The sequence below is a fragment of the Chiloscyllium plagiosum genome, unplaced genomic scaffold (genome assembly GCF_037043375.1).
Source record: "Chiloscyllium plagiosum isolate Xiang-an unplaced genomic scaffold, Cpla_swu_hap1 HiC_scaffold_2, whole genome shotgun sequence".
NCBI lineage: Eukaryota > Metazoa > Chordata > Chondrichthyes > Orectolobiformes > Hemiscylliidae > Chiloscyllium > Chiloscyllium plagiosum.
The window spans coordinates 120720297-121008654 of record NW_028270140.1 but is presented as its reverse complement, the minus strand read 5'-3'; the positions used below and the strand labels follow the sequence as shown (position 1 = coordinate 121008654).

Sequence of the window (288358 nt, the reverse complement as noted above, 5' to 3'; positions counted from 1 at the left end):
ACCAACCTGGTACAATAAGTATTACTGATTAACTGTTCCAATACAGTAACATTCCATAAACACACCCCTTGGCAAAAAGGTAAATTCAAACCCAGATTCTTCCAGGCAGGAGGGAACAACATCCAGAGAGATTTCAGAGAGTCAGTTAGGAATCCTTTGCTGAAGTTTCCAACCCTCCTGGTGCTCAAAACATCTTGTGACTGCCAATAGCAAAAAAAATGAAAACCTGAACTGGGAGAACTGGCCGCTCCCCTTCCATCATTAAGTCATTTTTAAAAACTCCACCCCCCAGACTCTTCGGCACCTCAAAAGACAATCCAGGACAAAATAACCTTTTAAAGTGACAACATTGTCACAGAGGTTTCCTGGGGACTTGTAAGTGATGGTATTAGTATGTATCTACTGCTTTTATCCAAGATGTAAAAGTCTCAGCTTTGGAGGTTGCCGTTAAAGGAACTTTGGCGATATTCTGTAATGCAACTTTCTGAGACTGTCCTTTGAGGGTGGAGGAGTGAATACTGAAAATAGTGGATAGGGTATAAAACAAGCATGGTGTTCTGTCCAGAAAAGTCTCAGGTTCACAACATTTTTTGGAACTGCAGTCATCCAGACAATTGAGGAGTTTTCCATCACACTCCAAACCTGTGCCCTGCACATGATGGATAAGCTTTGGGGAGCTAGGAGGAAAGCTGTTCTGCGCAGGATTCCCAGCCTCTGATCTGCCTTTGTAGCAGTATTTAGTCTGGCTGGCTCAATATACTTTCTTAAAATGATTATATCCACTTTATTACAAGATTCAGTGGAGAATAAAAGCTAAATCAACTGGTGATAATGTGTAATATAGACAAACAAAATGCAAAAAAAAATCCCAGTCAACTTGTGTAACTAGAAGTGAGTTAGTTCCAGCTCTAATTTCAAGTTGATCTTACACTTATGATTCACCAACATTAGCCGATGCCAATGCAATTATTGAAACAACGTAATGTCAATTGTTGATTTATGTGAAAGAAATCGTTGCCTTAGCTTTCTTAGCTCTGCATTAATGAGCAGAGAACACAGAGATTGAGTAGTCATGTGACAAACTGGAGTTGCTGGACTCTGGTCCCCCAATACAAATTTCCAAACATCTGAATCAATTTCAAAACACAACTGCCCCAGTGTTCCACTGTTGACCATTTCTCAGAACAACTCTAACCAATAATCAATTGTCTGTCTGACCCGAATTGCATCCTCAATGAGCTGGAACTTAGGAACTTTTTGCCCAGAGGATCAAGAAAATTAAGAGACACGTTTTTAAACTGTACACTACATTCCCAACAGATCTTAATGCTAAGCTTGACAAAAGCAACACAACTCTGCAACTATGGATATTATGCAAACAATGCCAACATTGTTTGTGAAAGTCTGTCATTAGGCATGTCTTGCAACCAAATACACAGCAAAAAGCTACCAGAAAGAAAACCGATACAAACCATTTGCTTGCCTCTTCTTTTTTTAAAAAAAAATTAACCATCTCACTGGAATGGCAGCCTTCTGATTTGCAAGATGATAGCACTGCTCATGGTCACAATGCTGGAACTCTCTTCCTAATGGCATTGTGGATGCACCGACAACAAATGGTCTACAGCAATTCAAGAAGGCAGCTCATCACCTTCTCAACTCAGGATGGACAATAAACACTGGCCCAGCCAGTAACATCTACATCCCCTGTATGAGTAAAGAAAAACTACAGCACAAACTTAAAGATCACTTGATGTAGCTCAGCAGCAGCACTCTGGCATGGCAATCGCTGCTAGGTTTGATGGCAGTAGATTGAGGAAGGGCACAATTCTCTGCACTACTGGCCCACAACTCAAGGGCATAGGTTCAAGGTGAGAGGGGAAAGATTTAAAAGGGACTTAACAGGCAACCTTTTCACAGAGGGTGGTATGGATATGGAATGAGCTGGCTTGGGAAGTGGTGGAGGTGGGTACAATTTCAACATTTAAAAGGCATCTGGATGGACACAAGGATACAAAGGGTTAAGAGAATATGGACCAAATGCTGGCAAATGGGACTAGATTAATTTAGGATATCAGTTCAGCGTGGAAGAGCTGAACTGAAGAGTGTCTCTGTGTTGTACATCTCTGTGACTCTTATTTGGTCCCTTTGTTCAACTAATCTTGCATTTTGTAACTCCTTGCTGCCTCCAATGACTTTCCAAACAGTCAGACTCCAGAGATACAGCAGTCAGCAACTATCTCCTAGTTGTTAATATCAATATCTGTCAAATTCATCTCTCAGTTGCTGGTGTCTTACAGTCATGGAGACGTACAGCATGGAAACAGACCCTTTGGTCCAACTCATCCATGCCGACCAGATATCCCAACCCAATCTAGTTCCACCTGCCAGCATTTGGCCCATATCCCTCCAAACCATTCCTATTCATATACCCAACCAGATGTTGCAATTGTACTAGCCCCCACCACTTCCTCTGGCAGCTCATTCCATACATGTACCACCCTCTCCATGCAAAAGTTTCCCATTAGGTTTCTTTTATATCTTTCCCCTCTCACTGTGAACCTATGCTCTCTAGTTCTGGACTTCCCCATCTCAGGGAAAGACCTTGTCTATTTACCCTATCCACGCCCCTCATGATTTTATAAACCTCTATCAAGGTCACCCCTCAACCATGTCCTTGTGACTCAGTGGCCAATTCACAGTCCAGAAGGTCTTTGGGTTCACAGCCTTCATCTATCGGAGGAAGATGGTCAAACCAGCACACACCTAAATGTGATGGATCATCTCAAATGCATTGCTGCATTTCTTAGAAATAATTAATCCCTTTTCAAACTTGCCTTGCTTCACTAAAGTTTCCAGCTTCTCACAATGCCAATGCAAGACATCTGTTCATCTCAATGTTTTTAATTACAATGCTGAACATTTAACCAAGTAAGTGCACTCATTCTCAGAAAGACTGATACTAAAGGCCCACTACATCCTAATTTATAAAAGAATAATGAACAATAATTGTTTATCTTTCTCAGAAAGAGAATTCTGCTCTTAAAATAAACATTTTGGTTGTCTATCCCTAAATTCCTTTCAAACCATTGCAATCCATCTGGTATAGGCACACTCACCCTGCTGTTAAGAAGAGTGGTTCAGGATCTGGACCCAGTGAAAGTGAAGAAAAGGCATGTAATTCCAAGCAAGGGTGGTGCATGGCTTGCCAAACACTTGCAAGTGATGATGTTACTATGCACCTACAGCTTTTGTGGTAAAAGCTCTGTTGAACCATTATACTCTGGGACAGAGTTGATGACTTTCAGTTCACCAGCACATTGGAGCTGACTGGAGCTTTGACAAGTCAGCTCAGAGCGGCTATACCACCCTGCTGGTTGCTGTTTGAAGAGACAGTGATTGGTTGTGTGCTTTAAAGCTGCTGAATGCTTAAAGTCACGCTCCTCAATTATTCAGTAGGTTTATTACATATTGCTTAGTAGCTACTGATGTTATGTCAAAGATACATGACGAATCAGGCCCAACTCAAGCAAACAGCAATCAATATGTAGAAACATAGAAAATATGAGGAGGAGTAGGCCATTTAGCCCTTTGAGCCAGCTCTGTTAATCAATATGTCCACGGCTGATCATCCGATTGTATTCTGCCCATACCCCTTGATCCCTTTAGCACTAAGAACTATAAACAACTTCTTGAAAATATTCAATATTTTAGCCTCAAATCATGTTCAGTGGAAGAGATTTCCACAGGCTCACCACACTCTAGATGAAGACATTTCTCCACATCTCAGTCCGAAATGGCTTACCACACATCCTTAAACTGTGACCCCTTATTCTGGGCTCTCTGGTCATCCTGTGTTTATCTTGTCTGGACCTTTGGGCTCCGTTGTTGATCACATTTCTCTTACAGCTGCTGAAAAGATTATGTCAGTTGTAGATCTGCCAGTTCTGAAATGAGCTTGGAATTCAGGGAAGCTATATTCAGCCAGAAACTGCAATCTGAAAAGGGCAAGTGCAGAAAAATACTTTTCCCTCAAAGCTCAGAAGGGGGAAGCCCTGCAAAGAGCATCCCACCCAGACTCAGCCCCCGGGAGGGAATCAGAGCACCCTGGAGGAAACCCGCACAGACTGCGCAAACTCCACACAGTTGCTCGAGGCTGGAATCAAACCCTGGTCCCTGGTGCTGAGAGGCAGTAGTGCTAGCCACTGAGCCACCGTGCTGCCCACCAAGTTGTAGGAGACCCAAATTCCCTTGCTTTGAGAGTTCAGGCAGTAAAGCCTTAGCAGCTGGAACTTTTCACAGGAGAAATGAATCAATAGTTTGTTCACCTCCTCCACCATAGGTTCAACATCCAGTTCTACCATTGAAAAGCAGCTTTCAACAGTGTCTTGGGTTTCTGTGGTTACAGTATTAAGCTTAAATGTACAACAACATTATGTTCACTCAACTTCCCAACAGTTTACTACATTTGGTGATGCTCTCCCTGCATTCGGTTCCAATGGAGCCATCTCCTTTGCTGACAGACTTGTCACTTTTTTTGAATATGCCCCTTTCAGTTCCCAACATTGAACAGCATTGAGATTCTGGCCTCGTTGTAACCAGTAGTCATCAGTGCACCACCAAAACTGTCTTCTGGCCTTCACTTCAAGCAGCTGTTACTGCTTTGAGAATCTTCTCACTCTTTGTAATTCAGAGTACTGACTGGCACACAATCACACATATCTCCCTCATAAAAAGTAGCCTTGATTCCCATCAGAGCTGTGGCAAGAATGTTGGCAGGATGTTTGACAACAGGCTTAATCACAGTGGAACTGAGGCAGTCCTCATCATGCTGCTACAAAAGTGCAGATTACAGCAAATAGCAGCTCATTCATTCCCCTATTTGGCCCAGTTATACAAACTAACTCACTAGCAGAGATCCAGCTAATTCAAAAAGGTAGGGATAATGTACAAATTAACTCATCCTCTGTGCCAATAGGAAACAGAGGGTAGGCATAAATGGATTTTCAGGCTGGCATGTAATAAATGGAAAGCTACAGTGATTAGTGCTGGAGGCCTCAATTACTTACAATCCATTGTAATAACTTAGGCGAAAGGACCAAATGCTACATTTGCTGACGATGCAAAGATAGGTTGGAAAGTAAGTTGCAAAGATGACAGAAGGATGGTACAAAAGGATATAGTTGAGTGAAGAGAATGGGCAAAAAAATTGCCAGATGTAGTATAAAGCAGGTAAAAGTAAACTTGTGATGAGGAGAAATTTCTTCACCTCCAGGGTTGAGTGCCTGCAGAACTCTGCCACAGAAAATGATGGCGGCCAAAACACATGGAGTATTTTCAAGAAGAATTAGACATAATGTTTGGGGTTAAAGGGATCAAAGGGTATGGAGTGAAAGTAGGGACAGGGTACTGAGTCAGATGATCAGCCATGATTATACTGAATGGCAGGACAGGCTCAAAAGGCCTCCTCCTGCTCGCTCGGCTTGTACACTTTGGCAGGAAGAACAGAAAAGCAACATATTTTAATGGATCGAGATTGCAGAACTCAGAGACAGAGGGGTGTTCTGGTACATGATTAAAAAGAACTTAGCATTTAAGTACTGTAAGTGATTAGCAAGACAACTCAAATGTTGTTTATTGTGAGGGAACTTGAATACAAAGGTAGATTATTTCATTATAGTTGTATGGAGCATTGGTGAGGCCACTTTTACATACAGTACAATTTTGATTCCTTACTTAAGGACAGAAATAAATGTATTAGCGTCATAGAGATTGACAGACAGCACAGAAACAGGTCCATGCAGAACATTATCCCAGTCTAAAATAGTCCCACCTGCTTGCTCGTGGTCCATATCCCTCCAAATTTTTCCTATTCACATTCTAATTCAAATGTCTTTTAAATGTTATAATTGTACCCACATCCACCACTTCCCCAGTAAGTTCATTCCACACACAAACCATCCTCTATGTAAAAAGTTTGCCCTTCATGTCTTTTCTAAACTTCTCTCTCCTCTCACCTTAAAAATATGCCCAGAATCTTGAAATTCCCCATCCTAGGGAAAAGACAACCATTATTAACTCCATCAGTACCTCTCATTATTTTATAAACTTCTATCAGGTTGCCTCTCAACCTCCTACATTCCAGTGAAAACAGTTCCAGCCTTTCTTTATAACTCAAACCTTCCATACCCAGCAACATCCTGGTAAATCTCGTCCAAACCCTCTATGGCTTAATAATATCCTTTCTATAACTGGCAATCAGAACTGGACACAGTATTCCAGAAGAGACCTCAGCTATTAGATGCAGTTCTAATGAGGTTCACTTAACTGATGCCTGGAACGAGGTGACGGTGGAATTGTCTGATGAGGTAAAGTTTGGCAGGCTGATCTACAATCCATTGCAGTTTAGAACAATAAGCGGTGATCTTATTAAAATAAAATCCTGAAGAGACTTCACAAGGAGAAACCAAAGTATGCTTCAATTGTGGGATAGACTGGAACGAGGCAGAACATGTTCAAATTAAGATGGAGTCAAGGAGCTTTTTGTTTCTCTTGAATGGTCATGAGATTCGCGTAGTCCCTTCCCCAGAGAGCAACGGAGGAAAGGTTTGAGAATACATTTAAGGCAAAGTTAAATAGATTCTGGACTAACAAGTTTATAACAGTATACCAGAATACATTGTTGCAGCTAAAACCAGATCAGTCATGATTTTACCAAAGAGCAGCACATGTTCAATGGGCTGACAGGTCTACGCCTGCTTCTCATTCAGATGGGGTATTTTGTACCTACGGCCAAGTAATCCCCTAGCATTTATCAGGTCATGTTTCAGTATCTGTTATATATGGAATGGTTCTAAAAGGGCTAATGCTGAAGATGAGATTAAGCTTCACCCAAACTGATGTCATCACAAGGACAGAGCTGGGGAAATCAGAACAGTTATGGATCTTAAAGACAACAGACTAATCATTCCAGGTTTCTTCAATTTTTGTAACAATATCTATTGTATAAATGTAACTTGTACCTGATATTATACAATTAACTATGTCTTAAACAAGATAAGATCCTCTTTTCATTCAACCATGTCGTCTCGTGAACTTTATCACACTAGACAAAGCAGGCCCTATCAACTTATAAAACATAGCCATTCTGCCTTACTGTGCCAGTCTGAAGATATTTTAGTTGCAATCACACCAATAGTGGCAACTGGGCAGGGGTAAATGGAATTTAATTTAAAAAACAGACAAAGAGAATAAAGCAAGGGAGTTAACACTGAACAGGAGCCTAGCACTTAGAGATTATCCGATGGACCTTGGTGTGCATGTCCACAGATCCTTGAAGGCTGAAGGATAGGTAAATAAGATTTATGGCATACTGCCTTTACAGTGAAGGCTTTAAATACAGATGCAAAGAGGATACAGTTTTAAAAGGTAAAGCACAAAATGTTTAGGGTTTTGAGGGAGAAAGCTTTTCACCCAAAGGTTTATGGATATCTAGAACGCTCAGCCTAAAATGCTGGTAGAGGTGGGAAACTTCAAGACATTTAGATGAATAGCTAAAGTGCCACAGCACACAAGGCTACGGGCTAAGCGCCAAAAAATGGTATCAGAATAAATAGTTTGATAAGTGGTGCAAAGGACCAAAGGACCTCTTTCCGTGCTGTGAAAACTATGACCATTACGACAGTATCCAACTGAATTGCAGAAGATTCATAAGCAAGCTTTTGGAGTGCAGATATTTGAAATGTAAAACTCAATTTCATACACAATCATACCAAAACTGACATGAAAATGTGCAAATCAGAAATTTAAAACTTAATCTAATTATCTGAGATCTTTAATCACCAACACAAACATACTGGAGTTCAAATGGTGTAAAAACGTTTGACTGAAATAGAGTTCATATTCAATTCTGTTAATTGGATCAGTTGTTTCCTTCCACAATACTAAGTTTAGCTCACACTGAAGATTTGCAGAAGTGTCATAAAGGCCTCGGCTGTTAAGGGCATGATTTGTTCCTTCAATCATACCACAATCTGATGCACAGCACAATATGTCAATGTCACTAAACTGCACAATTACTGTAATTAGTTGTCTTTTCATTAGCCCACCAGTTCATATCTCAGTCAAACATTAAGACTGAGATTTCAACATACTAATGTCAATCATCATATTCAGAGTCCTGTGAATTCATTAATTGTAACTTGAGGCTTAGAACTTTCCTATGTGCAACACAATGGCTTCTCCACCTCAATTTCCTTCCTACACCTGCATCTTTACGTCTGGCATGCTTTCTATTGCTCACCAACATCAAAAAGCATGGCTATTTTTCAGATGAGTGCTGATAATATCCAATGCTACCTCACTACTATCTTGCTCAATTCCTCCAATGTTGCTAAACTATTGGACTACTGATCTGAATTGAATACAGTTTCCTCCCAATTAAACACTGCAAAAACTAAAGTAGTTGGTTTTGGTCCCTGCTTCAAACTCAACCTCCTTAGCTACCAATTCCATTCTTCTCCCTAGCAATAGTTCATTCACAACCTTGGTGTAGTCGGCTGAAAAATGTGTTGCTGGAAAAGTGCAGCAGGTCAGGCAGCAGCCAAGGAGCAGGAGAATCGATGTTTCTGGCATAAGCCCTTCTTCAGGAATGAGGAAAGTATGTCCAGCAGGCTAAGAAAAAAGGTAGGGAGGAGGGACTTGGGGGAGGGGCATTGGAAATGCGATAGGTGGAAGGAGGTCAAGGTGAGGGTGATAGGCCGGAGTGGGGGCGGACAGGTCAGGAAGAAGATTGCAGGTTAGGAAGGCGGTGCTGAGTTCGAGGGATTTGACTGAGACAAGGTTCGGGGAGGGGAAATGAGGAAACTGAAGAAATCTGAGTTCATCCCTTGTGGTTCCCTCCCCTCCCCTATCAATGTAATATATTTCCCTCCCCTATCAACGTAATATATTTTCCTCCCCTATCAACGTAACTCCAACCACAAGGGATGAACTCAGATTTCTCCAGTTTCCTCATTTCCCCTCCCCCCACCTTGTCTCAGTCAAATCCATCGAATTCAGCACCGCCTTCCTAACCTGCAATCTTCTTCCTGACCTCTTCGCCCCCACACCCACTCCGGCCTATCCCCCTCACCTTGACTTCCTTCCACCTATCGCATTTCCAATGCCCCTCCCCCAAGTCCCTCCTCCCTACCTTTTATCTTAGCCTGCTGGACACACTTTCCTCATTCCTGAAGGGCTTATGCCCGAATCGTCGATTCTCCTGCTGCTTGGATGCTGCCTGACCTGCTGCGCTTTTCCAGCAACACATTTTTCAGCTCTGATCTCCAGCATCTGCAGTCCTCACTTTCTCCTGTCTTAGTTGGCACCAAGATAAGCTTCCAAACCTATCTTCATGGTGGCATGAATTGGTATTAGGTTAAAGAAGTGAAAATAAACAGATTTCATCCCTGTTTCAACTTCTCTACTGTGAAAACTCATTCATTCCTTTGTTACTCCATTCTTACTAATTCAATGCAGTCCTGGCTGGTCTCCCACATTACCCTCTCCATTGACTTTGCTGCTTGCATCTTCACTCAGACTTGATCCCAGTTATGTTTCACCCCTGTGCTCAGATCTATACTGTCAACCAACATCTTGCCCTGAAAATTCTTGATCACCTCCTGAAACCTCTCCAATGCCTCATTCCTATCCCCAGGCAAATTACTGTAACCTTGTCTAGCACTTACCTAATTCGGGCTGAATATCCCTGATTTTTAAAAATTGGTTCACGGAATGTGGACATCATTGTCTAGGCCAGCAGTTATTGCCCAGGCCAGCAGTTATTGCCTATCCCTAGTTGCTCTTGAGAAAGTGGTGGCTGCCTTCTTGAAATGTTGCAGTCCACCTGCTGTGGAATGACTCACAATGCAATTCGAAAGGGAATTCCAGGAGTTTGACTCAGTAACAGTGAAGGAACAGCAACATATTGCCAAGTCAGAATGGTGAGTGCCTTAGAGATCCCTGGCGCTGTGAGGCAGCAGTGCTAACCAGTGAGTCACCGTGCCTTGCAGACAGAGGACAGACTTTGGGGAGTCAGGTGGTGAGTTACTCACCTCAGTATTCCTCGTCTCGAACCTGCTCTTGTAGCCACTGTGTTTACGTGGTGAGTCCAGTTGAGTTTTGGTCAATGACAACCATCAAGATGTTGATAGTGGGGGATTCAGCGATGTGGAGACCATTGAATTCCAAGGGACAGTGGTTATATTAGTGATGGTCATAGCCTGGCATTTGTGTCACAGAAATGTTACTTGCCACTGTCAGCACAAGCCTGGATCTTGTCCAGATGTTGCATTTGGACATAGGCAGCTGAAGATGTCAAGGACCTAAGCTCTGATCTTTCCTCCCTCTATCTCTGATCTTGATGTCACAGAAGGCACTTCTTAAAATCTACATCTTTGACCAAGCTTTTTGCTATCTGACCTAATGTATCCTTATTTGGCTTGTTTCATACTAATGAGAACAGAGTAACATGGGTGACCATTGACAATTTCCCTAAGGGCCCCAAGCTAATACTCTGAGGATATGGTTCAAATTTTGACATGGCATCAAGAGGAATTTATATTCAATTAATAAAACTGGCTTTGAAATCTAATCTCAGTAATGCTGACAACAAAACTATCAGCAATTGCTATAATAATCCATCTGGTTCAATGTCCTTTAGAGAAGGATCATGTCATCCATACCTGTTCTGGCATACGTGAGGTCTGCTACAGTGTAATTGCTGTTAATCACCTTCTGAAGTGTGCAGGCAAGCAATTCAGTTCAAGTTCAACTCAAGATGGGCAGCATATGCTGGCTTTGCCATCAACACCCACATCCCAAGAAAGAATAAATGAACTGCTCCGGTGGGCCTTGGGGCATTTAGTTATGTTGTGACAGGCCACTACTCCTTCAGTGAGTAGAAATTATAAACAATATTAAATAAATTATCTGGCAAAGTCTAATGACTATTTAAATGACATGGAATCAAAGAAATGTGACCGTAACAGTACCAACCTGTATCCATTCCAAATAATTAAATCAAAACATAGCTCTCCCCATAGTTCCCTAACTGAGGTCCACAAATCATTAACAAAATTGTTCACCTCCATGACTGGGACTGACAAGTGGAGAATAACCTCAAACTTCTAAAATGTTAGATGAATTCAATGAAAACCATATTTTTTTTAAAATTCAAGACATCAAAATTATGCTCAAGAATATCACACCACGGGCAAAATACAGGATTGACGTTTGCTGACATCAGCAGGTCAAAGTCCAGGGCTAAAGTTCAAAGTTTGTAAAGTTTATGTTTTACCTGCTTAAACAAATAACATTCAGATAAGTGGGCAACCCAAAAAGTCTATGCTCTTATTTAACCCTAAATATACAGAGAAGCAGCATATTATTTTTCTACATGCTTTTGACCATAAGAATGTGTTGGGCATTTATTAAATTACCATTCAATGAAGTTATGGCTAATCCAGTCAGCTGTTCTTAATAGCAATACACCTATTTTCATAGTTAAAAATCACACAACACCAGGTTATAGTCCAACAGGTTGTTGTGCGATTTTTAACTTAGTACACCCCAGTCCAACATCGGCATCTCCAAATCATGACTCCTATTTTCATAGATTTCTTCAGTTTTCACAAATTTATTAATTTGAATGTATGCAACAAGTGACCATCCAACATTGAGATATCCAAAGATTCACAATCATTTGAGTGAAGAAATGTCTTATCTCAATAATAAATAGCTGACCCCCTTATAAGAACACTTGGGCCAGCATCTTCCATGATTTAAAACACCCACAGATTTCAAAACAGTTTTCAGGTCCCAACTCCATTCAAAGTGCCTGCTGTTTACTGTGAAATCTTACAACAGAATCTACATTCACTGTCTAATCAAGGACAGCAGACAAACATATAACAGAAGGCCAAAGAGAACATTGTCCCAGCTTGTACCCTGTGGAGCCATTACAAATTACAATTACCTTCTCTTTCATTCTTTAAAAACCTCAAAGTCAAGCTACTCAAATCAAAGAACAATCTCCTAATCCCAGATGTTGCATCTATTTGGGGCAAAATATCGTTCCCAGGCAAAGAAACTAAATCTGTACGCAGTACTCCACGTGTGGTGTCACCAATACTTGTAGGAAAGTTTCTTGCACGTTCTGACAAAAAAAAAGTATGAGTACTCTTAAAACAAGAGGGGAGGGGGTGGCATTGCTGCTGTTCTCTTATCAGCGAACAAAATTGAAAGAATGAAGGCTTCAAAACATGCAAATTAGTTAACAGGTGGTTGAAAGTAATTTCCCTTTTTGGTTTGTGTCACCACCCCACCCTATTGAAAAAGGGAGAAGCTGAGTCAGTTTCCTTCAAGTCGGTAAGATTTGTGCACATCTTTATGGTAGTGAAAGAATACTGAAAATTAGAGGCTGCAAACATGTGAAGTGTCCAGAACACAGAAGCTGCCATGCGTTCAAAGTGCATTTTATGAAGGTATCCGTGCCCTTGCCTGTGAGAGTGTACTCAGGGAGGGAGGGAGTCCCCAAACGCACACAGGAGGAGCCTTCAGTCCTCCACATCTCGTCTCTGATTCAATTCCACTCGGCAGGGAGAGCAACTGGGGCGCACTCTCCCCTTCAATGTTCAAAGTTTACAAATGCCAGAAGAAAAAAAAAGTTTTAAAATTGCAATTGAATTTTTTTTAAAAAAAAAATCCTTAAGGGAGTGAAGGGACACGTTTCAGATTCAACGAAGCAAAGATGCGAGACACGCGAAAAAAAAAGTAATTTCGAGAGGAAACCGGAAATCTAAAGACACGTCCTCTTGTGAAGCCGCACACACAAAAAAGCTTAAAATAAAAAAAAAATCAATATTCCAGACACAGAGCGCGGTTAGCTTAACGCCACAGAATTGGAATGACCCTTCCAGGATAGAGCAGACTGCTTTAAATGTCGTTTGCATCTTTGTATCAATTTCTGTGGCAAAAGTTGTTGCAGACTGCTCGGGAGTCGCGTGTTGTGGATATAAAGTAGCGCGGGGTTGCAGGGTGCCAGCGCCTCCCCATTCTCAGAGCTTGGAACAAGATTACTCACATCCATAGCGGGGTCTGTGCAAAGTCAGGTTCTCCTCGTACATCCTCGCCTCACTGCGCTCACTCCACGCTCCGGATTGTCCTAATGTATACACACACCACGTCCCACAGTGACTCTCTGCCGCTCTCTCTCCTTCCCCCTCACCCTCCCCTGCTCTCACTGCACTAGGTTTCCTTCACCGTCCCGTTATACCGTGGGGAGCAGCGCCTCTCCCCGGCCACTGTGTCTCTCGCAGCGGCCCCTGTTGGCTTACACAGCCCGTTACACTCTTCAGCAGCTTTCAAGCCCACACACTCTGGCGCTGAACTGCACGTTTTTTTTTGGTGACTGGGGGTGTCAGGCCCACGGGAAACTGTTTGAGAATGTCCCCCGTCAAGCAACTTGAGAAACCACTCCCATAGGATTTCCACTCTCAGTATGAGATAACCTTCTTTAACACAGTCAGGTTGGAAGTGGGAATGTTTACGGATAATTGCACGGTGTTTTGTTACGTTGGTAGTTCGACTAGCAGTCACTAATTGACCAGTAAGTTAACTGGACTCATAAACACGGCAGCAACAATATTCAGCTGAAAGCTGGCCGTTCTGCAGTGAACAACTTTGATTCCTTTAAAAAACCTTCCACCAACTTCAAGCCGCAAGTTCAGGGTGTGATGGAATACTCTCTTGGCCATGCTTGCCTGAATGAGCACAGCTTCAAGAACACCAGTGATGCTTAATACTATCTCGGGAGAAAGACTGCTGAATAACACTCCTGCCACCAACAACTCATTAATGTACCACTTAAGGAAGCCATTGTCATTTCCACTATGTTGTTATATCATGGATATTTAGACATACTGCCACTATCTGAAGCTGTAGTCATTGAACTTATAAAACTGAGTAGTTGTGTTTATGTTGTTGGTGAGGGTGCATCAAGCAAAAGACAAGTGGAGTGTTAATGGTAGCAAAGGAGTAATGTTTAGCTCTCTGTGCCAGTCAGCTACCATTTTACATTTGGAATGGGCAAGTAGCTGACTAGTTCCAAACAAATTAGATCCAGGTCTCCAACAAAGAAACCTGCATGGGATCGGGATACATTCTGACTGATTTCCTGTTGAAAGTTACAATCGACTGTTTTTATTGTCACCATTTCAATGTTCCCATTTCCCAATGTCCTTCTCATCGTACAGTGTCTGACAAGATTGAGAAGATGGACCTTTGATGGACTTCTTCATTCAGACGGAAATATCTTGTCATTTTTCCTTAAGTGTTACGCATAGCTAAAACTAAACATAGATTCTTTATGTATTGAACATACCCCAAGTACAATGCATGCTCAGATGTCTGTACACTCAAAAAGTGATACTTTGTAAGTGATACCTTGTAAGTGCTAGTACTTGCTAGTATCAAAAAAACAAAATTGTTAAACAAAGTTCACGCACATGTAATTTTCACCTGAATTTTATTCTCTCATCTTGTTAAGATTTCAAAATTCACTGATTTTTATTTATGGTTTATACTACTAAAAGAAGTACGGCAAAGTTAAAAAACAGAACTTGGTACTTTGAAAATTAATCATTGATTAATAATGGGTACATAACTCAGGAGTTTAAAAGAACATTGATCTTTTGGAGATGATTCAGAGAAAATCGAAAGGAATGATTTCAGGATAAAAGACTTCCATTTATACTTGATGAGCTGAAATTGTTCTCATTGGAGAAAAGGTGTTAAGTGTATAGAATCAAGATTTTAAAAATGATGAGTGGTGTAAGCAATGGATGTATTTGCTGTTTGTGAGATCTGGGTTTTTTTTTTAAATGACTTGTCCAGTATCAACAATAATTGCAATCATTGGTACAGGACAACATTTCTGACAGATGCAACAACAAAGCACCCCAGATGCATTGTACTTGATACCTCTTATTTCTCATCTCATTAGTCATCTCATAGCTACTCTGTGCTTGCTTTCAGCTTGCAAGTCATGAATTTATATTTATGGGTGGAATCTTCCCAGCCCCAGAGAGACATGGCCCCTGATGAGAATGTTGGGAAAATCAGCTGAGATGTTCACTGGAATCATTTTGAGCCAGATCAGAAATGTCATTTTACAATCAAGTGTTAGATGGTCTTGTGAACTTGTGAACAGCTGGAAGGATATTTCTATGGATTACCACTCATTATCGCCCTCATCATTACCTAATCTTACTTCATTAATATTCAGTTTCCCATTCTCTCACTCACCAGATGGAAACATTCTGCCAAGATTCCCAATGTAAGTGTCAGAATGGTTATCTGATTACTTCAGCTCACCATTTGCTCATCCATTGCTCCATCTTGGACAGCAGTCACCGTCATAGAGTATACAGCATGGAAACAGAACCTTCGATCCAACTCGTCCATGCCGAATAGATATCCTAACCTAATCTAGTTCCATTTGCCAGCACTTGGCCCTTCCTATTCTTGTACCCATCCAGATGCCTTTTAAATGCTGTAATTGTACCGGCCTTCACCACTTCCTCTGGCAGCTCATTCCATGCGCACACCATCCTCTGTGTGAAAAAATTATCCCTTAGGTCCCTGTTATATCTTTCCTCTCTCACCCTAAACCAATGCCCTCTAGTCTGAACTTACTCAACCCAGGGAATAGACCTTGTCTATTTATCTTACCCAAGCCCCTCATGATTTTATAAATCTCTATAAGGCCACCCCTCAGCCTCTGATGCTCCAGGGAAAATAACCCCAGCCTATTCAGCCTCTCTCTATAGCTCAAATCCTCCTACCACTCTCTGGACAGTGGCTGCATGCACCCCAAATCCACAGACATTGGTATCTAATATATACCAGCTTTGTCATATCACAATAGCACATCTCCAGTCCACTTAGAGTATGCCTCTACATTTCAGTGTTGAACTTTGGACCGCACTGTTCCCTTTTATTGGAATATTACTGCAAGGATAATCTGCATACAGGAACAGGCACCAAGCACATGATTTTCACCAGGGCTCAGGGCTCTTTGCTCCCCTCTCTTAGCAGTCACTCTCTTTGTGCTGCCTTAGTACTCTCAGCATCCCTGCGTTGCCTCCTCAGCCAGAGCTTAAGGGCTCAGATCACCTCCATCTTGCCTCCTTGTTTAGTGCAGACAAAAAAAAAGAATGCTTGTCATAATTGTCAGAAATGATCAGTTGCAGAGGTAGACATGTTTCTGTACCTCACAATGTTACATAAATCTCACTGCTGCAATGACAGCGAAGAGGGTTACCTCAGATTACAACAGGATCTGGATCAGGTGGGCCAATTGGCTGGGAAGTGGCAGATGGAGTTTAATTCAGATAAATGTGAGGTGCTGCATTTTGGGAAAGCAAATCTTAGCAAGACTTATGCACTTAATGGTAACATCCTAGGGAGTGTTGCTGAACAAAAAGACAAGTGCAGAGGGGTGACGTGAGCAGCCACTGCTGGTGGAAAAAGCCTACTGCACCTGGTATTCCCAGGCAGTCTCCCATCCAAGTACTAACCAGGCCTGAGTCTGCTTAACATCCAAGTTAAGACTTATACACTTAAAGGTAAGGTTTTAGGGAGTGTTGCTGAACGAAGAGACCTTGGAGTACAGGTTCATAGCTCCTTGAAAGTGGAGTCGCAGGTAGATAGAATAGTGAAGAAGGCGTTTGGTATGCTTTCCTTTATTGGTCAGAGTATTGAGTACAGGAGTTGGGAGGTCATGTTGTGGCTGTACAGGACATTGGTTAGGCCACTGTTGGAATATTGCATGCAATTCTGATCTCCTTCCTATCGGAAAGATGTTGTGAAACTTGAAAGGGTTCAGAAAAGATTTAGAAGGATGTTGCCAGGGTTGGAGGATTTGACCTGTAGGGAGAGGCTGAACAGGCTGGGGCTGTTTTCCCTGGAGCGTCGGAGGCTGAGGGGTGACCTTATAGAGGTTTACAAAATTATGAGGAGTATGGATAGGATAAATAGGCAAAGTCTTTTCCCTGGGATCGGAGAGTCCAGAACTAGAGGGCATAGGTTTAGGGTGACAGGGGAAAGATGTAAAAGAGACCTAAGGGGCAACGTTTTCACGCAGAGGGTGGTACGTGTATGGAATGAGCTGCCAGAGGATGTGGTGGAGGCTGGTACAATTGCAACATTTAAGAGGCATTTGGATGGGTATATGAATAGGAAGGGTTTGGAGGGAAATGGGCCGGGCGCTGGTAGGTGGGACTAGATTGGGTTGGGATATCTGGTCGGCATGGACAGGTTGGACCAAAGGGTCTGTTTCCATGCTGTACATATCTATGACTCTATGTCTGTGCCAAACGGTTTGTATGTGCATCCGCTGATGGTCAGATCACAAAGTCCAACAGAGCAGTCCTCAGTCAAGTCAAGGGAGACACTCTTCAGTCAGGGCCTCCCAGTAAGTCTTTGGGTGGAGTCCAATCTCGGTCCGGGGACTTGGAGACAGTAAGTCAGTCGCTCAGGGTGGGTGAGTCATGGCCAGCCCTTGGATCCAGTGCAACCAGTCCAGGGTGTTGTAGGAATGCAATCGATCTCGGATCTGGACATGCATTATTCAAGGCTGTCCCAATAAGTTGCTTAAGGGAATGGGCAAAAGTTAGTAATTATTAACTTTTTTCCCCAAGTTATAAATTTTAGAAATTTCTCCACCACCAAAGTTAAACTGACAGGCCTGTAGTTGCTGAGCTTATCTTTTTTAAACAAGGGTGCAACATTTACAATTCTCCATTTGCTCACTACTATCTTTCCAGCTACTCATTCAGCTGCTTTATCCTGTTTCTATACTTATGTGTGTGTGCTACAAGGAGATGACTACTTTTGAGCTCATGCTTGCTAATTTCCTAAATAAGTCTCTAAATACTGACTGTAGGATCACCCCCTTCTTCTGCCTGCTTTATTGGCACCAATGTGAAGCTGGTTATTCATCCACTCCCATCAGACTGCTTCGTAACCACTCAGTGACATCCTTGATGATGGTACCAAGGAGACAACACATCATCATGGATTTATATCTGTGACCACAGAAAACCTACCTATTCTCCTAGATTGTTCTCTCACTAATGTTCTTCCAATCCTTTATGTGCTTTGTGTATCTAAGCCACAAATGACAATGTGTTCTTGATGGCCCCCAAACGAACCATCGCTCTCACCTTATATTCTAATATATGAAGCAACTCTTAAATCTATTGCAAAAAGAACATTGTTAGTGATTATGACAGACTTAGAATTGAGATTTAAAAGTGCAGAATGACTATAAAAGATGTGAGGGCACGATCTGCATAATAGAGCTAGCAAATAGTTGCCAACTGTTACTCAAGCTTTTATACCCAGCAGTTGAGCTTCTGCATAACCTGTTATCATAGACATATTTGACAATTGTGGTAAAGTGTTTTATATATACAGACTTTCAAAAGGTGTTTTACAATAAAATATCGCATTTATTACAATTCCCAAAAAGGTTGTTAATGTTTATAACTATATGAAAATCTCCAGTCACTGCCTGAAAACATCACATGAGATTTCCAAGTTTTAAGACATTAACTGTAATAAAGAAACTAAAAGCAACATTGTCAAAATACATTTCTGTAGGTAACTTATGTACTCTACATCACATAAAAGATCCCCATTTAACTCTTAAACCAACAAAATTACTCTCACCGTGGTTATACTTACTCTACCCCTTAAGTGCGCAATTCATTCTCTACAACCCAGTACACAGTTATTTTCAGCTCTTTTCTCTTTTCCAGCCAGATAATCTGATCCCCAAACTGTCAGTATTTCCCTGCAGATTCCTCCTAGTATCTAAAGATCAATGAATCTTTAATTCTGACAAACTTTGTCTCTTCAATCCAAGTGTGAACTCCTGCCTGCTCTCTGCTTAATGAATTGTAGAAACTGGCCATTTCCATCCCTCTGTCTCCCTCCCAGGTTCTTGCAGAGAGTCCTCTCTGGGAAGTTGAGGGTATCTTAAGAAAAATCTAATTATATGATGCTACAACGTCTTTCCCTCTCACAGTCTATTGCCATGGTGATATGAATCATATGGATTTTGTTTCCAGGTAGAAATATTCTAGATCCTCAATTACATTTTATCTGGGAATCAAATAGATAGCCTGAAATATAACTGTTTGCGAAATCAGACATGGGAGACTGTGAGAGTCTTTGGGTTTGAGACTTCTGGTATCCTCTAGAGGGACATCTAAAATACAGAGGTATCCAGTCCACCAGCTTTCAGCCTACCCTGGAGCTGTTCCCAATCATTAAGTAGGTGGGTGAGTGGCATATACAACAGCACCTTGCAAAAAGCAACACATGGGAACTACTTACCTTCAGACAGCTCACACCATCTTCCTAGTTAAATAACCTGGCTACTCCTTCAACAGCCAAGTCAGAAAACTTGTTGTCAGGCTGAACTCAGAACAGGTCACATGAGTATTTTCATTCCTCCCAAGCCCTACCATACTCTGGATTAAACATAAATTACAACTTGCACATGGGTAACACATTTTAAATTTATTTGCAAAATTTAAGCCCATGATATTAAAGGGGCAGTAACTGAAGTTGGCTGTGGAACATGGCGAGTAGAGGTGAGCAGTTGTTTTTCAGACCAGAAGCTGAATGCTGCCTCCTAAGGTCCCTGTAGTTGTTGTTACTGCAGTGCAGACCTCCAATGTCCTTGCGCTACGGTGACTTTGAGAACCAGAGCTTCATGCATTAGCACATATAGAATTTCTGAGCGGCTCCTGAGAGGCTCAGGAGGAATGATGCTCCCAGGGATCGGCCTTCACACCATTGCTCTTTTCGATACGTATCAAACGGCTGCACTTGGATATGCAAGGCAACATGCAAAGTTTGGAACTGACAACAAAACCTGAAAACATCATGACCAATTCAGAGGATGGAAACAGACTTCGGGAGGATAAAGACTGCTGGAATTCTGATAAAGAGTCACCAGACTCAAAACGTTAACTCTGCTTTCTTTCCACAGGCGTGGCAGCACGTGCTGAGTTTCTCAGGCAATTTCTGTGTTTGTTATAGGCTGGTGAAATGGGCAGACCCATGGGAGATTAAATTTAACATAGAGAAGAGTGAAGCATTTATTTTAGTAAAAAATTCAAAGAGAGGCAAAATAAGTGAACACCATGAGCATAAAAATTGTGTCGGAACAGAAAGCCTTGGGGATATTCATATCCAATTCTTTGAAAGTGACAGGACATGTTAAGAATGCCGTTAATGAAGTATACTATATCCTTGGCTTTAAAAACAGAGGCTTAGAGTACAATACCAAGCAATAACTAACAGGTTTGACTCTAGGTGGAATATTGCACTCAGTTATGGGCACTTTAGAAAGGATGCAGAGAAAAGTTAGTAGTGGGGCCAGTTAGATTCAGGGAGAGTAGAGAAACTGTAGTTGTTTGTATTAGAGCAGAGATTTGCAAAATTAAAAAAGGTTTGCAAAAATCATGAAATGCCTTGATAAAGTAAATAAGAAAAAGCTGATTGAAAAAAATTTAAAAAAGGAAAAACGTTTCAGTGGCAAGAAGGTCAGTAAGTAAGAAATAATTACTCAAGGTAATTAGCAGAAGAATCAAAGGCAACATGAGATAAGAAAACATTGCACAAAGAGTTTTCATGATATAAATGAATGCTTTGTCTGAAAATGTTTTGGAAGAGAATTCACTAGAAATCTACAAATGGAAATTGGAAAAATACACTAATAAATGGAAAAACAATTGCAGTGTTTAGTAGAAAAGGCAGGGGTGTTGGACTTAACTGAATTGCTCTCTCAAACAGCCAATAAAGGCACAATGGGCCAAATGTCCTTTCTGTGCAGTACATTCTATGATTTTATGATCTTTACCGAGGGATTTATTGGTTTTCAAGCTTCTTCAGCCGACATTGAAATTGAATCATATTGAACAGAAAAATGTTGATCTGTGATGAGCTCACAAACCTCAGTTTCAGAGGTGAAGGTAATTAATCGCCATGATATTGGGCTAGAGGAAAGAAAAATAAACCACACTTCTGATTACTATTCAATTCAGTCTGTGGTAAAGAAGTGAGCATGCAAGCCATCAGCAGGGGCTAGGATTAGACTGAGTGGTCATGTTCCCATAATCAAATACCAACAATTGGTGTGGTACACCGCACAATGCCTACAACTAGCAAAATCTATTTAGGAGAGAAATCAGAAAAGGGGAATAAAAAAAAACAAAATTAATGATACACAGAAATATATGTCATTTGAAATGCTGCAATTATTGGCATTAGTTTATTGTTAGCTGAAGACAAAATTATGAAACTGTTGGTGCCATCAAATACGAATCTCAAGAGTTGCCCGATATATCCTATAATCATGGAAGTGAAGCTGCCAAGATCTGAAGTAGCGTGATATAAGCTAAACCAATAAGATTGATAGTTCATTTTTAAGACAAAGGGAGGAAACAAAAATCACAATCCGGTATCAACCACTAAAGTATCAATGTTTTCGAAATATTTTTCGCCATCTTTTGTCCTGTCTTGTCGTTCCTGTAAAGAAATATGTGGGATTTGTGCCAATGTTATATAAAGGCCTTATTTACACAGCAGGGAAGCTTCAAGCAGTTCACTGGTAAGACATATGACCCTTTACAATAGGTGCACATTTAAGCCTTATAAAAGTATACTCCTTCGCTTGGCAGCACTTGTACACCTTTGGAGAATGATTAACAGTAACTTGCAGAACACTGCCCTAGAAATAAGATATTTAAAAAGTAGATACATTTTTAAAACTGAAAATTCGGCAGGTTGGGTTACAGAAAAGCCATGATGTCTTGACATATGGTAACCTAAGTAGACTCAATCACTTGTCTTTGAAGCAGTTGAGGGAAGCTTTATTAACACCTCTCAAAAACATTCTTGTGCTTCACATGGAACAAATCATGTTTAATAAACCTGGTCGTCATGGACAAGGTTAACCCTCAGATTGCCCCTCAACCTCCAATGCTCTCATGAAAATAATCTAGTATTAAACAATCTCCTTATACCTAATCCACTCCAATCCAGGCCACACCCTGGTGAACCTCTTCTGCAAAGCCTCCACTGCTACCTCACAGCACCAGGGTCCCAGGTTCAATTCTAGCCTCGGACAAGTTTGCATATTCTCCCCGTGTCTGCGTGGGTTTCCTCTGGGTGCTCCAGTTTCCTCCAAAGATGTGTAGGTCAGGTGAATTGGCCATGCTAAATTGCCCATAGTGTTAGAGAAATGGGTCTGGGTGAGCTACTCTTCGGAGGGTCGGTGTGGGCTGGTTGGGCCGAAGGGCCTGTTTCCACACTGTAGGGAATCTAATCTAATCTAAAGCAGTGTCTAGAATTGTACACAATACTCTAAGTGTGGCCTCACTAAAGTCTTATACAGTTGTGACATGATTTGCCAACTTTAGAACTCAATACCCTAACTGAGTACAGCAAGCATGCCTAATGCCTTATCTAATTGTGTTGCCACTTTCAGGGAGCTATGGACTTAGACCCCAAGATCCCTCTGCACATCAATGCTCCTATGGGTCTGGCAATTTACAGTATACTTTCCTCTTGCATTTGACTTCCCAAATGCTTCATTGCAACATTCCGGATTAAACTCCATCTGCCATTTCTCCACCCATTTTTCCAACTGATCTATATCCTGTTGCATCCTGTGTCATCTGCAGACTTACTAATCAGACCACTGACATTTTTCATCCAAATCCTTGATATATATTACAAACAATAGGTATCCCAGCACTAATCCTTGTGGAACACCACTGGTAACACACCTCTCATCAGAAAAACACCTGTCCACAGCTACCTTCTATCTTCTATGGCCCAGCAGATTTTGCATCCAACTTGTCAACTCACCATGGATTCCATGAAATTTGATCTTCTAGGCCAGCCTACCATGAGGAAACTTGTCAAATGCTTTTGTAAAGTCCATGTAAACAACATCAGCTGCCCTATCCTCATCGAACACCTTTCTCACTTACATTCAATCAAGTTTGTGAGGCAAGACCTCCTCTGCATAAAGCTATGCTGCCTAACCCTAATAACTCCATTCTTTTCCAAATATAAATAAATCCTGACCGTAAGAATTTTCTCCAATAATTTTCCTACCACTGATGGAAGGCTCGCTAGCCTATAATTATATGGATTATCTCTGTTGCTCTTCTTGAACAAAGGAACAACATTAGATATTCTCCAGCCTTCTAGTATCTTGGCTGTGGCAAAAGAGGATACAAATATCTCTGTCTTTCAGTGTTATGGAATAGATCCCATCAAGCTGTAAGGACTTACATACCTTAATGTTTTTTAAGTCACCCAGACTACCTTCTCCTTCTTAATATTCATATGCCTTATAGTATCAACAAACCCTTCTCTAAACGTAACATCATCCATAATTTTCTTCTTGATGAATACCAATGCAAAGCATTCATTAAGGACATCACCCACTTCCTTTGGCTCCATACATAAATTCCTTCCTTGTCCTTGAGTGAATCCATTCTTTCTCTAGTTATCCTCTTACTCCTTATATACATATAAAATGCCTTGGGATTCTCCTTAATCCTACTTGCCGAGGACATTCCTCACAGTTTCTTTTTAAAGTTATTTTTTGCTTTCTTTCAAGCCCTCAAGGGCCTTGATTGATTTCTGTTCCCTTAACTTTATATATGCTTCCTTTCTCTTTTTAACTAAACTTACAAAATCTCTCATTATCCAAGGTTCCTGAATCTTGTCATCCTTAGCTTTCATCCTCATAGGTCCTGAACTCTGATCAAATGTCTTTTAAAAGATTCCATGTGAGATGTGGATTTACCTTCATTCAGCTGCCGCAAATCCATTTTTCCAGTTCCTGCTTAATACCATCATAATTAACCTTCCCTTAATTTAGCACTTTCATCTGAAGACTAGTCCTATCCTTTTCCATAACTATTTGAAAACTTATGGAATAATGATCACTATTCCAAAAATGCTGCCCCACTGAAACGTAAATAACTTTGCTAGAATCATTTGCCAATGCATGATCTAAAACAGCCCATCCCCCCTAGTTGGACTATCTATATATTCTTTTAAAAAGTCCTCCTGGATACACCTAACAAATTCTTTGCCACTTACACCCCAACACTAGCGGAGCCCCAGCAAATATTGGGGTAATTAAAATCACTGACTACCACAAACCTGTTGTTTTTACATCTTTCCATCATCTGCTTACATATCTGTTCCTTTAATTCCTGCCGGCTATTGTGAGGTTTATAGTATAACCCCATCACAGTGATTACAGCTTTCTTATAACTGAGTTCTACCCATACAGGCTCACTAGGTACGCCCTCCAAGATGTCTTCCCTTCATGCAGTTGGATATTCTCCTTAGTCAGTAATTCAACTCCCCACCCTTCTCTATCATGCCTGAAATATCTAAAGCCTGGAATGTTGAACTGTCATTCCTGCTCTTCTCTCAAACAAGTTTTGGCAATGGCTTCTGCATTGTATTCCCATGTACGAATTCATGTTCTAAGCTCATTTACCTTATCTGTTATACTTCGTGCATTAAAATAAATCCACTTCAGACCGCCGATCCTGTCCGATTCATTATCTGCCCTTACACTCTCTCAGGGAACCGAGGGGTATGGGGAGTGTGCAGGAAAGTGCAGTTAAAGTCAATGACCATATTGAATGGCACACCACTCCAGTTCCTATTTCTTATTTTCATGTTTTTATGTTCTTCTAACACAAACTATTACTCATTTCCTACACTTCACACTACCATCCTCCTTTAGTTGTCTGAAAACTTCGGATTTCTTTTCCTCGGCAACATTACTTTGACATTTCTGTAGGCCTCAGTTCCATGACATATTCAAGGACGACTTGAACCATCAAATGTGTACATTTCTTTAATTTATTTCCTCATTTAAGAATGGTATTTCCAGCAAAACTGCTCTTTTAGATTATTTTCAGGAGTCTTGCAATAGACATAAATTTACAAAGTTGTGACTCCAAGAGTACAATCAACCAAGCTAACTTGAAACAAAACCAGAAGTGTTTAAAATACAGAGCCAGTCTATAAAACTTTGGAATAGAAAAATGTATGTTGAGTATACCCATTCACCAGAAATGAAAGGTACTTAAATAATTAACCAAGCTGACAGAGGCAAATAAATGGGAGGATGTTGAGAAACAGTAAATACTTTAATCGAGAGTTACAAAGTCAAATGACTTGTAAACTGTTTAATGGAAAACTGTTGCATAATGTAAAATCTCATCTCAGTCAGGATGTGGAAGGAAATAAAACAGAATAAGCAAACGCAAATAGCTAAGACTGTCAAAGAAGTATTATTTTTGGTAACACATTCCTTACACTCTGCTTCCAAAGATGCTGCAATTATTATTTGGTTTTTGTTTGGGTTTAAAGAGCTGATGGATGCTTTCAATGTAAAACTAGCACTATGACCTAAACTGAACATTGCAATTGCAGAACTACACCAAATATTTCCTGGTAATATTTTACAAAATGGAATAAGGAAATAAAATAAAGTAGCACTTTCTTGGAATTATTTTTAATTTTCACATGAAAGTGAAAGCCTCGTTTTTGTTCTATAATCAAAAACACAATGAAAAACACAAAATTTGGTAAAATTATTTTGCAAAGTTAATTAGAATTTCACAAGATGTAAATCTAAGAGAGGAAGAAGTTCTTAGGAACAGGAGTAGATCATTTGGTCTCTTGAGCCTGTTCCACCATTCAATGAGATCATAGCTGATCCGGTCACTTGACATTCCTGACTGCCCATGATAATTTTTCACCCCTTTCACCCTCTTATCAAATATTTATCAGCATCTGCCTTAAAAATATTCAAAGATTGTGCTTCTATTGCCTTTTGAAGAAGTTCCAAAGAGTCATGACCTGCTGTGAGAAAAACATCTCTGGGTTGGTTTTTAAGTGGTGACTCCCTATTTGCAGATTGCCCCAGAAATAGAAGCTTCCTTTCCACATGCATCTTACTGAGACTCCTCAGGACCTTATATGTTTCAATAAGTTAAATTCAAGTGAATACTACCCTAGCCTATCAAGCTAGTTCTCATAAGACAACCCACGCATTCAAAGGAAACTTTTTGTAGACTGCTTCCAACACATGTACACCTTTTCTTAAATAAGGAGAACAATACTGTTCAGTGGTTTTGAATTATGCAAAATAATAAGGTGAGAAATGTGCGGCCAAGTTTTTGGGAAGCAGTGCTGCTTCACCTGCGTGTTGAGGCTGTGTCTACACCTCTGATCTCTTTCAGAACCTCAGGGTCTATTATTGAAGGCAGCCTCTGTTGACACCAGGCCCCTCTTTGGACTGCACATGTAGGGTCACCTCCAGAATCAGACATGCACAGACTTCAGATACTGCTCACACTGGCAGGTCCAGTTTTCTCACTAACCTGGTGAACTGTAATTTACTCTACAGTGCACTTTGTTCTGATCCATTGTTCATGATTAGTCAGACATTGTTGAGTTAAGCAGATTTTGAAAATACATCAATGCTTGTAGTCAAAGACAGTGTATTTTTTCCTGGTGGATTTGAAACATTAATACTTTTGATCCTTCTTTAGCTTGCTGTATGCATTATGTTGCAAATCTTTCTAGGAAGGCTGTAGCCTTGTAAATGCAAGTAAATGTGATGTTTATGAGTAATCAATTCAGTTGAAAAATGTGGGTGTGTCGTGGAATTGTTTAGAATGTAAGGACATGAGAAAATAGGAGCAGGAGTAGGCCATCTACCCCCTCAAGCATGTTATGCAATTCAATAAAATCATGGCTGATCTCTTCTTGGACTCAACTCCACTTACCACCTGCTCACCAGAACCCTTAAATCCTTCACTGGTCAAAAATCTACTTTTGCCTTAAGAATAGCTGCTTCACTGGACAGGGCATTCTACAGATTCAGAACCCTTTGGGTGAAGATGTTCCTCCTCAAATCCTCCTTACTTTGAGGCAATGCTCCCTAGTTCTAGTTTCACCCACCAGTAGAAATAACCTCCCTATTTTATCTGTTCAATTCATAATTTTATATGTTTCTATAAGACTCCCCCCCCCCCCCCCCCCCCATCTTCTAAATTCCAATGAGTATAGTCCCAGTCTACTCAATCTCTCTTCAAAGGCCAACCCTCTCAGTTCCAGAGTCAACCTAATGAACCTCCTGTGCACCCCAGAGTCTCATTGATGTTTGTCTCATTGAAATGTGTCCGATACTGAAAAGTTTGGGAACTGCCACTGTACACAGTACTCTAGTTGTGGTTTCACATTGTGTTGTATATTTGAAGCATATCTCCTTACTTCTGTATTTAATTGCTCTCACAGTGAACAATGTCAGAGACAAAAACTGCAGATGCTGGAATCCAAGGTAGACAAGCAGGAGGCCGGAAAACCTGAAGAAGGGTTACACCCGAAACGTTGACTTCTCCACCTCCTGATGCTGCCTAGCTTGCTGTGTTCTTCCAGCTTCCAGTTTGTTTACCTCACAATAAACAGCAACATTCTAATTGATTTTCTGATTACTTGCTTCACGGGCCTACTCACTTTTGCAATTCATGTGCTGGGACATCACAATATTCCTGCACTCAGAGCTCTGCAGACTTTCACCATTTAGATGATTGTTTCTTTTTTATTTTCTGACAAAAGGGACAATTTCACATTTTTCCACATTATACTCCATATGCTGCATCTTTTCCCACACACTTAAATTTTCCTGCATCCCCTTGTCCTCTTCACAACTGACTTTCCTACTTAGCTTTGTGGCATCAGCAAACTTAACAACTATTCCCAAGATCCCTACACCCCAGTCATTTCTATAAATTGTAAAATGACTGACCCCTATGGCACACCACTTGGTATATCTTGCTAACCAGAAAAAGATTTATTTATAGCTACTCTATATTTCCTGTGAGCTAGCTAAATTCCTGTCCATACCAAAATGTTACCTAACCTATATAATGAGCATTATCTCCACAATGATCTTTTATGTGGCACCTTATTGAATGCTTTCTGAAACGTCAGTAGAAGGCAACCTCAATGTCTCCTGTTATGGACATGTTGTAGCTTCAAAGCACTCTAATAAATTAGTTAAACATGATTTCCCTTTTACAAAGTCGTGTTGACTCTGCCCGATTACTTTGAATTTTTCCAAGTGTCCTGTTATAACATCTTTAATAACAATCTCTTTTGCCTTCTCTATGACAAACATGGTTTCCTCTTTCTGTCTCTCTCACTCCCTTATTGAATAAAAAAGTTGCATCAGTATTTTCCAATCAAATGGAGCTTTCCTCAAGTTGAGGTAATTTTGGAAATTAAAACTGACACAATAAGTAGTTTGTGGATCACTTCTTTTTAGACCATACGATGAAGTCTGTCAGCATCTGGGGACGTGTTCGCTGCAGCTCCAACAGTTTGCTCAGTACCACCTTCCTGATGATTGTAATTTTCCTGCGTTCCTCCCTCTCCTCCACATCCTGATTTATATTTCTTTTGCGATGTTACTTCTACCCTATACAATGAAGACTAATGCACAATACCTGTTCAATTTATCTGTCATCTTTGAGATCCACCATCTTAAACAACAAACCCAAATAAGTAGACAAAACATGCCCAGAAACTCTAGCCACACTACCATACATCAAAGATATCTCGGGGATGACTAGCAGACCAATACAACTCTTTGGCATCATGGTAGCCCACAAACCTACAAACAGACTGAAACAACTACTAATGAACCTAAAGAGCCCTTTACCAACAACCTGCAAAACGAATGTCATATACAAAATACCCTACAAGGACTGTAAAAAACACTACATCGGTCAGACGGGCAGGAAACTAGCCACACAATACACAACTAGCCACAAGGATACACAAATACCAACTATCACTAGTATCCTTACACCCAGATGAAAAAGGACACCACTTCAACTGGAACAACATATCTATCTTAGGACAGGCCAAACAGAGACAGACATGGGAATTCCTAGAGGCCTGGCATTCAAACCGGAACTCCAGCAATAAATACATCAATTTGGACCCCCTTTAGCAACCTCTCAGAGAAAGAACCTGAAATGGTATCATCCACCACAACCGACCAAGACACACAAGTAGAAAGCGGGGCAGAACACCAGCGCTTCAATGGAGACTCACTGATGATGTTACCTAGCATGGTGATGAAACATCTGAGAACAAACCTACCAGCTCAGTGAGCAAACTTACAACCTGATCTGTCACCTTCTTATTTTCCATTACTAATTCTCCAGACTCATCTTCTAGTGAACAATTGCTCACTTTGTTAACTTTTCTTAAGTCAGAAGCTCATAGTTTTATATATCTAGCTAGCTTTCTCTTGTGTCTTAATTTCCTCCTCTTTATTAATGATTTAATTATTATTAGTTCTTTTCTTATCTGCTGAAATGCCACCAATCTTTATAATTGTATTCTTTTATTCAACTATGCTATATTAAGGACAAACCTAGTAATCAAATTATCATCCATTAAATGATCAAAGAGACAACCTGTGTCTGGGTGGGTTACTCTTCAGAGGGTCGGTGTGGACTGGTTGGGCCAAAGGGCCTGTTTCCACACTGTAGGGAATCTAATCTAACCTCATTAAGCATTAAATCAACTTTAGTGATTCTGACTGAAGTACTTTCTGAAATAATAAATAGTCTTATTCAGGAAGACCAAGAAATGGGCGTGATGCGTATGGACTTCAGTAAGGCATTCGACAAGGTTCCTCATGGTAGACTGGTTAGCAGCATTAGATTACATGGAATACCGGGAGAACTAACCATTTGGATGTAGAACTGGCTCCAAGGTCAGTGACAGAGGGTGGTGGTTGACGCTTTTCAGACTGGAGGCCTCTGACCAGTGGTGTGCCACAAGGATTGGTGCTGGGTAGACTGCTTTTCATCTTTTATGTAAATGATTTGGATGTGAACATAAAAGATATGGTTAGTAAGTTTGTAGATGACACTAAAATTGGAGGTGGAGTGGACAGCGAAGAAGGTTACCTCAGAATACAACAGGATCTTGATCAGATGGGCCAATGGGCCGAGGAGTGGCAGATAGAGTTTAATTTAGATAAATGTATGATGCTGCATTTTGGAAAGGCAAGTCAGGGCAGGACTTATACACTTAATGGTAAAGTCCTAAGGAGTGTTACTGAACAAAGAGACCTTGGAGTGGAAGTTCATAGTTGCTTGAAAGTAGAGTAGCAGGTAGATAGGATAGTGAAGAAGGCATTTGGTATGCTTGCCTTTATTGGTCAGTGCATTGAGTATAGGAGTTAGGACATTGTGTTGCGGCTGTACAGGATATTAATTCGACAACTTTTGGAACACTGCGTGCAATTCTCATCTCCCTGCTCTTGGAAGGATGATGTGAAACTTGAAAGGGTTCAGAAAAGATTTACAAGCATGTTGCCAGGGTTGGAGGGTTTGAGCTATAGGGAGAGGCTGAATAGGCTGGGGCTGTTTTCCCTGGAGTGTCAGAGGCTGAGTGGTGACCTTATAGAGGTTTATAAAATCATGAGGGGCATGGATAAGGTGAATAGCTAAGGTTTATTCCCAGAGTGGGTGAGTCCAAAACTAGAGGGCATAGATGTTAGGTGAGAGGGGAAAGATTTAAAAGGGACGTAAGAGACAACTTTTCATGAAATGGTTGGTGCGTGTATGGAATGAGTTGCCAGATGAATGGTGGAGGCAGTACAATTGCAACACTTAAAAGACATCTGGATGGGTATATGAATACGAAAGTATCTAGAGGGATATGGGCCAAGTGATGGCAAAGGGGATTAGATTTATTTAGGATATCTGGTCAGCATGGATGAGTTGGACCGAAGGGTCTGTTTCCATGTTGTACAGCTATATGACTCTAGGACTTTAAATGGACATGGGAGGAAGAGATTTCTCAACTAACATTGCTGAGATTATCGTGACATATCTTTGCATTGAAGGTTAGGACTTTTTTCACTCATCATGGTATGTGGTGTTGCCAGTATTTATTACCCAACCCTAGTTGCATTTGAGGAAGAGCTTCGTTCTTGAACTGCTGCAGGTAGATCCACAATGCCCTTCAGAATTCCAGGTGTTTGAGCCAATGACAGTGAAGGAACGGCGATATATTTCCAAGTCAGGATGGTGAGTAGCTTAGAGAGGAATTTGCAGGTGGTGGTGTATCTGCTGCCCTTGTCCTTCTGGATGGAAGTGGTTGCAGGTTTGAAAGGTGCTATCTCAGGATCTTTGGTGAATTTCTATAGTGCATCTTGTAGATCGTACACACTGTTGTGACTGAGATTTGTGATGGAAGGAGTGGATGCTTGTAGATGGGTTGCCAAAGTGGGATGCTTTGTCTTGGATGGTCCCAAGATTCTTGAGTGTTGTTGAAGCTGTAACCATCCAAGCCAGTGGGGAGTATTCCATCGCACTCCTTCCTTGGTGGTAGAATACTGCCTCTGTGAAGTTATTTCACCATCCTTTCCTGGTCTTGCCTAAATGTCACTCTATATCCGCAACAATGTTCTTGCCTCTTTATTGTCCCCTGAAATGACCTGTGTATCTTTCATTTCAAGTACAATCACACAGCATAACAACCTACCAACAAAAAAGGTATCGGAGCCCCATCATTTCAAATTTTTTACATCCAGCTTTAGATAATTTCCATTTATAAATTGTTCATTATCATAAATTGTTCATTATCATGACTAAAATATCAGCCTGTCATTGTCTGGTTCAAAATGCTGTAACCTTATAAATGTTGGCAGAATAGATGTTAGTCTGTTGTGCTGACATCTAGCATTGTAAGTGCCAGACTTCAGCCAGTTCAATTCATTGCATTTTAACATAAAGCAATGACTGAATACAGTGAATTTTGAAATAGCTAGGAACTCTGACAACACGCTGGCAATAGTACTGAAGGTTTGTGTTTAAGAATTAGTTGCACACCTAGCCAAGCTGTTCCAGGAAAATTTCAACACTGGAAATTGCCCAGGTATGCCCTATCCGTGTACCTCTTCATCAGTCTACTCTCAATCAACAGCAAAATAATGGAAGGTAGCATCGATATCACTACCATGTGACACCTATGTAGCAATAACATGCTCATGGATGCTGAGTTGGTTCAACCAAATGCATTTGGTTCCCAAATTCTTTACAGTCTTGGTTCAAACATAGAGAAATGAGCTGAATCCATAGGTGAGGTGAAAATTGCTGTGCTTGACTTCATTCGACTTAATGAAGGTGTCCTAGAAAAATTAAACTGGGAACTGGGGTAAACCTTCCCACCAGTTGAATTCATACCTAGAACAAAGGACAATGGTTGTGGTTATTGGAGGCCAATCATTTCCGCACCAGAACATCCCTGCAGGAGTTCCTTGGGGATTACCTCGGCCCAGCTACATTCAGCTGTTTCATGATTGACCAACCTCCATCATAAGAGCAGAAATGAGGAGGTTCACTGATAATTGCACAATATTTCATTTCTATTTGCAACTCATCAGATGATGAAGCAGTTCATGCCCATGTATCGCAAGAGCTGGACAACATTCAACCTTCAAACCACAAGAATACCAATAACCAAAATCAACAACAGAGAATTTGACCATCTCCCCTTAACATTCAATGGCATTACCATTGGTGAATCCTCCTTTCAATAGCTGAATGTAGTCAGCCATATGTGGCTACAGAGCAGGTCAGAGACTAGAAATTCTGAGGTGAACAACCCACCTCCTGACTTCCCAAAGCCCTGTCTATCATCTGCAAGACATATGTCAATATTGTGATGGAATACTATCTGCCTGACTGGATGAGAGAAGTGCCAACACTCAAGAAGCCAACACCAACTCGGACAAAGCAATCTGTTTAATTGTCACTCTATTTATTAACTTAAACATTTACTCCTTCCCACCACTGATACTCAAGGGCAGCAATGTGTGCCATCCTAAGATACACTGCAGCAACAAACCCATGACCTCTACCATCCAGAAAGACAAGTGCAAGAGATATGTGAAAATATCACCGTCTGCAAGTTGCCTCCAGTCCACACATTATCTTGACTTGGAATTATATTACCATTCTTGCACATTAATGGGATTAAAATCCTGACACTTCCTCCCTAATAGCACAGTAATTATACCTCATTCAGATGGACTTCGGTAGTTCAAGAAAGCAGCTCACCATGATCTCTGCATGGGTAGTTATGGATAGGCACATTGTCAGTGATGCCTACATCCCATAAAATGATAATTTAAAAAATGGTGTACACATGCCCTCAAGTTTTCCCTCTATCCATATGCACTCTGTCGAACTATGACATTAAATCTATATTGCCCCTTCCTATCCCGTCTCCAAAGAGCATGCTCTCAAGCTTCTCGATATTAAATTCCATCCCCCACTTGCCCTGCCTGATTCTGCCAGCCCATCCCTGTGGTATTGAAAGCAATTTATATCATCCTCACTTTATACCACTCCTCCAAGTTTGGTACCATTTGCAAATTTTGAATTTCTACTCTGTATTTCCCAAGTAATTCAAATATAGTGAAAAAGCATCTCAAATGTTATCAGGAGGAAGCGAGAATATTGGTTTATGGTTCCAATCAGATCAACCTTAATCACTTATCTTATCGAATGATGGATTAGGCTGTAGGGGCCAAATGGCCTACTTCTGATTTCCTGATTTGTATACACCAATGTTTGTAAATCAGGTCCAATTTTGACCAGATCTCAACCTTTCAGGTGCAGGGATAATTCTCAGTGCCCAGCTCGCATCAGCAGGCCAGCATTGTTCAATTTCCAATTTCTTAAGCCACTGATGCTGCTGAAAAATACATTTGCATAGAAATTGTCCAGAGCAGGCTTGGGGGTGACATTAAAACACATTCATGATCCAAATCTCAGCCGTAATGTTCACGCAAGAAGTAAGGCCTCTTATGTAAAATGTAATCCACGTCTGCACAAACATTATCTTAACATGCCTGCTGGGGAACAGGACATGAAAATGAGGGAGGTAGGCCAAAGAAAAAAAAACAAAGAAAACATGGATTGCATCAGCATAAATGAGGGAATAGAATTCTGAAACTCTGAAGGAGTAAGCAAAGTGGGAAAAGCCTGTTATTGATAGCATTTTTGCTATCATGCGGAGCACATTTTCCCTGAATATTCCAGTGTAACTTCAGAATTCTAAGCTCTCGAGTTTGGCTATATGAGACTGTGCTTGCATTGCAGTTTCAAAAGAGCATACATTGTTCTGGATGACCCTTTCATTTCCTCCCTATATTCAAAACAAGGCTACTACTGTTTGAGTGAATGTTATCCACTGGGCACTAATCCAATGCTGCCACCTTGTGCCCTTCATCATTGTCGGAATTGTCACTATTTATTTGGAAACCTCATTTATTCATAATTCCAATATTTGCAAAGTATCTACTTAATGGAATCACCTTGGCCTCAAAACCAGAATATCTCAGGATGCAATCTTTTCTGATATAAAATCCCAGAGATTCAACGGTCCCTGATGTAGTGATTGTAACGAGGTCAACCATTTGAACCTCATAGAATATGAGTTCCCTGATTGGGACTGTTAATCTGGTCCAATCGGGGAGTCCTGGCTGACAGGTTTAAAGGGGAATGTCAGAGATGCTACCACTCTGCTAGCTGTCTTGGAATGAGTCAGTACAAAAGTCAAGGATTATTTATGTGTAAATAAAGGGTGACTTAGGTGACAGGGTACTAGCCTCTGTGGAGTTATTTCACCTGGCATTTGCTGTGGAAGGATTTCAGAACGTGGAGGGAATTGAATATTGGGCAGTTGAGTAAAATATCATCAGAGAACCCAGAAGAATGGTTTTCTTTGAACATTGTGAAGTTTTCCATTTCAAAACCTGCCTAAACACTAGTTTAACAATTTGGATTTGTTACACCTTATATCTTCTCAGTGAAATGAATAGCATTAGAGATATCAAATGGTATCCAAGGTGCAAGTGCATGCTGCTGGTACAATGAGCATGTCGAATAAATAGTGAGCTCTTGTCTCTACCTCTGAACCAGGATGACACAGGTTCAGGCCCCACCCTGCTCCATCAGGATGTTGTAACACCTCTGAACAGGTTGGTTAGGAAAATATCTTCAAAATGGACATATCCTGGTGACCCCTGTATCTGCGGTTTCAGTTACCTGCAGTTTCCCACAGCCCGAACATATTATAGGGAACCTTCTGGAACCAGGGACCAGGAGGTTGCCGGGAAGATACGTTTCCCATTTAAATGAATGGGTTCGCACTGATCTGCAGTTTCGGGTTTCCACAGTAGGTCGTGGAACATATCTCCCACGGGTATAGGGGGACTACTGTATATAGCCCTTCTAGTATAATAAAACACTCCAAGGTATTTTCTAAGGCTATTATAAAATAAAAAATGATACTGAGGTTCATAAGGAAATATTAAAGCAGATGACTAAAAGCATGGTCAAAAGTTTAATGAGAAAGTGAGGTAGAGGGGTCACTGCTACTTTAAAACTCAATCGTCTGACTAAGATCCACTTTTCAACACTCACAGCTGAATGCACGCTCAGCATGGATTGTATTCCAGATTGTTAAAGGAAGTCAAGGAGGCAAAAAAAAAAGCATCTGAGGTACGAGAGGATGGAAAGTCTGTGAACGTTGTACTATTATTTGTATAAGGTGTGAGGGATAGGTCAAATAATTATAGGCCAGTCAGTCTGACTCTGGTGGTGGGAAAATTATTAGAATCAATTTTGAGAGATAGATAAATTGTCGTTAGAAATATGCAGATTGACGACGGATAGTCAATGTGGTTTTATTAAAGGAAGGGTGGGTCTCACTAACTTAATTCAAATTTTAGTGTAAATAATGAGGAAAATTGGAGAGTGGTATAGTGGATGTTGCCTACATAGGTTTTCGTGAAATTTTTAACCATGTCTGTTAAGAAAAAAATAATCAGACTGTTAAGAAAAATAAAAGCCAAAGACATACTGGAAATGTGGCAAGTTGGATCCAGAATTGGCTCAGCCACAGGAAACAAATAGTAATGGTTGACACATGTTTTTGGGAATGGAAAGCTGTTTCCAGTACTGTTCCACTGGCCTCAGTACTGGTTCCCTCGGTGTTTTAATGATTTGCACTTAAATATGGGGGCAATGATTGAGATATTTACAGATGACACAACAATCAGCCATGTAATTGATTGTGAGGAGGATGACTCTCGACCCCAGAACGGTCTAGTTGAATGGATGGAACAGTGACAAATGTATTCAATCCAGAGAAGAATGAAGTAATGCATTAGGGGTGGGTGAACAAAATAAGTGAAAATACCACCAATGGGAGGGTATTGAGAGGGCGAGAGGAAGTGAGAGGCCAGTTATAAAGTCACTGGGTCATACAGCATGGAAACAGACCCTTCAGTCCAATCAGTCTATTCCGAACAAAGTCTGTGGCTGGAAAGACAGATATGAAAGGAAAGAAAGCATATGAAATCCTTTCCTTTATTAATGAGAATACTGTACAAAAGCAGAGACAAAGCTGGATCTGTATAAAGTGATCATTAGGCCACATCTGGAATTTTGTGTATAATTCTGGTCACCACATTACAAGAAGGATATAATTGCCCTGGAGAATACAGAAGAAATTTACAAGACTGTTGCCAATCTGAAAATTGCAGCTATGTGGAAAGATTGGATAGAATTATGTTGTTTCCCTAAGAACAGGGGAGGCTGAGGGATAACTTAATTGAGATGTACCGAATAATGAGGGGCTGGGATATAGTAGACAGGAAAGACTGGGTTTCCTTCATGGAAAGGTCAATTAGTAGATGTTGTAGATTTATGGTGATTGGTTGAAGGATTAGAGGAACATAAGAAAGAACTTTTCTTCATCCAGAGGGTGGTGGCTGTCTGGAATTCACTGTTCGGTTACAGAGGTAAACCTCAACTCATTTAAAATTAACCTGAAATTCTTTAACCTGCAAAGCTGTGGACCAGATGCTGGAACGTGGGATTAAAGTGGCTGCTTGATTCATTTCACAACCAGTACAGATGCATTGGGCTGAATAGCCTCTTTCTGTGCTGTAATTAGTCTATGGTTCTATGGTTAGAAGCAGGAAAGACATTTTACCAGTTCCATTAAGTGGGATCACTAGTTATTCACAGGGGCTTCTACACAGAACAATTACTCTCAGATATGGATACAGTAACAGGCATTCCCAGTTAATATAGTAAGTAATTAATCAGGTGATTGTGAAGTGATTTAAATCTTTTAACTTAGTTCTGGGTTGCTGCATTTAAAAACCATCCCATAAAAGATGAAACTGCTCAAGAATGTTACCTTCATACAAGTAGCTTACATCATTTTAATATATTTCAGCGATACAATGAAAATCCCAGATATTTTTAGTCCAGTATTTCTTTTGTCAGAGTGTACACATCTGCAGTTGAGGAAGTGTGTAAGTATTAGAGTTTGTTTCAGTAGTAACTGAAAAACTTAAATGCAACAATTTATTTGTAATGTTTACGCTTTTGTCTGTATATTCCTTCCATCTCTCCTTTATTATTTTGATTTTAACCTTCGATAAAGGTTTATCAGTCGAGATAGTTAATTTCTTTGTTCTTACTGTCTTTTTATCATTTCCAAGGGTTTTATGTAATAAGGATATTTGTCTCTTTTCTCATTTGGATGAAGAAAGAACAAGGAACAGTACAGCAGGGGAAGAAACCAAGAGACTACAAGATTTTAAATGAAATAGATTTCAACACAAAGAGGAGAATATTTAAATCAAAGTCTTGCTAGCTCAGGGGGCCAATGCATTTGGTGACTCCATGGACAATGGATGAGTGGGACTTAGTGAAAGCTAGGGTAGAGACAACAGAGCTCTGGATGAGTACATATGTACAGAATGGGGATTTTATCCATACTTGAGATAAGATGGGGCAGAGGTGGGTAATGTTACAGAGGTGAAAGTCGTCAATCTTGATGCTGGTGATGATATGAAATCAAAAGCTCAGCCCAGTTTTATAAATGATGTCAAGATTGTGACAGTTCATGATGCAACTTCAGTTTCCAGAGAAAGTGTAAGGGTGAGAGAACAGAATATTTGAAGCTTAATCTTCAAAGCATTAAACACTGAAGTAATGCAAACAATTGTTTAAATGTACTTCCTTTAGATTACTGCAGTTGGTTAAAATACTCATTTTTAAGTTACATTCACACTCCCTCCTTTGAATTACAACTTCTTCCTCTCCCCTATAATCTATCAAATTCAAAATTCTTGAGGCTGTGTGTACTGCATTTTATGTTTCTCAGCAAGGTAGGGGAAATGGAATGGGAACTAAGGGATCAACTCACTTTTGTCCTGTCTTCTCGATACGTCCAGTTGATGTTTGAATGGCTAATTAATTACCCTAGCACAGAAATTATGTCAATTATAGGTGCAAATAAAGATTGGTTCCCTGTCCCAATCCCCCTCCTTCCTCCTTTCCAATAATGCAGTTATCTCCAGGACCAGTTTCTTACGCCTGTTTTTAGACACAACAATATAGTCGGCTTTTGGGACTTTAAGTTAATAGTAAAAAATTATGTAACGCTGATCTTTAGTTGCTGCTTCATTCATAGTGGAATATTAATCACAACTTGGTGTCAACATTCAACTTGTGGATTCTGAGAATCAGTTCTGGAGAGAAAGGACAGCACCACATGGTCACAGCTGGAATTATAAGGCCCAGTTCTTTATTATTCATTGAAAAGAGAACAAAAAATGAAAATGTAATTTCAAAACATGCAGATACTGTCACCTTCTCTACCAGGGTCATTGTGGGAGTCCTTTTCTTTACCACCTTGTTACAACCAGAATTAAAGACTCTGAGATTTTTATGCCTGACTCCCAAAAATGCAATGAAAATTTGCAGATGACTGGGTTATTAGCAAACTTTGTTTAGGAGTACAAACCTTAAATATTGCTTAAAAAAACAGACATGAAGTCAAAGGTTTTTGTCTCACCCTTATCAGGTCTGAAATGAATGATAAACAGCTTTAGGAGGTGGTGATGGCCTAGTGATATTATCACTGGACTGTTAATCCAGAAACCCATGTAATATTCTGGGGAGCTGGGTTCAATTCCTGCCATGACAGATGGTGGAATTTGAAGTCAATGGAAAATCTGGAATTAAGAGTCTAATGATGACCATAAATCCATTGCTGATTGTCAGGGAAAAAAAAATTGTTTCACTAATGGTCTTGAGGGAAGGACAGTGACATCCTTAACTAGTTTGGACTACATGTGACTCCAGACCCACAGCAATTGACTCTTAGCTGCTGTCTGGTAATTAGGCATGGGCAATAAATGCTGGCCTAACCAGTGATGCCCTCATTCTCATGAATATTATTTAAAAAAACTTCTGTGAAGAAAGAACGATTAATACAGCACAAAAAGAGGGTTGGACTATGTACAACAGAACCTCTGGTAGCAAGAGATAACAGTGAAGAAAGACACCAAGCAAGAGAGCTCTAGCAGTTGTGTTGGTACCCCCAGCAACAGTTGGTGAGGTTGAGGGAGGGCAGTTGGAGCAATCGAACGGACCCTCTTTGGGGGACAAAAAGTGTCTTTGGAGAAAGAAGGCTCCTGCAAAGAAGATGCAAACAAAGGATTCTTCAATCCATGTCGAAAAGTGTGGCGCTGGAAAAGCACAGCAGGTCAGGCAGCATCTGAGGACCAGGAGAGTTGATGTTTCGAACATAAGCCCTTCATCAGGATGCTACCTGACCTGCTGTGCTTTTCGAGCGCCACACTTTTCGACTCTGACTCTCCAGCATCTGCAGTCCTCACTTTCTCCTATTCTTCAATCCATGTAAACTACAAGCTTCAGTTCATGTAAATACCATGACCAGTGGAATAAAGAATCATTGCTTCATGATCTTTGGGCTATTCATGTATGGTTGACATGGAGACGCAGTAGCAACTGTTAACTGTCTGAGTTATCTGACTGAATTCAATCCAGCCTAGTCAACTCTGATTGGTCTGACTTCAGTCTTGGTAAGTGCAAAGTAAAAAGCTTCTACTTCCAATCTCTCTTTCTTGATATCTAATACTTTATTAATTAATTAGTTTAAAATAATAGATGGCCTGCTAATTTTAACATGCAAAATCTGTTTATGTCATGCTTATTTCCTCTTGCTACAATACTCTCATAATCTTTACTAATCCTAGAGTTAAAAGTTTAAAAATAATAATGGTTACATTAATTGTTACTTCCACTTGGTAACACACTACTGTTGCATGATACTCACAATACCAAACACCATTTTGTTGTGAAGGTAACCTTGATTTTCTTTAATTCTTCCATCATGTTCAAACCTTTATCCAACATTCAAACTCCCATTTACTGTAACACCCCACCTCTATGGCCTTTCTACAAATAATACCCTCTTTCTGCTGAAAATTAATTTACTGTCACTGCTTGCTGCCATGTATAGTAAAGGTTTTTCCCTCCATGTTAATGGCAGCATATAAGCATAAGCTATTGGTGTTAGAAACCAAGTTAAAAATACAACAGAAAGAGCCTTAGCCCTGGTAAGTTTACATGTGGTTAATGCAATGTCACCAGTGCCCCTGAACCCACCATCCTCAAATTCACAGCACCATTCTCCCCAAGTGCATAAATAAACAACGTCTGTTTAAGCATTCAAGACATATTACTAAATTCTTCAGACATCACCTGAACAAATGTTTCCTTTTAACACCTTCATGTTAGAAATTGCTTTTAACACCAATGCATCATGTGAAAACAAACTTTTTCCTGGTGTGACTAAGGCTTACTTTGTGTCACTGGCTTTGAAATAGTGTGAACTTACGTAACCAGATCCATCTCCGGTGACATCATTACTGGTGAGAAATGATGGTGAGGATGAAGCCCAACAGATCAAAAGGAAAAGAATATTCTTATACTGATTTCTTTCATGTTTTGCATATGCAATAAATATTGATTGATGTACACTCACAGTATAGAGCTCTGAAAGGTGGTTGCTTGAATGAATTCTAAAGTAAAACAAATCACTCAATTTTTTTCAAACAATTGTACCCAGTAATCAAATGGGTAATCTAATGGCAATAATGGTGATACAGAATGACTCCATCTTCTTTTCATTAACTACCCCTGAGTTTCAAGCATTTATCAAAATAGGAAGCAGGTGTGCTAACATTCACCTTATCAATCAACACATTTAAAATAAATAATTGAGGTGAGATTACGTATTACAATGTAAGAAGTTCAAATAGCAACTAATTCAGACATACAGAAACATTGGCATTCTGCAATGCTTCACCAAGCATAGGCCTAATGTTTTACTCCCAGCTTGGCTGGCAACAGTTGGAAAATTTCATGTTTCCACACCTACTTCAGGAAAAAGAAATTGCCTGAATGGTGGGATCTTTCTTTTGGATGGGCGAATGAATGTGGGATGGAGTTGATGATAATCCAAGGTGGCCACAAGAGTTGTAGAGAACAGATGTCCACTATTGAAAAGGCCTGTCTTAATTAGCAGCAATTTTCACCCAGTTTTCGTGAACACTAGAATCTCTGTCTCTCGCTCCTCAGACCTCCTCACTGTCCCATAGATGTCTCAAATCTATACATGCCTACTCATACCAACCGACCCTCAGTAATGAGAAACCCAGCACATCAACACAAAAGACAGGGTTGAAGCATTCACATTTATCATCAGCCTGAAGGGGCAAGTAGATGATCCATCTTGACTTTCTCATGAGATCCCTCGGATCACAGACCTAGTCCACAACCAATTTGATTCACTCTACTTGATATGAAGGAATAACTCCAGAATGTTAACTCAGTCAACATTCCAGCAATTGTACCAAATATTATGCTCCAGGCCTCTAACCATGCTGTTCCAGTATAGCTCCAACATTGGCATTTACCCAACAATGTGGAAAATTATCCAGTGCGTAAAAAGTGGGACACATCCAACCTCAGAAGGAGAATTGATGTTTCAGGCATAAGCCATTCACCAGGAAGGGATATGCCCGAAATGTCGATTCTCCTGCTCCTCGGATGCCGCCTGACCTGTTGTGCTTTTCCAGCATCACACTCTCGACTCTGATCTCCAGCATATGCAGTCCCCACTTTCTCCAAATCCAACCTCATCTACTTTCGAAAGTCAGAAAAATTAAGGAAGATGTTGTCAACAGTACTATAACGGAACGTTTGTTTAACAATAACCTAATCACGGCTGCTCTGTGTGGGTACTATTGGGGCCACATAGGCTATAATAAGGTCAGAAGCTATGTCCAAACTAGGCAAAAAAGGTGAATTCCAGAGACAAGTTGAGAGCGACTACTCATGACGTCAAGACAGCATTCAAACAAAAACAGAAACTACTGCAGAAATTCAACAGGTTTGGCAGCATCTATCCATAGATGGATAGACAGAGTTTTGAATCCAGAATTCTTCTTCTTCACTGTCAAATGGACGATAAATGTTATCTCAGGTTTTTTTCTCCACAGATGTTGCCAGACCTGAAGACATTCTCCTGAATTTTTTGTATTTATTTTAGGTTTCAGCATCCACAGTATTTTGCTTTTATTTCAGCATTCAAACAAATATGACATAAAGGAGTCCAAACAAACTGGCATCTATGGAAAACACTGAAAAATTCTCTCCTGGTTGGAGTCATACCCAACACAAAGGAAGATGGTTGTGTTTGTTGGAGTTTCAATTGTCTCTGACTGGGGACATTACTGCAGGAGTTCCTCAGTGACATGTCCTAGGTTCAACTTCTTCAACAAGCTTCCCTCCATCGTAAGGTCAGAAGTGGGAATGTTTGCTGATGATTGCATAATGTTCAGCACCATTCACAACACCAAGTGAGATTTTGTAGCAAGCTATGACTGTCTCCAACAAGACAGAGAATTGAACCATTGCTACTTGACATTCATTCCTATTGCTGAACTCTCCCCACTATCAACATTCCAGTGTTTGCTATTGACCATAAACTGAACTGGACCAGCCATAAAAATACAGTGTCTGCAAGTTCAGGTGAGAGGCTAGGAATTTGTGAAGCAAGTAACTTACCTCATGTTTCCCCACAGCCTGAAAAAGGGTCACAGGACTCGACACATCAACTTTGCTTTGTCTCTATAAGTGTTGCTAGACCTGCTGGATCTCTCCAGCAATTTTGGTTTTTTGTTTCGTATCTCTAAAATTCACACTTTGTTTTATTTTAGTGTCTAATTCACTACAATATCACTTTGAGGTATGACCATCTCATATGATCATAGAGTCATACAACACAGAAACAGGTCCAACTCATCCATGCTGACCAAACATACCAATCTGACCTAGTCCCATTTGCCAGGAGTTCTGCTCCTCTCTCTAATAGGATTTCCATTCAAAATCTTCCATAGAATCCCATAAAATCCCCACAGTGTGGAAACCGGTCATTCAGCCCAACAAGTCCACACCAACTCTTCAAAGAGCATCCCACCCATCCTCACCCCCACCCTCCACCCTATCCCTACAACCCTGCAGCTCCCATGGTTAATTCACTTAAACTACACATGCCCAGACACTAGAGGTAATTTAGCATGGCCTACCCACCTAACCTGCACATCTTTGGATTGTGGGAGGAAATCAGAACACTCGGAAGAAACCCACACTGAGTTGGGGAGAATGTGCAAACTCCACACAGACAGTCGCCCGATGCTGGAATTGAACCTGGATCCCTGGTGCTGTGAGGCAGCAGTGCTAACCACTGAGCCACCATATTGCCCTACCATCATTACTTCTGTTGTCACTCCCGGTTTTTTGACAAGGTATTTGCCAAAACCTGCTTCCACAGCCACATCTCATTCCTGCCTGGAACAGCACAGGCTAGCCCCACTTGGATTTCGATTGGGTTTTATCCTTTGCATTTTGAAGCCACCCAGGATCACAGTTATCTCCGTGATGTACAATGCTCCTTAAACAGCTGTTCTCACTGCATGCTGATATCATACTCAGTGCTCTGCACTATCAAGTGCACAGTTTTGACCTCTTCTTTCTGAGGAAAGGTTACTGGACTTAAAACAGACCCTGCTTTCTCTCATGATGAGATCCCCCCAACAATTTCTGTTCATGTTACACTTTTAAGGATACCAGCCATCCTCTGATGCATGTCTTTTGCTCTACACAGTATTCTACTTAGTAAACTCGATCTCAATTCCACTTTCCTAACTGTCCCTCATAACCTTTAAATCCCTTTTCTGTAAAAAAAAATTCAATCTCAGCCTTGAATAAATTCATCAGCTCAACCTGAAACTGATATAAGAAATTAAAATAATAAACTTGGGCACCAGCTTTCCATAATTATTGTACTTGGGCACATAAATCCTTTGCTCTCCAACATAAAAAAAAAGTGGTGTGGATAATGTGTTCTTGAAGAATCTAACAGACATTTATTACAGTTAACTATTAATCACAGACATCACATTAATAGGAATGTAAGTATCTGTGCTAACATCGGGATATTAGATTACAGCAGAGAACAACATGTTTCAAATAACATGTCATGCTTATGTTATGGACCAGACCAAACCCTCTTCAAATAGCCTAACCCCTTATTTTATTTCAAGGTAAGTGTAAGGTGTTGAGCTCCAGATGTAATTCAAGTGGTTACACCACTTAGCTTTAAGCAAAACACACTTTATTCTTACGCCTCAGGTAAAATACGAGCAAATTTCTATTGGAAAATGTAACCAAATCATAGATTATTTAGCTACTAACAGCAACCATTCCAATACAATAACATCCCATAACCACAACCTTGGCAAAGGCAAATTCAGTCTCATGCAACTTTTCTCCAGTCCAGAAGGAAAGAAAAACATCAAGTGTTTGGCTATAGTAGGGAGAGATTTGACAGCTTCAAAACCCAAACAATTACTGAAAGCTAAACTAAAAACAGGTTTCATGGAAGCCTGACTCCATCCATTCAGTCTGCTTCTATTGTTCCAACTTTAAAAGAAAACCAAGGCCTCACAAGCTGTTTACTTTATTGGCTTGGAATAGGCCACTTGACACCTGTGCCTCAACCTCCCTTCATTTCTTAAAAACCAGGACAAAATACACCTCATAGTATGATCACATTTCAAATGATCACTGTTAAAATGGAGTCAGAGATCTTTATATCCTCAGGTCACATCACAGCATCTCTCTAAAAATCACCCCGATCTCTTAATTTTTTTTCTCTTTGTGCTCTTCCACACAAATGAACATTTTTCTTCCCTATCATTAAATGACCAGTGGTACTTTTTCATCAATTACCCATCCACAATTATTCACATGTGTTTTTCAATTGATTAATTTACAAGCAAAGCCCAACAAAGGCACTGCAGATTATCAAAGGTGAGGGAGAGTGAGGGAGAGAGTTGGAAGGGAGATAAAGCACTCTATCCCTGCAGTGCCCATCTGCCTCTCCAAAGGCATTGTGTGTATTGATGGACATTGCGTGCTGCCTCATCAAGAACATCTAATCACGAATGTTCTTGACCTCATAAATAAATACTGGCATAACACGACACAACACAACATATTGGTGCTTCCAATTGCCCTCAGGCTGAGGCTATTGAAGGACCCCAGTCTGGTGGGCCAGTCATCATGGTTTTCCCAGTTTCCTGTTTTTATCTTTGCTTTCCGTTTTAATTTATTTTTTAAATTAATTTTTAGGATGTAGGCCTTGTTGACATGATTTATTGCCTATCCCTGATTGCATTCCTTTTTACCGTCTATTGACTCCTCCTGTCCCTATCCAATTACCAACGTGTTATGGATTCTGCAAACTCTCCATGTCATCTCCCATTGGCACAAATTTTGATATATCTCCTTGTTATGTATTGTCTCTTCTGTCATTTTCCCTCTACAGAATACAAAGTGGTGATCCAGGATATCAGTGCTTAAAACAGCAACAAGAGCAGGAGATGAACCTGTGGCTCAGTGGTTAGCACTGCTGCCTCACAGCGTTGGAGACCCGGGTTCATTTTCCGCCTCAGGCGACTGACTGTGTGGAGTTTGCACGTTCTCCCCGTGTCTGCGTGGGTTTCCTCTGGGTGCTCCGGTTTCCTCCCACAGTCCAAAGATGTGCAGGTCAGGTGAATTGGCCATGCTAAATTGCCCGTAGTGTTAGGTAAGGGGTAATGTAGGGGTATGGGTGGGTTGCGCTTCGGCGGGTCGGTGTGGACTTGTTGGGCCGAAGGGCCTGTTTCCACACTGTAATATAATCTAATGAACCTTTCAAGTGTATTAACTAAAAGAAATCTGGAGAAGTTGATCAAGTGAGTAAGGGCAGAAGTGAGCACACTAATTTCAGCAGAATCTGGCTTGTTGATTGAGCTCCCAAAGTGCCAGCATGAAATTCTGTTGGTTAGCTGGTATTTCAGCATAAACTGCATTTACAGCATATACAAAATTTTTAGGTTTCAATTTTTATCTGAATTGTGAAATGTTGAAAATTATCTTGCTATACCCTATCCACAAATCCAATCTGACAAGTGTTACTCCATTAGTTGACATTTGATCATCAGCAAAGTGAGAGAAGTCTAAGCTGTAATTATATGGCAATAGCCTGCTCACTAGTGCTTGGTTTGGGCACTGCCAGGGAAACTCAATTTCTGTCCGCCATACAGCGTGGTGAAGTGGACCAAAATATATTATCACTTTTGGAATTTGCCATATTTTAAAAAGAGAGGCCTATAAATGCAAATTACTGCTGTGAAGACTTTCTGTTTGATTTTACTTTCTAATTCTGGAATAGTGACTTAATTCCATCTCCTCCAAGATGACAAGTGACTGCAAATAAGTGCTTGTAAAATTCCCCAGAGTGTTCGTGGAATAAGGCGTTTCTACATTTGGGTTTATAACTGGCATTAGTTTTGATTTCAGAGCAGAGAGCAGTTGAGGAGAATCATTTATTGAATGTAAAATTGAGTTTGTTTCTCTTATACTGGTAGTTAGTTCAGTTCAAAGAAAAGCAGTCACTACAACAGTCAGGTTTTGTTTAGTTTGTGAAGCTTCTAAGCCACAAAAGTTTGGGGTAGAAATGTTTTAGGTTGCTAGAGTTAATAAGTTTTAGGCCATTAACATTGTGAAAGATTTTTGCCATCAGACTCAGAGAAGAATCACAAAATTATCTCTATAATTCAAGAAAACAAAACTGGAAACAGTGAAGTAGAAACTTAAAGAGTTAGATCGGAATATAATTTCTCCTGATTTCAGTATCTGCAACAAATACTGTTGATAAACAAGTTGAAACTTGGTTTTAATGTTTGTGTTAAAATCTTTCCAACCATTATAATTTGATTTGTTGCTTTTTCTATCTTTTTTTTGTAACAAACTTGCATTCTGGTGTTAAAGGACATCTGCAGCCTCATCCGTACAGGCTTCAGTAACTAACCACCTTAATAATTAATCAAACAAAACAAAAATCCATCAAGCCATTTTGGGATCCGACTTATCCAGTAGTACCATTATCTGGGAACATAATTACAGTTCAAAGATGGAAAATAGGGCTGAATTCAAGAGAGAAGATGAGAGTGACTGCTCTTGACATTAGGGCAGTGTTTGACTATTGAATTGAATTGAATTGAATTGAATTGAATTAGCTTTGTTATCCCATATACTCAAAGAGTACAGTGAAAGGTTTATACATCGCCACCAACAGCACCACCTTAGGTACAAAAGTATCCCCGTTCGGTTGCTTTATTTACGAGATCTTAGACAACACAGAAATAAAATATCCAGCTTTGCAGAAATAGAAGTTCAGAAGAACAGACAACACTAATACCGAGTTTCCAGTCTGCACTGGGCCCTGGCTCCACACCGCACCGGGCTTCACCTTGAGGATCACGAGGCTGGGAGATCACTTCAGATGGTGCCAAGCGAACACCATGCCAGGACGTGGGAACACCACATCGTTCCAAGAGGACATCATGCCAGGCCAAGAAGACACTATGCTGGGCCGAAAGAACACCACACTGTGCTGAGAGGACACCACGTTGTGTTGAGAGTACACCATGCCGGGCCAAAAGAACAACATACCATGCCGAGAGAACGCCATGCTGGCCTGAGAGAACACCAAGCCGAGTCAAGAGGTCACCATGCTGTGCCGATAGAACACCAAGTCGGGCCAAGAGGTCACCACGCTATGCCGAGAGAACAACACACCATGCTGGGAGGACACCATGCTGTGCTGAGAGGACACCATGCTGTGCTGAGAGGGAACCACACCATGGTGAATGGACACCACGCCATGGTGAGTGGATACTACTCTGCCCTGAGAGGGCACCACACCGTGCTGAGAGGACAGCACACCGTGCAGAGTGGATACCACACCGTGCTGACAGGACACCACACCATGCAGAGTGGATACCACACTGTGCAGAGTGGATACAACACCAATCTGAGAGGACACCACACCGTGCAGAGTGCATACCACACCATGCTGAGAGGACACCACGTCGTGCTGAGAGAACACTACAACATGCAGAGAGGACACCACACTGTGCCAAGGTCACCACATTGTGCTGAGAGGTCATCACACTGAGCCAAGAGAACACTACATTGTGCTGAGAGAGATCACCACGTCAGGCTAAGGACACCATGCTAAGAGGCCACCCAGGGAGGCTGGTACAATCAGTGGGGTGGCCGCTATGCCAGGGCCAGGCTGAAAGCTCACCACAGCACACCAGGAGGCAGCCAAGGGAGGCCGCTGTGCCATGCTGGGAGGCCAAATGTGGGATCAAAGAACCATGGAAAAATTGAAGTCACTGGGAATCAGAGGGAAAACCATCCAAGGTATGGAGACATACCTAAATCAATTTAGTGGTTACTGGAGTCCAATCACCTCAATCATCTCAGTCCTAGGACATCTCTGCAGGAATTCCTCAATGTCAAGTCACAGGACAATTATCTTGAACTGCTTCAGCAATGACCTCCTCCCTCCATCATGAAGTCAGAAGTGGAGATATTCTCTGATGATTGCACAATGTTCATTACCATTTGCAGGATCTCAGATACTGAAGTAGTTACTGTCCACAGGAAGCAAGACCTGACTAATATCCAGACTTGGGCTGATAAATGGCCAGAAATATTCATGTCACACATGTCCGGCAGCTACCATCTTCAGTAAGACAGATTCCATCATCTTAAAATATTTAGGGAGATAGAGATGAGATTTATTGCCCTTAATTGTTGGAAAATATAGCTTTGTTAAAAAACAAAGGGGCCCTGTGCTAATGGTGGCTTAGCAACCCTTTCAGGAAGAAAATCCCAAAAGCCTGAGTAAAGCTGTAAATCTGTCTCCCTCTCTTGACTGAAACGGCAGTGAACCCCTCTGTTAATTAAATCAAACACCCAAACAAGCTCATCTCGCCTCGTAAACTGTTAAAATATGAGTGACATAGAACTCCCAAATTCCACTATTTAAATAAAATAACGTCAATTTATTCTAAAAGTGAACATTAAACAACTATTTACAACACTAAGCCCCCTTTCTCTTAACTGTTTATTACCCGCTTCCAACTCTATAACAATACACTGTTCCAATTAAACACTTAATAAAATTACATTAACTTAATTTCAAAACCACCCAGCTGTTGTCATCTTCAGTGTCTTTCATCTTCCAGTTGAAGTTGGACCTGGGTTGCCTTCTTACTTTTTAGTGCCAATATGTTTCAAATGAAAAGGCACCGTTGATAGAATTTCTTGAGTCTCTCTTGATGGCAGTTGCTCTCTTCCTACTTTTCAGAATGTCTGCATTTTTATATCCCCAAATCAGACCACCTCATTGATTTGATATTGGCAAAACAGTAAATTCAAACTTGATTGGGTTTTAGTATCCTGGGGCATAATTTAAACTAGTTAAGTTTGAATTATTGTCAAAACAATAACCAACTTAGGTATCCATTTCACACCCAAATGTTACATATTGTCAAATTTTCTGGGACTGTCATCTAGCGTTCAGTTTAGAATAGCATTCACTCTCTTTTAAAGGTATAGTACACACCTTCAACTTCATAATTTGTAAACCTGATGAAGTTTCAGTATTTTGACTTCTTTATCAACCCTTAAAATCAGAATTCTGAAAATTTTCCAGAGACTTAGATCCATCTTTAGGGTGGCACAATGGCACAGTGGTTAGCGCTGCCAAGTCACAGTTTGATTCCACCCTTGACCGACTGTTTGTGTGGAGTTTGCACATTCTCCTTGTGTCTGTGTGACTTTCCTCCAGGTGCTCCAGTTTCCTCTCACAGTCCAAAAACTTGCAGAGTAGGTGGATAAAAATGGGAAATTCAGGATTACAGGGATAGGGTGGGATGCTGTTCAGAGGGTGGGTGTAGACCTGATAGGCCGAATGCTTCCACACTGTAGAAATTCTAAAATTCTATGCTCTAGATGTTAATAATTCTATAGCCAATTCCATACCTCCTGATCCCACAAAGACTGGCAAAAGCAAAAGTCAAAGTATGATGGAATACTTTCTACATGTGTGGATGAGTTTGGTTTTGGCAACACCAAAAAGTATGGTAAGATCCAGGAGAAAGCAGTCTGATAGATCGGAACCCAATCCTCAAACTTAAACATTCACTCCTTCTAGCATTGACACAATGTGACAGCAACATGTACCATCTAGAAGGTGCGCTACAGCATCTTATGAAAGTTTCTTTGACAGCACTGGCCAAACTCACAAACTCTACCATCTAGAAGGACAAAGACACTGGAGGGAAGGGAATGCCATTACCAGCAAGTTCCTTTTCAAATCTTGTACGATTCTGACTTGGAATCGAATTGTTTTTCCTTCAGTGTCACTGGGAATTAGTGTGGTGAACATTCATGATTTATTATAATATTTGGCTTCTAACCATGATGGAAATACATATAAATTTCCTACCTTTTTACTTCTTTTGGTAAGATCCATAGTAGGCAGGTCACCCTGGTCCATGTTGACTTTCTCAGACACGCATTTGCAGCTCAATAATGCAAGCAGCCTCGCCATGGGATTATGCAGCAGGAGAGATGGATGTGATCTCTGCTGCTGGGACTTTGCAATATTCACGCTGCAGGTACAGTTTTTAAAACCCAGTTCCACATACTTCAGGAACCACAAGCCAGGCACTGCTGTTCGTACTGTGGTCCAACACCACTTTCCTCAGGAAAATGGCCAAGAAAGGCAAGATACCTCCTCAGTTCCCCCGGGACCTGGAAGTGCTGGGGCATGGGATGATGAAGAGGATGGGAGTGCGTTTTTCTGTTGCTCAGCAAAGGAGGTGACACAACCAGACTCAGACTAGATTGGGTTAACTGCTTGGATCAGTGCAGTGTCCGGGGTGAAACACAGCTCACAGCAGTGCAGGAAATAGGCTAATGATCTTCTGCACTCCACAAGTGTAAGTGCCATCAACTTCTCCATGGCACGTCACACACAGAGGGCCATCACTCACACTAATTCTGCCACTGCACACTCATCTCACCAAGGCCGAGCAGCACCCCCTGACTAACAAGAGCTTTCTATGACTTGAACAAGGTCTACTCCCCTTAGAGGAGAAAGTGAGGATTGCAGATGCTGGAGATCAGAGCTGAAACTGTGTTGTTGGAAAAGCGCAGCAGGTCAGGCAGCATCCAAGGAGCAGGAGAATCGACGTTTTGGGCATGAGCCCTTCTTCAGGATTTCCTGAAGAAGGGCTCATGCCCGAAACGTCGATTCTCCTGCTCCTTGGATGCTGCCTGACCTGTTGCTTTTCCAGCAACACATTTTCAGCTCTGCTCCCCTTAGACTTTGAAACAAAGCCATTTGGTTGGAATGCCTGCAGGGTGTTTGCTATGTAATTTGTTGATGCATGCTGTAAGGTGTGATATTGGTGGAGCTCAGTGCCTCACAGTAACTTTTCCTTCCTCTTGACTGATCACTGCTGACAAACATGGCAAGATGCCTGGCTTTGTGTCTCTGATCAACATCGAGGCAAGATCTGTGAATCTTTATATTTTGGAAGAGGTGGCAAAGTAGCAAAAGGCGACACAAGGCAGGCAGAAACACTGAGAGCATCCAAGTAAGCGTGAAGTAAGTAAGTGCTAAGAAAGTAAGCGAGAAGCCCTGAGGTAAATGCAGTTTGTATGCAGAGTAGCCTGAAAGTAACATTATAATGAATACACTTGAAAGTGCAACAATGAAGTGGAGCCTTGTATTCTAAGAGGTCAGGGATGTACGATGATGGTGTGGTGAGGCTGGTGCATGTCTGATGCCAATCTCTGTGGGTGAGAGGTTACAGGTGATTATATCCATGGCATATGCCCTGAGATGCTGGGAACTCTTGTCCAGATTGGGGACTAGAGGAGCACCCGCAAGCTGAAACCATTAGCATGTGATCTGACTTTCATGTCAGTAATTGTCACTGTCTAGCTTCTTTTTAGTGTGCGAGGTTAGGAAACTGCATATAACTTACTTCCTTGCTTAAATAAGATGACCAATACAGAGCCAGTACTCTTGATATGGTCTCATCAGTGTCCTTTATCAATGAAGCAGAACCTTCATACTTATTTATTCAATGCCCCTCACGGTAAATGATAAAATTCTATTAGCTCCCCTAATTACTTTCTGAACATGCATTCTAACCTTTTGGGATTCATGCCTTACATCACCCAGATCCCTCTGCATCACAGAGCTCTGCAATCTTTTACCATTTAAATAATATGTCTTGTTTCATTCTCCCTATCGAAGTGGACATTTTAACATTTTGTACTTCACTTGTGCCACCTTTCCCCACTAAGTTGCATATCAAAATATTTTTGTAACCTCCTTGTCTCCTCTTCACAAATTGATCTCCTACTTATCTTTGTGTGAGCAGCAAATTTGGCAACCCTCCCTTCCATCCCTTCATCTCAGTCATTCATATAAATTGTAAACATTAGTGGTCCTGGCACTGATCTCTGCAGCACCTCACTTGTTGCATCCTGCCAACCTGTAAAATACCCATTTCCTCCTTCTCTGTTTCCTTTTTGCCAGGCAATCTTCTTTCCATGCCAATATACTACTTACTTGAATTTAGCTTTTATTTTATGTAGTGACCATTGATGTGGCACCTTTGCAAATGTCTTCTGGAATTCTAAGTATAGTATATACATTGGTTCCTCTTTATCCTCATTGTATGTTACCTCCTCAAATAATTCCATTAGATTGATTAAAAATAGCTTCCTTTCACAAAACCATGTTGACTCTGCCTGATTATCTTGAGCTGATCTAAGTGCCCTGTTATAAATTATTCAACAATAGCTTCTAACATTTCCCCTATGAGAGAGGTTAAGCTGTACTTTCCTGCTTTCAGGCTCTTCTATTTTTTGAATAGAAGTGCTATATTCACAATCTTCCAAACTACTAGGACAGTCCTAAAAACAAGAGACCTTTGGAAAATTAACATAAATATGTCAACTTTTTCTTTAGCCATTTACTTTAAGATCCTAGGTTGAAGTCCCTCACGATGCAAGAACCTCTCAGGCTTGGGTGATGCCAAGATGCCAGCCTGTCCAGAAAAGTGGCAGATTGGTGCCTGGGCAAGGATGCTAGACTCCTTAAAAGGCATCCTGCATTCATCAGATTCTCCCCTAAGGTAATTCTACCGCCCAGTTCCTTCTCTGTGCACCTTGACAATCTCATTCTTCCTCCCTTTGATTTATTTTGAGAAACCACTGGAAATTTGACCTCTTTCTCCAATGTGAAAAATAGATCCAGCGTACTCCTTTAACTGCTCTTTCACTCTAGTAGGCTTTCCTAATAATCTAATCTCTGCTCCCTATCAACCAGCACTTGTTGGATTTTACATGTGGTTTTCTCCTAACAGTTTATCTGGTGGCTGTCAGTGATCCTGCATCAGTGACTTTAGCAAGTCTGCCATTTCTTATTTATTCTCCACAATAGTTCCACCTGCAATGATCCTAAATGGATCCACAGTCACTATTACATTCTCTTCCTCCTAAAATTTGGATTGCTTGAAATATTTTTGCATATACTCTATCTTCACCTCTTATTATTTCCTATTGTCATACCTTATACTGATTTCCACTGCTGTCCTAGTCCATTGTATTTCCAGCTGTCTTGTCTTGTGGAAGCCATCCCTTCTAGTTTGGTTGTGCCCTTTACCCCATTTGTTGTCCATGGTCGCTTAACTGCACAAACATTGTTTGTTCCTGAGGCTTTCCCATTTGGAGATATGTATTGGTTTAGCTTAATACCAATAACTTCTTTGCACGCTGCTCTGTAGGTTCACCCATTCAATTTACCTGTTTTTACTGCTATCAATTCATTTCCTATCCTTTGAAATTTGTCTTACTTGAATTTAAAATCTTGGTTTATCCCTTTTCAACATCTCAAATCTGGTGTCAAATTCAATTATATTTCAATTAATATTTGAAAAATATTTTTCAAAAGAAAGACAAATATGGTGCAATTTATGTACATACCCATGAGAAATAAATATGGGGTATCCAAAGCTAGAGTACCTGGGATATTGATGAGAAAACAAGGAAAAAAAAGGAGGCATACCAGAATAAGAACAGCAATAGATATAAGGAACAGTATCTCAAATCTAGGAGAGTGGCTAAAGCTGGAATGAGAATGCTAAGAGGAAGCATGAGGAAAGGATGGTGGGCTGTGCTAAACGCAAACAGAAAAATGCTCTTCAAACACATTAATAGTGAAAGATTAGTGGAGAATAAAGTAGGGGTCCATAAGGAGCAGGCAGGGTATACTGCTCATTAAAGCAAAAGGTGTGGCAGAGGTACTAAATGAATATTTTGCTTCTGTCTTTACCAAATTATAAGATGGTGACAATGGTGCAATTGAAAATGTGGATGTTGAGCAACTGAGCAGTGGGGTGATACATACATAAATGGTGATAAAGCACTCCAGACAGAGACATCACCAGGCCTGGATGGGTCTGAGATTGCTGAGAAAAGTCAGGGAGCAAACTGCAAAGCCATTGATAGAAATATTCCAGCCTCTCTGAACACAGGATTAATCCTGTTGGACGGAAGCATTGCAAAAGTGATGTCAAGGTTTAAAAAAGGAGCAAAGGATAACCCAATAAACTAACGCCCGACCAGCTTGACATCAACAATAGGAAAACTAATGGAGTCCATAATATGTGATAAGATAAAAAGAGAGAAAAAAATAAATTAGTACTGGATCATCAACAGGGCCTTGTCATGGGTAAGTCAAATCGAAATGAGTTCTTTGACAAGGTGGCACAGACAGTAGATTAGATTAGATTACTTACAGTGTGGAAACATGCCCTTCGGCCAACAAGTCCACACTGACCCACCGAAGCGCAACCCATTCCCCTACATTTACCCCTTCACCTAACACTACTGGCAATTTAGCATGGCCAATTCACCTAACCTGCACACTTTTAGACTGTGGGAGGAAACCGGAGCAAACCCACGCAGACACTGGGAGAATGTGCAAACTCCACACAGTCAATTGCCTGAGGCAGGAATTGGACCCGGGTCTCTGGCACTGTGAAGCAGCAGTGCTAACCACTGTGCCACCGTGCCACCCTGAGGATTGTGCTGTAGACGTTACATACTTGGACTTTCAGAAAGCATTTGATACAGTGCGACATGGCAGTTGGTTAGCAGTGTAGAAATGTTTGGAATTGATGTATCATTGGAAGTATGGGTTAGAAATTGGCTAAAGGATAGGAAGCAGAGGGTAAGTGTAGATGGGCTTTTCTCAGGCTGGACATGTGTTGTTCCCAAGGATCGGTGTTGGGACCTTTGCATTTTTTGATTAACACATACTATTTGGAGATGGGTGTTGAAGATGAAATCTATAAATTTGCAGATGATATAAATTTAAGGAATCATAGAGTCATAGAGATGTACAGCTCAGAAACAGACCCTTCAGTCTAATCTATGCCGACCAGATATCCCAACCCAATCTAGTCCCACCTGGCAGCACCTGGCCCATATCCTTCCAAACCCTTCCTATTCATATACCCATCCAGATGCCTTTTAAATGTTTCAATTGTACCAGCCTCCACCACTTCCTCTGGATGCTCACTTCATACACTCACTACCCTCTGAGTGAAAACGTTGCCCCTTAGGTCTCTTTTATATATTTCCCCTCTCACCCTAAACCTATGGCTTCTAGTTCTGGACTCCCCACCCAAGAGAAAAGACCATGCCTATTTATCCTATCCATGTCCCTTATGATTTCATAAACCTCTATAAGGTCACCCATCAGCCTCCGATGCTCCAGGGAAAACAGCCCTAGCCTATTCAACCTCAACTTATAGCTCAAATCCTCCAACCCTAGCAACATTCTTGTAAATCTTTTCTAAACCCTTTCAGGTTTCACAACATCTTTCCGATACGAAGGAGACCAGAATTGCACGCAATATTCCAAAAGTGGCCTAACCAATGTCCTGTACAGCCGCAACATGACCTCCCAACTCCTGTACTCAATACTCTGACCAATAAAGGAAAGCAAACCAACGCCTTCTTCACTATCCTATCTACCTGCGACTCCACTTTCAAGGAGTTATGAACCTGGACTCCAAGGTCTCTTTGTTTAGCAACACCCCCTAGGACCTTACCATTAAGTGTATAAGTCCTGCAAAGACTTGCCTTCCCAAAATGCAGCACTTCACATTTATCTAGATTAAATTCCATCTGCCACTTCTCAGCCCATTGGCCCATCTGGTCAAGATCCCATTGCACTCTAAGGTGACATTCTTCGCTGTCAACTACACTTCCAATTTTGGTGTCATCAGCAAACTTACTAACTATACATCTTATGCTCACATCCAGAACATTTACATAAATGATGAGAAGTAGTGGATCCAGCACCGATCCTTGTGGCACTCCACTGGTCACAGGCCTTCAGTCTGAAAAACAACCCTCTACCACCACCCTCTGTCTTCTACCTTCGACACAGTTCTGTATCCAAATGGCTAGTTCTCCCTGTATTCCATGATATCTAACCTTGCTCACCAGTGTCCCATAGGGAACCTTGTCGAATGTCTTACTGAAGTCCATATAGATCACATGTACCACTCTTCCCTCATTAATGCTCTTTGTTACTTCTTCAAAAACTCAATCAAGTTTGTGAGACATGATTTCCCATGCACAAAGCCATGTCAACTATCCCTAATCAGTCCTTGCCTTTTCAAATACATGTACATCCTGTCCCTCAGGATTCCCTCCAATAACTTGCCCATCACCGATGTCAGGCTCACTGGTCTATAGTTCTCTGGCTCATCCTTACCACCCTTCTTAAACAGTGGCACCACGTTTGCCAACCTCCAGTCTTCAGCACCTCACCTGTGACTTTGGATGATACAAATATCTCAGCAAGAGGCCCAGCAATCACTTCTCTAGCTTCCCACAGAGTTCTCGGGTACACCTGATCAGGTCCTCGGGATCTATCCACTTTTATGCATTTCAAGACATCCAGCACTTCCTCCTCTGTAATATGGACATTTTTCAAGATGTCACCATCTACCTCCCTACATTCAATATCTTCCATGCCCTTTTCCATAGTGAATACTGATGCAAAATACTTGTTTAGTATCTGTCCCATCTCCTGTGGCTCCACACAAAGGCCGCTTTGCAGATCTTTGAGGGCCCTTATTTTCTCCCTAGTTACCCTTTTGTCCTTAATGTATTTGTAAAAACCCTTTGGATTCTCCTTAATTCTATTTGCCAAAGCTGTCTCATGTCCCCTTTTTGCCCTCCTGATTTCTCTCTTAAGTATACTCCTTCTGTCTTTATACTCTTCTAAGGATTCACTTGATCTATCCTGTCTGTACCTTACATATGCTTCCTTCTTTTTCTTAACCAAACCCTTAATTTCTTTAGTCATCCGGCATTCCCTATACTTATCAGCCTTTCCTTTCACCCTAACGGAATATACTTTCTCTGGACTCTCGTTATCTCATTCCTGAAGGCTTCCCATTTTCCAGCTGTCCCTTTACCTGCAAAGATCTGTCCCCAGTCAGCTTTTGAAAGTTCTTGCCTAATACCGTCAAAATTGGCCTTTCTCCAGTTTAGAACTTCAACTTTTAGATCTGTTTTGTCCTTTTCTATCACTATTTTAAATCTAATAGAATTATGGTTGCTGGCCCCAAAGTGCTCCCCCACTGACACCTCAGTCACCTGCCCTGCCTTAATTCCCAAGAGTAGGTACATCCACATTCTGAATCTCTAGTAAGTACACCCACATACTGAATCAGAAAATTTTCTTGTACACACTTAATAATTTCCTCTTCACCTAAACCCTTAACACTATGGCAGTCCCAGTCTGTGTTTGGAAAGTTAAAATCCCCCACCATAACCACTCTATTATTCTTATAGATAGCTGACATCTCCTTACAAATTTGTTTCTCAATTTCCCTCTGACTATTAGGGGGTCTATAATACAATCCCAATAAGGTGATCATCCCTTTCTTATTTCTCAGTTCCACCCAAATAACTTCCCTGGATGTATTTCTGGGAATATCCCCCTCCTCTCTTGCCTCCCTTTCTGTCCTTCCTGTAGCATTTGTATCCAGGAACATTAAGCTGCCAGTGCTGTCTATCCCTGAGCCACGTTTCTGTCATTGTTATGATATCCTAGTCCCATGCCCTGAGTTCAATAGGGAGAATTGTGATATGTGAAGAAGAAGCTGAGCAATTTCAGAGACATCAGCAAATTGACCAAATGGGCAGACACCTGGCAGATGAATCTGAATGCAGAGAAATGTGAGGTAATACATTTTGGTAGAAGAAACACAGAGAGACAATACAAACTGAATGGTACAACTTTGAGGGTATTACAGGAGCAGAGGGATCTTGGGGTTCATGTGCATAATTCTCTGAAGGTGACAAGGCAAATTGAAACAGTTAAGAAGGCGTAGGATCCTTGGATTTATAAATAGAAGCACAGAGTACTAAAGTAAGGAGGTTATGCTACATCTTTACAAATCTTTGGCCAGACCAAATTTGGAGTATTGTGTTCAGTTCCAGGCACCTTGATTAGATTAGATTAGATTAGATTACAGTGTGGAAACAGGCCCTTCGGCCCAACAAGTCCACACCGACACGCCGAAGCGCAACCCACCCAGACCCATTCCCCCACATTTACCCCTTCACCTAACACTACGGGCAATTTACCATGGCCAATTCACCTAACCTGCACATTTTTGCATTGTAGGAGGAAACCGGAGTACCCGGAGGAAACCCACGCAGACACGGGGAGAATGTGCAAACTCCACACAGAGAGTGGAGCCTGAGGCGCCTTATTTTAAAACAATGTTAAAGCCTTGGAGAGATTGCAAAGGCGATTTACTGGAAAGATGACAGGAGTGAGGGACTTTAGACACAAGGAAAGAATAGAGAAGTTGGGTATATCATATTGGAGCAGAGAAGATTAACACATGGCCTTGGTGAGATGTTAAAAATCATAAGCAATTTTGACAGGGTAACAAAGATGTTCTGTTTCCACTAGTTGATATGTCAGTTACTAAGGGTCATAAATTTAAGACCATCAGCAAGAGAGCTAGGAGTAAGGTGAGGAGAAACTTCACTCAGGGAGTCATTAGGATTTGGAATGTTCTGACTGCGAGAGTAGTGGAGATGGATTTTATTGGAGGTTTCATAAGAGACCTAGATATATATTTGAAAGTGATGCATTTAGAGGGCTACGGACATAAGGCTGGAGAATGAGACTGGCTGGGTAGACCCTTTGGGAGCCAAAACGGACATGATGGTTCGAATGGCCTCCTTCTGTACTGTAAATGTCTTTAATTCTATAATCCTGTGTTCCATTAATTTATTTCAGATTATTAATTAATTCTAGTTCACTATTCTTCAGTAAGTGTAGTATGCCTGTGTTTTTATTTAAGTTCTAAACTATAGTGTTGTAGAAAACGATATATCTTGAATACATTTTGCAAAAGTGATATCTTGTTTCAGTTACGATTTGGAAACACCAGTGTTGATCTGGGTGTACAAAGTTAAAAATCACACAACACCAGGTTATAGTTCAACAGGTTAATTTGGAAGCACTAGCTTTCGGAGCACTGCTCCTGGTGTTGTATGATTTTTAACCTTGTTTCAGTTGCTCTGGTTCTCCCATTCCATTTAAAATGTATTGGTTAAAAATTGGCTGGGACACTGTTATGTTTCAAAACTGATACTATTGGTAAAATCAAAAACATTGTGGTTAAGAGGAATTGTGAGCACAGACCGGAGAAGAAACTTGGCTGAGCTGTACATCTTGAAGTGCATTGTCACCCAGACAATGTAATTTTTCCTTATAATTTGGTGGTTGATAGAGATGGAATAGATGAATTGCCTCCACTTTGATAGAAAACTAACGAAGAGATTATAATAGATGAGTGGGAGAATCACCACGGAAACTCTTCGTCAGAGAATTTCTTTCCATGGCACTTTTCTGTCCTGAACATGATATAAGGGCAACAGAAATTTGGCAAGAATAATTATGACCAATATCTAGAGCTAGCTCTAACACGAAAATGTCATTCAAAATCAAGAATAGACAGTGAACATAACATCCCTTTGAGAGAAAAAATAATAGAAGCTCCTGAATATTTATAGCTTCAATTCTACATTTGGGCAAAGTTTTGTCTTGGTTTCATGATTGACTGCTTTTCCTAAACTCTTCACATTAATTTATCTTTTCTTTTATTTGATCCTCAGTTTTATCATTGGCAATTACATTCATTGCCCCTGCCATTCTTCACAGCCACAGTAAATGCTGCTCTATGAGTTGTTTAACAGAGCACATCATTCAAATGGGTCAAGCAGGCTATTTGCTAAGCAACAGTGCACACCCATCAGTCCACTATATGAGAGCTGACAGATTCACCCACATAAAATAGGAAGGCGCATCATTATTTTCCATCTAAGATGCTGTACCAGTGCATAATCTGACTTACATTCAGCTATTGATTTTGTCCGCTGACATTGACAAATAAGGTATCAGTTCAAATTAGGAGCCTTCTTGTTATTAATGGGTGTGGTAACAGTTAGTCTCTTGTCTGTCAGTTTCCATTTTCCATTTGTAAAGTCCATTTTCAACTCACAGTTCTTGAGCTATTGCAACACGTTCTGATATTGTAAACATATTGTTTAGTTTTTCACTTAAAATATTTTAATGTGTAGCAAGTTAACAATTACATTCTTGAAATGTTGCAAAGCCAAACTAGTTACTGAAGGCATGTTGATTGAAAAAAAACAGTTTATTGAAGTAGTCGAGTATTGGAATTTCATTTCAACCTTTAGATTTCAGACCCTTCCTTTCATGAAGTGCTTAGACACCAGTTGGTTGTTCTGCCAGTCTCCTACTACAACTTGAGCTAGTGTCATGTCAAAAATCCAAAGAAAAGCCAGGATGCAGGTACAGTGGATCCCAGACTTAGTTAGGAACTCCTGTTTTGTCTAATTTATCTGCCCATTCCTTCCTGACAGAGATTGCATGGGATCAGGACTCAATATGCTAGGAGTACTTGTTTCCCTAACTTTTAAGAGATTTTGCGTTATGGTGAAAGAGATGAAGTGTATTGGCTTCCAGATAGACAAAAACTAACACTTACTGGAGTTATGGTTGTAGAAAGGGATTTTAGGGTGGAGAGGGGGAGGGGAGTTAATGGTAGAAATCATGTGCCAAGGAAATGTTACCAACTTCTGAAGAAGGTTAAGAGTGTTTTTTTTTAATTTATGTGTTACATAATGAGCCAAGTGAAGAAATATATAGAGCCCATGTTGGGCAATCCTTGAGCATCCATTCAGATAATACCCATATGCTGAAGCTCCCTGTGGGGAAGGGGAGGTAGACACATAAGATGCCCTCATAACAGAATGAATTCCCACTGGCATCCTGCAAAATGAATTCCACTGACCTGGCAATTTGCAGATGATTGGGCACTGACAGCAGTTTGATGTTGATCCTGCCTGAGTTTAGTCTGGACAACATTCATTTTAGATTAGATTCCCTACTGTGTGGAAACAGGCCCTTCGGCCTAACCAGTCCACACCGATCCATTTCCCACTGACTAATGCACCTAACACCATGGGCAATTTAGCATGGCCAATTCACTTGACCTGCACATCTTTGGACTGTGGGAGGAAACCGGAGCACCCAGGGGAAACCTGTGCAGACACAGAGAGAATGTGCAAACCCCACACAGATGGTTGCCCGAGGCTAGAATCGAACCTGGGACCATGGTGCTGTGAGGCAGCAGTGCTAACCACTGCGCACCGTGCCACAATTTTATGTAATGAATATGATTAATTGTAATTCCAAATCACTATAAACCAGTGATATGGTTTTTTTGCAAAAGCAGAAGTTGCTGGAAAAGCTCAGCAGGTCTGGCAACATTTATGAAAAGAAATCAGAGTTAATGTTTTCAGTCCGGTGACCCTTCCTCAGAACTATATTAGGTTGCAGTTGTGAATCTAACTATATTTGATTTTGAGAAAGAACATAGTGAAGGGTCTAAAGAGTTAACACTTGGCAATGTTCTTGTCCATATAAAAATGCATAACTAGAGACATTTTATCAGAGATTTCTCACCTCATCTAAGTCTGCACTAATTAAATTTTTTGACCAGAAAGAAGGTTTTGTTAAATTTGCCTCAGTCTTTAAAAAATTGGATGATATGCATTCTGCTTTATCCTTCCCTGTGGTCAGCTTTTGGCTTTTGTTCAGCAATTCTCTCACATTTAGTTTCGATTTCAGCATTTTCTATATGAAAATCCCTGCATATGAGATTGTTTCCCTGCTCCTCCAGACAGTATCTGCGACAGTCAGGAAGAGCTGGGAAGCAGCAAAGGATGTTTAAGCGGGGCAGGGTATGTTGACTGTCAGTAAGGGAAAGCTTGTGTCAGGTAGGTAGTTTACAAGGAGGATATCACAAGGACTGTGTCCTCAGTTAAAGAGGCTATGTCTCTCCCTGTGATCCTCAGAGAAGGAAGATTTCTGCTCCTTCTGAGGAGGAAAGTTTTACACATGACTTTGAAAGTTGCGTCACAGGTAGGACAGGGTGGTTAAAAAGGTGTTTAGCAACTTGCCCTCACTCCCTAGAGGGAGTGAGGTCAAGTTGCTCAGACCTTTGAGTATAGGTGTTGGGACGTCATGTTGATATTGTACAGGACGGTGGTGAGGCCTCTTCTGAAGGACTGTGTGCAGTTCTGGTCGCCCTGTTATAGGAAGGATACTACTAAACTGGAGATGGTTGAGAAAAGATTTACCAGAATATTGCTGGGAATAGAAGGCTTAAGATATAAAAATAGACGAGAAAGGTTGGGACTTTTTTCATTGGAGCATAGGAGATTAAGGGGTAACCAAAGGGTGACCATATCTGTTTGGCAGATCTGCTTCATTCTGTTTGGAAAACCCTCAAGGTCCCTACACTCAGTTTAGGTGCAAGCAGTGTTTTGTGGGCATAACAAAACCACACCATAAGCATAAAAAAAGGCACAATGAAATGTTTGGTGCATTGGCAGCCGAGCCACAAAGCTTGTAGTCTCTATGGATGACCATAAAAGAGTCCAGCACCAACACTGCAAATGCTTTGGAGCCTTCATAACCAAAGTGAAAGTGGCCCAAATCCACATGGGCCCATGCCACAGATGATTCAATGTCTCAGCTTCTATAACAGCACAAGTGAAAGTCATGGAACCTCACAATGCTGTCATACCAGCTTGCCTTGCAGTCCTACGCAGTCAGACTGCTGCTGCCATCATGGCTACTGATACAACAGTACGACGAGTGTCATACAGTATGGAAACAAACCTGTTGGCCCAATCAGTCCATGCTGAACATAATCTCAAACTAAACTAGGCCCATCTGCCTGCTCCTGGTTCATAACCCTCCAAACCTTTCATATTGATGAACTTATTTAAATGTCTTTTAAATGTTTAACTGTGCCTGCATCCATCACTTCCTACAGCATTGCTGAAAGGGGCTGGAGGAGTGGCAGCAATGGCTACATAATGTACAAAGCTGCTGCCCTTTCTGAGGATGACCTCTATCATTCTGTGCACTTGTTAGTTCCTGTTAGACAGTCAGTTCAAACTGCCGCTGCCCATGTTGAGGTTGTACATTGATCAGCAGACAGGAGACTGAGTAGGAATAAATGGGTTGTTTACAGAATGGAAGATATTGCTGAAGTGTACTGCAAGACTGGGACCGGAGGGTTTGAACTATAGGGAAAGGCTGAGGAGGCTGGGGCTATTTTCCTAGTGCACAGGAGGCTAAGGGGTGACCTTATAATGGTTTATAAAATCATGATGGCCATAGATAAGATGAATAGCAAGGGTCTTTTCCCTCGGGTTGGGGAGTTCAAAACTAGAGGGCATTGTGTTACAGTGAAAAGAGAGATTTTAAAGGAATCTGATGGGCCACCTTTTCATACAGAGGGTGGTTTGTATGTATAATGAACTGCCAGAGGACGTGATAGATGGTGAGTACATTTACAATATTTAAAACACATTTGGACAGATGCATGAATAAGGAAGGTTTAAAGGGATATGGGCAAATGGGATTAGTTTGGTTTGGGAAACTTGGTGGCATTGGTGAATTGGACCGAAGGTTTGTTTCAGTAATGTGTGACTCTAGGTTCTGTGCTTGGGCCCAATACTTTCCTGATTCCTGAAGAAGGGCTTATGCCCGAAATGTCGATTCTCCTGTTCCTTGGATGCTGCCTGGCCTGCTGCGCTTTTCCAGCAACACATTTTCAGCTCTGATCTCCAGCATCTGCAGTCCTCACTTTCTCCCAATACTTTCAGGCTGACAGTGAGATTAGATGATGAGGATGTAAAGAGACTTGCTTCAGGATGATATCTCCAAGTTGAGTGGTTAGGCAGAAGCATGTAGATGCAGCATAACACACGGATAAGGGTGAAACTTTGGTAGGACAAACAGAAAGGCAGTGTATTCTTTAAGTGATGATAGATTAGGAAGTGTTGATGGCCTAAAGGATGTGGTTATCCTTGTACACTAGTCTCTGAAAGCAAGTATGTAGGTGCAGCAAGATAGTAAGATAAATGGAGCAAGGATGTCTTACTGCAGTTGTAAGAGGGCTTTGGTAAGTATTGTGTGCCATTACCTAAGAAAGGATATACTTGCCATAGAGGGAGTGAGGTCAATGTTCACTAATGTTCACTAACCAATGTTCACTAGATTGATTCTGGCAGCTTTCTCTGATGAGGAGAAATTAAGGTAATTGAGCCTGGATTCACTGGAGTTTAGAAGAATGAGAGGGGATATCATAGAAATATATAAAATTCTGACAGAGTTGTACAGATTGGACACATGGGTGGAGTTCCCCTGGTCAGGTGATTTACACAAGAAGTCACAGTCTTAGGATATGCATGAGAACAGTTCAGACGGAGATAAGGAGAAATTTCTTCACTCAGAGTGATGAACTTGTAGAATGCTCCACTACAGAAGGCTGTGGAGGCCAAGCCACTAAATGTTTAAGAATGAAAGAAAGATTTCTAGAGGCTAAAGGTATCCAGGGAAATGGGGACGATATGGAAGTATGGCATTGAGGTTGAGGATCAGCCATCATCATATTGGATGGAGAAGCAAACTCAATGGGCTAAATGGCCTACCCTGCTCCTACTTTCTATATTTCTGTTTCAGTCTTATGCTTTTGCGAGGATAGATAGACTTTGTTGAGTGAGGAGGTAAATTCACAACTTTTAACTGGCTCCAATTTAATATCACTAACCATAGAATTCTGCTAAAACAATTTGTGGAGCTTGTAGTTTTGAGGGTTTGCTCATTTACAGCTACCAATGAAAGAGTACCAAAAGCCGAATAAACATCTAACTATTGCATAATTTAAACTGTGCTGTGTAGCACAATGTATTAATATATCACTAGGGAAGGAAAATGCCCATTGTACACAGCATGATTTATATTCACAAGAATGAAGAAAGGGCAAAATCAATCAGGTCACTATGTTATCCAAAGAGTTATCTTGACTCCCATGCATGGCATAGATTCATACCAGGTGTAATTAGACGTACACTTCTAACCAGCCAAAGCTGTTACTGGAATTCACTTCATTAACAATGATAAAGCATGGTCTAGATTGCCTACATTGCAATGCTAATTTTTTCTCTGGACTAAATTGACTTTTGACAGCTTAGTTGCTTGTGCAAAGATAGCTGAGGGCACATCTGACTGCCCCCAATATTTCCCAGTCAGCTCATCTGAATAATTATTCAAAGAGCCTGTGCATCTTTGGCCTTGTGCTGGGAACTAGCAAAGAGGTTGGCATGGAAAATCAGTCCCATCATTCCAACTAGAAGGAATGTATGCATTAAAGATATCTGGCTGAATATTCTCACAGCATTTTCTTAAAAAAAACTCTTTGGAGGTGTTATAATACACATGTCTGTGTATGTTTACTTGTTTGTCAGGCAAAGCCAACAAACGTGCGTGTATGTGTGTGTTGTGTGAACATGTGTGTTTGTACGTATGTGCTTTTGTGTACCTGTGTTTGGATGTACGCATGTGTTTGTATTATGTGTGTGTGTCTGCATGTGTATATGTGCGTCTCTATGTGTGCGTGTGTGTGCATCTCTGTGCGTGAGTGCATGTGTGTGTGTGTGCATGTGTCAAGAGTGGACTCTTACAGATGATGATTTCAGAACAGACGTATTCATTGGTTGCAGGCCTCTTTATGACTGGCTGATTCTCTAAAAGTGGATGCAGATTAAAGTGTAATCACTGTTCGACGCAACTTGATCTACTGTATCCCACTTTTCCTTTTTCTCTTTTGTGTTTAGCTCTTTACTCACTCTGTCAATGTTTACTTCTGATGTAGCAGGTCCAGACATGACAGCCCGCGTTTCCCAGTTGTTAATGTGGCCCTTAGACAGGGGTATCTTCAGACAGTCCTTGGGATGTTTGCACGGGATCCTTCTGTTCCATTTACCATTGATCAGTTCTCAGGACAACATGACCATGGGCAAGTGAGTATTGTCAATCAGAGCAATGTGATCTGCCCAACTCAGTAGTTTTAGTAGGAGGATGGCCTCAATGTGGAGTTACCACTTCCTTATCAATTTGGAATTAAATGAGATGACACCCTTTAAATTAGTAAATAGCTCTTGATGACAATATTTGGCGACCTTTATTTTTATTTGGATGCAGAACTTTAGTTTTCTTTCAAGTGACTTTTAGTCCAGATAGTTTTGCTGCCTCAGAGAAAAAATGCATATTGTTAGACACCATAGGTCTGACAGACTCTGGGCCAGGAGAGCGCAGCAATCAACAAAAGGAAGTTCATGAATTAATGTTTCCTGTGTCATTGCAAGCCTGAAGGTGCCTGAGTTTGAAAGGACTTCCATCAGTCTTGAAGCTTATGTAGAAGAAGGTAGAGACAGGGAATTAAGTCAAAAAATGAAGGTCAAGGTAGGGCAAAATTGATTCTGGGACCTGTAATGATATTATTAAACAATCAATACATTATTTTATGGTTGGAAAAATGTTTATGTAGTTGCCAAAGAGTGGATACCCATTTAGTCCATCTGAGTCCATCTGTAAAATCATTGGTGGCATTTAACAAACATGCAAGTTTCAATAAACAAAAATCAGTACTGAAATGGTTATTCTGAATGGTTTCATTTCATTAATTTTTCTTTCTAATGACTGATATAGAATTAGACAAGCAACTATAATTTTATTGAGTATTGAGTTTATTTTATAATTTTATTGACTCACATAATTTAGTCATGAATAGAGCAGTGCATCACCATAACTCTCATTTGTTGTTGGAAATCAGACATTGACAAATTGGGTAAATCTGTCTCATGGTCTATTCTGAGTGACCAAACTGGAGAGTTTTCAATTTTCTACTTGTGCATGAAATAGCTGCCTCTACCATAGTTTGTTGATGGGTTTAGAGTTATACCCAGGCTTTGTTGAAGCTACAATGATCTTTTGTGTTGGGTCATCATGAGGTGTCTATTTGTGTTGTACTAAGTGTGCATGCAATGGAGTGAAAAAGCTAATCATTTGTCCAAAGACTTGGTGACATTACAAGCAGCTTTATATAGGAGAAAGTGAGGACTGCAGATGCTGGAGATCAGAGCTGAAAAATGTGTTGCTGGAAAAGCGCAGCAGGTCAGGCAGCATTCAAGGAGCAAGAGAATCGACATTTCGGGCATAAGCCCTTCCTGAAGTCAAGTGTCATCATTTCATGACATCACCCTCTCCTTCCTGATGAAGGGCTTATGCCCGAAACGTCGATCCTCCTGCTCCTTGGATGCTGCCTGACAAGCAGCTTTATATGGTGATTAGACTCAATGGAGCACACATGGTGTAAAAGATCTGTGAGGAGATTGAATAGGTGATAACAAACTGCAAGAAGAGATAAATAAGACAATATCTTGTGCGAACTGAATACAAGAAAATATAAGTAAAAGAATGAGGAAGTGCTGCTGCAATTATTTAGGATTTTTGTGAGACAACACCTGGGCTGAATTTTCCCAGCTCCAATTGGATGGGAATGAAAGCAGGAATGTCAAAGATTGAATGCAACTCATACTGCCATATGTCTGCCTCTGATTCTGCCCTCTCTGATTTTCCAAGGGACAGGGATGGGAGCAGGCCCTGGAGCAGGAGCTGTTGAATGTCATAGCGCGAGTGTGGACAGACAGCAGGGGCAGGAAGAGTTTTTAAAAGTAAGTAAGAATACTTGTAGAGTTTAAAGTCCAATTTTTCCCATTTGTTGTCAAAGTTCCAAGGCAGGATACAGGAGAAATCAGAATTAACAATGTCATCAGTTCAGGAAATGCCTCCTTCCTGGTTTTCGCAGGCAGCACCTAAGCACTAGAAGAGTAGCAGACGTTGTTTGGATTCTACAGTACTTTATTACAAGGAAGTGCAATGTTGGAAATGGATGTCACACCCCTGAAAACCCAGGCAACTAGAGATGAGGAGCATGCAGAAAGGGCAGACTGCTGGGCATCAAGATGGCTGATAATGTGTAAAGGACAAGAAAGAGAAGACAATTGAGCATAGGATCTATGGAGAGAGGTAAATGGAGAAATAGTGACTAAGGTGGCTAAGACAAACAGATAGAAGTGCCATCAACGGTGTGGACCTCTGCAGCATCTCACAGGCAGCTACACACTGGTACCCTCTTTACTGATGATAGGCAGCACATCAGAATCACAACTGACTGGCCAACGTGGGGTCGGAGGGCATGAGGCCTAGTGCCAGCAAGGTCAGGTGATGCCCTGTAATGGCCTCAGGCAGAGGGAGATGGTACTGAAGAGAAGGATGCCCCTGAAGGATGACAAGTTGGCCTCGTCCTGCCACCCTCTCAGACCAGTTATGAAACAAGGAAGGAGAGGGTGATGTCATTAAATGATGACACTTGACCTTTGGGACACATCCTGACAAGAAACCATCCTTCCTAATCACTCATAGTTTGAAAGACATATTCAACCCCTCTTCCTACCCCCCAAATATAACCCCTGCTCAGCCTTAGAACCTATTTTCCTGTAGAATCCATGGGGCCTTTATTCCTGGGACTTGCCTGCAATCCTAATATTATCCACTATGGAGCTCTGGTGCTGCTGTTGGAGCTGTTGAGTCAAGTGACCTGTGATTCCTGAAGGTGAGACTTCATCCCAGTGAGCAGCTGGCATAGCCCGCTACAGCGCGTTATGGCTATGAAGCCAGCTTCAAACTGTCCAGTGGACTGGCTGCCAATGTTTTTTCCAGGGGAACACCTTTTGCTCCATAATTTCCAGCCCCATGACTCCCACCATTCACAAAATATTCTGACTTGTCTTTCTCAGTTTGACGTGGATGACCTCACCATTCCTCATATTGAATGACATCTGCTGCTTTTTTTTTTACCCACTCCCTTAATTTGTCTATATTTATTTCATAGAGTAACATTTGCAATTTCCAATCTAATGGCATCATCCCTTAATGCAGAGCAGTGCACCTCAAACTTGTCCCTGCTGTGACCCCATTTTAAGGATTAAAAATTGCTGCCAATCCTCAGGGAGAGTGGGATGAGTTGGGAGGCCTGTGAAAGTGGGGGCCTGTAAATTAGATTGGGCAGCCAGCTGCTATAACTCAGTCAGATATCCATGGTGATGATTGTTACCTTGGAGACCATTTTTAGAAAGCCCCGATCTAGAGTTTTCAAAATGTGTGACCAGAACATCTATAATTTTGTCCCCAGTTTCTTTTAATACTTTGGGCTGGAAACCATCAAGTTCTGGAGATTGTCCAACTAAGTTGCATTATTTTTTCAATTATTTATTTCTAAATTTGTATTACATCCACAAAATTTATTCTTTTGAATTATTTTAGGTTCCCTTGTATCACTGGTACTTTACATACTTACACCTCTATAAAAATGGCACAAAGTCTTCATTTATCTCTAAGTTATAAGAGTGATGGAATACTCTTCACTTGACAATGAGTGCAGCTCAAATAAAACTCAAAGAGCTCAACATCATCCAGGACAGAGCAGCCTGCATGATTGGCACCCCATCCACCACCTTCAACATTCACTCCCTTCACCACCAACATACAGTAGCAGTTTGTACCATCTACAAGATGCACTGCAGTAACTCATTAGGAATCCGCTAACAAAACCTTCCAAACTGTGATCACTGCCACCTGGAAGGATAAAGACAGCAGATACATGGGAACCTGCAAGTTCCTGTCTAAGTCACACACCATGCTGATTTGGAATTATATTGCCAATCCTTTACGGTTGTTGGATCAAATTCTGGAAGCTACTTTCTTAACATGCACACCCATGGACTGCAGCATTAAAGAAGACAGCTCACTACCACCTTCTCCATGAAAAGAAGGGATGGGCAGTAAGTGCTGGCCTTGCCACATCCATGAACACATACAAAAAAGTGAAAACTGCAACTCTGCAATTTCCTTATTATCCATTAGTCTCTGCCACAACCTAGGATCTCTGTACTTCAGATCGATTCCTCAACATATACTTGTTGTTTTGGATGGTTTGTCATTATTATTAAAGATGTAATTTGGATAATGAGATAGTAAAGTAACTATGATCAACAAATGAGCTAACAGACAGCATCAAATTGTTCACACCAGTAGGTTCCTCATTATCGCTATCTAGGATCAATATTGAACAGCCTCAAAACGGGCTCAAAATCCTAACTGAAGCTAAATACTGCTGATGTGGCGATCTGAAATCAAAACAGAAAATGCTGGAGAAACCCAGCATGGTGTGAAGCAACAGTCCCAAAGAAGAGTAATCCTGGAGTTGAACTGTTAGCTGTTTCCATCTCCACAGGCACTGCCAGGCCTGCTGAGTTTCTGATTTACATTTTAAATGCTTGTCATAAATCTCAGGGTATACTGGATTTCCACTTTTCCTTAATATTTGTGTAAGCATTTTAGTTTGTTTGTGTTGCTTTATTTTTGCATTTTGTCCTACTCAGTTTGGGGCATTCTTTGGACTTCTAGATATTTTTCTAAGCAATCTCCCTCAGATGAATGTTACCACACATCCCTGAAGCACGTGGTACTTGAACCCCAGCCTCCTGGTTCAGTGGTAGGGACACTATCACAAGACCCCTGTTACTGGTCCTTAACTCTTTTATAGACTGGTTACTTACATAGACTGGTATATGTTGATAAAACAATCCTAAATGTAGAGAGCTTTGCTGGTGAAGTGTGGTGTGAAAGGATATCTTTTCCATAATTGTCCACTTCATATATCATGCAACATGCAAAATTGGATTGAAGTTATCAGGTCTCAACTGTACTGAAATCCAAACAGAATAATAATTGACTTACATTGTCTGGCCACATTCCCTGTGAACAAACTATGAATATAATCAAATTGTATCACTTCAGAATCTGCCTTTAAGGAAAATTCCAGTGAGTTCAGTGAGTGCATAACTCAGCAAAATAAAAGAACCTGCCATTCATTTGTATTCCTTTTCAATAGGTACTGTTGAAATGTGGGGCTGAATTTTACAGGGCATCACAGACCCTTATCCTCACTGGTTAAAAGGTCAGGAGGTCAGGGCAGACACTGCACAATTCTGCACCAAGGCACTTCAATGCCAGGAGCCACATTGATTGCCTCAAGGTGAGATTTCACCCCTATCTCTAGAGGGAATGCCATTTTGGAGAGTCGCTAACCAATCTGATTGGTTGGCAGCTCTGTAGTGCCCACAGGGCAAGCTTAGAGGGATAGCCATGGCTGGGTCTACAAGCGATCTCACCATTCAAAGCAGTGTGGATGAGTCCAGGTATTGGTGAGGACACCAGGTGGGGGAAAGGTTGAAGAGACTAGAGGCAGGAGGTCCTTTCAACAGGGCCACCCCTGCCCAGATACCAGTCCACATAATGCTGTCAGGCCCCCCCACATAGTGTGTACCTTCCCTTAAAGGTCTCCAAGATGGCAGCGGAGTAGCAGCACAGTGTGAGGGCTCCTGCCCACTGCTAATCATATGCTTTTACGTTCTTTCTTCCTTCGCATCACTTTTTTTCTTACTTTATTCAATGTACCTTCTGTGGAGACATTGAGCCAGCATGGGGCACAATGACAGAGAGCAGGGAACATTAAGTCCTTGTGGGGATTAGAAGCCCGGCGTGGCTAAGAAGGACTTTAGTGTTGCACTTCTAACTTTTTTCTTCTACATTGTTTTTGAGATTTTATACCTAGGTATCTTTGTATCTGAGATGGCGTTAGGAATGGTGACCTTGTACAGTTTTTACTGTACTCCTGTATCCTTGTACTTGAGTCTTAGTGACAATAAATTCTAATTCCAATTCTAAATTTATTGAATTCTTTCAATAAATAGACATGGCACACAACTTCACGAAGGGATGATCAGGCAATCCCAGTTCCAAGCGGGGAACCTAAAGTAAACCTGTCACCTGATCCTGAAATTCTTTCACTGGCACTTTGCAATATCAAAAAAAAGTTCTTTGAATATTACTCAGTTATTTGCTGTATTTATTAGAATGCCTAGTGTATTAATTTGAAGTGATTTAAATCATCTAACTCTTTTTAAACTGGGATAAAAGCTTTCAGTTACTGTCATAGATAGAGAAGAAAGTCCTTCCAATATGCACTGGAACAATTTGATTGACAGGTCATCTGACCAAATTAAAAGTAAAACTACTCCCTGGTTTATTTCAGTTTCAACAGACCCAATTAATTGTTTCACAGCATTTGTTACTGTAGTTTAGCTCATTATGAAAGCTTGTCTGTGTTTCAAAAGGTCAGGATTCATGTATTTCAGGAGGGAATAATTACTTTGATTGACGGTTTTAAGAGATTATTAAGGGATCAGCTGTCTTTGGTGTTGATGTTAACAATTGATTGTGGGGATTTCATTTTAATTTTGAAAGGATTATTTTTCAGTATACTGTGCTTGAGTGAAACTAAACTATAACTTTCTCAATGCCTGTTTTGAAGACATCCTGGGGTCTATCCATAGTTGGCACTGTGTGAAGGACTATGGAGAATACATGGGGACTATGGAAGGTCTGTGCATAAATGGGATCCAGAAGTGAAAATGGAATAAAGAGATGTGAAGTGCCATGGAAAATATGAAGGGATATGGCTGGGGATGAGAATCTGAGGGGGTATGACGTGCATGGCAGAGGATACAGGGGGATAGCAGCATAAGGTTCAATGGGAGGTCATGGGTGGGTTTGAAGAGTGAGGGTTTGAGTACCTGACATTCATCATTAAAAAAGGGAATTCTAGTCTGCTGGCCTGGTCATCTTCTTGCCCTTTTTGCCGACTAAGGCCTGGCTGCAGATATGATTAGAAAAGCATTGCTGATGAAGGGCTTATGCCCGAAATGTCGATTCTCCTGCTTCTCGGATGCTGCCTGACCTGCTGTGCTTTTCCAGCACCACACTCTTGACTCCGATCTCTGACTTTCTACTGCAGACATAATTAGCCCAACTCCATCCCAACCCATCTCGCCAAATCAAAACAAAGGCATGAGGGAATCCTAATTAAAGATAATTTCCCAGCTTTGCCTTCCTGCCAAAGTAGCCAGGAGTTTGGGAACCTAATAATTCTTAATTGCTTTTTCCACGGTAATATCCTGGTGGCACAGTGTCAACTTGACAATAATAAGCATGCTTTTCTCCTGTCGTATAAATTTTTGTGATCATTGAATTTTAGCATTCTTACATTTGTCCTGATGAGTGCAAGATGAAAAGCTTTGGTGACATGTCCCTCTCATCAACTTTTTTTTAAGTTTTGTACAATCAAGTGACATACTGTATTCTGTGCTCACAATGTGGTATCCTCAGTACTGAGGAGATCAAATAAAGATTGAGTGAGTACTTTTTGCAGCACCTCCATTTTAATGGACTGACATCTTTGTCCTTGCCCTGCTGTATTGTTTCAATAAAACCAATACAAGGTCAAGGAACAATGTCTCATCTTTCAAATAGGTACTTTGAAGTCATCCAGTCTAAACAGAATTTCAGATCATAATCTTTGCTCCCCCATTTTGTTTCTTTATCTTCGTACGTGTGGATCCTAGATATTCTTGCTTTCACTTTCATTAGGCAATTGTACATTATTCTGCCAGTCAAACCACCTCTGGACCCATCTTTTGGTACTTATCCCATTATCATTTCCTTTGGCTTTGCACCACCAACTTTTTTGTCAGTTAATATTTCCTGACTTCTGGCCAATCCTTTTTCCCTTACCCCCAGTTCACCTACACAAAAGCTTTAACATTACTAACTTCTTCCATTCTGCTGAGTGGTCAGGACCTGAAATGTTAACACTTTATCTCTCTCCACAGATGCTGCCAGGCTTGTTATGTATTTCCAGCAGTTTCAGTTTTTTTTATTTCACATTTCCAAAGTATTCTGCTTCTTAAACAGAAATTATTAGATAATGATCAGAGATGGGAGTTTTACATCATTTTTCCCCTTTCCTCAGCAAAAAATGTTTTTAATACAAAATGTAGAGCTCTTGCTGTTGCAACTTCATGGCATCTTATCATGCTAATGTTATCATTCAAGTTTATTGCTCAGCCTGCCTTTTAATGGCAAAATGGACTCTGACCTCCTACTGGTGACATGGGATCAGAAAAGCAGCTGACTGATCCTTCAGAAAGGAGTTCTCAATTAGGATGCATTTTAATATTTGAATGGCTGGATTTATTCCTCGTAAGATCTGTGTCTCAGGAGGGAACGTGACAGCATCATTAGTTACAATAGCGTTAATCTAGCTAAAGTCTTGTCCATCAAACATAATTGATTATTAGAAACATGAGATCTTCTTGTAATATAGCATTTGAATCTTATATTGGGAAAGACTGCAACTGCTGAATGTTAAAATGGAAGAATGACTTTTAGAATTGATTTAATCAAAGTTAATGAAGGCCTGAATATTAAAGTAAGCATAAATTGTACATTCTCAAACTAAGCCAATTTGAAGGAAAATATCCAAACCATAAAGGAAGGAATTAAAATATATTACCAGAATTCTCTTTCTTAGCTTTTGGACAATTTGTCTGTTCGAATGTACAAGGCAAAGATAAAGTCACCATATTCCTAGATGATCATAGACCCCTTGTTAGAGAAAAACGACTCGTGGTTGTTTAACCTGAAGGTCACCATGCCTCAGATCAGGAAGAGGTTGAGAAAGAAAGTTCTTCTTGGTAACTTCAGCTGATGCAGGAACTGAAACAATGCTGTTTGTGTTATTCTGCCTCGTAAGCCAACTGAGCTAATTGCATCCCCCACCCCTAACAACCACCTTGAATGTATTACAAATCCAGAGAAAGGTGAAAAACAAAGGCTTATTCATGAGGACCTTTTATCTTATAATACAACCTACAGTTTTCTGTCCAGTTCCTAATTGTGTTTATTCTTTAAAATATATTTTAGTGTCATACTTTCAGTTTTGTAATACAACAGTGATCTCTAAGCCTAATTAAGTGTAGGCTGATATCCTTTCTTTATCTGTAATAGCCAATCCTACACTAGGAACTCCATGTAAAAGTTAAAAAACAATTTATTACAGAGCACAGGAAATACTGCATAATCAAAATATATGAAGTTTTCAAAACTGAAATCATAGCACATTGGCTCAATTTGAGCCTAATATATTATTAGAATAAATCTAATCTGGAACATATATGAATCTGAATAGATATTTATTCCAGAGACTTGACAGAATCTTATCCCAGAGGTAAAAGTCCCATGTGGGTGGATGCTTGATTGATGCTCTATGAGAAGAAATTGGCAGGCTCAGAAAGCACAAGAAATCCTAAACCTTTTCTTAAAACTCCATTCTCTCGTTTACAACATTTTAGAATACATTCTTGCTGGATTCAAATGCCAGTATGGTTTCCAAAGCCTTCCACCGAATAGAGCTAATTAATGTTCTTCTTGGAATATTATACCTCCTATTTGTATGTACATTCCAGACATGCTGCATAATAATGTATCTACCCCAGCCTGGAATGGTTTGGAAGAAGAATACTGAAGCTCCTCTTTTGTTAAAAATGGTACTAACAAGCCAGTTATTTTCTACAGTGCACAGAGGGTATGGATGAGGTGTCATCAAAGCAATGTGGTCAACTAAGGTGATTCAAGCTGAAACCCCAGTCATGTGATTGGAACTGCAAGGCTTTGAACAGTTTCAATTATACAGGTTTGACTTCTCTCCTCAATCTGCTTCTAAGATCAGAGGAGGAAATAGCAAAGCAGCTCCACATTTAACTAGGAGAAGGTGAGGATTGCAGATGCTGGACATCAGAGTCGAATAGTGTGGTGCTGGAAAGGCACAGCCAGTCAGGCAGCGTCTGATGAGTAGGAGAGTCAATGTTTTGGGTATAAGCTCTTCATCAGTCCTTATGCCCAAAATGTCGACTCTCCTGCTCCTCGGGTGCTGCCTGACTGGCTGTGCTTTTCCAGCACCAGTCTTCAACTCTGATCTCCACATTTAATTCCAGAAAGCTCGAGAAAGAATCCTAGTTTTATCTGCAATTCCCAGTTTTGAAGTGTTTTAACACAATTGACTCAATTCAATCACATCTGAGCCCCCATAAAAGGGACTTCTCTGCCCAGCCAACTGCACATTTACGTATTAGACACTAATGCATGTGACCTTCGTGCTTAAGTAATTCGCAGTTTGTAATTTCTAGTCTTTTTCTGTGTTTCTCCTTCTTTAGTAACATTTGTACAAATATGTGTGTTGCAGACCATTCATCCAAGTTTTAAATGCATTCCAAAATCCGACTTTGTTTTTACCCCGTGGAATTTTCTATAAGTCATTTGAAAGAAAGAACTTCCAAGATAAGATTTTTAAAAGGGAAAAGAAAGTAAGAAAACAAGTATGGCCAGAAGAGAAGAGTAAGAACACTTTAATTCGCCTGTTCCCCTTTGTCTGGAACAATATTTATGGTTTTGCTCGAAATTACAGCCAATTCAATCTCAGATTTGTTTTTAAAAAATATGAGATCTTTTAGCTTTCAATCACTATTCAGTTAATGAACATTACCATTAATGAAAGCTCAGATGCAGGTTATTTCTAATGAGAACATTGCTGTTTTATTTATTTTAATACCATAGAGCAAAAATGCTCTCGCTTTCACGTGGCTCACATTACATCATCTCATTCATTACAGCAATTAGTTATTTGGCAATTTTTTTATTCACAAACCCACATTTTTAATTTAGACTGTACATTTGACATGCCCTTTCATGAATATAGACACAGCTTCAAGAGTTTTATGCCAAACACATTGTAGTTCCAGTGTACAGAAATCCCATTGGTTGCAGCATACTAGCAAAATGCATCCCAGTTTTGGACAATTTAACAGGAAAAAAAAAGTCAGGACTTCTACACAATTGACTGACATACAATAGCAAGCACACAGAGTAGGTAGTTGTGGGTGTTACTTATTTTCCAAAACTTTCATGAAGAAGCATGTAGACTTATATGTCAGGGCAATCGCCAATACTAAGGATAGGAGTCATATGTAGTACAAATTAAATGAGTCTGTATTATAGCCATAAATCCCTTCATCATCTATATGTTCTGTTTTCAAAACTGATTAAGTAAATCAAATATCATGGCCTGTTTCCATTTAGTGGTACGTGTGTAGAAAAAATGCTCAAGTATTACGCATGTAAGAACTTCACCCAACATGGATCATGCAGTAATCATTAATCCGATAGTCAAGCTTAAAAAAATCTAAATCTCGCAGGGCAGATATGGCGAGAGGCAAACCCAACTCAGTCTCTAAGTTGCCATACAAGCTACAAATTAATTGACAGAAACTTAATTTTAATGGATATTCTGGTGTTTTTGTCCTGAAAGAATTATTCTTGATCGAGTTCATATAACTCTGATGGCTTTCCCTGCATATTCTTGCGTAAATAAAGATAATAATTAGATGGAAGAAATACATAGGGTAGAATGTTTACTCAGCTGATTCAGAGGGAGCTGGCTAGTTATAAAAGGTCAGGTAAATTCACCACACTTTTATAAAATCAAAGGCCTGCTCTCTTATTAGAAAGAGAGATAACTGGTGGTGCTTTAACATGAGGGTCACCACGCCTCAGGCAAGGGAAAAGGTTGTGAAGGAGGACCTTTGTGTTTATCTCATGTGGAAATTGGACCCACACTATTGTCATCAATTTGCATTACAAATCAGTCATCCAGCTAGCTGAGCTAACATTGGAAGGAGAAGCCACAATTTAGAATTCTGTTCACACATGCAATGAAGTTTTAACTCTGAATGCACGATAGTGGTGGTAGTAATTGGTTCCTCAACTACAGGCTTAGCCTGATGGACAACCAGGCCTTCAGTTGGGTGAGGAGATGGTTATTGATAGTCACAGCAGCAGCTTAGTCTGTGCCAGGAACCAGGGTGGGAAGGTAACCAGACCAAAGGCCTAAGGCGGAAGAGTGGGTTGCAATGGAAGCGGGACAATTTTGAGAGGGAAGGGTGGATATGCTGCCAATCTCAGGGGTGGGAGATCAGGTCCTCAGAGCTGCAGGGTTGGAATTCTTGGTTGAAGACATAGTGAAGGTGTCAACAGGTCTGTTGGGGACCTTGGAGGGGATGTGGGTCAGGAAATCAGGGCTTGGTAGTGTGGTAGGGCTGGGTGGTTGGAGGCCTGGGTGAAGGCTGTTGGCATGGGCCTTGAATGTGAAGGTTCTCAGGTAGGCACCTGGATCCAGATTGTAAATGTGAACACACTTTCTGAAACTGCCAAGACCTTACCTGGAGGAACCCTGTCAGCTTTCCAGATCGTTAGGAACACCAGCTGAAAGCAGTGAAAGTTTAAACCCTTGCAGTCCTGCTAAAATATAATTCCAAACCATCTCCTTGGATTGGAATTATCAGGCAGGCTTAGTGAAAACTGGAAATGGGTTGGTTGGCGGTGGGTTTGGGCCAGAAGAAAGGCCTCCGTCATTTTAAGTCACACCCAATCCAAACCTGCATTAACTCTGCTGGAGCACATACATGGAGAGAGGGCCAGGGGAATCTGATGGGGGAGACCTGCACTGAGATCTCATTATCGAGAAAACTGGTTCCAGTCATAATTTTGGATTAGTTTTACAAAGGGGAGGGAAGACTGAAGTATGAATATAAATGTTAATCACTGTTTAAAAAAATCTACATGCAGCACTGTTCCACAATAATATGGATGCAGTGTAGGAATCCTCTCTGACCATGGCTGGATGTCAATTAGGCTCATTAATGAGCCACGTGACACTGATTATCCCATGTTCCTATTGGAACTTATGTGTGGCTCAGGGATGTAACTAGACTTGAGGGCTCTTGTGCTGCAGTGGTAGTGTCCCTACCTCTGAGCCAGGAGACCCAGGTTCAAGTCCCACCTGTTCCAGAGGTGTGTAATAACATCTCTGAACAGGTTCATTTGGAGACTATCTTTAACTGGATTTGCATGGCCCTTCAGTGCTTTCCAATGTCACCCAGCCCCATTATTTCAGGTTTGAGCATCAGTAGGGTTAGCTGAAAACCACCTAAAGACCCCTCCTTCTTTCTATTGACACTTGCCAGTGACTCCCAACCTGTCCCACTCACTTGTAGCAAGGGCTCCAGAGGTGATCCTCTGAGCAGTGTCAGTAGCTGCCCTGCTCCTGACAGTGGGAGATTTGCCAGGTTCTGATAACCAGCAGCTCTTGGATGGAAATAGAGGTTTGGAATTTTCACCTGACAGGGGTGCATGACCATGTGCAAGACCTGATATTGGTAAGCTATGGGGCTGAGGACCATTAAATTGCTGTGGACTTCCCTCACTTCAGGTATGTGGGGCTTCCACTGTTTCTGCATCTGAAGGAGGACATTCCCTATTGCTCGATCTAAATCCTGGCCAGATCAATAGAATGAACACGATCAAGTGAATATCTGAAAATGGAATTCAAAAAATGCATTCTTTTAAAATCACTGAAACAAAACCGGAGTAAAGGTTTATCAATTATTGTAAACTTGATCTTGCAATTTCAGGAAGGAAATCTTAATTAGCTTTTATCAAGAAACAATGAGACTTCAAGGCCAAGGTAGTTGGTTCCATGATAATCCAGGTCTTGTTAATACTTTTTTCAAGCCCAAAATCCAAACTGAAGGAAATCTCTTGAGGGTTCTGATTTAATGTAATTAGGTTCCAATTTTCTGTCTTGATGAGCTTGTGATTTCAATCATGATGGGAGATGAAGGTTCTGACTAGAAGTTACAAAAATGGGGCAAGCTAATCATGGACTACGTTTGCTTCAGGTTGTTATATTTTATGAAAATGTTGATCTCAATCATTTGTAATAAAGCCCAAAGATTTGGTTGTTAAAACCCTCTTAAAGAATAAGGATGTCTCAAAAGATTGTGTTTTGGCAGGTGTTAGGAGGATGATACAAGTTTTAAAAAAAAGAGTTCTGAACTTATAGTCATAATTTTGGATTAGTTTTACAAAGGGGAGGGAAGACTGAAGTATGAATATAAATGTTAATCACTGTTTAAAAAAATCTACATGCAGCACTGTTCCACAAAAATATGGAAAAATATTTTATAACCTGAATAATTAATACACGTAGGACAATTCAGACAGCAGTTGATTCTAAAACCAATTTAATAAATATCAATTCTGATGAAATGTTAACTCTGTTTCCTTCTCCGAAGAGGCTGCCTGACTTACTAAGTACTTCCAGCATTTTTTATTTTTTTTTCAGTTCTAATTTTCAGCATCTGCAGTATTTCTGCTGTTTTACTAAGTCAAGCAATTTACCAGCAATGATCAGTGAAATGTATCATGTACTATCATAAACACTATATTAAATACACAGGAATGCAATGTTGTGAATGATAAGTGGGAGCTGAAATAGAGAATTTGGAAAATATAGGCTATTTTTGAAAACATCGCAGATTACAATTTGAACTCTTATATAATTATTATGCAAATATTCAGCAGGTGCAATGGGTTTAGAGTGTCATCCAGAGCAAGGTTACATTACAAGACACAGGGCATGCACTTTAAGTCTACATATGTGTATTGTTAATATCATCAATATTTTATTGATTCGATGGGAAGTGATACCTTTTTCATTGTCAAACATAAGTTTTAATCAGGCTTCATCACACTCTGAATAAATAAGTCTGCTTAGAAATTAGAAATTTGATCTGAATCCTAAACTCTACAACAGCAAAACTAACAGGAACTCTACTATTCATCAGTTATCAACAACTTTATGATTTATGACACATGGTGATTAATGCATCTCATGATTTCCAGAGAAGATCGAAGATCCAGTCTGCTTTTTTGTCTATGCATATAGTTGTAATAAGTTAGATTCCTTTTCTACTAAATAGTTTATAGACACAAAATGTACAAAAGTTACTGTCCATTCTTATCAGCAGATGTCTACAAAGTGTTGCCCTCGTGCTCCACAAGAAATTTTGCACCAATTTTCTATGTTTTGAAGCATGTAAAGTGACTGTGCTGAAATACTTACAACAAACATACGATCAGTAACAGTGGAATTCTGATTCACAAATTAGCTCTTGCTAAGCCTACAGACATTTATTTTTCTATTTTAATTACATTTGTAGAAAATGTCCTAAGAAGACTAAAGGGACAGTTGCATGGATCTATCTACATACAAAAGTTTTGGCATAAAGCCTGCATAGGCATTACCAAGAACTCCTATAGGATTTTCCATTTATCCTATAAGATAATATTGGATTTAAATTATAAGAATCTAAAGAGCTATATATACTTTGTGAATAGTTTGTTCTACTGGGTATTTGGTAGCTATTGGCTTTTATCTTCTGTTATGTGTCACATTTTAGAATTTGTTATTTGAATGGATTGTACACAGTTTTATTAACTTGTATACAACAGTATACTACAAATTTCAGCATTATTGTATTAAGCTATAGACTTTGTAAAGAGCTTTGTCTCCCTGGCTTACTAAATTCTGGCGATGGCCCTGGCAGAGATAGATGTAAATTCACAAATGCAGAGCAACAATTGCAATTAGAATTATATACTAGATCTACAACACATATGCATACCTAAAACATCAAGACATGAGGAAGATACAGACAAAAGAAAATTCTAATTTTTACATAGAAGCAGATAATCATTATACATTGCAAACTAATGCCAATTAGGTTAATCTTTATGCATTTCCATATCCTATAGTACTTAAATCTGGCAATGAAAGAACAAAACTCCCTTTGTTTAATTGGAATATTTAGAATGAACATCTTGACAATCATTCACATGGAGATCAGAATGTGAATTTCAATGGTACATTTAAAGGAGCTGCCTGATCTGAACTGAAAGGGTCAGCAAGCATCTCCATGAATGTTCTGTGATCTCGTGGGTCACTTTTTTGCTGTACACAGGTTTAACACATTTTGGTTCATTGAAGGATTAGGCTGAACTTGATCTTTAAGTTTCCAGTATACAGTGTTTAAGAATACACAACTTGATCAGGAAAGAACAGGATTATTCCAGATTCCATTATGGTAGAGGAATGACTTCCCAGAAACAAATGTTAAGCAGAAAATATTAAGGATGTTTGAAATGAATCTGAATATTATAACAAGTGTATTGGGGGTTAACAGACGCCAACAAGTTAAATTTGATATGCTTGAATTTTCCTATTTTCTAAAGAATTCCTGATCACCTCAAGGATAACTAATGGCTGATAACTGGAGGGAATGTTACAAAGGCTGTTAACCTGACAGTGAATTCACCAAAACATTGCATGGTCATGGCTCCAAATTGATCTTGAGGTGAACTCACTTCATTTTAAAGCAATTGATGCTGTATTTATATTGCCCACTGGAGGTCAGACTTAAACAAATGTTGCATAGGAGTATAAGTAATAGGTAGACCAGCCCAAAATCCATAATAGATCCAAGCTCAATGCGCATCTGAACAGCTTAACATGTTACAGAGGAGATCAATAGAAAGAGAAGCATCATAGTAAATTAATCTACAAAATACCTATAAGACTTTAGCTAAGGAATTAGCATACTTAAAAATCTGGTTAAGCTCTGCATTTCTGGGATATTCTGTTAATCAATTGCCATAGTTGCTAATCCTCTTGGGAATTTTTATTCATCCTTCAAATGAGAATACAACCACCAAATTTCTGCTGGTAATTTACAGTACCAATTTATCAATAATCATCTTGCATTTTTGGATTTAACAAAGGAACTGGGTTAATGGCTGGGGAGTTAAGTGGGTGTTTTTAGTGGGGAGGTAAATGTGTGTTTTTAGTTTTACCACCCATAATATAACGCAGCCGATATTTTCATTCTGTTAACATCACTGAGAAACAGAATTGGTGGAAGGAGAGAAGTGGTTTATGAGGAGCAGATGATCTAGTGTTTGATATCTTGTTAAAGATTAAAATTCGGGCAAATTAGTTCTAAAATGCATTAACTTCTATTGTTCTTACTTAATAACTTAGTGCTCTGGGATGTTTTTACTTTGCTAAAAGTTGTTTGTTGTTGTATTAAAGGGCAAAATAATTAACAGTAGGAAAGTTACCTCCTCCCCAGACTGTTTAAAAAGTACAGTCTATTAAGACACTGTCAATATTATGTTACAAATTATCCTCCACTCGCTAATTTTAGTAGAAAAGCAACAATGCTTTATCTTCACATCTATTTTTGGTAAAACTGTTGGGCAGGGAAAACTATGCCATGACATGATATAATAGGAGGAAGTTCAACCCAATCACCAGCTGTATAGTTTTTAGTAATAGTGAATGGAAGGTTTTGTTTGGGAAATCTAAACTATGGTTTGGAATCTCCTATGCTTTACTGTCTGGCTCCTGTGCTTTCTGCCACAATTACTAATTACTACAGCAGAACAGGAGCAGCTCCAATGAAATTCCGAGCCCGAGTTTGACAACTCATCGCAAAACTACACAAAACAGTTAAATGCAAAGAATCAAAACAAGCCTGGAAGTAATTCCTATAAATAACTATTCAGATAATCTTGAAATCATAATAACATTAATGTTCAACTCTGACATTTACAATTGAAATGAAAACAATATTTATATATAGATCAGACTACAATAGGCACAATGCATATTTTGCAGGCAAACATGGGGTCAAAGGCCATTTAGGTTTCAAATTAACAAATGGACTCTCTATAGGGTTTTGATGTTTAACCAGTGATTTTTAAAAATTCTTGATTTTAGTAAGTAAGATATTCTCTTCACATGAAATGTTATAAAAGAATGTAAAAATAACAACTACTTAAATGGTTCTGTACATTCTTGGTTAAAATGACATTATAGTGCATTTACAGTTTAAAATTTTTAATGATATATAATATTTCCTATTATAACATTTCAAGTCTCTTTACACAAGAAATGACTTTCTTGAAGTGTTTGCTGTTTTGTAGCATGTTATTAAACACATTTGGAAATGGAAATATGACAAAGGATAGAAGTAAAAATGAGAGGGGCTAGTTTCTGTTTTTGTGGGACATTCCTTACTAATCTAATTCATCACTATCACTGTAAGGTGAGTTTGTGTGAAGCTTTAAGATGATACAAAAAAAAACAGAAAAGGGCTACAGCTGGAAATTGATTTCTGCGTTGCAATATAATCTTCTCCAATTCTACCAAAATCAAACATTGTTCATTGAAGCTAGATTTTTTAACAAATGGGACAAACTGATTTTGTCAATATTAAAGAAATGGAATAATTACACATCTGGGTCCTGCAAACATCTCAGTCGGGTTAATGGCATGTCATTGTTTGCTTTGAGCCTTGCCTCAGAACGTTACTGACTTGATGCATTTGCTGATTTATTTTGACTGAAAGTTTTACACTGGTTTGAATTTATAGAGGGGAGGATAAAACTGGATAATGGTCACACACTAGATTAAAAACCTTCTGTCAGAACTGATTAACTATTCCTTCTTTATGCTCCCTCAGCCACACGAACAATTGTGTATGTGCAGACTGCAGCCCCATTGATCACATTATTTTCAAAGTTTCAGAAAGCACAAGGATAAAGGAAGGCGTCTTCAGGAGAAGTAACAAACTTGTGTGTGACAATCATTGTTTCAGTCTTAAACTACAGACTTTAAAATTCAAACCTCCCACTTGATCACTGCCACTGGCCGACTAAAAATCCATCAGGTGGTTTTACCTAATCACATGAGAACCTGGTTTCTTGTATCAGGAAGTCGGAGTCCCATGAGGCCTCCGCAGACGAGGACAGTGGATGCCAGCAGGATAGGGATTGCTTTGGTAATGCCAACCAAAGAGCCAAAAATGAGATTTCCAAGTACTGTTGCTGCTTTACACAGGGCATTCAAGAATCCAAATCCTGTTGCTCTGTTAAAGAAAATAGAGGGTTTATTAATTTCAATAAAAGTTATTCATTTATCTGAAAAGTGAAGCAGGAATATAATCTACACTGTAAGAATCACTTCTGGTCATTTTGCTAAAATTTGATTGCATCTTATTAAATGGTGGAACAAGTTTAGGGGGCTGAACAGACTACTGCTCATCATTCATATGTTTCTATGTTCGTAGATCTCAAAATTTTTAAAGGAAGAAATAGGTTTAACAAATTAATGGTTTAACCAATATAAGGAGAACTCTGGGAGAAGTGGTGAGAAATCAAGAAGAAGTCCATTGAACCATTTTGTCCCGGGATACATTTTCTCCTTTACTGCAAAATCAGGAAAGTGGTGAACTGGGTGACTGGGGGACTAAGAGTAAGATAACTGAACTATTTTGAGGTTCGGCTTATTTTAAAATTCAAGCAAGGCATACATTTGTCAATAGCAGGATTTTCAGTTTAATTATGTATTCTATTTGAACACTTTGTCTGTGCTGTTTTCTGTGATGGATTTATTTAGTAAAGCCTCCCAGGTTCAGTGATCCAGCACTGATGGTCTCTCTACACCAAATGGGGTACAGGAGACACATTTTCCAATCTATAAATACCCAAAAGAGTGCACAGGAAAATGTTACATCAGGCTTAGAGGTAAATAGTTAGAAAGACAATTTCAGAAGCATCAGTTCCTGGAAAAGGCAAAACTCTTGGTCCTGACCCGGATTGTGAAAGTACAAATGATGTCTTACTATCCCCATGCTTATGATAAGACCTGGCCACATACTTCTCCCATCTGCCCAATGAGTATCCCAACCAATTCCCTCCCCACCTCCACATGTTTCGCTTCTAATCATAACAGGATACTCATTAACCTTCATTTGTAACATACAAACACGCATATATATACGTGTATATATATATCTGTATAGAGTTAGAATCTAATTAGCTAGAAGTTAATGTTAGGTGTAAGTGTTGCAGAGGGCTACATTCATGGCTGCACTATAGAGTCATGTACCATTTTACAGGACCAGACCAATTATTTTGTAGAAAGCAACACGACAAGAATTAAACAAATGGATCTCTCATGTTTTTAAACCTGAAGTGTGGTTATTTCAAACATACAGCAGTTTGGGAGTTAAGAGAGTAAACCCTGAGAAAATGTAAAGTTGAGTCCAAAGGCAGATTGATATCTAAATATCTTTCCAGGAATTCCTGCCATTAACCTGATACCAAGCATTGTGCTTTACATTACTTTGGATTCAATCGGTGAGATTGATAGAGAGACCCTGATGTTTGGGTAGCAGACAGTCTTGATCATTTTAATCCAGGCTTGTGCCCTCCAGTAAGCATTTCAGTTTGAGTGCAGAGCATTAACACAACATGAGAGAAAGGAGTGATAAGCCAAACTCAATTGGCAGAGAGAATGTTTGCTATGGACTGTCTTCAGCAGTGTGTCACTCAACCCCCGGCTCTAGGGTGCTGACTCACTAGACTTGTCTGCTTCAATGGGTGCTTGGAATTTAGAGTCACTACTCAACATGAAAGACAGAGTCCAGGGCACACATGACAAGTAAACGAAAATAAGGAAGTTGCAAAATCTTCAACCGGCAAACTGAAACACCAGGATCAAGGGCTTGAATTTTTTTAAAAATTCATTCATGGGATGTGAGCATTTCTGGCTAGGCCAGCATTTAAACCCATCTCTAATTGCCCAGAGGGCTGTTGAGTGTCAACCACATTGCTGTGGTCTGGAGTCACATGCAGGCCAGACCGGGTAAGGATGGCAGATTTCCTTCCCTAAAGGACATTAGATTGATAGACAACTTTTGGTATGAGGTAAAAACAATGACTGCAGATGCTGGAAACCAGATTCTGGATCAGTGGTGCTGGAAGAGCACAGCAATTCAGGCAGCGTCCGAAAAGCTTCGAAATCGACATTTCGGGCAACAGCCCTTCATCAGGAATAAAGGCAGAGAGCCTGAAGCATGGAGAGATAAGCTAGAGGAGGGTGGGGGTGGGGATAGAGTAGCATAGAGTACACCAGCACCACTCCCCACCTCTTCCTCCGCTACATTGATGACTGCATTGGCGCCACCTCGTGCTCCCGCGAGGAGGTTGAGCAATTCATCAACTTCACCAACACATTCCACCCTGACCTTAAATTTACCTGGACCATCTCTGACACCTCCCTCCCCTTCCTGGACCTCTCCATCTCCAACAGTGACGACCGACTTTACACTGACATTTTCTACAAACCCACCGACTCCCACAGCTACCTGGATTACACCTCTTCCCACCCTACCTCTTGCAAAAATGCCATCCCATATTCCCAATTCCTCCGCCTCCGCCATATCTGCTCCCAGGAGGAGCAGTTCCACCATAGAACACACCAGATGGCCTCCTTCTTTAGAGACCGCAATTTCCCTTCCCACGTGGTTAAAGATGCCCTCCAATGCATCTCGTCCACATCCCACACCTCCGCCCTCAGACCCAACCCCTCCAACCGCAACAAGGACAGAACTCCCCTGGTGCTCACCTTCCACCCTACCAACCTTCGCATAAACCAAATCATCCGCCGACATTTCCGCCACCTCCAAACAGACCCCACCACCAGGGATATATTTCCCTCCCCACCCCTTTCCGCCTTCCGCAAAGACCGTTCCCTCCGTGACTACCTGGTCAGATCCACGCCCCCCTACGACCCACCCTCCCATCCTGGCATGTTCCCCTTCCACCGCAGGAACTGTAAAACTTGTGCCCACACCTCCTCCCTCACCTCTATCCAAGGCACTAAAGAAGCCTTCCACATCCATCAATGTTTTACCTGCACATCCACTCATATCATTTATTGTATCCGTTGCTCCCGATGCGGTCTCCTCTACATTGGGGAGACTGGGCGCCTCCTAGCAGAGCGCTTTAGGGAACATCTCCGAGACACCCGCACCAATCAACCGCACCGCCCTGTGGCTCAACATTTCAACTCCCCCTCCCACTCTGCCGAGGATATGGAGGTGCTGGGCCTCCTCCACCGCCGCTCCCTCACCACCAGACGCATGGAAGAAGAACGCCTCATCTTCTGCCTCGGAACACTTCAACCCCAGGGCATCAATGTGGATTTCAACAGCTTCCTCATTTCCCCTTCCCCCACCTCATCCTAGTTTCTAACCTCCAGCAACACAATCCCCTTGACTTGTCCGGACTTGTCCGACCTGCCCAGCTCCTTTTCCACCTATCCACTCCACCCTCTCCTCCCTGACCTATCACCTTCATCTCCTCCCCCACTGACCTATTGTACTCTATGCTACTCTATCCCCACCCCCACCCTCCTCTAGCTTATCTCTCCATGCTTCAGGCTCTCTGCCTTTATTCCTGATGAAGGGCTTTTGCCCGAAATGTCGATTTCGAAGCTTTTCGGATGCTGCCTGAATTGCTGTGCTCTTCCAGCACCACTAATCCAGAACTTTTGGTATGGTCAACTACATGTGTAAGGAAGTTCTGACTGACGGAAAATCTGACAGGCTGAATATTAACATAGCTCTCCTTCAATCTACCCGTCTTAAAGAGAGATGACTGAAATAAAAATGTTACAAAATTATTTGGCAGTGAAGGAATTCAGAGGCAAAATCTGAGCAAGGTGCAGACTTTGTGACAAGGAATTCACTACTTGTGACAACAGAAACCTTTCACAAATGATTCAAAATGTGTTCTCTCCATCCAGCTCTCAACTCAAATAGCTGATTAATTACATGAGTATCATTGCTGAGTTTAACACAGTTATTGTAAGACTCCATATCTCAGAACATCTTTACCGACTGGGGGATTTCGATTGAAGAGTGGGTGCAGACCATGAGGCATGGTCCTTCTGCCTTGAATATCATGGCCTGGAAAAGGTAAATAAGAATGTGCAGAAATTATCTGAGTTTTGCTACATGCGGCTTTGCGTAACCAATGCCTCCTTTTGGTATAAGCCTTGCTTCAAGGCTGGGGAATTGTATATGAGGAAAAAAATCTTATTTAAACCTATAAAACTCTAAGTGGACTAGACAGGTAAACACAGGAGGGATGTTCCTAATGACTGGGGAGACCAGAACCAGGGGTCACAGTCAAAAGATAATTTAGGAGTAAGCAGAGCAGAAATTTCTTCACCCGAGAGTGGTGAGTCTGTGAAATTCTCTGCCACAGAAAATACTTGAGAGCACAGCGCTGAATATTTTTGAGAATGGTGAGAGATCGTTCTTAGAGGGTGGCAAGGGAGTTTGGAGAAAGTGGGAACTGAGTTGGACGATCAGTCATGATCATAGTGAATGGTGGAGCTGGTTCAAGGGGTCAAATTGCCATGGTCTTATATTTCCATCTTCTACCTGGATTTGAACATCACTCAACGTGAATCTCTGAACATTATTATCAGCACACACAGCCAGCACAGTGCAGACTGTGATACAGATCTATAGTAAAGGTAGCACATGGTTACGATACAACTTCTGAAGATTTTTTTCATTCAAAGCAGTTTTCAGATCAGTGGCAGTCATCGTGCCATCTAACAGTTCTGCAACTCAGATGCACTGTCTGACATTCTCCTTCAGAGAACAGAAGCTAAGTCTTCTCTGAACACATCAATATTAAAAGGATAGTTAAAAAGAGGAGTAAGATTAATTAGGGATGAGAAGGGGGATTTACACTTAGAGGCAAGAGGCATGACTTAGATGTTAAATGAATACTTTGCACATGTCTTTACCTATGAAGCAGATGCTGTCCAGTCCATGATTGAAGAGGAGGATACTCAGTCACTAGAAGTGTTTAAAATGGGTAAGGAGGAGGTGCTGGATAATTGCTGAAATGTGTGGTGCTGGAAAAGGACAGCCAGTCAGATAGCATCCAGAGGAGCAGGAGAGTCGATGTTTCAAGCATGAGCTCTTCATCACGCTCTTGCTCAAAACATCAGCTCTCCTGCTCCTAGGATGCTGCCTGACCGGCTGTGCTTTTCCAGCACCACACTTTTTGACTCTGATCTCCAGCTTCTGCAGTCCTCACTTTCTCCCAGTACTGGATAACTGTCAGTATTTAGTATTGATAAGTCACCAGGATCTGATGAGGTGCATCTAAAGATATTGAAGGAAGTGAGAGTAGAAATTGCAGAAGTACTAGAAACAAACCTTTCAATCTTCCCTGGACTGGGGAGTGGTGCCAGAGGTCTGCAGAATTGCCAACATTATGCCTTTCAAAAAAGGTTGCAAAAATCATCCCGGTAATTACAGACCAGTCAGTTTTAAATTTCTAGAAACAACTACTCTAGATCAAATTAATAGCCACATGGAAAAATGTGGGCTGAATCAGAAGAGTCAGCATGGACTTGCTGAGGGTGCAAGCTGAGCAACTTTTTCAACAGTTAAAGACAGGATCGATGAGGGTAATGCTATTGATGTAGAGTCAAAGAATCCCAATGGTGCAGATAGGGTTATTCAGCACATCAGGTCTGGACTGACCCTATTAAGAGTATCCCACGCAGACTCAGTCTTTTTCTCATAACCTCTCATTTACCATGACTAATGTACCTAATCTGCACATTCCTGGACACTATGGGGAAATTTACCATGACCAATCCACCTAATTTACACATCTTCGGACTGTGGGAGGAAACCAGAGTACCTGGAAGAAACACACATAGACACAGGGTGAATGTACAAACTCCACACAGTTAGTCACCCGATGTTGGAATTGAACCTGGGTTGTGGCGCTATGAGGCAGCAGTGCTAACTATTTTAAAGGATGTGCAGGAGCAGTGAGACCTGGGTGCAGATATTTGTACAATGTACAAAAGTCATTAAAGGTAGCAGGCCAAAGAGGATTTAATAAAGCAGACAATAACATAGTCTTCATAAATAGGGGCATGGAGTACAAAAAGCATGGAGGATATGGAACTTACACAAAACACTTGTTAGACTTGTGCATGAATATTGTGTACAGTTCTAGATTCCACACTATAGCAAGGAGGTGAATGCATTGGAAAAAGTGCAGAAGAGATTTCAGAGAAGGGTTCCAGGGATGGAACATTTCAGTTATGAGGCAAGATTGAAGGAGTTGAGACTATTTTCCTTGGAGAGGAGAAGGTTAAGAGGAGTTTTGGGCATTACAAAATCATGAAGGGTCTAAACACAGTGGAAAAGGAGAAAATATTACCGCTCATAAATGGATAAAGAAACAAAGGGTGCAATTTTAAAATATTTTGCAAAATAAGCAATTGGGAGATGAGAAAAACCTTTCCACACGAGGTGTAGTCAGGCTCTGACATGCACTGCCTGGAAGATGATGACAGGTTCAATTGAGCCATTCAAGATGGGATTGGATGATTATTTACATTTAAAAAATGTGCAGGGCTACAATTAAAAGGTGACACAAGAAAAGTGTCACAAAGTGAAACTGCTCAGTGTATTGGTGCAGATAGGATGGGCTGATTCTGCACTGTAACAATTCTGTGAACCTGTGAAATGGAACATAATCCGAGACACCGTCAATAATTCTGGACTCTCAATGTGGAAAGTGAGAGCAGAAACATGCTGACTGCTTCGAGGTTAGCTTCCCCTTGATGGAATCTGTCACTGAAGCTAGGTGGTCCAGTCTCATTAATTAGGAGAGATCCAAGCGAGGAGACTCTGACTGTACTGTGAACTGCTGCAAATAAAACCCTACAGATTGCTGGGTGATGCATCAGTGACTACTGGTTACAACAATGCTAAAATCTCCAAATACCTTTCTACGCAGGAATGTGAAAAGGTTGAAATGGCAACAGGGTCATCAACAAAGAAAACAGTGCTATTTAAAGAAAAAGCAGGGGAAGTCATCGTTAGCTGCAATAAACAGTTGAAGAGATGGATGCAATGAGAGCTTGAGTTGAAGTCTATGGAGAACGCAATCACTGAGGAGGCTCTCAATATCATAGAGATCCTGCCTGGTATAGCAGAGCTCAGTGTCAAACCAACAGTGGTAAGGTTAGGAAAGTTAAAGTGTCCAGCTATCCCATGGGCTCCAGGATGTGTACAATGCAATGATTGTGACCATGTCTAAGAACAAGGGTGCCTGAAATGATTGTGACAATCACTGAAGCATTGCCGGCTGAGGATCATAGGAAACGTATTTGCCAACATTGCCCTTCTCAGACTGCAGATTCTGGCTGAATGCATCCTCCCAGAACCAACAAATTTTGAAATAACATGATTTTCTTGGTCCAGCTGCTGCAAGAGAAAAGTCAGGATGTCTGCGGGATGACCATCATTGAATGTCATCCCTGATTACAACAGTGTGATATTCAACAACTTTCAGTCGAGTCTTGTGGCAGCTTTTTCAACTGAAACTGCTAGTTTAAAGCTAAATTGAGGAACAGGATTAAGTCCAAAGAAACTTGCACTGAGGATCCTTGTAAAGAAGGGTCACTGCACCATATCTATATGACCTTAACCCTGTGTAGTGTTCCCTTTAAATGTTTATGAAATTATAGCAGCATTACAGGAGGTGATGGCCTAGTGGTATTATCGCTATACTATTAATCCAGAAACCCAAGTTTGGGGACCCAAGTTTGAATTTGAACTCAATAAAAAAAACTGGAATTAAGAATCCACTGATGAAAAAGAAAGCATTGCCTGTTGTTGGAAAAACCCATCTCGTTCATTAACATCCTTCGGGGAAGGAAATCTGCCATCTTCACTTGGTTTACAGATCCACAGCAATGTGGTTGACACGAAATTGCCCTGTGAAATGGCCTAGCAGGCCGTTCCATTGTATCAATCACTGTGAAGTCTCAACAAATAAATTAAAGCTGGCAGCTGGCATCGACCTAGGCACAAGGAAAGTCAATGGCAAAAACAGCCCTGTCGATCCTGGAACGTCCTCATCTGGTGGTTACTGAACCTGGCACAATCACATTCTTGGAATCCTACCTGATGGACAATGCCCAAGACACCATAATCACACCTGAAGTGGTGCTCAAGTGGTAAATAGTTGGGAGGGAGTCTTTAATGTTGCCTCTCGACCACAAAAGTGATCATGGCTTCAGGTTAAACATGGGCAAGGAAGCCTCCTGCTGACTACCACGTAATATCCTTCTGCAGGATTCGGTGCTCCTGCATGCTGAACACTGCGGGTGACAAGGGCACAAAATGTGCTTTGGACGGGTGGTATTTCAATGATGGTACCAGGAGTGGCTCAGCAGCAGCACTGCTGATTGAGCTGGTCGGGTGCTAAAGGACATAGCTGCTAGACTGGGTCTGTGGCAGGTGGTGAGGGAACCAACAAAAGGGAAAACCATACTTGACCTCATCCTTACCAATCTGCCAGCTGCAGATATAATTGTTCATGACAGTATTAGTAAGAGTGACCACCACACAGTCCTTGTAGAGACAAACTCCTGCCTTCACATTGAGAATATCCTCCACCATATTGTGTGGCACTATCACTGTGCTAAATGGGACAGACTTTGAACAGATCTAGAAATTCAAGACTGGGCCTTGATCAGGTGTTGTGGGCCATCAGCAGCAACAGAATTGTACTCCAAAGCAACCTGTAACCTCATGGCCCAGCACATCCCTCACTCCACCATCACCATCAAGTCAGGGGTTCAACCTCTGAGAGTGCAAGAGGGAAGGCCAGGAGCAGCATCACACATACCCGAAAATAAGGTGTCAACCTGGTGAAGTTACCAAAGAGGCCTACTTGCATGCCAAACAGCATAGGCAGCAAGTGATAGACAGAGCTAAATGATTCCACAACTAATGGATCAGTATAAGTGATCCATGTTCAAATGCAACAAGATATAGACAATATTCAGGCTTCGGCTGACAAGTGGCAAGAAACATTTATGCCACACTAATGCTAGGTAATCACCATCACCAATAAGAGACAAGCTAACCACCGCCACTTGACATTCAATGGTGCTACCACTACTGGAATCAATATCCTGGAGGTTACCATTGACCAGAAAATCAACTGGACTCACCACATGAACACAGTGGTTACAAGATCACATCAGAGGCTTGGAGTACTACTGTGGTGAGTAACTTAGCTCCTGTCGCTGCATAGCTGTCTACCATCTACAAGGCACAAGTCAGGAGTGTGACAGCATACTCCCACTTGCTTGGATGAGTGAAGCTCCAACAACACTCAGAAGCATCCACTCACTCCATCACCAATGCTCAGCAGCAGCAGTGTGTACTATCTACAAGGTGTACTGCAGAAATTCACCAAAGATCCTTAGCCAGTACTTTCCAAACCACAACCACTTCTATCTGGAAGGACATGAGCAGCAGATATACCACCTGCATTTTCCCCTCCAAACCACTCACCATCTTGACTTGGAAATATATCACCATTCCTTCACTGGGTCAACATCCTGGAATTCCATCCTAACGGCATTGTATGTTAACCTATAGCATGAGGACAGCAGCGGTTCAAGAAGGTAGCTCAACATCACCTTCTCAAGGACAACGAGGAACGAGCAATGAATGCTTGCCAGCCAGCAACACCAAGTCCCATGAGTGATAAATAAAAATGTCACAAAGGCAACTCAATACATGGAAAGTGCCTGAAGTGAGGAAACTGCTCTAAGGCATCTGCAAAAGCAGCTGAAATGCTATCCAAAAATAATTCAACTATGTAGCTGGGCAATCATGTAATTATTTGATGTTTGTTTTCTTAACAGCATCATAAAAATTATTGTTGTGTATCTGTACTCATTTTAAAATCCTGCTGGAGTATAGCTGATTGGTTTTTCACACGAGTGCAACTAATAGGATGTGGACAAAAGTTAATTATGGAAGCTGCTTGCAGACGACTAAAGCACACTTCGTATCCAGCTTATTATTAATAATAATAAACACAAAGATGATTACATATTGCTACAGAGGTGCTGTCAGAAATGTAAAACTGATTATAAGCTGACTGAACTTCCACCACTACCTTCGCTTATTTGCTTCTTTGTCACCTCTCATAGAGTCATACAGCATGGAAATAGACCGTTCGGTCCAACTAGTTCACGCCGACATGTTGCCAAACTAAACTAGTCCCATTTGGCTGTTTTGGCTTATATCCCTCCAAACCTTTCATATTATTTTACTTAGCCAAATGTCTTGCAATTATATCTCCATCCACCACTTCCTCTGGCTGTTCATTCCACACGTGAACTACCCTCTGTGTGAAAAGGTTGCACCTCATGTTCTTTGCAAAACTTACTCCTCTCAACTTAAAAATATGCCCCCTAGTTTTGAACTCCTCCACCCTAGCAAAAAGACTCTTGCAATTCACCTCATGATCTTATAACCTCTATAAGGTCAGCCCTCAACCTCCTACTCTCCAGTGAAAATATCCCAGCCTATCCAGCCTGTTTTTATAACTCAAACCCTCCATTCCTGGCAACATCCTGCTAAATCTATACTGAACCCTCTCCAATTTAATAATATCCCTCTTCCAGCAGGGCAACCAGAACTGCACACAATACTCCCGAAGAGGCCTCATCAATGACCTGTTAACATGACATCCCAACTCGTATATTCAAAGGTCTGAGCAATGAAGTCAAGCTTGATAAATGCCTTCTTAACCACCCTGTCTACCTGTGATGAAATTTCAAAAAGTTATGTACCTGAACCCTTAGGTCTCTCTGTCCTACAACGCTACCCAGAGTCCTACCATTAACTGTATACAGTTTCTGCCATTGTTCTTCTGCTAACTAATTCCTGCCATTGTTGATTTTAACCAAAATGCAATACCTCACATTTATCCAAATTAAATTCCAAGCTTCACTCCCCAGCCCATTGACACAGTAGATCAAGATCTCAGGTAAGTTTCTTCAGTGCCCACTATAGCACCACTATACCACATACAAATTTAGTAACCATGCCTCTTATATTCTCATCCAAATTGTTTGTATGAATGACAACTAAAAGAGGACCCAGTACCAATTCCTGTGGAACACCGCTGGTCACAGGCCTCCATTCCAAAAAATAACCCTCTATCACCTCCCTCTGTCTCCTACCATCAAGTCAATTTTGTATCCAATTGGCAAGCTCACCCTGAATTCCACGTGGATCTAACCTTACTAATTAGTCTACCGTGTGGAATAAAGTCCATATAAACAACATGGATCTAAGACCTGCTTCACACTATATTTATAACACTATACCTTTGCAGTCTCAAACTAAAGCAATATTTGACAACTGTACAGACATGAAATATAGAATCATAAGTCCCAATGTTCATGCAAAGGCAGGGGAGCCAGCGGTTGTGCATTTGTAAATAGTCAGGAATCCTCAAAATCCTAGGAACGTGAAGATCATGGAAAGACTTCACTATGATTCTTCAAATCCATTTCTTGCCCTGCAGAAAGCTAGACAAAAGACAAGTAAGAAAACCTGTGGAGAAATAGTACTTCTTAGGACAGTTTTAAGTGGTCCCCAGCAACCAAGAAAGATCGAGGATTATTGAAGGAGGATTGGATTGGTAATTAGAAGGGAGGTTCGCTTGGGAAGGATCACTGGTTTGGGGGAGGGTAGACCAATCGAGGTCAAAGATTTGCTTAAGGGGTTGGGCAAGTAACCTTCCATGCAAACAATGCTCTCAAAAATGGATGCTTACAGGTTTTGACTGCAGCCCACTTCACCATGGCTGACAGTTTTCAAAGTCCTAGAAAGTCCAGCAGACCAGTATTATATTCAGAAGGCTGACAAAATACCAAGAATAAGCCTCTCCTACATATTATAATCATAGACCCAGCACAAGACCCCAAAGGCCACCACAGTTAAAAGGAAAACTAATGTATTTACAGCAGGTTAGGGTAAGGTTTCACATAATTGCCTATTTAACTACTTTTGCCCAATCATTTCTCATCCATCCAGGGTTACAGTTACGCTAATCACATCATCCAACATAGAGGGAGACCATTTGGCCCATCATATTGGCACCAGCCCTTAAAAAGAGCAAATCAATGAGTTCCAACCCTCTTCTCTTTCCATACTCCCCTTCAAACCTTTACTTCTCCCATTTTATCTCATTTCCTTTGGAAAGTTACGACTGAATCTGTTTCCATCACCAGTTCAGGCACAGAATTCCTGATTGGTGCAAAATAAAAGATTTCCCAGCCTTAAACAGCCCAAACAACTTGCAGAAGCCTTTCCCATATTTTTGGGATACACGGGCAGGTCAATAATTCTTGCCCATCCTGCTTTCTCAGAGAACCATTATTGTTGCCATGATTTGGAGATGCCGATGTTGGACTGGAGTGTACAAAGTTAAAAATCACACAACACCAGGTTTATTTGGAAGCACACTAGCTTTCAGAGCGCTGCTTCTTCATCAGGCTCCTTCATCAACGCCCACATCATTGAGGGAATTTTACATTCCATTCCGCTCGCTCAGAGTTTGCTAGCAAGTGGATTCCATACAGTCAGGTATCATATGACCCACCCTTTGGAGATTCATGCTGAGGCTTGTCAGACTCTGTCTATTGGAAAAGCCCATTTCAATCTCTCATTCAGGTCCACTGGAGTTGAGGAGAGGCTGTAGTCCCAGCAATGACCACTTGTCCTGATGGCGCTGTTGGGTGCGGGCTGTTTGACTGGTTATCCGAGAGACAGGATTTTCTCCCGGGTGGGAATTCTTACCCTTACCTAAATAAGACTAGGTGACGTTGTCTTTTATATATTTGTTATATGTGTGTTATACCAGTTCCTATTTGACAAATGAAACAGGTATTTTTTCTTCCCTTAAACTACAAGTGTAGCTCAAATGGGTGATGTAGAAATGAAATGCCAGAAAGACTTGCATTTCTAATACCTTTCCAAACCTTTGCATGTCCTAAAAGTCTTTCCAAACAACAAGGTATTTTATGAATTATTGTCACTGTTGTAAATGTATGAAATGAAAAAGTAGCCAATTTACATGCTCTCACAACCAACAATTAGATAGCCACTAGATGACATACTTATCAGTTGTTAATGGAGGGTTAAAACTGGCCAAGACACACTGGAGAACTACCCCTCCTTACTCTGGAATAGTGCCATTGGATATTTCTCATCTGCATGAGTGCGCAACTGAGGGATTCACCTCAGGTTAAGTTCCTGGTGTGAACCAACAACTGAGTGACTCATAAAAATGTCAGTAATTGGTGGAAAATCTGGCTCGCTAGCTTTGATAATGTGTCATTTGCTGAAAATGTGTTGCTGGAAAAGCGCAGCAGGTCAGGCAGCATCCAGGGAACAGGAGAATCGACGTTTCGGGCATAAGCCCTTCTTCAGGAATGAGGAAAGTTTGTCCAGCAGGCTAAGATAAAAGGTAGGGAGGAGGGACTTGGGGGAGGGGCGTCAGAAATGTGATAGGTGGAAAGAGGTCAAGGTGAGGGTGATAGGTCAGACTGGGGTGGGGGCGGAGAGGTCGGGAAGAAGATTGCAGGTTAGGAAGGCGGTGCTGAATTCGATGGATTTGACTGAGACAAGGTGGGGGGAGGGGAAATGAGGAAACTGGTGAAATCCGAGTTCATCCCTTGTGGTTGGAGGGTTCCTAGGCGGAAGATGAGGCGCTCTTCCTCCAACCGTCGTTTTGTTGTGGTCTGGCGATGGAGGAGTCCAAAGACCTGCATATCCTTGGTGGAGTGGGAGGGGGAATTGAAATGTTGAGCCACATTTGCCAATCTGGAAGTGATATATTTTCTTACAAAACTTGGTACTGGTGGAATTTAGTACATTTCTTTTCGAGCATCCAGCTTTATCCAATCCCTACAACAAAGATACATTGACCGGAATGTTATACGTTCCCACCCAGAAACTGGCTTGGCTGTTTGCAGGGGTATAAAATCAGCTAGCATGGCAGAGGTGCCAGGTCTGTTGCTTACCCCTTTCCACTGGGACTTCACTGATGGGGTAGGTGTCAGCTCATCTGTTCACCTTTGGGCAAACTGAGGCCACTTAAGACTTCCTCTCCCTGTCATTGTTATTTTATTAGTGGTAGGGAATGAACACAACGCAATGTAAGCAACAGTCTCAATGGAGACTCTCTCTTTAATGGGCACCCAAACTGTGTCCCTCTTCAAAGGTGATAGCTGCCTGTTTGTTTATTCTCTCCCCCTCTAGAGGCTTCCCGGGGGCAGATTGCTAATAGCTGCATGAATTCATACACAGGGACCTGTCCTCTGCACACAGAACAAACAAGTCCAACCATTGCACCTCTTCTTAACTAAACAGAACAAGGAAAACAATGGTGCATTCCCTGGTGCATTCTCCATGTTAAGTCTTGACCCATCAGAGTTGCCAATATAAATTATTATTCCCTTTGAAATTTGGCATTCTTGTGTCTGTCCTTATACATGTAAAAATGAAAAGCTTTGACAGTATTTCTTTTATTTAGATATCTAAAGCTCAGGTGCTTGTCAGCAGGCTCTGATCGTTTACAAATCCACATGATTGCCTCAACACTGGGAATGATACATGGATTTAAAGGATATAAGTGGCACACTGTATACTTAACCTCCTGTCAGTTGGCAAAAGCTCTACAGTGATCACGTCAAGGGAGTTCCAGGCCGAAATGGTCAGACCGTTGTATAGGCAGAGCATTCCAATCATCATGGCTTCACTGGTCCCAAACCACAGGAAAAAACAGCTGATCCCAGACAGAACCATGGATCCACCTACAGGGGGTCAAAGACCAACAGGTAGTCAATGTCAAATAACCATAGAAACTGCTGGAAATTCACAATGTCATCAGTATCTGTAAGGATGACAACTTAATGTTTTGGGTAAAAGTGGTCTTACAGGAATAAAAATAATCACAGGGCATTCTGCCCAAGTCACTAAAACAAAGGTCATGCATTTACGTAGTTTCACATAATCTCAAGACTTCTGAAAGCACTTTACAGTTAAGAATGTACTGACTGAATTGTGTTCATTTCTATGATGTTGGAAATGCAACTGCCAATTGGTGCATTGCAAACTTCCACAAATCGTCATCTTAGGAAATCAGAAACAAGACTTGCTTCTGCTCCGTTTTGGCTGGTTCTGAAATGGCTGATCAGTCTAAAATGTGATCTGTTGACCATGTGAATTAGGTGGGAACGGTATGTGGTGGTTGAAAAGACGAGTGTGCGTTGCCTTTAACAACTCAACTTCATTCTGCACATTTCTAATGAAGCCCCTCAATGTGTTTGGTGTCAGTTCGAAGGAATCTTCTCCATTTGATCAGTCACAATCCAGGGATTTCCCTTGAGTGCGTGGGTCTGTTTAATTCCAATAGGCAAGAGAAAACCCTCAGCATCATAAAGCTTAACAAATGAGCAAGGTCACTGCATAATTTTATTTCTCCTGTAACTCACCAGCCTTCTGAATCATGTATTTACTTCTCCTGGCAAACCAGGTGGTAAGATAGCAATGTGATTCTTTCTTGTTGTTCAGTCAAAATATGCATGAACAATGCAGATCACTTTGTCCTGATGTTCTTATTCCCAGGGAAAGATCCCTCCATCTATGTCTAACCTTCAAAAATCCAATTAATAGGAGGAATCCACCGGACAGTTTGCACTGAACACTCACCCAGCATCTCCCAGTTAAGGCAACTGCAAGAAACGTCACCTACTGCAATCTGGTTGCAATCATCCAATGTGAGCTGGTCAGTGGGCACAGTTCTAAAATGGACAGCTAATTTTAAGCTGTCTACCTTGTCTTCAACTGTTCCATAGAGAGAACATACGTGTGAAGGTGGATGAATGGGGTTTGAGAATGGGGGGATCTGAACAGTGGGCTGGATATGGGTTCTCAGCGAATATTTCTCCCATCTGATTGGGGAGAGGTGGTATTAGTCCTGGAATACTAGTGGGATGGCTCTAATCTCGAGTGATGGAGTGAAAGGATACAAAAGAGGCCTCCTTGCCTTTCAATGCAGCCCCCAAAACACAGCCTTTGCCTCGGTTGTTGCCGAGGTTTACAGACCATTAGCTTCCTTCACCTTGGAGCCTTTTCTGCTTCATGAACATCCTCCACCACCTCTAGAGGACTCTATTAGGATTTTCTGGACTCTCAGCAGGGTGCTCTGACTAGGCAGCATGGAATCCTGACAGGAGAATGTCCTGCACCTTTCATTGCCCCTGGCCCAACAAGTGGCTGTGTGGTTAGCACAGAGTCCGAAGAGCAAGATGAACACATTGTCACCGCTTCAACACAGAAAAATCCAACTCTACATCCCCAAAGCAGAGAGCCATGTTACCTTCCAGAAGAACCACTACCCATTCCAGAGACTAATGAAATATTTATTGTTGTCTGACACTCTACTGACTTTCACCCTCCAGCACAAGATAAGATGTTTATCAGTTTTATTTAGAGGCATAAACAATAGGAAGGCAGTTGGAAGTGGGCATGGCCTAAGTGAATTAGTTCAAGAATTAGCAGTGAAGTGATTAGAATGAGAAGAGCAGAAAATGCAGGTGTGGGATGTTATGGGAAGATAAAATATTGAAAAGACAGTGCAGATGTTGAAGAAGGATATAATCATGAGCTAAGTGATGGCATTGATAATCAAAGGCCAGTTTGAAAATGGCTCAGATGTGTCCTGACAGTAAGTTAGTTCATTCATATTCATTATATCTGGAAATCTTATTTTAGCATAAATAGAATCTATTAACTGGGATCTTTTGGATCTCCGAACAAGACAAAATATAAGAATCCAGTTTGACTAAAGTTAAGATACAGATCCACCATGATAATTAAATGGCACAGAAGACTCAAGGGGTCTTAATGGCTGACTCCTATCACAGAAGTATAAACAGTAAATCTCAGATAAAAAGTGGATTACTATTCCAACTATATAAATGCTGTTGTTCCATGAAGAATTAAAAGTTGAGACAGTAGTTTCCAGCTGGAACATCAAATCATCTATGTTCAAAATAACCTAATTCTAAGGTTAATCAAGGAATTGTTGGATATTATGAAAGATTTCTCCTACTTTGAAATGTGAGTTTATATCATGCACTACGGAGCCAGCGATCACCCAGGAATATCAGAATTGCGAAATGGGATTCTTTATATTATTCAATTTATAATCTCATTTTGTATGTACGTATTTGACAAATTCATATTTCTTCATGTTTCAATGTCTTAAGCTACTCCGATAGCTGGAATCACAACTTTCTTTGAGTAAGATGAAAACTCTTGAAAGTTGATGATTGTCTCATAAAGCTATTAATGATACAAAATGGCAATGGAGAACAAAAAGTTACTGTGTGGAAGCTTAACAGGATCTAAATGATGTGGGCTATGGCACTAAATGTAGCAGAATCACGCGAGATATCCAGCGAGACTGATAATTTGTAATGGCCTCACCAACATCCTGGGTGTATCCAAACATTAAACCTGGCATCTACCTAATTTATACAGCTCAAGGTCAGCTTAGCGATGGTAGTCTACGCTCATGCACCAAATATTTAGCAAAACAACCTTACAAAGACAAGTTTAAAATCAAATTGTGATCACCTTCAATCTTATTCCCATGCTAGTGGTACAAAATATAGGATGAACTGTTCAGAAGGGTATTTAAATATATTAAAAATAAAAGATAAATTGTACCTAACATCGTCAAGCGGCCAATCCTGTCCATGAGGAGTGCAGATACAATGTTGCCTGGCAATACTGCTAGTGTACCAAGGAAGTTGACAAAATAGATCCAGTATGCACTGTAGTCCTCATCAAAGTTAATCTGGCAGCCTTCTTTATTGTGAAGAAATGTGGTATTGATGAACTGACAATCAATGAATTTAGATTTATCGAGATCTAAAGGAAAATGAAGAAACATATTTATTTATCGCTGGCACTGATTTAAAAACTAAAATGGTTAATTAAATAGCTGAATGGTTGGCATTTCCTCCTTCTTATTTTCCATTAAAATTCTCTCTTTAAACCACAACCAAGATAAATTGAAGAGTGTAAATAAGGCAAGCATGATTGGAAAACTACACAGTTCATTATTTTAAAAAGGTTTCCACGCCAACCTTAGCAGACAATTTGCAAATTTATGTTTTATTAGACTTTTTTCTGTTCATTGTAAGGGGATAGTTCGAGGCTTCAGAATTTAAGCTGGCCCTGTAAAACTGTAATGAATGTAAATATATGGCAGACCTCTGTCAGCTATTTAAAGACAGGTGTCTAAGACAAGTAGTTAATTTCTGTTTTAAAAATAGCTCACAAAAAGATTTCCTTATTAACACTGCACTAAGAAACAAATGTCAAACTTGGAAGAGAGAATCCCACCTTCACCTCATACCACCATACACATTCACTTTTGTTTCCACTCCAAAATACTTTTATCCAACATTATCAAAATAAACATGGATTTGTGACCACTCTTAATTCAGATGTGACAGAGTTTACTGATGAATTAGAAAACTGAACCTAATCAGGCTCAATCTCAGTTCAGTAGCATGAAATACAACCGTTTGGAAATTCTTCAGGAATTCCACAATCTCTTACTGTAACTGCAGTTGTGAGAGTTCGTACCATTGCTGTGAATTTCCATAAGGGCAAAAGGTATCCATGGGCTGGTGCAAAGATGGGTGTTGATGTGGTGAGCTGAATGGAGGCATACTGGTCTTTGAAAGGGCTCTGTGAACATCACCACTACAGGTGGCCCACCAAAGACTGAGATTTCACATACCTGTTTGTATGATTATGGCTAAGGCTGGGCACAGGTAATCTCACTGAAACTGTGCTTACGTCTACTTGCAATTTGTAAATGAGATACATTCTTCATTGTATTGTCTGGAGGACATGATCTTCTGCAGCTAACAAGTTTGTAAGCAAGGAAATTTGGAGCCAATGACAACAAAAGAGTTTCATAAACAAATTTGGGCATGGAATGAATACCCAAGAAATTAGACATAGAAAAATAACAAGTTCGTCATCAAGGTCACAATTTGCCCACCTACCTGTATTATAGAATAAAGTTTCATTAAATGTGCAGTTCCTAAAATATGTACTTAATGATGTCACATCTTCAAAGTAGCAGTTCTTAAAGAGGGAATCTTCAAATGTTACTGCTTTAAACTTCATAATAGTAAACCTATTAAAAAAGAAAATGCTGTTTGGCATTCATCACGTTTGTTGAATACTCTCTTTTCTGAAAAAAAAGGTTATCTATCTCTTTTTTGCCAAAGTCAGAAATCATGCAACACCAAGTGATAGACCAACAGGTTTATTTGAAATCAGAAGACACTTCACCTGACGAAGGAGCAGCGCTCTGAAAGCCTATGATTTCAAATAAACCTGTTGGACTATAACCTGGTGGCGTGTGACTTGTGATTTTATCCATTCCAGTCCAACACCGGCATCTCTACATCATGACCTTTTTTGTAAAGGAGTCCTTTCTTCCTTGTATATAGCCAAACAAGCTGAATCGGCCTTAAGATGTCTTTCTAAGGAACAATATTTTCATTAGCTTAATTCAGCAGTCACGTTCCAGATATAATTAATAAAGGGCCTTAAATCTGTATTAAGTAAAAATGCTACAGCCCCTCAGTTTGGAAATGTCTGGATTAGATGGTAGAAGCTATCTAGTGGCTCCCAGTCCCGAAGTCTGAATATTGACACTGAGACCTTGGATTCCCAATGATTTCTCCATAATGCATTTTTATACTGTGAATGCATGAAGGTGAAGGATTTAGTCATTCCTGACCTGTCCCTGATGTACTCTCCGTTCGTGTGGATCTGGTTTTCCAGAGTAAAGTTGAACACAAAATCCACAACTCTTTCGCCATAAAACCTTTTCACTCGGGATGCATACTCGTCAGCCTGAAGGTGTTTGATGACATCAGGGAACCAGACAGAGAGACCATAGTAGCTTAAAAATAACAGAATAGGCTAAAAGTTGTGCGTCTGCCAGAAGATATATAAATAAGAGCAGAAGGATAGTGCTTTCACATTAACTGAAGCACAGGAAACAATTTACTACAATGCTTTGCTGTTTATACAATTAAATCTGTTTAGTAATGCTTGAGAGCAAATAATAGAAAGCATAATGGGATGATACAATAATGGATGGTTTCATAATTGATTAATTAACTGACTACTGCAAACCATGGGTAGGAACAAGATGGGCTTAAAATGTACCAGAACAACTGTTGGAAATTTAAAGAAAAATCTAAATTCTATTTTTGTCTAAAACATATATGCTAAGTGCTCTCTCTACTTTGTCACAATGTGACCAAACAGTTGTTGGCAATTCTCATCCAATTTTCTTAAAGAGGCTACGTTGGCTGAAATATAGTGTGCGCGATAAAGGCTCTCTGCGTGAGGCACCAGATTGTCTGTCCCCATGTGGGATCCACACAGGCCAGAACGCTCCAGTACATGTTCCAGCCAGTGCTCAGCTGCAGAAATCCCAAGTAATTTCCTCTTGTCTGGACCAAGAAGACAATTGGGAATTCTAACCAATGTTCCCTCTAATTTCACTTTGCTGTACAGGGTTGTTTTGTTGCACTGTGTGGTTCCTTTAAGATTGTGGTGTGGCTCAGGGTGCATGTGTATTTTAAAGGGATCATTAGTTATATGTCACCAGTTTGACCCACTGATTGCTGCGTGACCACGCATCTCTGGTGGGAACACTGATTGTAATAACTCGATTGGGAGTGAACTAGGAATATTTCAGCATGGATCAACAGTACACAATGGGATGCATTTACTCACTCAGCCAACAGAGAAGATACCAAATAACATTTTTTTGGATTATAATTATAAATATTCACTTGACTTTTCTGGTCTAGAAAAATACCCTTTGAAAGTATTTTTTTTCCCTTCCTACTTTGGGAACTCATGTGAATGGAGCAAGTTCATAACCTATTTTGAACTACTGTCGTTAAACTCTCCATTGTGCTTCACATATGGATTAAGAAGGCAATGGTCTGGTGGTATTATCACTGGATTGTTAATCCAGACACTCAGGCAGGGTTCTGGGGACCTGGGTTTGAATACCACCATGGCAGATGGGGAAATTTGAATTCAATAAAAATCTAGAATTAATACTCTAATGATGACCATAAATCTATTGTCAATTGTCAGGAAAAAAACCCCCATCTGATTCACTAATGTCCTTTAGACAAGGAAACTTCACCCTTACAAGGTCTGGCCTATATGTGACTCCAGACCCATAGCAATGTGGCTGACTCTTAACTGCCCGCTGGGCTATTAGGGATGGGCAATAAATGCTGGCCTAGTAAGCAATGCCTTCATCCCATGAATGAATAATAAAAAAATTATGGTAATCACACAGTGGACCAGAACACATCTACTTTTTGATTTAAGTAATTTAAAATCACACAATGATCAAAACATTTATTACACAGCTAAGTTGTAGTTAATGATTTTCAACAATAGGAAGTCTTACCCAAATGACAAAGTTGTCCAAACTATAATCAGCATAATGGTATTTTTCTTCACAGGATAGTCAAAACATCGCATGAAAGTCATCCAAATCTGAGAACATAGACAATGCATATCATTTGACTCAAGATCCATGTAATTATGTTCTTTTCTCTTATCGTAATGGACATAAATGTGCTAGTAAGGGGTAAGCATTCACCAGCTTACCACAGAGTGCAGTAGACTTAGGTTTCATGTTTCTGGACTTGAGTGACCAATCAGTAAAAACAGGTGGAACCTTGTGGAGACAGCGGTGATCTCACCAGACCAGCTGGTGAGCTGGTGAGAGGCCTGCACTGTCCCCAAGGGCAGGCCCACTCAGTCACACCTCAACCTGGCATTGGCAAGTCTACCAGCAATTCAAGGCTGGCTCCTTGAATTAAGACCCCAGGTGGCAAGGGGTTTACCTGCAGCTGTACCACTGAGATGAGTAGAGATCTGTAAAAGCAGTTCTTTCTTGGCCATTCTCAGGCCCCAACTGGCAGTGGAGCAGGCAGGCTGACATTGGATTTTCCTGCCCAGAATTTAATTCTGGTGGAAGCAAAAAGGCAGTGGGGCCTGGGGATTCCACCAAACCATTTAATGAAATGTTCAAGTTCACCACCTCCAGCAGCAGAAGATTCTACCCAACCTCATTGATTGCGATGAACAGCAAAACAAAATAGATGGTTAAACAGCTTTCCCCCTTCATATAATGCAGCCACAACCTTCGTCTGAATTGGGATGCCTGAGGTCTGTCTAAAATTGAAACCCTGGGGCTCATTCATTTGAATTGAGAGAGAAGAGAGCTGTCATGCCACCAGCTCACTCATTTAAAGATTATTAAGCCTTTTTTTTATTGTTGGAAGGCCTGAAAGCAAATCCCCCTGAATACTAAATATCGGGCTTCGCTGAAAGAATATTATGGAGTCAGATAAACACTTCCCATCCTCCCTGTGGCAACATAACAAGTATTTTAATTGTTATAAACACTTGTCAGTTGGTGGGAGTTGTAAGAATCCTGAGTACAGCACATCCGAGTTCACTCCACGATGTCAAATTCAGCAGAGGGTGGATAAAGAGACATTAGAGAAATCACGTGTGCAAGAAGTCAACTACCAGGAATCCGTCAAAATCACGTGAAATCTTGCATTTGAGATGGGACATCTTAAATCAACAAAGCAAGTGAAATGACCATCCTTCCTTGTATTTTCAAATTAGCCACAGCCACATTCACAGTCAAAATCTTGTTTTGTGGCAAATGATAAAAATATCAATGTTAAAATTCAGCACTGATTTCTGCAATTAGAGTCATAGAGTCATAAAGATGTACAGCATGGAAACAGACCCTTTGGTCCAAACTGTCCACGCTGACCAGATATCCCAATTCAATCGAGCCCCACCTGCCAGCAACTGGCCCATATCCCTCCAAACCCTTCCTATCCATATACCCATCCAAATGTCTTTTAAATGTTGCAATCGTACCAGCCTCCACAACTTCCCCTGGATGCTCATTCCATACACGTACCACCCTCTGCATGAAAATGTTGCCCCTTAGGTCTCTTTTGTATCCTCGAGGAGAAAGTGAGGTCTGCAGATGCTGGAGATCAAAGTTGAAACTTTATTGCTGGAACAGCACAGCAGGTCAGGCAGCATCCAGGGAACAGGAGATTCGACGTTTCGGGCACAGGCCCTTCTTCAGGAAAGGCCTGAAGAAGGGCCTGTGCCCGAAACGTCGAATCTCCTGTTCCCTGGATGCTGCCTGACCTGCTGTGCTGTTCCAGCAATAAAGTTTCAACTCTTTTGTATCCTTCCCTTCTCACCCTAAATCTATGCCCTCTAGTTCTGGACTTACCCCACCCCAGAGAAAAGACTTTGTATATTTATCCTATACAAGCCCCTCATGATTTCATATACATCTATAAGGTCATCCCTCAGCCTTAGACGCCCCAGGGAAAACAGCCCCAGCCTAGTCAATCTCTCCCTTTAGCTCTAATGCTCCAACTCTGGCAACATCCTTATAAATCTTTTCTGAACCCCTTCAAGTTTCATAACATCCTTCTGATAGGAAGGAGACCAGAATTGCACACAATATTCCAACAGTGGCTTAACCAACGTCCTGTACAGCCGCAACATGACCTCCCAACCTCTGTACTCAATACTCTGACCAATAAAGGAAAGCATACCAAATGCCTTCTTCACTATCCTATCTACCCGCGATTCCACTTTCAAGGAGCTATGAACCTGCACTCCAAGATCTCTTTGTTCAGCAACACTCACTAGGACCTTACCATTAAGTGTATAAGTCCCGCTAAGATTTGCTTTCCCAAAATGCAACACCTCACATTTTCACATTTATCTATATTAAACTCCATCTGCCACTTCTCAGCCCATTGGCCCATCTGATCAAGATCCCATTGTAATCTGAGGTAACCTTCTTCGCTGTCCACTACACCTCCAATTTTGGTGTCACCTGCAAACTTACTAACTTATACCTCTTATGCTCACAACCAAATCATTTATAGAAATGATGAAAAGTAGAGGACCCAGCACCCATCCTTGTGGCACTCCACTGGTCACAGGCCTCCAGTATGGAAAACAACCCTCCACCACTATCCTCTGTCTTCTATCTTTGAACCAGTTCTGACTCCAAACAGCTTGTTCTCCTTGTATTCCGTGAGATCTAAGCTTGCTAATCAGTCTCCCATGGGGAACCTTGTCGAATGCCTTACTGAAGTCCATATAGATCACATCCACCATTCTGCCCTCATCAATCCTCTTTTTTACTTCTTCAAAAAACTCAATCAAGTTTGTGAGACATGATTTCCCACGCACAAAGCCATGTTGACTATCCCTAATCAGTCCTTGCCTTTCCAAATACATGTACATTCTGTCCCTCAGGATTCCCTCCAACAACTTGCCCATCACTGACGTCAGGCTCACTGGTCTATAGTTCCCCAGTCTGTCCTTATCCTTCTTAAACAGTGGCACTACGTCAGCCCACCTCCAGTCTTCCGGCACCTCACCTGTGACTATCGATGAGACAAATATCTCAGCAAGGGGCCCAGCAATCACTTCCCTAGCTTCCCACAGATTTTTGGGGTACACCTGATCAGGTCCTGGAGATTTATCCACTTTTATGTGTTTCAAGGCATCCAGCAATTCCTCCTCTGTAATATGGACATTTTTCAAGATGTCACCATCTATTTCACTACATTCTATATCTTCCATGTCCCTTTTTTATAGCAAGACGACCAGAATTGAACACGATATTTCAAAAGTGGCTTAACTATTGTCTTGTTCAGTCCTTTCATCCGTAGTCTCAGTTACTTCATCTAAAAGTATGTGATTCGACTCACATCTTTATTTCTATGATACATATTTCTTGATGATATTAGTATTCAAAAATCCATTAATCTGTTTTGAACGTAGTCAAAGACAGCTTTCTCAGTCCTTGGGAGTAACCTTAACTATGTATGGAGTAAAGAAATTTCTTATCTCAGTCCTAAATAACTTGCCTCTTATTTGGAAACCACACAGCCTGTAGAAATACCATTTATGTATCTATACTGTAAGACCTAAATTTCAACTGGGTCACCTCTCAGTTTTTGAAACTCTGAAGAATACAGGTTCAGTCTCCTCAAAGTGTAGTTCCTCCATCCAGGAAATAGTCTGGTGAGCTTGTGCTGTACTTCCTTGATAGCAAATATATCCATCCTGAGTAAGGGGACCAAAGCTGTGTAGAATGCTCCCAACAAGTTCCACCAAGGTTCTAAAAATAGCAGCAGGACCTCTTTAGTCCTGTATACTCATCCACCTGCAATAATGGTCAGCATATCACGTGCCTTCCTAAATGCATGGTGAACACACATATCAACCTTCAATCACTTATGAACAGGGACATCCAGATCCCTTTGGACGTCAACACTTCCCAATCTCTCACCATTCTGCAGCTTGTGGGAAATAGTTAAAAATCATCCTTAAAGCAGTCCCAAGCACTGATTTTTGGCAGGACAGAGAGCATCTCTTCCATTACGGAATTTACCAGGGATTGGAAGTCCTGCCCACAATGCCAGCCGCTCTCATTTTCACCACTTGTAGTTCCTGGAGGCAGCTGGCCATTTATATGTATAGAATGTCATCTGCAAGATAGAAATTTAAATAATAGTTCTTTTTTTTTCTCTTATGTGTATGGGTACTTGTAGATTTTTAAAATTCATCCTTAGAATATGGATATTGCTGGCTAGGTCAGCATTTATTGTCCATCTTTAGTTGTCTTGGAGAAGGTTTGTGGGAAACTGCTATTGTGAACTGCTGCAGTCCTTGGGCTGTTGGGATACCCACAGTGCTGTTAGGGAGATAGATCCAAAATTATGACCCAAAGACAGTAAAGGAATGGCGTTATACTTCCAAATCAGGGCAGTATGTATCTTGGGAGGAAATATTGGAGGTGCTACTGGTGTTCTAATGTATCTGCTACTCTTAGCCTTCAAAGTGGTGGAGGTTGTGGATTTTGGACCATTGTCTAAAGAACCTTGTTGGATGCTGCACAGTATCTTGGAGATGGTATACATTACTGCTACTGTATGTTGGTGGTGAAGCAGTGAACGTTGATGGTGTTAGATGGGCTGCCAATCAAGCAGCCTGTTTTGTCCTGATGGTGTTGAGTTTCTTATTATTGGAACTATGCACATTTAGGATATTCAATATGTTGGCATGGTAGGAGAAGGGTAGTAGCCCAAAAATGTTGACAACATACTATGAAGAGCCATGGGAATAAGGTCGAGCAAATTTGTTAAATGGTGGATGGGGAGCGGGTAGGGTATAAAGGAGAGTGAGATAGTGTAAGAGGTGAGAGCCGGAATAATGATTATACTTCTCCCCGCTGGAGGGATGAGGTATCCCTTTGGGCTTGACCCTGGAACAGCTTTGGTGAAAGGAAGATACCTTTTGGAATTGTGAAAAGGGATACTTGTGCCTAAAAAGTGCATAAACTCATTGTCGAAGAGTATGGTGCTGGAAAAGCACAGCCAGTCAGGCAGCATCCGAGGAGCAGGAAGCATGTTTCTGCTGATAGGTGAGTCCAGAACCAGAGGACACAGTTTACAAATAAGGGGGAGGCCATTTAGAATAGAGTTGAGGAGAAACCTCTTCACCCAGAGAGTGGTGGATATATGGAATGCTCTGCCCCAGGAGGCAGTGGAGGCCATCTCTGGATATTTTCAAGAAAGAGCTGGATAGAGCTCTTAAGGAGAGTGGAATCTCGGGTTATGAGGATAAGGCAGGAATCCAAGTGAGCATTTACACAACAGGGTGCTACCTGATGGACAGCTCCGCCAGCTTACTGAATGGAAAATTTATTGCCATGTTGTTACAGATTTTCCGATGGTCACAGTGATTATCCCAGCATCCATGGGGGAATACATGTGAGGACCCCATGTAACATTCCCTGAAGGAATTGTCCAGGAAACTGAATATTCCGCTACAATTCCTCGACACTGAGCATCAACCAGAGAATTCAGACAGATGTGATGAAACTAAATTGATGAAATTATTAAAAAGCAGGGCTAACATCTGAGTAAATGTTACATTGACTCCATACTTACCTCACGTCCCTCCAAATAAACCTACCCAACTCTACTTACACACCCAGATTCTGACATGACATCCTTGGGAAACAAAACCCACTGCGGACTCATCGCACCCTTCCCCCACTGCAGAACCATCGCACCCTTCCCCCACTGCAGAACCATCGCACCCTTCCCCCACTACGGACCCATCGCACCCTTCCCCCACTGCAGAACCATCGCACCCTTCCCCCACTACGGACCCATCGCACCCTTCCTCCACTACGGACCCATCGCACCCTTCCCCCAAAGCGGACCCATCGCACCCTTCCCCCACAGTGGACCCATCGCACACTTCCCCCACTGCGGACCCATCGCACTTTTCCCCCACAGCGGACCCATCGCACCCTTCCCCCACTGCGGACCCATCGCACCCTTCCCCCACTGCGGACCCATCGCACCCTTCCCCCACTGCGGACCCATCGCACCCTTCCCCCACTGCGGACCCATCGCACCCTTCCCCCACTGCGGACCCATCACACCCTTCCCCCACTGCGGACCCATCGCACCCTTCCCCCACTGCGGACCCATCGCACACTTCCCCCACTGCGGACCCATCGCACACTTCCCCCACTGCGGACCCATCGCACCCTTCCTCCACTGCGGACCCATCGCACCCTTCCTCCACTGCGGACCCATCGCACCCTTCCCCCACTGCGGACCAATCGCACCCTTCCCCCACTGCGGACCCATCGCACACTTCCTCCACTGCGGACCCATCGCACCCTTCCCCCACTGCGGACCCATCGCACACTTCCCCCACTGCAGACCAAACACACCCTTCCCCCACTGCAGACCCATCGCACCTTTCCCCCATTGCGGACCCAACACACCCTTCCCCCACTGCGGACCCAACACACCCTTCCCCCATTCCGGACCCATCGCACCCTTCCCCCACTGCGGACCCATCGCACACTTCCCCCACTGCAGACCAAACACACCCTTCCCCCACTGCGGACCGATCGCACCCTTCCCCCACTGCGGACCAAACACACCCTTCCCCCACTGCGGACCAAACACACCCTTCCCCCACTGCGGACCAAACACACCCTTCCCCCACTGTGGACCCATCGCACCCTTCCCCCACTGAGGACCCATCGCACCCTTCCCCCACTGCGGACCCATCGCACCCTGCCCCCACTGCAGACCCATCGCACCCTTCCCCCACTGCGGACCCATCGCACCCTTCCCCCACTGCGGACCCATCGCACCCTTCCCCCACTGCGGACCCATCGCACACTACCCCCACTGCGGACCCATCGCACACTACCCCCACTGCGGACCCATCGCACCCTTCCCCCACTGCGGACCCATCGCACCCTTCCCCCACTGCGGACCCATCGCACCCTTCCCCCACTGCGGACCCATCGCACCCTTCCCACTGCGGACCCATCGCACACTTCCCCCACTGCGGACCCATCGCACACTTCCCCCACTGCGGACCCATCGCACACTTCCCCCACTGCGGACCCATCGCACCCTTCCTCCACTGCGGACCCATCGCACCCTTCCCCCACTGCGGACCAATCGCACCCTTCCCCCACTGCGGAACCATCGCACACTTCCTCCACTGCGGACCCATCGCACCCTACCCCCACTGCGGACCCATCGCACCCTTCCCCCACTGCGGACCCATCGCACACTTCCCCCACTGCAGACCAAACACACCCTTCCCCCACTGCAGACCCATCGCACCTTCCCCCCATTGCGGACCCAACACACCCTTCCCCCACTGCGGACCCAACACACCCTTCCCCCATTCCGGACCCATCGCACCCTTCCCCCACTGCGGACCCATCGCACACTTCCCCCACTGCAGACCAAACACACCCTTCCCCCACTGCAGACCCATCGCACCCTTCCCCCACTGCGGACCGATCGCACCCTTCCCCCACTGCGGACCAAACACACCCTTCCCCCACTGCGGACCAAACACACCCTTCCCCCACTGTGGACCCATCGCACCCTTCCCCCACTGAGGACCCATCGCACCCTTCCCCCACTGCGGACCCATCGCACCCTGTCCCCACTGCGGACCCATCGCACCCTGCCCCCACTGCGGACCCATCGCACACTTCCCCCACTGCGGACCCATCGCACCCTTCCCCCACTGCGGACCCATCGCACCCTTCCCCCACTGCGGACCCATCGCACCCTTCCCCCACTGCGGACCCATCGCACCCTTCCCCCACTGCGGACCCATCGCACCCTTCCCCCACTGCGGACCCATCGCACCCTTCCCCCACTGCGGACCCATCGCACCCTTCCCCCACTGCGGACCCATCGCACACTACCCCCACTGCGGACCCATCGCACCCTTCCCCCACTGCGGACCCATCGCACCTTTCCCCCACAGCGGACCCATCGCACCCTTCCTCCACTGTGGACCCATCGCACCCTTCCCCCACTGCGGACCCATCGCACCCTTCCCCCAATGCGGACCCATCGCACACTTCCCCCACTGCGGACCCATCGCACACTTCCCCCACTGCGGACCCATCGCACACTTCCCCCACTGCGGACCCATCGCACCCTTCCCCCACTGCGGACCAATCGCACCCTTCCCCCACTGCGGACCCATCACAGCCTTCCCCCACTGCGGACCCATTGCACCCTTCTCCCACTGCGGACCCATCGCACCCTTCCCCCACTGCGGACCCATCACACCCTTCCCCCACTGCGGACCCATCGCACACTTCCCCCACTGCGGACCCATCACACCCTTCCCCCAATGCGGACACATCGCACACTTCCCCCACTGCGGACCCATCGCACACTTCCCCCACTCTGGACCCAATATACCCTCCCATAATGCGGACACAACACGCCCTTCACCCACTCCTACCCAACACACTCTTCACCCACTCGGGACCCAACACATCCTTCACCCACTCAGGGCCCAAAACATCCTTCACCCAGTCGGAACCCAATACACCCTTCACCCACTGCGGACCCAACACACCGTTCACCCACTCGGGACCCAACACATCCTTCACCCACTCAGGACACAATACACCGTTCACCCACTGCGGACCCAACATACTCTTCACACACTATTCCCCTGATCCATTGTCTATTCCCCCCACCAACCCTTGCTCCATACCTGACCCCTGACCTCTATCCTTCGCTCCACAGCTGACCTGCCTTCCTTTCCTCAATACCTAACCATCGTTTCTCTGCTCAGTATCTAAACCCCATCTCCCTCTCAGGACCCAAACACACCCTTCCTTCACCCCTGGATGTTGATTCCACTGTCCTGATCCCCCACATCTACAAACCTGACCCATCTAAACTTACTATAGATTAACCCATATCGCCCTCCTCCCACTACCATACTGACCCCAAACCCCCTTCACCCACACTGGAGTTAATCTCTCTTCAGTCCCCATGACCTGACCCTCCGAGACTAACCACCACCATGTTCTCCTGCTTCCCATGCAAACATCTTCCTCCAATCCACACTGTCACCACCCTGCTAATTCCCATATACTCACCTTCCACAAACTCCACACTAACGCCCCTCTTTCCTTGTCCCCCTTTCCCTGTTCCAGACCTGATGCTGAGTCTCAACACCCCTCCTTCTCCCACTGGCCACCTGACCCCCTCCTGACCCAAAACCCACCCTCTCTCTCTTTTGCAACAATAGGTCTTCCTTTTTCTTATTTACTATTCCAATAGTTACACATTCAAAGGATAATCATTCACCATTTCTATCAGCTTCAGCAGGACTTCACCACCAAACCCATCTTTCCCTCTCCTCGACTCCCAACACTCTGCAGGGACACCTTGGTCCACTCCTGCATCACCGTTAACACATCCTACTCTCCCATGGCACCTTCCTATGCAGCCGTGTTACACTTGCCCATTCAACTCCTCCCTCTTCACAGTCCAATGCCCCTCAACACCCCATCCAGGTGAAGCATTAATTCACTTTTCAATCTAGTCGACTGCATTCACTGTTCACAATGTGGTCTCCCTTACATCAGTGAGTCCCGATGCAACTTGGTAATCATTTTTGCAGAACACCTCTGCTCTGTCCGAAGGAATGGCCCTGACTTCCGAGCTGCTTGCTATTTCAATAAACCACCTTGCTCTCAGGCTGACACTTCTATACTGGACTTGCTGCAATGTTCCAATGAAGCACATCGCAAGCTCAAGGAACAATATCTATACTCCACACTTTACAGCCTGGTGGTCTGAGCACTGAATTCCATAACTTCAGAAACTGACCATGATACATGTTGTTCATTTGTCTTACATTATTCTTTCCTATTCCCTACTTGCCCGACAGCCTTGTCTGGTTTGTGTCTTTTTTAACTTTGCTCTCAATTGAAAGGACACATTGTCTCCATTTCACACCTTAATTTACACACATTTTACATCTGTTTCTTTTTCACTACCATTAACAGCCTCGTCGCCTTTTGCACTGAGCCCCTACACCACCTGCCCTCTTCTCAGAGTCATTCTGGACTCAGAATATTGGCTCCATTTCCCTCTCCACAGATGCTGCCCGCCCTGCTGAGTTTCTCCAGCATTCTCTATGCTTGTTTCAGGAACAAGGCAGCACCTTATGGTCTTCCAGAATTACCTGGCCCAATTCCCCATCCAGCCTAATTTTCCATGTCTGGACTGGAAATCCAAAACGCAGGCAGAAATCTATAAAGTAGGGTTCATGGAGACAGGATTCTTAAACCTGGAATGCAATCAGAGTCTCAGAGTTGTGATATTATGCTGAGTTTTTCTGTACAGTAGCTATGTTTCTAGTGGTTAATTTTTGAGGATGAGAGTGAGTAAAAACCAAATTTATAACATTTTCAAGTTTTATTTAAAGTAATGAACATGATGTAGAGCAGGAGACATCAGGATAAAACATTTGTCTTGTTTTTCAAAGAGATGCTTTGTTTCAGAATCTGCTGATATTAAGTCCTGACTCTGAAAACAGCAAGTATTCTTATTAGCTGGGTTGCATTTTCCCTCTGGCCTTGACACTCCTCTTCTGCCAGTAAAACCCCTTTTTTAAATTGTTTAAAATGCCAAAACATAAGAAGCAAGTAGTTATTTAAAACTGGGTGGTAGTTTGCCAGCAGAGATGTACAATGGTACAGTGGTGGGAAATGGTTTGTTCTACCCCTGCACCATTCTATACCACTTCCTCAAAAATAAATGCAGACCATTAGCACATTGGGTTACAAAAAACATTACAATAAGCTTCAATTGACTGCTCGGTAGTGAAGGAGACATAGAAATACATTTCAGTGCCTTAGATAATGACAGCCCATCACCAAACCTATGATTATAATAAAAAATTAAATATTTTACAGAAGATAAATAAGTGGAAAATTAACAAGCAGATTTTTTCACTTTGTCAATGACAAGTAAGAGTATCTAACTATGAAATGTAGAATATATTATTAAAATGAATCCCCTGTGTCATTACTCACAGATCGTAATTAGAACTGAATGTCTCCCTCTCTTTGTTACTGGTGTCTGCTTATCTCTCATTTTAATTGTTTCTGCTTCCCTGGTCTTGGTTTGCTTGATTTGCCCTCTCTCTCTGCTGCTAAGCTCCTTCTCACAGATTGGTGAAGGAGATCTGCTCATTAGTTCGTGATTTCAAAATGGTGGATGGGCATTTGCTTTTCACAACCACTCGCTTTCCAAATATCGGAGACCTGTGAGGTGACATTGAATTGATGCCCTGGCAGCATCACAGAACACCATCGCCTTCACTTGTTACCCTTCCTGCCAATCCCCCACCTATATCCGGACATACATTTAGTATCGAGCACCATTATCCAAATCCAGCAGAGGTGTAAAATGGTTCTTACTGGATGATCTGCCCGTTATATGAATATTTGAATTTCCCTGCAGTAATGCATAGATAACGTACAGCCAATGCACTACCATCTGTTTCTCATCCTCATACCAAAGCTGTATTTTGTCTCTCTCCCTTTCTCCCAAAGAAACATAGAAGCAGCCATAGGATATTTACGAGCTTCCTATCCCACTCCAGGTCATAGCTGATCATTTATTTCAATACTCTATTCCTGTACTATACTTACAGCCCTTAATATCATTAATTGCTATAAATTTATTGATCTCTGTTTTGAATGTATTGAATGACTGAATGTCCTCAGCCCTAAAGAATTCCAAAAATCTCCCATTCTCTAAGTGAAGCAGTTCCTCCTCATCCCAAGGCTCGTCTGTCATCCTGAGGCGGTGTCACCTGGTTTTGGACCCCACAGACAAGGGAAACATTCTCTCTGCATCGACTCTATAGCTTTGATAATTTTGAAGTTTTTATATTAGGTCGCCTCTCATTCTTCTCAACACCAGAGATGACAGGCTCAATCTTCCCAATCTCTCCTCATGGGAGAGTCCCACCATCCCAACCTTAAACGTACTCTGCACTCACTCTACAATAAGCCTGTATCCAGCAGTGCACCACTATGGTTGGGGCGAGGTTACTTGTTATTTGTTGTGGACATTAATGATTTAAGCATACATGTGGGAGGTATCAGTAAGTTCACAGATGATATGAAAATTGGCGGTGTGCTAAATAATGAGGAAACTACAGAATGATATCGATGGGCTGTCCAGTTGGGCTGAACAGTGGGAAATGGAATTTAATCCTGAAAATTATGAAGAGATACCTTTTAGTAAGACTAACAAGGCAAAGGAATACACAATGAATGGCAGGACCCTGGAATGTACAGAGGACTATAGAGACCTTAGTGGCCTCTCCATAGACCTTTGAAGGTAGCAGTACAGGTAGTTAAGTTAGTTCAGAAGACACGTGGGATACTTGCCTTTCGTAGCCAAGGCATTGAATACAAGAGAAAGGATATTATGATGTTATTCAGGCCACAGCTGGAGCACTGTCTGCAGTTCTGTCATCACATTTTAGGAAGGATGCGATTGCACCAAAGAAGGTGCAGAAGAGATTCACCAGGATGTTGTCTGGGCTATTTAGCTATGATGAGACACTAAATAGGCTGGAGCTGTTTATCTTAAAGCAAAGAAAGCTGAGGGGAGAAATCTAATTGAGGTGTACAAAGTTTTGAGGGGCAAAGACAGGGTGAATGAGAAGAACTCATCTTAGTAGAGGGGTCAATAACTGGGGGCACAGTTTTAAGGTAAGGAGCGGGAGGTTGAGAGAGGATTTGACAATTTTTTTTCACCCAGAGAGCTGTGGGCATCTGAAACTTGCTGCATAAAAGGGAACCCTCAAAGACACTTAAAAACTATTTCCACTAGGATGTGAAGGTGCCAGTGTTGGGGTGGACTAAGTTAAAAATCACACAACACCAGGTTATAGTCCAACAGGTTTATTTGAAAGCACTAGCTTTCGGAACGCTGCTCCAAACGTGCAACTCATTCTAAAAGATGAAAGACTTAACAGCAATCCAGGTTTGTTCAATACAACATTTCAGCTGCATGACACTGTAATCTTTTACTATACGTTCTGTGTCTTATGATCGTGTTCCACAGATCCAGGTGAAGGAGCAGCATTCCGAAAGCTAGCACTTCTAAATAAACCTGTTGGACTATAATCTGGAGCTGTGTGATTTTTAACTATTTCCACGATGATCACTTAAAATGCCACAGCTACAAAGCTCCCCACATTCCCACCAAATTTTGTATCATCTGCAAACTTGGAAATAATACAAATGCTCCCCACATCCAAATTATTGACACAGATTGTGAACAGCTGGGACTCAAACACTGATCCTTGCAGCACATCACTGCTCACAGCCTCCCAACCACATAATGACCCGATTATTACATTCTTTATTCTCTGCCCGGTAACCAACCCTCAATTCTTGTTAGAATTCTTGTTAATCCTGTGAATTGTGATTTTGTTCAGTAACATGTGTGGGATTTTGACAAAAACCTTCTGAAAATCCAAATATACCACATTCACTTCTTGTCTTTTATTGAATATCTGAGTACCGTCCTCAAAAGAAACTTGAACAGATTTGTCAAACATGCTTTCCACTTCACAAATCCATTTTGACTCTGCCCAATTGGACAATTATTTTCGAAATATCCAGTAATCATATCGATTCATTATAGATCCCAGTATTTCTTCCTACTATTGACATCAGTCTAATAGGTTTGTCATTCCTAATGTTTTCTCTCACCCCCTTCTCAAACAGTGGGTTACAATCTGCAGGCACCAAAGGAGAATTAAATGAATTTTGAAAGATGGTCATTGATGTACATTGGATCCTGGATAGCTGTCAATTTTCAGTCCCATTAATTTTTCCACAATCACTTCTTTACTAATTTTTTCCAGTCACACTCTCACTAGACCCTTGGGTCTTAATTATTTCAGGGACACTTCTTGTATCTTCCTCTATGAAGGCAGACACAAAAGGCAGGGTTTTATTAAACCCTGAAAATGAGCTATGGTGAGAAATCAGTGAGGCTTTTCTTAATGTTGGGAACAACAAGTTGACAGTATTTTGGATGTGGAGATGAGGTTACTGCCAGCTAGATTACTGCTGCTACTGACAAGGTGCCTATTAATGGGGATTTTTGCTTGTCATCATCCTGGATAGTGGGTGGGATGGAGGAGAAGTCAATCTGTCAGCAGGTCCTCAGTCAGTAACAACCTACAGTGGATGTCAAACCTCCACTACATGAAGAGATTGCAGCTGAGGAACCCTCAGAATGGGTCAGAGACAAAGGAGGGCCAGAACTTATCATCCCCAGTGCCATTCCCTCTAGTGATTAAGGTTCAGTGTCACTGCAGGGTGAGGATATCCTGGAACAGTGTGCCTGAACTGTTCCAGCTGCCAGTGTGGATCCTCTCACCTGAAGGGGTGGATGGTTGTCCTATCCCAATGGCTGTTAGAATGAGAGCTGCATGGAATGTAGTCTCTGATTGGGCAGGGAGGGTGAATGGTCTGCCAAACTTATTATTAAAGAATAATGTTGTCAGGTTGGGTCCTGGTGGAACCTAATTCTGTCACAAGTTCCCAGCCCCTCATCCAGACATAAATTTTTCTACATTGCCAAACTTCGGAATGTAAGACCCCAGATATTCAACATTTAAAATTCCCATCTGTACAGAACTTCATCATGAGATGTACCTACATTCAACCCGAATTGTCTAAATTGGCAATGAAATGTTCTTTTCTGGCATATTGTAACATGCAACATTGAGGAGAAAGGTATCTTTCCAATTTATAACATAGCTACTTGACTTACACTGTACAGTTCAGTCTTGATCCGAACAAACCATCTCATATACCAAGTGCCCGTGTCTGTCTGTATTTCTATCAATTCATCAATCAGTTTTGGAGTCTTGATTCTATTGACCTGTGAAGATAAGAGTTGGCAAATTGAGTAAGATTCACCAGTGTAATTATTTGCTGAGATATGGAGGAGATGGTGTTAGATTGAGGTGGACAAAGTTAAAAATCACACAATACCAGGTTATAGTCCAACAGGTTTATTTGGAAGCACTAGCTTTCGGAGTGCTGCTTTTTCATCCAATAGTTTCTGAGGTAAATGCATTTTCAAACTTTATTTCCCCGTTACTAGAAGGCAAACGCATCACCAATAATCAGACTTAGTTTGAGGAGTTCTATTCTGATCAACTAGGACTTCTATTTTGGATATGTGAGCCAAATATTGCATCCACCCAACTTGTCCAGCCAATATGTCATGCTAATTTATTGGGAGTATTAACATTTGCAGCAGTGGGACATCTCATACCATGACCCTTGGGTTAGAATTTTCTTCCCTCATTTTTCAACTGGAAAGTATTGGCCTGACCCTGATGCCAGGATGAACTCCTTGCCAGGATCTGGTGATGCTTGTGCTGCCATCCAAGGGCAGTCTGGGAGGAGGAAGTTAATTGGGTGGTATCCCACAGGAGCCCCACTCAGTTAAACATGAAGGACAGTCTCCCGAGGCTGGAAGACCAATTGGAGGCTCTCCACCACTGAAAGATGGTCGGAGGTGGGAGCTCCTAGGATGCTGCCTGACCTGTGGCAGTTTTCCAACACCACTCTAATCTAAACTCTGGTTTCCAGCATCTGCAGTCCTCACTTTTGCCTAATATAAGTAGGAGAAAGAGAGAGCACTTCAAGAGGGACAAGGACCACAACTGTAGCCATATGGCAGTCACAGCTGGTGGATGGATCAAAATGAATAAGGCATCAATGGCTGTAACCCAGCCTGCCTGCCTGTTGCCAGTCTGTCATTCCAGTTCATTGATTGGGCTGGCTCCCAACTGGCATAAGCCAGAATGTTTGTTACAAGTTCAGGAATAGGTAATGTTAGTTCTTTTATAATTGATTTGTTTGTGGATTATTTACATAGTTAGTACATACCTCTGCAGCAGGTGGGACTTGAGCCTGAGCCTCCTGGCTCAGAGGCAGGGACTGTACTATTGCATTACAACAGCTCTTCAGAGGCATTTTTATTAGATTACTCAATTATCACACTTACTGGTGGGCAACTATAACTAATAATAAACCCAATAAATCCACTCCCCATCCCAGCATCCAACCAAGCCTCAAAGAAAATTGCTCAGATGTGGGACTTCAGTCATGGAATAACATAGTCCATCATTTTGGGAATGCTCTTAAAAGTAAGGTACACATATGATGACTATAATGTGTACCAAGTATTAAAGTGCTAGAATCTAGAAATATGTAGAACTTTTAAAACCCTTAAGCATCTAGTTCACACTCAAATATCTAGTCAACTGTTGATGAACAATGTGGTTAAGATGAATTCCATTTCTAATGTTTAACATAGGGTAGGTTTAATAAAACACATGAAAGGGGAAATGAAAAATTGAATAAAATAATTAAATTTGTTTAGTGAGCAAAACTGGAATTGAAAGTTAGCTTCAATAGTGGTGACCACGAGATCGTCACTGACTGTAGATAAAATTCATCTAGGTTCACTAAGATGCTCTCTGGAAGGAAATTTGCTATTCTTACTGGTCAGGCCTTAACGTAACTCCAGAGCAAAAGCAATGTGGTTGGCTCTTAGCTAAAATGGCCTATCAAGCCTCTTATTTGAAGGGCAATTAGGAATGGGCCAAAAATGCTGGCATGGTCAGTGGCACCCACATTCCATGAAAGAACTGATAAAAATACCATTAGGTCTAGCAGGATAGGCAATGTATTGCCATTGCGGCATGTGGGAGTTCCTGAACATCAATGCAATCCAGAGCAAGTACATCTACAGTAAGTGTTTGCAGCCTGAGTGGCATGGACTCAGTGTTTACGAGTTGCAAGTTGAACTGCAAATACTGTGATTCATCAGAGAGGAGAAAAAAAATTTGGACAGTTTATTCCAGGAGGTGACAATACCATTGCAGACAAAGTCTTCTGAGCTGGTCACTGGTCAGGGAAACTGGTTCAGTAAAAAATTTAAGGACAATATCAAACTTAAAAGTAAGTTATGTATCATTGCAGACAGATATCTGGTAGGTCAGAGGATTGGACAGAATATCAAAACACAGCAAAGATGTACTAAAACATTAATAAGGAGGGAAAATCAGATGATAAAATCAAGATAGCTAGAAATTTGAAAACAGATGATTAGAGTTTGTACAGAAATTTAAAAAAGAAACATGTGAAAGTGTTCTGAAGTGGGTGGGTGGGGGGGGGGGAAGTCACTGGACTCGAAATGTTGTCTCTTTTTTCTCTCCACAGATACTGTCAGACCTGCTGAGTTTTCCTAGCAATTTCTGTCTTTGTTTCAGCATTCAGATTTTTAGTATCCTCAGTTCTTTGTTTTATATCAAAGTGTGTTGGTCCTACAGAACTTGAGTCTGGGGAATTAATAATAGAAAATAGGGAGATAACAGATGAATCGTTTTGCATTGGTCTTCACATTAGAGAATACAAGTAACACCATAGCAATAGCTGTCAATCAGGAAATGGAAGTGAGGGAAGAATTCAAGAAAATTACAGTCACTAGGGAAGGGAGACTAAGCAAATTGTTGGACCCAAGGCATGATAAGTGCTTGTGTTCTGATGGACATTATTCAGAGTCTCAAAAGAACAGCCTAGTTGGTAGTTGGTGCATTGGTTTTCATTTATTAAAATTCTCTAGATTCAGGGAATTTTCCATTCGAATGGAGATTGGCAAATGTAAATTCTTTATTGGAAAAGGAGAAGATACAAAGCAGGAATCTACAGGTCAGTTTGCTTAGTTTTCATTGTGGAGACGATGGTAGAAGCTACTAATAAAGACGTTGTTCAAGGACATTTGGAAATGTTCAAAGTAATCAGGCTGAGGTAATATGGTTTTATGAAAGAGAGATCTTGTTTAACATTTTGTAAAGAATTCTTTGGGGAACTAACATGTACTCTGCATAAAAGAGGAACCAATGAGGTATGGTAGTTAGGGATTTCTAGAAGGTATTTGATCTACAGTGCTGTACTTTTTATTTCATTAATTTTCTAACATTTTTTCCAAGGAATTGTAGTGAAGAATCTATACCTACGTATCTTGCACTTAAGATGGCACCATAAGTGGAAACTTGTAAACTCTTCACCGTACTCATATGAGTACATGTGACAATAGAGCTAATTCAATTCAACTAAAAGTTCATGATGCAGGAATTGACTAGCTAATAAGAAGCAGAGAGTAGGTATAAACCGTTATTTTAGTTGCCAAAATGTAGCGAGCCTTGTGCTACAGAGATAAGTACTGGGGCCTCAATATTTTTAAACTTATATTGTATTATTGTATTTATATTGCATGATGTTTTTGGGGAGGTGATGATGTAACAATAATGTCACTGGATTGGATGGAATAGCAATTTATTGTCACATAAAACATACAGTGAAAAATTTTATAAGTAAACAATCCAGAGTCCCAGGCAAATGTTCTGGGAATGTGGTTTTGAATTCCCTTCATGGTGAAATTTAAATTCAATAAAAATCTGCAAAACAAGGTCAATCTAATGGCAGACACATAACCTGGTCAATTGTCATAAAAATCTAATCTGCTTCAGAAGGACCTTTTGAGAAGGAGTTTTGCCATCCCTGCCTGGTGTGGCCTCCATGTGACTTCAGACCCACAGCAATGTGGTTGACTTTTCTAAGAGCCCCCTGGACAATTTGGGATGAGCAATAAATGCTGGCCCAATCAGCAATGCCCACATCCTGTGAACAAATTAAAAAAAAATGATTCAGGTGATGGGAGAAGAGATGTGGTTGCTGATGACACAAAGATAGGTAGGAAAATAAATTGTGGAGAGGAAACTAGGAGCTACAGTTGGCTGCAGATTAAGTGAGTCAGTAAAGATCTGGCAAATGAATGTGGAAAAAGCAAAAATGTTTCTGTGGGAGTTCCATTGTTTTATTTTACCAAATGCTGCTCTCAAGGTTAATCAGATATTTTCATCATACACAGATCTTGGGTGGGACACCAATCATTCTTGCCTTCTTACTGATTTCCATCTTGTAGAATGGTATCTGTTTCTGAGGACAGGTAACCCCTGCATATCAGGTTGGGCTATAAATGCAGGAAGATCTGGAGTAAAGAAGTTTTTGCTTCTAAGGCATCCTCTCTGTCATATCATCCTACATTTCAGTCCCTCTCAAGACTCTACAATTCTCCAACCCTAGTTCATCTTTTATCCTTGAATTTTTCTCAGTGACACTTACAGTGAATACTTTTTCCGGTTGTCCCCGTGCTCTCATATTGGTGTCGTGAATTTGCTTCAGAATCATCCAGGCCTCATCATGTTTCCCCACCTACAGAAAAACATCAAGTAAATACATTCTCAGAAATATCAGTCTTGTAATCGTACTGATTACACTCATAAGATCGTTGTTGATCCAGGTCCCATAGCTTTCCTTATTAGTGCAAGGAATATGCAATTCACAGTTGGTCCAGAGTTTGTTGCCAATCCTAAATTGCCCTGGAGGAGGCAGAAGTGAACTCCTTTTAAAAATATTGCACATGATGTATGGATACCCACAGTGCTGTTAGAAAGAGAGTTCCAGGATGTTGATCCAGTGACACCAAAAATACAATGTTATATCTCCAAGTCAGGATGGTGAATAGCTTGGAACAGAACTTGCAGGTGATAGTGTTCTCATATAACTGTTGTCTGTGTTTTCTAGATGGAAGTTGTCATGGGTTTGGAATGTCCTTGGTGGATTTCTACAGTGCTTATGTAGAGAGTACACATTACTTAACTGAGTATTGGAGGGGAAGAGGATGATTAATTGTAAACGCAGTACCAATCATGCAGATTATACTTTTCTGGAAGGTGTCATGCTTCTTGAGTATTGTTGGAGCTGCACTCAGTTAGGCGAGTGGGGAGTATCCCATCAGACTCCAAATGTACCTTGTAGATGGTGGATAGCTTTGGGGGTCAGAAGATGAATCATCTGCTGAAAATTTACAACCATCTCTTCTAGCCACTATTTATCTAATGGTCCAGTTCAGTTTTTGATCAATGATAACCCCTAATATATTGATAATGAGAGATCCAAGGATGATAATGCCATTGAATATTGAGGAAAGATGATTAAGGTCTTTCTTGTTGGCAATGGTGTGCCATGAATGTTACTTGCTATTTGTCAACCCAAGTCTAGCTGCACTTAGATATGTAGGCATGGGTTTTTAAAAAATTTCTGAGAATCCTGAATCTGACTGGGCAATGTGCAATCATCAGAGGACATCCTAATTTTTGACCTTTTGTCAGCAGGAAGGTCATTAATGAAGTTCTCAGGCCACTCAGACTACCGCCATCTTGGATCTCTCAATGGGAACGTTTTAACTCAGAGGGTAATGCATGTGTGGAATGAGGTGCCAGAGGAAGTGGTGGAGGCTGGTACAATTACAACATTTAAAAGGCACCTGGATGGGCATTTGTATAGGAAGAGGGATTAGGGCCAAGTGCTGGCAAATGGAACTAAAGTAAATTAGGATATCTGATTGGCATGGACAAGTTGGTTCGAAGGGTCTGTTTTCATGCTGTACATCTCTATGTCTCTATGTTCTGATGAATTCCTGCAGCAATGCCCTGGGCTTGGGATGATTTGTTATCATTAGGTGACTCTTGGAAAATACATGTGTTGAAAGATGAAAGGTTCAGGACTAATCATTGTTTCCTACATAATAAAGTATTTTTCTAATACTCTGAGCTCATGGACAAATAATAGCCACTATAGAGTTCTTCAAACGCGCATCGGTGCCTTTAGGAAACAAGGACAAGAAAGAAAATTTCTGAAAAATAGAAAATATTTACCTTTTCTGACTCAAATTTTTTCTGACAACAAAAAAAATTATCATGGATTGTCATTACACAGAGAAAAAAAGCCATTCATTCCAAGTACCGTACCTCCAGTAGGAACCTAGGACTTTCAGGCATGAAGGTGAGTGCGACAACAGAGGAGACACAAGGAAGAGCGCAGACAACGACAAACACCCGCCAGCTGTGGAACTGATATGCAGAGCCCATACTGAAACTCCAACCTGGAGAGGGAAAGTGCACATATTTAGAACTGTACCTGCAAATCCAAAAGCTTTGTAACTCATTCGGACAATTCTGACAGCTTGCTCTTCACAAACAATAGCAATTGTTCAAAACATTTCAGACTGATCATCTCTTGATTGGTGAAAGTTGCATGAAGAAGCTTATTTTTAAACATGTCAGAAACCTGTGTCATGTGATGTTTCTGCACATTTATCACCAGATGTTGCATTCTATTGCTGCTGGTGATGGAATTTACTGTACATTATGTTTAAATAACTTGGACTGATTGGTATCTGCATGTTAAAAATTGACACAATTTTAAGGTTTGAATTCTCTTACCTTAGAAACTCAGCAAAAGTTTATCAAAAAACTCAGAGGGACTGACAGAGCCTGAAATGATTGGCAATGGATTGTGACACATGGAGCGGGATTGGACATTCCCTTCCTGAGAGCTTTTCCCTTCCTTTCCCTTCCCTTAGCACAACTAAACTGGGATTGTGAGAACTGTTGGACAGTCTGTCTTTGACCAATTGAGATCTTTAAGTAGTCTTCATGGGTCACTAATGTCCTCAAGCTCCAACCTGTGTATTATACCTGGAGAAAGGCAGGCCCACACCAATCAGAAAACTGAATGGTTTGAATTGCACAAGGCTGCTGTTGGGCTTGGGGATGGACATTATTTGCTGCTCTGCCCTTCCCTAGGCTCATTGGATGTGTCTCCACCTCAACCCCCACCACCAATCCCATTTTACACCCTTTGGAAATTTTATGAGTACAGAAGTATAAGAGTCCACATGTCATTTTGGTCACAATTCTTCCTGATCTCATTATAGTATAACCTGCTTAGGAGAGATTGCAAAGAGTCGGCATGCTTCAGTGCCATCTTGGACATTCCCAGCAGATTTAAGAACAGCTCCTTTCCTGCTGTTACCAGGCTTATGAGCAAAGCTCTCATACATTAGAGTTGATCTTTCTATGCTTTGTGCAGCAGAGTAATTACAATTCTAGAACATTATATTCTGCATTCTGTTCTATTTCCCTGCTGCACTTAAGTAAGATATGATTTGTCTGGCTCGTGTACAAAACAATACGTGTCACTGTATCTTGGTACATGTGACAATAATAAATCAAATCAAAAGAACCTTCTGGAGATGTGGACTTTATCTTGGCTGTTCTTGATTTACAGACAAGTTGCTGATGTGTTTCTTGTTGTCTTGTTGTCCTGATGTCTTGCAAGACTCTGCACACACTGGATATTTTTGCGGGTAACCCTTTTCCCATTGTGGAATGTGAGACTTGGACCTTTCGTTGTACGTGTAATTAAGGCAGTTCTGCACCTGCATGCAGTCACATCCTCCCCTGCTTATCAAGAAGTGTGTTTTGCATCTTGGAGAACTTGGGTAGGCAATGGCTGAAAAAAAAATCATACTCACGGCAATACGAGAATCTTACTTCATTGTGCTACACTTCAGGATAAGTGATTTATTTGTCCAAACAATTTGCTTGGCAAGACCATTTGATGGAGGGAGATGTGTTGAGAACATTACATGGTTCATACCCCATGTGGCACACATATCCCTGTGAAGTCTGTCTACATACTGCAGCTCATTGTTCAAAAACCATTTCTTTAGCTGCACCAAATCAATTGAAAATGGCCCTCAGTGTGCCTGGCACAGATGTTCCCCAAGTGTTCTTTTCCTGACTATTGAAAATTTGGAGAAATAGTCAATGAGTAAGATAAACTTAGCTCCATTTGTGGTGAACAGATCAGTGAAGTTTTTAGACCAAAGGATTGAGGGGCAGAGACATTCTCTGTGCTGTTGTGGCTGATGTCTCAGATGTCATTCCTAAAGCTCAACATCATTGTTGATCCCTGCACATTAGACCACATCATCTACTTGTTGTCTCTTTCACCCTCTGCCCATAATCCCTGGGTGTAGTTACGGCAATATGTCCCAGAAGAGAGCTTCAGGCATAAATGTTTTTCTTTTGAAAACTACAAGGCTCTTGAGATATCGAGCTTGTCTCTGTAAGGTCAAAAATATCAGAGGGTGTCTGGCACTTCTCTGATCATTGTCAGGCTACTCTCAGTGGTAACCTTCCACAGTACTTTCAGTTATGGGTCAGTTGCAGTTTCTGATTGAAATTGGTCATCATTATGCAGACCAAAATGCAGCAGATTAATTTTGAGAATGTCTTTCACCTTGATGCTGTCAATTGTAGATCCAATGGAACATCTGCAGCTTTATTTGGATTCGGCAATCTGCTTAGCGTATCCAAGGTATCTGTGTTGTAATGAAGACAATGTGTAACACTATTCTGTTCCCTATTACCCAGCTTGTACTTAATATGTGAATGCTGCACTTTCTGGGAGTGTCAAATTAATTGCATTTTCTTTGCTATTCAGTACTGCAAATCCTTTGAAACATCCTATGACATCAGACATGACTGAGTATAATTGTTTCAAATCCTGGATTAACACAATCTGTTCATGGTGAACAGATCAGTGGAAGTTTTGGATTGGAGGATTGCTGACATTAGACATTCTCTGAGTTGTTGTGGCTGATGCCTTGGCTGATGTTCTTGGTATCTTCTGCTGTTATGGGCACCTTCACAATTCAATAATGAAAGCACTATACTAAAATTTCATTTTTCAGGAAGTCAGACATTTGCTAACTGGTAACATCTGAATTTGTAGATGAGAATTAAGCATTCTAATTATCATGAAGCAATTTTGCATCTCTCTATTAATAACAATCTCATTTTCAAAGAAAAATGGAACCATAATTCAGTATGTTACCTCAAACACTGTCCTCTTGCATTCAAAAGTCCCCTAACTCTGGCACACAGAGTATTCATGGGCTCATCCAAACTCCTATCATTTTACAGACATTCTCCTCTACTACTTTGCCATAAATATTGGCACTTCCTCTCTTGCTCTTGATCTTTACTACTCTTTAGTCTTTCATCAGTCACCTGTCATCCATTTTTTTTCTTTTCCTTGGCATTTATTAACTCCTCTTTGCCTTCCCAGTACTGTTTACCATTCACTTCACTGCCTTCCATTTCCCATTGAGATCTATATCCCAACTTATATCCATTGCCTCACCCATAGCTGAGGTGAGTGGCTAATACAATGGCACATCTGTTGTACTCCACTGTCATCTGAGTGTTAATGGTCAGGGGTTTTGCCTCATACCCAAGGTGTCTACTGCAGAAATGGCAATCTTGATCTTTCATGGAAGGAGTAATGCATATCTAACGTATTATCCATCAGATTTGGGAAGAATGGGACTGCAGTACCAGAAGGGAACTGACTTTTTTGATTTATACCTTGAACCCATGAAAACCTGACCAGGGCCCCAGGTATATGATTGTTAGTGTAAAATGCTGGCAATTTGATATATATTTTGACTTTCCTCTTTGTTTCTCCCTTTTATTCCTTTCTCTCTCCTAACTCCTTATTACGTGTTACCTTGACCCATTTAAGTTGACTATCACAGCCTCTTTCACTGCAAGGATTTCCATACATCACCATGAAATGGCAATTCTGGATTCAAACTGCTTTCCACCTGCCTGTGTTCTTCTCTTGTATCTCTTTTTCCTGGAATGCCAGCCCAAATCCTCAGGGAACACGGTGCTATATCAATTAAGGAAAACATTTATAAGTTACATTAATTGGAGGGTTTGAGTGAGGGGGAGAGGATGAATAGGTTGGGACTATTTTTCTGGAGCATTGGAGGCTGAGAGGCAATTTTTATAGAGGTTTATAAAATCATGAGGGGCATAGATAGGGTCAATAGTTAAAGATTTTCCCCCTGGGTGGGTGAGTCCAAAATTAGACACAAGAGATTTAAGGTGAGAGGGGAAATACTTAAAAGGGACCTGAGGGGCAACATTTTTAAGCAGAGGGTGGTTTGTATGTGGAATTAACTGCCAGAGGAAGTGGTGGAGTCTGGTATAATTACTACATTTAGAAGATATCTGGATAGTTACATGAATAGAAAGGATTTAGAGGGATATGGGCCAAATGCCGTTTAATTTCAGATATCTGTTCAGTATGAATACATTGGACTGAAGGGTTTGTTTCCATGCTGTACAGCTCTCTGACTCTACACTAAGTACCTGTGGAGGTATACCTGCAAATTATTTGATTTTTAAAAATTTTACCATTTTATAGTTATCATAGAAGTCCATATGCTCAATGTTTTGCTTATTGTTTTGCCCTGTCTCAATGAAACTATGTTTGTTTTTCATTAGTGGGAAGTGGATGGGTGTTGCTGCTTGGGTTAACATTTATTGCTTGTCCCTAACAGCAATGGAGAAGGTGGTGGTGAAATGTCTTCTTGAACCACTGCATTATAGACACAGTGGTGATGGGACTGGAATGTGCTGTGTCAGGAGCCTTGGTGAATTTCTGTAGTACATCTTATAGATGGTACACACTGCTGCTACCGAGTGTTCGAGGTGGAAAGTATGAATGTTTGTGGATGTGTGTTTGGATTGCACTGGCAGAAGAATGGTGGAGGCTGATTCCAGGGGATATTTCAAAAGAGAGCCAGACATATATTTGAAATTGAAGAAGTTAGAGGAGTATAGAGATAGGGGTGGAAAGTGGAATGAGTTAGGTAACTCTTTCAGAATGTGGTACAAACATGATAGATCAAATGGCCGCCTTCTGTATTGTAAAATCTAATGATTCAGTGTGCCTTTCAAGTGGGCTGTTTTTGTCTTCGATGGTGTCAAATGTCTTGAGTATTGTTGGAGCTACACTCAACCAGGTAAACGTGCGGTTTACTAAGTTAACTAAGACATGCCTATCTGAGCTGCACCAAATGATTGAAAGAAATAGCGATTTGTGTACTATACAAATTTATTAAATAGGTGTAGGTACTACACAATAGGCGGTATTTGCATAAGACATAGAGAAATGCAGTCTTCACCCATGATACTTGCTAATTCCAATACAGATAACCGAGTGGTGGTAAGAATGCTGGAAACATAACCTCCCTTTGCATGTGCTCATTCCAGCAATATCTACCCAATCTGGCCAAGGATTTTGAGGGTAATTATAGCAGCCTTCCTGCCACCTAAGCTGAGATTGGTTAACTCAGCTCAGGAGTTGAATGTAACCTTATGATCTTTACAGATTAGTTATGTGCTGCTTTTATCAACTTCATCATCAGGGGAGAGATATTTTTAAAATAGGCTTTGCAAAGGACAAATGTAAGAAAATGTTAATTTGTTCCATGAAAGAAAATTCCATGTATTGATCTGCACAGAACAATGACACATTAACTACAAGGGCACTCAAAGGGGTTCTCTCACGAAAGTCTGTCAGCCAACTCCTTGAAGCTTGGAGTCTGGTTCCACAGTGGATAGTCGGCAGAACAGCCATAAAATCAGTTCCTCACTGTTGGTCAAAAGACCAACTCCAGAGTTAATTTATACTTCTATACAGGCCTGTACTTTGAATGATGTCATGAAATTCTCCAGTGCCTTTGAATCGATAATATTAGATGGTTTGAACTGTGATTGCATCACATTGAAAATCCTGAGTCCAGCTCTTTCTAGCCACTTCTGGTGACAATCCAATAATCCCTGGAACAAGCACTCATCAGGTGGGAACAGGATCAAACCTATCCTGGTCTTGGGGTTGTCTACCTCATTTAATCTGCTGCTGCAATTTTTCTTTCAATTTTAACTCACTTTGCTGACCTCTCATCCTCCTTTAACTACAATTACATCAACTAGGTAAAAACCAAGGACTGCAGATGCTGGAAACCAGATTCTAGATTAGAGTGGTGTTGGAAAAGCACAGCAGTTCAGGCAGCATCTGAGGAGCAGGGAAATCGATATTTTGGGCAAAAGCCCTTCAACAGGAAGGGCTTTTGCCCGAAACGTCAATTTCCTGCTCTTCGGGTGCTGCCTGAACTGCTGTGCTTTTCCAGCACCGCTCTAATCTAGAATATAATTAGTTCAAGTCTTTCCAATGCATATTCTACCTTGCAATAAGTCCTGATTGCTATCTCTGCCTTATTGATTCACATTGGTTTTCAGTCTCCAAGTCATATTTAAAATGATAGTTTAAAAACCTGTTTTATACTTTTTTTTCCATTGAATTCACTGGCAAAGAAAATTTGGGGGTGAAATATTGGCTGCTGATTCATTAGCACCTTTTTGTGCTACTGCAGAAGATTAATTTCACCCCATATGTTGCATAAATGTATGCAATGTATATTTGAAGAGAACAATGTCTTCTTTGATATTAATTTTTTAAAAGGTTTTTGATTTAACTAAGTAATGCATGAATATAAGTCAAACAGTACCAAACTGTAATTGCTATTTCACATTAATCAATAAAATAAAAATCAATAAACCCCCAGGGAGGAATACTTTGGGATTTTCTTCATTCTTGGTTTCTATTATAGCGAATGCTCATGGAGTTGCATGTTGATGTAAGGTGATAGAACCACATCTGTCTGCATCAACATAATAATAAAGGCCAGGACCCAAATAGTTACTGATCTTCTCAAAGTAACTCTATTCCCAAATGAAATGAAGGCAACAATACAGGGTTAAATATCACTGTTGCATATTGCAAGTACCGCAGCATGTATATACTTGGCTAGTCATTAATCTTCAGCCTAGCCCTGAGTTCCTGCGGTGTCACAGATTGTTAAAGCCATTGGTTAGACTGTATCCAGGGAGCAATTTCCATGGACCACTGCGCAGAACAGAACTCAAGTAACCCCAGAGACTGGCTGAGCATTCCTCTCGCTCAATATCACCTTCTCACTCTACTGATTACCCAAAATGACCAAATGAATCATTGCGACAGAGAAGCCTGCAGTATGTGTGAATGCTCAGACAGATCTCAGAAAATAGCTCATTAAAGACAAACTGTGTAAATTGTAATATATGTGAGCATTTTTTCTCAATTATTTTTTCTTTCCAATTATCTGTTCTTTTTGCCTTTTTCAAAGGCATTGATTCCCACCTGAGAATATACTTCAACAGCCCCTAGTCTGGTTATTATGCACTTTGATAAGTGTGCCAGCTGGCTATCCAACTGTGAAAGCATCACAGCCAAATTTAATCCCACTCTCATTACACAATGCCAGAGGGCCCATAATCAGGACTGGGAAATCCAACTCATCATCTTTTTCCTAAGAGGGTGCTGCAGGGAATATAACATCTTTATCACTGCACTGATTACAATCAATGAAATCAGCACGTACTTTGTGGTTCAGAGTGTAAAATTTCTACCACTAAACATCAGGTCATCTGAACAAGGGAGGAAAAAGTAACATTTCAACTAAATCTAGTCTAGGACACCACAACTGGTGACATCCATGATTTCAATAATAGTTCCCAAGATGGCTGGAAGCCTAATTCGTCTGATGTTATGAAAATTAAAAATATTGAGCGAAGCAGATCCGATCAATCAAAACACAGAAGGCTAGCTCACAAAGACACCAAAGCAGTTCAGTACCATTTTCTTAAAGTTACAGAAGAATAAATGGTTATGTCTTGTGAATGAATAATAAATTAACAGAACAATTGTCCAGTAACTGGGGGGATTGCAATTCAAATCCATGACACTGCAAACTCTTTCTCCCCAGTGAAATGATGTGGTGGACAACATCATTTGATCAGGATGTACTGATGTAATTCAGTTCCCAACTTAATATTATATGTTCTAGCCTTATTTTATTAGCTTGATTTTATATTAAGAGTTTAGAAGGTGGACTCACAATTTGAGAGTCTTTGAGAGGAGAATGACAGTAGTATTGAAAAGAAGCAGAACAAACTGCTGAAGATGTCATTTGGCATGAAAGTGGGAGTGGGGGAAGAGGGGTAGAGTTGAGTGTTTGGGAATATGAAGGAGCAAGGGACTGGTTTCAGAGATAACACAAGTGAGTTTGAAGAGCGCTAGTAAGTTGGTGTTGATAAAGGAGATAGTCACCGATTCCCTTGAGATCGAGTAAAGAAAGAGTGTGAAAGATGATAAAATCGAGAAGTTGACCAAAGGTATTAATTGAGGGTTTACAGAAACACTTAGACTGAGGATTTGCTCACTTCAGAGGTTAAAGTAAGGGGGATGGGTGGGTATTGAAAGTCAACATGGGGCTAGGGAATGAGTAGAGCTGGCCACTGTTGACTTTTGGTAAAAACCCATCTGGTTCACTACTTCCCTTTAGGGAAGGCAAACTGCCATCTTTACCTGATCTAACGCACATGTCATGATAGATTATGGCAATGTGGTTGACTCCTAACTGTCTTCTGGGCAATTAGACACAGATCATAGATCATAGAATCCCTACAGTGCAGATACAGGCCCTGCAGCCCAACAAGTCCACACTAATCCTCCAAAGAGTAACCCCCCCAGACCCATTTCCCTACATTTAATCTCTGAGTAATGCACCCAACATACATATCCCTGAACACTGTGAACAATTTAGTATGGCCAATTCACCTTTGGATTGTGAGAGGAAACCGGGGCACCTGGAGGAAACCCATGCAGTCATGGGGAGAATGTGCAAACTCTACACAGACAGTTGCCAGAAGCTGGAATCAAACCCAGGTCCCTGGCAGTGTGCCACCCCAACCCTGTCAGCAATAAATGTTGGCCTAGCCAGTAATATCCTCATCTTTGAAAGAATAAAAAAAAAACTGGATGATCTGAGGATTTTATGCACCACTGAATAAAAGTTCTTTTTCATTCATGGTTGATGACTTGCGCACCTTAGATTCCCTCATCCTTTAATGTTAAAACAACCATTACTTGTAGGTTTATGAGAACAGAGTCATAGAAATGTACAGCCCTACAGGAGGCCAATCAATCCTTTGTATTAATGTTAGCCAACAAGAAAGTAGGTACAGAATCTCCTTCAATAATATCTCATCTAAAGTGAAGCAAAGAAGTATCCAATATCTCCAAATCTAATGTAAAGGTATTGCTGAATTCAGCTCAAAATGATAATGATATTAAAAGGTTGCAATTTGTCAGAAAACCAGCAAAGATACATCTCCAGTACAGTGTTTACCAAATTGTGCACAAACAGCACTCTGTGAAATTCAGCACTGGAGAACAGTGATACAGTCTTAGGGCACAAAGGGTTAACATTTCAGACGATCCCCAGAAAATCTCATTACATGGATTATGATACATAATTGACTCCACTGCAAGGCTAACTGAGCCAGCAGCCCTTGAGATTTATGCTGACACATAACTGCTGCAAGAGTCCTTGATGTGATGCATAGTAGCCTGCACACAAAAATGTTTGAATTATCTTTGTACGCCCACACTGAGAAAAACTGTGGATATGACAGTCCCACAACATGCAGCACCAATCACACTGATGAAGGTGCCAGGCTGAGGGCAAGCATCAATGGCAAGTCTTCAAGATTTATTCTTCACAGAGTGGTGGAGGTTATTGATCAATAGAACTCAATTAGCTTACATATTTTTTCTGGAACAAAGGTTATAGAGAGACCAGCAGTTCAGGCAGCCTGTGATAACCGTTTTACTCAAAGCCCAGTCTATGAAAGCATTACTAGCGTTCATTTTAATCAGTAGTAGACACAAACAATTATATTTTAAATGGGAAAATATTTTCCTGAACATTTGGAATTGAGGTAGACTTTGTCTTGATTCATTAATTCTCCTGCCTCGAGAGATTTTGTGTGTGTGTGTGAGAGAGAGAGAGAGAGAGTGTGTGTATGTGAGAGAGAGAGAGAGAGAGAGAGAAACAGGCAGAAAGACAGAGAGGTCAGTGGTGAGAGGAGAAGTGGGTTTTTTTGTTTTAAAATTATGTTGAACTCCCAGGGGAGCATAAACGTTAAATTAAATTCCTCAGTAGACTCCAATTAAACACGACAAACTGTTGCAAAAATATTTTAGTAGGTTCAGCTGGGAGTAGGGAAACTGCATACTGCACATATACAAATCTTCCAACTGACTGCTTGAGCCTGAAGCCTTCAGTATTTCCCATCAAAAGGAAAATTATCTGGGTAAACACAAGGAACCATGTCTGCAACTCAAATACAAGGAACTGTGCCTGTTATTTTTCAAAGGTATCTTTCTGTCCTTTGAATTGCTGCCACTGTTTCAAATCCCCATGGCGTTGTAGTGATCCTGCCTTGGCCAAGTGTGACATTGCTAATCCAGTTTGTTCTGTGTGCTTCCCAGAAATCCTGTAACAATTTTCAGCATAGATAAATACGCTGAACGTTTGGCAGATGGCATGCAGAATAGCATGCTAGGACTGCATTATTCTCTCTCAGGACAGGCAACATTGGCTTTCAAACAGCAAAGTAGAGAATAAAAGAAAAAGAAACTTTAAAAAACATAAGGGTAAACAAAGATTATTTGGTTTATGAAACTCATTCATTCCACAATTGTTTAGCCCATTGTGAACTTAATCTGCTGGAAATTCTCCAAACTCCCTGGGATCTGAAAGCAAAATATCAACAACAATTGGGAAGGACAAAAACTGTTGGCTAGCCAGTGACAGCTACAGCCCATGAATGAATATTGAAAAACTACTGTATACAGTCATATATTATGCTGTCATGATCATGGATCAGAATCCGAAAATAAATTTAAGCTCTTAATTCCAAAATATGTTTTTTTTTAGCTGGACTGCAATAAAGATGAGAATTGTAAATGAGAAAGAAAATTCCATGTTGTCTTAATGGGATGTAACATCTAAAACATCAAAGAAATTTTATACAAACTGGACTGTGATCTCGTGACTGCAAAGAGAACAAGGTAATGACAATCCCCTGATCAACAACAAACCACTGCTATGTGGATAATCTCTCAAACTGCAGATACATTTTGCACTTTTTCCGTAAGGAGTACATAAAGTTGGGTCAAAGAGGCTGTTTCAACCCTACTGGAGTGGGCTAGTGGGATTCAAAACTCATGTGTACCAGGTTGGGTTCAAGTATTAGTGTATTTTGAAGGTCACAGTTAAAGAATTATCCTCTAGTTATTCTGCATTGCAGGTAAAGATCCTTTCTATCTCTGAGTGCTAGACATCAGTTAAAAAGGAAGCAGAACAATAAATGATTCTCTCTCACCCTGAATACAGCAATTCAATCATAGTCAGAAAGAATCAGAACTACAGAATCTCAACTAATCTTGGAAACGAAGCATTATGAAACTAAATGTTCATCTACCAATATCAGTTCTACGAGTAACCTCCACTACTAACCTTAATCTCCACTTTAACTAATTTGCCTTCACAAAGAAGTCAGAGATTGATCCGTAAATCTGTTTTGTTTAACTTTTTGTATTGACCTCATCTTTAATCTGTGTGTATTTGAATTAAAATTTCCTCTGGCACATGATTAGTAAATTCACATTTTTTGATAATTCAGGAAAGCATGGTGAAATTGATTCCTATTAAAACATAAATGCATTTGGGTTTGGGAGAAAGGTATCTACAAGAAAAGGGATCCTTTGTAAATTAACCTCATTTTAACCAACTGTGGAGGTGGGTGAATAAAGATGGGAGCCAGGTCATTCCTCGTAGCCAGGAGCCTAACAGTTAGGGTATCTTGATTGGAACCATAATGAACTAGGAAACCAGGATGAGGTCTGGTCCTAACACGGATTTGAAAGTAGCAAAATATCACAACATACTTTACAAGTGAGCTATCAAACAAAAATTTCAATCTGAGTTACATAAAGAAGATATTCAGCCAGATGATCAAAAGTTTGGTCAAAGGAGCAGGAGCAGCAACTTACACAGAGGAGAGAGAGAGAGTTAGATAAATTTAGGGAGAGATTCCAGAGCATAGGATATTGGTAACTTAGGGTGTAGGTTTGCTCGCTGAGCTGTAGGTTCGATATCCAGACGTTTCATTACCTGGCTAGGTAACATCATCAGTGGCAACCTCCAAGTGAAGCAAAGCTGTTGACTCCTGCTTTCTATTTATATGTTTGTCCTGGATGGGGTTCCTGGGGTTTATGGTGATGTTATTTCCTGTTCGTTTTCTGAGGGGTTGATAGATGGTATCTAGATCTATGTGTTTGTTTATGGCGTTGTCGTTGGAGTGCCAGGCCTCTAGGAATTCTCTGCATGTCTTTGCTTAGCCTGTCCCAGGATAGATGTGTTGTCCCAGTCGAAATGGTGGGTTTTTTTGGTAACTGGAAAATATGCCACTAATGGTGGTGAGGCAGTGGTCTAGTGGTATTATCGCTATGGTGTTAATCCAAAGACCCAGGTAAAGTTCTGGGGACCTAGGCTCAAATCCTGCCATGGCAGATGTGAATTCAATAAAAAAAATCTGGAATTACAAGTCTATTGATGACTATGAATCCATTGTCAATTTTGGAAAAACCCATCTGGTTCACTAATGCAGTCAAGTGAAGGAAACTGCTGTCCTCTGGCCTATATGCAACTCCAGGTTGACCGTTAACTGCCTTGTGAGCAATAAATGCTGACCGAACCAACAATGGTGAAATCCTATGGATGATTAAAAAATATAATGGTTGAACAATCAAAATCAGGGATATGAATTGATAAGTGCTGATATGACAGAAGCTTGTAGAACTGAGAGAGATGGTAGTAATAGGGAGCGATGAAATCATACAGAGATTTGAAAAGAGTGCGAATTTTAAAATTGGCATGTCCTTGACCCAGAATCTATTTATGTTTGCAAGAACAGGTAAATTATAAGGGACCAAGACTTAGTAGATGTTGAGTCACAGGCGGGTAAGGTTTGGAGGACGTCTAGCAATAGGAAACCAGAATCCATCCAGGATTCCATTGGAAGAATTCGGTCCAGAGATAGCCAAGGCATAATTACGGTTTCAGCAGCAGATGAGTTTTCACCTAATTTTGCGACTTTTTTTATCTTTCATTTACATGGCATTGCCTTTCTCCCACCAATTCAAGAACATGTATTTCATGCAGTAATTTCCTTTCCAGCTCCCTCAAACTGTAGATTGCCTATAGTGGGTGCACAGTGAAGGCTGTGTTATTCTGAAGAGAGGGCACCCAAGATGGAGGCAGATGGGACCAGCAGCTAATTCTCCACCTGCATTTCATGGAGTAATTTCCTTCTCAGCACAGCTAGTTGGATCTGTCTGGGAGTGACCATCAAACAGCAGTAAGTATTTGCCTATTGATGTGCTTCCAAGTGACTGCTGCATTGAATTGCATGGTACTCCATCACTCCTGTCTGCTCTCGTCTCCTCTGAACAAGTGATCTGCGACACTGAGGGGTTCGCTGTGTGTCTCTGGCAAAACATAATAGCTTTTCAAACATGTCTGCTAATTGTTTCAGTAATTACATTAAATGGATAATCCTGCTGCTGCCAAGCACTGTGAGTATGCACCAGGAAAAGTCGTCAAAGGTTCATCTGTCTCCACATCTTTTACATATGAGGTTGAGGTGGTAAATATCACAGACTGTTCAACTACAGAGAACTGAACTCAGTCCCACATCGACCCACATCCACACACAATATGCATGGCAAACATACCTGGCACAAACACTAGCCTTCCACCAACACTCTCATTCGTTTGGCCGAACTGGTCTCACCCTTAACAATTTCTCCTTTGAATCCTCCCACTTCCTCCAGACCAAAGGGGTAGCCATGGGCACACGTATGGGCCCCAGCTATGCCTGTGTCTTTGTTGGCTACGTAGAGCAGTTGATCTTCCGTAATTACACTGGCACCACTCCCCACCTCTTCCTCCGCTACATTGATGACTGCATTGGTGCCACCTCGTGCTCCCGCGAGGAGGTTGAGCAATTCATCAACTTCACCAACACATTCCACCCTGACCTTAAATTTACCTGGACCATCTCTGACACCTCCCTCCCCTTCCTGGACCTCTCCATCTCCATCAGTGACGACCGACTTGACACTGACATTTTTTTACAAACCCACCAACTCCCACAGCTACCTGGATTACACCTCTTCCCACCCTACCTCTTGCAAAAATGCCATCCCGTATTCCCAATTCCTCCGCCTCCGCCGAATATGCTCCCAGGAGGACCGGTTCCACCACAGAACACACCAAATGGCCTCCTTCTTTAGAGACCGCAATTTCCCTTCCCACGAGGTCAAAGATGCCCTCCAACGTATCTCGTCCACATCCCGCACCTCCGCCCTCAGACCCCACCCCTCCAACCATAACAAGGACAGAACGCCCCTGGTGCTCACCTTCCATCCTACCAACCTTCGCATAAACCAAATCATCTGCCGACATGTCCTCCACCTCCAAACAGACCCCACCACCAGGGATATATTTCCCTCCCCACTCCTTTCTGCCTTCCGCAAAGACCGTTCCCTCCGTGACTACCTGGTCAGATCCACGCCCCCCCTTAAGACCCACCCTCCCATCCTTGCACTTTCCCCTGCCACCGCAGGAACTGTAAAACCTGCGCCCACACCTCCTCCCTCACCTCTATCCAAGGCCCTAAAGGAGCCTTCCACATCCATCAAAGTTTTACTTGCACATCCACTAATATCATTTATTGTATCCGTTGCTCCCGATGCGGTCTCCTCTACATTGGGGAGACTGGGCGCTTCCTAGCAGAGGGCTTTAGGGAACATCTCCGGGACACCTGCACCAATCAACCACACCGCCCCGTGGCCCAACATTTCAACTCCCCCTCCCACTCTGCAGAGGACATGGAGGTCCTGGGCCTCCTTATCCACCGCTCCCTCACCACCAGACGCCTGGAGGAAGAACGCCTCATCTTCCGCCTCGGAACACTTCAACCCCAGGGCATCAATGTGGACTTCAACAATTTCCTCATTTCCCCTTCCCCCACCTCACCCTAGTTCCAAACTTCCAGCTCAGCACTGTCCCCATGACTTGTCCGGACTTGTCCTACCTGCCTATCTCCTTTTCCACCTATCCACTCCACCCTCTCCTCCCTGACCTATCACCTTCATCCCCTCCCCCACTCACCCATTGTACTCTATGCTACTTTCTCCCCACCCCCACCTTCCTCGAGCTTATCTTTCCACGCTCCAGGCTCACTGCCTTTATTCCTGATGAAGGACTTTTGCCCGAAATGTTGATTTCGAAGCTCCTTGGATGCTGCCTGAACTGCTGTGCTCTTCCAGCACCACTAATCCAGAATCTGGTTTCCAGCATCTGCAGTCATTGTTTTTACCTCACAAACACTAGCCAGTCATGAGCAGCAATACAGAATGATTTATTTTTCTCTTTGCAGTAACTATAATGTAGAGGAAAGGATTTGAATTGCTGCAAACATCAAAGGCCAATGGAGTTATTTGTTCCCCTTATATTATAGAGGTATAGGTGTAAAATGCAAAATATCAAACTTTGCTGTTTTCATTAGAGAAAAGAAGGTTTAGGGGTGACTTGATTGAGGTGTACAAGATGATTAGGGGGTTAGATAGGGTTGACAGTGTGAACCTTTTCCCGCGTATGGAGTCGGGTATTACAAGGGGGCATAGCTTTAAATTAAGGGGGGGTAGATATAGGACTGATGTTAGGGGTAGGTTCTTCACTCAGCGAGTCGTAAGTTTATGGAATGCCCTGCCAGTAGCAGTGGTGGACTCTCCCTCTTTATGGGCATTTAAGCGGGCATTGGATAGGTATATGGAGGATAGTGGGTTAGTATAGGTTAGGTGGGCTTGGATCGGCGCAACATCGAGGGCCAAAGGGCCTGTACTGCGCTGTATTCTTCTATGTTCTATGACATTTATCACAAGACTAATGTTTTAACAATATATAGAGGGCATTTCTGCAAACATTAGTGAATGTAAGATATCAAAGAAAAAGTTTGGCAATTTACAAATGCACTAACATTCAAAGGGATACAAGTAAATTAAATAAATTATGACAAAAGTAATAATTTGCAAATAAATGTATGATAAAGCACTTTGATGGAGCACATATGAATTATACACACAAACTGGATTTGTCCCTGCCAGCATAAATAAAAGTGATCATGGTGAGATTGTTGAAAATATCTGCCTCACGTTGGTATTATCAACAAAGCTGATCTAACTTTGAAATGTATCAGCTTTCATGTGTTGTTTATAAATTGAACTGAGTTGGTTTAATTCCAAATCACTCATTGGGAAGGTTGTGTTTTCAATCTGATTTGCAATTCTGTGCGCTCGAGGTTTAGAAGGATGATGAGGAAGAATTATGAGACTTTATGATAAAAGGAAACAGAACTGTTTTTTTTCCCCATTAGGCAACAGGCTATTGAGAAGTGGCACAATCAAAGTGCTATATGATGGAGCATCAGAGATAATATTGATGCAAACAGATTATTGAATTTAAGCTGGTAACGCAGAACTACATTGGAAAGCTTTAATTGTCATCAGCAATTAGGACATCACATTTTTTCAAATTAGTATTTCGAAGCAGATTACCTGAAGCTACTAATTTGATGTCAGTCAACCCTCAAAGAAGAGATTATTAGGAAGAGGTGTTGATTGTTATCAAAATAAGCTTAGTCCCAGGCTCTCAAATGCTCTGAAACATCATGGTTGTGGCATTGTTGTGTGTGGAATGCAACCAGACATGGTTTATTTTTGTTGGTTAATGTAGATTGAAGGGTTTGATTAATAGCCTGAGCTTTTTCTTGTTTACCTCCAGGTGTCAGAGAGACTCTTCACAGAGATTTCTCATTCTGCAGTCTGTACTTTCTGACTGATCATTTACCTTATGCAATTAAGTCATGGCTAAGAGCTCATGAGAGATCCAATTTAATATAATCTTGTTGGAAGGAACAGACTCATACATCCATATGACTTTTACTTAGCTGATGTTGAATTTCTTGACCCTGTTAATAATAGATTAATTGATCTATCTTGGCAGTGGCGGAACAATAGTGTTTTTTACAAGCTGGTCAGAAGGGTTATTGATGGACAGTGAAAATGCACTCTTGTGATGCAAGGTCTATTCATTTTATTTCACATTTTGCTTTTCAGCATGATACCTTCTTCCCCTCATGAAAATCTGTTAAAGTTGAAATGTTTTGGAAGGAAAATAATTCATTTTGTATTTCTTTTTATGACAAATGCTATCAATTCTGGTTGTTGGAACATGCCAAATCAATGCCAAAAGTAACAGGGTAACACAAATGAACTGCAGTGGAAACAACACAGCTCAGCAAAACCTAAATTATATCTGCGCTTGAATTGCAAAATGGGAGGTTACATTAGCATCCCTTTTGCGGCAAATAATGACCAAATTGGGCAAGCGATTTGGCACCCAGCAAATTCTATCTTTCAAAGTCATCAGAATTGCTTAATCTCTTATTGTTTAATTGAAAGCAGGCATATTGACATCATCACTCCATGAACAATGCAAAGAGGTGGCACGGTGGTTAGCACTGCTGCCTCACAACGCCAGAGACCTGGGTTCAATTCCCGCCTCAGGCGACTGACTGTGTGGAGTTTGCACATTCTCCCCGTGTCTGCGTGGGTTTCCTCCGGGTGCTCCGGTTTCCTCCCACAGTCCAAAGATGTGCAGGTAAGGTGAATTGGTCATGCTAAATTGCCCGTAGTGTTAGGTGAGGGGATAAATGTAGGGGAATGGGTGGGTTACGCTTCGGCGGGTCGGTGTGGACTTGTTGGGCTGAAGGGCCTGTTTCCACACTGTAAGTAAGTAATCTAATCTAAAGCTGTTCTCAGGTCCTGATAAGGTTACTGTTGAATATTTGAAAATGTTGACAGGGCTGGGGTTCACTGAAGAGAAAGATACTGATCACCACAAGAAAATATATCAGAAAAACAATGAGCACACAGTGTTGATTTACACTGCAGCTGAGAGAGGGCAGAAAGTGTTTGAGTATTTTTGTGTGCCTGCAAAAATGCAATACACCCCCTTCTTTTCTTCATTCCTTTGAATTTGTGTCGGAATACAAATCCCACCCCTCAGCCTATCTCCTAACTAACTGCAATGACAAGGAGAGGCCCAATTATAGAATCACAGCGTTTGTACAGCACATTAACAGGCTATACACCTATCAAGTCAGTGCTGATCCTCAAGCATCTCTTAATTTGAATTCCATTTTCCAGCAACTGTAACCTTCATTACTTTCATTTTTCAAGTCCTCGTCTAACTATTTCTTAAATATCTTGAGGGTTTCTGCCTCTACCATTCTTTTAGACAGTGAGTTCCAAGTACCCACAATCCTCTGGATGAAAAAAAAATCCTCACGTGCCCTCTAAACCTCCTGCTCCTTCCCTTAAAACCATGTCCCTGGTTATTGATTTCTCTACTAAGGTGAAAAAGTTCTCCTTATCTACCCAGTCTATGCCCCTCAGAATTTTGTACACTTTAATCAGATCCCCACCTCGGCCTTTTCTGCTCGAAGGAAAATAACTCTCTTCACCGCCTCTCTTCATAGTTCCAGCCCAGGCAACATCCTGGTGAGTCACTTTTGCAGTCTCTCTAGTGCAATTATATCTCTCCTATAACTGGAAACCAGAACTGCCGTACTGCATCCCAGCTGTGGCCTAGCTAACATTATATTATGGCTGGGAGGAAGGTCATCTGCTACTATAGACTTAGAAGTGGAGGCAGGAAGGTAGTGAGGTCAAACATTTGTCACCCTTCTGCCCTAATTAAACCTCCCTGCCAATGATCAACAAACTTGCCATGGCGAGGGGCACAAGATTCTACCGTTGGTGAACCTTGAACTTAAAACCTAGATGCTGAGAAGAATGTTACCCACTAGCAATGCTACATTATAACAACTGTTTACAACACTGTTCTTAAGCATTTCTCCAATACAGTAATGACCTACTGTTAATGAAGGAAAAATGTTACAATCGTGAAATTGTAAACAGTGACAAGTTTATAATAGAAGTCAACTGGAATAGTTTCAGCCATTCAAGGTTTTGAAATAAAACACACAGTACAAGGTATGGCACTGAAAATGATGGTTTATTTTATCATAAACACTTTCTACTGCAGAAAAAGTCAGAAATATATAAAATCTGCTGCATTCTCCATTATTATAAAGGTGCCCTGCAGAATGTTTGTAGGGGAAAGTGGTGGAGGTTTACTTGAAGATAGAGGTGGCGGAAATGGGTGGGGTAGATCTTGATGTAGCAGTAGATAAGAAATCTGTCATTTTTGACTGCTTCATCTTTTGCTTTGAATTTTATGACGCTGTCGCTAAAAAACAATTGCAGTGTCAATCACTCTGCAAAAACGCAAATGGATTTTTTTTCACACTTGTATCATAATCATTCTCTATATTTTAAATTCTTCAGATATTTTCAGGAGGTCTGCCATTACCTTTGCTGTGAATTGAGCTCCTTCAGCCTGACCGGCTCCTCCTCCTTACATTGATGTGATTGCAGGGGATTCCACAGTTCTGCTGTACAGTTCTACCTCATGCCATCTGTGGGCAGGTTTTCAGATCCCTCCCCCGGTTACTTCAGTATTAACTTCAAGAAACCCTGAGAAATCACTGGTTGCCTCAGGCCAAACTGTTTTCTTGTAGACATTGATAGCTGATTCCCCAAGTTCATCCACGAGTCTTTAATTGTCTACCTCAAATGTAAGGATGTTTAATTCCTTTCAGTAACCATAGGCACTGGTTGAAAGGTTTGTTTCCATGAGTTTATGAAATGTGGATGAAAATGTTTATAGGGATAGTAAGTTATGAAGGTCCCTGGTCCATCAGATTGATAAGTGAAGCTGTATTTGGGGTTAAAAACACAATTTAACACAAGATGGTTATCTCTGAGAGTGGGCTGATGTCCAGGGTCATAAGTTCTTTGTCCTCATCTCAGCCCTGACTTAGTGCAGAAAGCAATTCTCGAGCCAGTTCACAAACAGTGCTGCTATTTGCCTTCCTAAAACCTGACTCATAAGAGTTATAATTTCCTTTTAAAGACTCAAGAGTTTTCTGGCTGATAAACTAACGTTCGTTTGCACTTAAAATCAGTGACATTGGCACACAGTAAGAGTGTTAGCCTGTCTTTTCCTGCTTTAAATCGAGGTGCTGTCCTTCTGACCTTGGATATGTAAATCTTATGTGGCACTTTCTTCTAGATCAGACCAGTTTCACCTGCATTATTGATCTGTTCTGGCTGGTACTTTTTGTTCTCAATGCATTTCTGTGTCTAATTTTTAAATAATGTTGGTAGATTGCAAATAGCGAAGATGCAAAATGTGAGACTTTAGATTATAAGCACCTCTGTACAACAAATTATTTGATGGGACCTGCTATGACTGGAAATCAACAATTCTGAATGGTACTAAACCCAGGTTGGCTTCCAATTCCCTTTTGTATTTACTCTTTCTCCCCCTCCCCAAAGCCCAGTTCTATTTTCAAATGGCTTGGAAATACAATAAGGAGGCAACTTGCAGTCATGATGAGATTTACAATGCGCAACAGCTCCATCTGCTGGAAGGAAGAACAATAATTAATCTTTATCTGCCTTGAGGCATTGTACTTCACAACTGGACTGTTAACAAGGTCTCCTAGATCATGGTCCCAGGGTTAAGCTTCAGCCCATGCCGTAGCAGTTGATTTTGACTAGCAAGCAACAATTTAATTTCAAATAGTCAACATGGTTTTGTCAAGGGCAGGTCGTGTCTCACAAACTTCATTGAGAGTTTTGAGAAGGTGACCAAGCATGTAGATGAGGGTAGGGCAGTTGACGTGGACTTCAATAAAGCCTTTGATAAGGTTCCACATGGTAGGCTGTTGGAGAAAATGCAGAGGCATGGAATTGAGGGTGATTTAGGAATTTGGATTAGAAACTGGCTTTCTGAAAGAAGGCAGCCTGTGGTGGTTGATGGAAAATAGTCAGCCTGCAGTCCGTTTACTGGTGGTGTGCCACAAGGATCTGTTTTGGGACCACTGCTGTTTGTCATTTTCATAAAAGACTTAGACGCAGGCATAGGTGGATGGATTAGTAAATTTGCAGATGATACTAAAGTCAGTGGAGTAGTGGACAGTTTGGAAGAATGTTACAGGTTACAGGGGGACTTGGATAAACTGCAGAATTGGGTTGAGAGGTGGAAAATGGAGTTCAATGCAGCTAAATGTGAGGTTATGCACTTTGTTAAGAATAACAGGAAGGCAGAGTACTGGGTCAATGGAATGATTCTTGGTAGTGTGGATGTGCAGAGGTATCTTGGAGTCCATGTACATAGATCCCTGAAAGTTGCCACCTGGGTGGATAGTGCTGTTAAGAAGGCATACGGTGTCTTAGGTTTCATTCATAAAGGGATTGAGTTCTGGAACTGCAATATCATGCTGCAGCTATACAAAATGCTAGTGCGGCCAGACTTGGAATATTGTATACAGTTCTGGTCGCCATATTTCGGGAAGGATGTGGCAGCATTGGAAAAGGTGTAGAGGAGATTTACCAAGATGTTGCCTGGTCTGGAGGGAATGTCTTATGAGGAAAGGCTGAGAGACTTGGGTCTGTTCTCATTGGCAAGAAGAAGGCTAAGAGGGGATTTGATAGAGACATACAAGATGATCAGACAATTAAATAGGGTAGACAGTGAAAGTATTTTTTCGAGGATGATGACATCAGCGTGTACGAGGGGGCATAACTCCAAATTGAGGGGTGATAGATTTAAGACAGACATCAGAGGCAGGTTCTTTACGCAGAGAGTGGTAAGGGCATGGAATGCCCTACCTGCTAATGTAGTCAACTCAGCCACATTAGGGAGATTTAAACAATCCTTGGATAAGCACATGGATGATGATGATGATGGGATTGTGTAGAGGGACGAGCTGAAAATAGTTCACAGGTCGACGCAACATCGAGGGCCGAAGGCCTGTTCTGCACTGTATTGTTCTAAGTCCTATGTTCTAATTGTGGTCAATGTGTTGCAACCATCCTCAGAAACACTGGAGCTGAGGTGGGAAATGAACAACATTTTAGCTGTCCTTTGCTATCCCCTGTTAAATGGTATGACTGCAAGGAATCCGGAAAGGACTGGAGTTAGCTACAAATGATTCCTCTCATGTCACAATAATCACCATCAGACCCCCACATGAACGGGCAGAATTTCATCAGAGGTTTCGGTTCAGCTTGCATGTCGGCAACTCCGAAGCAAGGAATATTGTGTTTGTTTCACATTGCCCATATTGGACATGGTGGAGGCAGATAGGAAGTGGTCAAACCTCCTGTCAAGTGATTGCAGTTTAACACCAGAGAGCTGTAAAAGCACTCCAAGGTCAGCTGTACAGACTATGCAGGCAGGGAGCTGGTTAGCTAGGCCAAACATTTCTAATTTGGGAGGACATTGCCTGAAAGCTGAGCTTTCTGATAATTCAATGTCATCTACTGAGGAACCCCCCATCACTGCCACCTCCACCCCTTAAACTCCACCATCACACCATCCAGTTACCTCCGGGACCTCTTATCACTCTTTAGCTGTCCTTTAATTCAATTACCTCTTGAGGTGTCCCACCATCATACTTCCTGAAAAATCCTTGTTTCTACCAACTGTCCAGGTCGATCAACATTGCCCTCCTCCCCTGTCCTTTTCTTCAAAGTTCAGCAAAGACAACCATTCACCTACCATCTCAGTGGATGACCTCAGCTGTTGCAAGCCACCTTCAACTTGTCATAAATCAGATACCAAGAGTTTCTTATTCAATGCAAGCTTATTTTTTTACATCCTGGGTTGTTTTCGAAGAGGTGATGTAAGTTCATGGGATATGAATATAAGGAAAAGCGGTCTTCCCCTCTGGACACCGCAAGTGCTGAACCACCACTGAACTGCCACTGACCTAATCCCACCACCAGAAAGTCAAGATGTCAAGCCTGATTACGTAATGACTATTTCCACTCCTGGTGGTCCCAATAAATTTCACTGGAAAATTGTCACATTTTGAGAAAGCTGAGCATAAAGCTGGGCCTGTGATGTATGTGAACACTTCAGAGTGAGCAAGAGACAACAATATTTCAGACTTTGCTTTGCTCCAGTCTGTTTTTCTTTATAATTTTCATTGCATGAATATCAAAGATGTAAAGATTGCACACAAGCTTCCTTAATGGGACAATAATTAGACTGTCATTAGGGTATGACATTTTGTCAAAGTTTGTTGCTACATGGGATAACCTACAGAGAAAAACATGTTCATCTGGAGAGAACAGTGACATTTATTGATGCTCCTTTATCACACAAACATCTGTTGGCCAAGTATACAATGATATTGTGCTGACAAGCTATTGGTAGACCACGAAAGCAAAATGACTGCTTCCTGTGTTCTTTGTACAAAGAAAAATGGATGACGTCAGTCATAATGAGAGGGAAGTGAGAAAGTATACACAGGGAATTACAAAATGCATGATACTTTAACTCCAAATCACCTGTGATGTAGCAAGTGGAAACAACAATATCCCTCCGTTCATTAGCTTATGTGAGTGAATCTAAATCAATGCTTTGATCCAAATCTTCCTCCATTTCATGGTTGTTAAACTAAATTGCAACATTGTATTGAATGCAAATATTATAATATTCGGTCGGGGGAAAAACTGAGCACTTTTCCTACTTGAAACACTCCCCATTCCTGATGTCTTTCTCACTCCCTGAACCCTCATTTTCCAGTCTCCATGACTCTCTCACTAACCCCTCAGTCCCTTGCTTCCATCTCTCTCTCCCCCACAAATGCTCATCATCCAGTCTCCATCTCTTTTTGTCTCATCCCAAAGCCAAACACCCATCCACGAGTCTCCACTCCTTATCCCAATTCCCTAGCTCTTTCTCTCTGTTCTTCATTCTCAATCTCCCAGTCTTCAGCCCTCTATAGGTGGAGGGATAGGTAGTATTGAGGAGGCAAGGAGGCTGCAGAAGGCCTTGGACAGGCTTGGAGAGTGAGCAAAGAAGTGGCAGATGGAGTACAATGTAGGAAAGTGTGAAGTTTTGCACTTTGGTCAGAAAACTAGAGGTGCAGACTATTTTCTGAATGGGGAAAGTCTTCAGATATCTGAAGCACAAAGGGACGTGGGAGATCTAGTTCCGGATTCTCTTCAGGTTAACATGCAAATTCAGTTCACAGTTAGAAAGGCAAATATTCACATTCATTTTCAAAGGGCTAGAATACAAGAGCAGGGACATACTGCTGAAGCTGTATAAGGCTTTAGTCAGACTGTATTTGGAATCTTGTAAACAGTTTTGGGTCCCACATCTCAGGAAGGATGTGCTGGCATTGGAGAGAGTCCAGAGGAAGTTTACAAGAATGATCCTGGGGATGCAAAGCTTGTCATGTGAGGACAGGCTGAGGACTCTGGGCCTGTACTCAGTGGAATTTAAAAGGATGAGGGGGTTGTTATTGAATCTTACAAAATACTGAGAGGCCTGGATAGAGTGGATGTGGAGAAGATGTTTCTATTAATAAGAGAGACCATGAGCCAGGGCACAATCTCAGAGTGAAAGGACAACCCTTTAGAACTGAGATAATGAGGAATTTCTTCAGCCAGCAGGTAGTGAATCTGTGGAACTCATTGCTACAGAAGCCTGCAGACGTCAAATCATCGAGATCTTTGAGACAAAGATAGTTAGGTTCTTGATTAGTCAGGCAATAAAGGGTTACAGGGAGAAGGCAGGAGAACAGGGTTGAGAGACCTATCAGCCATGATCAAATGGTACAGCAGATTTGACAGGTCGAATGGCCTGATTCTGCTCTGTTATCTTATTGTCTTACATACAATGAGTGGCAAAACCATGCTATCATCAGTCAAAAGGGGTGCCATACGAGAGGCAAAGGTAGTTAACGAGGTGAATTTGAGAGGATACAGTGAGAAATCTCACTAGGCCTCATGAAGAGATACTCTGTGAAATTTGATGAAATTGACACAAACCAAAATATTCATAGATTTGACCGAACAGTTTGTCCAGGGATCCAAAGTGTTATAGTACAATTGATTTAGGGGAAATTGCATTCTTATCTTTCCATTTTTAAATGGTTGCCCAGATAAGAAGACAACATGTTGAAAAGGCATAGCAGGCAATGAGTGTCTGAGCTAGGGTGAGAATACAATGGAGAATCCTGTAATGTTTCCAAAATTGAAAGGTCATAGCTATGAAGGAACAGTTGAAAATTGGGCATATAGAAGGTTAAAGGAGAACCAACTCAAAACTCCAAAAGAATTGAAAATAAATTTAGGATAAACAGTAAACTATAGTTTTCATTGAATTAAGAATTATTATTAGGAGAACTGAAGGAGAATCTGAAATATTGTTATCATGTTAATGGATAAAGGAACAAGGAATGGCTATTGCAGCAGAGATTAAAAGAGGGAACTGATCCAATTTTGAAAAAGGAAGAGTGTAATAATGGTTCAAGAAGTAGCAGAGAAATAGGATTGAAGAGCTCCAGTCAAAGAGCTGATCCATTAATATTGTCATACCATGATGCTGTTCTCTTAGCAGAAAAGAAGAACAGAGTAGCTCTCAGCAACCACATGGTCAGGTAGGAATGATTGATGGGCCATTTCTGTATCAACCACATCAAGCAGCAACTGTTCGCAAACAAATATTATCATTGGCTGTAATACACTTCAAGAGTTCTGGCATTATAAAAAGTGTTATATAAACAAAACACTTACTTACGTTTTCATAATTGAAACAAAGTGTCCATTTTGAAGGTTCTTACACATTTTAAAAATAAAAACATGAATGCTATGCCTTCTGAACTGAGTCTCAAACAAATAGAAACCCGACAACGTGACAACAAAATCTGTCTCCAGATTTTGTTGTCACATTGTCGGGTTTCTACTTGTTTGTGAGACACACTGTCTTGCCCTACCTTCATTGTTGCTTCAATAAGATCCTGGACGCCTCTATCTAGCAGAATTGGAGACCTTTCACAAACTTTGCCCAGTAAGAAGAAGGCTCACAACTATCTTCTGGAGTGCAACTTAGGATGGCCAAAATATCCTGATCTTGACAATGACACAGACCCAAATAATAAAGAAAAGTTCTCTTGTCCTCCAGAACATTTCTTAGCTGCTTTCAGCCACTAAAAGATCAACTACCTAATTAATAGTAATAATATGAAGACATTTAAAAGTATATGAATTATTGAAGCTTGTATATCCCTTCATAGACACAATTTTGTTAAAGTATTTCTGAAGTGCCTAGAGAGGATGCTGCTCAGAGACCACAGGCAATGGTGAGACAGTGTCTGTGCAGAGTTTTGGTATTAAAGTATTAAAGTAAGGATGTACATGATTCTATATTTTGGAGATGGGATTGCAATGGTTTAACTGGAGTGGTTCCTGGAAAGACCATGTTATTCGGTGATCAGAGACTGAGTTAATTGGGTCCATACTCTGGAGTTTAGAAAAATAACCTCATTGAAATATACAAGATGCTGAAGAGGCTTGTTATGGGAGTCACAGAGGTAGTTTTTCTTGGTTGTACAATCTCTCCACAGAAGCTGCCAGACGTGCAGAGTTTTTCCAGCAATTTCTGTTTTTCTTTCTAAAACATAGGGGCACAGTTTCAGGATAAGGAGATGATCATTTAGGACCAAGATGAGGAAAAATTCCTTCACTCTGGAATTCTGTATCTAGAGGATTGTATGGACAACATCAGGGAGCATATTTAAAATAGAGAGACAAATTGTTGGTCTATACTTGAATTCTGAGAAATAGAGAGTCAGTTGGAAAGATGGTGTCGAAACCAAATCAGTAGCCATGATTGTATTGAATCACAGAGCAGGCTTGACTAGACTCCTTGTTAACATTTTATAGGACTTTTTAGTCTACAATTATATTTTATATCTTTGTGCCCTTGACCAAGGCCCAATGTGAAATCAGCCCACTCATGACAAATAACTAAAGCATCATATAAAAATTGTGAATTTTCCATTTGCCTTATCAGAATATAGTAAAGCAGTCACAAAAGTACAATAAAAGTGAGTAACTCATGTTAGTAGTTGGGAAGCAAATAAAAAGTTTGCAAGTGACATTCAGAACCCAAAGCTTTTAGGTTTTCCTTTTCTTTATTTCCAGAGTTCTGTGTTCTTTTTCTATCCTAATTATTGTTTTGTTTTTTTCCACTTTGACTGTTTCTAGCTCCTCAAGGACCTTTTCACTTAGTTACTTCCCATTTGTTTATTCGCTCTGCAACCTGAATGTTTTTCTCTGACACCTTTGTCACAGTGCACCAAACCAGGCAGAAAACACTATTGGACAGAAGCCAATGTTTTTAACAGCAAAGGTTTCACCAGGATATTATTAACAACAGTAGAGATCATGCAAAACCTATTAAAAAAAATCACTTGACTGAATTACAAAATAGTATGTTTGGTTGAACTTTGACATCACACCTAAAACAAAAGTTAACTACAGTTAACAAATATTTTTCTAGGCTATTGCATGATTATGTTATGAAGAGGTGGGTGTACTATACCTTTAAGAGAATTAAAAGCTAGCAAAAAATACCTGACAGCATCAAGTGTTCTTAGTAAGGTAACAATGTAACATTTAGTCAAAAGCTAGATTAGCTGGGGTGCCTGGAGACAAAAACAGATTCGAATTAGGCCAGTTTAAATTATACCCCCCACCCCCCACCACCCTGCCAAAAGTACCAAATTCCAATTCAGTTTGAATTTAGTATACTGACAATCTTAAAAGTCAATGACACAATCTAATGCTTTGGGGGCATAAGACCGGAGAAATTGAACTGTTGGGAGGTGAACTGCCACATCACCAACATTTAGAGACTGCCCAAAAAAATAGCTCTCTTAAAGGTACCTTTATTGATCCGAGACCTGTGAAACATAATCCCGAAGGAAGGAAGACAGGAAGATCCAGATGGAAGATTTGACAGCTGGCTGGTTTTGAAAATTTGAATTTTGGTAAATCTTAATCAGGGGTTTTATCCGACTAGTATTATCGAAGGGATGGTAAAAGATAGGTGAGTGGAAGGAGTTGTAAATAGTTGGTAGTTAATTATTCTCAGTTATACTTTAAGAAATAAAGTTGTTAATTTATACTTTAAATAGTTCTTAGCCACTCAAATTTTCACAGATTACTGTGTGGGATAAATCTTTTCTGTGTTGCTGGTTTAAATGAAGCAGGAAGGTTTACCCAGTGTTGTAACAATTACTTGATGTGATTGTTTTATTCACCTCCATTTTTATGCATTTTAATGTAGCATTGCTGACAATGTAAATTTCTGTAATAAATTAATTTCATACTTTGACCTGCATACCAACCAGAAACTGAGTTGTAAAGCTTTTGATAATCACACTCAGGACAACAGGCATAGAATGTATTATCGCGATGTATCATATTACAAGACCTTTCAAACTTATTCCTGGAAGTGGGCAAGACTGGAATCGTGGACAACTGAGTGAGTCAGTTCAGCATGTGTCAAGAAGCAATCATATTGGATAAGATCAACTTTAAATGAAGGACAGGCCACGCAAGGACAATGCATTCCATTTTGTAAACCATATTTATAAGCCATTTGAGTCTTATGACAATCTGGCAGGGCTCACAGTCACTTTTACCCTGAGTGCTCACTCCTACATGACATGGTGTCGATTTCACAACTTGCCATAGCTGGATGGATCACAACCTCGAGTGCATTACCATATTCGTGCAATGACCAAAACAAGCTCTGTGATGTTTGATCTGTTGATCATTGTGCCACAATGTTAAGAATTTTTTTTTAAAAAAAGCCAAGCTTCCAACTACCAGCCACTAACTGGGAATCCCAACTGGAAATTATACATGTGTAGACCAGCAATTCTGGAACTTTTCAGTACCAAAGCAAACTTCAATGAGACAAACAATTTCTCATGCACCCAATTTTCAGCTGAATTGATTGCTCATAAATGTTATAGTTACTTGCAGCTACTATGGCTATGATCTTACTAGAGGGATTTGCAAATGGTACATACAAGAAGCTAAAGAAGGATCAAATGCATTAATGCTTCACATTATCTTTGCACAAAATTTCACAGCACACCTGGACAGTTCTCAAGGCACACTGGTTGAAAGTGTAGATAGTGGATCTTTTCAATGGATGAGGAATCGATCAATACTCATGGTTTATACTCAAACATTGACAATGCTCATGGTGTACTGGACCGCCGTCAGTCTCAGTATGGTGCACAGCAACATGATAAAAGAGCGAGGAAAAAGAAAACAAAATTCAAATACTTTTTAAAAGAGGCTTATCATGTGTCCTAAGTGCAATATATAAGCTCATTGATAAATGACTATAAATCCTAACTGAAGCAGAAATATGGAGATTGGCTGAAGATATTACCCCGGTTCCTGGAGACATGTATCAGTCCTGATGCATACACCGCAGGTTAGCCTGCAGACACTCCATCTTGTTTATCTACCACAGAAGTAATATTAAATTTTAGATAGTTTGCTTTGGAATTGAAAAGGTCCAGAGTTTTAGATAGTAAAAAGAGATGACAGCGATGATTACAATTATTTCAATAAGTAGCATTAGACTGCATCCAAGTGCTTTGTACAACATGCTGGAAATGGGAAAGTACTGAATAAAAGAAGTCCAAATTATGATTCGAATCCTAGTTTATTATGTCTCAGTGTTTCTTGTAGCCTGGTTGAGAAGTGAGTGGGAAGTAAAAGACTGCGCATGAAATTGTCAAAATTGTAAGAAAGATAAATACAAAAATATGGAAAGGAAAAGCAAACTTTTTGAGTTTTTTTTCAAAGAATATAGCTGAAGTATGAAAAAACTCTGGAAAGGAAAGCATAGAATGCAATAAGTTGTAAAAATATTTACATTATTTTCAATATTAAGCTAAAAATTATAAGTATATATATATATATTTTTTTTTCTTTTATATAATATCTTTAGTGTAGAAAAACATCTCCAAGAGAATAATCAAATTTTTCCACCAAATCAGAGAGATGTATCCAAAGAGGTCAGGAAATGTTTCATTGAAGGGAGCAGTTACAAGGTGCGTCATAAAGGGGGAGAGAGGCAAGTAGAGAAGTGAGAATATTTAGAGAGCAAATTCCAGAGTACCAGGCCTTGTCAGCTGAAGTCACCAACCACCAATGGTGGAGCAATTAAAATTGGGATGTTCAGGAGGCCAGAGTTAGAGAATTCTGAGATGTCAAAAATGCATAGGGATGGAGGAAATTACCAAGATGAAGGATGAAACCATGGAGTGATTTGAAAATGAAGATGGAATCCACAGGTTGAGGTTTGTTAGAATCTGTTGGAAAGCACATGATGGGTGAAAGATTTTTGCAGAGAGTTAGGATAAGAACAATAGAGTTTTGATGAGCCCAAGTTTGTTTTTTGAGTGGGGGGGCAGGGAGGTGGTAAGGGGTTGGGATGTAAGACCCGTAGACCAGCCAAGAGAGCACTTGATTAGTTGAATCTAGAGGTAACAAAGGGTGAGGGTTTCAGCAGTCGATGGGTGGAGTGATGTGCAGAATCAGGTTTTGTTGTGGAGCTGGAAGCAGGCGATCCCAGTGATGGTGTGAATAGTTGATCAAACGTTCACCTCAGAATCCAATATGACATGAGTGTTGCAAAAACTCTGGTTCAGCCTCAGACAACTTCCAGGGAATCAACAATGATAATCTCTTAGGGCTGAATCTTTATTTTATGTTGGCAAACTAACATTTTAATTACATTTCAGAAGATTTGGCTCTGTGAGGCTGAGAGAGTTTGCTTGTGCAATTGTCTCAGAAGTGCCTCATTAACACAGACGTCCATGGACATGGGGTGCAAGTGGCTGCTGCTTACGGAGCCCACCCTGAGGTGTAGGGCCTCAGCATCCAAGGCAGAATTCCGGAGGAGCAAGTGGTGAGCTGAAGTCAGCAGGTTCCCACTCGGGCTTACCTGGTGGGAATTTTCAGCATTGAGTTTTTATCTCGTGGACAGGCAGCCAGGCTTTTAATGAGGTGGGATCAGGTCGAAATGAGGGTGCAAGTGAGCATTAATCCTGATCAATAGGATGCTCTCTAGTGAGAATCATGTCTCAACATCTGGGACTTGATTGAAAAATGCAACATGTTAGTCTGAACGTTGAGAAAGACCTTACTCCAGACCTCACTCAATCCTCCCAAATTTCTTGTCATAGTCCACACTGTTCAGGACTTTGGTAGATTCTGTCCCTAATCTCTCTTCAGTAGCAGAATATTCTTTCCTATTAATAAATATTGTATACAATTGATGGTGAATAGTCTGTCTTTGTGTATTGATTTGAACTGACTGATTACTGATCTGTCTATTCAACATTCAAGCTCCACATGCTCGGCACAGCTCCCAGAAAAGGGAACAGTATGTGAGGTGCTGCATGTTGCACAGACAAAGATCTGAAAGCTTTTCATTGTGCTGGCTTGGCTGAGAGTCAGCAAATGTCGTTGCTAATTGAGATAATCAGCTTCAATGATAAATTGCACCATGGCTTAAAGCTTCCACAGTCTGCTTGAGAAGGTAGCTAGGTGGAGGTGGGAGTATAGGGCGGCCAATATCTACATGCACACTTAGGTTAGAAAACAAACCTCACTGTTAAAAAAGGTCATGAAGGGAATGAATTAATACTGTTTAAAAAAAGAATGAGCCTCTGACCAACAGAACAAACTAAAGTTCAGATGTAAAGTAACACAAGAGCAACAGCATGTGGATAATCGATTATGACACAGCTCCTGGTAAATGGAATAAATGCCTTCGAAGGAATTGGATTATACACTAGGTTAAGAGTATGACTGTTTCACCTCCAGACATGGTTTCAAATACTGCACAGATGGTAGGAATGAAGAGCGTTTTCGAAAGGATCCTAAGTGCAGTCAGTCATTTTCAATCTGGATCTCAGTGAACCACAAAACAAAGCTTACATCGAGTTGCATACTGTTAGCAAAATAAATGCTGATGCCTTTTAGAGACTGTGATATGTTATCAAGTATCTAGAAATGCTTCTTAAAATAGATTAGAGTATTGCTGTCTAATATTTAGTTCCTCACGACGAAGCATAGCCCAGATCATCACTATAAATATTATGGATATGCAGGACTTAGTATAAATAGATAAATCTTCGAGGAGAAAGTGAGGACTGCAGATGCTGGAGATCAGAGCTGAAAATGTGTTGCTGGAAAAGCACAGCAGGTCAGGCAGCATCCAAGGAGCAGGAGAATCGACATTTCGGGCATGAACCCTTCTTCAGGAATGAGGAAAGTGTGTCCAGCAGGTTAGGATAAAAGGTGGGGAGGAGGGACTTGGGGGAGGGGCGTTGGAAATGCGATAGGTGGAAGGAGGTCAAGGTGAGGGTGATAGGCCGGAGTGGGGGTGGGCACGGAGAGGTCAGGAAGAAGATTGCAGGTTAGGAAGGTGGTGCTGAGTTCGAGGGATTTGACGGAGACAAGGTGGGGGGGAGGGGAAATGAGGAAACTGGAGAAATTTAAGTTCATCCCTTGTGGTTGGAGGGTTCCTAGGCGGAAGATGAGGCGCTCTTCTTCCAATCGTCGTGTTGCTATGGTCTGGCGATGGAGGAGTCCAAGGACCTACATGTCCTTGGTGGAGTGGGAGGGGGAGTTGAAGTGTTGGGCCACGGGGTGGTTGGGTTGGTTGGTCCGGGTGTCCCAGAGGTGTTCTCTGAAATGTTCCGCAAGTAGGCGGTCTGTCTCCCCAATATAGAGGAGGCCACATCGGGTGTAGCGGATGCAATAGATGATGTGTATGGAGGTGCAGGTGAATTTGTGCCGGATGTGGAAGAATCCCTTGGGGCCTTGGAGGGAAGTAAGGGGAGAGGTGTGGGCGCAAGTTTTGCATTTCTTGCGGTTGCAGGGGAAGGTGCCGGGAGTGGAGGTTGGGTTGGTGGGTGGTGTAGACCTGACAAGGGAGTCACGGAGGGAGTGGTCTTTTTGGAACGCTGATAGGGGAGGGGAGGGAAATATATCCCTGGCCCCCACCACCAGGGATATATTTCCCTCCCCTCCCCTATCAGCATTCTGAAAAGACCACTCCCTCCGTGACTCCCTCACCAGGTCTACACCGCCCACCAACCCAACCTCCACTCCCGGCACCTTCCCCTGCAACCGCAAGAAATGCAAAACTTGCGCCCACACCTCCCCCCCCTTACTTCCCTCCAAGGCCCCAAGGGATCCTTCCACATCCGGCACAAATTCACCTGCACCTCCACACACATCATTTATTGCATCCGCTGCACCCGATGTGGCCTCCTCTATATTGGGGAGACAGGCCGCCTACTTGCGGAACGTTTCAGAGAACACCTCTGGGACACCCGGACCAACCAAACCAACCACCCCGTGGCTCAACACTTTAACTCCCCCTCCCACTCCATCAAGGACATGCAGGTCCTTGGACTCCTCCATCGCCAGACCATAGCAACACGACGGTTGGAGGAAGAGCGCTCATCTTTCGCCTAGGAACCCTCCAACCACAAGGGATGAACTCAGATTTCTCCAGTTTCCTCATTTCCCCTCCCCCCACCTTGTCTCAGTCAAATCCCTCGAACTCAACACCGCCTTCCTAACCTGCAATCTTCTTCCTGACCTCTCCGCCCCCACCCCCACTCCAGCCTATCACCCTAACCTTGACCTCCTTCCACCTATCGCATTTCCAACGCCCCTCCCCCAAGTCCCTCCTCCCTACCTTTTATCTTAGCCTGCTGGACACACTTTCCTCATTCCTGAAGAAGGACTCATGCCCGAAACGTCGATTCTCCTGCTTCTTGGATGCTGCCTGACCTGCTGCGCTTTTCCAGCAACACATTTTCAGCTATAAATAGATAAAGTCAATTCACTTTCAGGTGGACTTCTGTGCACTGACCCTCTGATTGTAAGTTACCATGACTAGCACTAGCCTGCTTATATTGTATCCTTTACCTCTGTACCACCCCCTAATCTTACCCATCCTACTCCAGCCTCCATGGGGTTAAAGGTATGGTTTTCCTTGAACAGCTTTAAGGGGAAGAGGAGGAAAGTGGAAACATAACAGTTACTGTGCGCTGAAACTTTTTAAAGTTTATCCCTTCCTCCCACTCAGTTCAGTTTCCCTTTCAAGCAACTGGAATTGTGAGAGAAAGATTAGGCTGATGTTAAAAATCTATTTGGTATCATAATGACCATCTATTTCTCATTCCTGTGTATGAACCTAGCTCTTGAAATAGAGAGAGAGAGAGACAAACAGACAGACAGAGAGATTACTGTGATTGGACAGAATGAGACACCATAATGTTGACACTCATCCAACTCAAAGGTAAAATCTTCAAATAACTTCCCTCCTTGCTTCATTCTATTCTTCATGGTTTCCTGCCTACATAAAGTATCAGACCCCAGTGAAAACCCACACTAATTGTCACCAACTCAAAATGAATAATGCATTCAAAATTATCTCTTAAAATAGTTCCATTGTTACCAGAGAGAAAAATTAGATGAGGCTGGAAATTGGGCTCAAGGATCATGGTACACAATTTACCTGCACCTAATCATAGTGATGCAGGCAATATTTAAATTTCACACTGCCTGCTGATTTTTTTCTTTATTCTTTCATGTAATATGGGGGTCACTGGCAAAAGTAGCATTCCTTGCCCAACCCTAATAGCTGCTTGAACTGAGTGATTTGTTGGGCCATTTCAGAGGCAGTAAAGGGTCAACCACATTTCTGGAGTCGCATGTAGGAAAGACCAGGTAAAGATAGCAAACTTCCTTCCCTAAAGGACACTGCTAATTTACGAATAATGGTGTGCAGCTGACTTTATCTATCTCTTTTTTTTTTTACGGGCTCTTTGTATCCTCCTGAGCATTATGTTGTGTTATATCTAATAGTTAATATGCATTATATCTTGGGAAGACGTTTTTGACATCAACACTGTATCATGGCATTGGACCTGATGGTATAAAGTTCTCTGTCTCTATTTTACTGGGACTTGCAGTGAGACATTGGGAGAAGGTTGTGCGACAATATGCTCAGAACTCACCCAGACATGGCAGTGTACATGTAGATACCAGGAGCTAAAAGGCTATCAAATCTTGTTACCCACATTTTGTTCTTGGGTTACGGGAGCAAACATAAGTAATGCCTCATCAGGTAAAACTACATTGTTAAAGGTAAAAAGAAATCCAACACTGCACCTACAGCAGATTGTGAAGGAAGATCAGGTGAGACTACTGCTGGTCTTATGCAGATAGTGGTGGGTGTATGGAATACACTGCCAGCGGTGGAAGTAAAGTCAGATACATTAGGGACACTTAAGCGACTACTGGACAAGCACATGGGCTGCAGTAAACTGAGGGATATGTATGTTAGATTGATCTTAGAATAAAATAAATACTCAGCACAACATCGTGAACCAAAGGGCCTATACTATGCTGTACTGTTCCATGTTCTATGTTCCATGTTAACAGCCCCAATCAGGGAACTCCTATTCTATGAGATCATGGGTAGGGTTAAAGGAGTAAGCAATAGGTGGAACAGAGCTGAGAGGGAGAGAAAGGCAGTTCGGCAGGCAAAGGAGTGGATAATGATAAACCGGGAGGATGAAAAGCTGCTAATGGGGACCATAAGCAGATGATAATTTGTTGCTGTGCTGAAAGTAACCCACATGATGACAGGGCCTGGGGTATGGGGTGTGAGTAAAAGACATACCCTTTCTCCCTGGTTTACCATTTTCTATCACTCATCGGCCTAACTGTCTTTCTCTCCCTTTGGGCACCGTCTCCATCTATCACACACTCCTTTACCCACACCACCCTCTCACATACGCTGGCTCCAATAAAGGTCACTGGATGTGAAACCTTGACTCTGGTTCTCTATCTATAGATGACGTCAGACCTGCTGAGATTCTCTAGCATTTTCTATTTTTGTTTCAAATTTCCAGCATCTGCCATTTCTTTGGTTGTATCTGTACTGTACTAAAACAAAACAAACTCAAAATAATGCTCCCATTTTCACACCATACAGATTCTTCCCTTTGGCAGTTACTGCCAAAGACAGTCATCTTCTGCACAGTACCAGATAGTGATCCAACATGTATCAGAGCACTTGTGATGGTCAGCTTTTATGTGTATTGTTATCTTACCATAATGAGGAATGATGGCCCAAGCCATGGCGGATGCATAGATCCCTCCGATCATCCAGAACATGCAGAGCCAACTCAGGTGCTCACCACGCTTCTCCCGGGCCAAGACTTCAGCAAAGTAGGAAAACACAACTGGGACTGCTCCTCCAATCCTGATTTAAGAAGAGAAAATAATAACTTCATTTTCATTGTGGAGACCAATAAGCTGGGATTTCTGAGCTTTGTTGTCTCTTCTCAAACAAGTATGGAGTATCAAGTGACAGCACAAATGAGGAGCTTTCAGGTGAAATAGATTATAAAACCCCACACTGCACAGACTGGGCGGTTATTTCAGTAAGTGATGAATCTCCACCCCCATCATCACCACACAATGTTCAACAGGTGGTTATACCGCTGTACCTTTTTCATTGTAAAATTTCATTAAGGAGCGAACAAAGCTAAGTTCTCAGGTTAAAACACTGCATTATTAAATATTTTACAGACTATTCTGATAGCTGACAGATGATTTTGTGCTTTTCAGTCCTGGGGAATTCATTCATAAAATGGGTTCAAAACATATTGATCTGAACAAGCAAAATAAATAATTTGGATAAAATTTACCTAACATTTATAAATGTGAGTCCAACTAACTCCTTGGTGTTTTTGGGGTGCTAACTCTTGATGGGAGAGGGGAGGTTGGGGATAAAAGGGGATGGCCTGTGGAATCAGTGACAAGATTACCTTGGTGGGAAATTTACTGAAAATTGCCCTATAGTCTGCCATGATTAGCTTCTTAAGTGCATAAATATTCGTTTCAGTTCTTGTGATGATGTAACCATTCTGACGATTTTCAAGGATTCATTCATATAGCTTCTTCTTGAAAGCAGGTCAGTGCCTGGTCATTGCTGGCGTTTTCCTCACAGTGGATGGTTTTTTCCTACTAGGCCCCAGTTTTTGACTAACTTCGAACTTATTTGCGACAGCACAATTAGTTGAAGAGTTTGCAAATCTTCTCACTTTAAGTCTGGTAGCAGCTTTGCACTTCATTACTTATGAAAGGGAATGCATTTCTGATAATCATTTACCATGTGCAGTCGATTTTGTGTGGCCGAGTCTTACAATTACACACATCTTCTTGGCAAGATAGTTCTTAACGCTGCCCGATCCCATGAGCCAACTTATAAGGCGAGTAAAATATACATTTCCGAGATGAAAAATTGAGCCTAAGGCTCCAAGTGTGTGTAATGTTTTTGAACATAAAAGTGGTGCTGACTATACTGTGTATAGGGTTCAGACAATTATTTGATGTAAAATAATTGGGGTCAACTTATGCACCATGATCCACAGCAACTAGAATAGCATTCAGCACTTCAAAAGTGATCATACCAATGTCATCAAACTTCCTGGAAAATATGTTTTCCCTTTTGATTTTATATAATCCCAAGATTATTAAGATTTGTCAGCTTTTCAGTCTAGAAGAGCTGTTACTTTCCTCTGGGAACCTGCACAGCTCCTTGAGGATAGTCCTCAAGTTTTTTTTAAATCAGTTGCAGGCCTAAATGCTACGGGACTAAAAGCCCAGGAGCCGCAGTCTGCCAATTTGAGGGGTCAATGAGAGGGCACCTCATTAGTACTGGTCTCAAGAGTAGCTGAGTCATTACTCCATTGGAAATAGCAACCGTTGTCAGCCATTGGCCCAAGCCAACATTAGTGACCACATTAATGCTCCTTTTAGCTCCCTGTGGATTATAAAATGCATTAGATCTAATTTAGGAATGAGCTTCATGTTTCATTTAATTTAATTTCAAAGTATGTTTTCTAATTGTATTTAACACAGAAAAGCAAAATGAAGAAAAGATTCATGTACCAAGAATCTAGAGTTAGCAGATTTCCAATATTTCTATACTTTGACTCAAATTTTACACATTTTCCTCGTTGCATTCTAGCTTTTGTAGATTCACTATATCACGCCATTTATTGTGATTTAATTCTCTCTATTGCAGAACATCAAAATCCATTCTAAAATTCTGTGCCTATTCCCAACTTTCCTTCCCTTTATTATCTGTAGGCTTTCCAAATCCACACTTCATGTCAATTATGATGATGTTCTGATTTACTTATCATTCTCTCCTGCACAATCCTGTTTCTCATGTGCCCTGGGTATTTGTCTTGATTTCAAGGTGTAAAACAGAGACTCATTGGAGAGCAGCATTGTAAACTTAGTAATAAAGTCAGGAATTTCATACAATCAGTACAAAGGGGAAGGGGATGTATTGCAATTTATTCCTTTTGTTTTACCTCCAGTTAAGTGTTTTTTCTCTAAGTTAGGAGACAATAGTATGCTATTGTTTTACTTCAGTAATTAGTAACTAATTATCTCATCAAACAGATAAAAATATAAGACTGGACAGACATGGCAGGTATGCTGTAACTGTAACATGTGATGTATTATAATGGGTATTGTAATCTTGGACAATCAGATCCTTGGTATGATATATCCTGGGTTTAATATATTTCTGGTCTACAGCTTGACCCATTTTTCCTCAAAGTTTATGATTTGGAGCTTGAGTTTCAGACATTGCAGGCCATCAGGAAGGGAGGAGAGTTACCTGAATACTTTGTTCCTGGAGGCAATTACACCCCTTAGGTTAAATTTAAAGTTAGTTTTTGGTCAAGGAGAGGTGAGTATGACATTGGGTCAGGCAGATGTAGTGGATCCAAGATGTAATGATGAAGGAAGCTCAGCACTTCTCTTTGACCAACAGGTACAAAGTATTAACCACCTTGGAAGTGAGAACCAGGATCACAGGCTGGTTGCGCAAACTGACCATAACACAAACTAGAAGCCTTTCTATTCAACAATGTGAAAGGAAATTTGAAACTGAAAGGTAACAATATAATCAGGAGTTAGATATTGTTCTCCAAAAGGTGGTGTCTGCCCAGTTCCCACGTTAAAAGCATCTCCTGGTAACTAAAGATGAATTTGGAATGGAAGGAAGGGACTCCAATTGTTGAGATCCAGGTAAAAACCAATGATAAAGATAGAAATAGGAATGAGGAGTTCCAGTCCAAATTAAAATGCAGAATCTTAAAGGAGATAATCTTTGAATTGTTACCTGAGTAATGTGGCAATTAGACTTGGCTCAAAGGTTATAAAAGAATGTAGCTTTGCTTGCTGGCCTGAAAGGTTCATTTCCAGATGTTTCATCACCCTACTAGGTAACATCTTCAGCAGGCCTCTGGGCAAAGCACTGTTGATAATTCCTGCTTTCTATTTCTTTGTTTGGGTTGCTTTGGGCAGGTGATGTCATTTCCTGAGGTGACATCATTTCCTGTGATGATGTAATTTCCTGTTCTTTTTCTCAGGGGGTGGTAAATGCGGTCTAACTCAAAGTGTTTGTTGATAGTGTTCCAGTTAGAATGCCATGCTTCTAGGAATTCTCATGCATATCTCTGTTTGGTATGCATGAAAATTCCTAGAAGGATGGCATTCCAACCGGAACTCTTCTTTCTGTGATGAAGTAACCATGAACTGAAAGGTAACCAGCTTTTCTTTGCCACTATTTGCAATAAGTTATTGCCTTTGACTAGCGACCGAGAAACTGGACAATTGATATGTCTTTCCCTGTCTGCAGCAAAGAACGGAAAGGACTTAGACCTGAAAATCGGAGATCAAGAGAACCTGGAAGAAGCAAAAGAGACACCTCACTGAATCCTGTGGACTGGTGCCATTGAACTGTATTTTTCACTGAAAGGAATAAAGAAGTATTTTCAAGATTAAATCTCACCGAATAAAGGGAGAACTAGCCATTTGGACACAGAACTGGCTCAAAGGCAGAAGACAGAGGGTGGTGGTGGAGGGTTATTTTTCAAATTAGAGGCCTGTGACCAGTGGAGTGCCACAAGGATCGTTGCTGGGCCCTCTACTTTTTGTCATTTACATAAATGATTTGGATGCGAGCATAAGAGGTACAGTTAGTAAGTTTGCAGATGCCACCAAAATTGGAGGTGTAGTGGACAGCGAAGGTTACCACAGGTTACAAGAGGATCTGACCAGATGGGCCAATGGGCCGAGAAGTGATAGATGGAGTTTAATTCAGATAAATGCGAGGTGCTGCATTTTGGGAAAGCAAATCTTAGCAGGACTTATACATTTCATGGTAAGGTCATAGAGAGTGTTGCTGAACAAAGAGACCTTGGAGTGCAGGTTCATAGCTCCTTGAAAGTGGAATCACAGGTAGATAGGATAGTGAAGGCAGCATTTGGTATGCTTTCCTTTATTGGTCAGAGTATTGAGTACAGGAGTTGGGAGGTCATGTTGCGGCTGTACAGGACATTGCTTAGGCCACTGTTGGAGTATTGCGTGCAATTCTGGTCTCCTTCCTATCTGAAAGATGTTGTGAAACTTGAAAGGGTTCAGAAAAGATTTACAAGGATGTTGCTAGGGTTGGAGGATTTGGGCTATGGGGAGAGGCTGAACAGACTGGGGCTGTTTTCCCTGGAGCGTCGGAGGCTGAGGGGTGACCTTATAGAGGTTTACAAAATTATGAGGGGCATGGATAGGGTAAATAGACAAAGCATTTTCCCTGGAGTGGCGGAGTCCAGAAATAGAGGGCATAGGTTCAGGGTGAGAGGGGAAAGATATAAAAGAGACCTAAGGGGCAACGTTTTCACGCAGAGGGTGGTACGGGTATGGAATGAGCTGCCAGAGGAAGTGGTGGAGGCTGGTACAATTGCAACATTTAAAAGGCATTTGAATGGGAATATGAATAGGAAGGGTTTGGAGGGATATGGGCCAGGTGCTGGCAGATGGGACTAGATTGGGTTGAGATATCTGATTGTCATGGACAGGTTGGACCGAAGGGTCTGTTTCCATGCTGTACATCTCTATGACTCTAAGTTGGCAGGTTATAACAAGTAGAGTTCCACGTGGATAAGACCTCAGCTTCATCTGAGAAATATAGGTGTATTCAGACAAGAAACACATGTTTGCATGCAGGTACAGCAAATACCTGGGATGGCAAATGGCATGCTTGCCTTTTTGTTTGGTTTTGGGGTGCAAGGAAATGGAAGTCTTGCAACAATTAGGTAGCGATTTGGTGCAATATTGCTTGAAGTGTTGTGCCAATTTTCATTGAATTATAGAATCCCTTCAGTGTGGAAGGCAGCAATTTGGTCCATCAAATCCACACTGACCCATCCTCCTTCCCAATCTCTGTCACCCAGCATTTCCCATGGTGAATTCACATAGCCTACAAATTCCTGGACACTATGGGCAATTTAGCATGACCAATCCACCTAACCTGCACATATTTTACTGTGGGAGGAAACCGGAGCACCCAGAGGAAACTCAAGCAGACACAGGGAGAACGTGTAAACTTCACACAGAGGCTGGAATCAAACCCGGGTCCCTGTATGCAGCAGTGCTAGCCACTGAGCTACCATGGTGCCCTTATCTTCACATCTAAGTGTCTACATATCTAAGGAAGGATTACTTGCATTGTAACAGCTGAAGTAGGCAAGATTGATTCATGAGATAGAAGTGTTGTCTCCTGAAGGGCTGCTGAGTAAACTGGTCAATACACCCTGGAGTTTAGAAGACTGAGAGGTGATCTCCTTGAATCAGTCAAGACTCTAACAGAGCTTGACAGGGTTGAAACTGAAAGTTTATTTCAGAATGAAAGATTAATCATTTAGGATAGAGAACAAATTTATTGCCTCAGAAGGTTGTGGAATTTGGCATTGTCTACCCCAGGGTGTTGAAGGTACTCTACTTTTGAGTATATTCAAGGCTAACATAACTACAATTTTTCTCTCTGGGAATTAAAGGATATCGGACCTAACGGGAAAGTGGAGTTAAGGCAGAAGATTAGTTATGATCACACTAATGGCTTGATGAGCTGGATGGACCATGTGGCATGCGCCTGCTCCTATTTCTTGTGTTCCTTTCAGATATACATACAAAACAATCATACACTTCACATAACATATACATACAAAATATCAATGTGTTCCTCGGCCTCTACTCCTCAGATAGTAATTTCTGCACGTGATATTCAATACATAGAAATGTCATTGCAATTACAAAGAATTAAATAGGATTTCCAGGAAAGGATTAGACCATACTTCTGTTGTTACCTCCTCCGGCCAGACTCCATTCATTCCAATTTATCAAATCGTACCAACATAACTTCCCATTCCTTTCTCCCTGATGAAGTGACCAGGAAGATTGATGAGGGCAGGGCGGTATATGTTGTCTATATAGATTTCAGTAAGGCCTTTGCTAAGGTTCCAGATGGTAGGCTACTCTGGAATGTTAGATCACATGTAATCCAGGGCGAACTGGCAAATTGGATACACAATTGGCTGGATGGTAGGAAATAGAGGGTAATAATGGAAGGATGCGAGTCGGACTGGAGGCCTGCGACTAGTGGAGTGCCTCAGAGATCAGTGCTGGGTCCAATACTGTTTGTTATCTATTTCAATAATTTGAATGACAATCTACAAGGCACGATAAGTAAGTTTGCTGAAATACACGGTATCGTGCACAGTGAGGAAGGTTGTCATAAATTGGAGCAGGACCTTGATCAGCTGGGGAAATGGCAATTGGAGTTTAATATGGTAAACATGAGGTCTGACATTTTGGAAAGTCAAATCAAGATAGGAGTTTCATGGTGAATGGTAGGGCCTTAAAGGAGTATGGTGGAACAGAGGGATCTTGGAATTCAGGTTCACATTTCTCTGAAAGTAGAGTCACAGGTAGACAGGGCAATGAAGAAGGCTTTTGGCACACTGGCCTTCATCAGTCAGAGCATTGAGTATAGAAGTCGGGAAGTTATGTTACAGTTGTACAGGACATTGGTGAGGCCGCACAGAGAGTACTGTGTTTAGTTTTGCTCACCTTGTTATAGGAAGGATGTTATTAAACTGGAAAGAGTTCAGAATAAATTTACAAGGAGGTTGTCTGGACTCAATGGTCTGAGAAGTTGGACAAGTTAGGACAGTTTTCTTTAGAATGGAGGAGACTGAGGGGGGTCCTTCATGAGGTGTATAAGATCATGACAGGCATGGATAGTGTGAATGCACTCAGTCTTTTTCCCAGGGTTAGGGAATCAAGGACTAGAGGGCATCAGTTTAAGGTTAGAGGGGAAAAAAGAAAAGGGAACCTGAGGGGCAACTTTTTTACACGCGTATGAGATACGCATATGGAATGAGCTACCACCAAAAGTGGTTGAGGCGGGTACATTATTAACATTTAAAAGGCATTTTGACAAATACTTAGATCGGAAAAGTTCAGAAGAATATGGGCCAAATGCAAGGAAATGGAGTTCCCGCAGATATACAGTTTTAGATTGGCATGGACCAGTTTGAGCCAAAGGGTCTGTCTCCATTCTATAGGACTCTATGACTCCATAACTGAAGGATCTGTTTCTACGCTCTGCGGCTGTATAATTCTAGTTGGCTACTTTCTGTCTAACTGTATTAATTGAGGGCGAGACCACAAGAGCAGAGGTGTACCACTGAGGCTGTATAAGGCCCTGGTCAGATCGCATTTGGAATATTGTCAGCAATTTTGGTCCCAGTATCTCAGAAAAGATGTGTTGGCATTGGACAGGGTCCAGAGGAAGTTTACAAGAATGATCCCGGAGATGAATGGGTTGTCATATGAGGTGCAGTAAAGGACTCTGGGTCTGTACTTGATGGAGTTTAGAAGGATGAGAGGGGATTTGATCAAAGCTTACAGAATACTAGGAGGCCTGGATAGAATGGATGTGGAGAAGACGTATCCACCGATAGGAGAAATTAGGACCTAAGGGCACAACCTCAGGGTGAAGGAATGACCCTTTAAAACTGAGATGAGGAGGAATTTCTTCCACCTGAGTGTGGTGAGCGTGTGGAACCCATTACTGCAGAGTGACGTGGAGGCCAAGTTACTGACTCTATTTAAAACAGAGATTGATAAGTTCTTGATTAGTAAGGAGATCAGGGGTTATTGGGAGAAGGTATTAGAATGGGGTTGAAAAACATGTCAGCCATGATCGAATGGTGGAGCAGATTGGATGGGCCGAATGGTCTAATTCTGCTCCTATATCTTATGGTTTTATGATTTTATGAATTCTATAAATCCTTTTTCCACATTGCCTGTTGCCAAAAATCAGAAAGTAAATCAGAAATGGTATATAAACATTACATTCATTAATAAATAGACTACACACAAAATCTCTATAACATGATAGTACGCAAGATATTTACACACCAAAAGAGGTAATAATGAGATAAAGTCTTTAATGAGATACTGATGGTATCTTTTCAGAGGAAGATCTGAGCAATAAAATCCTCCATGCTCTTGTCATGCAATGATAGTGCCTCCTGACCAGGTTCTAAGTCCTACTTGCTCCAGATATGTTTGGACATATAATGGTACATGTTGAAGTAAAAATATCTGTAATTAATGCTTCAAAAGCCCTGTCATGGTCTGAAAACATGACATCGGATCTTACCCAAATCCAGCGAAGAATCGGCAGAAGAGGAAGAGCCCATAACCCTGGACGAAGGATGAAAGAAAGGCGAAGAAACCATTGACGGACATACAAATGATGAGGGCTTGCCGCCGGCCAATCTTGTCTGCTAGACCACCCCAGAAAAAGGCCCCCAACATCATCCCAAGGTACACTATACTTCCTGTAATAAAACACAGATAGCCTTTGTTTAGTTCCGGCTGCCAAATATCACCTCAACAGGGAATGTTTTTAAAACTACGCACTAATTTCAATGTCACCACAAAGCTCCACTTTGCTGCACAGTTGAGTCATCTTTGTCGGTATTAATTGTGCCAATTGCAGCAGGAACCTTTTAGGAAGGTTGATTTTAATTTTTATTTGTCTGTTTTCATTCAGAATAATTATTTCTTGAGTTTTTTAGACCGAATGTATTTCATCCACCCTCTTATTACAAAATTCCAAAGTTTACTGTCACCTTCTTCACTCATTTCAACTGATGGATAGGAAGACTATGCAAGGTATAAGAATGTCCACATGTTTATGGAGAATCATTGCAACAAACATAAGCAGCCATTTCATTTGGTTTCTGGTAGCAATTTTCCAGATTTAACATAGATAGTCAGTTTCAGTTACCTTAAATACAGTATAGAATACCAAAAATCTGGATTGGAAAGGAAAGCTTGGAAGGAATTTCCCATTGATAGGCACTAACAGTTACTAATTCCAATTCTTCAGAAGGCCGCTCTCAGCCATACAATCAGAATGATAAATAGTTAGAGGCTCTTTGCTGGTCAAAGTCAAATATCTGTACATGAAATCATAATGACTTTTTCAGTGATACACTCTTCCAGCCCTCCACTAGTGAGCCTGAAATAGCTTTCTAGAGCTTCTTGACTCAATGATCAGAATGGGTGCAGTGAGACTTGGATAGAGAAAAGACAAATGCCTCAGGCAGTGGGTGAAGATTTCCCTCTTCACAGGTCGCAGCTTCTTCCTTCAGCTTATAGACACTTCGAAGGCTGGGATAGCTGACTGACAAGTGACATGATTCTTTCCTGTTCCACAGGATACAGCATTTTGTTTTTATTAGACCTCACTCATGTGACAAGACTTCTCTTCTCAAGCCACACTCATGACTCAGACTTATTCTACCCAACTTCCAACCTCGTGCACAAAGTAAAGCATTTCTTTCCCAGTTCCTCCTTAAAGTCCAACTTATGCAGGGACATCATTAATCCTCAAGTACTAAACTATTCTTTCACTTGTGAGTATCTCAGAGATTGGGCTGGGTACATGCAATATGTTGAATTAAGAGTAAGATCTAAAGCAATACATACTTTAAAATGCATTCTAGCTTGCTCATGGATGATCCGACATTCCTCATGTCCATTTTTCCACCTTTTCCCCATAGCCCTTGGTTCCACTATTGATCAAGAATCTATCTATCTCAGCCTTCAATGTACTTACGGACTCTGTCCCTCACACTTGGGGTGTTATATGGCAGAAAGGCCAGTCTTATCCTTCGCAACATCGGGGACAGGTAGAACCTCAGTGCATAGTCTCACTTGGTGTTTGCGTACTGAGGGTCTACACACAGCTTGATGCAGCCACACACAAAGAAGACAATCAGAATGAAGGCAACATTGGGTATGTTCTTCTCCCCCTTATCCAGAGTTCTGTTCATGGAGTCCCTGCCAACCCAGTCTATCAAGCTCTTTACTTTTTTTTTAATTTCAAAAATATACTTTATTCATAAAATTATTTGGATCTCTTTACAATTGGTCATACCATTCTTGTGCACACATTACATTGCTTTACATACAGACATCGAAATTTATTTTTCCTATATATATGTCTGTACATTTACTATCCAGCTCATCTACTGAGGTGTCAGCAGAGCCTAAATGACTGGGTGGGCCCCCTGTTCTTCTTAGGCATGCAGATGTTACCACCAACAGCCATGCTGGGACCAGTAACAGCCGTGCTGGCCCCACTGCCATGACACAGACGGACGCCAGGCCACGCTCCCCGGCAGGGGGATGGCGTCAAGCCTGACGAACGGAATGTGTAGGGTGTAGGGAAGGCCAAGTGCTCCGACTTTTTTTTATTTCAAAAATATATTTTATTCATAAAATATTTTGATTATCTGTACAATCGGTCATGCCGTACATCCGAAAATATTCCATTTCTTGGTATACAGAGACAGAGTAATCATTCATATATACAGGTCTGTACAATTACATATTTAGCTGGGGGGTCAGCGGAGCCCCTTTACTGCGTCGGACCTCTGTGCTTAGGCAGGCAGACGTTACACTGTGGTCTTTCCCCACCGCGCATTGGCGGCAGCTGCCCCAAGCTTCAGCGCATCCCTCAACACGTAGTCCTGGACCTTGGAATGTGCCAGTCTGCAACACTCAGTCGGGGTCAACTCCTTCAGCTAGAAAATCAACAGGTTTCGGACCACCCAGAGAGCGTCCTTCACCGAGTTGATGATCCTCCAGGTGCAGTTGATGTTTGTCTCGGTGTGCGTCCTGAGGAACAGACCGTAGAGCACGGAGTCCCACGTCACGGCGCTGCTCGGGACGAACCTCGACAAACACCACTGCATTCCTCTCCAGACTTCCTCTGCATAGGCACATTCCAGAAGGAGGTGTGTGACAGTCTCATCCCCCCCGCAGCCGCTTCGAGGGCAGCGTGCGGTGCGGCAGAGAGTCCGGGCGTGCATAAAGGATCTCACAGGCAGAGCCCTTCTCACCACCAGCCATGTGCTTGTTGGAAAGTTCTGGCGATTAGGCATTCTGCCAAATGGCTTTGACAGTCTGCTCAGGGAACCGCTCGATAGGATCTGCCCTCTCCTTTTCCCAAAGGGTCTCAAGGACACTACGTGCTGACCACTCCCTGATGGACTTGTGGTCAAAGGTGTTTTTCTTCATAAACTTCTCCACGAAGGACAGGTGATAAGGAATGGTCCAACTACTCAGAGCGTTCCGCGGCAGCGAGGCCAGGCCCATCCTTCGCAACACCGGGGACAGGTAGAACCTCAGTACGTAGTGACACTTGGTGTTTGCGTACTGGGAATCCACGCACCGCTTGATGCAGCCACACACAAAGGTGGCCATCAGGGTGAGGGTGGCATTGGGTGTATTTTTTCCCCCGTTGCCCAGATCTTTATACATCGAGTCCCTTCGGACCCGGTCCATCTTTGACCTCCATATAAATTGGAAGATAGCCTAGGTGACTGCAGCGGCACAGGTTCTAGGAATAGGCCAGACCTGTACCATGTATAACAGCAATGACAGTGCCTCACACCTGATGACCAGGTTTTTTCCCGCAATGGAGAGCGACCGTAGCTTCCATCTGCCCAGTTTCTGCCTCACTTTGCTGATACGCTCCTCCCAAGATTTGGCACATGCCCCAGCCCCCCTGAACCAAATACCCAGCACCAGACGGTGAAGGGGATCGAGGATTGGTCGGCCCAGTTCCCGAAGAGCATGGCCTCGCTCTTGCCTCGGTTTACCTTGGTCCCCGAGTCCCATTCGAACTCATCACATATGCACATGAGTCTGTGCACGGACAGCGGATCCAAGCAGAAAATGGCGACGTCATCCATGTACAGGGAGGCCTTAACCTGCAGGCCCCCGCTGCCAGGAATAGTCACCCCTTTCAGGCTCGCATCCTTCCTGATGGACTCGGCAAATGGCTCTATGCAACACACAAACAAGGCAAGAGAGAGAGGGCAGCCCTGCCTGACTCCAGATCTGACTGGGAAGCTATCTGATTCCCATCCATTGATTGAGACTGCACTGACAATGTTGGTGTAGAGCAGTCTGATCCAATTACAGATTCCCACCCCAAAGCCCATTTTGGAGAGAACATCTCGCATATACCTGTGTGATATCCTGTCAAAGGCTTTCTCCTGGTCCAGGCTGATCAGGCAGGTGTCCAACCCTCTGTCCTGCACATAGGCGATCGTATCCCTGAGGAGTGCGAGACTCTCAGCGATCTTCCTGCCCCATACAGCACAGGATTGGTCAGGGTGAATCACCGACGCCAGAGTAGACCTGACCTGGTTGGCTATTACCTTTGACAGAATTTTGTAATCCGCATTCAACAATGAGATTGGTCTCCAATTTTTGAGTTGCTCCCTCTCCCCCTCCCCCCTCCGTTTGTAGATGAGGGTGAAAATGCCTTTCCTCATGGATTCACTTGTGGTACCTGCCCAAAGCGTACTGACATACACCTCCAGCAGGTCCTGGCCAATCAAGTCCCACAGAGCAGAATAGAACTCGACCTGTAGGCTGTCGTTTCCGGGAGTTTTATTCTTTTCGAAGGACTCCGGGGCCTTGGTCAGCTCGTCCAGAGATAGCGGCTGGTCCAGCCTCTCCCGTGTTCTGTCGTCTAAGACCTCCGTGATAGAGGACAGGAACGACTGGGAGGCCGCGCTGTCGGTCGGCTTCGCATCATGCAGACTGGCATAGAAGGATTTACTGATCCTCATGACGTCAGCCTGAGATGACGTTATCAAACCATCTTCTTCCTTCAGACTGCTGAGCACGGAGATCTCTTTGTGCACCTTCTGGAAGAAGAAACGTGAGCACGTCTCGTCCTGCTCCACCGAGCGGACCCTGGACTGGAAGATTATCTTGGAGGCATCAAAGAGCGAAGCTTGCTGGCCCTTCACCTCCTTGAGGTCCTCCGTGGCATCGACCCCCATCGTCTGCAGCAGGAGCAGGTTCTACATACTTTCCTGGAGCTGGGAGAGTTTTCCCCGCCTCTCTCTCGCCTCCTGAACACCTTTGAGGATGAAGAACCTCTTGATGTTCCCTTTTACTGTTTCCCACCAGTCCGCTGGAGACTCAAAGAGGGGCTTCACGGTTCTCCAACCTGCGTAGTCCCTCTTGAGCTCCTCAATGTTTCCCGGGGTCAACAGCTTTGTGTTCAGCTTCCACGTTCCCTTAACAGCCCGCTGCTCGTCCTGTAGGTGACAGTCGGCCAGCAGGAGGCAGTGGTCAGAGAAGAACACCGGCTTGACGTCGGTGGATCTGACCGAGAGCGTTCGGGACACAAACAGGTAATCTATCCTTGAGTGGATAGACCCGTCTGCCCGTGACCAGGTGTATCGACGCTGCGCTCCGTCTGCAGGGGCGCTGAACACGTCGTGCAGCTTGGCATCTTTTACCGTGTCCATCAGGGCTCTAGACGTGGCGTCCAGTTTACTGTTCCCCCCCGCCGGATCGTCCATCTGCATCAATGATACAGTTGAAGTCTCCAGCCAGAATGACCGGCCTGGACGTAGCCAGCAACAGTGGAAGCTGCTGCAGGACGGCCAACTGTTCACTCTTACCCACTGGGGCGTACACATTAATCAGTCTCAGGGGAGCATTCCTGTACATGACGTCAGTGACGAGGAGGCGCCCGCCCATCACCTCCTTAACCTCGGAGATGGTGAAGTTGCCTCCTCTCAACAGGATACCCAGGCCGGAGGCTATCGTTGCTCCCCGACCAAACTGACGGCCCATGGGCCCATGAGCTCGACATCTCCTGTAGCTGCTGAGGTGCGGTATCCCAAACTCCTGCAGAAACAGGACATCGGCTTTAACGTTGGCCAGGAAGGCCACCGTAGAAACACATCACATAGCCGATTTGATGCTACGCACATTTTAACAGTTTACGAGGTTACCAGTGTCCATTTGCTGCTGGTCTTGCCTCTCTGGGGTAGCTGTGCGCATCTCCCTGGTGACGGCAAACTGCTGGACCATCCCAGGGCTGAGGTAGCTGTCCGGCTCCACGCTGGGGCCATTTCCCCGCTCTGGTGTCTTTGGGTCGGGCCCAGGGTCTGCATAGTCCAGTTCTCCATCTGACAGCGGGGCTGTCACAGGACCGCTGCTCCCAGTTACCTGGAGCTGTGGGCCGGTGGGTACCTCTTGGTTCTCACCAGGTCGGGGGAGGTCTTTACCCATCCCCTCAAAGGGATCATCTTTTCCTGTTTGGGCGGTGCTGATGCCTAAGAGAGGATATTACCCACAACAATTCATGTGTTTGTGCTGGGCCATTGGAATCTCCTTCCTGTCTGAGGTACAGCTCTTTTCCATGAAGGTGGGTTCAGCGGGTCAGGGCAAATCTTCTCTTGGATTTTCTTGGGTTGCTGGACTGTCTTCTGCCATGAGACTTACTGTAAGTCTTTGCTGAGGGGGGAATAGTTTCCAGGTGTGTATTTTTATCTGAAAATGTGTTGCTGGAAAAGCGCAGCAGGTCAGGCAGCATCCAAGGAACAGGAGAATCGACGTTTTGGGCATGAGCCCTTCTTCAGGAATAGGAATGTGTATTTCTATCACCAACATCCTAGGTCTTCCCAAATATTCTATTGTCTTTGGCCAATGGGGTCATCGGCTGGGTTCAAAGCATCCAATGGGGTCGTGTCAACACCCTTCGCTGCTGCCATGCTGGACAGGTGCAAAGTGCATGTCTTCAGGCACAGGTTGAATGTCAAGTTACTGGAAAGTCTGATCAATATTCCACCAACACACAACTCTCAGGCTGATTAAAACTGGCTCCCCCTGAACATTTGTGACCTCTTTAACCTTGGTTTCCATTGTTCTCAGTAGCCGATATCTGCTAGCTGCTGTTTAACTTAAATTGACTAATTTCCTGTCAGACTCAATTTCTCTGGGTGTGGGTCAATTTACAGTAAACAATTTTGGGCCCCTGGTCACTTGACCACATGAGGATGAAAGTGGTCCTCACCTTCCACCCCACCAACCTTCGCATAAATCGTATCATCCTCGGTCATTTCCACCACCTACAAACGGACCCCACCACCAGAGATATATTTCCCTCCCCACCCCTATCCACTTTCCATAAAGATTGTTCCCTCTGTGACTGCCTCGTCAGGTCCACGCCCTCCACCAACCCACCCTCCCCTCCAAGCACCTTCCCTTGCCACCGCAGGAATTGCAAAACCTACACCCCCACCCCTTCACCTCCATCCAAGTCCCCAAAGGAGCCTTCCACATCCATCAAAGTTTCACCTGCACTTCCATACGTCATTTACTGTATTCGTTTCTCCTGATGTGGTCTCCACTACATTGGGGAGACTGGATGCCTACTCGCAGAGCGCTTCAGAGAACATCTCCGGGACACCGCACTAAATCAACCCCACCGCCCCGTGGCTGAACATTCCAACTCCCCCTCCCACTGTGCCAAGGACATGCAGGTCCTGGGCCTCCTCCATTGCTATTCCCTAACCACGCGACGCCTGGAGGAAGAATGCCTCATCTTCCACCTTGGGACCCTTCATCCTCATGGCATCAATGTGGACTTTACCAGTTTCCTCATTTCCCCTCCCCCCACCTTAACCCAACTCCAACCTGCCAGCTCAGCACCATCCTCATGACCTGTCCCATCTGTGAATCTTCCTTCCCAGCTATCTGCCCCACCCTCCTCTCTGACCTATCACCTTCACCCCCACCTCCATCCACCTATTGCACTCCCAGATACCACCTCCCCAGCCCCACTCCCCCTCCCATTTATCTCTCCACCCCAGAGGCTCCCAGCCTCATTCCTAATTGGGCTTTTGCACAAAAAGTTGATTTTCCTGCTCCTCAGGTGCTGCCTGACAATCATAAGGAGACTCCCAATTCAAGGATGATGGGCTCAGGTCCCACCTCAGGCAATAGGATTTTTCTTAAATATTCTCAAATGGCTTTATTTATTTATTGCAAAATGTAATTTTAAAATAAATGGTACAATCAGATCTCCAGTGAGTTTACTGAATATTGGGAATCTCACTTACCAAAATTTCCTGTTTATAGATAATCATTCAATGAATAATGAGAAGCAGGTTTTACAGGGAGAGCAGCTGATAAACAGAAGTATTTGCAGTTAGTTAAGGTTTCAACAGAACTAGGAATGGCTAACTTGAACTTAATTGTTCGACCCTGTCAAGCCAACTTGTCTGCTTTAATGCAAGCAGCTGATGCTCTGACAGACAGACAGTCTGTAACTGTAAAGATGCAGGAAATGCTCCTATAATATTGTGGTATTCATCAGCACAATCATAAATATTCTGCCCTCATCTCTGTTTACTCCTTGTCCTCCCTTGGGATTGCTAACAGTGCCTGATGAATATACAGGAGAAATGTTAAACACTACTTCACAGTCTGGCATCTACAATAGCAAACTAAATTACTCATAATTTTATACACTTCTGTCAGGTTGCCCCACAGCCTCCAATGTTATAGGGTAAACAATCCATGTTTGTCCAATCTCTCCTTGTAGCTCAAGCACTCCAATCCAGGCAATAACTTGCTAAACCCTCTTTTACACCGTCTCCAAGGCCTCCACATCCTTCCTACAGTGTGGTAACCAAAACTGCACACAATACGCCAAATGCGGCCGAAGTGAAGTTTTATACAGCTGCAACATGACTTGGCATCTTTTATATTCTACGCCCTAAGCGATGAAGGCAGTTATGCTGTATACTTTCTTTGCCACTTTCAGAGAGCTATGGACTTGCACCCCAAGATCCCTCTGTATATCAATGTTCTTAAGAGTCCTGGCGATTGCCATCGTGCTTGCCAGCTACTCTGCTGCCAAATGTCAAAGTGCTGCCAATCCCAGCCGCTGCCACACTCCAGACTCCGATGCCAACTGAGCTCTCTCCAGGTAAGTAAAAAAAAAGACCCAATAAAGTGAAAGAAAGAGAGAAAGTGAGAACAGAAGGCTAAAAAAGGAAATGCAGACAGAATGGATGAGCCCCAGGCACTGCCTATTCTGCTGCTGCCATCTTCTCTTTCTTTAGGGTCTTTAAAAAGGTGGATAATGATTGAATAAATTATTTGTAAATTTCCAAAATTCACTAGATTCCGGAAACTTCATCAGAGTGGATGGTAGCAAATCTAAATTCGCTATTCAAGAAGGGAGGGAGACAGAAAACAGGAAACTATTGGCCAGGTGACTTGGCATTTATTGTGGGGAAGGTGTTAGTTTCAATTGTGAATGATGTTATAATTGGGCATTCGGAAAATTGAAGGGAATTGAGAAGGGTCAGTATGGTTTCACAAAAAGAAAGTCATATTTAACTAATTTATGAGAATGTTTTGGAGTAGTAAAAAGAGTTGTAGATAAACGTAAGCTTGTTAACATACTGTACTTGGATTTTTCAAAAACATGGGTTGGCACAGTGGCTCAGTGGTTAGCACTGCTGCCTCATAGCAGTAGGGTCCCAGGTTTGATTCCAGCCTCCAGTGACTGTCTGTGTGGAGTTAGCATGTTCTCCGCATGTCTGTGTGGGTTTCCTCCCGCAGGCCAGGTGAATTGGCCATGCTAAATTGCCCATAGTGTCTGCTCACAATATTCTATTTCCTTTTCTAATTACTTGCTGTAATTGCATGTCCACCTTTTGCATTTCATGCATTAAGACATCCACGTAAAAATTGAAAGAACTGCAGATGCTGTAAATTGGGAACAAAACAGAAATTGCTGGAAAAGTTCAGCAGATCAGGCAGTATCTGTGATGAGAAATCAGTGTTACCGTTTTAGGTCTGGTGACCCTTCCTCAGAAAACATCCATATTCCTCTTTTATCTCAGAGCTCTGCAATCGCACATCATTTAAATAATATTTTTTTTCCATTCTTCTGCCAAAATCAAAAATTTCAAGTTTTCCACATTATATGTCATTTATCAGATCTTTGTCCACTCACTTATAAAATGTAAAAATTAGGAATTAGATTTTATTATCACACGTACTCAAGTACAAGGATACAGTTAAAAATCTACAGCATCACCACTCCTGGCATTATCATAGGTTGAGGTACCGAGGTACAAAATCTTAGATACAAGTAGAAAAGTAGAGATAAGTTAAAAAGACATTACAATACAATGTAGTAATCAAAGAAATAAAGTTAAGTTCAAAATTACAGTCTTTCTTTACCCATGGGACTGCAGTTGCTCCATGCTGGGCTATCCCCACGGGGAGAAAGTGAGGTCTGCAGATGCTGGAGATCAGAGCCGGAGATGTGTTGCTGGAAAAGCGCAGCAGGTCAGGCAGCATCCAGGGAACAGGAGAATCGACGTTTCGGGCATAAGCCTGAAGAAGGGCTTATCCCCACGGGGACTCAATCTCTCACTGCACTAGGAGATCCCCGCACTGACTGCTACCCAGGCTAACCATCACTCTCCTCCCCCGCCAACTGCCCCCCACCATCCAGGCTCACCAGCCTTCTCACCGCCAACTGCCCCCCACCAGCCAGGCTCACCAGCCTTCTCACCGCCAACTGCCCCCCACCATCCAGGCTCACCAGCCTTCTTACTGCCAACTGCCCCCCACCATCCAGGCTCACCAGCCTTCTCACCGCCAACTGCCCCCCACCAGCCAGGCTCACCAGCCTTCTCACCGCCAACTGCCCCCCACCATCCAGGCTCACCAGCCTTCTCACCGCCAACTGCCCCCCACCATCGAGGCTCACCAGCCTTTCTATTGCTAACTGCTCCCCACAATCCAGGCTCACTAGCTGATCCCACCTGGGACCCAGCCACTTCTGCACTCCACACCGTGAATGATTTATATCCTTATGTGTCCTCTTCACACCTTTCTTTTCTGTCTATCTTTGTACGTTCAGCAAGTTTTGCAACTTGTTCTCAGTCCCTTCATCCAAACAGTTGATATGAAATGTTAGAAATTGAGGCCCTAGCACTGATTCCTGTGGCCCATGACTCATCACATCTTGCCAATCAGAAAATGACCAATCCACGCTTACTCTCTATTTCCTATTAGCTAGCCCATCTCCTTTGCATCCAATATTTTATTGCCTAAAACATGAGAATTTTTATTCTGCAATAACTTTTAATATGATACCTCGTCAAAAGTTTTCTGAAAGTCTAAGTACAGTCCATGTGCTGATTCCTCGTTATGCTTAATACATGTTACATCCTCAAAGAAGTCCACTAAATTGTTCAATAGGATTTCTCTTTCATAAACCCATGCTGACTCTGGCTGATTCCCTTGAATTCATTGAATTTATCTGTTTTAGTCTGAAATGTCTTCAGGCATTCCCTGCCACTTAATGACTGCACATAAGCATTATGGGCTTTCACAATGTTAGACATGGTCAGCATTCAGGTACTGGATAAATTTGTTTCTGGTGTGTACTTGGGATTCTGTTACAGTCAAGTGAGGGCACGACTCATATTGCTGGACTGATGGGAGGCAATGGGCTGAATATTGATGGAGCTAATAAGAATGCATGACTCTGTCAGCTAGAGGCAGTCTATGTTGTACAGGTTCCTCTGCTCGCCCTCTTCCTGCTGCCAAAGTGGACAGAAAGCTTGGTTCCTAAAAGCAGCAGAGTTACTGAGCTTGTAGATAACCACAAAAATGTATTAACAACTGTAGCTGTTCTGCGTTCAGTTTCCATTATAATTGTTTGGGAGATCCTTTTTCCTGCAATATGAGAGGGAACAGCTACTGCTTCTGAACCAGGCAGTCAAAGCTATTTACAGCTTGTGACACATTACAGCCAAATTAGTGCAATTAGGGAGCTTTCCCATCCTCTGCAGCTGGCTCACACAGACTTGGACCATGCATTTGTATCCATTTCTATTTCAGAATGACTGCAACTGTGTTATCCATAATTTCTCACTTGATGTGAATTGAAAATTATCCAGCAGAATTCAGAGATGTCAGAAATGGGAAGATTTCCATCCCAAAGGTACTGGCTGAATCTATCCAAGCACAACAGAATGGCTGCTGGTCTGCATTATTATCCCCACAGCCCCACCCCAGCATACTGTCATTGCATTTCAATTCAAATTGATTCAATTTGATGAATAGGCAATCACACAGCTCAAAAGTTCACAGCTCTTCTGTGAAAGGATAAATCTTATCAGGTATTGGCTAAGTGACAGTTCCAGTGCAGGAAGGGTTTCTTCCTACAAGGTCTAGCAAGATTTTTCACACTGTTGCCCCCAAACTGGCCTCATTAAGTAGGTTCCATGACTCAATGGTGTCCCTCTTGCCCAATGCCAGCCTGATTCTCCTGCTCGCAGTCTGCAGATCTGCCATTGCAGAGATATTCCAGGGTTCCTGGTGGAGGTGACATATTTAAAGGGCATCCTGTCAAGTACTGGCAGTCTGGACCTGCCCGACGTGTTTCCTGGACATGGCAAATAAGGGGAAATTGGAACACCGCTTTGCAAACAGGAATTTGAGTGTCCTGGTGAATGGGGGTGAGTGCAGAGAAGCACCATACCTTTTCCCCCTCAGGACTGACAATAAGATATTATGACACCAGATGCTGTCAGCTTAAGTCTGAGGTTGGCCTGTCCATAGAAATGTTCAGCAATGCCATAGGAAGGTCAATGACATTCTGCACTCTACCAGCGTTAAGTGTCACTATCTCCTTTCTGTTACCTCACACTCACTCCATCCCTGCTACTGCACCTAGCTCTCACTAAAGGCTGATGCTCAACCACTCTCACTGTTAAAAATCACACAACACCAGCTTATGGGCAAACAGAGCAGTGCTCCGAAAGCTAGTACTTCCAAATAAACCTGTTGAACTATAACCTGGTGTTGTGGTATTTTTAGAGTGGTGCTGGAAAAGCACAGCAGGTCAGGCAACATCTGAGGAGCAGGCCAATCAGATTGCTCATTCCTGATGAAGGGCTTCTGTCTGAAACAGTGATTTTCCTACTCCTCAGATGCTGCCTGACCTGCTGTGCTTTTCCAGCACCACTCTAATCTTGACTCTGAACTCCAGCATCTGCAGTCCTCACTTTTGCCTATTTTTAAACTTTTTCCACCCCAGTCTAACACCGGCACCTCCCCATCATGACTCTCAGTTGGATGCAACATCAAAACCCAAAGCCTACTACCATGAATTCTGGCCTTTATGCCTCCTATTCACTCATTCTGAACATCTCAACACTTTTCCCCTGCCTGGTCAGCAGTGCCAACTTCCTTCATTTCACATAGTGCTTCCTTTTGCCTTGCTAACACCCCAGATGAGTGGTTGCATGCCCAACATTTGGCTGAAACCCCTCCAGGAGGAGTGGATCCTGACAGTAGCTGTGCTGAATGGCTGACTGACCATGACCAAGCCCCCTGGACTGATAATAGATGAGGTTCTTGGTGACTGCTTTCGGACCACCTGACTGACAGCAACCCCCTTGACTTGACTGAGATTCACGGCCATTCGACTTTGAGACATGGTCATTTGGTGGATGCATATACAACATGGTTTGCCATGTACGTTGCTGCCTCATGTTGTTGGCATTCGATTGTCAAAACATGGTGCCACATTACAACACGTCTCACCCTAGATATGTGACAGCTGAAAACCATGACAAGCTACCTGGCCTGTGCCTGTACTGAATAGCAAGGCACTGCAGAAACCCTGTGAGCCTAAAAGGTGTGGCTGAGGAGGTGAAGTGCTTCAAGGCTAGGCTAGGCCAGGCCGAGATGCTATAAACATCCCAAAGTGAGTGAACGAGCAGCCCTGAGATGCAACGTGATTCAGTCTGTGAGAGCCTGTCCCAAAGTCTCCTTATAGCAGCATTACAATGAAAGGTGCCAGTGTGCTCTAAAGTGTAGAAGCTTACTGTACTCAGAGATGTGCCATGACAGTGTGGTGAGGCTGGTACATGTTGAATGCCAGCCTCTGCAGGTGCGTTGTGCATGCAGCCACTGCTGATTGAGTGGTCCTGAGCTGTTGTTGTCAGGTTTCCAAGATGGAGGTTGAGAGGTAAAAGCAGTGAGCTGGACTGACCAGGGACCACTCAGACTTCCATGGCAGAATTTTTTGGCATCTACTTTCCAGGCAGCAGATGGGAGAGCAGGAGAGTGCATGTTGATAAGGCAAGATTAAACAATAAGGATGGTGATAATGAGCAATAATCCCTATTAATAGGCATCTTGCTGCTCACTAGGTAAAATCTCGTTTCAATGTCTGGAACTTAGTTGGAAAATTGGACTTTTTGGTTTTGATGTCGGTACAAACTTTGCTTGATAGCTCATTCCAGATTCCCAAATATCTCTCCATAGCATACATTATTCAGCAGCTGGGATGATTCCACTCTTAATATTCCTTCAGGAATAAATTGAAAATAACTTAAGTGTATTATGAGACAGGAATGAAGAAGAAGAGCATCTGTTTTGCTTTGAATATAGCTGTGTGCAGACTATCTCCTTAACTAAATAGAAAGATAAACATCACTGACTGTAAAGGGAGTCTGTCTTTCCACCTTCATATGAGATCACAGCCCATCCCTAATGTGTGCCTCCAAACTAACTTTATAGTTGGAGGCTCCTTCAGGCAGCAGTGAGTCTGTGACAAGCAGCAGTGTGACTGCAGTCAATGTCATGAATAACAGATTGCACAGGACTATGAGGAGCAGAGCAAGCACAGCTGTAAGCAGTGATAAGGAAAGAGATTGGGGGATATCTCTAAAAGCCAGTGGGAAGACAAAGTATCATTGCAGGCAGAAATGAAAGGCTTTTAACCTGGAAGCATGGTGCTAACACTTTCAGTACAGTGATCAAATTAAATAAGAAATTTACAACCTTCCCCTTTATTCATGTAACGGTTAAACACAATTCACATTCTACTGCATCTTCACGGTCATTTATAGTGTACACAGGCAGCTTCTGTGCCATATTGTTTCAAACATCTAATTGAAAAACCATCAGGAAGCAGTGATTTAGACAGATAACTTTGTGCTATAATCTCTATGCCCCGTGTCCTATTCACTGTGCACTAACATCTGACATTCGTACACCTTGATCTCAATTACAATGGCTTCAGAAGGTCAAGAATGGGATTCTTTGACAAATCTCATGCTGTGTACCACTCACAAACAGTAACATATTGTGATGCCTGGCCAATCTGTGTTTGGTGGTTGAGAAAAAAAAACAGGCTCAGAAACTGTTACCACCAGAGAATGTGGAGTTGCTGGGAGCTTGTACCATTTTAACAACTATGTTGGAACCTGTACAACTCAAGGAGGTTGTGGTGCCTGCTAATTTACAAAGAAGTCCTAATTTCTCATTTTTCCTTAAGAAATGCACTTCAGCACTTTCTTTAAAGAGATTAATAATATCAATTGAACAAGGATTTTAAATGACATGTACCTAGGGCCTTGACCATCAGCCAGACTCCAATCTCCTTCAGAGTAAAGGCTGGTATCCTCTTCTCCCCAGGCTTACTGACTGCATCTTCAATGTCAGGCGCCAGGGTTGAGGGCCACCTAATCACCCCACAATACATCATACACAGCCCACCCAACCCCTACCCAACAAAATCCCACCCCTTCCCTGTCCGAATCCCCGTAGGTTCCCAGGCCCTCTTCAATGTAACTAAGGGACATAAGTGTCTCCTCACATAAAGCCCTGTATTACTGATTTCTTTTCCCTTCTACTGGAATTGCAATGGACCATGGAATCTCAAAACCACCACAGTTAACAAGCACATCTTACAGCAAGAAAAACTGAGGTGAAACAACATGTGGTTTGAAGAAAGGGGATCATTTTCTCTGGGCTGAACCATTCCAGATCCTGAATAACGTGGCCTATGGAAAGTCACAGGAGATGGCCAATGATCAGAACAAAATCTCCATTTCCAAACCAAGTGTTGAACAGTGAGTTGACATTCTCACCAGTAAGTGGCAAGAGGCTTATTTGCATATATTAGCATACATTAACGACTCATTAACCCTAACTCTACTTAATCATACCTCAATAATATGCACTCTCCCATTCACCCACTTGCCAGATTGAAACTAGACACTGATAACTCCAGTGGTTAAAGCTAGGCAGTGGTCTGGAGAATCCGGCTTGCCACTTGTTCCTCTGGGCATCCACCTTGAATGCCAGGCACCTTCATGGGCACATGTCTTCTTCTTTCCCTTCTTCTATGATGTGGGTAGCGACTGCACACAACCCACTATCCACCGACATTGGCATCAAATATATATCAGCCTCACCATATCAACATGGCACATGTTTGATCCACTTACTGTATGGCACTCCACTTCAGCCCACTTGGAGTGCACTGGGATGCTGCTGCTGGGCTCTTTGTGTGCAGTGATAGGCTCCACCTCATGGTTTGGACCAAGCTGCAGCTCAGGACTCCTTGTCCATTCTCGCAGCACTCAGTCACTTTGTGCCTACTCAGATGTTCATGGCACCCCTGCCTTCACTTGTCTTTTTGTCAGTTGCACCCTCAGCTGGAGCTTAAAGACTCACAGTGCTTCTGTGTTGCCTTGCTGTTTAGCACAGACACAAAGCAGGGCAGCTTCTCACGGCTGCCAACAGTGATCAGTCAATAGGTGGACAAGTTGCTGTTCATCACCCTGCAACATCAACTTTACACATACATTGCACAAAACACACTGCAAGTGGAATAAAGGAGTGCGCTTTGCAATACGGCCAAAGGGAGTAATCCTCAGTCAGTTTAAGAGAGACACCTGTCAGTTTGGAGGACCCAGCACAGTAAGTTAAGGGCAGCCACTGCTATCAGGTTAGGGACTTAGGTCTATGGTGGTCAGTATCAGAGCGTCTGTATCTATCTCTACAGTTCAGAGTGGGGCATGGTCAGCCCTTTGGCTTCAATGCAACCAGTCCGAGAGAGTCGGAAGAGCTGTACAGATATCAGTTGCAAGCCTGGGACTCATCTTCAAGGCAAACCATTGAGGTTATTCGAGGAGATGGGCTGTAGTCAGCCATGGGGATGCATTCACAGTGGGGGTGGAGGGAGGTTATCAAGGCCAGGAAGGAAGCTGGGGAACTCAATTGTGGGACTGGAGGCAGCATTCTGGAGTGTAGAGTGGATGCCAATAATGAAGGAGCTGAATTCCAGGGGTGAGATTAAAGTGACATCAAGACTGTATTTGGCCAAGTACTATCAAGGAGCCTGAGCAAAACTGGAGTCAATGAAAATCTATGGGAGAGCTCTCTGCTGGTTGGAGTCATACCTTACACAAAGGAAGATGACTGTGGTTGTTGGAGGTCAGTCATCTCAACTCATCTCATGTCTATAGGAATTCCTCAAGGTAGTGTCCAAGGCCCAATCAGCTTAAGCCACTTCATCATTTGTCTTTCCTCCATCACAAGGTCAGAATTGGGGATGTTCAATGATTGCACAATGTTCAGCACCATTTGCAATTTCTCAGATACTGAAGCAGTCCCTGTTCATATGCAGTAAAATCTGAACAATTCCAGGTTTGGGATGAAACTGACAAGTGACATTTGTGCCACTCAAATGCCAGACAATGACCATCACCAACAAGAAAGAACCTAATCATCATTTCTTAGCCTTAAATAGCATTACCATTACTGAACCCCCACGATCAACATCCTAGGGTTACCATCGACCAGAAACTGAACTGGACTTGTCTTGTAAATACTATGGTTACAAGAGCAGGTCAGAGGCTAGGAGTACTGCAGTGAATTACTGACGTCCTGACTCCCTACAGCCTGTCCACCATCAACAAGGCACAAGTCAGGAGTGTGATGGAATATTTCCCACCTGCCCAGATGAGTGCCGTTCCAATTGCATTCAAGAAGCTTGACACTATCCAGGACAAAGCAACCCATTTGAGTGGCTTCACATTCAGAAACATTCACTCCCTCCACCACCGACACTCAGTAGCAGCAATGTGTACTTTCTACAAACTGCACTGTGGAAATCCACCAAAGCTCGATATTCAATAACCTTTCAAACTCACAACCATTTCCACCTGGAAGGACAAGGGCAGCAGATACAGTTCCTTTGTTCCTGCAGTGTCACTGTCCTGGAACTCCCTCCCTAGCTAAAGCACACAATGTTTCAAGAAGGCTCCACCATCTTCTCAGGGACAACTAGGGATGGGCAATAAATGCTGGCTCATCCAGTGATGCTCTTATCCCATGACTGAATTTGTTTTTTAAAGTTCCATACTGCCAGTGCTTGACCAGGCGAATAGTGGCCTTTTATACCAATGGCACTGGTGCCAGGCAACCCAGGATAATTCACCAGAGCAAATATCTTCACCACAGAAATGGGAGAGTACAATAACAGGGCTGCATAGATGTGTGGTGTATAGATAATGAGGTGAGTTTGTGGTGACAGTGCGCAAAAACCCACTAGGCCTCATACAGAGAAACCCTCCGTGAAACCTGGCAAAAATGACATTTAGCCAACCTCAGGTAAGGTTCATCCCTATCGTTCAGTCACTTAGAGCTGTTTACCATAGAATTTGTCTGTATTGAGCCCATTGAAAAACCACAGCTTGTATCCATGTTAGGTGGTTATTTAGCAAGTCATTCAATCAGTCAATACAGATAATCTAACATAATGGCCTATGACCAGGGTGGACAATGACTTGTCTGCGATGGGATTTAGACCAAGATGGTAAGCAGCAAATAGCTGAGGCCACTGAATAACAACCAAGTTTCGGTCTATTGCACACAGCTTCATAGCTTGCAGCAAAAATCTGCTGCAGTACTCAGGAATACTTGCTCTATGCTGTAAAAATAACATGCAATGGCGCAGACGTACATCAGCAATGCACAATGGAACAGAAATTATTGAATTACTGAATACATCATAAAGAGATGCCTATTTGCAAATGTTGGAAAATGTATTTTTCTGTAAACATTATCAATTCACTAGAAGCATCCTATTTTCAAAAGGTTTACTTGTACTCAATTCACTTCCACAGTATTTAATGGCAAACGGAAACAATTTATTTTAATCTTGGAAAGTGAATAGTAACGTTTTGTTATCATGAAACCAAGCTAAAGTCCCTAATAAATGATACTATTTGTGCTGTGGAAAATAAAAAAAAGGCTGCATCTTGTCAAGGCAAGATGGGCAAAGATGGAGTTTCTCTCAGGAAACCCAGACATTTGACTCCACAGTCTGTGAAGCTTTGCCATGGCAGGTACCACTATAGGGTCTGTATTAAAGACCCATTTGACAGCATGTTTCCTCACCCTTTCTCTGATAGGCACCAAGATGTTCTCACATAGGCCTCACTGCTGTCACACAAATATATGACCCAGCTTAACACTGAATACTTCCAAGATGGTTATCATGGTTGCACTTGTGCTGACATAGTAGATCTTAAGACTTTCAGTCCATTGTTTTCAACTGGTGAACCAACAGAGATCACCACATTCATACAGGAGAAGTTGAGCTGGAGGTGGTGTTTCGAGTTGTAATCTCACCTCTGTTGTCATGCATCACAGCCTTCCTATGAAGGAGTGGAAACTAGAGGATGTGTGGTCACCAAGTTGCTCATAACTATGCAACCAACTTAAAAGGACTTAGAAGTCAGTTAGCTATCTGACACCTTAGCCGTGGCTATTTTATGAGTGGAGGAAAGGACCTTTTACAATGAGCTGACTACAACTAGTGCTAATAGTAGGACTGAGCTACCAGAGTGAAGGATTGATCATTGTGCCAACGTGTCAATACAATCCATTGAACCATCAGCAGGAACATCACAGATTGTCTCTCGTTTCTGCGGTAGTCAAATTGTTAGTCAAGTAACTGCCTTTTTATGCTTTTACTTCTCAAACTACCCCAACAATACAGATCACAGCAACAACATCCTGGAAAAGCCATACTCCACCCACTTCTGGTTTCTCAATTTGTAAATGGCCAATATTCTAGGGGAGGACAACAAATAGTTTAAAGATACACCTAAACCTAAGCTCTCCTTGAAACACTGCTGCATTGACATTAATTACTGGGACCTTGCTACCAATTGTTCAAAATGGTGATAACTTGTTCCTCAAACCTCTTCAGGCTTTGAGTCACAAAATCTTAATGATCAGGCACAGTGATCACAGGAGGAACTTTAACTCCAGATCCTACTGCCTTGTCACACGTCCTTCCCCTTCAGAATTAGGCCATCGGGCACATGGGAACTGTTGGTAAAAACTTCAATCCTGAAGAGATGTCATCCTCAAATCAAAGGGCAGCTGATAATTATAAGTGATTATGTCTAGCTTTTTCTCTTTCTCTCATTCTTTTCAAGCTTCCATGAACTAAGATCCTTTCTTTTATCCATTCTCCATTTGATTACCTGATCGTGACCAATGTTAGCAAACACATTAAGTAACTCCCTTTGCTACTGCACTGTTTCATTCCCGTTCAAAATAACTGTTACTGTTTTTCCAATCTACCTTGCAGCACACTTCTCAAAAACGGATTTCTCCAATTAATGACATTTCTGCAACCGTCCCTCCCAAATCACAGTCCTTGAATACCTTCTCATGGATTCTTGCTAAGTAAAGACATCTGACAAATGGATTCAGTAAAGTCGAGGTATAAATTAATCAAGCTCTTTGAGCAGTGATTCAAAGTCAAAGGACTAAATGTCCAACTTCTATTGTATTGTTCAAAATGGTGATAACCTGTCCCGCAAACTTCTTCAGGCTTTGAGTCACAACATCTTAATGATCAGGCACAGTAGTGACAGAGAAGGAACTTTAACTCCAGATCTTACTGCCTTGTCACACATCTTTCCCCATGTGTCTAAAGATATGGGAGTTGGGAATTAGGCTATCGGCCACTTGGGAACTGTTGATAATAAACTTCAATTCTGTCTTCAATAAGTCACATTCAGCTTCAGAGCATCTCTCTCCTGCAACACTTTTTAAGTCTAGTTAAATCTGCTTTGGGAACATATGAACAGGAGCAGCCTCCGCATCTTCATACCTTGGTTAGCAACAAATCCTTTCTCAGATTTAAAATCAACAGTTGACCTAGAATCAACTGTTGTTTACTCCTTCTCCTAACCCATTTGAGAGGTCAGTTGGCTGGACACCTAGTTTACAATAAGGTAAAAACAATGACTGTAGATGCTGGAAACCAGATTCTGGATTAGTGGTGGTGGAAGAGCACAACAGTTCAGGCAGCATCCGAGGAGCAGTAAAATTGACGTTTCGGGCAAAAGCCCTTCATCAGGAATAAAAGCAGAGAGCCTGAAGGGTGGAGAGATAAGTGAGAGGAGGATGGGGGTGGGGAGAAAGTAGCACAGAGTACAATAGGTGAGTGGGGGAGGGGATGAAAGTGATAGGTCGGGGGGGGGGGTGGAGTGGTCCACCCTCCCCCCCCCGACCTATCACCTTCACCCCCTCCCCCACTCACCCATTGTATTCTATGCTACTTTCTCCCCATCCCCATCCTCCTCTCACTTATCTCTCCACCCTTCAGGCTCTCTGCCTGTATTCCTGATGAAGGGCTTTTGCCCGAAACGTCAACTTTACTGCTCCTCGGATGCTGCCTGAACTGCTGTGCTCTTCCAGCATCACTAATCCAAAGCTAGTTTACAATACAGAGTGATGCCAAGAGTGTGGATTCAATTCCTGCACCAGCCTAGGTTACCATGAAGGACTCTCCTTCTTAACCTCTCCCCTCACCTGAGGCGAGATGGCCGTTAGATTAAGCCATCACCAGTTCTCTCTCTCTCTCTCTCTCTCTCTCTCTAAAGAGAGCGAGCAACCTTATGGTCTGGTCTATCCTTTACCTTATTACATATTTACTGTCCGTGTCTAATGAAATGTGGCCTCACTCCTCTAGCCACATGACCCTATCTAGTTTGCTCCTATGCTAATTTTATGTGACTCAGATAATAATTCAGAAATTGTAACCCTTCACACTTTATTTGTCAATTTTAATTATAATGTTTAATTTAGCTCTTGATATTCTTCACATAACCAACACTGAAAGCTGTCAATAATGTCTTTCATGATTGCGACCATACCTCACCTTTTTCTTTCAATATCCCTCTCTATGGGAATCAATAATATCCTTCCATGGCATCAAATTTACTCACCCCAACACAGCCAAGTTTCCCCTTAGCACGTGTGCTTTCATTGATAACATGTTTAATATTCTGTCAGTAGATATGTGTCATTTGGGGCTTGGTCACACACTTTAGATTGATACTACAGTGCTGATCTAGGGAGAGGTTAATGTCACTGATGCTGTCTTTTAAATGGAATATTTAAATAAGACGCTATCATTCTGTCAGATAGATGTGACGATACGCTGTGACATTATTCAAAGAGGGAGCATTGCTTTTCATGTCCTATGTAACGTTCATTTCTCACAGAATACCCATCAAAAATAGATTGATTGGTCATTTATTTATTCATTTGATGTTTATATGTTTTTGCTCAAATTGGCTACATTTCAACAGCGACTGCACATCAAACATTATCCATTGGTTTTGAACACTCAAGGATGTGAATGCCAATTCTTTGCCTAATTTCTCAGAAACTCAGAGCACAAAGGGGTCAAAACATGACAAGCAGTAACGGTCATGAATTTATGCAGCAGAGAGTTGAGTTTGTGAGGAACCTGGAGGGCTTCATACATGTTTGTTGCTTCATTCTCATCATAGACTTCAATCAATTTACTGTCATGGTTAAAAATGCCAAGGTAAGAGTGTGGGTGAAAATTCAGAATTGAATATGCATTACAGCAGATAAAACTGAAAACACAAAAATAAAAAAAATTGCATTTAAGTTACATTTTTCACAAAAACTAGAAATCTTGAATTATTTTGCAATGTTTGAAGTCATTTTAAAGTGTAGTCACTGTTGTAATTTAGAAAATTCACATATACACGCTCATGAAAGTAATACCCTGCTGGACATGGCAAAAGAACAGTGAACTGGAAAGTATTAGATCATTTCTTTCAGAGTTGGCATAAGCACAATGTACCAAATGGCCTGTTTTCGAACTGCATATTTCTAAGACTCTTAAACTTTCAAAAGCCATTTGATGTAATGACGCACAACAGACAGGTGAGCAAAGTTATAGCTTATGGGATAAATGGCTCAGTACTAACATAGGTTACAGAACTGGCTGAGTGACAGGAAACAGACAATAGTAGTTCATTGAAAGTCTTCGACTTGGAAGAAGGATTGTAGTGTATTTTCCAAGAGAATAAGTACTTATTTTTCCTGATGTATATTAGTGTCCTAGACCTTCATGTACTGGGGCAATTTTAATATTTGCAAGTGAGATAAAACTTGGAAGAATAGTGCTTTGTGGAAGCTGTAGAACGCATTAGTGAAAAATGTGTAGAGGTGATAGATGAAGTTCAATGTGGAGAAATGTAATGTGATTCATTTGATAAGAACAACATAGAGACACAATGTAACATCGGGTTTGGGTGATGGCTATAAAATAGACAGCACTATTCTAAAAGGGATAGGGAGGAGAGGCAGAGGAGCATAGATGGATATGTATATAAATCATGATGGGATTAGGATATTTTGAGAGTGTGGTTAATGAATCATAAAGCATCCTCGACATTTTCAATGGAGACACGAGTAAAACAGCAAAGAAATTATGTTAAACTTATTTAGAACACTCGTTTGGGCTCAACTGTAATATTCTGTCCAGTTCTGGGCACTACACTTCAGGAAGAATGTGAAGGCATTGAAGAAAATATGGAAGGGATTAACAAAATTATTCCAGATATAAAGAACTTCAATTAGAGAAGTTAGGATTGCTTTCCGTTCAGAAGGAAAGGCTGAGAAAAGATCCTATCGAGGTTTTCAAAATATGAGAGGACTGGACAGATTTGATTGAACGAAATTGTTCCCGCTGAGATTGAGAGGGCACAGATGTAATTGGTGAAAGAAACAGATGTGTTATGAGAAAAGAAAGCCTTTCATGCAGCAAGTAGTTAGAGTCTAGAATGCACTGCCTGACAGTGTGGTAAAGGTGGATTCAATCGATGCATTAAAAATGGAGTTAGATTATTATCTGAAAAGGAGCAATGTGCAGGTTACGGAGAGAAGGCAGGGGCATGCAGCAAGTGAAGTTTTCATTCAGAACACCAGTGCAGATACACTGAATTATCTCTTATTATGCTGTAATAAATCTATTATCCTGATTCTAGAAACTGGTCTTGATGCAGATTATGATGTTAAAACAGGATGAAGTGCATTCAAATTTTAGACCCTATTAGTATTTATTGCTGACTCTGTCTTTGGCGGAAATGTTATAGCAGGAGCATTGACTTTGGTTTTATAACGGTTTTCCATCACAGCAATACCATTTAGAGACAACACGGTGATTACTTTGGTCAACCTTTAGGCAGCATCAGTTAATTGCATTGGGGGTGCAGTAAAAAAAAAATCGAAGTGACAGTCTATGGAAGCTGTTGATAGCACTGCTTTTTCAATTTTGTTATGCATGCCATATTTGCAAATGGTAACTTACTTCAGATGCAGCACGGCAGCTGTGATGCTTGCTTGCCAGCAAATTTAGTGCTTGGTTCAGGATTTTTTTTAACTTCACATACAAATCAGTGAAATACATTTTTGCATCATAAACAATGCAATCATTCATTTAGCAATTAACTTGAACAAAAATAGGCAACACCCAAGACAAATCTGTATTTTACAAAACACGATTGTATGTCTTAACATGTTGCTGTTGATTGGGAGCTTAGAAACTAAACTCAACATTTTTAATTTACTGAGTGCCAAAATCCCAGAAATGCTTGTTACAATCCGCTTGAGGAATCATAAACTAAATTTAACAAATTTAACAATGATGAAATGAAGAAACGAGCAACTCAATTTTACTTTTTGTTCCTTTTACTTTAACATGAATCAGAACCAATGAAACATAACTACGTATTAATAGGCAAATAATACCTCACCTCAGAAGCTAAATTTTGATATTAAGTAGTCAATACAGCAAAGATATGTCTTACGTAACTGCAAGTACCTGCATCACACTCCACAGACATGAGAAACTTTGCAGTTATACAGGTGAATCAAATGCGGTCCTTTATTCATTCATTAACTCATTTGTATCTCTCAATGTTGACTCCTACCCTGAAAAAGACATGGAAACTGCGAGGATGGACATTCATGCAGTGATGGAGGGTTAAAATGTTAAAATTCACCCAAAGCTGTTCTTGCAGGCTAGGAGGAGCACAGTCCAAGTGTACTGTCTGTCTGGGGCACATCATCAAATGGCATGATTGCCAATTCAACTCACTCATTGAGGAGGGTACATTTCTTAAAGGCTGAAAATTTGCTAAAGATTGCTCCCAAAGAAACTCTTGAGGGAACTGTCCAGAGAAGGCTGAACCTGTTTCACAAAAACAGAAATGCACTGAAAGCTTGCTTCATTGTACTGCCCTGAAATTTTACACTTGATATAACGTTCTGACCTCCCTCCACTTTTTCACCCCATAGGAAAATATCCTTTCATTGCTTTGTGGCACTTCACTTATTGACAAATTGATGCAACATTCCCCTCAGCCTGCATGAAAGAGAAGCTGCTCAGATTTCTTTTTGTCAAAGTCCATTGACGCTTTTGACAAATTGCCATTTAAGCCGATGTTGTTATCGAAATTTGATTTGTTTGCAATCCACACAACACAGGCCAAGGAAAGGCAATTATAGATTTCAAATCTAATTGAAAGGCCTGTGATGAAGGGTATTCTGCTGCTTGAATTGTTTTGACAGGTTACAGCAGGGTGTCAGGAGAATTACAGAACCCCACATGACAGTGAGACAGCTGCATAATGTCTTGGATAATGCTGGGGTTTTTCAGGCAGCTAAGTACATCCTTCCACAGCCAGTGTGTCCCTATGTTAATTCTTCCTAGAATCAGAAGAACACCCTAACTGAACAGCATTAAATAAAAGTGACCATTTAACTTGATATGATTGCACTCGTTACTCAGTCTTCTTATAGGTATTCTCATAAGGACATGAGAGAAAACAGAGAAGAGAAAGCCTGTGTGTTTCTAACTGGCAGACTGATGTTTAAATGCTCACAAGAGATTTTATTGTGTAGCTTAACCCTTTGGGGTTATTAGTAGCACAAATTGTATATGGTTTTCAAACAGCGATTATATTTCAAAAACTTTGTAACACCATAAATTTAAATATGATTTGTGCTTCGTTGTAACTGCAGTATATGTCTTGACAAAGTTTTTGCTTTGCTTCTGAACTCAGACTAAAAGAAGCTTATCCCTTTTTTTGCTGTGGTCATCAAGGTGAAAGAAATGTCAGTGTGCCTGTGAGAAAGATAATATTCAAGCATTAGCCAGCACTTGCTTCGTGTCTGACAAATCACAATCGGATATGGCGTAAAGCTCATATTGCCTTCCCCAGCAATACTTTCTAATTCCTAACCTATCTTCTGGTGCACCAATATGAATATTTATTCTCCTGTACCAGCCACTACGAAACCTCAAAGTGATGCAGCTACTTCGAAATAACATACATAGAATCCCTACTGTACAGAACAGTCCACTTGGCCTGTTGAGTCTGTACTGACCCTCTGAAGAGCATCCCACCCTATCCCTATCATCCTGCATTTTCCATGGTTAATCCAGCTAGCCTGCACAGCCCTAGGCACTACAGGGCAATTTACCCTGGCCAAATCACCTAACCTGCATATTTTTGGACTGTGGGAGGAAACTGGAGCACCCAGAGGAAACCCACATAGACACGGGGAGAACGTGAAAACTCCACACAGAAAGACAAACAGAGTCATCCAAGGCTGGAATCAAACCCAGGTCCCAGGTGCTATGAGGCAGTAGTGCTAAATCACTGAGCCACTGTGCCACCCTGTTAATTTGGTTCTGTGGATGTACTGATTATTTACTTGGTTGAGACAAATAAACTCACATGGCTAAAAATACATTTTCTGCTGTGGGGAAGGAGGGGGGAAGGCAGAAGTTGGTAAAGACAATTCATAATCTTTACATCGTGCTCCCATTGAGGTGGGTAATATGCACACGCTGTGTGCCCTCCTCAGTTGCCCGACTGTAGTGTTCAACTTTGTGCCACCTATGCTGCATGTCTGGATGAATGCATAAGAAGGGGCTGAGTCCCAGTATACTTGGCTGTGATGTATTCCAGCTTGTTTGCACCATTTAAAGTCCCTCTTAAACAGGAGCTGCATTCAAAAGAAGGATGCTTCTGCACACTACCAGCACTGAAATTGGCTTCAACTGGAAACTGCGTAGACTGAGCAGCAGAGAAGAGAGAAAGGACTCCAAGGTCTGTGGAGTTCGGTATGGGGGAGAGGGTATGTTTTGATGCTGGGTACAAGACCCTCAAAGCTAAAGCAAGCTGCTAGAAGGATGGTCAAATGCCAGAAAACAGGCATAAGATCATGGCACACTGGGCATAACATGCTCAATGATGTTATGTAGGTGGACAAGATCAGCAAACATATCTTCAAAGAACATTTCTACCCATTACATCACTAGCCGCGTGCTGCTCAGTGTACCACACACCCATCATTCAAACATTAGCACTTCCTGGCAATCAGGACTGCACGGAATTTTGAAAATGGAACCGTTCACCCTTATACTGTTCGACAGTATGGGCTGTAATTGTCAAGGGCTTACAGCGTATGCACAACTGCCTGCCCAACTGGAATAAAAGCAAAATACCACAGATGCTGGAAATCTAAAATAAACACAGAGTACTGGAGAAACTCAGAAACAAAGTTAATGTTTTGAATTCAGTATAACTTTTCAACAAATAGTCATACCGGACTGAAAATGCTAACTGTGTTTCTCTTTCCACAGATCCTGCAGAGTTTCTCCAGCATTGTTTGTATTTATTGCCTGTGTTAGTGCCAACTTCCCAAACTGAGATATTTGTAGGCTAGGCCTCAAGTTACTGAAAGTGCCATGCTTAGGTTACCAGAACTAGCCGTGTTATGGTGCTCCCTTTCATGATATTGCTTACTCAATTAGGTGATATGAGCTCAGCTGGCCAGACCAGCAACTATTGTCCATCCCTAGAGAAGGTGGTGCTGAACTGCCTTCTTAAAAGCTGCAGTCCATTTGGTCTAAGTACACACATACCGCTGTTTGATTTTGATCTTGCAACACTGAAAGAATTGTAATGTGTTGTCAAGTCAGGATAGTGAGTGGGGAAATACGGGTAGTGTTGTTCACATGTATCTACTTCCCTTATCCTTCTAGATGATAGTAGGTGTGGGTTAGGAAAGTGCTGTCTAAGGAGTCTTGTACATTGCTGCAGTACATCTTGCAAATAGTAAGCATTGACTTCCTCCACTATAAATGTTCAGTAGGAGCAATGTTTGTGGATATGGTTCCAAGTGGGTTGCTTTGTCCTCGACAGTGTCAAACATCTTGGAGCTGTACCCACACTGGAATGTACTGCCATAAAAGGTGGTCGAAGCAGGCATGTTGGCAACATTTAAGAGGGATCTGGATGGTTACTCGAATAGGGAGGAAAAAGAGTGATATTGACCGAATAAGGGCAGCAGGTTTAGTTTAGTTAGGACATGGTGATCAGTGCAGGCTTGGTGAGTTGAAAGACCTGTTCCTATGCTGTACTTCTCTTTTGTTCATCCAGGCAACTGGGGAGTATCCCACTGCACTCCTGGTTTGAGCCTTGTACATGGTGGACAGGCTTTGGGGAGTCAGGGGATAAGGTACTGCTGCAGGTTTCCAAGCCTCTGACCTGCTCTTATAGCCACTGTATTTATATGGTGAGTCCAGTTCACCTTCTGGTCAATGGTAATCCCCACGATGCTGATAGATTAGATTAGATTAGCTTCCCTACAGAATGGAAACAGGGCCTTCAGCCCAACAAGCCCACACCGACCCTCCGAAGAGTAACCCACCCAGACTCATTTCCCTCTGACTAATGCACCTAACACTATGGGTAATTTAGCATGGCGAATTCACCTGACCTGCACATCTTTGGACTGTGGGAGGAAACTGGAGCACCCGGAGGAAACCCATGCAGACACGGGGAGAATGTGCAAACTCCACACAGACAGTCGCCCGAGGCTGGAATCAAACCCAGATTCTTGGCGCTGTGAGGCAGCAGCGCTAACCACTAAGCTACCGTGCCGCCCCATTCTATGTTATTAAACATTGAATTAACTTAATCTCAAGTCCACACAGTCTTTGTCTGCTCCACTGTATTCGATCCTCTGTCTGCTGATCTCCCAGCGTCGTCTTCTTTCTTTTTATGGCTAGTATGTTTTAACAGGAAAAGGTGCCTTGGATAGAAAGTGTCTTCTAATTCCTTTGAGAGCAAGATTAATAATGGGGGATTCAGTGTCGGTGATGCCATTGAATAGCGAGGGTCATAATGATGTTGACCCTTGTTGGAGATAATCATTGCCTGGAATTTGTATGGTATGAATTATAGATGCCACTTTTCAGTCAAAACCTGGATATTGTTCAGGTCTTGTTGTATTTGAACATGGACTGCTTCAGTATCTGAGGAGATGCAAATGGTGCTGAACATTGTGTAATCATCAGCAAGCACCCCACTTCTGACCGTATGATGGAGGGGAAGGTCATTGATGAACCAGCTAAAACTGGTTGGATCTGGGACACTACCCTAAGGAACTCCTGCAGAAATGTCCTGGAACTGCGATGACTGACTTCCAAAGACCACAACAATATTCCTTTGTGACAGGTATGGCTCCAAGTAGTGGAGAGTTTTCCCCTGATTCCTATTAAATCTAATTTTGCTAGGGTTTCTCAACGCCACACTTCATTAAATATGAACTTGATATAAAGGGCAACCTCTCTCATATCACCTCTGGAATTCAGTGCTTTGTCCCTGACTGAACGAAAGCTGTAATCAGGTGATTGGGTCAATAGTGTGTCACTGAGCAGGTTATTGCTGAACAGGTGCTGTTTGATAGCATTGTTGATGACATTTTCCATCACTTTACTGATGATCGAGAGTAGACTGGGTGGCAATTGGCTGAGTTTGATTTGTCCTGCTTTTTGCATATAGGACGTGCCAAGTTTTCCACATTGGCAAGTATTTGCCAGAGTTGGAGCTGTACCGGAACAACTTGGCTGGGAGACCAACAAGTTCTGGAACACAAGTCTTTTGTACTATTGCCAAACGTATTCACTGCCTTTGCAGTGTCCAGTACCTTCAGCCATTTCTTGATATGATGTGGCGTGAGTGAATTGGCTGAAGTCTGGCATCTCTGGTGCTGGGAGTCTCTGGAGGAGGCCAACATGGATCATCCACCTGACACTCTGGCCAGAGATTGTTACAGATGTTGCTGATGCTGTTGTGCACTTCAACTTTCAAAAAGCATTTGGTTAAGAGCCTCACAACAGACTTGTGAGCAAAGCTGAAGCTCCTGGAATGAAAGGGTAAGTGGCAACATGGATACAAAATTCACTGAGCAACAGGAACCAGACAGTAATGATTAATGTTTCTCAGACTGCAAAAAAGGTTTATAGCACAGTGCTCAGGGGTGTTAGGATCACTGCTATTTTTGATATATAATTACTCTCTGAAACACACTGATTCACAGATATCTACAGCACAGCAGAGGCCATTCAGCCTACTGTTCCAGTTAAAGATATGACTATTAATTCCAGTTTTTGGTCCATAGCCCTAGCGGCTATGGCAATGCAGGTGAATTTTGAAACACTGCTTCAATGTTATGAGAGTTTCTGACTCAACCCTCCTTTCAGGAATGAAAACATTGCCTCAACTCCCTTCTTAGTTTAATACCTCTTACCTTAAATCTTGGTCAATCCTAGGTATTGATTCCTGTAGTAATGAGAAAAATAAATGCTATCCTATCTGTTCTATCTATACCCCATCATAATAATATAAACATTTGTCAGGTCCTTTCTCAGCCTTCACTACTCCAAGGAAAACAATTGAATCCTATCCAACCTTTCCTTATATCTTAGATCCTTCAGCCCTGACAGCATCCTGGTAAATCTCCTCTTCACTCGAATTGCATCCTGTCCTTAAAATGGTGACCAGAACTGCACGCCATACTCCAGTCATGGCCTCACCAGCATTCCATACATTTGTGCTGTCTATGCAATTAAACCCTAGTGCACAGATCCATCAGAAACAACAACAAATCAAGTAAGACTTTTGTGATTACTTAGAATTGAAGATTGAGCAGTCATTTATTTCAGGGTTACAAAAGGGTCACAAAACAAAAGGGGTAACATGAGGATAAAATTTAAATAATCTTAAACCTTTCTCCAAATGCCCACTGATTTTAGCAGACCCAACTTGCTCTCTGGAAGAGGGTTAATTATTGAAATATTATGAGGAGGCTTGCCTTATTTTGAGTTGTTTTCCAGGATTTTGGGAAGTACAGCAGCCAAAGGGAGGTAACGGCTACTTCATAGTAGGCTAAGTGCCTTTATAGAACTGCTTGTAGGCAAAGAGGAACAGGACTGCTTCCATTTCCTTTCACCCTCTAGCCTTGCCAACAGCTCCCCAAGTTTGCCTGCTTCACTGGCTACCATCAAACTTCCCACTTGCAATTCAGAACATACCTTCTCTCTCCTCCGTCTTGACTGAACATCAAGAAAATGGAGATCTGTCCTCCCTAATAGGATTTCCCTCAACACTCCAGGTATTGACAGTCTTCCATGCTCCACCTGAAAATCCACGCGCCCCCCCCCCACCTCACCCCACAGTATCTCTAATGCAGGTCCAAGGTTCCTATCTGCTCATAGTCTTTGGCTTCCTCTGCAGCTTTTCCTGTCCAATAGGGGAACAAGCCTATCAATCAAGCTGACCTCCGGATGGGAAAACTGTTAGAGAAAAGAGGCCAGCTGTGCGGAATGTATGTTGAACAACTGTCCCTAGCTCCAAAAGCTCACCTCCATAAAAACCAGGGTCAACATTAGCAAAACTATTTTTAAATAAATCATTATCATCTTCCTTTCCTATCCTTTCAAAATTAAAGCTATATTGACATTTGCACAGCTATTTTTATTCATTCCCAGGACATGGACATTGTTGGCTAGGCCTGCATGTATCGCCCATTTCCAATTTCCTGGAGCAGCAGTTCAGAGATAACCGCACTGCTGTGGGTCTGAGGTCACAAGTAGACCAGACCAGATAAGGATGGCAGATTTCCTTCCCGAAAGGTCATTTGTGACCGAGATGTATTTTTACAACAATCAACAGCAGTCACATGTTCACCGTTAGGCTTCACTTTTTATTCACATATGAACCCATGTACCCAGTATATTAACCTGAGGTTCTGGATTACCCATCCAGTGATATTACCATGGTTTCTTCAGAGCAAATTTTTAAAATCCATTTCAAGGTGTGCCACTATTATTTTATGGATGATGCAGACAGGTCATGGATGAAGGAATGTGATATGGAACATGGGGAATGGGTGAAGATGAAGGAAATTACATTTGCGTGCTAGTAAGTTAGAGTCTTTAATACAAATGTGCCAAAGCTCTAGAGAACACAGAAGTGGGACTTCTAACCAGCCTGCCTCTGTGCTCACACACCTCCCAGCCACCTCCAACATACCTTCAGACACGAATGGCCCAACTCCATCATGACCTCCATTTCCCCACAATAAAACTGTGACTCGTAAGGGTGTTTTTTAAAGGAGATGCGCCTGCTGTTTGGGAAATTTCCTAACCTGGGCATTCAGTCTCAATGGTGAAAGTCAGGCCAGTATACAACTCATTATGTGTCGAATATCAAAACTTTTGTAATGCTTGTGAAATTAGACTACACAATAATCTCATTCTCTAATGTTTCAAACCTACAATGATCTTCATGATTAATATTAAAGAATCACATTAAGACATTCAGTTATAAGAATCACATTCAATCTATAATGTAATTGTTTTCATAAGTCTCAATTTCTGTACCAGACCAAAACCTGACTTGTGTCCTAAACTATTAAATTGAGGAAAGTTGAGCAAGCTAGGAATAGATTACATACTACACATGCTCTGAACCATAACAGCAAGCCTGCAATGAGACTATCACATGCTATGTTAACAGGTTTCAATACACACCAGATATCTTTTACTATGATGATATATATCACTTTCACTCACTTTGGTTTCAGCGCACTCAGTCACACCTTATCATCTAATGCTGTACCTTCCATAAGGTTTTCTGTTGCTGCCATGAAATATTGCCACTTTAGGAGAAAGGAAGGTGGATGGGGGAGTGACTTATAACAATGTCTAGAATTTTCTGTTCACTCACCGTGAAGGAGGGAAAATGTTATCATGTCGTTGGTTATCATGTCATAACCGATGAGGTAAACTGACAGTAGAAAAGGCCTTTACCAAGAAATAATATGCATACTCGTTGATGTTTGACATCCATTTTCTCAATGTAGTGAAGGCAGAACAGCTGTGCCAGCTTTGGATCACAGTAATTCAACTGAAAGAGTTACATACTCAGTAAAAGGGTACAGTTGAAAGCCATTGCATTTTAAAGAATGGGGAAAACTGAATCGATGCTCTCCACAGGCACTGATGTTCACAGCATCAGTGCTCACAAAGGAGGTGCGAGTGACTGTCCTTCACATTAAGGTCATATTTGACTGATTTTTAAAAATAGGTTAATAAAAAAAATTCAATCTGTTCAGAGATGTTATTACACACCACTGGAGCAGGTGGGACTTGAACCCAGGCCTCCCTATTCAGGTGTAGGGGCACAACCTCTGTGCCACAAGAGGGCCCTCCCATTTGATTGAATATGGCTTCAAGGAACCAGACCAAAACTAGAGTCAATGGAAATCAGGTGAAGACACTCAGCTGCTCGAAGTCATTTCTGGCACAAAAGAAAGATTGTTGTGTTTGTTGTCTCAGATCTGGGATATAAATGCAGGAGTTCCTCAGGATAGTGTCTAAGGCCCAACTATCTTCAGCTGCTTCATCACTGACTTTCCCTCCATCATAAGGTCAGATGGGAGACTGGTTAGCAAGGTTAGTCCTCATGGAATACAGAGAGAACTAGCCATTTGGATACAGAACTGGCTCAAAGGTAGAAGACAGAGGGTGGTGGTGGAGGGTTGTTTTTCAGACTGGAGGCCTGTGACCAGTGGAGTGCCACAAGGATCAGTGATGGGTCCACTTCTTTTTGTCATTTATATAAATGATTTGGATGTGAACATAAGAGGTATAGTTAGTAAGTTTGCAGATGACACCAAAATTGGAGGTGTAGTGGACAGCGAAGGAGGTTACCTCAGATTACAACAGGATCTTGATCAGATGAGCCAATGGGCTGAGAAGTGGCAGATGGAGTTTAATTCAGATAAATGTGAGGTGCTGCATTTTGGGAAAGCAAATCTTAGCAGCACTTATACACTTAGTGGTAAGGTCCTCAGGGGTGTTGCTGAACAAAGAGACATTGGAGTACAGGTTCATAGCTCCTTGAAAGTGGTGTTGCAGGTAGATAGGATAGTGAAGAAGGTGTTTGGTATGCTTTCCTTTATTGGTCAGAGTATTGAGTACAGGAGTTGGAAGGTCATTTTGAGGTTGTACAGGTCATTGGTTAGGCCACTGTTGAAATATTGTGTGTAATTCTGTTCTTTTTCCTATTGGAAAGATGATGTGAAATGTGAAAGGGTTCAGAAAAGATTTACAAGCATGTTGCCAGGGTTAGAGGATTTGAGCTATAGGGAGAGGCTGAACAGGCTGGGGCTGTTTTCCCTTGAGCGTCGGAGGCTGAGGGGGTGACCTTATAGAGGCTTTTAAAGTCATGAGGGCCATGATAGGATAAATAGATAAAGTCTTTTCCCTGGGTTGGGGGATTCCAGAACTAGAGGGCATAGGTTTAGGGTGAGAGGGGGAAGATATAAAAGAGACCTAAGGAGCAACTTTTTCACACAGAGGGTGGTACATGTATGGAATGAGCTGCCAGAGGATATGGTGGAGACTAGTACAATTGCAACATTTAAAAGGCATTTGGACAAGTTTATGAATAGGAAGGGTTTGGAGGGATATGAGCCAGGTGCTGGCAGGTGGAACTAGATTGGGTTGGGATATCTGGTCGGCATGGACAGGTTGGACCGAAGGGTCTGTTTCCATGCTGTATATCTCTATGACTCTATAACTGGAGATGTTCACTGATGACAACACAATGTTCAGCACTATTCATGACTCCTCAGAAAATGAAGCAAGACCGGGGCAATATCCAGATTTGTGCTAATAAGTGGCAGTTAGCATTTGATCAATACAAGTGATGACTATCTGCAACAAGACAGAATTTAATGCACTTTGACATTCAATGGTAATACTGTCATTGAATCTCCAGCATGTGATGAAAAACCTTCCACTGATCTGAATCAGTGCAGCTCCAACAACACTCAAAGCTTGCCACCATCCAAGACTGAGTAACCTGCTTAATTGGCACCATATCCACAAACAGTTATTTCCTTCACCATCAATGCTCAGTAGCAGCAGTGTGTACGTTCTACAAGATGCACTGCAGAAATTTGCCAGGGCCCTTTCGACAACACTTTCCAAACTCACGACTACCATCTTGGGAGTGCCACAATTACAAGTTCCCCTCCAATCCAATGGCCATCCTGACTTGGAAATGTACTGCTGTTTCTTATGTGTTGCTGGGTTAAAATCATGGGACTCTGTCCCAAACAGCACTGTTGGTATATGGGCACCAGAGAACTGCAGCTGTTGAAGGTGGGAGTTTACCACCACTTTCACAAGGACAATTAAGGATGGGCAATAAAGGCTGATCCAGCTAACAATGCCCGTATTCCCTTAATCATTTAAAAAAAAAAAAATTTTCCCAGAATACTTACCAGGACAATGGTATGACACTAAACACAAAATATGTTCTTAAGTCCCTCATATTAACATACTTCTCTGCTCCATTAGTTGCTTTTGAGCCCATATACTATAATTCATGTAAACGTTATCAATACTCATACACAGTAAATACTTCTATCTTCATTCACATCTAGCTATCCTTTTCTATGCGCTGCAGGTTTCCCTGGTGCCAAGTAAGTCACAGTCCAAGCCTACACCTCAGGCACAACATATCTTAATGACAATCTGTCACAGGGCTTTCCATGCCTTGATCCGCATGTTCTACAATACGGCTTTCTGTCCAATTAACCTCCCACTGGTGTCTAGGGTAAATAACTTTGACTAGCAAGGACTGTTGCTGTGCTTCCTACTTTATGTTGTGCTATTCATTCAAGGTAATTAACAGCCGGTCAGCACGTATTGATGTCTCTGGAAACATTTATAGTTCATTTAGATTATCGGCTCCACACTTTGCAGACCAGATATCATCAGTAGCACAAAAGTGCACATATACAAATTTGTCAGTGTCTGTTTCTTAAATGTTGTGATTATGACTTTGAAAGTTTGCCTGTGAAAACACATATGCGGATCCATGTAATTTGACCAGTGGCATACGGGGTAGAAATTAATTAAGATGGCACTGTCTGACAGTTTCAAAATATTAATATCTGATGAAGTGTTCTGGAGAGGCTGAAACTGCAATATGCCTCTGTTGTGTCTATGTTTGTCTATCTGTACATTGTTGTTGGCATCTGCGTGTGTTGGATTGATATTAGCTAAAATAAATAGGTGAATTGGCCATACTAAATTGCCCATGGTGTTCAGGGATGTGTAGGTTAGGTGTGTTAGTCAGGGGTAATGTAAAGTAATAAGGTGGGGGAATGGGTCTGAGTGGGATAGTCTTCGGAGGGTCAGTGTGCACTTGTTGGGCCTAATGGCCAGTTTCCACACTGTAGGGATTCTAATGATTTCTGTGAAATAAGTTGTCTGACTCTGGGTGAGATTCAATGGTCTCCAAGAATACAAGTCTGAAACAGTCTGTACTGAGTGTATTTCACTGCAACATTGCCAACGTAATAATCATCTTCACAGTGCTAGTAAATATTAATAATATACTCAATAGAATGTTGAGGGTCCATTATTCCAAGACTTGAACATTGACTGGCATTCATAGTATTACTGAGGGATTGTCACACTAACAGAGGTGTAGTCTTTCAGATGAGACATTACACTGAGCTCCGTGTGCCCTCTCAGGTGACGTAAAAGATCTCATAATTTCAAAGAGTAGAAGAAGTCTTTTTGATTCTTATTCATATTTATTCATGAAACAACATCATATAAACAGATCATCTGGTCATTATCTCATTAAAGTTTGTGGGAGTTTATAGGGCCTGCATTGGCTGTTAACATTTCAGACATGGGTGGCCTGTTGGTGCAGTGGTTTGCACTGCTGCCTCACAGCACCAGGGTCCCTGGTTCAATTCTAGCCTCGGGCAACTGTCTGTGTGGAGTTTGCACATTCTCCCTGTGTCTGCGTGGGTTTCCTCTGGGTGCTCCGGTTTCCTCCCACAGTCACAAAGATGTGCAGGCTAGATGAATTGGCCATGTTAAATTGCCCATAGTGTTAGGTGCATTAGTCAGAGGGAAATGGGTCTGGGTAGGTTGCTCTTCAGAGGGTCAGTGTGGACTTGTTGGGCCGAAGGGCCTGCTTCCACACTGTAGGGAATCTAATCTAATCTAACATACACTACATGCATTTGGTTTAACAGCAGGACAGGCACTTGGGCCCTTCAACCTGCAGACCATTCAATGAGATCATAGCTGATATTAAATTCCTGCCTGATAACCTTCCATCTGATTACTTATCAAGGGTCTATCCAATACTGTATTAAAAGTATGGAGTCAAAGACTCCACTTTCACTACATTTCAGGAAGAATTCCAAAAGCCTTCTTTTAGAAAACAAAATTTTCCTTATATCTGGCTTTACTCAGTGACTCTATTTTTAGGCATTGACTCCTAATTCTGGACTCTCCCACAAGAGGAAATGTCCTCTTCAATTTCCACATACACTGTGTCAAGATCCCTCAGGACCTGAGACTTTTCAATCAAGTCACCACCTATCCTACAAACTGTCCAATCTTTCCTCAGAAGAAAAGCTGCCAACTCCAAGCATTAGTCCTGAAAATCTTCTGTGGACTGCTTTCAATGAATTTATCTCATTCTTTAAAAAATAACAATTAAATTAATTTTCTACATCAGAGAGTGTCTATGCTTCAAAAGCATTTATGGAGTTTAAATAAATAGTTGTTTGGTAGAACAGAACTAGAGTATTGCCAAATGAAGACACATTTTATTGAACCATCTCATCTTGCACTCATCAGGACATTTCACAAGAATACAATTCAAGGGGAAAACCAACAAACCAATAAACGAAAAACCTGCATGAGCTAGTTATTGGTTTGAACTCCTCTTATACAGTATAAATGTTTGTTTTCCACTTGAATTGGCATTCTTGCAAGATATTCTGATGAGTGACAAAATGACAAAAAATTGACAAAATGTGCTGTTTTTCAACAACAATGGAGTTTAAGTACTTATATTCCCCAGTTGCAAGCTGGTTTTCAGCTAATCAACAGATTAATTTTACAAAGAGCATCTGAATTCCAAATTAGGTGCTATGAGCCAGAAGAAAAAAAAATAAGTCTTTACCATATATATTTGAGTAATAAAAGCAAAATGCTGTACATGTTGGAAATCTGAAACAAACACAGAGAATGCTGGAAAAGCTCAGCAAGTCTGGCATAATCTGTGGAGAGAGAAACAGAGTACAGGATGACTTTTTTTTTGACTCTGAATAAGAGGCATACCAAATTTGAAAAGTTCAGCATTCTCAGTTTGCTTTATGTTTCAGTAATAGTCAATTTTCTCTAAAATTCTTCAAAACCCCTGTGGTAGTCATACACAGAAATGCATACTTATTCATGATTCTCATGCTAGTTTTGGCAGCAACGTAGACAGGAACAGTCTAGTGAGTCTTTTTATAACTATTTATCCAGTTGGACAATGAAGAAAGCATGTGGTATGCTTGCCTTTATTGGTCAGTGTATTGAGTACAGGAGGTGGGAGGTCATGTTGCGACTGTACACTTTCGGAATACCGCATTCAATTCTGGTCTCCCTGCTATAGGAAGAATGTTGTGAAACTAGAAAGGGTTCAGAAATTATTTAAGGATGTTGCCAGGGAGGAGGATTTGAGCTATAGGGAGAGTGTGAATAGGCTGGGACTACTTTCTTGGAGCATCAGAGGCTGAGAGGTGATCTTATAGAGGATCATAAAATCAGGAGGGGCATGGATTGGATAAATAGAAAGGTCTTTTCCCTGGGGTGGGGGAGTCAAAAACTAGATAACAAAGGTTTCAAGTGAGAGAGGAAAGATTTAAAAGGGATTTAAGGGTCAACTTTTTCATGCAGAGGCTGGTGTGTGCATGCAAAGAGCTGCCAGAGGAAGTGGTGGAGGCTGGTACAATCTGGATAGATATATGAATAGGAAGGGATTAGAGGAAAATGGGCCAAATTCTGGCAAATGGGACTAGATTTATTTTGGATATCTGGTGAGCATGGACGTGTTGGACTGAAGGGTCTTTTTCTGTGCTGTACAATTCTATGACTCTAACTTTCTATTTAAAGTGTCAGAAATAGATAGCCTGGGACAGCTGCTCCTAACTGAATTCAGCACCATGGTCAGCAACTGCTGAGATACATTTCTCGTGGTCTCCAAGATCTAGTGAGATTATTGACTCCTTGAAGACATTATCCCCACTTAAACTCTTTGAAGATAAAAATTTGGTCTCAAAATGACCTTTTACACAACTATATATAATATATGATACAAAATTAAATATTGTGAAAAATATGAAGAGTGAAATATCACAGATAGAATTACCGAATTGATGCTCCGATCAGGCATTGGTTGATTATTAAATAGCATTGTGGTATATTCCAGCCCTATAATATCTTTTTCTCAAATGTTCAAATTTAGAAAATCCTAATATATTTACATCCCCACGTAAACCATAAATGTCCAATCACAAAATATTGGTCATTACTTTCTGAGTTTTGCAAGCACATACCCCTCCAGAAATGTCCTCACACACATGCACCATTAATGTCCTCACATCCCCATTTACTACTTTCATTCGGCCATATTACCACGAACCTTAAAAACCCTTAATATCTTTAAAACATTAACTGATCCAGCTGCTGTTGTCAAAAAAGAGACAATGAGTTCTTCTGCAACTCCTCTTCACCAGTGCTCCCTGTGGATGACTGCACTCAGGCTATGTATATCCAGTGCACGGACTGGAAATTGTATGTCTGTAATTATGATTGCAATCAGTGGTAATCACCCAAAAATGAAAGACAGGAACATGGGATAAGCTGGGAAAGAATAATTAGAGTGGGAGGAGTCTCAAATGGTGTATAAAAACTGGCATAGATTTCTATGCAGAAACACTGACTGTTTTTTTGCCCCTCTACCTCTGTTAAGTTGACTTTAACTGCATTCAGGCTGAGATACAGCTTAGTATCAATCACGCGGTGTACCTTACCATCATAGTTTTGCTCATTTCCACATAAGAAGTGCATTAATTACCTTCCTCTGTTGCTGGGATAAAACTATTTGCGAACATAAATCTATACAGTCATAAAGAAAAGGGCTGACGTACAATTGCAAGAAACATATGCTTTGGTAATGACAAAGATAAAGAGCATTGTAAAATGCAACATTGCAGTAAATGGAGGAAAGTTAGAGCATATCAATCAATTCAACTGATTGGGAAACACAGTAACATCCGATGTCAAAAGCAGTACTGACATTCAAAACTGAATCAGACAACTCAAGAGTGTTTTTGTAAAATTAAGCAACCTTCCAAGAATTGTCAGCTTGAGTCTTGGAGTGAGAACCAAGATACTAAAATGTGATGCTGGGTCAATAATGAATTATGGATATGAAGTGTGGAGCATCAGGAAAGAGGAAGAAAGCAAATTCCCCAGCTTCACTATATGGTGCTTGGAAAGGATCATAGAAATGTAGAAACAGAAAATAGAAGGAGTAGGCCATTCAGCCTTTGAGTCTGCTGCACTATTCAATATTTTTGAATGGTGATCATCCAACTCAGACTCCTGTTCCCAATTTCTCTCCATACCCTTAGGTCCCTTTCACCCTAAGAAATAAATCCAACTCCATTTTGAACTCAATGGTTTGGCCTCAACCACTTTCTGTGGCAGAGAATTCCACAATGTGACCTCTCTCTGGTTGAAGAGATTTCTCCTCATTTCAGTTCGAAATGACCTCCCCATATCCTTCGACTGTGACCATAGGTTCTGGACTCCCCAGTCATCGGGAACATTTTTCCCCACATTTACCTGGTCTTGTCCTATTGGAGTTTTATTGATTTCTACGAGATCCCCCTGATTCTTCTAAACTCCAGTGAATATAGGTCCTAACCTTCATACATCACTCCTGCCATCCCTAGGAGTGACGATGCTGCTCCTTTAACAAGGTTATTCTCTCCTTGATTTCTTTTCAAGAGGGGTCGTAAATGCAGAAGCTCCAATGTGTCTGGTTGGGATGGGTTTTAGGGCCAATTTGACGATAGCTAGCAGAATCTTTCAAGTTTAAAAAAATTGTACAACGAAAGGGGAGTGGCCAGTTTTCCCAGCTCAGCTTTTCTCTGGGTTGGTTTGGTTATGTTTTAATAAGCAGTCAGTTTTCGAGGTGACTGGTCAAAGAAACAGCTCCATGCTGATCCTCTCTCTCTGTGACATCTCTCCTGTAAGAACCTGTGTTTGATTTTACCTTTCTTTGCCAAAGGTGTGTTTACATGGATGTTGTAAGTATTTAGAACAGCATAATTCAGTTGCGATAGAGTTGATTGGGTTTTCAAATAGTTGTTATTCTAAATTCAGTTTTCTTTTGTTCATGTGTAAAATAAATTCTGTTTTGTTTAAAACTGTGTTGTTGGGCCAGCTGCATACCATGGTACACACACGTTACACCTACTTTAAACAACTAGAAAAGTTGGGGTCAGGGCTAATTTCTTGAAATGTTTTGAGGGGAGTCTGGCCTGGTCCATAATAAAGGAATCAGTCTGGTAAACATTTGTTGCACTCCCTCCAGAGCCAGAACAGCCTTCCACAGAAAAAGAGACCAAAACTGCTCACAGTATTCCAGGTTTTGTCTCACCAAGGTGCTGTACAATTGCAGCAAGACATCCTTAATCCTGTACTCAAATCCTCTCACTATGAAGACCAACATTTCATTTGCCTTCTTCACTCCAACTGCACCTGCATGCTTACTTTCAGTGACTGGTGCACAAGGACATCCAGGTTTCATTGCATCTTCCCCTTTCTCAATCTATCATCATTCAGATAATAATCTGCCTTCCTGTTTTTGCTACTGAAGTAGACAACTTTACATTTATCTACATTATATTTCAACTGTAATGCATTTGCCCAACTCCCTCAATTTGCCTAAATCGCACTGAAACTTCTCTGCATCCTCCTCACAACTCACCGTCCCACCCAGTTTTGCATCATCTGCAAAATTGGAAATATTACATTTAGTTCCCTCATCTGAATTATTACTTATTGTGAATAGCTAGGATCCAAATGCTGAATCCTGTGGTACCTATTTTCCTAATCCTAATTCTTTCCTATCTTCCAGCCAGTTCTCTATCCATTCTATAAGGATAAGTCTGGTGGGGAGTAGAATTAAAAAAGAAGTCCTGAGTGAGACCAGAAGAACAAGAGAACTCTCAAATAGTATCAATAGAAGTAAATGGATTTCTTTGGAAATGTTATCCATATGGAAGAATTGGAGTGCCAGTAGGATAAATGAAACAGCAGGAGACCATATGCAAAGGATTCAGTGAGATAACATAAAAACCAGCTTAGCCAGAACTCACCCTCGACAGATTAGATTTATTTTTTTTTAGATTACATTACAGTGTGGAAACATTACATAGCAGTCTAATCAACTTCAACTCAACAAGTAAGCTGCCTATCCCTTGACTCTGGGAATGTATATTTGCTAAACATGAGATACTAGAATTCCATCAACAAGGTCATCCACTGTTGCTATGATCCCAATGTATCCAAGATTATGGTTCCCTATGCCACTCAGAAGGGCACTTGAGTAACAATGACAAAAAGACATGCTCTTGTCCAAAACAATATATATGTCTCCTTTGTTTAATTCCAGTAGTGAGATGATACAAGTTCAAGAAAGATGACAACTACTTGTATTTACATAGATATAATAAAACATTCTAAAGCATCTGACAGGAACATTACAAAGCAAAGTTTAACAAAAGCCGCAGTGTGCGTTACAGTAGAAGTATAAAAGTTTGATCAAAGAGTCAGATTCTAATGAATATCTTAAAAGAGGGAAAAGAGGTAGAGAGGAGAGTTTCAAAGAGTTCCAGATCTTAGGTCCTATGCAACTGAAGACAGGGCTGCCAGTGCTGGAGAGATTAAAATTGAAAAAGCTCAAGAGGTTAGATCTGAGGAATCATAAAATCATGCAGCACAGAAGAGTTCCTTCGGCCCATTGAGTCTGCACTGACCAAAAACAAAAACTACTCTAAATCTGCACTGGTCCCATTTTCCAGCATTTGGCCCTCAGCAGAATGTTATGTTATGTTATGACATTTCAAGTTCTCACCCATGTATTTTTTTTAAATAAGATTGAGGTTTCCAGCCTCAGCCATCCTCCCAGACAGTGCATTTCAGCTCTGGGTGAAAAACAAAAGTCCTCAAATTCTCTCTAAACCTCTTATCTTTTACCTTATGCCCCTTGTTATTGAATCTTTAACTATGGGGGTCCAACTGTTTTCTATCCAGCCTGTCCATGCCCTTTATAATCTTATACATTTCAATCAGGTCCCCTCTCAGATTTCTCTCTTCATAACTAAATTGATTCATCCTAGGCAAGATCTTGGTGAACCTCCTCAGCACCCCATCCAGTGTAAGCACATCCTTCCTCTAGTGTGGTGACGAGAACTGCATACAGTGCTCCAGCTGTGGCCTAACCAAAGTTCTGTACAATCCCAACATGACCTCACTGCTCTTATAGGAGAAATTCCTGAAGAAGGGCTTATCCCCGAAACGTCGATTCTCCTGTTCCTTGGATGCTGCCTGACCTGCTGTGCTTTTCCAGCAACACATTTTCAGCTCACTGCTCTTATAACCTATCCTATGACCGATAATGGCAAATGTCTTGAATACCTTCTTAACTACCCTATTAACCTGTCCTCAAGCCTTCAGGGATCTGTAGACAAGCACCCCAAGATCCCTCTGTTCCTCATAACCTCTTGATGCCCCCATTCACCGAGTACTCCTTTGTCTTGTTACTTCATCCGTAATGCATCAGCTCACATTTATCAGTTAAATTCCACCTGCCATTGATCTACCCATCTGACCATCCATATCCTTCCGTAATCTACAATTTTCTTCCTCACTCTCAACCGATCTTTGTGTCATCCATAAAGTTACTTATCACCTCTCTCCACATTTCCCTCTGTATCTCTTATATATATCATAAACAATAAGGGACCCAGCACTATATCTGTGATATGCCACTGGACACTAGCCTTCAGTCACACAAACAGCCTTCTACTGCCACCCTCTGTTTCCTGCCATGAGGTCATGATTGGATCCAAGTTGCCAAGTTACCCTGGATAGCATGTGCTTTTACTTTCTTGATCAGTTTCCCATGTGAGACCTTGTCAAAGGTTATGCAGAAGTCCATGTAAACTACATTAACTGCTTTTCCTTCATCAAATGCTGGGTCACCTCCTCGAAAAATTCAACCAGATTTGTTAGGCATGTCATCTCTCTGACAAAGCCATGCTGACGACTCCAGATCAAACCTTACCTCTCCAGATGAAGATTAATTCTTTCCTTCAGAATTTTCTCCATTAGTTACCCTACCACTGATGTGAGACTCACTGATCTGTAATTCCCTGATTTATCTCTACCACCCTTCTTGAAAGGTGGAACCACATTAGCTGTCATCCAGTCCTCTGCCACCTCTCCTGAGGCCAAAGAAGAATTAAAACTTTGAGCCAGAGTCCCTGTAATTTCTTCCCTCCTCTCCATCAAATAGAACCAATCTGGACCTGGGGTGTTTTCCACAATTAAGACCACCATGACTTCCAGTAACTCCTCAATCCCTATGTCAAGAACCTGGTCAAAACTTCACAGTCCCTCTTCCTGAATTCTGTATCGATATCCTCCTTCTCCCAAGTGAAGGCAGATGTGATGTAACTGTTTAATGTCCTACCTATCTCCTCTGGCTCACCACACAGATTGCCCTTTTGGTCCCTGATGGGCCCTACTCTCTCCCTGTTTATCCTCTTCCACTTGATATATTTATAGAGTACCATGGGATTATCCCTAAAATAACCTGCCAGTGTCTATTCATGTCACCTCTGCTCTCCTAATTGCTTTAAGTTCTACTGCACTTTTTTTTAGATTACTTACAGTGTGGAAACAGGCCCATCGGCCCAACAAGTCCACACTGACCCGCTAAAGCGCAACCCACCCATACCCCTATATTTACCCCTTCACCTAACACTACGGGCAATTTAGCACGGCCAATTCACCTGACCTGCACATCTTTGGACTGTGGGAGGAAACCGGAGCACCCGGAGGAAACCCACGCAGACACGGGGAGAATGTGCAAACTCCACACAGTCAGTCGCCTGAGGTGGGAATTGAACCCGGGTCTCTGGCGCTGTGAGGCAGCAGTGCTAACCACTGTGCCACCATGCACTTCTTATACTCCACTGGGGCCTCCATTGATTTGCTCCCTTTGTACCTGTTAAAAACATCTGGTTTCCTTCTTACCTAGTCCTGAATATTCCTAGACATCCAGGATTCTCTGGGCTTGCTGCATCTACCTTTCATCCTAAAGGTGAACATAGGGCACTACTTTCACCAATTCCAGTTTGAATGAACCCCATTGTTCTGCTGTAGATTTACCCAGAAGCAGCTGTTACCAGTCTACTTTAGCTAGATTCTGCCTTATTGCAAATAAATCTGCCTTCTCCCAATCCAAAACTTTTTTTTGAACACCAACTCTTTTCTTTCCTCTAATAAACTTAAAACATAAAGTGTTGTGGTCACGGTCACTAAAATGCTCCCTGATTCCCACCTTGAACACCAGTCTGGTTCCATTCCGATGAACTGGATCCACTGTACATTGTTGGACCTACTGTGTGTTGTAGATATCTTGGAGAGATGTGTGCTGGATGAGGTTGAGAAGGACAAGCCCATGGAGGGATTTGAAAACAAGAACATGAATTTAAAAACTGCAGTTCAACCACTATCATTGAAAGTAATTCAGCACAATGGTGAAAGATGAGAGGGACTTGGCATAAGTTAGGACACAGCAGTTTTTGCTAACTTCAAGTTGAACTCATTGGGTACAATGTGAGAGGCTGAGTAAGTCTATACTGGAATAGAGTAACAAAGACATTCGTCATGAAATTTGGCACAAGATCTTACATTCGAACCATTAGATCTAAACACCACATTATTTAATACTTTAGTCTGAATTTCACAAGAAACCAGCTAAGTGTCAATTTTGGCAGGTTTCAAACGAGCCTTTCTCACATTATCTTCCCAAATTTACTTCAGCTCCATTCCCTGTGGTATACTGTTCATCCTAGCCTTCCACTGGCTATAGATTGAAGTGTTGGTCATCATTGCCAGGATCTCCTGAGATTCCTGGCACGACTGCCATCTTTAAAGCCCAGCCATTAAAATGGTCAAGCAGTGGTAGTTGACAGCTGACCTGCATATTTTGATTTATTTGCCCCAGAGCATGTTGAACAGAAGGAAATTGACTCTCCTCTTTACAGCTGGGGATCTGGAAGGTGAAGTGGAGAGGGAGGTGCATGCAGCCACTGCCCATGGAGTTAGGTGCATTTGTCAGGATAAATGTTGGGGAGTGGGTCTGGGTGTGTTACTCTTCGCAGGGTCAGTGTGGACTTGTTGGGTCGAAGGGCCTGTTTCCATACTGTAGTGAGTCTAATCTAATCAGTTGTTGGGAGAATTGGAAACTACATTTGAATGAGGTGAGATTGGTTAATAATGAGGATATTAATGCACACTAATATGTGGAAATAAACTGTTACTGCTCACTGATGAGAATCACATCTCACAATTTAGCACTTAGTTGAAAATGAGACTCTTTGCTCTCAAAAGCAGGAGTATCTGCCACTAATTTCATGTGGTTCTCCGTTTTCTTTCCAATACCTAACTAATTCAGTGTCTTGGAAGATTTTGCCCATTGCTGTTGCAATTTCACATTGGGATTCTTTGAATGTATTTTACCTAAAGGCCCCACATAAATATGGCGATTTGGAGGGGAAGGATAGTTTTTTTTGTGTGCAGCTCAATTTCTTCATCTCAATGACAGGCTGTGAAAACAAACTCCTGAGATAGACGTAGCCATTCAGCTGAAACATACAGTTTTTTCCCCCTGATTTCATGCACTGATGCTTTCACAGAAAGCTAAATTATGAGTCCCTCTAATAAATTCACATTTTCACTTGCTTTATCTTTGAATATGATCAGTCACCTTGTAAACAAAGGTGATCATGACCTCTAGCAATCAAAGAAAAACATGTACATCCTAAAGCTCCCTGATCAATTTAAACATATTGGTAATCTTTGTTTTTTTTTCCCCCAATTGAAATTTAAAAATCTAGCCAATATTCAGACTTAGAATGTGAATGCAAAAGTCTGGCAGAGTAATATCGTTTAATATGGAACATAAAGACAAGTTGCATTAAACAAAATAATCATTCATGCCTGGGTTTGAGATTATGTCCCCAAAATGAATAAATACCTGGCTTGTGCTATCAATGCTGGTAATCTCGTTTGGCGTTTGAACTTTGAATGCTATCACTGACTAGTTGGCTAGGCCAGATATGTTAATTTTAACTGGAGAATTAAACTGAAGCAACATACTTATTGCATAGTGTGAGGAAAAGCAAGCGGAACAACCTTATTACATAGCCACCACAAGGGAAAAAATTCAGAAAGAAAATAATTTTTTTTTGTACCCATGAAACCACCTTTATGCCCTCTGATCTCTGCATTCCCAGATTCCAACATCTTGCACATTTCAATTCCCATCCCTTCACTAATCTAACTGATGCCTACACCCTAAGATACAGATTTCCCTCCTTAAACCTCTCTGAAGATTGGTCAAGACTAGTGGTGTACATTGCCAAGAAAATCCGGCCACAATTTCTTGCATAATATGAACAAATGTGAAACAATAAAATGTTTAATTTCAGAAATTAATAGCATGATAAATCGTTTCTGAATTTATATCATTCCCAGTATTCACTTAATATGTTTTCTTGTTATTGCCACTGCTTATATTAGAGAGGTAGTATATTTCAAATAAATCTTTAAGGTATAAATTGGATTGTTGAAAACCCATTTCAGAAGTATGCTTGAGAATTAAAATGTGTTATTTGACTTCATTGGTATTGAATGACATCAATGTTTAATCTCAGTGATTAAGCTTCATTAAGGTCATTGTATTTATGTGTAAAATACAGAATTTTTGAAAAATCATAAGACAGCTATAATTTACATTGTTTGATAGTTATAAGAAATAATTTGTAAATACTGGATCTACACAAGCATTGATGCCACATATACTGGGGAAAAATTTGCAATATTAACATAGAGTATTAGAATCCTATTAACAACCCTGCATCAGGGCCAAGTCAAGTACTCTTCAGCAGATCTTATAAAGGATGAAATTCCAAACAAAGTAATCAGCATTTTCAGAACAATCCAGGTCTTTAATGAAACAAAAGTAAAGGAATGCTGTAGAAACTCAGCAGGTCTAGCAGCATCTGTGAAGGAGAGAAACAAAATTAATGCTTTGAGTCCAATATAACGTTTTCAGAACACTGTCAGATGTGCTGGGTTTCTCCAGCGCTTTCAGTTTTTATTGCAGGTCTTTAGTGAATTGGTGAATATGATCACATCTGGGATCAGCTGATTTAATACATTGTGTCTTGGCATTCTGCATTGAATGGAAGTGTGGTGGGAGACAGGTTAATTCGAATGAATGAGCGAACAAATGAACGAATGTACTTTATTGTCATGTGCACTCAATGAAAAGCTTGCAAGGTAGCCACTTATGGCGCCATCTTACGTGCAACTCACCTAGGTGTAGGCACTTAAGTATTTGGTACAAAATTGAAATAATAGTAAATGAAAGTTCAGCATACGAGCAAAAAAGAAGTATTCTATTCGCAGTTCTTTCACCTCAGACTGTGTTAGACTGCACCAGGCCAAGTCTCCAGACCAGGCTGAGTTTTAAACCCAAGGCATCACCTCCCACACTGGCCTCTGGTTGGGTAATCCCCTTCCACACCAGCTTCCTGTCTGGGACTCGCCTCCAGAACTTACCTCCTGAGCCGGCCTCTGGTCTGGGACTTGGATCCTCCATTCTCCTCCAAGTAAGTAAGTTTAAAAAAAACACTCCAGAGAAAAAAAAAGAAAAAGAACGGGCAGAGCAGAGGGGTTCCAGCTGGAGCGTCCTACTCTGCTACCTTCTCAGCATCTATGAGGGCAGTAGATAATTATGGAGCTAGTCTGCAGAGTATGGGGAGAAAGCAAGAGATTGGCACTAGATAATGACATTCATTTAATGAGCTGGCGCAGGGACAATGGGTTGAATGGTCTCATTCTACATCATAACACTTCTTGATTCTGAATGAGCAAACAGTGCCTCACTTTTACATTCACGTTTAATTTTTCTGTAATCTTGTTGATGTGAACTGAATGCTGTAAAGCAAGATCTATGAGCTGTAATTTCAACAAGATCAATACATTTGGACAAATTCTAACTGGGAACCTGATGTTAGGTGCACACTTGTACTATATTGTTTCATGGTATTTCATAATTTGTAACAAATTTACTTTTGTGCCATAATGTTATCAGTCTTCCAGGTAACAAAATGCCAGAGAGATCAGGTGGAGCCAAAATTTGGGAGCTGCTTTAACCCCTCAGGAGATTTCCTTTGTCACGATCCCTGCAATTCCTTCTCTTGATGAATTAAGTATCTGACACCTATTTACACCATCATCAACATTGAAGGCTTCCATGTGAAGCTACTGCTGAAAACTTTAGAATTTCAGTTTAATAAGAAGTGAAAATGGTCTCTCTTAAAGATAAACCCCTTTGTTTACCCTACACTGTGACCGCAAAGGACAAGAATCGGAAATGCTCAAATGTGGATGGGGATACTAGTTGGAAGTTCACCACAACAGAAAACCTATCAGGAAAGTGGTCTGATAAATAACCTGCTCCTCATCTAAAACAGGTCACCCAATTCATCAGGCTAGTCATTGTCTAACAGGGCTCTGTCCAAATATACAGAACAGAATGGGCTGGCTCCTTCATCTGGGAATGGTTACACAAAGGTGGATAACACCTGCAGTGAGATTTACCAGTGGTCCCTTAAAAGCACTGTTAAAATACCCTTTAAAAGCAGCATTTCTATATTACTAGTATTACATTGTTCAATAATTTCAAATGGGGTGGGAGGAGGGCTGTAATTACTAATACATTTGAAAGGCAACTTTCAATTTAAAGAATTGAGAATCACTACGTCATTAGCTTAAGAGCATTACATGGAGTGAAGTGGAAGAATCCCAGTTCTGCCTATTCAGATCGCATTAACCAAGCAGTCCACAAGGCATCCCAGCTAGGATTGCTGTGTGCATAGTTATTGTCTATTCAATAATATTGCACCCTGCTATGGCAGATGGTGGATAAAATATGCATAGTCCCAATGCAACTCATTTGAAGCGGAGGAAAATTCCTAAATAATTGAAGCATTAGCAGGGAAAATAAAACAATCTTCAAGGGAATCATCTTGAGTACCTTTTGCCTTTCTGAAGGTTTCTGCTGTGGGGAGTGGGGGTTAAAGGCTAACACATGCCCTACTGCTACAGTGTGAAGTAGCCTGGGATCGCTGTGAAACAGGCCAGGAGGAATGTGCAGGATCACTGAGGCAGGTCAGATGACTGAAATATAAACATACGACCTAGGAGCAGAAGCCAGTTGCTTCCTTCCAGCCTGCTGTTCTATTCAGTGTAGTCAAGACTGATATGACTGTGCCCTCAACTCCACATTTTCACTACCCCTAATAGCCACTGACACTTTTGGACGGTGATCAACATGGCTGCTTTGTCTTAAAGTGCAGTGAAGCTTCTCGAGTGTTGGAGCTGCACCCATCCAGCAAAAGCCAGATTAGTGCTGCAGTTTGCTGACTAATGCCTTGTAAACAGGCTCTGGTGAGTTATTCACCACTGAATTCCCAGCATCTAATCTGCTCTTGGTCCTGGATGAAAGTAATGCTGTTCATATCATGTAAATGGACTTCCAAGCAATGCTGCACAACATTTCACCACAGTAGGTAATTTTAGTCAAGTTTTGTTTACTAATTTTTGTTTACTGGTTGAATCAACCAGTCACTAAGATCATTTTGGTAGCCCAACTCTTCCAATGTTATCACCCACACGACTTACACAAAAATCTCAAACCATGAAGGAAATTAATCGATCAGCCTCAGAAGAACACACTACCAGTGAAGCAGCAGTGACTGAAGAAGATATTAAAACTGAACTTAAAATAATTATGAACCAAAGAGACCCTTGCACTTAGTGCTGTTTTTTTCTTGATAAACACAACAGACAAATCGGGAAGTATACACCATGAAGTGTTTACTATGCAAACAGATTTCAAACATTTAATTTTGGTTTGCTGCAGCCTTGTTTGTTTCTGTAGAGAGTTTAATGAGGGAAAACATTTGCATGTGTTACTACAACACTGAAGGAAGTTCATAATATGGATGCATTTTTTTAAAAAGCTGTTTCCAATGAGTCAATTAAAAGCAGAGGGACTAATGTCCATGGCTGTATAACTAAAATCTCCATTGATGATGCTGCCAGTACTATCCCTTGTTTAGTCTCAGGCCACATTTAGAAGAGATATTATTCATGATTCAACATGAATGAGCTGGCCCTGTGAGGGAACCCTATAATGCTGACCATCACCACGGAAAGAGAGAGGAAATGAAGAAAATATCATTGAGTCCAACCATAACTGACATCCCACCAGTTAGATGGATTGGGACAAAGGCCAAGGCACCACATTCAATCAAGAAATATAGCCACAATGAGCACTAGTCTGAGTGGATCCTAAAGGTAGCAAAGGCCAGAGAGGAGAGATGCAGTGGACCCCAGGAACAATCAAGGGACCCAGCAGGTAGCCTGGAGCACAACGGTCAACAGATCCTCAGCACAGACTCTGGACAGAGGACCCCAAGGCTACACTCTCAGATGGTCACTCTCTGGACTATAGTAGAGGGTGCAGGCAAAATGTTTATTTTTTTCTACTAAGGAAGTCCCTTAGAATCTATCCCAAGTTTTAACATTGACTGCTATAGATTCACTTAAAATCTTTTCACGTAATGTTGCAATGTTTAGGAACACAACACCAACTATAAGTGAGGACACCCTGTATCTCCTTTAGTGGCAGCTTTTGCTAATCAGGCTTCCTTGAAGTGCTTTTGATCTTTATTCTCTCTGTTAATGATGCTGTACAAACAAATAAGTGCTATTGATAACATTTGCATCTTTCAGAGATTGCTGTCAGGGCCTCATTTATACATTTATTGATCACATTCCATAATCTGTATTTCTCCATGCCTAATTTCTTTGCTGAACATGCAACATTTGTCAATTAAAGTGATATTTTAACTGGCACGAACCATTAACCACTATTACAAACTGCATAGTTTCAATTTGAACTCCAAGTGTTTACCTCATGTAAGTTGCTGTTAACAGCTTATGAAATACCAAGGGATCATTATTAGAGGCATGATCAGTGGCAAATTTTCATTTCTGTTGAGCAAACCCTCTCTGAAAGATTATGTAATTTCAGCAGCTGGCCATAAATTAAGTTGGAAAATAGCAGTTTTCTCAGTTAAAAAAAATTGTCAAAATCTAGCACTGTGCAAATTTCAAACAAAATAATTCTGGCTAAATTTGATATTATTTCCTTCTGTCCATCTCCTGAGTTTGTTGAATGGTGACAGCTAAAAACATTACTAAAAAGATAAATTGACTGAAAGGATTTAGTTAGATTGACTGTGAGGTTCATGAATTAACATCAGCAGACTTGGCCAGTAACTCAAGTATACTTTAAGGATTATGGTCTTTCAATTGTGTTAATTGAGCTCCCTCACACTGTCAGGCTCAATTACTCAATGCAGGCACTGCAATCCTCTTCCTCCATGATTTCATCGGAACTTCTTTAACAAAAAAAGAAAAAAATCATGGGAGTTAAGTGTAAATGTGTATTACCTCCAACTAATTTTTTAAAAGGCTGTGGTGATAAAACTGTTTTTTAGGTTTTGAAGGGTCACTAGACCTGTAACAATAACTCTGCTTTCTCTCCACAGATGCTGCCAGACCTGCTGAGATTTTCCAGCAATTTCTGTTTTTGTTGCTGATTTCCAGCATCCACAGGTCTTTGGTTTTCTCTTCTTTAAGTTTGTATTGACATGTTGATGACAGTTTCATAATGTGCTGTGATTAGTTGGTCACGGTCCTAATAGTGGTGGGGGAGGGTTACCTTCATTGGCTAGATGACAATGATGTGGATCAGATTAACACTAACAGCACAGGATTTGATCCCTAACCTTAGTAGGTGCACTGTTTGCCATGGTTCCAGCAATTAATCATAAGGGATCTGCCTTCATACAGAGAACATTCACAACTATTTTTAAGTACTTTGCGACAAATTATGCACCATTCATTAGAAACAATTTTGCTTTGAGTTCAGTAATGTAAATTACTAGAGAAAGGAAGCAATCATTGCATTACTAGTTTTAAGCCTCTGTAATTGATCCTTTCATTGATAGGCTGATGGATTTGCTTATCCCACATCAAGGAAGTACATTAGCAAATGAGAGTATTAAACCTACTCAAGGGATACTGAGATTGGAATAGAGATCAATAATATCACTTGAGTTAACCCCTTGCCCTCACCAATAACATGAAGCAGCTCCATCAAACGGACATTTCTTTCAGTAAAAGTAAAAGCATTGATCTTCTGTTGACCTGAAGTCAGTTCTATTGATTAATGTTTGTTAATCAACTTACTGGATTTCTTTTATTGTAGCTGTATTTTCCATAGCACATTAAAGCAGCAACATGCAGCAGTGTTCCGAATTCTTCATACTAACAACAGAATAGCATTGCATTTATAATTCTATCCATGCGCAATGGAAAACGGAAGTTCTCAAGTATTAGCTTATAACCTAATCAAATTTCATGCTAGATATTTAAGTAAACATGTGAATTCACTGACCTTCACTAGTTCCCTCAAGGGCATTAAGAGTCAATCATGCAGAGAGGAACAGGAGTCACATGTAAGCCAGATTGACTGGAGGTGGCAGCTTCCCTGAAGGTTAGCAAGGAAGTAGGTTTTTGCAAAGCTTCTGACAATTATTTTTATATGATCCAAACTAACAGATTTAATTAATCTAATTTTCCCATTTGTAATGGTAAGATTTACATTCTCAATCTCTAAATTGCTAGTCAGTTGCCATTTATTTTGGATTTATAGTGTTCTCGATCTGCAACTGTGACAATCACATATTAAATGTTACTTCTCTCCGAACTTCAATAAATTAGTCAAGTAAACTCCCCTCTCACAAAAATGTGTTAGCAGTACAGGTGAGGAAGGGAGGAGTTCCAGAACTTTTGAAAGCTACTGCTCAAAAGTAAAAGGGTGTGGCCTCAAGTAAGAGGCCAGCTATAAAAGAAATAAAAGGTGGAACATTTCTGAGACCCAAAGTGACCAAAGCATTTTTTAACTTGTGCAAAAGGGAATAGGAAAGAAAGAACTAATGGGCAACAATACAAAGACAGACAAAAACAATTTGGAAACGCAAATGGAAGTGATGTGCTGATGCCTGACCCTAGTTTGATTTGTGAAAAACATAGGTATTCCATTGTACAAAAACTATATGAAATGCTTCATTTTATTTGGCACTCCAATACTTTGGTAGCAGAAGAGGTCTGGCATGATAAATAAAGGCATTGATGACCACCCCAATAATTACAGGTGCTGTCCCTATCTTGCAAGTTGCTGCAAGTACCCAAAGCTCTCCTGATATGTTGAAGGGTATGTTGAAAGGGTGAATATGTCGATAGGGTGGAAAGGTTATGTTGATCGAGTGAATGAAGTAAATAGAATATGAGGAGCTTTGTGTGAAGTCTAAGCACTGGCATAGAGAAGCAAGGTCAAATTCTGTACTGTAAATTCAGTGTAACCAATACCCAGATAAGGCCATATTTCTGAGTAGGTAGATGTGTCAAACTCTGGATGTTGTTCTAAGGCTCTGTGTCAATGTTCAATTTATCTTCTACCAGCTGAACCATGAAAGAATGTACTTGAGGTAATTTAAAAACAAAAGCAACAGTTACTGAGATTATTCTAATTTTCCATCAAAACTCCACAAGAAATAAATAAACAATCCATCGGTAACATCACCCCAGCAAAAAGGACCTTAATAACTAAAACAAAAGCTGCGCATTTTGTGCAAGAAATAATATTAATAACAATTCCATAACTTTAGTAAACTGTTAAGCAAGGAATATTGAGTAATACTATTATGAGCAAGATTAGACCATTTAGCTCCTTGTTCCTGTTGCAGGATTTGAGGCGGTCGTGGTTGGTGTCATTGCTGCTTCAACTCCATATTTCCAGTTACCCTGATAATCGTTGTCTCCATTGATTGTCAATTATTTATTTACCTCTTTGCAAAAAGTATTCAATGACTTTGCATCCACTGTTGTGTGCTGAAGAGTTCCATAGACTCTTAATCCTCTGAAAGAAAAAAGATCTCCTTGTCTCCATCTTAAATGGGTGAAATTCTATTTTAAACTCTGCTCTTTAGTTCTAGTCTTTCCCACACAAAAAAGCACTCATTTTGGCAACCATCCTGTCAAGATCCCTCAGGATCTTGTATGCTCCAATAAGATCATCTGCAAAGAATCCTATCTGGATGCATCACACTGTGGTATAACAACTGCTCATCGCAAGACGGCAAGAAACTAGATAGAAATGTGAACACAGCCCAGTCCAGCACGTAAATCAGCCTTCCATCCATTGACACCTTCTATACCTCCCACTGCCTTTAGACGCAACCAATATAATCAAAGCCTCTCCCATCCCAGTTATACTCTCTTTCATCGGGTAGAAAGATATAAAAGTTTAAATACACATATGGACATATTCAAGAACAGCTTCTTCCTCATTCTTATCAGGACTTTGAACAGACCTTTCAAATGTTAATTCTAATCTCGCACTCTCTGCACCGTCGCTGTGACTGTAACTCTGTATTTTGCACTGTTCTGCTACCTGATGCATGTTGTATGGCAAAATCTGCCTGTATAGCTCACAAAACAATACTTTTTAATGTGCCTTGATGTGTGTGACAACAATTGATAATTTATCAAACTTCCAATGGTTACAAATCAAACCTGTCCAATCTTCCTTCATAAGATAACCCCTGCTCCCATTCCACGACTGTTGAACTGCCTCGAATGCACTTATATAGAGACCAAAACTACACAATGCTCAGGGTATTGTAAACAGAGGGATAAAGTTTAAAAAAAAGTTTGATCAACCTTTAGGAAGAAAACTGGTTAGGCCTCAACTGGAATGATCTGCTGAATTCTTAGCATAACACTTTTATTATGGCTCCAGACATGGTGGAGAAAACATTTAAAAGAATGGTTTCAAGGGTGAGGGACTTCAGTTATGGAGTTATTTATAGAGACATAGGAACAGAAGTGGGTCAATCAGCCCATCAAACCTGCTCCACTATTCAATATGGTCATGACTGATGGAACACTTCAATGTCGTTTACCCATAAAGGTAATGTTATTCTCATAACCCAGTACATAACTGGTAATCTGAGATCCATCAATCTTGTGTGCTGACAAGTATTTGATCATTGTACATTAGCCAAGTTAATCACATATTAATTCTGAGTATTGATGTATATGAATTGTATTATCTTCCAGCTTGTATCTTTAATGTTTTGTGCAAAACTATGGAGTCTTGAGGTTTTATTTTCTAAGTGTACGTTTTGTCTACTTTCAAACAACCTGGAAGTTGCTTGACCAAACTAGATAAAGTTGGCAGGATAAAAGTGACAAAAAGTTGGTAGTCATGTCTGATCTCATCTGAGTTCATAAGATAATTTGATGATCTCACCAGGATCATAAGTTTGGCGGTCAGGCCTGACACAACACCTTTGATCAGTTATTGCCTCGTGCATAGATAGTAGAAATTACTCCAAATCCAATCCACCAGAGATTTACATTTTTAGAATCTCGGTGGTTCTTATGGAGTCTGATATGTACTAACTGGGTTCAGCATCATTTCGACCTTCTTTTATATTACGTGGCTCTTACAGTCTGTTGTTTGAGATGTATTTTCATTGCTGGATTGAACAGTACATTTACTTTAAGAGATATATTAATATACGTTGCCATTTAACTTCTGCATTAAGGATTAGCACCAAAGGTCCTCAGGGCAGCAGCAACCTTGCCACAGTTTTAAATCTCAAAATGACTGATGACCATGTTCAGAAGGCAAGCACCTGACCCCAGAGATTGCTCCATTTTTCCAAAGCTGTAGGCAATGACTCCAGTCCAGGCCTCCATATGGGTTTTCATCTGCCAATATGTCTCATTCAAATGTGTAACAGCTGCTGTTATTCTGCCAGGTCAAGTAAGAGGCATGTCCATGCCAAGCTCACTTGACAAAGGGTAGCCTTCTTTGAGTTGACATCTGTCACCGATTCACTCAGCATTGTAGCTCCAACTATCAATGCTAATCCTGAACAGTTTCCCTGAGAACTCAGCTCTGGAAAACATTCTATTCTGTGTACATTCACTATTTACCTAAAGGAGGCATCAATTGTAGAAACGGTGGCACAGTGGTTAGCACTGCTGCCTCACAGCGCCAGAGACCTGGGTTCAATTCCCACCTCAGGCAACTGTCTGTGTGGAGTTTGCACATTCTCCCAGTGTCTGCGTGGGTTTCCTCCGTGTGCTCCGGTTTCCTCCCACCATCCAAAAATGTGCAGGTTAGGTGAATTGGCCCTGCTAAATTGCCCGTAGTGTTAGGGGAATGGGTCTGGGTGGGTTGTTCTTCGGAGGGTCGGTGTGGACTTCTTGGGCAGAAGGGCCTGTTTCAACATTGTAATTCATCTAGTCTAATCTAAACTGCTAATGCCATTCCTGAAGAAGGGCTTATGCCCGAAACGTCAATTCTCCTGTTCCTTGGATGCTGCCTGATCTGCTGCGCTTTTCCAGCAACATATTTTCAGCTGCTAATGCCATCAAATCATGTATCAAAGCTGAGGCAACAATATCAATTGAAAATTACACAGAATTTACAAAACAAACATGAATCATTCAGATCAAATAGTCTCTCCCATGTGGGTATGTCACACAAGCTTCATCTCTTCCTTCTCATTTACACCTAAAGTCATTTCCTTCTATTACTCATTCTCCTGAATACATTTATCTTAAACACATCTATTTTATTCTCAATATATAATCCATGCGGTAGCAAGTTCCATATTGTAGATATTCCTTGAATAAACAATTTTCTCCATGTTTCCCTGTTGGATTGATTAATGACCATCTTTTATAGAAATATAGAAGATAGCCCAATTCGGTTTCTGTTCAGTTTCAGTTTATGTACAGCAAGGTCATGAACAGCAATGAGATATTGTGTCTTGATGGTAATACACGAGGTATAAATCTTGGCCAGAATCATATTTGAACATTGTCATCAGATCTTTTATATACATGAAAACAAACAGTTGGAGTCTTGGTTTTAATGTTTGATCCAAAATATTATATACTCAATGATGCAGCATCTTGACACTTCTGCACTAAAGTGACAGTCTAGAGTGCAACTCAAGTACTAGAGTAGGACACAGACCATTTGGTCTTAGATACTAAAGAAATACTTCTGTGCCAACCTGACCCTACCAAATTAATTCCGATTTGGATGTAGGATGGTAATAACAGCCAGTAATTTTCTGACTACACCACAAGTGTCAAATGAGTACAACTCAGAACAATTATTAGCTGGGATTTTCTGAGCAGCTTTATCCCTAATGCTCATGCAGAAGGCTATATTTGTCCACAACACTGGATCTTTCAACTGTATTAACAGTGTAACTTTTCCTTTGTCATTATATGGTGAAAAATTGCCTCCTTCAATTTTTAGGAGATTTGTAAATTTGCAATTTGACACAACCATTGCTTGAGTTGAATTACTCAGTAAACCTTATCTTCTACCTTACATATATTTTTTAGAAGCTACTGGTGCCGTATGTATCCATTTGACAGCCAAATGTTATTGCATCAATGTGAAGTATATCATTTCTAAAAGTTGAAATTCTTTTCAAATGTTTATACTCTGAAAACACTGTACATTGTTTGTTTGAAAGGTGGCACTATATTTATCTATGCCTCATGGAACTGTTCCTATGGTCCTCATAGTTTTGCATATTTTATAAAGGTCTGTCCAAAATGATCACTGTTTAAAATAGATTCAAATATGTTTTTCAATATCATTTTCATTTGGCTGGGTTTTTTAAAAAAAATGAATGCATATCACTAAACCAGACAATAGCAGGAAATCACCTGTAGAGATATAGCAGTGTAATATATTCTTTGAGTTTTTTTTGATAATCAGACTTCACACCAAGAAGCACTACCACATTTTACATTTTCATGCATATTTTGTCAAACGGTTTAATGATGGGAATGACATTTCAAAATGAAAAGAAAATGAATGAAAGTTCATAAAATCTGGTGAAATACAGCTTTGGTCTTGATAAAAATAGGAACAGAATACAAAAAATGCAAATTAACTTAGTTACTCACCCAGCCATCCTGTAGTGGAGTTTTCTACGCACATATCTGTCTCAGCACTTGGCAGGACAAAGCCCACCACAAACACCTCCACACCGTCAGCCATGAGAGACAATCCCAGCACAAAGAACAGTGCCCACTGGAAACGGCCATGCCCGCATTCCTGAATGATCAGCTCATACTGTTGTGCCAGCTCCTCCTCGTCAGCCCTCCTCTCAGCATCCAGTTCCTCACGATCCTTATACTCATCGGAGACAGGCTGTCCTATGGCTACTTGGTTCTCCTTTCTTTGTCCCATATCTGGGATTCCCTGGTATTCACCTTCATAGATTTCATCCTCTTCATCGTGACCTTCAGTAGCATCACTTGATCCTTCATCTTCATGAGGTTCCTCTCCATAACTCTCTCCGCGATAGTTGTAATGTTCATCATCTTGAAAATTGACATAAGAGGTCTGGTTGTATTCGTCATGATCTGCTCCTTTGTTGACTTTCTTCACTGTTTGCTTCTTAACTTCCTTGGCAATGTCTTTCGCACCCCTCATCAGGGTAGTCCTGTCCCTGTAAGCATCATCCATTCTTTCCCCAATCTTAGATGCCTTTCTTCAGTGAACAGACTGAACCAGGATGTAAGAAACACCGTCCAAACTTGGAGCCTTGGGTTTGAGCTTCTGGCATTCAGTTTCAATTTGACACACTCAAAAAACTTGGGATTTTGGCATTGGAGTTTTCAGTGTTAACAGCTAATGATATTGTTTTTGCTATATTCTGATCATCAGGGACCTAAACAACAAAATAATAAGTGTTAAAAATAAACAATTTGACAAATCACCATGACAGTTTAACTGATTGAATGGAAGTTAGATCTCAGCGAGCAGAAAACAGAAGTTTCTTTTTCACAGCATGTGAGTATTACTAGCTTGACCAACATTTATTGCCCATCACTAATTACTCTACACAAGGAACTGGTGAGCCACTTGGCTTGAACGACTGCAGTCCATGTTGGGTGTGTGACAAAGCTGCTCCTTTAACCAGGTTATGCTGTTCTTGGCGTTTTTCCCCAGAGAGGTCATAAATGACACATACTATTAAAAGTCTGGGGTTGAAGGGTTTTGGGGCCAATTTGATAATAGCTAACAAATACTGACTCACGGAAGAAGGCTTTCGAGTTTTAGAAAACACTTGTACAATGAAAGGGGAGTGGCCAGTTCTCCCAGCTCAGTTTTTCTCTGGTTTGATTTGGTTTTTAGTGGTAATGTGGAAAAAGCTGCTAGACCCACAGAAGCAGGTCCAGGCTGGTACTCTCTCTCTCTCTGACTTCTCTCCTGTAAGAACCTATGTTTTATTTTACCTTTTGTACCAAGGGGTGTTTGTGGGAATTGATGCAAGTATTTGGAACAACATCATTAAGCTGGGATGACCTGTTGGGTTTTCGGATAGAATATGTTATTTGGTATTCTGTTTTCTATCGTTTGTGTTTCATTCAGTAATCTTGGAAATAAATTCTGTTTTGTTTGAAACTAAGTGGTTTGAAAGCGGCATTTCTCCTGGAATATCCACTTTACACCAGCTTAAAACAACTAGAAAAGTTAGGTTATGGGCTACCTTCTTGAAATGTTTTGAGGGGTCTGGCCTGATCCACAACAGATAGAACATCCACATTGTTGTTGGGATGGGAGTTCTAGGACTTTGATCCAATGGTAATGGTGGAATGACAATATTGTTCCTACTTAGGAGGGTGTGGGACATGGAAGGGATCTTACATGTGTTTGTGTTCCCATGTGCCTGCTCCTTCAGTTTTTCATGATAACACTGTAAGTAACACTCTCCCAACCCTTTACTCATTGTTGCCATGAATGGTATGACACGTGGTGAAGAGGGAAGCAATGGCCATAAAAATCAAATAACTGGGACAATGAAACAAGCACACGAAGGTGGTGGGGACTGTAACATGCTGAATCTGTAATGCTGAGTTCAATCGATCCTAACAACTTTCAAGCACTGTCATAAAGTTTGTTTGCAGTAATTGAAGTTTAAGTGATCATTAATTCCTATTTTGATTCCAGTTGTGTGTTTTTGATTAATCTGGTGTAACTGTGCTATTGTTAAAGGAACTGAATGGATGAAAACCTGCAAGATTGTGCAATAAACGTGCCATATGGGCTGGCACCTTGCAAACTGAGAAGTTGGCAGAGGTGAGAGTGTTGTCTTGTTAATCACATGAGGACTGGAAACCAGAGAACCAGTGAGGCAATATGATCAAAAAAAGGTTATCAAGACAGAACTGGCCAGTCACTGAGATTCAAGAAGACAGGTTTGGCCTATCATTATCTCATCATTTGGGTAGCAAGCACACTGTGCAAGTTATAAGGAACTGCGTCTCAACATGACAGGTAGCTGACTAGTCAATTACTCAATGACCAGAAAGAGAGAAAAGAATAGTTTCTCCATCTCGACTCTCAGAGAAAGCAAAGCAATCTTGCACCCAAGCCCATTCTCCTACCCTATTATCCTATTTTTTTTCTCCTGAATAATGCACCTAATCTGCACATACCTGAAAACCATGGGCAAGTTAGCACGGGCAATTCATCTAACCTGCTCATCTTTGGATTGTGGGAGGAAACCGGAGCACGCAGAGGAAACCTATGCAAACACAGAGAAAATGTGCAAACTCCACACAGACTGTCACCCAATGCTTGAGAGAAACAAGAGAGGAGAATGCTGAAGCCTTAACCAAGATCTTTGTATCCTCATTAGCCAGTGGACAGATCCCGGAGGACTGGTGAGGAGCTAATGTTGTTCCTTTATTTAAGAAGGGAAATAGGGATAATCCAGGAAAATTTAGACCGGTGAGTCTCACATTGACGGTTAAGAAGCTATTGGAAAGACATCCTTGAGATAGGATTAGCATGCATTTGGAAAACTATTGCATAATTGGGGACAGTCAGCATGGCTTTATGCTGGGCAGGTCATGTCTTAAGAACTTGATTGAATTTTCCAAGGGACTGATGAAGATGATCAAGGAGGTTAGAGCAGTGGATGTTGTCTACAAGGATTTAAGAAAGGCTTTCATAGAGTCATAGAGATGTACAGCACGGAAACAGACCCTTCGCTCCAACTCATCCATGCCGACCAGCTATCCCAACCCAATCTAGTACCCACCTGCCAGCACCCAGCCCATATCCCTCCAAACCCTTCCTATTCATATACCCATCCAAATGCCTTTTAAATGTTGCGATAGTACCAGCCACCACCACTTCCTCTGGCAGCTCATTCGATACATGCACCACCCTCTGTATGAAAGTGTTGCTCCTTAGGTCTCTTTTATATCTTTCCCCTCACCCTAAACCTATACCACCTAGTTCTGGAGAACCCCACCCCAAGGAAGAGACTTTGTCTATTTATCCTATCCATGTCCCTCGTGACTTTTTAAACCTCTAGAAGGTCACCCCTCAGCCTCCAACGCTCCAGGGAAAACAGCCCCAATCTATTCAGCCTCTCCCTATAGCTCAAATCCTCCAACCCTGCCAACATTCTTGTAAATATTTTCTGAACCTTTTCAAGTTTCACAACATCCTTCTGATAGGAAGGAGACCAGAATTGCACGCAATATTCCAACAGTGGCCTAACCAATGTTCGGTACAGCCGCAACATGACCTCCCAACTCCTGTACTCAATACTCTGACCAGCAACACCCCTGAGGACCTTTCCACTAAGTGTATACGTCCTGCTAAGATTTGCTTTCCCAAAATACAGCACCTCACATTTATCTAAATTAAACTCCATCTGGCACTTCTTAGCCCATTGGCTCATCTGATCAAGATCCCATTGCAAGTTGAGGTAACTTTCTTCACTGTCCACTACACCTCCAATTTTGGTGTCATCGGCAAACTTACTAATTATGCTTCTTATGCTCACATTCAAATCACTTATATAAACTTTCGACAAGGTCCCTCATGGTAGGCTCATCCAGAAAATTAAGATGTTTGGGATCCACAGTGACTTGGCTTGCCCATTGAAGGCAGAGGGTAGCTCAAGCTTCTCCTTATAGCTCATACCTTCTAATCCAGGCAGCATCCTGGTAAACCTCTTCTGCGCCCTGTCCAAAGTCTCCATATCCTTCCTGTAATGTGGTGACCAGAACTGAACAAAATATTCTAAGTGTGGGCTAACCAAAGTCTTATAAGGCTGTAACATGACATCCTGACTTCTATATTCAATTCCCTGACCAAAAGGCAATTTGGAATTCTGTGAAGGTATTATGAATGCAATGGACAACGCGGACCCAGCAGCTGTGGTGTTTCTGGATTTCGAAAAGTCATTCGACAAGATACTGCTCAAAAAGCTGCTGCATAAGATTAAGATGCAGGGCGTTACGGGCAATGTATTAGCATGGATAGAGGATTGACTAAGTAACAGGAAACAAAGATTGGGGATAAATGAGTCCTCTTCTAGTTGACGATCAGTGACTAGTGGTGTGCCTCAGGGATCAGTGTTGGAATCACAATTGTTTACAATTTACTTTGATGATATAGAGTGGGAGGAGAGGGGGGGCACATGTAGTGTGTCCAAGTTTGCGGATGACACGAAGATGAATGATACAGCAAAGTGTGCACAGGGATATAGACAGTTTAAGTAAGTGAGCAAAGGTCTGGCAGCTGGAGTTCAATGTTGATAAATGTGAAATCATTTTGGTAGGAATAACAGTAAAAAGGATTATTATTTGAATGGTAAAAATTGCAGCATGCTATTGTGCAGAGGGACCTGAGTGTCCTTGTGCATGAATCACAGAAGGTTGGTTTGCAGGTACAACACGTAATTAAGAAGGCAAATGGAATTTTGCTTAAAAGCAGGGAGGTTATATTGCAGCTGTATAGGGTGCTGGTGAGGCCACACCTGGAGTACTGTGTGCAGATTTGGTCTCCTTACTTGAGAAAGGATGTACTGGCACTGGAAAGAGTGCAGAAAAGGTTCACTAGGTTGATTCTGGAGTTGAGGGAGCTGGTTTATGGGGAGAGACTGAGTAAACTGGGATTACATCCACTAGAATTTAGAAGAATGAGGGGGGATCTTGTAAAATTATGAAGGGAAAAGATAAGATAGAAGCAGGGAAGTTGTTTCCACTAGCGAGTGAAACTCGCTTTAGGAGGCATAGTCTCAAAATTACAGGGAGCAGATTTAGGCCAGAATTGAGAAGGAACTTTTTCATCCAGACGGTTGTGGATCTGTGGAATTCCCTGCTCAGTGAAGTAGTTGAGGCTTCTTCATTGCATAATGTAGAGCTATGATAGATGATCTTTTGAACAGTAAAAGAGTAAAGGGTTATGGTGAGAGGGCGGGTAAGTGGAGTTGAGGCCATGAAAAGATCAGCCATGATCTTATTGAATGGCAGAGCAGGCCCTGAGGGCTATACGGCCTACTCCTGCTCCTGATTCTTATGTTATAGTATTGACAGCATCTTTTTCCCCTGAGTTAAGACCCGGGGGCATGCCTTTAAGGCGAGAAGGTAAAAGTTCAAAGGAGATGTGAAGGGCAGGTCTTTTACAAAGGGAGTGGTATGAGTGTGGAATGTGTTGCCTGGGGTACTTGTGAAGGTATAGGATAGGGGCTTTAAAGAGACTTTTAGATAAGCACATGGATGTGCAAGGAATGGAGGAATATACAGAGGAGCCTTGATTACCCAAACGATACAGGCAGGGAATTTTTTCGGATAATCAAATGTTCAGATAATCGAATGCCAGATAACACAGTTTAGCCAAACATCAGAACCTTGCAATCTTGTTCGGATAATCGACATTCGGATAATCGAGAGTCCTCTGTAGATCAAAGGTAGGCAGAAGGATTAGTTTAATTTGGTGTCATGTTTGGCACAACATCATGGGCCATAGGCCTTGTTCCTGAGCTGTACAGTTCTATGTTCTATTTTCTAGTAAATTTAACAATAACAATGCGATATTGAATGTTTCAGGGAGGTGATTAGGCTCTCTCCTGTTGGAGATTGATGAATATTAATTTACTTAATATATTCATTTTTGAAAAGCACAGGAGGATTGCCAAGAGCAGCACCAAGCACACCTTGAAATGTGCTGTGAACCTAAGAATGTTACAACACAGTACTCCTTTCATGCCAAACTGCACAGATATCAAATTATCACAGGGCTAAGCAATTTTTCAACCAACAAATCAGTAGTCCTGCCACATCCAGTCATGAATGATGGAAGACAATTAAACAACTCACTGGATGAGGAAACTGCACAAGTAATGTCATCCTCAACAATGGGAGTGCCCAGCAGATCAGTGGAAAGAAATAAGGCTGAAGCATTAGCAACAATCTTCAGCCAGAAGTGATGAGTGCATGATCCAACTTCGCCTTCTCCGAAGATTCCCATCACAGATGTCAGTCTTCAGCCAATTCAATTCATGCCATGTGATATTAAGACATGGTTGAAGGCACTGAATACTGCATAGGCTTTGCATCCTAAAATATTCCAGCAATAGTAATGTCCTCCAGAATGCGCCGCACCTCTAGCCAATGTGTTCCATTACAGCTGCGACATGAGCATTCACCCAGAAATGAAGAAAATTGCCCAGGTATGTCTGGTACGCAAAAACTGGATAAATCCAACTCAACCAATTAATACCACATCTGTCTAATTTCAATCATCAGTAATGTGATGGAAGGGGTCGTCTAGAGAGCTACCAAGCAGCACTTGTTCAGCAACAATCTGCACACGGACATTGATCTCCTAACCTCATTACAACCTTGGTTTAAACATGTACAAAAGAGCTGAATTCTAGAGGTGAGGTGAGAGTGACTGCCTTTGACACTAAGTTTGTATTTGACTGAGTGTAGTATCAAGGAGCCCTAGCAAAACTGAAATCAATGGGAGGGGGAAAACTCTCCATTGTTTGGGGCCATACCTGACACAAAGGAAGAAAATACTGGTTGTTCGAAGAGAGCTGGGATGACTAACTGATATCTCTGCAAGAGTTAATTGGCCTAACTATTTACAATAACCACCTCCATTATGGGGTCAAAAGTGGGGATGTTCACAGATGGCATGCAAACGTTTTGGCACCATTTACAACTCCTCAGGTATTGAGTCAGTAAATGTCCAAGTTCAACAAGACCTCTACGAAAAAGTTTGGACTGATAACTAGCAATAACTAATGTGACATACAAAATACCAGGCAATGACAATCTCCAACAAGAGAGAAATCTAATCATTGCACCTTGACACTCAATGACCTGACTATTGCTGAATTTCCCATTATCAACATGTGGTGGTTACCACTGCCCAGAAACTCACTGGACCAACCACATAAATACAATGGCAACAAGAGTAGGTCAGAGGCTATGAAACCTGCACAGAGTTATTCACTTCCTGACTTCCCATAGCCTGTCCACCATCTACAAAGCACAAGTCAGAAGTGCAATGGAAGACTCCCTACTTGATTGGATGAATGCAGCTTCAACAACAGTGAAGAAGCTTTATATCATCCAGGACAAAGCAGTTGCCTGATTGACACCACTCTCTCCACCACTGATACTTAGTAGCAGCATTGTACAGTATCTACAATATATTAAACAGAGAACTGCAGATACTGGAAATCTGAAACATAAAAAATATTGCTGGCAAACTCAGCAGGTCTGGCAGCATGTGTGAGCAGAGAAACAGAGTGATTGTTTCAAGTTCAGTGAGTCTTCATCAGAACTGATAGCAGCAAGGATAAGGTGGTAATTCTGCTAAAGACAAGGTTAGGGTTTTGCTGGGAGAGATGAGCAGGTAAGAGGAGATGGAGCCTAGAGAGACAGAAATATGAAAGGGGTAGGTAAACAAAAAAGATTACTCACAGTAAGTCAGGACAGAAGAGAAGCTGTATCAGTGATAATGAGAGCTGGGAGTAGGAGAGAATGAGTGAAGAAGGGCTTATGCCCGAAACGTCGATTCTCCTGTTCCTTGGATGCTGCCTGACCTGCTGCGCTTTTCCAGCAACACATTTTCAGCTCTGATTTCCAGCATCTGCAGCCCTCACTTTCTCTAGTAGGAGAGAATGGACAGGCTATGCTGGACCAGAACCATGGTGTAAGGGTGGTTAAAAAAAAATGGAAGGATGGAGTCAGGCTCTAAGGTTAATGAACTCGATGTTGATCTTAGAGGCTGCAGAGTCCCTAAGCAGAAAGTGAAATGTTGTTTGATCTTGAACAGAGGTTCCTGGAGCCCTGTAGCAGGCCTGCACCAGAAATGTTGGCATGGGAACACAGTCATGTCGAAATCACAGGCACCTGAAAACTCAGGATCATTATTATAGACAGCATGTAGCTGTTCTGCAAAGCGGTCACTCAGTCTGTAATTAGTCTCCTCAGTGTAGAGGAGACCACACTGTGAGCAGTGAATATAGTTGGCTAGATTGTGTGAAGTGCAGGTAAAGGGGTATCTTATCGTTGTGAGAGGGAAGAGAGGGGTGAGGTCTGAAGTGTGAGAGATGAGTCAGTCACAGCTAAGGGTCTTGTCAATCATGGTGCTGGGGAATCCTCAGTTGATGAACGAGGCGAATATTTCAGAGCCCCACCCCCGCCCCCCACTGAAGGTGTCATCATCAGAACAGATACAATGGAGGAATGGGAGAATAGAATAGAGTCTTTACAGGAAGCAGATAACTGAGAATCGATGGATTTCTAACGGATATCAGTGGCCAGCCTATTCCCAGAAATAGTAACAGAGAGATCAAGAAGAGAAGGGAGGAGACAATGAAGAACCAGGTAAAGGTGAGAACGGGTGGAATTTGGACGTGAAATTAATAAACCTCCTAATTTTGGACGAATGAGTAAAGCAGCACTGATGATATCATTGATGTACCAGGGAAAGAGTTGTGTGTAGCACTGGAATAGGACTGGAACAAGGAATGTTCCATCTACCCTACAGAAACAGGCATAACTGGTGCCCATGCAGGTACCCATAGCCATACCTTTGACCTGAAGAAAGTGAGAAGAGTTAAAAGGAGAAATTGTTCAGAGTAAGGATGAGGTTGGCCAGGCGGAGGATGGTGAGGGTGAATGAAAAAACTTCAGGCTTGCCTAAATATCACTTTTTCCCAACTGCTATCAGTTCTAATGAAGAGTCACCCGACTCAACATGTTAACTCTGCTTTCTCTCCACAGATGCTACTGGACCTCCTGAGATTTGCCAACAAGATGCAAGATGCACTACAAAGATCACAAAATCTCCTCAAACTGCAATTTCTAAACCCATGAACACTATCATATAGAACAAGAAGAGTAACTGAAAAATAGGGACACCATCAATTGTAAGCTTCCACCCAAGCCACTCACCATCCTGACTTGGAACTATTTCACCGTGCCTTCAGTGTCACTGGGTTAAAGTCATGGAACTCCGTGCCTAACAATCTTCTGGGTATAGCTACGCTAAATTGACTGCAGCAGTTTAAGAGTGCAGCTCACCACCACCTTCTCATGGGCAATTTGGGATGGGCAATAAATGCTGGTCCTGCCAGTGACACCACATACCATGAATGAAATTAAAAAACATACTTTATCTATATTTAATATGTAATATTCAGAAAGATCAATGTAACAATAGTAATCTTGTCATTATTAAACAGATACTAGTAATAACTTGAAATATCTGGTATTTTCCTGTTCTTAGGGGTTTTTTTGCAATCTATTTCCCAATCATGACAGAATTTCAATTCAGAAGTAAGAATTAAAATAGCATACCTGAGAGATAGAGGAGATGTTCAGCCAGGTAGTGAGATGAGAAGCAGCAGAAGTCTACTGATTGACCGGAGAGTCTGGTGGGATAAAAGAAAAGCATTCAGAGCATTATCTTGATAATTTCCACAAAACAAAACTTAACATTTCAAGGAAACATGAGTAAAGTTGAATTATCCCATCCTTATAGTCAACTCGTCTAAGGATCATTTCACAAAGGAAACTCTTTAAATAAAATTACACTTGGAAGAATTTCTTATTTTCACATATTACTTTTGATTTCCAATAAAATTTGAATCTTGTTAGTGAATTGGACTAGTTGGATCTATTTTTCAACATAAGCAGCAATATTACAAAAAAGCAATAAAAATAACATCAGATAAATATCCATGACACCCTGTGGAATAAATTAAAGAATTGCTTTTTCGGCTTTATTCAAAGAAAATCACAATTCTCTCAGATTTGAAGGCACTGCAACATTTCAAAAGCGAACAGTAGTTTATGAAGTCAAAACATGCAGGAAAGTTAGGAAACTTAGGAAATGAAAAATGTAGATATTGAAAAAAAGATAAGTTCTAGCCATCATCAAACTGTGCCCCAGTTACTTGTTGTCATGCAATGACAAGAATGAGCTGTTTGAAATATTGTTGTGTTTTAGGTGTTGATATACTAAAGTACATTAAGATTTTGTTGGCATGGCATGATTCCCCCCCAACTATCAACATCCTGGGAGTTATCATTGGCCAAAAATCAAGTCACATAAATAAAGTGGCTACAAGAGCAGGTCAGAGGCTCAGAATCCTGTGGCAAGTAACTCACTTCTTGACGCCACAAATCAGGGACTGTGTTAGAATACTCCCCGCTTGCCTGAATAGGTGCAGATCCAACAACAGGAATGAAACCTAACACCATCCAGAACAAAGCAGCCCACTTATTGGCACTACATTCACAAACATCCAATCCCTCTGCCATCAATGCTCAGTAGCAGAAGTATGTACGGTCTGCAAGATGCACTGCAGAAATTCACCAAAGATCCTCAGACAGCACCGCCTAAATCCACAACACCTTCCACCTAAAAGGACAAAGCCAGCAGGTACATGGGATCACCACAACCTGCAGGTTCCCTTCCAAGCCACTCGTCATCTTACTTGGAAATCTATTGCTGTTCCTTCACTGTCACGGGGTCAAAATCCTAGAATTCCCTGCCTAATCACTTTATTGGTCAACCTACAACAGGTGGACTGCAGCGGTTCAAGTAGTCAGCTCACCACCATCTTCCCAAGGGCAACTAGTGACAGACAATAAATGTTTACCTCCAGCAACACCCATATTACAAAAGTAAATTAAACAAAAAATTGTGGAACGCAAGAATGTGTGTTATAGATTCAAATATATGCCATGTCTACTCGTTAAACAGTGTTATGTTGAAATCTGGCAAAAAAGTGAGACTTTTTTCACTGGAATATAGGAAGTGGAGGGGTGACCTTATAGATATTAATAAAATTACGAAGGGTATAGATAGAGTTAATGGTAGGTGTCTTGTCCCTAGGAAGGGGGATTTCAAGACAAGGTGCCACCTTTTTAAGATGAAAGAAGAGAGATTTAAAAAAGAAATGGGGACAATTTATTTACACAGTGGGTGGTTTGCGTGTGGAAAGAACTTTGAGGAAGTGGTGGATATGGGCAAAATTAAAACATTTTAAAGACATTTGGATAAGTATCCGAATAGAAAAGGTTTGGAGGGATATGGACCAGGTGTTGCAGGTGAGACTAGTTCAGTTTAGGATTATATTCAACGTGGACTGGTTGGAGCGAAGGGTCTGTTTCTGTGCTTTGTGACTCTATGGCTGTATGACTCTAGACAAGGAGGTTTGATTCAAAGCAGTTTTCCACACTCTTGGCCCATTGCAGTGAAAATGTGTCATGGAAGAGATGGCTTTATATGTCCCAATAGAAATCTTTGCATGTCATTGCCAGATGGCATCAACTATTTCTGAAGCAATAACAGGGTATTCCATAACAATTTACACCAGTGCTCCAAGGAACAGCTGCTTTTCAACTCTTTGTTGAATCTCATTGGTGCATATTTTGTCTCCTCTCATCCCATAATTTGTATACCAAAATTTAACCAGTCCAATGGGAAGAATTGAGTGACAAGAGCAATTATTTGTAGTGGATGCCTTTTTTTTAAAGTTAATCTGTTCTACAGCTGTATAGGCAAAATGTCCTTAATCTATCTTGTACTTAATTACTGTAATCTGTAGTTTACTAATGAGAATATAATTATCTCTATTGGACTATACATAAAACAGCATTGCATAAAGTATGCAGGATTAAAAACACCAAGTGTAAGACTGGTTTGTTTCATTTCTAATTTAAACCTATCCAACTGGCTGCCTTGTTTGAATAGAGTTGAATTTCAGCACATGGGACAGCTCCAGGGAATTGTTGGTGGGAACTATAACAACGTCTTAGCTTCCCAGGCATCTTTTCAACTGTAAAACTATTCCAAACCACACAACAAACTGAAGATGGCAATCCATGACAGTTGACAATATGCATGTTAACGGTTTTAAAAGCAGAATATAAAGTTCAAGGCAAGATTTCACACAGCCTAAAGGCACTTATTAACACATGTACTCATGTGCATGGAATACAGGGTCTGCAAATGAGTTGTGAATAAGCAGTGTAGTATTAAAGGGTTATTTCTCTGAACTAGCTGTTTTTTTCTTTCCCTTATAAAACTGTTGGTGCCAATTTTGCTGAGTGCTGCAAAAAGGCAAAATATTCTAAGGAGAAAGTGAGGACTGAAGATGCTGGAGATCAGAGTCAAAAACTGTGGTACTGGAAAAGCACAGCCGCATCCAAGGAGCAGGATAGTTGATGGTTTGAGCATAAGCCCTTTATCAGGAACGTTCCTGATGAGGTTAGGCTTAAAACATCGACTCTCCTGTTCTTCGGATGCTGCTTGACTGGCTGTGCTTTTCCAGCACCACACTTTTTGAAAATGTTCTAAAAGCCAAGTACTAGAATTGCCCCATTGAAAAGGGTTCCCTGGACGTACTGTTGTATTGTTGGATGAGGTTCAGTAGAGGTAGGTGTCAATTTTGAGGCAGAAACAAGCTTCCTCCAAGATGCAAAGGAAGTAGGCATCCTAAGTATAAGCATGAATCTTATATCAAAGCTTATGTTGGGCCCAGATGTTATATCACAGCTAAACACTGACCAGATTAATTTCAGAATGCTGCCAAGGAGAGGAATACAGTTGGTCACTCTATTGGGAATGGATTTCTGATTTGGGGTCAAAGGGTGAGCTTCAAATGTTCCCAATTTAGTTGGAGGAAATTTCTGTGCATCCAGTAAACAGACAGACAACTGCTCCACTCAGGATTGTAGGAAACTGCAGAGGGTAGTGTGCACGGCCCAGGCCATCACTAGAGCCAAACTCTCATCCGTTTACACAGCTCACTGCCACAGAAATGCTGCCAACACCAAAGATCATTCGCACCGCGGTAATCATTTCCTATAACCTCTTCCATCAGACAGAAGATACAGAAGCCTAAACACATGCACCAGTAGGTTCAGGAGCAGTTTCTTACTGTCTGTTATTAACCTATTGAATGGACTCTTTAGCCTCAATTAATGCTGATCTTGTTAACATTGATCTCTGTGGTATATCCTGTGTAATGTTACCTGTATGTCTCTAAATCTTTTGTTCTGTATATCCTTGCTTCCTATGATCTGCCTGTAAACAAAGCTTTTCACTGTACTTTGGTACACGAGACAATAAATAAATTAATCAATTCAGTCAGAGTATAAACGTTAGGAGGAAGTCAGGTAGAGCTAGACACTGTGCATATGAAAACAAGTGTAGCATCTTTGGATGATGTTGCTGGTGGGCAGCATCTTTAGTAGAAATAGGAAAGATAGGAAAGATAGATAGGATAGATATACCTAGGAGTGGGAAGCAAAACCATTTCAAGTGATAGTTTGGCTTGGTAAGAATGGAACAAAATGAGTGCAGTGCACCCAGCTGGTTAACAGTGGAGCAGGCTGAATGAGGAAGGAGTGTCAACTGCATGACAGGCTGCACACCGGTTGGGAAGGAGGAGCAACCGTTTACCTTTCTCTGAGTTGCACAGATATCAATTTTGACTTTGATAAGAACCATTTAGACTGTGTGAAAAACTGGTTGGTGGGAATTGTTCATGGAGCTCTGGCAAAGTTGAGTGCAGAATCAAGATGCAAGATCTTCAGAGATGAAGGAAGGTTGGAGATGGGGCAATAATTTGCAAAAATGAAGAAATACAAAGAGATTTTCATTGAGGGGAGAAGTGATGAAATGGATTTAAAAGGAAGAGGGATAGCATTTGAAGATAGAGGCATTAAAATTAACTGGGGTCTAGGAGAGGAAGTTGGGTGGTTAGCAGTTTATTGGAACAGAGTTGAATGATTTGAAGGGCCTCAAGGACAAGAGGGGTTCAGAGAGGACAGGAGTGGAGAACTAGTGGGACAGTGAGGAACTTTAGCAGATGTTTTGCCAGTGGACTGGTGGAAGAGAGAAAAGAGATGGAAGCAGCTGATCAGAAGACTTTAATCTTTGTGACAAAAGAATCCATGAGATCCATGTATTGCTTTTTGAAGTTTAGAGTAGAGGAAAGAGAGGCTTAATAAGATGGTTTGTGTACAGAAAGTAAGCAGTTCAGTATTTTTAAATTCTAAGATGACCCTGTAAGCAGTTTTAATAGACAAGAACAAACCTAATCATGCTTTCAGTTCTCTAGCCAGGTTTGACAGTGAATAAAGCAAGCAGATGGCCAACGTTTTTCAATTCTGCATCATTTCATATCTGTTCAGAACTGTCTCAGAAACCAGTCCAAATATTCTTCCCAGAAAAGCAAAGCTTTTGTTACTTTTATTAGTGGCTGAAATTGATCAATGTTGCAAATTTCATCAAGGTTGACAGAAAAGGAAAAGGCCATACGTAAAGAAGTCAATACTGTGGTAACAATGATTGATGCCAGGCTCCAGTAAATGGCCGAAATTGGTCATAGCCTCTCTTGTGAAGCAATGCTAAAGATGGTGTTAAAACATTATCAGGTACATGGGTCTGAAAGCTTGTCTCTTGGGACAATTTTGAACAGGCACCTGAAGTGTATGTACATTTGCCTTTTCCTGCTCTCCATCTGGCTCTCCTCTCCATATCCAAATGCCATTACAAAGCAGATTGAAATGCCCTTACTGAGCAATGCGGTTTCATCGAATATGCAAAAGTAAACAAATCAGCAATGCAAAATTGAGAATGTAGGAATAGAAATATAAAAAATCAAACAAATTAGCAAATTGCAAATCAGTACAATCTTTTCCAGCAAGCAGCACAAAAGCCTATAAATGATGATTTCTGAAGGAGAATAACTCACTTAGAATAAAGAAATTGTAAAACATTGTGAACAAATTTTAAACTGTCATGGTTTAGGTGCAGATGGGTTTTAATACCAAAGAATGTGGAAATCAGATCAGGAACTCAAAATGATCCTGTCTACTTCCAATTACAACACAGATAGACTGAAAACTAGTAAAGAAGGTCTGCACCATTGTTAGTTATATAAATTCAACAAGCAAACAGGCAACTAATTATTAACCTAAGCCAGCATGCTGACTTTAACAGCTAGACACGGGTCTCATTGAACACAAAGGGGAAATCATTTTTAAAAAGTTTCTTGCTATTCTTTAATGGGATCTGAGGTTCCCTCACAAGACCAACATATACTGCTCATGACTAATTTCCTTTGAGAATATAGTGGTGAGCCACCCCATTGAAATGCTCCAGTCGGTCTGGTGTTTGAACACCCACAGTTCTGGTAGGGATAAAATTTCAGGCTTTTGACCTTGAAACAGTGAAGGAACGGTGATATAGTTCCAACTTGGAATGGTGTGTGGTTTAGAAAGAAAATTTCACCTGGTGATTTCTCATACTTCTGCTCCCTTTCCCCTTCTATTTGGTGGAGGTCATTAGTTTGGAAACTGTTGTCAAAAGTGCATTAGTGAGATGTTGCAATGCATCTTGGGATACAGTAGACACCATGACACTGTGGTCACTGATGGGAGGAATGAATGTTGAAAGTGATAAATGGAACATTAATCAGGCAGACTGCTTTATCCCTGATGGTGTTGAGTTTCTTAAGCTTTTTTGGAGTGATAAACATCCGGGCAGTGGGGAGTATTCCACCGTATTCCTGACTTGAGCCTTGTAGATATAGACATATTTTGGATATCTGGATTGGGTTACACAGAATTACAAAATTGTTATAGCACAGAAGGAGGCCATGCTGTCCATCATGTCTGCATACTCTCCAAAGGAGTAATTTACCCAGCATGATTCCCCGACCTTCTTCCCATAATCCTAGACATTCTTCCAGTTCAGACAACCTCCAACTTGTATGCCTCAATGAACTCACTCTCAGGCAGTATGTTACAGAACCTGACTACCTTCTGTATGAAAATGTTTCCTTTTTCTCTTGTTTCCATTGCTTCTTTAGCCTTTGACATCAAACCTGTGTTCTCTTTTTCTGACTTTTTCGAGTGTGGGAACTGATTTTCCTCATCAGTCCCAGTTTCTGCAATTTAATTTCATATCTGAAGTTCCTCATTCCTGGAACCATTATCATGAATCTTTTTTTCCATCGTCTCAAATACTTCCACATTTTAGCAAAAGTGTGCTGCCCAGAAAAGATACAAAAAGCTATGTGAGGCCAAAGCAATATTTTCTGAAGGCTTAGCACGACTTCTTGTGCTCCATGCCTCAATTAATAAAGCTCAGAATACTGAGCATTTGTATTAGTTGCTTGGTCCACCTACCTGTCAACTTCACTGAATTATATGCATAGGTCCCTCTGCTCCTGAACCACAGTTAGAATTGTACCCTTTTGTTTTATGTTGTCTGTCTGCATTTTTCCTACCAAAATGACATTTCATTTGCATTTAGTTTATCTGCAGCTTGTCCATGATACTTCAAAATGATATAGACCTTTTTGAAGTTTTACACTATTCCTCCACACAGTTCACTAACAGCCAAGTTTCCCATCTGCACTCACCCAAGAATGTCTTGCCTTGGACCTATTCTTGTACCAACAGTATTTCTATGGCTAATTCAATTCAGTTTCTGTTCAATGGCATCCCCTAGGATAGTTGATCATGGTGGATTCAGCTATGGTGGTGCCATTGAATATCAGGAGGAGGTTGTTCTCTCTTATTGGAGATGGTCATTGCTGGCATAAATGTAAATTTGTCACTATCAGCCCAAGCCTGAATGTTGTCCAGGTCTTGGTGCATACTGACATGGACTGCTTCAATCTCTAAGCAGTCAAAAATAATATGGAACATTGTGCATTCGTCAGTGAACATCTCCCACTTGTAACTTTTATGGTAAGGGAAAGCCATTGATGAAGCAGCTGAATATGGTTGGACCAAGGCCACTATCCTGAGGAATTTCAGGGTCTGAGCTGGAACAACAATGATGACGACAATGACAATGACAACAGCATTCCATTGCACTAGGTATAACTTGAAATTATGCCTAAAGAGTTTTCCACCCTATTCTCATTGACTCTGGTCTTGCTAGGATTCCATGACACCATAGTTAGTCAAATGCTGTCTTGATATCAAGGGAACTCACTCTCCACTACCCTTCCAAGTCCAGGTCTTTTGTCGATGTTTGAACAAAGGCTGCAATGAAGTTAGGAGCTGAGTGGCCCTGATGGGACTCAAATTGAGCACTAGTGAAGCATGTTATTGCTGTGTAAGTGTTTCTGGATAGCACACTTTCCATCACTCTGCGGATGATCAAAAGGGGGCTGATGGGTGATAATTGGCCAGACTGGATTGGTCCCTGTTTTTTAAAATATAAAGGACATATCTGGCAATTTTGCTCCATGTTGGCTCGAAGCCAGTGTTGTCACTCTTCTGGATCAGCCTGGCTAGGGGTGCTAGCAAAGCACGAGTCCTCAGTACCATAGCTGGAATTTTGTCAGGACCCATAGCATTAGTAGTATCCAGGGCCTTCAATTGTTTCTTCATATCACATGGAATTAATCAAATTATCTGAAGGTTGGTATTTGTGATGTTGGGGAATGGAGGAGGATGACAAAATAGAACAGTTGACATATCTGGCTGAAGATGTTCTTTTGCCTGAGGTTCTAGGCTTCTGCATTGTTGAAGATGAGGATATTTGTGGAACCCCCCACCTCATGTTAGTTGTTTAATGATCTACCATCTTTCAAGGCTGGTTGTGGCAAAATTGCAGAACTTAGATTGGATCTATTCATTGTGGGAATCGTCTAATGCATGCTGCATTGAAGGGTGTCTCCAAGAAGTCCTATTGTAGCTTCACTAGGTTGGTACCTCATTTCTTAGTTCCTGGAATGACCTTCTGCAGCTAGCATCAATACTACAAGCAAAGAAATCTTACAGGCACAAGCATGCTTTATCTTAAAACCATAGATTCTGCACTCTCCATTGATCCAGGGTTGATCCCTTGGCTTGATGGGATTGTTAGATTGGGGGCTATGAAAGTACAGACTATAGTTGAATTCTGCTGCCGCCAATGTTCCACTGCATCTCACGGATACCCAGTTATTAGCTCTGTTCAAAAATCAATCCTATATAACACAGTGGCTAAGCCACATAACAGAATGAAACTTTGGCTAAGTTTGAAGATAGGGATTGTGCTGTCAGATTCATTAAAATGAGAGAAACATTTTATTCTAGACAAAGTGATCCAAATGAAGCAGAGGTCCAGAAGTCACACAGAGGAGAACATGAACCCTATTACACACGATCAGCAGAAGCTGCAGAAAGGCAAATACTATGAAGCCACACGTGAGACTCCATACAGAGATTAAACCACTCAGCAGATACTAAAAGCTAGAAAAATACTGCATGCAAAGAAATCTTACAGGCACAAGTATGCTTTATCTTAAAACCATAGAATATTTTCAGAAGATGTGCTGAAATATGACACACTTATAGAGGAGTGACAATTCAACTAGCTGCTCACATGGAAACAGTAATGAGGTGGAACAGGTTACAATAGAAGGGAAGCCAAAGATATTCTGAGAGAAATAGGTTATCAAGATTTTTGACATGAAGGTATTTATGTCTGTTACCATCTCACTAATTTTAAAGTGATACAAGGCTGCGTGTTACCATATAATTAGAAGATAATGGATACAGTTACACAGTCCAGGAGGTATGCTGCTTAAGATTAAAGTTACATTTAAGCAATTCAGCAAACAAAGGGTGTCAATTCCATAATCAAGAATTCTTACTCTTGAGCAGGAATATCACTTCAATTTTCTTCAAATGTCAATGCATTAAGCTAGTTAAAGTCAAGAAACAATTGCTTGAGCCACAACCAGTCATGCCAAGTTTGTTCAAGGAAAAGATAGATATGCCACAAATATTCCAGGAACAGCCAGTCAATGAAAAATAAATCAAATAAATTTTGGTTACGGAACAATCATTCAAGGGACAACTCATAGCGGTTTCTACACATAAGAGAACTCACTAAATACCAGTGCAATACTAATGAGATAGTAATGCCACTCATTAGTTATATATCCTTAAGAATGAAGGGCAGTTAATAAAGCCCACCATCTCTTAGGCTTTACTAATAGGGACAACAATGACTTTATGTTAAATTGATATAAGGGAGCAGCTCAGCATCAGCTGGAGTAATGTATACAGTTCTGGGTGCCACAGCTTTGGATGTCTGTGAAGGCATTGAAGAGAGTGCGAAACAAGTTTATGTGAATGGTTGAAAAAAGTTTGGTTCTGAATATAAACTGAGACTGTTCTTCCTGGATAAAAGAAAACTGAGAGGAGATCGGATTTAAATGTTCAAAATTGTGAAAGTTCTGGACGGAGTAAATAGAGAGAAAATATTCCCATTCGTGAGAGGATGGAAAACTAGAAGGGCATGGATGTTAAAATAATTGATAAAAGAAGCAAAAAAATGATATGAGGAAAATCTTTTACATGCAACGAGGGCTTAGGGTCTGGAATACACTGCCTGAGATGGTTTTGGAGGCAGGCTCCATCTAGTTATTCCAAAGTGAGCTCGAAGGAAGAAATGCAGAGTTACACAAGAAAGGCAGGAGAATGGCATGAAGTGAAATGGTTATGTTGACTGGGACAGACATGAACAGCTGAATGTGTTCCTTCCGTATTGTGATGATTCGATGATTCAGAATTACAGCATCATTTCTATGACCAGATTTTATGGCCCATCCTTCCTTCTTCATAAAAGGCAATGCTGGTCGATTCGATGACAAAGTGGGATTTGGTCTGTAGAAGGGTTGCTGAACACGAAACATTAACTCTGCTTTCTGCTTTCTTCTGACAAATGCTGCCATTCCTGCTGAGTTTTCCCAGCAATTTCTGTTTGTGTCTCCGATTTCCAGCATCCACGGTTCTTTGGGTTTTGGGGTATTGTTGAATCAATGGCCTCAAAGACAGGGAAAAGAGAAAGAGCAAGCCTATTTTGGGGTGCCCAGCTAGAGTTTGTGCCCATCTTGCAGCTCCTGGGATGCTTTTAAGGCAGCTGTACCTTTAAAGTTCAAGAGCCCACCTCTAAGACCTGCCAGCCAACAATGCATCACTCACACCTATGTGATACATGACAGAGGTCAGCAGGGACAATCAGAAAGGTCTCAGCAAATAGTAGGGAGGTGGCAGTTGGTAAGTGGGTGGGGGTGGAGGTGTGAATTATCACCATAGGAGCTGCCATTGACATCAGGAAGCCCCTCCAGGATGACAGGTGGTCTGATTAGATGGGCCCTCCCCTGCAGAGCCCACAGTAGGTAGACAGGGTTTTCCACTTGGCTTTCAGCATTAAGAATGAGGCCATTTCTTAGCCAGTGTAGTAGAACAAATAGTCTGCAAGCAGGAGGACTGCCTCCACATTGGAAAAATACTTTTTCATAGACTTTGTGGGTGTGCTCTTGGGGAAAGAGACATAACCCTAAAATAACTGATCCCTCACTTAAACATTCATTTGTTTAAAGGACTTGAATATTTTACTGTTCAATCTCAGAAATTTTCTGTAATGTAGGTGCAATGTTTATTTCTCAGGCTTAAAACAGATTTGAAAACATTCCACATACCAGGCAGATATTGCAATTTGTTAAAAGTCAATAAAGGAAAGGGCAGCTGGGACTTACATTCACTCTTTTCATATCCAAACAAGAGATCTTATTGACAAACACATTGGAAGATAATTCTCTCCATGTCTTTTTTTTCATTTTTCCCTGACTCTGTCCACAGTACTATTTATGCCCAGTGAGGAGCAGTTCCATGACATCATCACAAATTTGGTCCTAAACCTCTTACACAACAAGAGCCCACTTTTTTCATCAATATCTTTGTGAAATGATTCTACTAACCCATTTAGATCTTTTGTTTCTAGTTTGGTTATCATTCCATTTTATCGTGCACCTGCATCCCTTTGTTATTTATTCAATCTTACCTTCCACCCTGTCACAGGCCTCCCTTTTATTCTGTCTTCCTTTTTACATCATCTCCTCTCTTCTATTTACTTAAAACCTGTTCAATCCTTAGCATTTTATTCGTCTAACAATGGGCAACCATCCCAAATCTTCAATTTTGTTTCTTTCTCCACAGAAGCTGCCAGAATGGCTAAATAATTTTCTGTCTTGAATAAAGATTTCCACCATCCACAGTATTTTGCTTTTGTATTTTAAATTTCTAACTTGTTTAGTGTAGAACATGTTTTAAGAGAAATTTCAGTGAAAGGAGGTCCCTGGTCATAAATTGAAATGTGTAATACAGTATGATCCCAACTGATGGGAATACTGGAACAGTCAGATCACAGTCTAAGACCCAGCTTAATAAAGCATAAATTTCAATTGATCTTTTGTTTACCCTGGAGATTAGTCACGGAACATATCCACAAGAGGCTGACAATGCACTTTTAACAAAAGAACATAAATGTTCATTTCACAAAGGAAAGAAAGACTATATTACACTGTACAAGATGCAATGGAAAAAGCTCATTAAAAATATCAAGCCTTGTATCCCAGCAGCAACCTTGCATACACTCCAATCTCAATAAAGTGTCATTCTTATTTCCACTTTAAAGGTTCTTGCTCAGCTGGCACAGCTGTAATCGGTTTCCATTTTGGCAACGTCTTATGCACTGACTTAATGTTATTTTCATCAATTAATAACACTCTTCTGGACTTTTAAGCTACCTCAGCTGACTATTACTGCTGAACATGGATTCCTTAAACTCTTGTCTTCAACATCCTCATAAGATGTCTTCCTGTCTGACATCTCCATCTTGTACTTATGAAATTTTATTCTTAAAATACTCAGAACTTCTCGTCTCTACCCTGACTGTGTTTTGAGATGCTTTTACTAATAATAATACCTCTGTTGTCATCAACATCTTCTCTGTGAATGAACGTTGTTTTTCTAGACCCCTTTGTCCAGATAAAATCTATTCCAGCAAACAACATGGAAATTAGCTCACTACATAGTCATTTAGCTAAAATCACATCATTACTCAGAAATGTTGTTTTCAACTCACTATGTAAAATTGATTTTCTGACTCTGTTTTAAAAAATTGTCATTGAATAATAAATTGAGTCTTCATTACACATTTGTAATTTCTGCTATGAATGATCACAGAAACTATAGACTTAATCACAAGAATTAACCTTTCACCTTTTAAGTTGGTGATTTGTGTTGTGGTTGTCAACACTGTGTTAAGCATCACTTGCTATGACTTAAAACTTCACTCTGCAATGGCGGCTTCTGCTTCTTTTGTTGAAGATGAAGACAGTGAACTGAAAGATTGCAGGTTTCGCTGGTTTTCTCTGGCACCTCTCCTTGATCAGTTTAGCTTACAATCAGCTTCCAGAGGTCAAGGCCATCAGTCTCCCAGTTGCCAGTGTCAAGGTCTGTTACCTTCAAAGCTCATTTGTACATGTCCTTGTGGTGGTGGTGTAGATGCACTGCAGTTCATGAGCCAGCCACCATTTTACCATCTAGAAGGTGTTGGATATATATATAGCCATCTTCCGTCCAATGAAGGTAACGGAGTCAGCACAAGCATCACTAGCTTAACACTGAGTGCATGCTGGTGGAATACTGATGGTCCACTCAGTACCCCTAAGTCAGTAACTGTCATGCCAAGAGATGCTGAGAGTATATTTGAGACAATGAAGGTGCAACTGCCTAGAATATGTTATCCAGCTTTCATGTCTGAAGTGGAATGTGCTGAGGCAGCTTGATCACAAGGACTAAGAAGTAATACCTTCCTTCCACTGCATCCTACATTTGACTGAATGGTATCCTTGCAACACTGTTGACTACTGGTTCCTATTGTCTTAGGCTCTGTACAATAACTGTTCAGAATTATAATCGTTATTTTTGTATTTAACTGAAGACAGTGTCATTTCAGTGCTGACTATTCACACAGCAGGAAGATGCCAACTCTCCCCATTAACTTCTCCTACATGCTATTGATAATGGCCAGCATGATATTCTCTTCAGAACTTTAATTATTCATGGGAAACAAAAAAAACTTTTCCTCTCTTTTTTTTGTTTTTTGTCATGAATTGTTTTCCTGCCACTAAAGAAATTCTGTCTTTTTTTTAATGGCACTGTGTCAGTTACCCCATTTAGTGAGCCATCCCATTGTGAAACAGAATAAAACAACAAAATGGATGATATCTTATGATATTAAGGATTTTACGCTATTCATATCTCCCATTGCATAGTGGTATTATTACTACACTATTAATCCAGAGACCCATGTAATGTTCTGGGGACCTGAGTTCCAACCCTGCCAGAGCAGATAGTGGAATTTAATTTCAGTTTAGAAAAATCTGGAATTAAGAGTCGAATGGTGACCATGAAACCATAGTCAATTGTTAGGAAAAACCTAGCTGGTTCACAAATATCCTTTAAAGAAGAAATCCACTGTCGTTACCTGGTCTGGTTTACATGTGACTCCAGACCCACAGCAATGTGATTGACTCTGAACAATTAGGGATGGGCAATTAATGCATTAAAAAAAATCTTTAAAAAATATTTTCACATTCTCTGGGTGGAACGTTCCAGGACTGGAGGCAGAGAGTGAACTAATTCAGACAGGATGTTGGCAGACTAGAATCTGCCATCTTCCTGCCTTACCTATGGTGGGTACTTGATCTGTGCATGACTAAGAGACCGGACCCAAAGCTGCAAAGAACCACCCTTCCCTGTCCTCACTTCCAACAGTCCTTCCCCCATCATTGTCCCCTTAGATCCCACCTTGTGAAAATCCCATCCACCTCCAATAAACAACATTTGCACAAAGAGGTTTGACACCACCCAGGGCAAAAGCAGCCCATTTGATTGCCACTACTTTCAATGTTTGCTCTCTCCACCACCGACAACAGTATGAACCATCAACAAGTTGCAGTGCAGTAGCTTACTGACACTCCTCAGACAGCACATTCCAATACCATGGCCATCACCACTTAAAAAGGACTAAGGCAGCAGGTACATGGGAACGACACCACCTGCAAGTTTCCCTCCAAGCCATTCACCATCCTGAGTTGAAACTATACCACCATTCCTGTTGTTCAGTCAAAATCCTGGAATTCCCTTCCTAAAAGCACTGTGCCAGTACATCCAAAGAACTGCAAGGTTCAAGAAGGTAGCCCATTGCTACCTTGTCAAGGATAATTATTAATAGAGTTTGGCCTAGCCAGCGATACTCATATCCCATGAATTAATTTTTAAAAACATACCTTTTTCATGTGAGATCCTCAGTCATGAGAGTCCAGGGTTTGTTGTATTGGCAACAGCAATGGTTATCCACTTTGGCATTGCTGAATTCTAGAGCTGCCGGTCTCTGATTGGCTGGTCAAGAGTGTGGTGCTGGAAAAGCATAGCAGGTCAGGCAGCATCCGAGGAGCAGAAGAATCGATGTTTCGGACATAAGCTCTTCATCAGGAATGAGCAATATGATTGGCTGGTGACAGTAGATAGCCGGAACTTCCTGGTCTACACTGCCATCTACCAATCAACTACCTCACTGCCAGAGGATCCAACAGAATTCCTGCTTTCAGACAGTCCGAAAACAGAATGATCCCAGTCCTTAGGAATTTGCGTCTTAATAACGAACTTGATTTAGCCAATTCAAACAAAATTTCAAACAGTCAAAAAGTTTTAAAAAGTACTTAAAAAGCATAGAAAATTTAATAAGTCATAAGCAACAGATGGTGAACCATTATGAAGTTAAATATTCCAGATAGCCTTGAGAATATTTTACTACAATGATCATTGCATAAAGTGAAAATGACTATTTCAGAGTAACTTCCGACTACAGAATTGACTATTGGGTAGGTAAATCTTTGAGACCTGGTACCAGCAGGGAGAGAAGTATTTAGTTAACTAGCCAAAGATTTACTGTTGGAATTCCATTGTTTCAGATTTCCATTAATGTCCTGAACATAGAAACTTCATGCAGATCAGTGAAATTGGTTGCCAGCGCTATACTGGGAAGACAGTCAAGTCTGAGGCAGTTGAATACACAGAAAATTCGTAAGGTAAAAATTTTTAACAGGAAAGGAAGTGTCAAAGGGAATACAATATTGACAAGTGATATTGTTACACATGAGAATAGTGCTATCGACATATAGGGTACAGGGTGATGATTTTAACTTGCTGATGTTTTGGCAGTGAAAAAAAATCACATTATCAGGACAGGGGAGCTCAATGCTTTTGTCAACCCGTTTTTAACTCACAGGCTGCATTGGACATCCCAAACAAAGAAGGATTGCAGGCATGATGCCAACAGTGTAACTCTACTTCAGCTGAAATATTTAAAAAGACCTAGGTGAAGATATCAGTGCTGAAATTGTCCACAAGCTGAAGCAACAGATTTCCAAAGTAGGAAAGCTGTGTCCCACTGTATGAATGCCTCCTGAAAGCTAAAGCTGCAGTCTTTAAAGCCCCATGGGCAAGCTCTCTTCCAGGTTGAGATTCAAGAAGAGGAGATTAGCAGGATAAGTGTTGTGTCATGCTACTGAAGAGTGTTAAAGAGGTTTAATGATCTAATTAGGTCAGGAAAGGTGATTGCAATGGCATATCTAAGTACAATCTGACAGATGTTTGATATAAAGTAAGCAGGGAGTTGCCCTGGGTGTCCTCAGCAATCTCTCCAGATCTAATGTGGTTCATGGCATCAGATCAAACATGAGCAAGGAAACTTCCTGTTGATTACCGCCTATGCACCGCCCCATCAATTGATAGTTACTGAATCCTACAAGATGTATCTATTAGACTGGGGAATGGGGGATGAACAAGAAGGAAACCCTGACTTGACCACCTGGAGGTTAGTGGGGTCCAGAATCCACTGCCTGGAAGAAACCTCTAAAGCTTTAAAAAAGAACTTGGATGAGCACCTGAAATATCATAACATTAAAAGGTTGTGGACCAAGTGCTGGAAAGTGGGTCTAGCAAAGGTTTAGAGTAGTCTTTGTCAGTGCAGACTCAATGGGCCAAAGGGTCTCTTCTGTAACACAATTCTGTAACTTTTCTCCCATCAATCTACTTACTGCACATGTATCTGTAGGACAGTATCAATAGGAGTAGCTACTGCACCTTACAGAGATGAAGTTGTTTTCCTATTGAGAATATCCACCATACATTGTGTGCTATTATCAACAATACATTTCAAATGGACCTAGCAGTGCAAAACTGGGTATTCATGAGACATGGACCATCTGTCACAGCAGGGTTGCACTCAAAAACAATCTGCAACTTCATGGCTCAGCATATCCCCCATTCTGCCATTACCATCAAGCCAGGGATCAATCAATTTTCTGACCTAATTAGATCATTAAACCTGGTTCAATCAACAGTGTCAGAGAGCATGCATCAGACATGCCTGAAAATGAGGTATGAATCTGGAGAAGCTACCACACAGGACCATGTGCATCCCAAAAGATGGAAGGAAGATACAACAGACAAGGCTACATAATCCCACAATCAGTAAATCAAAACTAAGCTCTGAATTCCTGCCACATCTACTCATGTAAGATGGAGGACAACAGAACAACTAACAAGAGGATGAACCTTCACAAATATGCCCAACCTAAATGATTGGGGAGCTCAGCTCTTCAACACAAGATTTGGATGGTACATTTGCAATCACATTTATCTAGTAGTAGATGACTCACTTTGGTTTCCTTCCAAGTACCAAGCATCATGGATATCAGTCTTTTGCCAATTCGGTTCACTCCATGTGAACATCATAAAACAGTTGAAGGCACTGGGTACTGAAAAACTATTGACCCAGACAGCACAATAGCAATAGAATTCAAGACTTAAGCTGCAGAACTAACTATGTCCCTCACCACAATGTTCGAGCATAGCTGCAAGACTGGCAGCTATGTGATACATTGCCCAGGTATGTCTTGTTCTCAAAAATCATGACAAATACAAACAGGCTGATTATCATTCAATCAATCTACTCTCAAACATCAACAACATTTTAGAAGGGGTCATTGACAGTGCTACTAAATGGCAATTATTCAGCAATAAGCTGCCCACTGAAGCTCAGTTTAGATTCCACCAAAGCCAGCCAGCTCCTGACCTCGTTACATCCTTTGTTCAGATATGGACAAAAGAGCTGAACTGCAAAGGTGGAGATGGTCATTGCCTGACACCTGCATGATGCAAATGTCACTTGCCACAAGCTTGGATATTTTCCAGGTCTTGCTGCATATGGACACAGTCTGTCCACAATCGACAAGACACAAGTAAAAAGATTTGGGCCACAGTTGGGGTACTGTGTTCAGCTCTAGTCACCTCACTATAGGAAGGATGTGATAGCACTAGAGGGAGTACAGAGAGGTTCACTAGAATATTGCCTGGGTTGGAGAAATTGAGCTGTAAGGACGGGCTAGATAGGCTTGGATTTTCTTCTTTCGAAGGGAGAAGACTGAGGCGAGACATCATTGATGTATATGAGATTGTCAGGAGTATGGACAGGGTCAATAGAGACCAGCTGTTCCCTTTGTTGAGGGGGTCAATCATGAGGGGACATAGTTTTAGGGTAAGAGACAGCTGGAGATTTAGAGGGGATTTGAGAAAAAATTCTTTTTCACTCAGAGGGTAATGAAAGTCTGGAACACACTGCCTGGGAAGGTAGTGGAGGCCAGATACCTTACAAACTTTAAAGTTTTTTTGCTGCAGATGACACCAAATTTGGTGGTAGAGTGGACAGTGAAGAAGGTTATCTCAGATTACAAAGAGATCTTGATCAACTGGGTGAATGGGCTGAAGAGTGGCAGATGGAGTTTAATTTGGATAAATGTGAGGTATTACATTTTGGAAAAACAAACAAAGGTTTGACTTCTACAATTAAAAGTAGGGCCTTTGTGAGTGATGTAGAACAGAGAGACGTGGAGGTTCAGGTACATCATTCTTTGAAGTTTGTATCACATGTAGGTATGGTGGTTAAGAAGGCATTTAGCATGCTTGCCTTCATTGCTCAGACCTTTGAATATGGGAGTTGGGGTAATATATTGAGGATATACAGGACATTGGTGAGGCCTCTTCTGGAATACTGTCTAGTTCTGGTCACCTTTTTATAGGAAGTATATTATTAAGCTGGAGAGAGTTCAGAAGAGACTTACTAGGATGTAGCCAGGAATGGGGAGTTTGCATTATAAGGAAAAGCTGAATAGGCTGGAACTTGTTTCAATGGAGCATAGGAGGTTGAGAGGTGACCTTATAGAGGCTTCAGAAATAATGAAGGATATAGACAAGGTGAATGAGAGGTGTCTTTTCCCTATGGTGGGGCATTTCAAGACCAGGGGCATATTTTTAAAGTGAAAGGAGAAAGATTTTAAAAAGACATGAGAGGCTTTTTTTTACACAGAGAGTGGTTCATGTGTGGAATAGAACTTAGAGGAAGAGATGGATGTGGCTACAGTTATAAAATTTATAGGACATTTAGATAAGTATATGAATAGGAAAGGTTTGGAGGGATATCGGCCAGGCGCAGGCAGATGGGACTAGTTTAGTTTTTGATTATGTTCAGCATGGACTGGTTGGACCAAAGAGTGTGTTTCCATGACTCTATTTCCATGATTCTATGACTCTGTAAAATGTTTGGTTGAGCACTTGAAATATCATAATATTCAAGGATATGGGACAAGTGAAGGAACTTAGGATTAGAACATAGAACATTACAGCGTAGTACAGGCCCTTTGGCCCTCGATGTTGCTCCGCCCTGTCATACTAATCTGAAGCCCATCCCACCTACACTATTCCATGTACGTCCATTTGCCTGTCCAATGACGACTTAAATGCACTTAAACTTGGTGAATCTACTACTGTTGCAGGCAAAGCATTCCATACCCTTACTACTCTCTGAGTAAAGAAACTACCTCTGACATCTGTCTTATACCTATCTCCCCTCACTTTAAAGTTGTGTCCCCTCGTGTTTGCCGTCCCCATACTTGCAAAAAGGCTCTCCCTGTCCACCCTATCTAACCCTCTGATTATCTTGTATGTCTCTATTAAGTCACCTCTCAACCTTCTTCTCTCTAACGAGAACAGCCTCAAGGCCCTCAGCCTTTCCTCGTAAAACATTCCTTCCATACCAGGCAACATCCTAGTAAATCTCCTCTGCACCCTTTGCAAAACTTCCACATCCTTCTTATAATGCGGTGACCAAAACTGTACACAATACTCCAAGTGTGGCCGTACCAGAGCTTTGTACAGCTGCAGCATAACCTCCTGGTTCCGGAACTCAATCCCTCTATTAATAAAGGCCAAAACACTGTATTAATGTACCTTTAATGGTAGAGATGTCAGTGCAGACTCAATGGGCCGAAGGGCCTTTTCTGCTCTGAGTGATTCCATGACTTTCTGACAGCCTCAGATATTTCCCAAAGCTTCTAGCCAGTAAGACATCTGAACAGCTCAGAACAGTTTCTTGGACACAGAACAGAAACGAAACGCTAGTTCCCTGGAAACCTCATACGGGGAGGTAGGATAATCTTCTTGTGATTGCATTTGAGCAACTCATTGATGTAGTAGAAGTTTTTGCAATTGCCAATTCACAGCAATCTAGTGATGTCTTGATTGACATGTATTCATAGCCAGTGACCCCCTGCCCTTCAGAACACCAGCCGGGGCTGCAAAATGCTGACTGGCCTCATGAGTTGCAAAGTGCTCAAAAATGACTGGACTGGGAGATGTAGCATCGATCACTTAGCCAATTATATGTGCAGGTAACAGATTGTGAGATTCTGCAAGTGTCCTGTGCAGATACCTAGAAGGAGCCAAGGGTGAAGTAGTTGAGGGGAGTATAGACTTTCATGGTCACTGACAATGTATGCCCACCAGATCCTACTGGTATATCAGCTGTCCTGCAGGAGAGTGTGAAGGTCTGCAACCACCTCTTGTAATACCCTGAAGCTGCTTACAGACTAGAGTTCAAATGACCAGGAACTTAATCTTCTCTCTGTGCTGGAGGCATAACTTGAAGCAAACTGCAACATTATGCTCCTCCCCTTTATTTATACATACATATTACTTGAAACCAATCAAGCTTCCTCAGAGCCAACTCTCAGAGCGAGCAGAACCTCTGACTCTCCTGTTTGTGTCCGTCAGCCAGGGCATCCTGATTGGACCAGATTCACAGCCCCAATCAGGGAATTCATATTCTGTGAGGTCCACCTGACTGACCTCATTACAATCACTACAATTCCCCCTCTGGCTCTGATAAACATATAAAAGACCTTGGTCAGACCTCAGCTAGAATATAATGAAGAGTTCTGGACACCCCATTATACAATGGATGTGAACGTATTGGATAGAATGTGGAAGAGGTTTACAAAACATTTTTCATTTGTTAATCGGGAATGGGTGTCACTGGTTAAGACAACAGTTATTATCCATCCTAAATTACTCAGCACACAGCTAAAAGTCAACCACAATGCTATGAGTCACATGTAGTCAGACCAGGTAAAGATGGCAGATTTCCTTCCTTAATGGACTTTAGGAAACCAAATAGATATTTACAGAAATCAACAGTGGTTACTCGGTCACAACTGGGTTATTATTTCATTTTTTTTTAATTGAATTCAAATTTCACCATATGCCATGCTAGGATTCAATATTAGAAGATTATACTGGAGTTCTGGTTTATTTGTCCAGTATCATTAACGTTACATCAGCAGGGCTGGTACAGAATTGAAATACTTCCATTCTGAAAAATGATTGGAGACATTGGGACTGTTTTCCTTGGAGAGGAGGAGGCTCAGAGGAGATTTGATAGACATTTTCAAAATCGTTAGGGGCTAGACAGAGTGGACAATGAGAAACAAAATAGATTAAGCACCAGGGTTTTGAGTTGTTTTGCAAAAGAAGCAAATGCAAAAAGTGAGAAAAAAAATTTCCTTTGAAGCATTCAAGAGGGCATTGGATGCTAAATCCAGTGAAAAGAAAATGTAATATTCCTGTCAGAACACATTACAAAGAATTTGCAGGCACAGCAGGCAAGACAAAATATTTAAAAGTATTCAAAAGACATTACGTTGAGGTGTGACTTTGTAGGTTTTGAATCCCTACAGTGTAGAAACAGGCCATTTGGCCCAACAAGTCCACATCGACTGTCCGAATTGTATCTCACCCAAACCCATTCCCCTACATTGCTCTACATTTCCCCTGACTAATGTCCGTCATCTACATATCCCTGAACACTATGGGCAAGTTAGCATAGCCAATTCACCTAACCTAATCTTTGGACTGTGGGAGGAAACCGGAGCACCCAGGGGAAACCCGTGTAGACACAGGGAAAATGTGCAAACTCCACACAGGAGTCAAACCCGGTCTCTGGCGCTGTGAGGCATCAGTGCTAACCACTCAGGCACCATGCCACCCACAGCCATGAAACTACACAAATGAGCCCATGATCACATTTGTCTTGTGAAATATGTACATTGATTTGATCCACCTTAGTGTAAGGAGTTTAATATTGAAACATACATGCAGGATGGAATTCTCCTCTTCTTCTCCTCTCCTCTACAAAAACACAGAAATATCCAGCGTTGAGCATATTATTTCAGTGAATATTAAAAAGAAAATGAATGACAACTGAGAAAAAAGGAAATAATGTCACAGACAATGGGGTGAGGATTGGGAGTGGGGGAGTGGAAAAGGGTGGATAGTTTTTAACTCACTGCCTGGACATGGTATTAAAGTGGTGAAATCGATCACCTATTATAGATTTCAATAATTATTTGATGGTCAATCCACATCAGTTTCAGACTAGTCTGACAAGTTGAAAAACCTACCTCTGAATTTTCCAACAGATCGTAATCTTGAAAGTTTTGTGAATAACATTGTGTTTGAATGTTTAACAGGGTTGTGAACAATTCTCCTCCTTGTTTTAGCAGAGACAAATTTACCAGAGGTCAGTGGGTACATGTAGACTGCACTGGCAACTTTTCAATTGCAGAGGATGGTGCCAAATAAATGAACCAAATTTCAGTGAAACAATATTAGATGTGTTACACTGTTTTAGGGGTTTAAAGCTTCCAGTACGCAAAATACTCTCCAGTAGCAGCTGTGTCTCCCATCTCCCCTGCAGGCTAGGAATAGGTTTGATGTAAGTGACAAGTATTTGCTTATTCAAGCATTCATATGGTTGCTATGAATCATGAAATCATTCAGGGATCAGAAGCAACACACAGAACAAAAGACTGAATGTATAATATGACATTTTTCACCGTAAGACATTACCAGAACCAATATGTTGTTTCCAGTACTGAATATTTTCAGTATATCTCTCTCTAATGCTGTAGCATGATCAACATTGAGTTCAAATGTTCACCTAAAATTTCAAAGGCAAGTTTGTCTTCCATCATGAACTCTTTTAGGATACACTGTTTTCACATGAAGTTCATTTGTGTCTATGCTGATGAGTCTTTGATACAGGCAAGCTGAAGTAGATACATGATGGAATAGGATGCAATAATGATAAAAGGAAAAAGATAGATGAGCTGAGAGACAGAAAAATCTAGAGCAAAATTTGTACATCCCTTTTTCTGAGCAGAGTATGGTGGTTCCAATGTTTGATATCAATGGATAAAGCAATTGGTATTTCAAACTTGCATCATGGATCTTCATCCTGCATAGTGCTTCTCCATGCTTTTCAAGCACTACTTCCCCATTCCACACAGGCGGAGTCCCTTTACATTGGGACTGCATTTCGAGTTACTGTATAGATAATGAGAATGAAAATGATCAATGCCAGCAAAGGCCAGGGGAAGGTGATGTCCTAGTCCAGGGAATCAGGCAATGTTCTAGGGACCTGGGTCCCAATCCCACCATGGCAGCTGGAATGAATTTGAATTCAATAGAAGTCTGGAATTAAGAATCTAATGATAACTGTGAAACCATTGTTGGTTGTTGGGGGGAAATCTACCTGGTTCATCAGTGCCATTCAGGCAAGGAACTGCCATCCTTACCTGATCTGGCCTATGTGACTCCTGGCCTTCTGCAATGTGGCTGACTGTTAACTGCTCTCTGGCCAGTTAAGGATGAGCAATAAATATTGGCTTAGCCAGTGACACACACATCCTGTGAATGAATCTTAGAATCCTACAGCGCAGGTCGAGGCCATTGGGTCCAACCCTCCAAAGAATATCTCCTTCAGACCCACTGACCTCCACCCTCCCCAGCAATCTTTGTAACTTAGCATGGCTAAACCACCTAATCTGTACATTACAGACAATTTAGCATGGCCAAGATACCTAACCTGCACACCCCTGGACACTATATGCAATCTAGCATTGCCAAATTACCTAAACTGCATATCTTTGGACTGTGAGAAGAAACCAGAGCATCTAATGGAAACCCGCACAGACACATGGAGAACATACAAACTCCACACAGACAGACACTCACCTGAGGCTGGTAATTGAATCTAGGTCCCAGGTACTGTGAGGTAGCAGTGCTAACCATTGTGCCACCATGCCAATCAATCAAAATAGTGAAAGAGGCTCTTAGTAAACCAACAACCAATTTTTCACTGCATCAGTTTTTAACTTCTATTGGTTCCAAGAAAATTGATAAGTTTGTTAATTCCAAAGCAAGTGAAAGGCAAAGATAAAACAATTCAGTCTAACATTCTGAATAGCGGAGGGGAAAGAAAATTCAGTTCCACCCCATGAGCAAATAACATGTATCTATGGCACCATTCCAGAGGTCTCACTCAGCAGATGTTTCAGAAGCCAATTTCCTCCTGACAGTTTTGCCAAAATTATACAAATTATTGTAGTTTTCTTGAATGTGAAAATTTCGGCCATTTCCATTGGCCAATGACTGCAAATGAGTGAGCCAGGCGGGTAACACAAACATGCTCCAGATCCCATGTTATCAATGTTTTGAAGGATTCACAACTAAACATTTGTCTTTACAGAGAAAGATTTTCTTGAATTTATCTTATAAAATTATAATTTGTTTCTTGTACTTATGAACTTACTGTGCCAAATTAAGTAGCACCAGAAAGCCTAAAGCCACTAGGAAAATAGCAAAAAATGTTGCATTTATCTTAATTTGCAGGAAACTCTGAAAGCAAGGTCAGTCTCAAAGACCTGATATTGTTGTTAAGATAATTGACTGCAAGAAAATAAAGATTTATTTTCAAAAGGCCAATACTGATTCTATTTCACAATCAGCAGCTTTTGTGCTATACCAAATACTTAAACAAATATTCAATAATGCCAAAAATATTTCCCCTTGAAGACAGCATACGCAATACTGTTATAAGACACACAGTACAGTATACCAATGCAGTAAGCTTTAAAATAGGGACTAACAATTAGCATTCTGATAAATTGCCAACTCCAGCACATACGTCCACTAAACATAAGTCACACAATGTTCCTGGCTTGCCTGCAAATCAAAGATTTTATAAACTTTAATTGCTATTAGGACTGTGGGACATCCAAGATAGATGATGTTGAAAAAGTTAAAGCTATTATGTGAACTTTTTGGAAAATGGCACGATTGAAAACCTTTGACAGAATGAGACAGGGTAGGTTGAACCAGACCACTTTCTGAGGTTCAGAGCCCAAACAATGGACGATAGAAACAGAATTAAATGTATGAGATTTAGAATAGAGAACAAGAGCAACTCTTAACAAAGGAAAATCTGAGACTGCAATTTACTTACAGGGTCAATGGTTAAGACGCAAGTTACATTGATAATTTTAAACTGATTCTCCCAAGGAGACAATAACAAGATGGATTTGGACACCCATTTTGCACCCAACTTAACTTTCAATTGAAGATGCAGCATCGATCACATCAGTTTGCTCCTTAGTAAGTTAAGAATTAAGGAGAAGTGTATATGAACAAAGTGTAGGACCATTTGCACACATGAAAAATAAATGTTTCCATGGAGCAGTTGGACTGAATTATGATTTCTATTTTAGTTTGAAGGGTCTTTAATAATACATTATTTTGGGGATAATATGAACAATGAGAATAATGTTTGAAGTGAATTTTAATAATCCTGGAACATTGTTTAAGAATAAAAAGAGCAGGAATTGGCCATATTTGCTCAAGCCTACCATTCAAATAAATCATAGCTAATGTTTGACCTCAATTCCAGCTTCCCATCCACTTCTCATATCCTCTGATTCCCCAAGATTAAAACAATCGATCCATCTCAGCCTTGACTACATTTGACAAATGAATTCCACAAATTCATAACCCTGTAACAGGAAAAATAAGAAAGCCATTCTTTCTCTTCCAACTGATGGTATTAGGCAAGAACTTTCAAAAGCTGACTGGGGGCAGATGTTTGCAGGTAAAGGGGACGGCTGGAAAATGGGAAGCCTTCAGAAATGAGATAATGAGAATCCAGAGAAAGTATATTCCTGTCAGGGTGAAAGGAAAGGCTAGTAGGTATAGGGAATGCAGGATGACTAAAGAAATTGAGGATCTGGTCAAGAAAAAGAAGGAAGCACATATCAGGTATAGACAGGATAGATCAAGTGAATCCTTAGAAAAGTATAAAGGCAGTAGGAGTATACTTCCGAGGGAAATCAGGAGGGCAAAAAGGGGACATGAGATAGCGTTGGCAAATAGAATTAAGGAGAATCCAAAGGGTTTTTACAAATACATTAAGGACAAAAGGGTAACTAGGGAGAGAATACGGCCCCTCAAAGATCAGCAAGGCGACCTTTGAGTGGAGCCGCACGAGATGGGGGAGATACTAAACAAATATTTTGCATCAGTATTTACGTTGGAGAAGGAATGGAAGATATCGAATGTAGGGAAATAGGTGGTGACATCTTGAAAAATGTCCATATTACAGAGGAGGAAGTCTTGAAACGCATAAAAGTGGATAAATCCCCAGGACCTGATCAGGTGTACCCTAGAACTCTGTGGGAAGCTAGATTTCCAAGGATGTTGCCAGGGTTGGAGGATTTGAGGTATATGGAGAGGTTCGAAAGGCTAAGGCTGTTTAACCTGGAGTGTCGGAGGCTGAGGGGTGACCTTATAGAGGTTTTCAAAATCATGAGGGGCATGGATAGAATAAATAAACAAAGTATTTTCCCTGGGGTGGGGGAATCCAGAGCTAGAGGGCATAGGTTTAGGGTGAGAGGGGAAAGATATAAAAGAGACCTAAAGGGCAACTTTTGCACACAGGGGGTGGTATGTGTATGGAATGAGCTGCCAGAGAAAGTGGTGGAGGCTAGTACAATTGCAACATTTAAAAAGACATTTAAATGGGTATATGAATAGGAAGCGTTTAGAGGGATATGGGCCGGGTGCTGGCAGGTGGAACTAGATTGGGTTGGGATATCTGGTTGGCATGGACGGGTTGGATCGAAGGGTCTGTTTCCCTGCTGTCCATCTCTATGACTCTACTGGAAAATGCAATTCTATCGAGGAAAATTTCTTAAATAAGAGCACAGATCTTTTCACTCTCAAATTCTCACTAGAAATGGTATCCTCTTACCTAGTTCGATTTTATCCATCTGGTTATAACCCCAAAGGATCTCCTGCAAAAGCTTCTCTTCATATTTCTACACCATTACTTCCCATATCAACAATTGATCCATTAAACATAGAAAATTATAGCACAGTACAGGCCCTTTGGCCCTCAGTGTTGCGCCAACCCGTGAAAGCAATCCAAAGCTCATCTAACCTACACTATTCCATTTCCATCCATGTGCCTATCCAATGACCATTTAAATGCCCTTAAAGTTGGCGAGTCTACTAATGTTGCAGGCAATGCATTCCACACTCCTACTACTTTCTGACTAAAGAAACTACCTCTGACATCTATCCTATATCTATCACCCCTCAATTTAAGGCCATGTCCTCTCATGCTAGTCGTCACCATCCGAGGAAAAAGGCTCTCAACTGTCCACCATATCTAACCCTCTGCTCATCTGATCCATCCTCAATCATCTGTTTTTAAACTCATCTACGCACTTTTTCCCTCAGAGACATCATGTGAAAACCCATCAGATTCCACACGTCCCTGACATTGACTCTTCCAACCCTCTCCAATGAGTTGCTTGCTCAACATCAAATTATGGATAAGCAAAAATCTCCATTAATTAAATACTGGGAGATCAATGGACCATTGACTTTGTCCCTCATCTAAAATGTTATTCCCTAACCATCAATTTCATTTCCCTGCTTAGCCAATGCCTGAACTTGAGTCAAGCTGTTTGTAACCTCGATATCTTAACTAATCACGCTGAGTCACCAACTCCATATCCTCTCCTCTCTACTCATCTCTTTTCCTAATTTTTCTCACTCAATCATTCATTCCCTTGCAATATCTTTGGTCCAGAAATTGTAAGATTTAAATGGTAGAATCAACTACCTTCATGAATTAATTGTTTGAGATTTAAAATTTTTTTAAAAAAACTAACTTTTTTCAGTACCCTTTTCTCCCTCTCTAATACCAACCTTTCCTTTCTTTTCTTTACTACATCTTATTTGACTCTAAGTCATTTTTCCCTTCTTCATTATCCTCCCATCTTTACTTGTGCTATAGCTAAATTTAGCAAATGATGATATACCATCGATTAATTTACAGGTGACCCAGAAACAGGCGATAAAGTAAGTTGCAATGAACACATAAGAAATTTACAAATGGATATGGATAAATTAGGTGAATTGGGTGAAAATTTGGAAGATGGAGTTTAATGTGAATAAGTGTAAGGTTTTTTTAGATGAATAAAAAGGAAACTTATTATCTAAATAGAGAGAAACTTCAAAATGCTTTGATGCAGAAGAATCTGAGTGACATTGTGTATGAATCTGGAAAGCTAATATGGGGGCACAACATTTAATAAGGGAAGTAAACGGAATTTCAACATTTATTGCTCATGGAATGGAATATAAAAGCAGGGATGTTTGTTGCAATTGTACAAGGCGTTGATGAGACCACACATGGAGTACTGGATACAGTTTTGCTGCCCTTACTTGAGCAAGCATGGAATTGCATTGGAGGCAATTCAGAGAAGGTTCATTCAATTTATCCTAAGGACTAAGTCTTGTCTTATGAAGAGAGATTGAGTAGGTTAGGCCTATACACACTAGAGCGTGGAAGGACAAGGAGATCTAATTGAGATATATAAGACGCTAAAGAGGATTGACAAAGTAGATACTTTGGGGCAACCTAGCAGGAGAAGTTATAGTTTCGAGCTAAATGGTGGCAGATTTAAAAAAGAGATGAAGAGGAATTATTTCTCTCAATAGGTTGTGATTCTGTAGAATTCACTACCTCAGTACTGTGGACACTTGGACACTTAATCATTATGGGGAGAAGATAGACAGTGTTTTAATTAGCAATATGTTAAAAGGCTATGGGCACTGGGCAGGAAAGTGGAGCTGAAGCCAGGATAAGAGTAACCATGATCATATTCAATGGCAGAGAATGTTCAAGGGATTGAATGATGGGTTTACCTAAAGCACGTGGACTGCAGCGGTTCAAGAAAACAGCTCACCACTAACTTCTCAAGGGCAACTAGGGATGGCAATAAATGCTGCCCAGCCACTGAGACCCATACCCACACCCTACCTGTCAATTAAAAAAAACTGCTCCTGCTCATACTTCCTTTCTGCATCATTGTCAGCTTACATTTCCAGCAAGTTACAACACGAGTAAATGTTGTGGTGAACATTGCAGCAAAAATTCTAACTAATGGGATGCACCATTGTGAAATGTCCCATTTCAACAAGTTTCAGGCTGCTATGTCAACACACCAATATTATTCTTAGTAATAAATACTTTTTATTCCAAGTTGCTTTAATTTCAAAATAAACTGTTTTTCTTTAACTGATTTTAATTTGCTGGAAAGGATTAATTAGAGTAATCATTGTGGATAGATTGTGTTAGATTTATTTGACTGTTGACTAATTCTATTGCTTACAAGTTCAATTAGAAATGATTTGATGGGAAAAACTGAGATTTAGGTCAATTATTATTTTCTTTCAAATCTTTAATTTTCAAATTCTTTAATAGAAATAACAATTTCCAATTTAAAAATAACAGATTTTCAGCATGTTATGGTTTAAAATGTAGTATACAAATCCCTAGGATTCTCCACAGAGAGAATTCTTGGTTAGTTAGATATTCAAGGTCATGAGCCACACAAATGCCTTTTAAAAGGAAAGAGAAACATCAATGGACCATCAACGCTTTGAGCTTTCTAGTTTTGTGTTCATGCCTCTGTAACAGATTGAGAACAGGGCTATCAGCTGCACTCTTTGCCAGCAAGGATATTATCAAGCTGGAGAGAGTTCAGAAGAAATTTAACAGAAAGTTGCCAGGCATTGGAAGGTTTGAGTTATTAAGAAAGGTGTGTAGGCTGGGACTTTTTTCACTGGAGTGAAGGAAGGTTGAGAGGTGACCTTTATAGATGTTTATAAAATCACGAGGGGTTTGATAGGGTTAATGGTAGGTCTCTTTTCGCTCGGATGGGGCATTTTAAGACTAATGGGCATCTTTTTAAGGTGAGAGAAGAGAGATTTTAAAAAGACATGAGGGGTAAATATTTTACACAGAAGGTGGTTTCAGTAAGGAGTGAACTTCCTGAGGAAATGGTAGGCACATTGTAACATTTAAAAGATGTTTGGATAAGTAATTGAATAGGAAAGTTTTGGAGGGATATGGGTCAGGAGCAGGTAGGTGGGACTAGTTTAGTTTGGGATTATGTTTGGCATGGACTGGTTGGGCTGAAGAGTCATACAGCATGGAAACAGACCCTATGACTCTGTGAGATAGTCCAGAAACAGCTAAAAAGATGAAAAATAAAAGAAGGATACTTTTTTTGTGTGTAAAATGAAGACCAAAGGAGTGATTATGTCACTGCTGAATAATATTGCCAAGCATATACGATAATCAGGAATGGAAAATCTGGACAGAATCATTCAAGAAAATTCTGCCCTTGGTGTACAGGTGATTACTCTATCCTAACTCTCCTTTATCCCTATTAAAACCACTACTTCTATTCAGGAAAACAAATCCAACTGTGGTGTTACATTTATTTTTCACAAGTAATTTCATCCAAATCCATTTCAAAAGTGAGAGTTGAATCTGAATCAACATACTTCTCTGGTAATCTGCTTCACATGGCAATTGAGAGGATGAGCAGGATTTTGTGATTTGGATCAAGAACCACACCGTCAGGGTCAAATAAGGGTCATTAGCTGACGGTGTATGGGGAAGTCACCTGGCCGTGATTGGATAATTCATGTCTAGAGTTGGGGTCCCAAAGCTGAAACAGGTTCTCCAGAAATGTAGGACTGACAGCTTGTGGTTGCAGGTCTGAGTATAGGGACATAGGAGGAGGAATAGGCATTCAGTTCCTTGATTCTGGATCAGTGGTGCTGGAAGAGCACAGCAATTCAGGCAGCATCCGAGGAGCTGCCTGAATTGCTGCGCTCTTCCAGCACCACTGATCCAGAATCTGGTTTCCAGCATCTGCAGTCATTGTTTTTACCTTATTCAGTTCCTGGAGTCTTCTCCACCATTCTACAATTCATGAGCTGCCTCAATGCCATATTCCCATGCTATTTCCAGATTTCTTCATGTTATCAGTTACAAGAAATCTATGAAAATCATCCTTCATCGACATGTCTCGACACCTCCTCAAAGAACTCAATAAAATTTGTGAGGCATGATCTGCCCCTTACAAAGCCATGCTGACTGTCTTTAATTGCTCTATGCTTTTCCAAATAGTCATAAATCCTATCCCTCAGAGTTCTTTCCAAAACCTTGCTGACCACAGACATAAGACTGACTGGTCTGTAATTGCCAGGGATTTCCCTATTCCCTTTCTTGAAAAGAGGAACAACATTCAACTCCTTCCAATCCTCTGGTACAACTCCCGTGGAGATTGAGGAGGCAAAGATCTTTGTCAACGGCTTAGCAATCTCCTTTCTCGCTTCCCGGAGCAGCCTGGGATAAATCTGGTCTGGCCCTGGGGACTTATCAATCTCAATGTTTGCCAAAGTTTCCAGCACATCAACTTCATCAATCTTGATCTGTTCAAGCCTGTTTCCCAGCAACTCAAAGTTCTCATTCACAACAAGATCCCTTTCCTTAGTGAAACCTGAAGCAAAAAAACTCATGTAGGGCTTCCCCTATCTGCTCAGACGCCACTCACATGTTCCCTACGCTATCCCTGACTGGCCTTACCTTCGCCCTGATCACTCTCTTATTCCTCAAGTATGAGTAAAACGCCTTTGGGTTCTCCCTAATCCTTCTTGCCAAGCCTTTTTTGTGCCCTCTCCTGCCTCTCCTCAGTCCATTTCTGAGCTCCTTTCTAGTAAGCCTGTAATCCTCTAAACCTGTGCTACATCCTTGCTTCCTCCACCTTACGTAAGCTGCCTTCTTCCTTTGGACAAGAAGCTCCTCTGTTCTCGTTATCCAAGGCTCCTTAATCTTACGCCTTCTTGCCTGTCTCAGAGGAACAAATTTGTGCATCTCTCGCAACAACTGCTCCTCCAACAGTCTCCACAGTTTGTTGTATCCTATCTGTGGAACAATTGTTCCCAATCTGTACTTCCCAACTCTTGTCTGATAGCATCATAATTTCTTTCTCCCCGATTAAATATCTTCTCTTGGTAACTGCTCCTTTCCCTCTCCAAGGCAAACAGTAAATGTGAGGCAGTTGTGGTCACTGTCACCAAAGTGTTCTCCCACCGTGAGATCTGAGACCTGTTCTGGCTCTTTGCCGAGCACCAAATCCAAAACGGCCTCTCCCCTCGTCGGTCTGTCTACATACTGAGTAAGGAAACCCTCCTGAATACACCTGACAAAAATGGCTCCATCCAAACCATCTGCACTAAGGAGATTCCAGTCAATATTGGGAAAGTTGAAGTTACCCATAACAACAACCCTGCTATATCAGCATTTTTTCCAAAATCTGCCGGCCTATGAGATTTTCAATCTCCCTATTGCTATTAGGGGGCATATAGAAAACTCCCAATTAGGTGGCTGCTCCCTTGCTGTTCCTAACTTCCACCCATACTGACTCAGTGACAAACCTTCCTCAACAATCTAATCTTCTATTCCCTTAAGCGTACTTTAAGTTTCAATGGGATCACTTCTCATTCTTCTTAACTGCAAAGATTACATACCCTGTCTCCTCATAGGACAAATTCTACTATTCCAGGAATCAGACTTGGGGAACCTCTATTGCTCTCTCTCTATGGCAAATATATCCTTCTTTAGGCAAGGGGACTAGAGCTGCACACAATACTCCAAGTGCAGTCTCACCACAGTTCTATACAATTAGAGCAAGACTTATTTGGTCCTATATCCAAATCCTCTTGCAATAAAGCCAACATACTATTTGTCTTCTGAACTGCATGCTACATACCAACATACAATAGACTAGATTCAATGAAGTGCAGGTAAAGCGCTGCTTCACCTGGGAAATGTATTTTGGATACAGAGGAGGGAGAATGTAAATGGCTCAGTGTTGCACCTTCTGAGATTGCATGGGAAGGTGCATTGTGGATGTGGAGAAGTATTGGGAGTGAAGGAGGAGTGGACCAGAATATCCCAGATGGAATGGTCCCTGTGGAGGGCTGACAAGGAAGGATAGGGAGGTGTATTGTTGGGGACGGGTGGTGGAGAGAATGTACCCAGTAGTGGCATCCTGCTGGAGGTGGTAGAAATGACAGCTAAAGATCCTCTCGATGTGGATGCTGGTAGGATGGAAGGCGAGGGCCAGGGGGTGGTCCTATCATTGTTGTGGGAGGGAAGAGAAGAGGTGAGGACAGAAGTGGATGACATGAGTTGGACTTGCCCAAGGGCCTTGTAAACCACAGTGGTGGGGAACCCTCAGTTGAGGAAGAAGGTCCACATTTTGGAAGCTCCCTTATGAAAGGTGACATCATCAGAACATATGCAATGGAGATGGGAAAACTGGAAGAATGGACAAGAGTCTTTACAGGAAGCAGGGTGTAAGGATATGTAGTCCAGGTAACTGAGAGTTGGTGGATTTGTAGTGAATATTGGTGGCCAGACTGTCCTCAGAAATGTTAACAGAGATGTCGAGGAAGGGAAGGGAGGAATCAGAGATGGACCAGGTGAAGGTGAGGGCAGGGTGAAAATTAGAAGTGAAAATTTTCCAAGTTTGGACAAGAAAGGAAAACAGCACTGATGATGTAATTCATATCCCAGTGAAAGAGTTGTGGTGAAGGACCAGAGTAGGACTGCAAGAAGGAAAGTTCCACGTACCCCACATAGAGACAGGCATATCTAGGGCCCACGTGGGTATTCATGGCCACCCCTCTGACGTGAAGAAAATGAGAAAAAGTTAAAGAAGCAGTTGTTCAAAGTCAGAATGACTTTGAGCAGGTAGAGGAGGATGGGAAAAGTTCAGGCCTTTTTTCCAGGAAGGAGCCGAGAGCCCTGAGACCATCCTGATGAGAGATGGACATGTAAAGGGATTGCACGTCCATGGTGATGAGGTGGTGGCTGGAGCCCACAAACAGATGTAAAGTATCAGAGGAATTGCAGATATAAGTGGGAAAGGACTGGACAATTGAATCAACATAGGAAGAGGTGACTTTCCAAGGGGGAGGAACAGGCCAAAATAATAGGCCTTCCGGGCCAGTCCGGTGTGTAGATCTTGGGTAGAAGTGATCTGTATGGGGTTGGTGGACTGTGAACTGGGAGGCTGTCGGGGGAAGGGGAAGATCCCCAGATGAAATAGTATTAGTGACCATCATGGATACAATGGCCTGATGTTCCATGGTGGGCTCATGGTCTTGGGGGGAGATAGGAAGAGGCATCTGAGAGCTGGTGCTCAGTCTCTGCAATGCAGAAGTCAGTCTGCCAGAAAACAGCACCACTCTTGTCGGCAGGATTGATTACAAAGTCAGAGTTGTATCTGTGAGCACAGAGTGCAGTCATTTAAAAGGGAGATAGGTTCAAATGGGTAAGGTGGACAGAGAAATTAAGGTGATCGATGTCACATCAACAATTCTGACTGAACAGGTTGAGTACAGGTAAATGTACAGAGGGAGGGGTACAGGTGGAGGGAGAGTGCTGGAGGTGGGTGAAGGACTCTGTGAAATGGGGAGTGGACTCTTGTCCAAAGAAATGGGAACAGAGGGGCAGGCAATAGAAGAAGAGTTCAAAGTCATGTCTAGCCTGAACTTCATTGAGGCGGGGAGACAGACAAATAAAATCTTTGTTGAGTACAGAATGTTCAGCATCAGTGAGTGGAAGGTCTGAAAGGATAGTAAATGAGTGGCACTGTGGCTAAGTGGTTAGCACTGCTGCCTCACAGCACCAGGGGCCCAAGTTCGATTCCAGCCTCGGGCGACTGCCTGTGTGGAGTTTGCGCATTCTTCCCATGTCTGTGTGGGTTTCCTCTGGGTGCTCCGGTTTTCTCTCACAATCCAAAGATGTGCAGGTCAGATGAATTGGCCATGCTCAACTGCCCATAGTGTTAGGTGCATTAGTCAGGGGTAAATATAGGGTAGGAGAATAGGTCTGGGTGGGTTACTCTTTGGAGGGTCTGTGTGGACTTGTTGGGCCAAATGGCCTGTTTCCTCATCTAAATACCTGACAAGAGATGGGTTAGGAGAAGGGTGAGGGAGGAAGGTTCCAGAGAGGTACATATATCTTTGAGTTGTTGCAGCTATCATTCCTTAATTCCTGAAAGGAAAAGAAAAGGTTTCGTATTAAAAGTTTAACCAGGCTGAGAATGAAATGATACAGGGGCCCAGGACAGCTTTGAGACAGCATGAGGTGGTGCTGATGGAGAGAGAGGGTGAGAGTGTGTGCAGACGATGATGATTGGCAATGAGTGTAAATCTCAGAATGGGGCAAGAACAGCTGTTTCAGGAGCATTGAAAAACAAAATCACATCAGTAATTATAATCCTGGGCAGATGCAAAACATGAAGGATGAAACTCAGTTGGAATCAACATGGGGTGAGTATGAGCCCATTGCACTTTCCCGAGTTATATTCTACTTCTTGCCCACTTACCCATCTTTTCTAAATACCTTTGAAGCCTTTTTGTATCCTCCTCACAACTCACTTCCCACTAGATTTTGTATCATCAACAAACTTGGAAACACTTCTTGGAGTTTTGAAGACTCACATCAGACTCGAAACATAACTATATTTCTCTCTGCAGATGCTGCCAGACTTGCTGAGTTTCTCCAGCATTCTCAGTGTTTGTTTCAGATTTCCAGCATCTGCAATATTTTGCTTTTATTGAAAATATTATAATTGACTCCACATCCAAATGAATGATATGAATTGTGGGCCCAAGCACTTATTCTTGCAGTCCACCACCAATTACCACCTCCTAACCCAACAATGAGCCACTTATTCCTCCTGTCTGCTTTCTGCCTGCTAACCAATCATCAATCCATACTAAATAAAAACTGAAAGAACTGTGGATGCTGCAAATCAGAAACAAAAACAAAAGCTGCTGGAAAAGCTCAGCAGGTCTGGCAGAAGAGAAATCAAAGTTAACATTTTGGGTCCAGTTTGGTGATACTTTCTCAGAACTGTTTACTCTCCCCTTTCTTTCTTAAACAGTAGGGTTTCATTTGCAACCTTCCACTCTATAGGTACCATTGCAGAACTAAAAGAATTTTGAAAGGCGATCACCAATGTATCCATTATCTTTATAGTTATCTTTCAACACTCTCTCCAGTACAATTCCTTTTTACTAAAACTAACCTTTTTCCTTTTTTACATCCCTTATTTATGTTCTTGCTACTTTACATTCATATTCTATTCTCTCTTTATCAATTTCTTGGTTCTTCTTTGCTGAATTGTAAATTTCTCCCAACGCTCAAAGTGACAATTTTTTGTGGCAGCTGTACAAATCTCTTCCTCGGATTTAATTTTTCTTCAACTTCCCTTGTTAGCCATGGCTTTCTGACTATTCCTGTTGGATATTTTTTCCTCAAAAGGAATGTGTGCTTTTTTTCTAAAAACCAAGCATTAGTTATTTAAATACTGACCATTGCCTATCTACCATCAAACCATTTAATGAATTTCTCTAAGCATCACAGCCAACATCCTCATCCTAACTTCAAATTACCCACAAGTAAATTTAAGACCCCAGTTTCAGATGCAACTACATATTTGCTGATTTAGTGTAAGTTTGCTCATACTATGGTTACTATTCCCTATTCTTTTGCAATAATAGTATTAATCAAACATTTCTCTTGGCATGGTACTAGATCTAGTCTGTGCCCTAGTTGGTTCCTTAACATAATGCTCCAAAAAACTACCTGAGAAGCTTCCAGGAATTTCTCCTCCACAGCACTGGTGCTCATTAGATTTACCCAGTCTACATACAGATAGAAGACACTCATGAGTACTGCACTTTCTTTGCTACAAACACGTCCAGTTTTGCAAGTTATGCTATGCCCTACATTGACACTACTGTTTGGTGGCCTGTAAACTGCTCCTATCAATGTTTTCTGCCCCTTGCTGTTTCTTAGCTATACCCATATAGATTTCACATCCTGTATTTCCAATCAGAGATTCTCTCTCACTAATACACTAATCCTGTTTCTTTTTTGCCTATTCCTCACAAATGTCAACTATCCTAATCTTGGTCACCCTGTAGCAATGCCTCTACATTGGCAATTAAATCGTACCTCTTTATTTCTACCAATGCCATTAATTTTTATATCATGTTGTGAATGTTGTGTGCATTTAGATTGAGTGCTTTTAATTCTAATTTTCTAAATTATTTGTCATTTGACCTTAGTATATTCTAGAATTTGTTTCAACTGCTTCCCACTTTCATTTTCAGGTTTTCCACTTACTAAAACCAGCTTTGTTTTGACTCTACATGAATTCCCACTTAGATTCCCATCCTCCCGAAAAAGTTAGTTTAAACTCTCCTGAGCAGCATTTGTAAATCTCCCCAAGAGGATAATATCCTAGTCCTGCTAAGGTGGAACCCATTCTTGTTGTACAAGTCTCAGCTGCCCCAGAACCTGTCCCAATACCCCAGGAATCTGACGCATTTCATCCTCCACCATTTTTCCAGCTGTTTGGTCATTTGTTCAACATTCTTATTTCTTTGCTAACTAGCAAATGATACTGCGAGCAGTCCTGAGATTACTACTTTAGAGGTTGTGCTATTCAGTCTCTTATCTAGCTCCCGGAAGTCTACTTTCAGAATCATAATCTACTTATGTCATTGTTGCCAATGTGGGCCACAAGCTCTGACTCTTTACCCTGCCCAAAAGAATGTCCTGCTGCTGACATTCTTCACCCTGGCACTGAGGAGGCAACATACCATCTTGGCATCATGTCTATGGCCACTGAAATCCCAGTCTGTTTGCCTAATCATCAAATTGCTACCACTGCTGCCCTTCTACTCTACCTTCCCTCCAATCTGTGTAGTTGAGCCACATGTGGTGCCATGAACTTGACTCTGATGAACCATCACTGACACCAGACTTCAAAAATGGAAACCTGGTTAGTAAGTGTACTCCTGAACTCCTGACCTAGCTGCCTGTTCTTTCTAGACTGCCTTGCAGTCACACATTCCCTCTCTGCCTGACTGATTGTAAGCTGCAGTGTGACCACTTTGCTAAACATGCTATCCACACAGTTCTCAGCTTTGCAGATGTACCACGATGACTTCAGCTGCTACTGAAGTTCCAAAACTTGGAACCCATGTTTTTGTAGTCAAAAGACACTTCTGCACAGTCCAGGCCACGTTTCGTGGACCTTTCCTTGAAATGGTCATATTGCTCCATGTGTCACAGAATTGGCATTTTCTACAGTACACTGTCCTTTCATGTCTTAAGCCAACCTTCAGACTATTTATTTCAAACCAAAGATGAGAAAGTAGAAAGTAAAATGTACACAACAGTCAGCTCCAATTAGAATAGAAATCATAGGATCTTTATAGTTCAGGAAGAGGCCATTCAGAACATCAAATCTGCACCAATCCTCCAAAGAGCATCCCACCCTCCCTAGTTACCGTGGCTAACCCACCTAACTTGCTCTCTCCTTGACATTATGGGGCAATTTAGCAAAGCTAAACCACCTAAACTGTATATCTTTGGACTATGGATGGAAACTGGGTCACCCAAAGGACCGCCTTCCTAACCTGCAATCTTCTTCCTGACCTCTCTGCCCCCACCTCACTCCACTCCAGCCTATCACCCTCACCTTGACCTCCCTCTACCTATCGCATTTCCAACGCCCCTCCCCCAAGTCCCTCCTCCCTACCTTTTATCTTAGCCTGCTGGACACACTTTCCCCATTCCTGAAGAAGGGCTTATGCCCAAAACGTCGATTCTCCTGTTCCTTGGATGCTGCCTGACCTGCTGCGCTTTTCCAGCAACACATTTTCAGCTCTGATCTCCAGCATCTGCAGTCCTCACTTTCTCCTCACCCAAAGGAAACCCACACAGACAATGTGCAAAGTCAACAAATTAATCTAGCCCTGTCTCTGAAGCCTTTTCTCACCTGCTCCTTTAGGTAATTCTGACCATCTGTCTTGGACTCCTCATGTTACTCGCTTAGCTAGGGGATGCTGGCTGCCTGCCCAGGGGTCCTTGTCTCATCTATTCCTCCGGGTGCTCCTAACTGCACATCTCAGTGTCTCCTCCTGCCTGGTCTCAGATCTCATAAGAACCACTCAACTTAAAATTGTTTAAAATGGCTAAGAGTTGGTCATTGCTGCCAGGCCTGCTGTCAAGAGACAGCCTCAAAACAGTTCATCTGTTCTCAATAGAGCAAAGGGTCTTCAGGACTGCTGGAAAATGTCAAGTTTGTGTCTGATAATTGACCTCAGAAAGATCACAAATCTACCCTAATTGGTTATAAGCTGCTTACAGGTAAGTAGCCCTTCTGTCACCGATCCCACATTCAGGAAAATGGTACAGGTCAATGATGTGCTGGCAGCATGCAAAATTATCCATTATCCCCCTTCCATGAGTTCATATTCTACCATGCCAAATTTGGAAACAGAAGTCAATACGTTTTAGAAGCTTGTAACCAATAAACTAGCTAACAAACCTGTCAAACTGTTGTAAAGGTCAGGCCACTTCATTGGCACTCTTCACAGAATTGAGCCAACAACTTCTATCGAGTCTGGCCTTGATGTGAGCCCCAATTACATACTTTATCCTTGTGGCAATCACAAGTGAGCAGCAAATGCCTACATTGTCATTCATGTCTACATTCCAGGAATGGATTTGTTAAAGTCTGTCTCAAGGATAAAGAAAACAACTTTTCTTAATTAATGACAATATCTTTCTCACAAGCACTTATTTTCTCAATTTAATTGTTGCTGTCTCGTACCACATTCAACCTCCCAGTTGATAGTTGTTGTATGGCCTTGTGATGCTAACTGCTGCCAATATGTGACTTTTTAAACACCATCCTCCTTTTCTGACTGGATCCACAGATCCTACCTGATCTAAAGTAGTAGAGGTAACTACTAGATGATCTAACAAGAGGCTCTTGCCTATAACTACATCTAGTTTATTGCATGATCGCAATCAGATACAATTTACATTAGCAAAATAGGCATTGCAACTAAGACTAATGGGAGACCTTGGATAATAGTTCTGACCATTTTGAAGAGTTATGGTATTCTGCCCTTCCCCACCCAAGTCCTTACTTTAACAAATTGAATCCATTTTAAAATTTACTTCAGCATTAACCCTTTCAGAACTCTTACCTTAGACAATAATTTATGAATTGTGCTCAACTGAAGAATGGGGTAAAGATATCCTACACAATATTGGGTGAGATTTTTGTAATGTGCAGATCTAGAAAAGCAATTTGCCCCTTCCCTTTATTCAAAAGTACAATTCTTTGTTTTTATTAGTGCAGAATAAAGGATTAATGCCTGAGTATGTAAGTAGGAAGGTATGGTAATCATGATGTGATAGTTTGAATTATAATGAAAGCATTCTAAAGAGATGAAGTAATCTATGTAGACCTCAAACTAAGCCTAAATAATTCAATATGAATAAACAGTTACCTTGAAAAAGAAACCACAGATTCCAGAAACTACTCTGTAAGAAGGAAGTGCACCCAACCTTATACAAGACTACCCACACAACAACAGCATTAGCATCAATAGGAACTGAAGGTCACTCTGTCTCTCTCATGATGTAATTCAATTCAATCACAAAGCTACATCATAGTGCTGTACAACCAACACACACTCTCTAAAGCCTTCATCGTTATATAAATTTTGGTGAGACATGGATTTATATTTACAATTTACTCATGCACCGAGCCAATGATTTTGGTTGTGCCATTTTGGAAAGGTTTCAATCTGAGGTTAGATGTTTTCCAATAATAAGAGCAGAAAAATTGGAATTTGAGTCATCTGTACCATCAGGTACGGTTACCTTACACCGTACAAATCAAGAACAATATTAGCAGAAAATTCAATCCTCTCAGATAGGGAAAGATAAATAGGATAAAGAAAATAAAATTGTTAGTAGTATAAATTATCTTTTTTTCTGATCTGCCGCTTGACTAAGTCTAGAGATTCTGGTGTTGAGTGGTAGATGTCTGAAATCAGGTGCTTCAGAGAGTTTTGCTGCAGAGCTGACTGTGCTCAGCACTGACTCACACTCTGCTGCGTGTTCCTAAGACTAGACTCCATTTTGTAAGAGCAGAACCTTATTTTAAATTAGAATAGTATTGCAGCAATGTTAGTGTATTGTGGGAATTACACTTTCCATCAACCATTGTCCGAATTAAATACACATCGAACAATTGGGAGAGATGCATAATGTGGAGGTTTTACTGAAGGAATTCAATCTTAAATAAATATGCTCCCCGCTGATTTTCAATATACCTGTCAAATATTACATAGTACTGCACAAATTATTCACTGTGATAATTGAATGTGGAGTATCTTCTTCCCATCATTGTCCATCTAGAAAAATTTCTCTGTGTCAGATAACTGAAGGCTACAAGCAATGACAAATGCATCCATTCCTCTTGGTTCATTTTTTTAATAAAGGTTATTTTTCTTTTTTTTAAGTTTGCCTTTTTCAATCCCTTAACTCTGGAATGCATTGGCCAGGAAGGCAAAAATTCTAAGATATCAGTTATTTTCTACCAAACTTTCAGTCCTCAATGCATTATTTCTATTATGCCTGTCTCATCCTGCCAATTGCTTCCCTCTCCTGAATGTGTTAATTCATGCTCTATTGCTGATTTTGAGGGAGAATGGAATTATTCTGACCCTGTTCCTGACCGCCAATTCCAAGTTCTCTCTGTATTGTCATTATGCTAACTCCTCCCTGACTGCACCACAGAACGGGAAAGTCCCATTGTCAGTAACAGAGTAATGTGCTTGCTATTAATGCAAATCCTGCCCACAAAATTTCCACTCTCTTAATGCAGCCATGTAAGTGTATTAGTTTTAAAATGTGCAATAATAGTGACAGACTGCAGCTCACTACAGTTCCAATGTTACAAATGCCACAATGGCATTTCACTCCATGGAAATTACACACATCAACCACTATATATCTACTACCTCATCCGCTATCTATATTTCTGTGAAAAAAAAGGTTGTGAAAACCTACTGCTACTTAATAACTGTTGTTCTGGATTTGCTGTCATTATGCATGAACATTTGTTTACTGAAATCAATTTGTAAAGGCCTGAAACACTTCATAATGCTGAAATCACTGGAAATTAATACTTTATACAATAGACAGGATGGTGCTTAAGTCAGTAACACAGATTGGAGGACAATGCCTTATAATTCTGTACATAATGTACATGTTATACACACAACACTATTTTTAATTTGGTGGTTTATGAAATAATCTAAAATATTTGATTATGAATTGAAGCAAATAATATATATTGGTTCAAGCAATATCTTTCCAGAAAGGTAACTGAAAAGACATAAAATGACTTGGCAGTGAGGGTGACACCATTAAAAACTAGATGGACTGATATGACAAAAGGCACTATTTCCAAAAAGTATGGTTTTTCACTTACTACCTAATACAACTTCTTTTATGTCTGTTGTTTCTATAAAAATTACACATTTTGAAAGCCATTGGAAAAGCACACAATAACTTAAGCTTTCATTTTAATATTGTCAAAGGCACAGACAATTATACACCTACAAAATTCCAATTTGCATTCATCAAAAAAGTGAAGCATCAATTATGTGCTTTGACTAAATTTATTTTGCAAATAATTTAGCCTCTGTCATATTTTGAACCTGAAGAAAAAGACAGTGTAACGAAAACACTATAATAATGACTAACATTCACTGTAGCTCTAACTTGTTTTCACCTGAGCAACCCTGACATTGTTTTCGGACATTGAGGTGGTAAGTGGGGTTTCCAAGTTTAGTCGTGTAGCTTTTCCAATCACTCAGCCATTCACGCTGGAAATTCCAATGCAGCGGAACATTTTACCGAGATTCTGTGCTACACATCGAATCACTAACAGCCCCTCAGTTGCTGGGGCTTGCCAAAGTCGAGCTGCGAGGCAGAATGAGCAATCGCTGTCACAATGGGGACGCAGTGTTAAACTGCTGAACAAAACACCACATCTCACAGCTGAAGTAATGACTGTTTCAATTTAAAAAATCAAAGTATCTCAAAACTTTCAAAAAAGGAAACCGATTTTACTGTTTAATGGGAGAAAAGAAACAAACGGTAATCCATTCAATATCGAATTTTTCACAGAAACTTACCTCCGAGTAAAATGTTGCGGATTCCTTCGATTACATTACATCTTAAGAACTCTGACTAATCCCGATCTTGCTAATTGCTAATTGCTACAACCTTCTGCTTCAGAACAGTATGTTCTTGACCTCAAATGCTGTTAACCTGATAACAAGTCTCGTATCCAGGTCTACTTACTTCTTTCAGAAAACGGGTCAAAACAAAAGAACTATTTCAAACAGCCAGCTTCGCCTTCCTTGGTCGTGTCGGGCTAACGAGTAGGCAAAAGACAAAGTCAACTTTTCTCAACCCGCTTGAAGTTGTGCATGGATCACAAAGTCTGTTTAAAAAGCAGACAGGCTGTGGTGGTTAGATTGTTTTGTTGTTGCTGCTCTGACATTGTGCGTCTGCCCACTCAGTGCTGAACTGCCATCTCCAGCATGACTCAGTCTCTCTGCGACAGTAAATATCCCTTTTAACGCAAGATTAAACCCAATCCCGATTCAGGCGGCGTGTGCTGTGTACTTAAATCAAACGCGGCGTCCGGTGTTAAATTTCCCACCGCATAATCCCCTTCCACGGCTCAAAGATAATTTATCACCAAGATGTTTTATGACAACTACTGATCAGCCACAATTATTACCTTAATCTGATGTAGTTTAAGTGACAGGTCCCAGGATATAGATGGCATATTTACATAGCAGCTTGCTACTGTGCTCCTTAACCCTTTGAGGACTGAATTAACTTTTCTTTCACTTAAGTTCCTCATTAGAGGGAGCACACGCGATAGAATTCAGGATGAATTCTGCCAGTGACATTGGAGTGGGAGGTATAGACCATTGCGATGGGAGAGGTGTAGAAAATTAAGGGAACACTTTGTAATTTTCTGTCAGGGTGTAAAATATTGTGGCGGCGATCGGTGTTAGAGAGAGGTGACTTTTTTTTTCCAAAGAGCCAATCTTTTTGACAATGGTGAAAGTTGACATCAGAGCAGCACATCCTGAGCTCAGGAATCCCAGGCACGCGTCTTTAAAGTTCAGCGCCGCTCTCAGTTCTCCATCTAACGCAATGTGTATTTATGGGGGTGGGATAAATTGAGCAGGCAAAGAACAAAAAAAAACATACCATGCAACGAAACAAACTTATAAAACCATAAAAAAAAACCCTGCTTCACCACCCAAATGGAGGTGTTTCTCCCCCTCCCCAGTGCCCACATGCACTCCTCAAAGTTAACACATTCAACTCGACATTTCCGACCCCAGCGAGGTACCCAGCCACCACGGTGCATGCCCATGTTGAAGGGGTATTTGGAATAACTGGGTAACTCAAAGCTGTCTGTGGGAGTTAGCGCGGACACTTACTTCACTCCGAGACGCCTGGCTACTGCAGGGAGATCGCGTGGACTTGGTAAGGCGCAGCCGGCAGCTGCCCTCATCCAGACTGTGGCTCTCTTTCTCTCTGAGTGTGTGTGTGTGTTTCCGCTTGGTGCCCCACACTAAAATGGCTGCAAGTGAGGGAGCTTCAGCCAGTGGGGTGTTTTTCTTTTTGACGTTGCAGCCCTGCCACTGCAGTGCTGGATGAAAGAGAGAGAGAGAGAGAGAGCGATCAATAATTGTAGCCCAGGGAATGGAGTGGGCAATCCCAGCTAATGGAACAATCCAGCCTCCAGCAATTGTGTGAGTGTATAGGGGTGGGAAGCGGAGCTCAGAAAAACTGTCATCTGCATTAACCCCCAGCCCTCTCCTCCCAAGAAAACATCCTAAGATAAACATTGTGTGTGTACGCGGTAGTGTGTCTACATACACAGATACAGTGCAAGACATAGGTGATTGGTAGGAGCTGTTTCACCCTCTCTTACTGTGGTGAAATGTGACTTTCGTTAACACTGTACCACCTCATATTATTTTTGCAGTCGTGCATGGGATTTCTTGCAGCATCTGCATAGGTGCTGGTAGTTACATTGCTGAAGCAGTATAAATGGACAATAATCTATCATGTTTTACAATAGCATGGTCTGTGGTGTATTATCACTGAGAGAAGACCGAGAGAAATCTTATTGCCGAGCTGTGCTCAGGAAGGGTCAGGTGCAGTGGCTTTACATTTTCTCCTGGGCACAATCTTTGACAGTGGTCATTTCTTCACCCTCTATCGTTGGTCTGACGACTATTCAGAGACTTGATTGCCTCCGAAACAGCTGCTAACGGCCTTCACAGTCAGTTGCAAAGAGATGCCTGGGTCCACCCAACTGAGGTTGTTTGCCTTCTCTATTCCTCAGCTACATGTTTGTAAGCCATGAATGACATGGAACAACGAGCAAAACAGGGGTCAAACCTCCCTCTGCCATGCTGAATGGTTGTGAATATTCGCTGGTAGTGAGCTGTGCTGGTTTTGTTTTGACTAACCAGCCATCATTAATGAAACGTTAGGGATGAGATATAGTATAGACTGCACATCAGCTAGATTAAGTGATATCACACATAAAAGACATTTCCATGGAAGATCAGTCCACTTGACAGGGCTTCAGCTCAATATTACATGGAGACTTAATCCTACAAAATATGTGTGCTTCAGAAAACAGGAGGCATCACTCCCAATGAAGTGTCCTTGAACATCAGGCCATCATGACATTAGCATTGACCCTGAGGTAAGTGAGG

General features: G+C 41.4%; 2 protein-coding genes and 1 non-coding gene across 6 annotated transcripts in view; all 3 read right to left on the bottom strand.

Moving 5' to 3' along the window:
- iqgap2 (IQ motif containing GTPase activating protein 2) overlaps window positions 1–13279 on the bottom strand; it is a 360882-nt gene extending 347603 nt beyond the window's left edge. The window contains exon 1 of the mRNA XM_088000344.1: window positions 13124–13279. Coding sequence (XP_087856470.1) covers window positions 13124–13166 — 43 coding nt within the window. The 5' untranslated portion in view covers window positions 13167–13279. The remainder of the gene's footprint in view (window positions 1–13123) is intronic.
- Window positions 13280–77573: 64294 nt separating this feature from the next.
- Window positions 77574–287271, bottom strand: sv2ca (synaptic vesicle glycoprotein 2Ca). Of its 4 annotated transcripts, none has more exons than XM_043707301.2 (14): window positions 287066–287271; window positions 242453–242526; window positions 232727–233496; window positions 173051–173231; window positions 164571–164722; window positions 128430–128563; window positions 126742–126831; window positions 122309–122419; window positions 107452–107540; window positions 105745–105909; window positions 104999–105132; window positions 103644–103847; window positions 100561–100720; window positions 77574–86054 (listed from the first exon to the last, which is right to left on the bottom strand). In XM_043707301.2, the coding sequence occupies exons 3-14, from the start codon at window positions 233289–233291 to the stop codon at window positions 85871–85873; spliced, it is 2169 nt and encodes a 722-aa protein (XP_043563236.1). In that variant the 5' UTR covers window positions 233292–233496; window positions 242453–242526; window positions 287066–287271; the 3' UTR covers window positions 77574–85870. The 4 variants fall into 4 exon arrangements, with proteins under 4 accessions (XP_043563236.1, XP_043563245.1, XP_043563226.1 ...); XM_043707310.2 differs by lacking the exon at window positions 287066–287271 and adding an exon at window positions 285734–286234; XM_043707291.2 differs by lacking the exon at window positions 287066–287271 and adding an exon at window positions 285903–286234.
- LOC148151979 (small nucleolar RNA SNORD36) lies at window positions 197330–197394 on the bottom strand. The gene has a single exon (XR_015751677.1). It is a non-coding gene; the product is annotated as a small nucleolar RNA SNORD36 (small nucleolar RNA).
- Window positions 287272–288358: the final 1087 nt, after the last annotated feature.

Excerpts from the sequence above, each read along its gene's own strand:
- sv2ca (XM_043707301.2), bottom strand. The coding sequence starts at position 233,291 with ATGGATGATGCTTACAGGGACAGGACTACCCTGATGAGGGGTGCGAAA. Across the intron at positions 100,721-103,643 it reads TGGCCGCTTGACGATGTTAG|GTGGATCCATGGTTCTGTCT; the intron begins GTACAATTTATC and ends GACCCCCTGTAG. Across the intron at positions 86,055-100,560 it reads CTTTTGCCAACTGACAGGAG|AGCAACAGGATTTGGATTCT; the intron begins GTTAAGTATACA and ends TTTCTTTAACAG.